The sequence below is a fragment of the Salvelinus fontinalis genome, chromosome 2, assembly GCF_029448725.1.
Source record: "Salvelinus fontinalis isolate EN_2023a chromosome 2, ASM2944872v1, whole genome shotgun sequence".
In the NCBI taxonomy this organism is placed as follows: domain Eukaryota; kingdom Metazoa; phylum Chordata; class Actinopteri; order Salmoniformes; family Salmonidae; genus Salvelinus; species Salvelinus fontinalis.
In genome coordinates this window covers 55,582,823-55,794,929 of record NC_074666.1, presented here as the reverse complement: position 1 = coordinate 55,794,929, position 212,107 = coordinate 55,582,823, and the positions used below count along the sequence as shown (strand labels likewise).

General features: G+C 43.7%; 5 protein-coding genes and 2 long non-coding RNA genes across 13 annotated transcripts; 4 read left to right on the top strand and 3 right to left on the bottom strand.

Moving 5' to 3' along the window:
* Positions 1 to 2,292: 2,292 nt before the first annotated feature.
* On the bottom strand, positions 2,293 to 112,202 carry ppp2r2bb (protein phosphatase 2, regulatory subunit B, beta b). Of its 3 annotated transcripts, none has more exons than XM_055879087.1 (9): positions 111,786 to 112,202; positions 19,439 to 19,536; positions 16,301 to 16,466; positions 15,560 to 15,672; positions 10,942 to 11,119; positions 5,134 to 5,298; positions 3,742 to 3,911; positions 3,420 to 3,511; positions 2,293 to 3,290 (listed from the first exon to the last, which is right to left on the bottom strand). In XM_055879087.1, exons 1-9 carry the CDS (start codon positions 111,862 to 111,864, stop codon positions 3,011 to 3,013), a joined length of 1,341 nt encoding a protein of 446 aa, XP_055735062.1. In that variant the 5' UTR covers positions 111,865 to 112,202; the 3' UTR covers positions 2,293 to 3,010. The 3 variants fall into 3 exon arrangements, with proteins under 3 accessions (XP_055735062.1, XP_055735073.1, XP_055735080.1); XM_055879098.1 differs by lacking the exon at positions 111,786 to 112,202 and adding an exon at positions 58,828 to 59,429; XM_055879105.1 differs by lacking the exon at positions 111,786 to 112,202 and adding an exon at positions 22,508 to 22,730.
* Positions 111,596 to 116,961, top strand: LOC129821437 (uncharacterized). The gene is made up of 3 exons (XR_008754325.1): positions 111,596 to 111,834; positions 114,333 to 114,456; positions 114,566 to 116,961. It is a non-coding gene; the product is annotated as an uncharacterized LOC129821437 (long non-coding RNA).
* Positions 116,962 to 128,682: 11,721 nt separating this feature from the next.
* LOC129821401 (prenylcysteine oxidase-like) lies at positions 128,683 to 132,148 on the top strand. The gene is made up of 6 exons (XM_055879042.1): positions 128,683 to 129,062; positions 129,350 to 129,556; positions 129,812 to 129,986; positions 130,149 to 130,360; positions 130,741 to 130,881; positions 131,016 to 132,148. Exons 1-6 carry the CDS (start codon positions 128,954 to 128,956, stop codon positions 131,675 to 131,677), a joined length of 1,506 nt encoding a protein of 501 aa, XP_055735017.1. The 5' UTR covers positions 128,683 to 128,953; the 3' UTR covers positions 131,678 to 132,148.
* A 3,667-nt stretch (positions 132,149 to 135,815) lies between these two features.
* On the bottom strand, positions 135,816 to 137,215 carry LOC129868908 (uncharacterized). Its single transcript, XR_008761835.1, has 2 exons — positions 137,060 to 137,215; positions 135,816 to 136,245 (listed from the first exon to the last, which is right to left on the bottom strand). It is a non-coding gene; the product is annotated as an uncharacterized LOC129868908 (long non-coding RNA).
* Positions 137,216 to 138,839: 1,624 nt separating this feature from the next.
* LOC129821383 (CREB3 regulatory factor-like) lies at positions 138,840 to 162,979 on the top strand. Of its 3 annotated transcripts, none has more exons than XM_055879030.1 (9): positions 138,840 to 138,974; positions 144,666 to 144,855; positions 145,497 to 145,556; positions 145,825 to 147,058; positions 148,348 to 148,542; positions 151,699 to 151,888; positions 153,206 to 153,279; positions 154,158 to 154,277; positions 154,530 to 162,979. In XM_055879030.1, exons 2-9 carry the CDS (start codon positions 144,847 to 144,849, stop codon positions 154,646 to 154,648), a joined length of 2,001 nt encoding a protein of 666 aa, XP_055735005.1. In that variant the 5' UTR covers positions 138,840 to 138,974; positions 144,666 to 144,846; the 3' UTR covers positions 154,649 to 162,979. The 3 variants fall into 3 exon arrangements, with proteins under 3 accessions (XP_055735005.1, XP_055734996.1, XP_055734988.1); XM_055879021.1 differs by having other exon boundaries at positions 145,431 to 145,556; positions 145,825 to 147,043; XM_055879013.1 differs by having other exon boundaries at positions 145,431 to 145,556.
* A 5,282-nt stretch (positions 162,980 to 168,261) lies between these two features.
* LOC129821372 (vesicle transport protein SEC20-like) lies at positions 168,262 to 174,046 on the top strand. 3 transcript variants are annotated; one of them, XR_008754303.1, is made up of 7 exons: positions 168,262 to 168,365; positions 168,627 to 168,719; positions 168,816 to 168,907; positions 169,007 to 169,111; positions 169,356 to 169,474; positions 170,046 to 170,125; positions 173,284 to 173,374. XR_008754303.1 is itself a non-coding variant. In XM_055878988.1 (6 exons), the coding sequence occupies exons 1-6, from the start codon at positions 168,282 to 168,284 to the stop codon at positions 173,478 to 173,480; spliced, it is 690 nt and encodes a 229-aa protein (XP_055734963.1). In that variant the 5' UTR covers positions 168,262 to 168,281; the 3' UTR covers positions 173,481 to 174,046. The 3 variants fall into 3 exon arrangements, 2 of the variants coding, with proteins under 2 accessions (XP_055734963.1, XP_055734970.1); XM_055878988.1 differs by lacking the exon at positions 170,046 to 170,125 and having other exon boundaries at positions 173,284 to 174,046; XM_055878995.1 differs by lacking the exon at positions 173,284 to 173,374 and having other exon boundaries at positions 170,046 to 173,221.
* A 1,516-nt stretch (positions 174,047 to 175,562) lies between these two features.
* Positions 175,563 to 205,965, bottom strand: LOC129867126 (uncharacterized). Its single transcript, XM_055940325.1, has 7 exons — positions 205,659 to 205,965; positions 205,322 to 205,446; positions 202,607 to 202,805; positions 183,409 to 183,625; positions 180,168 to 180,310; positions 177,736 to 177,947; positions 175,563 to 177,602 (listed from the first exon to the last, which is right to left on the bottom strand). The coding sequence occupies exons 1-7, from the start codon at positions 205,794 to 205,796 to the stop codon at positions 177,245 to 177,247; spliced, it is 1,392 nt and encodes a 463-aa protein (XP_055796300.1). The 5' UTR covers positions 205,797 to 205,965; the 3' UTR covers positions 175,563 to 177,244.
* Between the last annotated feature and the right edge of the window lie 6,142 nt (positions 205,966 to 212,107).

Genomic DNA, 212,107 nt, shown 5'->3' with positions numbered 1-212,107 from the left:
TGGTTGGAAAACAAGTCACTGGGATTTGAACTGGCAACCTTGTGGGTCAAAAACTGTTTACCTCCCTAAAATGACTTTTTTTGACTCACCTGTTACTCCGCCCACTGATTTTATCGAACCAATCAATTCATCCACAACTACCTCCAGTGGAGGAGGATAAGTCCGTTATTTTGATTGTCTACACCAGGTATTCCCACAATGCCATTGTGAGGTACGCCAAATAAAATGTGATTCAAATTTTTTTAAATTCTTCACATTTTCATACAGTCCATTTATATTTTCCAACGAGACTATACATTTGGGTGAGGGTTTTTTTCTCGCCTGAGTAGCCTCTTTTCTCTGCCAAAAATAAAATGAAACTATTATAAACTTTGAAAAATAAGCCACAGGAGTTTTTGGAACGAGAATTAAGACATGTATAACAGCAATGAATACTATTAATAAGAAGGGGCTAGAAGCGTCTTATATGGTGAGTTACTGAGTGGCTAGGACAGACAAGCCCCATACTATTGTGGAGGAGTTAATTCTTCCTGCTGCCGTGGACAATGCTGGGACAAAAGGCCAAAAATACTTAACAAACAATGCCTTCATCAAACATCACTTTCACGGAGCATCAGTGACAAGGTAGATGTTTTGAAACAATTACTGCTTCGCATACAAGCCAGTGAATTCTATGCGAGTCAACAGACGTGGCGGGCCTGCCACATGTCCATGGGGGGTCAATTAAGGAAGACATCCTCTTCTGCAAACCATTGGAAACCAGGACAACAGGAGAGTATCATTTTAAAGTCCTCGACAGCTTTGTGACATCAAATGGGCTTTGGTGGTCAAGATGTGTTGGTATCTGTACTGATGGCTCAAAAGCCATGACAGGGAGACATAGTGGAGTGGTAACGGGCGTGCAAGCAGTTGCTCCCGGCACCACTTGGGTACACTGCAGCATCCACCGAGAGGTTCTTGCTGCCAAAGGAATGCTTGACCGCTTGAAAGTTGTTTTGGACACTACAGTGAAAATGGTTAACTTAAAGCAAAGCCCCTGAACTCTCGTGTATTTTCTGCACTATGCAATGATATGGGCAGCGACCATGTAACGCTTTTACAACATACGCTGGTTATCAATGGCTTAGTTGACACGTTTTGAATTGAGAGACGAGCTTAAAGTTTTCACTGACTATAATTCTGGGTGATGTTTTTCTCGCCTGAATGATCTGAATCTAGGATTACAGGGCCTCTCCACAACTATATTCAATGTGCGGGACAAAATTGAGGCTATGATTAAGAAGTTGGAGCTCTTTGTCTACATTAACAAGGACAACACACAGGTCTTTCCATCATTGTATGATTTTTTGTGTGCAAATGAACTCAAGTTTACAGACAATGTTTAAATGTGATATAGCGAAACACATGAGTGAGTTGGGTGCGCAATTACGCAGGTACTTTTCCCGAAACGGATGACAAACTGGATTCATTATCCCTTTCATGCCCTGCCTCCAGTCCACTTAACATATCTGAACAAGAGCGTCATCGAAATTGCAACAAGCGTTGCAGTTTCATCAGAAGCCACTGCCAGATTTCTGGATTGGGCTGCGCTCAGAGTATCCTGTCTTGGCAAATCGCGTTAAGACAATGATGCCCTTTGCAACCACGTACCTATGTGAGAGTGGATTCTCGGCCATCACTAGCAAGAAAACTAAATACAGGCACAGACTGTGTGTGGGAAAGTATTTAAGACAGACTCTCTCCAATACAACCCAACATTGCAGAGGTATGTGTATCCTTTCAAACACACCCTTCTCATTAACCTGTGGTGAGTTTTTCACAATTTTCGATGAACAAATAAAATGTAATATGTAAAATGGCTAAATAAAGAGCAAAATTATTGATTATTATTATATTATTATTTGTGCCCTGGTCCTATAAGCGTTCTTTGTCACATCCCACAAGCTGGGTTGTGACAAAAACTCTCACTCATTCTTTTGTTTAATAAATATGTCATATAGTGTAGGCTTTTACAATGATGGCAAAAAACAACATTTGAGTGTGCTGACCCTGGTGCTAGAGGGGGTACGCAGATGGAGATTGAATGTTTGAAGGGGTACGGGACTATAAAAAGTTTGTGAACCACTGGTCAACACTAATTGTCTGCCCAATCAGAATGTGGACAGGATCAGAACACAGCACCAAGTATAAACGTGGCTAAAGAGAGAGTAATGTTTTGGATTCATTGTTCCCGGGATTCATTGTTCCCACTGTTCCCGGGATCACTGAGCCCATAATAAAAAGTCATGACTATTTAGGTTACTCATTTTTTTTATTATACATTTTGTATTTTTGTAAATGTATTTTTAAAAAAAATGGAAGATAAAGCTTGCTACATTGTTTAAAATCAATCCTACCCAGTAACATCATCCGTTCCTCTGCAGGTATGTTTTGAAACCTTCATGAAGAGAAATGATAAATAAATAAATTAAGAGATACAGAGGGGGCAGGAGAAGAGGTCAAAGGGTGTCAAGCTCACACCATCTCAGTAGCATCTAAGCATGTCATCTCAGGGATGCAAAGGGTGAGTTAGTGGAGCCAGTCTCTCAGTTCATCTCCATCTCCCCAATGCAAAGTACTCCTGTTTCTACTTAGGAACATACACATAAAAGTATCATCCCTGCATTCCTGTGCAATATCCATCAAAACTACAGCAACAACTTTGAGGGAGAAAATCGTAAAATGGAGAAAAACAAAATAAACAGGCGTTGACAGCCATCGTTCTCAATGTTCTGGGTGCAACCGAGGGCAACCCTGGATTTACAACAACATGGCGGCAAGTCTCCGAGATCGAGAGAGAGAGAGAGGAAGCTGCAAAGCTGTCAGTGTCTCTTCTTCACAAGTTGCAGTGCGGCCAGAGATTCCCAGCCTTGCGGCCCTCTCCCAGTCCCCAGGTGAGCGCGGTCAGTCAGCCAGCCAGCCAGGGCGCGCTATGCTGGTCTGTGCTGCTCTGCTCTTCGTCCATTCAACCTTAGTTGACCTTGTCCTGGAATATGTACAGGTTGTTGGTGGCGGCCACGGCGATGATGTTCTCAGAGGGGTGCCAGGCGGTGTGCAGGATCTTCTTGCTGAAGTCCAGGCTGTCCACACTGATCTCGTCCTTGCGTCTCTTGCCTCCCACACACACCTTCCGGGGCTTCAGGATGGCCCGGGGCTTGCTGTTCTCCCTCGACGCCTCCAGGGTCACGTCACGCTTGGTGTTGCGGTCGAACATGCGGAAGAAGTTGTTGTAGGAGCCGGTCATGATCACACTACGGAGAGAGAAGGGGGGGGGGGGATGCCGCAACACATCAATCCCATTCATCCAACCGTATCTACTGATGATGTAAAGTATGAAGATCTCCAGTCCCACCGATCCTAATACAGCGGCGGTCACTGACCTGTCAGACCCGTTCCAGACACATTCAAACTTGTCGAAGATGCAGTCGTTCTCATACAGGGAGCACAGCTTACTCCTCAGGTAGTCGTGCACCTGGAAGAGAGAAAAAGGGGGAAATAAATGGAGATATATTTTCCAGAACCATATGTTTTCGGTAAATATATGGCTCTGGTATTTCCCCTTTGCATATTTCTTTTTTGTACCCAGCGATGTGCAGACATGCTCAGAACGCTGTATGATCTACAGTGTATCAAGGTCTCCATAACAAGCTTGACACATACAAAACAAAAGTGTACGTGTTGTAACGAGGGGGTATACTCTACCTGGTAGGTCTCCAGAGGTTTGCTCTCCATGTTGAGGTCCCACACTTTGACAGTGAGGTAGTCCCGTGTCATCAGGTAGCGCCCGCTGTGGCTGAACTTGACATCTGAGATGGAGGAGATGATCTCAGAGAAGAAGGAGCGGTTACTGGGGTCCTCCGGCTCCTCGAAGACTGCAGGGGGAACAGACAGAGGAACAAGCTGTGTTAACATCTGGCCAAAAAGCACTGGAGAAGCCACTCTCTGGCTTACAGCTTCAGTTGATTGATTAATCACTTTCACACTGCACCAGCTACTTTAAGCCATCAGCTGGCTCTTCTAAACAACTGCTAAATATGCAAAGGAAAAGGAGAGAAATAATAAATCTCACTGATAAATATTGGCTAAATAGAAAGCCATGATAAATCATGTTAGAAGACATTTATTTCTCAGTAAAACACGTAATTAACATAGTCGTATTTTGCACTGCAAACGCGTCATTAATACTTGATTATTTACTTCTGGGAATTGATCATCTATCTTTCCTCTTTATGAGTCGATCTTTATCCACTCTCAAACAGGATGATAATTGATTTGAAATGCAAATGCAGCTCCTAACGGTCAATAATTGAACACACAAATACTGTGAGCTTATTTAAGATATTAAATGCACGATATATGTGCCAATAATAGATGTTATAATATGGCTGGTCTCACTGCATAACCTCCTGTCTCTCTATGATCCGTCAATATGTTCAGCCCGGTGGAAACGGATGATTTGGGGCTCAGGGACAGAGCCTTGACTGACCTTGAAACATCAATATCACTGTGTGTTTGGATCAACTCAGAGCCATGGAGGAATACACACTGTATCCTGTGGATTTTTTGGTCCACCATTTACAAAGAACTTAGTTCATGGCCAAAAACAACTGGAGGGGGAAAAAAATCGATAAAATCCCCCTTGACATCATAGTGCTTCTCTGTTTTCCTCCATTTCCACCTTATTTTCCAATAATATCTCACAAAGACATGTCCACCTGCAGCTTAGCTCCGTTCAACAAGATGTAGCATGCAATAAATTAATTTACCAACAACCGTGCCAGGGTCCCATCATACCAATACGAATTATCACTGTGCAGCAAATGACTAACAATTAGTGACACAGTACCTGTTAGAATGGAGTAGATAGACTGTTATAGAAGTATAGGGGCTTCAGAGCGTACAACAGCCCCGGTGGCCTATGCTTAAAGGCTAGCAGTTTTCCCTGATCATGTGACCTGACTGCCTGGGACAACTCGGCCCCATAGCTTTTCCTAGTCAACTCATGGTTGGGAAAAACTCCTGGCCCTTATCATGGAGCCGGCTGACAATACACAGGCATACGAGTGGTTTGGGGTGCGGCAGAGGCGGTCTTACATTTGGAGTGGTTGTCACACAGGGCTGAGGCCCTCATGTCACACAGGCGGATGGAGCCCTTGCTGCTGCTGTAGATGAAGGTGTTACACTGGTTGGGATGGAACTCTGCTGCTGTGATCACCTCTGTCAGCTCCTCCATGTTGGCCGGCTTGATGTCCACAATGTCTGGGGTGGGGGGGGTCGGGGGTAAAGGAACTCAACCACATAGAGGAGTACTGATGCAATTCATAGCTTACAGTTTGAGACTTTCAAGTAACTATTGGACAAGAGGAGGAAAGGGAAAACCCATAGCAACCCATTAGAGGTTGCCGGAGTAAGCACCAAAAAAAAAGGAAAAAATATAATAGCATGAGGTTAAAAAAAATAAGACTTTAAAAAATGTCAAGGAATGGCAGAAACCAGCGCTGATCCGGAGGAGGGAAATGACAGCAGATCCATCACAGAGAGAGAGAGACAGGAGATGAGAGCTGAGGAGAGAGGTTGACTAGCCAGTAGCACTGTGATTGATCCAGTAAAGAGGCTCAGTAAATAAGAAGCTCAATATGTGCCCAGGGCCCCAAAGCTCAGCCATCCATTCTGCTCTGCATAGGGCATCTCATCTGTGATCTGCAGAGAACCTCAAAGTGGAAATCATTGTTGATCAATGGGGATGTACGCCTGTTTAAAGATGACCTCATTGGATTCTCTCTGACACACACCTGGGATGGGATGCAGATGACTGCTGGACAGAGACTGGCACCAGATAATGGATAATGGCCAGAGTGACAGAGAGGCAGACATATGAAGACCCAGGGGGGATATAGACAGAGATACCAGCAGCTTGCTAATTGCTATCTACCCAGTGTAAATATCAACCAAGCTGTTAGCTCAAATTACCTTCCATTTAAAGGAACAGTGGAAGTCCATGAGCATTCTGTTAAGAGGAAGATCTGATTAAGGGGGTTTGTAGGCACACTGGCATCAGCAGGTTCATACGATGAGCCATATAGATCTACAGTGCATTCGGAAAGTATTCAGACCCCTTGACTTTTTCCAAATTTTGTTACGTTACAGCCTTATTCTAAAATGGATTAAATTAATTGTTTTCATCGTCAATCTACACACAATACCTCATAATGACAAAGCAATATTTTTGCAAATGTATTAAAAATAAAAGACCGAAATACCTTATTTACACAAGTATTCAGACACTTTGCTATGAGACTCAAAATTGAGCTCAGGTGCATCCTGTTAACATGAATCATCCTTGAGATGTTTCTAAAACTTGATTGGAGTCCACCTGTGGTAAATTCAATGGTTTTTACCAGATTTGGAATGGCACACACCTGTCTATTTTGTTTGTTTGTTTTGTTTTACCTTTATTTAACTAGGCAAGTCAGTTTAGAACAAATTCTTATTTACAATGACGGTCTACCCCGGCCAAACCTGGTCTATATAAGGTCCCACAGTTTACAGTGCGTGTTAGAGAAAAAAACAAGCCATGAGGTCAAAGGAATTGTCTGTAAAACTCCAAGACAGGATTGTGTCGAGTACAGATCTGGGGAAGGGTACCCAAAAAATTCTGTAGCATTGAAGGTCCCCAAGAACACAGTGGCCTCCATCATTCTTAAATGGAAGAAGTTTGGAACCACTAAGACTCTTCCTAAAGCTGGTCGCCCATCCAAACTGAGCAATCGGGGGAGAAGGGCCTTGGTCAGGGAGGTGACCAAGAACCCGATGGTAAATCTGACAGAGCTCTAGAGTCCTTCTGTGGAGATGGGAGAACCTTCCAGAAGAAGAACCATCTCTGCAGCACTCCACCAATCAGGCCTTTATGGTAGACTGGCCAGACGGAAGCCACTCCTAAGTAAATGACAGCTCACTTGGAGTTTGCCAAAAGGCCCCTAAAGGACTCTCAGACCATGAAAAACAAGATTCCCTGGTCTGATGAAACCAAGATTGAACTCTTTGGCCTGAATGCTAAGCGTCACATCTGGAGGAAACCTCGTACCATCCCTACGGTGAAGCATGGTGGTGGCAGCATCATGCTGTGGGGATATTTTTCAGCGGCAGGGACTGGGAGACTAGTCAGGATTGAGGGGAAGATGATCGGAGCAAAGTACAGAGAGATCCTTTTTGAAAACCTGCTCCAGAGCGCTCGGGACCTCAGACTGGGGCAAAGGTTCACCTTCCATCAGGACAACAACCCTAAACACACAGCCAAGACAACGCAGGAGTGGCTTCAGGACAAGTCTCTGAATGTGCTTGAGTGGCCCAGCCAGAGCCCGGACTTGAACCCGATCAAACAGCAACGAGATGCAGCAACGTTCCCCATCCAACCTGACAGAGCTTGAGAGGGTCTGCAGAGAAGAATGGGAGAAACTCCCCAAATGCAGGTGTGCCAAGCTTGTACCGTCAAAGGTGCTTCAACAAAGTACTGAGTAAAGGGTCTGAATACTTATGTAAATGTGATATTTCAGTTTAAATTTGCAAACATTTCTAAAAACGTGTTTTTGCTTTCTCACTATGTGGTATTGTGTGTAGATTGATGAGGGGGGGGGGGGACAATTTAATACATTTTAGAATAAGACTGTAACGTAACAAAATGTGGAAAAAGTCATGAGGTCTGAATACTTTCAGGATGCACTGTATATCCTTTCATAGGTAGCAGCATAATTGGGAGAAAATGTAAATGGTCAAAATGTATTCTTAACTTAAGCCTCGTTCTCTGTTTTATCCCAGTGTTTCATAACCAAGACAATTCCAAACCTGACTGGTCTAGCTACATTATGTCAACTCACATTCTCTCAGTACGAATTTGATAGGACACACTAAATGGGCCATTCCGCCAAATCGGTGCCTTTTCCGTCCCCAGGACATTACATGCATAAATATGCACGAAAAGTATGTGTACAGTATGTGTATAATACATTATATTATTATTATCAAGCAAAGTGTCCTGCACTTTGTCCTAATTGCAATTTGAAAACACATCATGTGAAGCCTTGATAAAAACTACCTAGAACACTGAAAAAAATGGATTTTAGCCCATCCCCACTCTCTAACACTACACTTCACCATGAAAAATAATGAATATAATCCTTCAGAAATCTTATATTTTTGTATTATTGTGTGACTCTATTTCCAATCTAGACATAACATTTTAATTTTCATCGGAAAATCATAATATGTTAGTTAAAACACACATTTTAGTCGTGTCCCCAGGTTTTCACTCAGTCCTGTTAGCCTGACACATTCCCCACTCTAAAAATGTGGGACATTTCACAAGTCACATGATCAACAGGAAGTAGCATCATTTGAGTGTCCTGAAGGCCATGGGAAGACCAAAAGTAAGTTCTCTCACTCTTTTATCTGTATTTTTTTTATCATATTGTAAGTATGACTGAGAATGTCAATCTCAAAGTACAGTCCTGTTAACATCTAAGAAATAATTTAGGTATTGTTTTGTTTTTTTAGATAGTTTTGGTAAACCACTTGAAGGTGCTAAGTGTTCTCATGCTATTAGCATTGATGCCATGTGGCTACATTTCCTGTGTTTGCAAATGCTATGCTAAAAACTCAGTCCTGTTACTTTCAGTCCTGTTACTCATATGAAGGGTAACAGGACTGAATAAGAGTAACAGGAGTGAGGAGTTTGAATGAAATAGCCATTTTAAATGTGGTATATACTGTACATTGATTCATTATAATACTATTCTCTTGATTTTAAGTTTTACAGTTGGAATTACTGAAGGTGTTTTCAGTTTTACAATGTGAACACATTACTTACAGGGAGCCAATCGATTAGGTTGCCGCAGAAACGCTATCGCGCTATCGCACTCGCCGCCATGCCGACCCAGAAAGGAGAGAGAGATACTTAAAAGAAGGAACAGCAGAAATACAGGGAGGACAAGGCAGGAAGAAAACAGTCAATAACATTTAGTAAGAGGGGCAAAGCGCAGACGTCGCAAAAAGTGGAGGGAGACTTTACTACAGGATCAAGTCCAGGATAGAAGCCACGAAGCACCTCACTACGCCTCCAGATAGCCCAGTTCCAGCTACGATGAAGATGCATCAGGCAGTAAACCTAGTCCACGGAGAGCTGACCTACAGGGATGTCAGCTGCTTGTGCACAGCAAGACATCCTCTGAGCTGTGAGTGCTTTTTAATGCAAAGCATTTCACATTCAAATTGACAGAAGGCTCCCACGACCACAGAAAATCAGTGGCAAAGTCCTGAGGTTGTCGGTGAATGGTGTGTGGCTGAAGTACGACGGTCAACTGTACCCTGGCATCATCCCAGACACAAACACACACGTCAAGGTTCGTTGTATGAAAAGGACTGGGGCCAACAGCTGTTGCTGGCTAGCACGCGAAGACATCCTTTGGTACCCCTTTCAAGACTTCCTGTGTACCATCCCACCAGCGAGGCAAGTCACAGGTCGTCACATGGAAATTGACAACGACGTCTGGGCCAAACTAGAGACTGTTTCTTAGAAAAGGCAAGTTTTTGCTCATAAATTTATTGCAATTCTATATGAAATACAATTGTATGTCGTGTTTTATATGCAGAAAATAGTACTTTCAAGTTAATATTAGATACTGGTAGTCAATGTGGAGATCTGAGGATCTGCTTAATATTCTCAGCTTTTTGTATTTGTTGTCTTTCTTGCCTTTTTGTAGAGGAAGATTGAGAACCCATGCTGTGCAGAGGCAGGAGCCAGACACACATGCTGCAGGGGGATACTCACACCTCTCTCTCGCTCTCTCTCTACCGCCCACCCCGCACACACACACACAAGCACGCGCTCACATACACGCACACGCACTCATGCAAAAGCACACACACACAATTGTTACTGCTTTATGTTGCTATTTAGACTCAGATCTTTTTGGCCAAATATAATGACCTCTGTTTTATCTTTGTTTAATTGAAGGAAGTTCTTTGACATCCAGTTATTCTCACACACACAAGCACTCATTCCTGTTACTCAGTGCTCATTCCTGTTACTCAGTGCTCATTCCTGTTACTCAGTGCTCATTCCTGTTACTTAATTGTTTTTTATTTTTAAAAATAAAGATAAACCACTTATTTTTCAATTATGGTTGGTCCATCATTTAAACAATTGTTTGATAAAACACATGATAGATTTTTGATATAATTGAGGTTGGGGTCTCCCTTAAAAATAAAAAATGGCTTTGTGTTAAAAAAATGTAAAAGATTTCGCTTGCATATGACTTTTTATCTACAGCTATATATTTTTTCAACATGTAACCAATAATTTCTTTAAAGTACCCACTTTATTGAGGGAGAAACAAAGAAACTAGTTGGCATGACTTTTAATTTATATTGAAACAGTTTTGTAAGAGTTTTGGTAACAGGACTGAGAAAAATGCAACCATCTTCCACCTTGTAAAAAAAAAGATTTAAAAAATTGCCTGATTGACCATTACACATTTTGAATAGTTAAAATGTCTGTGATTAGATACAGTGCTGAAAAAAGATAAAGAATGAAGTTACATTTTGAAAAGTTACAACATGCAAATGGCACCGATTCGGCGGAATGGCCCAATTCTATTGCATACAAGAGCTTTAAACTGAATACCTATTTCATTCCCTGTGAAACTGAGAAATAATGCAATTCAGAATTAATAGTATATATTTTCTGTCCTCTAGCTTAACATCCTGACTGTGATGCATACATCATCATGAATGAGCTAATCCAACAACAAAAAATGAAAACATCTTCCAAAGTGAGACAATCTCTTAATATGAGTTCCTCAGCGGTCAGTCTAGTCATCTACAGTATGTTTGTTGGGAGAAGGATACTGAAGCTCTGGTTGGTGATCTCCAGGTTCCACAGATTGATTCTCAGGTCGTCTGTGGACATGTAGGTCTCGTAATCGTTGCTGACGGAGATGGAGTTGATGTGGTACGTGTGAGCGTTGGAGAACACCCGCCTGGGCGTCGCCTCCACCATCAGGTCCATGGGCTGCAGCACTGGCACCTAGGAGGGAGGGAAGGAGGGTGGCAGGGAGGGAAAGAAGAGTGGCAGGGAGGGCACGATGGAGGGAAGAAGAGTGGCAGGGGGGGCACGATGGAGGGAAGAAGAGTGGCAGGGAGGGCACGATGGAGGGAAGAAGAGTGGCAGGGGGGGCACGATGGAGGGAAGAAGAGTGGCAGGGAGTGCACGATGGAGGGAAGAAGAGTGGCAGGGAGGGCACGATGGAGGGAAGAAGAGTGGCAGGGGGGGCACGATGGAGGGAAGAAGAGTGGCAGGGAGGGCACGATGGAGGGAAGAAGAGTGGCAGGGGGGGCACGATGGAGGGAAGAAGAGTGGCAGGGAGGGCACGATGGAGGGAAGAAGAGTGGCAGGGAGGGCACGATGGAGGGAAGAAGAGTGGCAGGGAGGAGAGAGAAAATGGGAGAGTGATGGAGGGAGAGAAAGAGAATAAGAAAAATATGTGTTTATAAACATCAAATCACCCGTGTATTCAACAGTCAGTAATTCAGTGAGTGCAGTATTTCAAGTGCGGGCTGTTCATTCTTCACTCTGACAGTGTGAGACTGAACTGAGAGCTCCTCTAGCCAGCCCATAATGGGGAACCCCATGTTCTCACAGGGAGTAGGGTTCCTTAATGATGACAAATCTCAGCCCGGGCCCCTAGACACCAGCCACGCAACAGGGGGCCCCTAGAGAGACCCAGGCCCCCACTGTGCAAGGCCTTGTCTGCCACACTCGCACACTTTATGGGCTCCTTTCCCGACAAATGTTCCAGATTTTGTCTCCTACGCGCCTCGCAATTTAGACTAATGCATTGCCAACTCAGTGGAATCAGCAGGAGGCTGGTGCTGATGCATCATGGTCATTATCTCTGGATGTGAGGAGGACTCTTACAGAAGAGCATTAGGGTTTTATGATTGACAATGACTGCAGGAGATAGGAAACCTTGTGGCCGTTCACAAGTTCCAATTGATGATATAGGCATGCGGGTGTTTCTACCGTCATATTTGCCAAAACAATGAAATCGGTTTTAGATATCTAGATCCCAAATTAAGGTTTGTACGGTATATTGGTCCAGCACTAGTCCAGACTGCTCCTTCATTTGTGTGGAGCTGTCAGTTGTAGTGTGTGTTATTGACAGAGACTGCCCCCTCCCTCTGTCTGTCTGTGGTTCCTCTGGCTGTGTTGGAAGAGCAATAAAAGCACTGGTAAACGATAACCCCTCACAGAGCTGCTTAACGGCCATACAGGAGGAGCAGCTGTAGCCTGCAGCTCCTCGCCAGAGACCCCCCCCCCCTTCACTAGCACTCCCCCTCACACACCCACACACGCCCTCGCCTGTCTGTGCAAAGTGATAAATGCCCCTCCAGCCGCTCTCCCCACAGACACACCGCTCACACCCACCCACACACAGACAATTCACACTTGGAATTGGATTTCTACCGTCCTCAGCCATAATCCCTCAGTCTCTAATGTTCTATAGCAGTGGTATTCAACTTTTTCAGGGGCGGGGAGGCCATTTTTTCAGCCAGAATTTCTCATGACCTCACCCCAAATCTAATGACACAACCTTACAATTGGTCAATTTAGATTTTTACATCAACAAATAACCTTGAATTCATTGCATTGTCATCTCTTATTGAAAATAATAAGAAAAGAAAGAAAGAAACATTTACTCGATAACATTTTTATTTTAGTTGTTATCATCTTTCTCAAAAGCGTTCGTATATTGTCCCAGACAATAATCTGTGCTACCACTGGTCTATAGGGTCGGCACGGGAGAGACAAAAGGGAAAGATACATTTACACATCAGAGGGAGGGGGAGAGAGACTATGGAAAGAAGTAGAGGGGAAAAGGAATATGGAGAATCCAGGAGGGAGACGGTCTATTGACAATTTGACAGAGAGAGGAAGAGAGGAGTAATGAGTGATAGTGATAACTAGTGACAGAGAGAGAGAGAGAGAGAGAGAAAGAGAGGAGTAATGAGTGATAGTGATAACGAGAGAGAGAGAAGTAATGAGTGATAACGAGAGAGAGAGAGAGAAGTAATGAGTGACAGTGATAACTAGTGACAGAGAGGGGGAGTGGGACATGCTCACTAATGTGCATTCACTCTTGGGCGCCTCCTTGGCTGACCATTATTGGGTATCTGTCTGACAGTGAACACAAACCATCTGTCAACGCCACAGAGACACAGCGCAGCACAGCCAATGATTATCAGATATGAGTCTGCTAGCATGATGAGTGTCTCTCAGCGCCACGGCACGGTCACACCATCACACAGCGAGAGGTGGAGGAGAAGCATGCTGCAGAGACTGCTGAGGTCATTAACTCATACATCAACGTCTGTTTCTCAGATGAGGCAGCGCTGGGAGGAGCTGCTTCGGTCCACAGTTATTACTCAATAGAAAGACCTGGACATAAATCAAGCCAAGCGGGTGATATGTTCAGACAGGATAGGAGAGGCATGGGAAACCCACCTTCAACCCAAATGGATAGTAAATCCTCCTTAAGTGTACCATCTCACTATAAGCATAGCATACACAGTGGTATGCATGCTAGTGAGCAGTGGACATTTTCAATAACATTGATCCTGTACTGGTCCCACATAGGGTTAAGTGTAGTCAGTTAGTAAGGTCTCCTCTGCAGGGCACCGGGACAGACTGACAGTACATCCCGCCTCTCTGATGGGTGACATCATGTTTCCTCTCAGAGTGACTGACAGACATTTTCTTCGCTCGCCAAGCGAGGAGTTTTTGTATGTAGGTCAATGAGGGAGTGTCAAATTTGGTTAACAAATAATTGACTGGCATATTTGCCAGGTGTGACTTACTTGATCTAATAGAAGTTTCGTAATGATTAGGTTGTTACGAGTGTACTGATATAAGTAGGACACGTGACATCCCGGCAACTTTGCGAAAACACACTATTTATTGGAGTTGTGCCTGGTCGTCACTAGTTACCACAGCCACAAAATCATAAACCATAACTATTTCTACAATTTCTCTTCTTAAAATGTGATTTTAAACCTAACCTTAAATTAATACAAAAAAAAATGAATGTTCTGTTTTCAGGACTTTTTACGACAGAGCCCATTTTGACTTTGTGGCTGTGGTAACTAGCAGAAACCGTTGTGCCTGTGGTGCCTGTACACGCGTATCTGCCTTCTCATTGGCTCTAATTATCCCACCTGATCTTGCCTTACTCCCGACTGCCTTCCATTTTTTCTCATTGTTAGAGCAGCCACTAGAGTATCTGGTCAATATAATGTCTGTGCCAGTCCTCGAACCAGTGCTTGACTTGGAATGAAATAGGTGCCGGTACTCATTTTGGGTGCCGGTACTGCTTACATTTAGGTGCCGAAGCTCCACAATACTTTTGAGCTAATATTCTATAAAAGGGGCAGGAGCTCAAGCAGTAGAACATTGAAGTTGCCGGTACTCAGCTCCGGTGAGCTCCTGTCCAAGCCAAGCACAGCCTGCAACACTGTCGCTCCCTCCCACTAACTTAATCCCATTCAATGATGTTTCACAATTCCATCTCTCAACCGTAATGTGATTTCTATTGATTCCCAAAGGCTGTGTTGCGTAAGGGTCAATTTGGGCCCAGAGTGGAAAATGGGAGCATGAGGAGAGAGGGATGATTGGCACGAGCCAGGGGTCGAAATATTGATACAGTTTCTGCACTGCTCACCTCTCTCCTAAATCAATATGATATTTACTGAGGAGTGCGGAGTGTGAGCTCTTGAACGAAGGAAAACATGTCTATTACATTTTTTTTATATATAATGAGAGTGGAGGAGAAAAAGAGAGGATTCAATTCCAATGTTTGTTCTGGGGGTTTTCTTTCATGTAACACAACAAAGATGAAAATTGGCATTTTATGTTTATAAAGGAAAAGACAACAAAGCTCTACCCATCTTAAGACCTCTGTTTACACCAGCTATAATCTACCATCGTGGCTTTACCATCTGACAGCTACCAATAGAGTGGATTCGGACATGTCCCAGCCTGCTGTCTGTGTATCCATGGAGATGGGGGTGATATTTGACCCCATGAGGACCCCTGGTCACAGGATGGTGGAGACAGATGGGTCACTACTGGACCTGGTTAATGTTTGGTCAGTCAGCAGCATTGGCGCTTGGTGTCCCCTGCTTACCCCGCCCCTACCCCCCTCTAAGAGCCAGAAACACCCCTCCACACCCTCACACTGACAGACATGTGCATTTGGCAAGATATGAAACCAGGCGAGTTTCTTTAATCCCTCAGTGGCACTGGGGGAGAGATAGAGGCTTAGACTGCCATAGGGAGCGATAATGACACAGGTTGCCAGAGGAAGGATGACATCAGTGTTCAACCTCTGTGTGTAGCACTGGGCGGGTGGGCACAGAGATGCCCGGAGGCTGTGGTGACACCGTGGTGGGGCATGGGTTGGCATCTTACCCGCAGGGCGGTGATGGTGGCTGGGTCTCGGATCCTCCCATCCTCGTCCTTCAGGTTGTAGCCCTCCGGTCTCTTGTCCCGCTCACTGATCTTCCACAGCTTCACTGTTTTATCTACAGGGCGGAGAGGAGGAGGGGAGAGAGGGATGCGTAACAACAGACGAGGGATAGGCTAAACGAAAGGTGTACTGTGCTGATCTGGCTTGGGGAGATAGCTAGCTGCGCTGAGGCGGGTAGGAGGGCGACTCAGTGGTGTGCGGCTCGATCTGCTGTGCTGCTACAGTATTGGAAGCTTGCCACTGCGGAGGGTTGGCATGGCATAAATAGATAGCAGATATATCAGCTGAGATCAATAGCCTCCAATTAACCTGATTAAAGCCTCCTGTTGCCAGCCCAGCTTGTTCCACTGATGTCCTCTGCCCTCACAGGAGTCTGTCTGCTGATGCAAGTTCCCCGTCTCATACATTTAGTGAAATGTGAAAGGAGGGGCACTGCAGTATTGTAAAGGTCAATGGAGTGACTGATGAATATGTGAATATGTAACTTGAGAAGAGCCACTTCCTGCCTCTTGTGGCACTTAACATGAAGACCTTTCCATAAAGCAGCTGCTTGGCTAAAATCAATAAGGCTGTGTTATGCAACAGGTGATGTAATGGAGGTAATGGAACCATTAGCAGACACTAACGTCGACAAGTGAGCAGTAAAATATGGCGATTTCCCTAAAACTGGCTGTGCGGCTTACCATTGGTGGAGAGGAGGAAGTAGGCAGCGTTCTGTTGAGGCAGCCAGCGGATCTTGTTGATCTTCTCCTCGATCTCCAGGCTCTTCAGGTAGTCAAACTCAGGCTCGTGGCTCTGGAAGGTGCTGTAAACGTTGTACTCCCCTCTCCTGTGGGGCTGGTTCTTACTCTGAAACAACAAGGACAATGTTGGGAGTTTGTGGAAGAATGGCCAGATGTTCTGGGATTATTCAGCTATTCAGACATGCAAACGAAAAAAAGGCCAGTGTTTGAAGTTTGACAATGAAATTAAGATAATGATATTGCGGGATGAGGATACAGAGGAGGGGTACATTGAACACAATTTGAGAGTAGGGATTCCTATTTGCATTGAATAGACAAAATGTAAGGAAACAGCAACGCAAGATTTTCACAGCAGCAGCAGTGTCGATGGCCTGGTTTCTGCTTTCTAGATCAAGCATACATACGCACACTACCCAGGAACTACCCAGGAACAAACAAAACATGGGGACTGTAGTATGTTGAGCAGTCACCAAAATCCCTCTCCGGCATTATACGTGTTGACATAACTGCTGACATAGTACAGACCTTGTGCCTCCATAAGGTATTTTTGTTGAGTAGAACTATGAGAAATCAGGCAAAAGTGGGTTAAATCTATTGTAAGGCTGTCAGGATCTGTAGTAAGGGCCAGCGAGATAGCTCAATAACAGCCCAGCAGCCTCAGCTCAGCCAACATGGCAGGTCAGGTTTCACCTCAGGAAGCTTCAGTATCAATAGAGCCAAATCAGATGACCAAACAAGAGGGGAGGGTATTAATGGAAACAGATTTGCCCTCTGCGGGGGTGAAGACGGGGGGAAGCAAGAGGGGGGGGGGGGGAGCGCCTCTGGTGTGAGGATTAGCGGATACTATGGAGCGCCTTGAAATCAGCTGGAAGGTGAAAAGACGCGGAGAAGGGGGGGGGGTGGGGGGGGGGACTCATGCAGTCCCTGACGTTCATATTTTCTCACAGCCAGACAGAAGATTCAGACGCTGTCTAGTCCTTTCATCCAGCTTCCAAAGGAGACGGTAGGCCTCCCCGAGTGGCCCATAATCTTTCCATAATACCTCCTACAACCACTGAATAAACATTCACAGACCCTTAACACTTTCACTACTAGTACTACTGCTACTACTACTGCTGTTACAGCTACAACTACTACTACACAGTAACCCAGCGAATGTAAGAGCTCAGACACAGCAATAGTGTTTGCTCGCCGAGAGTACTTAGCATCTCTGAACAGAGTGTCAGGCATAATTTGCGAACCGAGTGCACACCAATTTTACATGTAGAATCGGGTGAAGACAGTCAGATGTCAACAGTGGGTGGTCCCTGAAACACAGTGCGCGGAACGATCAGCAGACAAACGCTAGATCAACATTCGGTGCCATGCGTGCGAGCCTTTACTGTAACACGCTGGCACTGTTTCTTCCAGATCCAACCAACATCTAAACTGAGCAAAAAAAGACACGTCCTCTCACTGTCAACTGCGTTTACTTTGAGCAAACTTAACATGTGTAAATATTTGTATGAACATAACATGATTCAATAACTGAGACGCAAACTGAACAAGTTCCACAGACATGTGACTAACAGAAATGGAATAGTGTGTCCCTGAACAAAAAGGGGGGGCGGGGGTCAAAATCAAAAGTAACAGTCAGTATCTGGTGTGGCCACCAGCTGCATTAAGTACTGCAGTGCATCCCCTCCTCATAGACTGCACCAGATGTGCCAGTTCTTGCTGTGAGATGTTACCCCACTCATCCACCAAGGCACCTGCAAGTTCCCGGACATTTCTGGGGGGAATGGCCCTAGCCCTCACCCTCCGATCCAACAGGTCCCAGACATGCTCAATAGGATTGCGATCCGGGCTCTTCGCTGGCCATGGCAGAACACTGACATTCCTGTCTTGCAGGAAATCACGCACAGAACGAGCAGTATGGCTGGTGGCATTGTCATGCTGGAGGGTCATGTCAGGATGAGCCTGCAGGAAGGGTACCACATGAGGGAGGAGGATGTCTTCCCTGTAACGCACAGCGTTGAGATTGCCTGCAATGACAACAAGCTCCGTCCGATGATGCTGTGACACACCGCCCCAGACCATGACGGACCCTCCACCTTCAAATCGATCCCGCTGCAGAGTACAGGCCTCGGTGTAACGCTCATTCCTTCGATGATAAACGCGAATCCGACCATCATCCCAGGTGAGACAAAACCGCGACTCGTCAGTGAAGAGCACTTTTTGCCAGTCCTGTCTGGTCCAGTGACAGTGGGTTTGTGCCCATAGGCGACGTTGTTGCCGGTGATGTCTGGTGAGGACCTGCCTTACAACAGGCCTACGAGCCCTCAGTCCACCCTCTCTCAGCCTATTGCGGACAGTCTGAGCACTGATGGAGGGATTGTGCGTTCCTGGTGTAACTCGGGCTGTTGTTGTTGCCATACTGTACCTGTCCCACAGTTGTGATGTTCAGATGTACCAATCCTGTGCAGGTGTTGTTACACGTGGTCTGCCACGCGAGGACGATCAGCTGTCCGTCCTGTCTCCCTGTAGTGCTGTCTTAGGCGTCTCACAGTACGGACATTGCAATTTATTGCCCTGGCCACATCTGCAGTCCTCATGCCTCCTTGCAGCATGCCTAAGGCACATTCACGCAGATGAGCAGCGACCCTGGGCATCTTTATTTTGGTGTTTTTCAGAGTCAGTAGAAAGGCCTCTTTAGTGTCCTACATTTTCATAACTGTGACCTTAATTGCCTACCGTCTGTAAGCCGTTAGTGTCTTAACGACCGTTCCACAGGTGCATGTTCATTAATTGTTTATGGTTCATTGAACAAGCATGGGAAACAGTGTTAGAACCCTTTCCAATGAAGATCTGTGAAGTTATTTGTATTCCTACGAATTATCTTTGAGAGACAGGGTCCTGAAAATAGGACGTTTATGAATGGTAATGCATGTGCCGATGTGATGTTATTTCATTCAAGGTTCAATATGGGTTCATTCGATGCAGGTTTATGAGCTAGATGTCAAATGGTTAGTGACATGGTAAAACAGAGTGCCAGGATGTGAAAGACATGATGAGAATGGGGGTTTGTGCCGGTCTTACCTCCTGTTCTCTCTGGAACACCACTACTCTCCCTCCCTTGTCCCCCGTTGCCAGCAGCTCTCCAGTTGGGTTGAACTCAACCGTGGATATGATGTCAGCTGGAAGATAAGACACACAGAGAAACGTTACCTCACTGAGATACTCAATACAGTGATACAGTACATTACCCAGCGACTGTATGCCTGAATGAGTCACGTTCTGTTTCCCTCACCTCATTGATAACCGTAAAATCTATTTTTCAAGACCCAGCTATGTGAAATTAAATTGGTGAATGGCTTGAAATGCACTACATCACCAAAAGTATGTGGACACCTGCTCGTCAAACATCTCATTCCAAAATCATGGGCATTAATATGGAGTTGGTCCCACCTTTGCTGCTATAACAGCCTCCACTCTTCTGGGAAGGCTTTCCACTAGATATTGGAACATTGCTGCAGGGACTTGCTTCCATTCAGCAACAAGAGCATTAGTGAGGTTGGGCACTGATGTTGGGCGATTAGGCGTGGCTTGCAGTCGGCTTTCCAATTCATCCCAAAGGTGTTTGATTGGGGTTGAGGTCAGCGCTCTGTGCAGGCTAGTCAAGTTCTTCCACACTGATCTCAACAAACTATTTCTGTATGGACCGTGCTTTGTGCACGGGGCATTGTCATGCTGAAACAGGATTCTGCAAACTGTTGCTACAAATTTGGAAGCACAGAATTGTCTAGAATGTCATTGTAAGCTGTAGCGTTAAGATTTCCCTTCACTGTAACTAAGGGGCCTAGCCTGAACCATGAAAAACCGCCCAGATTCGTCTGTTGGACTGCCAGATGGTGAAGCATGATTCATCACTCCAGAGAACACGTTTCCACTGCTCTAGAGTCCAATGTCGAGCTTTGCACCACTCAAGCCGACGCTTGAAGTTGCGCATGGTGATCTTGGGCTTGTGTGCGGCTGCTCGGCCATGGAAACCCATTTCATGAAGCTCCTGACGAACAGTTCTTGTGCTGACCTTGCTTCCAGAGGCAGTTTGGAACTCGGTAGTGAGTGTTGCATCCGAGGATAGACGATTTTTACGTGCTATGAGCTTCAGCGGTCCCGTTCTGTAAGCTTGTGAGGCCTACCACTTCGCGGCTGAGCCATTGTTGCTCCTAGACATTTCCACTTCACAATAACAGCACAGAGTTGACCGGCAGCTCTAGCAGAGCAGACATTTTACAAACTGATATGTTGGAAACGTGGCATCCTATGACGGTGCCACGTTGAAAGTCACTGATTTCTTCAGTAAGGCCATTCTACTGCCAATGTTTGTCTATGGAAATTGCATGGCTGTGTGCTTGACTTTATACACCTGTCAGCAATGGGTGTGACTGAAATTGCCGAATCCACTAATTTGAAGGGGTGTCCACATACTTTTGTATATACTGTCTAGTGTAGGCGGGTCAAGAGGCAGAGTTAGAAAACATAACCTTGATTCTTAAATGCATTCAAGCGGTCTATTTTCACGCCCCTGCAGTTGATGTGCTCCTCAAGTCTTTGAAGGCCTGCTCTCTCCGAGGCAGAAAGGCCTGCTCAGATAGCGTGTCCATGGATCGGATCAATTATGTGTGCCACTAGCTCATCTCAGGGCCGATGAAAGGCCTGGGCCACCACTACAACAACAGCCTGGGCCACTCACAATGTTACAGCCCCCTCGCTAGGCTAGCTCCATCAGTAGCACCCCCCTGCCCCTTGCCCCCACACTGTCTGTCCCCACCCCATTCATATGCAAAACCCTCTCACACATCTCCCCGACACACACGCCAGATCTCTACAATAACACGGTATGGTGGACCTGGAGAATTACAGCCTGCTGCTTCTCTCTGTGGCAGGGAAGCCTCCGCAATGTGTCTCCACAACTCAATCACATCAGATCAGATACAAATGACATTTCTGGTCCACCCGTCGCACACTCGGAACACTCCATTCTGTGGTTGACAGTGAAATTGCATTACAAAAGAGCCACCCCCACACCCTCTTCCCACAATATCAAAGATGGTAGATAGATGCTCACACTCATGTTCATATATAGAGATGGAAGACCAATGTCTGTCTTAACAGACCCCAACAGGGTGGCCAGGCATCCAACCGTAGACGATGGTACAGAATTACTGTTACTCTGAGAAACATACACAAACTACACCTAGGACAACACAAACGTCTCACTTAGCAGCATCACTGTAGGTGGTGCGCCAATCCAGATAACCCGTCTGCATTCCAGGGGCTTAGAGAAATGGCAAAGGAAGCTGCCATTGTTGGCTGTCTTGCGGTGTGATGAGGACTATCTAACCCACACAGCCACAGAGGAAAGTAGGGCAATCGGGGATGTTTAATTAAAGCGACCCCTCACTAGGGAGCGTTGAAGAACTGCGACACCACCATGGAACTTAGGGAACGAATGCTCTCCCCTCTGTCTGTCTGTGTAAACAGCCTGCCGTATCAGTGCCACCGCAGCGCCAATACAGCTCACTGTTCGCATTAACAGCCTCTCAAGTGTCTCATACTCCACGCCCCGCTCTTGACTCGACCGTACAATTTGGCAACCTCGAAGAAGACAAAGAGCCTGTATTGCTGTCTATGTGCGCTGGGTGTTTATGTATGCTGCAGCAGTAAGCTCTGCCCTGCCCTGCCCTGCCAGCCAGCGGAGGGGATTTGCTTCTAAATGGAGGATCTGTGTGTCTATTATGCATAACTATCCTCAGCCCAAACACACAGTCTATCCAAGGCGGGCGAGTATCCTCTCCGTCTCGGTCTCCTTATCTAACCCTGTAGGTTCCCTTCTGCCCACGTCACACACAACACAAATGACATGACACACCTGGCTACCTCACATGACCTGTCGACTGAACGCACCAAACATTGATTGAGCTCAGGACATCCAGAACTGAGATGTATCAAGTAGAATATCTATCTCGAGCTGATTCTAGCAGTGTGAGGTTAAGAGAATTCAACTGGCATGCCTAGAATGGAAATAGTTTGTTTTCATCTGAAAAACAAAGGAGTCGATCATGAGTTTTCCCCTCAAGCAGATTGTGGTCGATTGATTCCTACCTTTGACACATCTTCCCTGGTCTTCCTCTAGCAGATGCATCTGTTTTAGAGGCTGTGCCTGGGTACACTGTTGCTATGCAATCCTCTCAGAGATACGGGTGCATGCTCTGCCAGGTGGGCTGTGGCTTGCGCTCTCATTCGCAGGTATATTTGTATTGTTCGAAACTCTCTTCAGACCTGAAGAGATGAGTCCCTCGCACACATACACACTCCCACACACTCGCGAACAGAGTGCTTTTACCGACAACGCTCGGTCCGGATTTGAATAATTAACATTAAACCAAGCAAACAAACAAGACCAGGCTTTTAAATAATTATATTTTGTTCCCAGGAGAAGCATGTCAGAAATTGAGAGGGATAGAACGAGAAAGAGATGGAATGAAAGGAAAAGAGATAGATGTGTTTTTTTTGTGTGATTAAAAGAGAGAGAGGGCGAGAGAGAGAAACAGGGAAGGGAGTATGGAGCGATTTCAGTGCCAACATACATTTTGAATTCCATCATTTTGAATTTTTATTTCATCTTTTTGAAATTGTAATGCTGAACTTGTAAACTGAACTTGTATTTTGTATTGGGGGCGGCAGCGTAGCCTAGTGGTTAGAGTGTTGGACTAGTAACCGGAAGGTTGCAAGTTCAAATCCCCGAGCTGACAAGGTACAAATCTGTCGTTCTGCCCCTGAACAGGCAGTTAACCCACTGTTCCTAGGCCGTCATTGAAAATAAGAATTTGTTCTTAACTGACTTGCCTAGTTAAATAAAGGTAAAATAAATAAATTTCCTGATTTGAAACTGAATTGAATGGATATTGCAGTCGGCTTTAACATTTAATTTCCATTTAATTGAATATTCAAGCTCAATATTTATATATTCATTTTCAATATGATAGATATTGCATTAATTGTCTGTGCATCAAGTTAACAAACTATAATTTCAAGTTTATCAAAGTTTCATATATTCAACTTCTCAGACGCATTCAGATTCAGTTTTCCAATTCAGTTCTCTAAATTCAGATTCAAAACCAGAGACAACATCCTGGTACATTGCCAGCCAGGAAAAGTGGAAGAGAACTGATAGAATCCAAAGCTCACTGTGGTAAACAGAAACTTCTGGCGGTTTCTGAAAACAATTCGGCCCTAATTCGGCCCATTTGGCCCTAACATTTTAACCGTTTTGGCTATGAGCTACTATGAGCCCATTCCTGAAAGCTAAGACTCTCTGAAGCCTGGAAGTGGGTGTTTCACTCTATGATGATCACATGCTGCGTTAGAAGGGAGTGTCACAAAATGTGCCCCACATAAGAATATACAGTTGAAGTCAGAAGTTTACATACACGTTAGCCAAATACATTTAAACTCAGTTTTTCACAATTCCTGACATTTAATCCTAGTAAAAATTCCCTGTCTTAGGTCAGTTAGGATCACCACTTTATTTTAAGAATGTGAAATGTCAGGATAATAGTAGAGAGAATGATTTATATCAGCTTTTATTTATTTCATCACATTCCCAGTGGGTCAGAAGTTTTACATACACTCAAATAGTATTTGCCAGCATTGCCTTTAAATTGTTTAACTTGGGTCAAACGTTTCGGGTAGCCTTCCACAAGCTTCCCACGATAAGTTGAATTTTGGCCCATTCCTCCCGATAGAGCTGGTGTAACTGAGTCAGGTTTGTAGGCCTCCTTGCTCGCAAATGCTTTTTCAGTTCTGCCCACAAATTTTTTGTAGGATTGAGGTCAGGGCTTTGTGATGGCCACGCCAATACCTTGACTTTGTTGTCCTAAAGCTATTTTGCCACAACTTTGGAAGTATGCTTGGGTTCATTGTCCATTTGGAAGACCCATTTGCGACCAAGCTTGAAACTTCCTGATGTCTGATGTCTTGAGATGTTGCTTCAATATATCCACATTATTTCCCCCCCTCATGATGCCATCAATTTTGTGAATTGCACCAGTCCCTCCTGCAGCAAAGCAACCCCACAACATGATGCTGCCACCCCCGTGTTTCACAGTTGGGATGGTGCTCTTCAGCTTGCAAGCCTCCTCTTTTTCCTCCAAACATAACGATGGGCACTATGGCCAAACAGTTCTAATTTTGTTTCATCAGACCAGAGGACATTTCTCCAAAAAGTACAATATTTGTCCCCATATGCAGTTGCAAACCGTAGTATGGCTTTTTTATGGCCTCCAGCATCATCACAATTTCCTTTGCTGTTGTTCTGGGATTGATTTGTACTTTTTGCATCAAAGTACGTTCATCTCTAGGAGACAGAACGCGTCTCCTTCCTGAGCAGTATGACGGCTGTGTGGTCCCATCGTGTTTATACTTGCGTACTATTGTTTGTACAGATGAACGTGGTACCTTCAGGTGTTTGTAAATTGCTCCCAAGGATGAACCAGACTTGTGGAGGTCTACCATTTTTTTTCTGGGGTCTTGGCTGATTTCTTCAGATTTTCCAATGATGTCAAGCAAAGAGGCACTGAGTTTGAAGGTAGGCCTTGAAATACATGCACAGGTACACCTCTAATTGACTCAAATTATGTCAATTAGCCTATCAGAAGCTTCTAAAGCCATGACATAATTTTCTGGAATTTTTTCAAGCTGTTTAAAGGCACAGTATGTTAACTTCTGACCCACTGGAATTATGATACAGTGAATTATATGTGAAATAATCTGTCTGTAAACAATTGTTGGGAAAATGACTTGTGTTATTCACAAGGTAGATGTCCTAACCAACTTGCCAAAACTAAAGTCTGTTAACAAGACAATTGGGGAGTGGTTGAAAAACAAGTTTTAATGACTCCAACCTAAGTGTATGTAAACTTCCAACTTCAACTGTTGTTGAAATGCCTTGTCATAGAATCCAAAGCCCACTGTGGTAAACAAAAACCATTGTAAAGGACTTCTAAGGATAGCCTTTCCACCCCCCAATTTAATCTTGCTCTTGTGACTGACTGGGTTTGAACCAGGTCTGCTGCATGTCACAAGACTGTGTTAGTCCACTTAGCTAAAGTCTATAGGGATAAGTTCAGGAAGTTCACGTAAAGGACGACACACTGCTTGATTAAGGAGTACCGCTTCCCTCTGATTCAGGGAAGCCAACTGACATTTACTCCTGAGGTGCTGACTTGCTGCACCCTCGATAACTTCTGTGATTATTATTATTTGACCATGCTGGTCATTTATGAACATTTGAACATCTTTGCCATGTTCTGTTATAATCTCTACCCGGCACAGCCAGAAGAAGACTGGCCACGCCTCATAGCCTGGTTGCTCTCTAGGTTTCTTCCTGGGTTTTGGCCTTTCTAGGGAGTTTTTCCTAGCCACCATGCTTCTACACCTGCATTGCTTGCTGTTTGGGGTTTTAGGCTGGGTTTCTGTACAGCACTTGGAGATATTAGCTGATGTACGAAGGGCTATATAAAATACATTTGATTTGATTTGATTCAGCTCGTACCGAGACTCAAACTCAGGACCTCTTCCTCGCAAACACATTGGACTAACCTCCTGAAGCATTCCAATCCACTGCTCTATTGAAAAAATGCCTTCTTCAATTGCGCAAGGAGCAACACTTCAGGCTGATGAGCAATGTTCCCTGTAAGCTATGCGCTAGCACGCAGCTCCCCCGGGACTGCCGCACAAAAGAAATATCAGCCAGCATAGAGAAGCACGAGATTGAACTTCACTCAACTTCTAGTTTTCCCCTTTAGTTAACACGATCAACGTTTCCCTTTACTGTGGGAATTGCCAATATTAGCCACTAATATAGATGTTTGGTCAACAGGGGGGGTGGGGAGTTTTTGCCCGCACTGCAGACGCGGCTATATCGGTCCGGCTAATACAGGACTATTAAAACCCCAGTGCACTACTTTTGTGAAAAAATATTTTTTCCAACAACAAAAAAATACATATTTTATTCAGATTTTTCAGGGGGTTCTCCAGCAACCTCAGCACCCTTATATTCCCGTGGCTGTGGTAGATGCGCTTGTTTTGAGATCAAAGCGAGAGCTGCATTAAGCCACGTGTGCAAATTTGTTAATGTTCTTCGCTAGTAAGTGAGTTATTAGCCCAGTTATAGCTAATTTCTAGTCAGCAATGGGGGAATAGTTGCTTCCTACAAGAGTACAAAACGTGTGCATTTCTAGCCATCATTGAAAAGCGAGTCAGGTAATGATAATTTTTTCTGTCTTAAAGGGGCAGTGTTGTATTTTGAGACAGGCTTGAATAAGCTAAGTAGCCAATATGCAGAAGGTAGCATAATTTGTCTGATTCTCTGTAATAATGGTATGGGAACAATAATTAACTTTATTTTGTAAAGTGGTTTTGTCACGTTCCTGACCTGTTTTCTCTTGTTTTATATGTCTTTATTGGTCAGGGCGTGAGTGTTGGGTGGGCAGTCTATGTTTTCTATTTCTATGTGGGGTTTTGTGTTCGGCCTGGTATGATTCTCAATTAGAGACAGGTGTGTATCGTTTGTCTCTGATTGAGAGTCATACTAAGACAGCCAGGGTTTCACTGGTGTTTTGTGGGTGTTTGTTTACTGTGTTAGCGTTTGGGCCACACAGGACTGTTACAGGTTAGTCACGTTTGTTGTTTTTGTTAATTTGTAGTGTTTGTTGGTTTGCCATTAAAATCATGAATACCTCCTACTCCGCATCTTGGCCCGATCCATGCTCCTCCTCGTCTGAGGAGGAGAACGACATTGACAGCCGTTACAGGTTTCTTGCATAAACAACACATTTCAAGTCACCTCCTTGTCTGAAGGACAAGTGGATAAACAAGTTAATGTCAAGCCCTTCCAAAAGTCTCACGGAATGTAGGACTACATTGAACACCACACATTAGCTGCTACTGTAGGCTTAATGATAGAACAGCTATTTCCATGTTAAAATGTTATGGGATGCATTTTCTCCATTGATTTTGATGGTAGGTCACTCTGGTAGGCCTACATTATGATCAAATAGACACAGTAGTTGTCTACTGTTAAAACTGTATCGTAAAGCGGGTACAGCCTCAGTGTTCACAGTCAACGCGTGCCAGAAGATGCACGTCATTTTCACAACGTTCAAGTTTGCGCTCAGCAGACCAGACATTTGCTCAGTGCCTAAAGAAAGGGAACATTAGCTGATGAGTGAGTTTCAAAGATCCCCATCTGCGACATTCACCCCTTTAGCTCTCTCCACAGCAACCCCAGCGATTGTACCAGTGCAACTGTAGATTCGAGTCCAGTTGCACCATTGTAAAGGACGCCACGCTGCCTGCTTAGCGAGTACCGCTTCCCAGCGGTACTTTCAGCACATATGGAGATTCGAACTCAGGACTTCTGCCTCAAAAACCCACATGACCTCCCTCCTGAAGCATCCCGACCCATCGTGCTATTAAAAAAGGCCTTCTTCAAATACGCAAGGGGTGACACTTCAGGCTGAGGAGTGAGTTTCACAGGTCCCCATCTGCTAAACTAATAGAAGTCTTCAAGATCCAGCAAGTTTAGGTGATCAATGCTTATGTGATGAGAACCTACCCTGAGACCTGAAGACGTGCTAGTTTGACAAGTGTTAGATATCAGGCAGGGGCGGACTGGCCATGTGGAATTTCGGGCAAGGCCTGTTAAACCTGTTTTGTTTTTTTGCACAAAATTGTAATAGTTGGGGCCTTAAAGGGAAATAATGGGCCATTGTGGGGGCCTGGAGGAAAATAATGGGCCGGCGAAGGGGCCTTGAAAGAAGAATGGGCTGGTGTGTTTGAAATGCCAGGGCCGATTTTTGGTCCCAGTCGGCCTCTGGTCTCATGTCTCCGGCAAGGGTAGTAATTATAAAGTTAACATGTGACTGACTGGGTTAAGACTGTGTTAGCCTGTTGCGCTAAATGCCTAGACATTGGTCCTGTGACTTGGATGGGTCTCTTCACGGAGGAGGTCAAAGGAGGGTGAAGTGTATTAAATTAGGTGCACAGATTCTTCTGCTTCTGTTTGCCACAGAAAGTGTTGTTGTGCAGTAGGCTTGATTTCGAACCCAGTCTGTTATATTGGTGCCGTGATCTCCGAGTATGAGGTCCAAGGGGGGTGAAATGTAACCGAGGTGGTTCGATGAACCTTATTGGAGACTTGAAGACTTGCTTCCTGAACTAATGCCTATGTGCTAATCTAAGAGGTCCAACAGCCTTATGACATTCAGGAGACCTGGTTATAACCCAGTCAGTCACAAGAGCAAGATTAAATAGGGGGTGGAAAGGCTATCCTTAGAAGGGCTATGACAGGGCTAGTCTGAAAAGTTGGCTAGGAGATAGAAACTATATTCTTATGGGGGCCAAATTGCGGTTTTTGTGACACTCCTAACGGAGCCTGTGATCATCACACATGGGAACAGAAAGCAAATGAATGCTCCAGAGAGTCTTAGCTTTTGGGAATGGGGTCATAATAGTTTATAGCTAAAGTGGTTCAAACAATAAAGCCAAATCCATAGTAGGGAAATAAATTCAACATGCCACATTGGCTTCAGGAACCAGCAGAAGCTTCTGTTGACCACTGAGAGAGTTTGATTCTATCTGTTCTCCTTTACCTTTCCTGGCTGGCAAAGTACCAGGAACGTGGTCTCCGGTTTTGAATCTGAATTTAGAGAACTGAATCTGAATGCATCTGAGGAATGAAATATATTAAACTTTGATGAACTTGAATTGATGGTTCGTAAACTTGATACACAGACCATGAATGCAATATCTACCGTATTTAAGCTGAATATACAAATATTGAATTTGAATTCAATTGAAATTGTATTTTAACTCGTAATGCAATATTCATTCAGTTCAGTTTCAAATCATGAAATACAAGTTCAATTTATGAATTCAGTGAGTAAATTTGTGAATTAAACATAAAAAAAATATTACATTCAAATATCCTAATACAAATTAAAAAAGTATACAATTAAAATACAATTTCTGTTGGCACTGAAATCGCTCCACAAGGGAGGGAGAGTGAAAGAGAGAGAGAGAGAAAAAAAGAGGGGGAGTGAAAAAGAAAGAAGGCTGGGTTGTTATATTTTTTACCCTAGTGCACCTCCATGTTGTCTGTGTGTGTTGGGGGAATTGGAGGAGGTTTCCATGACGACCCCCTCCTAGACTAGCAGGGGCTGTATGAGGAGCATAGGCTGGGAGGACTTTGTTCTTAGGCTTTGAACTGGCAACAGCGCACTGCATCTTCACTGCTGCTTCATAATCATATACACTAAAACTCCCCCTCCCCTTCCACATACATATAGTACATACATATAGAAAATACTGCAGTATGGAATGAGATGTTGTCAGCAGTGCTCAATATCCAAAATTAGATTCGGTGTGTTATAGATGATCATCAGACAGCTTGATGAGACAACAGATTGACAGCTGAACGACCTTGTTAACTTTCCTATTTGTGTGTTACATAACGGGCCTCATTTGTGAATTGTGTTGGATCCAATAGGCTTAATGAGACAGGAGAGAACAAAGTGTTTATCCACGCGTAAGCGGTCAGTGGCTCTCCTGTCCTGGCTAGCCCTGTCTGTCTCTATCTTGTCTGTCTCTATCCTGTCTGTCTCTTTCTAATCGGTCTCTATACATCCTGTCTGTCTCTATCATGTCCTGTCTCTGATGTTAAGGACATGCTGCTGACAGGTCCATACTGCTGACAGGTTGGCCACATACTGTAACGTACATCCCTCTTCATCACACTATAACTCTGCATCCCAAATGGCACCCTATTCCCTACATTCGAAAAGAAAGAATGGCGCCAGAGGGAATGGCTGCCGTTTTAAGGGCTTCTAACCAATTGTGATATTTTGCATGCAATCACTGGATGAGCTCCATTAGAGACTATCCTACCAACGGGACATTAAAAACGGTGATATCTTATTTTTCACAGAGTCGTGACTGAGCAACAACACGAGTAATATACAGTTGGCTGGGTTTTCCGTGCATCGGCAGGACAGAACAGCTACGTCCGGTAAGACGAGGGGTAGGGGTGTGTGTCTATTTGTCAATAACAGCTGGTGCCCGATGTCTAATACTTAGGTAGTCTCGAGGTATTGCTCCCCTGAGGTAGAGTACCTCATGATAAATCGTAGACCACACTATCTACCAAGAGTTTTCATCTATATTTTTTGTAGCCGTCTATTTACCGCCACAAATCAATGCTGGCACTAAGACCGCACTCAACGAGCTGTATAAGGCCATAAGCATACAAGAAAATACTCATCCAGAAGCGCTGCTCCTAATGGCCGGGGACTTTAATGCAGGCAAACTTAAATACGTTTTACCTCATTTCTACCAGTATGTCACATGTGCAACCAGAGAAAAAAAAAACTCTAGACCACCTTTACTCCACACACAGAGACACGTACAAAGCTCTCCCTCGCCATCCATTTGGCAAATCTGACTATAATTCCATCCTCCTGATTCCTGCTTACAAGCAAAAATTAAAGCAGGAAGTACCAGTGACTCGCTCAATACGGAAGTGGTCAGATGACGCGGATGCTACGCTACAGGACTGTTTTGCTAGCACAGACTGGAATATGTTCCGGGATTCATTCAATGTCATTGAGGAGTATACCACCTCAGTCACCGGCTTCATCAATAAGTGCATCGACAACGTTGTCCCCACAGTGACTGTACGTACATATCCCAACCAGAAGCCATGGATTACAGGCAACATCCGCAGCAAGCTAAATGCTAGAGCAGCTGCTTTCAAGGAGTGGGACACTAATCCGGATGCTTATAAGATATCCCGTTATGCCCTCAGACGAACCATCAAACAGGCAAAGCGTCAATACAGGACTAAGATTGAATCCTACTACACTGGCTCTGACGCTCGTCGGATGTGGCAGGGCTAGCAAACTAATACGGACTACAAAGAGAAACCCAGCCATGAGCTGCCCAGTGACACGAGAACTATCAGATGGGCTAAATGTCTTTTATGCTCGTTTCGAGGCAAGCAACACTGAAGCATGCATGAGAGCACCAGCTGTTCCGGAAGACTGTGTGATCACGCTCTCCGTAGCCAATGTGAACAAGACCTTTAAAAAGGTCAACATTCACAAGGCCACAGGGCCAGATGGATTACCAGGACATGTACTCAGAGCATGCGCGGACCAACTGGCAAATGTCTTCACTGACATTTTCAACCTCTCTCTGACCGAGTCTGTAATATCTACATATTTCAATCAGACCACCATAGTCCCTGTGCCCAAGAAAGCGAAAGTAATCTGCCTAAATGACTACCGCCTCGTAGCACTCACGTTGGTATCTCAATCTCAATCGCACTCCACTCTGCCCTTTCCTACCTGGACAAAAGGAACACCTGTGAGAATGCTGTTCATTGACTACAGCTTGGTGTTCAAGACCATAGTGTTGAAAAAAAGCTCATCATTTTAAATCATTTAAAAAAAAATGTAATCAAAGCTCATCATTAAGCTAAGGACCCTGGGACTAAACACTTCCCTCTGCAACTGGATCCTGGACTTTCTGACGGGCTGCCCCCAGGTGGTAAGGGTAGTCAACAACACATCTGCCACGCTTATCCTCAACACGGATTCCCCTCAGGGGTGCGTGCTTAGGCCCCTCCTGTACTCCCTGTTCACCCACTACTGCGTGGCCGAGCACGACTCCAACACCATCATTAAGTTTTCCGACGACACAACAGTGGTAGGCCTGATCACCGACAACAATGAGACAGCCTATTGGGAGGAGGTCAAAGCCCGACAGTGTGGTACTAGGACAACAACCTCTCCCTCAACGTGAGCAAGACAAAGGAGATGATTGTGGACTACAGGAAAATGAGGGCCCACATTCACATCGACGGGGCTGTAGTGGAGCGGGTCGATAGATTAAAGTTCCTTGGTGTCCACATCACCAAAAAACTATCATGGTCTAAACACACCAAGAAAATTGTGAAGAGGGCGCGACTATGCCTTTTCCCCCTCAGGAGACTGAAAAGATTTGGCATAGGTCCCCAGTTCCTCAAAGTGTTATACAGTTGCACCATCGAGAGCATCCTGACCAGTTGCATCACCGCCTGGTATGGCAACTGCTCGGCATCTGACCGTAAGGCGCTACAGAGGGTAGTGAACACAGCCCAGTAAATCACTGGGGCCAAGCTTGCTGACATCCAGGACCTATATTCTAGGCAGTGTCTAGGTCCAAAAGGCTTCTTAACAGCTTCTACCCCCAAGCTATAAGACTGCTGAACAATTCATCAAATGGCCACCTGGACTATTTGCATTGACATCACCCCCTTGTTTTTACACTGCTGCTATTCACTGTTTATTATCTATGCATAGTCACTTTACCCCAACCTATATGTACAAATTACCTCGACTAACCTGTACCACGTTATTGTTATTTTATTGTGTTACTTTTTTATTTACATATTTTACTTTACTTTAGTTTATTTATTAAATATAATAAGTAAGTATTTCACGGTTAGGTTTATACTTCTTGTATTCGCCGCATGTGACAAATAAAATTTGACTTGATTTGAGCCCTATTGCAGTATAGATATAGGGAATAGGGGGCCATTTAGTAGGCACTATAGCACACACACACACACACACACACACACACACACACACACACACACACACACACACACACACACACACACACACACACACACACACACACACACACACACACACACACACACACACACACACACACACACACACACACACACACACACACACACACACACACACACACACACAAGGCTGATGTGTTTGTCCAGTAACCAGGAGAACTCATGACTCATGTCATGGCCCTAAGCTAACAATGGTGACACTTGGCAGACAGACAGAAAGACATGGGCCCAAGCTGTGTCGCAGCCTTGCAGCCATCGCACAGGGGAACTATTGTGTCCCGAGCTAAAGGGGCTTCTTTCAGCTTGTCCTGAGACATTTGGTCCTGGCTCTTCATCCCCAGCTCCTCTCTAAGTCTGTATGGACACTTAGTGGTTGGTCTCTCAGCACCATTACTCCCTTGCTTCAATGGAACAGAATACGAGTATATCAGATTGTACCTAGCACACCATGCACACCATGCTTTTAGCACAGATAACATAGAATATTTCTCCAGTCTGATTTATAAGAGGAGGTGGCAGCGAGAGCGTATGACCCACTTGGTCACAGATGTATTACCTCAGTGGTGTTAGAACACACTGTCCTACAGACAGAGATAAAAACAAGCACACACACCAACCCAGACACCACACTGCCATACACACACCTAGTGCGTCAGAACAGAGCACCATGCTCAATGCATTGATCAGGCGCCATGATGAAGAGGCGTATTGGAGAACACAAAGCAGAGCAGAGCAGAGCCGGCGGAGGGGAGGGGAGGGGGGGAGGGGGGGGTACAGGGGCAGGAATAATTACATCTAAATCATATTCACAATCCACATGGAAACAGAATTCCAAATCATCTCTCCGAGATGAGAAACATGCTGACCTAATTAGGCCCCAGGAGTATCCAATTTTCAGACTCCTTTTCCCAGCGTTTTCTTTCCTTATCATCCGACGAGAACATGGTGGGAGAATTCCACCAACAAAGATGAAAGATTCAGAGGGAATGATGCGCCAGAGGGTGAAGTGTTATCTTCTTTTAATAACAACCAAGCTCTATCTTGCTTCTTCATAGTGGACAGGGTGTAGCCAAACACAGAATACACCCACCGTTTGTCCTGTGAAGTAAAATAAGAACAATAGATATGAAATCAAATTCGAAATTGTTTTTCAATCAGTATACATGGTGTGGTGTGTATGCTCCATACATGTATGGCTGTGAGCATTTTTCACATTCACCGTCTGTTCAAACAGAAGATCAGAATACATTTCTCTTGCTCCCTGCGTGCGTGCGTGCGTGCGTGCTTCAGTCAATCGGACTCGGGCACCAGTGTGAATTGATGGGTGATATCTTGTCAGACAGAGTGTGACTTCAAAGGCGGATTCCATTTTTCCATGATTAACCCATTAGAAGGGCGTGTGTGTTCAGAAAGGGAGACCTCATTACTGTAGCTGCTCTGAACAGAGAGAGGCTCTGCTGCTTTGTTCTCTGATCATACCCTGACAGACAGAGGACAAAAAAAAACACACACTAGCACAATAAGAAAGCACCAGACAGGTCGTCTGCATACCGCGTACAGACAACGGCACGGAACCTTCCAGACTAAAATCTGGTCGCCTGTATCGAACATGAGCGATGTCATAGTTCTCCAAAGGCTGACGCTCCACGTTGATATTTAATTGGAAAGTATATCTCAGAAATAGCTGAGAAAATAGACAAAACAGTGTTGATAAGAGACTGGACTGAGAGGAGTGAGGAGTCCTGTTCTGAACAGGCCTTCATCCGGACATCTCAGTGATGCTTTGATCACTGGTCAGGTTTGAACACCTGAGTACGTGGCACTCTGACGAATCCACTCAGCACAAAGGCCTGTCTGTTCTGTAAGGCTCGGGATTTCGATTCTCTCTATAACACAGGCTCGATGATGCTGGCCGTCGAGTCAGATGGAGAGAGAGAGAGAGAATAAATCACAAAGCCAGTGGGGCTTTCAAACGCTGGGGGTCAGGGGTCGAGGTGCTGCATGAGAGCCCAGCCGCCCTGATAACACAAATCCATCTTGTGTAATAATGTCAGCGCGACACTGTGGAAGGGGACAAGAGCTGAGTTTATCACTGCTCCCCATCCATCCATTTCACGCACATCTACACATCTGGACACACACACATGCTCACCTATAATATTCAACCCGTGCCGTGGAATGAGTATCGGAGGTGCCATGGTGGGGCGCCCTCGCTCCTGCCGCCTAGTGCTGATTGCAATGGAGATTGGATCCCTGAGTCTACCTCCAACGCACATATCAGCCCCAGACGAAAGGCGAAAATTAGAATAGAGAAGATGCAGATAGCGGTCGATTCAGACGTAGGACACGGAGATTGAGGTGCAGAGGGCAGCAGGGCCGACACCGGAGAAGGATGAGTTTTTTAAAATTATTATTAAAACCAGGAGTCAAATGTTTCATCTCAATGTGCTGGAGGGCACAGAGGCACTGTGTCCTCTCTGTGACAAAGGTATTACCAACCAGGACTAAACAAGCATCAGTAAACAATGTGCCTGACACCCCTGGCCACTGTATAACACATTTTGCATTGTTCCCTTTCTCAGACATTGCATTGTTTGTTTGTTTGATCCAAAACAATGCTAATGTGGGCCTATGTGTTGTGTACATTGTGCAAGAGTAAGCAGGGAACATACCTATGTACCTATGCTTGTATAACGAGGAAACAAATAAACACTGACCGTACAATCAGCTTTAGTCAAGAACCAGACAGGCTAGTGAGTAGTTAACAAGCTCTCAAGAGAACAGTAAGTAACATAGACAGAGAGCAGACTCGAGACAGGTCCTAACCCTACACTGTCCAGTACCAGAGCTCAGACAGGCTACATGCTGTGAAGTTCTTGTGTTACATGGTTGGGATAGACCCACAAACATCTGTAGCTCTGCCCAGAAACAGTTGTATAAGCGGAGTTCCAGGTAGTATCAGAGAAAGAGGAAGAGAGAGAGAGGCAGAGTGAGAGAGACAGAGGCAGAGCGAGGCAGAGAGAGAGAGAGAGAGAGAGAGAGAGAGAGAGAGAGAGGCAGAGAGAGAGAGAGAGAGAGAGAGAGAGGCAGAGCGAGAGAGAGAGGCAGAGCGAGAGAGAGAGAGAGACAGAGCGAGAGAGAGAGAGAGAGACAGAGCGAGAGAGAGAGGCAGAGCGAGAGAGACAGAGACGCAGCAGCTTGCTGGCTTTAATGCATTGCTAAACAACACCTGCGTGGGGCCAGAGATTAGCAGGCTGAGTCTGTGCTGCTGAATTACGTGTCTAAAGGATTGACTTCAGGATAAACTGCACCTATCAGGAATGGCCCCCATTTCCTGTGAAACAAACACACTGTGAACTCACTGCACTGGTCTCACCTTAAAAGTCTAGATTCAAAGAAATGCAACGATGCAAATAGCCACGCAACGGAGCACCTCAACGTACGAGCAAAGTAATCACAGTGTCAACAACACACACGTATTCAAATAAACCAAAGCAACATTGCAGTCTTGACACAACGGTCGTGTATCTTTTCCAAGTGAAACACGGCGGCAAATCTACTCAATCAGCTGTTCTTAGAAGTCCGCTGGAATGTTTCCTAACGGAAGGGTCTAGGGCATTGGGGTCATTGGGGAGTTTCCCATCCTTCCTTCCCTACATGCTGGAAGGCTAAGTTGACCCACAGCACTAAGTGGCTTAGACAGGCCTGATAATCCTATGTTGTGCCCCTGGCGTCCACACACAGCCATAAATCCCTCTGAAAAATCTATTTGCAGCAATCTGCTCACTGTTCAAAATCGTGCCCCCCCCACCCCACCTCACCCGATAACAACAAACTAATACATCATAACATACCGAGCCTCACTGACATGGTCAGAATGGTTTATGTGGCACTGGCTCATCAGGAAACATGGAGTCATCTGCAGGAGAGCAGATTGCACGGCACCTAAAGCGTTGCCCCAAGTCCATGACCAGATCACAGAAGCTAGAGAGAGAGAGAGAGATATCTGAGGAGGCCTGGTCCTGAGGTGACGACTGGCACACACTGTGTCTCTCTGATTGGCTGGATCACACACTGCTCTGTCATCTCACCACGAACACCAGCAGCTCCCTCAGAGCATGACATCATCACATGACAGGGTCTGCTTTCAAGGTAGGACCTGAGGCCAGTTTGGTCATTTACCCGCATGCACGCACAAACACCCTTCACGGCCATTAACAGAGGGCCCCTACAGTGTGCCGTTTCTGTCTGTTCTGTTCAGTGCCTCTCATTAGGTGTGTATAGAGGTTGGCTCAGGGCATGTGTTCATTCCCAGCCCAATTCCATTTGAAGATCAGCAATTCGAGACCATAACTAGGCCTACATAATTTAATCTACATCCTCCCAAAGCTTTCAATAAAATTCAGATCCAAAGGCTGATCTTAAAATATCATCAGAGATTTCATGCAGCCACCTCCTGGTGTTGTTGTGTGAAAGGCCAGAGGCAGGTGGTCATTAGAATATGCCCCGAAACCTATCACTCCACCCTCATGCCCATGCAAATGCTCTTTTGTCACAAAATAGACGGATCCTATGCTAATGCAGACAATAAAAACTGCGGCTTGACTATCTAAATCACACAAACTGTCGTCGTCGTCCCCGCCTCCCCTTACACTGTACCGGGGCCAGAATGAGCTGAGGATTTTCTTTAGGAATAATGAATGTGGCCCCCGGGGCTGCTGGAATATTTATTTTCATAAATAAATCGGGGAGAGTGGCCAGGGGCTGTTTGGCTTGGCACAGGCAGCTTACTGCAGCCCAGTCAATAACAGGCACTCCCCCAACCCCAGCTCAGTGCCCCCAACCCCAGCTCAGTGCCCCCAACCCCAGTTCAGCACCACGGCACTGAGGTACTAAGCTTATGAAACCATGGGCCTAGGGAAAATCTGTTTTGAGTGGAAGAATGAAATGTGTTGTTTTTGTTGTCACATGATATATTTGTATCATTTGTGAAATGCAACGCAACTGACATATAAGACAGCTGCCCATTGAATGCTATATTTCACTTGTGGGTAGACTTCCAATACTTTTCTTTGAGGTGGAGGTTTAAAAATGCATTTCAAATGCTGCTCAATTAAAATGACGCTGACGCAAGCTGGCTCGCTCCAGCAGAACATTGCAGATCATAGTGAAATGATAACGATGTTGAAAGAGGAGCGTTAACAAGACCATTCCTTCTCAATTGATCTCCAAATTCTATTCTAATGTCCACTGGGATTCTGAGCACTGCACTGCTTCCTAGTCAAAGTCAAGGTGTGAGCTTCCAGTGAATGTCTCTTGTTCCAGCAGCATATGAAATCTTTACACTGCATTGCTTGGGTTTCTGATGACGCTGCAGATCTGGAAAATGTGCAGGATGTGATTGAGCAGAAGAACAGCTGAATGGCAATGCTTTTTTTAACCTCCAATATGTTGCAGTGTACTGCATCTGTGTGTACAGACCAGTATGTAGCTACATGTGCGTTTATGCACAATCGCGCCAGTCTCTATGAGCGTGTGCACTGCACATCAGTGTATGAGGGACCTTTGCTGCAATGCAGATTGGCCAGCTGTCTTTGTTGCGGTCCCGAGGCAGCTCTGGGGCCATACATCACTGGTGGGATTGACTGAAGCTGGAGCTGCACGGGCTGAATTACCAGGGCTAGGGCTGGGGCCGGGGCCACATTGCCACAGCCACATCCAGAGTCACAGGGCTAGGTGAACTCCTGTTTTCTTCTCCTTTTATACTTAAGCGATAAGGCACGAGGCGGTGTGGTATAAGGCCAATATACCACGGTTAAGGGCTGTTCTTAAGCACGACCCAACGCGGAGTGCCTGGATACAGCCCATAGTCGCGGTATGTTGGCCATACACCACAAACCCCCGAGGTGCCTTATTGCTACTATAAACTGGTTACCAACGTAATTAGAGCAGAAAATAGAAATGTTTTGTCATACCCGTGGTATAAGGTCTGATATACCACGGCTGTCAGCCAATCAGCATTCAGGGCTCGAACCACCCAGTTTCTACTGGAGAATAGACTCTGGGCTCTGGGTTCCAGCGGCATTAGCAGGTCTCTGACTGACTCCCCATTGCTCTGTCTCTCTTTTGTTGGCTGCCAGCGCCTGAGCAGACAGTTTCCTCCCCCCGGGTATTGGCTGTGGATGCTGACGGGGGGATTGCTGTGTGTGAATAAAGGGTGTTTTTGCTGAGGCAGGTACTGTAGCTGTAACTCTCTGTTTCAGCCACAGCATATGATAGGAGAGGAGAGGGGAGGCGAGGAGAGGGCCTCTGGCTCTACAGCACTCTGCAGAGTCACATAAATAACCTCCAGCATTAGACTGGACATGCTTGGTGGAGCCAGCTCCTCCGTTACACTAACAGCCACTACAACAGCCATGAGCTAATGGAACACGCATGTGACAAATACGTCTCGCGACGTAATGGTGATACAAATTATAATAGCCAACGTAAACACATCAGTGGCTATCAGCTATTACAGTCAGACCACTCGTGTTTATCATTGCATTGCAACAGCTGTAATCAAGACAGCATGCCTCTTTGATTCTTGATTCTGTCCATTTCGTTAGTAAGTAAAGTAAGTAACTTGGGACGGAGCCACGAGCAAGAAGGGAGTATCACTCCCTGGCTGGAAATGGAACGTGCAACTAACTGTTTCTAACTGCTGGATCATGCTGCTCTGTGCCCTCGCTCTCGTTCCATTCTCTCAACCTCTGCCATCTGCTCAAAAGAAGATGGAGAAGATGGAGATCACCAGTTGACTGCACAGCATTGGATCAGAATCAACAGTTAGAGCAATTTCATAGGAGAGAGACAGCGAGGGAGAGAGAGATGGAGAGAGAGAGACATCTGGTCTATGATAATGAGCTCACATGTAATCTCTGCAGCAGGCAGCCCCTTCATATAAGCTGCCATCCCAGCACCATCTATGCACGCACGCGCGCACGCACGCACGCACGCACGCACGCACGCACGCACACACACACACCTGGTCTAAATTGCCCCACACATGAACATTTGTCTCCATTACAGGAGCATCTGGGACCCTCTGCTTCTGTAATACACGTTTTATTGCTGACATATGCCACAGGTTAGAGAGAACTGTGTGTGTGTTTTGTGTGTGTTTTGTGTGTGTGTTTTGCGTGTGTGTGTGTGTGTGTGTGTTGCGATAGAGCTGTCTGGCACAGGAAGAGCCGCGGAGTGAACACAAGTATCTCCAAGACGGCTGTAAGACAGATCACAGCGATCCCTCAGTGCCTCTGGCAGAATGTCACTGCTATGACAGCTGCTGATACCAGCCTGCCTATGCCAGTCAGCGTAGCACAGTAGGGGACCATGGTTACCATCGGTACAGCATTCGTTTTTGGACCAACCCGTAAGCTTCCTGGATTCGTTTGGGTTGAAACGTTCAACGTCAACGAGTTAAGATATGTATCTGGAGCATGTGAGTGTGCAGGGCTGCAGGCCCTACTTTACTTTATTGCAGCACAGTACCCCATTAAAAGTGATGTGCCTTTGATTTCATATGCAATTCGGTGAGCTAGTAGCTACCCTCTCTCTACTACATCCACCACACCAAAGTGAAAAGCGCTAATTATCTGTCGCGGAGGTCGATCGAGACAACAGAAAACATTCTCTAGTGTATTTATAATTGGACGTGTAAATGCACCCTTAATGTAGTAAACTGAGCATACCAAACTTAAGGAACACCTTCCTGATGTGGAGTTGCCCAATTCATGTCTCAATTGTCTCAAGGCTTAAAAATCCTTCTTTAACTCATCTCCTCCCTCCATCTACACTTTATTGAAGTGGATCTAACGAGTGACATCAATAAGGGAGCATAGCTTTCACCTGGTCGGTCTACGTCATGGGAAGAGCCGGTGTTCTTAATGTTTTGTACACTCAGTGTATGCCTGAGGAGCTACACCACTATAACCCAACAACATAGGCTACTAACAGTGCTGAGGAATGGGTTGGAATGGGATGTTAACAGAGGGAAGAGACTCCATGGAGAGAGCGACAGCGTAATACGTGTCTCCGTATGATCTACAACACTGTATACGCTAGCAGCATCCAGCCATGCCAGGTGAGGGAAGTTTTTCAGCAGTTATTGTTCACCTAGCCTAGCCTAGCCTAGCCTAGCCTAGCCTATCTGTGCATCATTGGCTCTGCGACCGGCTTTGACTGCTGTTGGGAGTCCGGGAGCATTAGCATGGGAAATGAAATAAGAGGGTGATGCCGTGCCACACAGTGCCCTGGGTACACTTGGCTGGCGGAGCAGAACTGCTGACTAGGTCCTGATGTAATAGGGAGAATCCAGCCAAATGTACCACAATGTTTAATTAACGATTTGTTTGCCCATGCCAAGGTCTCTTTGTGTCCCTCTTCCCTTTCCTGTTCATGTCGACTGAATCTCAAAACTCCAACGATGGGTGATCTAATACGGTCAGGAATGATTATATCCAGCAACACGCACAATTGGCTGCGAACGAACTAATAGCGTGAAAGTGCACCGATTAGTTGACGTAAATGTTTGCTCCTGTCTCGGTTTAACAATATCAATCTTTACATTCGTGCGTGCTAGAACACCATACTGGAGTAACAGAAGAACGTTTAGTGTCGCATCGAAAACGGAGAAGGTCAACTGAACCGTATAATGTAAAAGGTTAACAAATATCCGACTGCCAAAAGGGCTGAGCCTAAAAGCTGATTTCTCTTCTGTGTTAATGGGCCAGAAGCTAGTCTGTCTCAGTGTGAGCCTTTCACACCCATAAAACCCAGACCTATTAATGTAGCTGTAATAACCACTCAACCATATACCATGAGCAGAATGGGATAGGCACCATTTTGCTTAGACTGCTTTTATGAGGTGTGTTTGTGTGCGTTTTTGTGTGTGTGTGTGTGTGTGTGTGTGTGTGTCTATGTTTGCGCGTGCATCTGTGTATGCGTGTTTGTGTTGTGAGACCGTTCCTGAGACAGGCACAGAGGCTGGAGAGAGAGAGAGAGAGATCAATAGTGTCGAGTCAGAGACTCAGGGGGCAGACCTGATACTAGGACCAGTCATCAACAACAGATTCATTTCATAGATTCATTTCATAGAATCCACTGACCGAGGAAACGATTCCACTCTGGACCATTTCATCACCTGGCAATAACACGTGTTTAAACGTCCGGTGCGGCATTTTTTATCTTAATATCAAATCATTTCTGGGTAACAATTAAGTACCTTACTGTAATTGTTTTGAATTAAAATGGTCAAAAAGAAGAATTCTTAGAAAAGAGCAATTTCTCAAGCAATCATTTTTCTAACATGCTGACCAGACCGGACACGTCGCGTGCGCGAGCGTCGCAAAATAAATGTAGAAATCCATGTTATTCAATTATTGCACCCACATTGCTTGCGCGCGCCAACGAGCGTCTGCGACGCCAAGGGCTAAAATAGAAGTCGTTCCTATTTCTGACGCAGATCGCGCTAAAAGTCATCTCCTCATTGGTTTATAGAAGCAGGTACTCATTGGTTATACCCACGTGGGTGACTGAAAGAAGAACTTTGTTGTCGGTTGTCGTGGTAATACAATGAAAGTTTAGATGCGATCACCATATAAGTTCAAAGATGAAAAAGCCTGGAAGAAGGAGAGATGACTAGAAACGATTTGGTTGGCCGTTTTATGTGTGTATTAATTGTCGGAGTAGAGGTCCTTGTGCATTTCAGGTAAAATAACAACTCAATGTTTATATCCCAGGACAAATTAGCTAGCAACAGCAAGCTAGCTAAATAGGACAAATTAACGTTAGCTAGCAAGTGCAAGCTAGCTAGCTAAATTGCCATAAATGTTTAATGCTTTTCGACCTGTCCCCAAATTAATGTCATTGGTTCAGAGTTTGTTTTGATATTTTAAATGTTGTGATCGCGTTTGGTGTGGGGGGACAAAATAAATTTATGCACGATAGCGCACGATGGCGCACGCGTGCAGCCGGTTTGGGTTCCGTGTAAGACTGTATGGGAGTGGTCTGAGTGGGGAGGGGAAAACTGAAAACTAGCTGTTATTGGCAGAGAGGTTTGGAACTCTTATTGGTCTATCAACTCATTTATGTGATGTCACCAGGCAGGCCAAAACTCCATCGCACCAAAACAGGCAGAAATTTCAGGCGGTCTTTTCAAATAGCCCTTACACTAAAAGGGCATTATCATAAATTTCAACATTTCACAGTATTACTCCAACCTCATAGAATGGAAATATAAAACACAGGAAAATCAGTTTTTTGACTGCACTGGGCCTTTAAAAGTATTGATTGAAAAAAAATCCATGGAAAATGTGGCGATGAAATTGGTGTGGTGATTAAAGTGTCAGTATGTTTTAAAGCTGATCCAGGCCAGGCAGGGAATTTTAATCGAAACCTACGTCAGCAGCAGACAACCAGTCGGCAGCCAAACTGACATTGACAAGACTCCCTACCTTGGTATACTGCTCTATTGAAATCCAATAGATCAGCATACATTCAATGCAGAGGACTCCTGTTCTGTTTTTTTTTCACAAACCTCCACTCCAGCCATGCATTCAGTTTTTGGATTTTCCTTTGGCAATGTGGTATATACTCTGACCCTTAACCGTAGCCTGGCTTTGGTCTGGTACATTCTTTCTGTGTACCATAGGAGGCACCCCAAGAGGTTTGGGTTTGTGTCTGTTTACATGTGTGCCTTTTTAGCCCGTACTATGGAACCCAGGGAGAATATAGAGGTTATAAATAGCCTAGCCTCAGTATGACTTCCTAATACTTCTAGGAAGCCACAGTCTGGAGCACGAAGGCTTCCTGAAGGGGTACAGCAGGGGCAGGCAACCCTTTTCCTGGAGTGCCGCAGGTTCAACTTCTAGGCACTTGGCCAACTGAGCTAATTGATCTGTTCAGCGATTGCCTACATTCAACACACCTGGTCTTCTAGGTGGGTTAAATCAAAATCATGATGTACCCGTGGCACTCCAGGACCAGGGTCGCCAATCCCTGGTACATAGTATAAAACAGCCTACAGTGATCAGGCTCAAATTGGTGGCAATTCAAGCAGGTCCCAACCTATTAGCATCCCGCCAGCCTGGTTGAGAGATAAACAGACCGCTGTATCAGTTGATGTCCACTGGGGCTGTGGCCGCCCGTCATGCCATTTGGAGGACAGGCAGGCAGACAGGTAGGCAGGCAGCCTACTGTACACTGCTGACAGTGCTGGAGTGGGGGAGAGAAGCGTTGTGTATGTGGGAAGTGTTTCTGTACAGGGAGCGACTCAGAGGGGCTGCGGTAAAGTGCTGCAGGGCAGGGGGGGAGAGGGGGGAGTGGGGGAGTTGGAACTAGAAAAAGAGGCATCAGCAATCTGCATTTAATGAGCGCACAAGAGAGGGTCGCAGTCCCTCTAACAAGATCCCTGGTTCCCCCTTGGTTCCCCTTCCACTCTCCTCCACCCCTCATCTCCTCCGCCCCTCCTCTCCTCCGCCCCATCCCCCTGTTCTGTTCTGCCACGCTGTTGTTAGATTAACTCAGGGTCAGGGGGTCTGAGGGGGAGATCCAGCCTCGCTGCCAGAGAGGTAATCAGTAGAGACGGGTACTGAACAGTCTCCCCTTCTTACACAGACAGACAGACACGCACACGCAGGCATGCATGCACACACACACACACACACTGTAAATGTGGGCCTGATAGATTCCATTTGGAGGTGAGGGCTCGGGGATGGAACAATAGCATTCAATTCCACTGTATCAATATGTTAATGTGTTGCCCATTAGTGCAAATAGTCATGGCCACATTTGTTCATGTCAACAATTATGTCATTGCAAAATATGATGTGGGTACTGTGCAACACCTTTCTATGTCAATGCCTGGTCATACCACTTCCAGTTGCAAAAATAGAAAGAAAATCATTTTCAATCATCTGTTTCTCAATGCAATTGCACTCTACTACTTCAAATTCAAAGATCATCCGTTTACCTCTTACACACTCACAACTCTGCAGCCCTGTTCTCGAATCACAATCACAACTCTGCAGCCCTGTTCTCGAATCACAATCACAACTCTGCAGCCCTCTTCTCGAATCACAATCACAACTCCACAGCCCTGTTCTCGAATCACAATCACAACTCTGCAGCCCTGTTCTCGAATCACAATCACAACTCTACAGCCCTGTTCTCGAATCACAATCACAACTCTACAGCCCTGTTCTCGAATCACAATCACAACTCTACAGCCCTGTTCTCGAATCACAACTCTACAGCCCTGTTCTCGAATCACAATCACAACTCCACAGCCCTGTTCTCGAATCACACTCACAACTCTACAGCCCTGTTCTCGAATCACAATCACAACTCCGCAGCCCTGTTCTCGAATCACAATCACAACTCCACAGCCCTGTTCTCGAATCACAGTCACAACTCCACAGCCCTGTTCTCGAATCACAACCACAACTCTACAGCCCTGTTCTCGAATCACACTCACAACTCTACAGCCCTGTTCTCGAATCACACTCACAACTCTGCAGCCCTGTTGTCGAATCACACTCACAACTCTACAGCCCTGTTCTCGAATCACACTCACAACTCTACAGCCCTGTTCTCGAATCACACTCACAACTCTGCAGCCCTGTTCTCGAATCACAATCACAACTCCACAGCCCTGTTCTCGAATCACAATCACAACTCCACAGCCCTGTTCTCAAATCACAATCACAACTCCACAGCCCTGTTCTCGAATCACACTCACAACTCTACAGCCCTGTTCTCGAATCACACTCACAACTCCACAGCCCTGTTCTCGAATCACACTCACAACTCTACAGCTCTGTTCTCGAATCACAATCACAACTCCACAGCCCTGTTCTCGAATCACACTCAACTCTACAGCCCTGTTCTCGAATCACAATCACAACTCTACAGCCCTGTTCTCGAATCACAATCACAACTCCACAGCCCTGTTCTCAAATCACAATCACAACTCCACAGCCCTGTTCTCGAATCACACTCACAACTCTACAGCCCTGTTCTCGAATCACACTCACAACTCCACAGCCCTGTTCTCGAATCACACTCACAACTCTACAGCCCTGTTCTCGAATCACAATTCTGCAGCCCTGTTCTCGAATCACACTCATAACTCTACAGCCCTGTTCTCGAATCACACTCACAACTCTACAGCCCTGTTCTCGAATCACACTCACAACTCTGCAGCCCTGTTCTCGAATCACAATCACAACTCTACAGCCCTGTTCTCGAATCACACTCACAACTCCACAGCCCTGTTCTCGAATCACTCTCACAACTCTGCAGCCCTGTTCTCGAATCAAAATCACAACTCTACAGCCCTGTTCTCGAATCACAATCACAACTCCACAGTCCTGTTCTCGAATCACACTCACAACTCCACAGCCCTGTTCTCGAATCACAATCACAACTCCACAGCCCTGTTCTCGAATCACAATCACAACTCCACAGCCCTGTTCTCGAATCACAATCACAACTCCACAGCCCAGTTCTCAAATCACAATCACAACTCCACAGCCCTGTTCTCGAATCACAATCACAAGCTTCTTTTTGGGAGCAGAGATATAATCACCCTATACGAGCCAGCTTAGAAGCTGTGTTTACAGGATTTTTTTTTTTTTGGGGGGGGGGGGGGGGGGGGGTTTTGTGAACAGTATGAACAGTAGCCTAATCCTCCCAGCGCAGAGGAACAGAGAGCAGCGCTGCAAGCACGCACTCCTCTTCCCTCACAGATAAGACGGACAATAGACAGATATGAAGGGACTCAGCAGCCTGTAAAGGCATGTGTAGTCTCTCCGTCACTTCTTCATTAACCCTTAAAGGGGAGAACAGGAAGGATGGCATCAACGTCCCTCTTAATACCATTTGCTTTGTGAGCAGCTTGGATGTTAACGTATCTTTCAAGGAATCTTGATTCATTCTGAGCTCATCCATCTTGAAATGCTCAGCAATATGTATTACATACAGCAGCTAAGATTTCTATTGTATCACCAAGATGCCACACACCTGATGGATTGCACTGTCTTTGTGTCACAATTAGAGATCATGCCACCTAAACTCTAGTACACAGTTGCTGGAGGGTGGTGGGCCGATATCCTGATGCAGAGGAACAACATAGCATTGTTTAGCCGGTCTTATATCACATGTTCTCTGGGACCTGGTCATGAGGCCTCCCTGGGTACTGGAGAGCTGATCTCCTTCCTCTGGACAAACAACAGGCATGTCAACAGACTCCTGACTATTGTCCAGTGGTGTTGTCACTGCAGGGTCAACAGGAGAGAGCCAGAGCCAGGCAGAGAGACTAGCGAAGGAACTCAGCGCCATCTACCATTACCTCAGCCCACCGCTACCGCAGTCTCAAACAATGGTCTCTACCACCTCCCTAATTCCTACATCCTGTAGGACTCCCCAGCCCTCAGAGGCTAACCCTGAGATTCCACCGAGGACCGACTAGGGGTGTGGAGGGTTAGTAGAGACATTCTAGAACCTTTCACTAGGCAACACAGCACAAACGGAAGGTAGATGTTCGGTGTTCGCTGTGTATGTTTGTCCTGGCTTCCTTACCATTGTTTAGACAAGGAGTCTCTTGATAATTGGAGAGCAGGGCCATGATAAGGGCAACAGCAGCCGCAGGAAAACAATACCCCATCGATTGCAGACCGCATTGCTAAAACAGATGTGTATTTTAATAGAACCACCATACAAGACAAACAAGCTGCAGGCAACAAAAGAGATTTACAGAATGAGTGGATTTTTGTTTGTGGGAAGGTTAGACCTGATATTTTTTGAGACAGACCCAAAATAAGACTAAAATCGCGGAGGTACCAGGAGTCCTACTGTAGCAGTAAGTAAAATACCCATTCTTGCCATAGGTACAGGGGCAGTGTAGGGGCCCGAGTAGAGAACGGTAGGAACCAATGAGGTCACAATTTGAGCCCAGTGCTCCAGCCTTTAGATTCGAGAGGTGAGAGGTGCAACCTGGACCGATAGGAGGCGAGTTAAAAATGAACTGCTTTACTGAAAGGACGCCCAAAACCCACATGGGTGCTCACTGCTCACCCATGTGGTTTAATGCACATACCTCCACAGAGACACACCCTTAAATTAGCATCAGCATTATGCTAATTCGCACTCCCTCTTGCGCACACAAAGGGATTCCAGTGGGATTGGGGAGCTCACAGGCACACAAAGGCATGCTCACAGAAGCATATGTTACAGGGAATGGGGAGTCAAAACTCCTGGTACTGCTCCAAAACATAGAAATAGTCAGAGCATCATTCTAACTCACCCGGGTCTAATCAAACCCGGGTATGAAAAACATCAGCATCTGGAATTGTAATCTTGGGAAATGCCACACACGGCTCAACTCAAAGCCATTTGAGCCTAATATACAAACAATCCATCCAACTTTTCATTTACTGCAGTTACTTTAGCGGTGGTAGTGTATTGGTATGAAGCAAAAAAAAAAAAAGAATTGCTCACAATTCTAGGTCAGCCAGCTCCCTCAGCCGTTCTCTGAGCTTTATTTATCCACCTAACCCTCCATCTCTTTCTCCTTCTCTCTGCTTCCTTTGAACTCCCAGCCCATCCATAAGGCAGCGGGCTCATTTGAGTAGTGTGGAGGCTGAAGGTGCGTCTCCCAGGACTACAGCATCCATCACAACAGTCCTGTACTGTTACTTCCTCTGCCTCCAGAGTGAAGAGAGAGATAGATGTGAGACCTGTCTCATTATAACTCTACCTGGCTGCTGCTAACACTGACTGGGAGATGAGGTGCCTGACTTGGCCCTAGGCCGGGCCATAGACCCAAGAGGATTGTCCCAGCGGCACTGCATAATGTTCCTCGTGAGTTATACTGAACCTACTGTACATCCTAGATGTTTACGACTTACCGAATGTTCAAGCGATGCCTTTTTCAAATGGAGTTTCATCCGTCGGCACTGATACGTGCAGGTTCTGAAACCCAGATGTATTAGCTCATCATCAACCAGGAACCCAAAGAAAGTAAACCAAAGTCAGATTATATAAAGGAACTCTAGGATTTATGGACTTTGGGAACGTTCTTCTTTTCGGTTCGGTGCATCTACATTGCTTGTAAAGCGTCACTCAGGGAGTTAATGTAGCTCCTGATAGTAGTTTGAAGGATCCGTTGACAGGGCATAAACAGAGCTCTCTCAACTTGAGTAGTTGAGTGTGAAGGGCAATTTCAGTTAGTGCTTTATCCTTAGTCTGGTGTACCTTTTGCGTGGCCTTGTCCTAACTGGGTAAGACATACTTGACCTGAGTCTTTATTTAGCTTAGTAACACGATCAACCTGTATGATAATGTCAAACTAATACACGGCATGATACACATTAATAAGAGTCACAGAGTTGTTTCAGGTGGTGATTGATGGGGCTGTGATAAAGGTGTCCAGCTTCGTTAGCCTTTTTATCATTATGCCATTTTTGAAAGGCCAGCAATATGCTCACAGCTACAGTGCATTCGGAAAGTATTCAGGCCCCTTCACTTTTTCCACATTCTGTTATGTTACAGCCTTGTTCTAAAATTGATTAAATCGTTTTTTTTACCTTCATCAATCTACACACAATACCTCATAATGACAAAGCAAAAACAGGTTAAGAAATTCTTGCAAATGTATTAAAAATACAAAACTGAAAAATCCCATTTACATAAGTATTCAGACCCTTTACTCATTACTTTGTTAAAGCACCTTTGGGAGCGATTACAGCCTCAAGTCTTCTTGGGTAGGACGTTACAAGCTTGGCTTCTCCCATTCTTCTCTGCAGATCCTCTCAAGCTCTGTCTGGTTCAATACTTAAGGCGTGAAATTTACCCCATACACCTATTTCATGTCATCTACTGTTGCACAGCTATTTTCAGGTCTCTCCAGAGATGTTTGATCGGGTTCAAGTCCGGGCTCTGGCTGGGCCACTCAAGGACATTCAGAGACTTGTCCCGAAGCCACTCCTGCGTTGTCTTGGCTGTGTGCTTAGGGTTGTTGTCCCGTTGAAAGGTGAACCTTCGCCCCCAGTCTGAGGTCCGGAGCAGGTTTTCATCAAGGATGTCTCTGTACCTTGCTCCATTCATCTTTCCCTTGATCCGGACTAGTCTCCCAGTCCCTGCCGCTGATAAACATCCCCACAGTATGATGTTGCCACCACTATGCTTCACCATAGGGATGGTGCCAGGATACCTCAAGACGTGACGCTTGGTATTCAGGCCAAAGTGTTCAATCTTGGTTACATCAGACCAGAGAATCTTGTTTCTCATGGTCTGAGAGTCCTTTAGGTGCCTTTTGGCAAACTCCAAGCGGGCTGTCGTGTGCCTTTTACTGAGGAGTGGCTTCTGTCTGGCCATTCTACCATAAAGGCCTGATTGGTGGAATGCTGCAGAGATGTTCTTCTGGAAGGTTCTCCCATCTCCACAGAGGAACTCTGGAGCTCTGTCAGAGTGACCATCAGGTTTTTTGCCACCTCCCTGACCAGGGCCCTTCTCCCCCGATTTCTCAGTTTAGCCGGGCGGCCTGCTCTAGGAAGATTCTTGGTGGTTCCAAACATCTTCCATTTATAAATGATGGAGGCCACTGTGTAGGGACCTTCAATGCTGCAGACATTTTCTGGAACACTTCCCCAGATCTGTGCTACAACCCAATCCTGTCTCTGAGCTTTACGTACAATTCCTTCGACCTCTTGGCTTGGTTTTTGCTCTGACATGCACTGTCAACTGTGGGACCTTATATAGACCAGTGTGTCTAAATCATGTCCAATCAATCGAATTTACCACAGGTGGCCTCCAATCAAGTTGTAGAAACATCTCAAGGATGATCAATGGAAGCAGGAGGCACCTGAGCTCAATTTCGACTCTCATGGCAAAGGTCTGAATACTTATGTAAATAATGTATTTCTGTGTTTTATTTTTAATACATTTGCAAAAATGTCTAAAAGACTGTTTTCACTTTGTCATTAAGGGGTATTGTGTGTAGATTGATGAGAAAAACATTTTTGGAATCATTTCCGAATGCACTGTACATGCTTGTCCCTGTAACAGTAGGCCGTCTTCCTCCCTCTTCCACCTCCCGCCCGTATCCATTTTGTGAGAATTGGGAGGTCCATAAATCTCTGTCCCTGTCAGTGTGCAGGGAGGGAGCCGATTGGGAGGGGAGAGGATGAGCCCTCTAAGAGGCTGAGATCTGATTAGAGAGGGCACAATCACCGCGTGACACCGCCTCACTCACACATCACCCAGTGTGTGCATTCATTTAGGACTAATCCACGCCATCACATTCAAGCCCCATCTCACAGAAGGAAGATCCTCTCTCCCAAAGGTTTGCTGACGGAAAAGAGATCCCAGTGGTACTGCAGTGTTCCCTCTCCGAGAGACAACATAGATAGAGGTCCATGGACGTTATGTTAGCTCTCCTCTAATGCCCTGGTCTAATTACTGCTCTAGTCTCACTCTCATGTCATCAATCAAAATAACACAATGAGAGGGTTTTCCTCTTTTCTAGATTTTATAATGCCTTTTTTTTCCTTCTACATCAGCAGTTGTCACAGAGTGCTTTACAGTAACCCAGCCTAGACCCCAAAGAGCAAAGCAGAAGTGAGGGGATCGGGGACTAAAATGGTGAAAGGAAGATACACGATGCGCCTCTCACGGTATCATAAAATAGGTTAAAGTGCACAGTTTACGTTTAGTCTTTTCTTCTAGTGGAGGATGTTAACAGTAGTAACAGGCAGAGGTAAACACAACATGCATTCAAATATATTTTAAAAATGCATGAGTCATCAATTATTCATCTGAATGTCAAACAAGTAGCATCGGACCATCATGAGGAGAGCAGCTTATCCCCCCCTGGCCATTTCTATGAGTTCTTCCTGATTCCTAATGACATATTTCCTGCTCTAACTTGGACAGTGGATAGTGCACTCCATAAAGTTTTTTTTTTAAAGTCCAAGTCAATTATATTCCCCCTACAGAAACAGTACATCTGAAACATCCGGGGATGAATAGCATTGCTGTTGTGATTCAAAGCTTTTCTCTTAAAAATGCACAGTTGTCTGCAGCTATCCACATCTCCCATAACTCTAGACAACCTCCCAGACAGAACAGATGACAGTCATCTACATGGGGTAAATTTCACGCCTTAAGTAATGAATTTAAAATAAAATACATCTTAAAAGATGAAAATTAGTTAAGAATGTTTAAAAAAAAAAGTGAAACAATGGATGTAAAATCTGATCCGGAATTTGTAAAATTGAAAACAAAAAAAATGATATCAATAGCAAAACAAAACAACTTGCAAGCAAATCATTTTAAATCGAGAGCAAAACTTGAATTTTAAAGCAATAACAAATTATTTGAAAACTAATGCCAAAATTGTTCAATTTTCTATTTAAATTCCTATCTATTAATTAATATGTTTACCTAACTAGTTACATGGTTTGTCATGAAAGGTATTATAGATATATGCTTCTAATATCCAATAATTATTGACACGTGACAATTTTTAAGTATGTTAGCTTAGTTGGCTTGCTTAGTTGTCTGACTAGCTAGCCAAACAGAATGAATCGGCAGACTCTGCATGCCTGTAGCTAGCCACTGCCACCCGCAGTGAAAGGTTTGCCCGTATGTTTTTAAGTGATGTCACGTCCTAATAGGCCATTGTGATTTTAGACCCATGATGAATGTCTCCAGTTAGCTAGCTAGCTACATCATTGTATTTAGGCCAGGGACTCGTGTGTACACCACTTAGCTAGCTATTTATCTAGCTGGAGACATTCATCATGAGATTGAAATCACATTACGCCCTTTACGGTCAAAATAATTACTTGGCTTACGGAAAGCATACAGTCAAACCACGCATACAATAATGTATGTATCTGAAAGACCCTTAGCAAAATGTTCTGGACTATTGAAGCTAGAGATATTCATTGGGCAAGTTGGTTAAGGTGTCTTTTTCTATTGGCTAGTTAATAGCACAAAGATGAGGCTGTGTGCAGCGAAACCACCTCTGAATACTCTCTCTGCTGAACACAGTGAACATTATCTGGATATAGGGGCAACAATGTAAAAGGTGGCTGGTGGCACCTTCATTTGGGAGGACGTGCTCATTATAATGGTTGGAATGGAATTAATGGAATGGTATCAAAAACATAGTTTCCATATGTTTTAATACCATTCCATTCAATCCATTCCAGCCATTATTATGAGCCGTCCTCTCCTCATCAGCCGCTTGTGAACTGCAGGCAAGAGCATAGGCAAAATAGATTTAACAGCTGGTGGTGGAAAATTTGAACTGAAAACTATTTTTGCGTTAGTTTTCAAATAATTTGCTCTCGCTTTAAAATTATTTGCTTGCATTTTGCCTTTAATTTGTTAATTTTTTTAAATCTCAACATCCATTATTTCACTTTTCCTCAAAAATATAACTTTTACATTTGAACTTTATTTTTCATGTTTACGAATGTTTTGATTTTTGAAATCAATACTTAAGGCGTGAAATTTACCCCATACACCTATTTCATGTCATCTACTTCATCATAGAATGAGATGACATGAGCTGTCTTTATAGAGGTATAGAGGTTATGTATGCCATGTGTTTTAGTAGTAATGGTAAGATGGAGACAGCAGTCTGGTGGCCTTGAGATCCTCTCCTTTCCCTCCCATACAAATGCAGGCCGACCTTATAATAGGACACAGCCACAGACAGCAGACTGGGAGGATGGAGGATGGGGGGGGGGGTTGTAAATATTCTTCTGATGGATGAGAGAGGACGGTACCTGAATTATTTACACTCTGTGTTCCTTGGGGAGAAAGCACACAGGGGTGTGGATTGGGGGGGAAGGGGGGGGGGGGGGGGGCTAAGCACCTGGTGAGTGGGTGGACGGGGTTGGGGGGCAAGGGTTTGGTAGTTTGTAGGTCAGTGGGTGAGGCAGGGTCATTCACTCGGAAACAGGCTTAACCTGGGCTCTTAGTGATGGAGGAGGGGGGTTACTGGCAGCCTTCAGCCCCCCTCCAGCCCTCATGCCCTTGAGAAGGTGCTAGAGACGGCGATAGTAGTAATATGCTTTTAGGGAGGAGCTGTGGGGGAGGGGAGAACGTAAATTGTTTTGCCTCAGAAATTGTATGATTTACTCATTATTCCCAATTAGATTGTGAGGAGTACTAAGAGACAATAAAATGAGGGAAATCACTTCACAATTTGTCAATTGACTCTACACATTTTTTTAGGAATCGCAAATAAATTGAAAATATATTAATGTAAAGCTAGGTAAGCTAATATGAATATGAACAACATATTGGGTGAAACCCATTATTGAAAACGAATATCTAGCATTTCTAGATTGCTAAAAAAATAAAAAATAATTCAGATGAACCTGAATAAAAAATATATTTATTTCCTGCTGCTCACTTTCACCCGAGGCTCCCGTCTTCACCTCAGTACCTTCATACATAGAGGAGAAACGAGTGAGCTGTACACCTCGGAGCCTGTAACCCGTACGTTTCTGTGAAAACCTTCCGTTCCCTCCAGGACATGCAGCACTAGGGAGACTGCAGAACCCTACAGTATAGATCTTACAGTTACCCATATAGTGAAACGAGCAGGGTACGCTTCCCTCTAAGACAATGCAACAACACTTTCAGTATAAAGACTGGCACAGGTTAAGCCCTCCTGGAAAGAGCAGTAGTCTGGCAGCTTAGAGGTGAAGCTGATTAAAGAGAGAGAAAATGTTTTAGTCCTGGCTGGCTTTCACATGAGAGAATGGGATAGAAAAATTTGAGTTAAGCTTGTCTTATGTGTTGCATTTGTCTGACGCCAGTGTCATCTGCCTATTTGGTGGTTCAGCTTAATCCTATATGGTTGTTTCAGCTCTCTCTCTCTCTCCTCTCACTGCCCAGCCCTTGATCTATCCACACATAAACTCAGCAAAAAAAGAAAACGTCCCTTTTTCAGGACCCTGTCTTTAAAAGATCATTCGTAAAAATCCAAATAACTTCACAGATCTTCATTGTAAAGGATTTAAACACTGTTTCCAATGAACCATAAACAATTAATGAACATGCACCTGTGAAACCGTCGTTAAGACACTAACAGCTTACAGACGGTAGGCAATTAAGGTAACAGTTATGAAAACTTAGGACACTAAAGAGGCCTTTCTATAGACTCTAAAAAAACACCAAAAGAAAGATGCCCAGGGTCCCTGCTCATCTTCATGAACGTGCCTTAGACATGCTGCACAGAGGAATGGGGACTGCAGATGTGGCCAGGGCAATAAATTGCAATGTCCGTACTGTGAGACGCCTAAGACAGCGCTACAGGGAGACAGGACGGACAGCTGATTGTCCTCGCAGTGGCAGACCACGTGTAACAACACCTGCACAGGATCGGTACATTCGAACATCACACCTGCGGGACAGGAACAGGATGGCAACAACAAGTGCCGGAGTTACACCAGGAACGCACAATCCCTCCATCAGTGCTCAGACTGTCCGCAATAGGCTGAGAGAGGCTGGACTGAGGGCTTGTGGGCCTGTTGTAAGGCAGGTCCTCACCAGACGTCACCGGCAACAACGTCACCTATGGGCACAAACCCACTGTCGCTGGACCAGACAGGACTGGCAAAAAGTGCTCTTCACTGACGAGTCACGGTTTTGTCTCACCAGTGGTGATGGTAGGATTCGCGTTTATCATCGAAGGAATGAGCGTTACACCGAGGCCTGTACTCTGGAGCGGGATCGATTTGGAGGTGGAGGGTCCGTCATGGTCTGGGGCGGTGTGTCGCAGCATCATCGGACGGAGCTTGTTGTCATTGCAGGCAATCTCAACACTGTGCGTTACAGGGAAGACATCCTCCTCCCTCATGTGGTACCCTTCCTGCAGGCTCATCCTGACATGACCCTCCAGTATGACAATGCCACCAGCCATACTGCTCGTTCTGTGCATGATTTCCTGCAAGACAGGAACATCAGTGTTCTGCCATGGCCAGCGAAGAGCCCGGATCTCAATCCTATTGAGCATGTCTGGGACCTGTTGGATCGGAGGGTGAGGGCTAGGGCCATTCCTCCCAGAAACTTGCAGGTGCCTTGGTGGAAGAGTGGGGTAACATCTCACAGCAAGAACTGGCACATCTGGTGCAGTCCATGAGGAGGAGATGCACTGCAGTACTTAATACAGCTGGTGGCCACACCAGATACTGACTGTTACTTTTGAATTTTATCCCCCCCTTTGTTCAGGGACACATTATTCCATTTATGTTAGTCACATGTCTGTGGAACTTGTTCAGTTTATGTCTCCGTTGTTGAATCTTGTTATATTCATACAAATATTTACACATGTTAAGTTGGCTGAAAATTAACGCAGTTGACAGTGAGAGGACGTTTCTTTTTTTGCTGAGTTTATTTAGCTTAAGATAACAGAGGGGGCTGGGCTGGGCTCAACATGATTTCTCTACCTACTGTTGCCTAACTCTTGATATAGCCCTAAATCAATAAATCAAAGTCATATGGATGGAAATCAACATGGAAAAGCGTAGAATCCTGTTTGTGCATTTGCTTGCTATCTTGCATATTTCAGTATTGACATTAAACAGACAAAATGCATAGAGAACTAAACTTTAATTCTGAACAGCAAACAATCTGATTAGCTGCACTACTCTGACACCAGCAACCCCAATGCTTAATTCCACTGCTTTAGGCTACAGCACGGATCCTAAACAATACAGTATAACCAGCCACAGGGAAAGTAGGATGCATTTTCTATAAGTTCTTTACATTTACAACCAACTTATAGGATATTGAATTTTGAATTATCTTTTTATTTGAAACAATTACGATAGCCTATTAAAAATGAAAATAAGTAGCCATAATGTCTCTCTAAATGAACGACTCTGTCGTTATCAATAAATAGTTAGGCTACTCATGTGGTTGATACGAAATGGTCAACATAATGCTGTTTGTGATCTCTTGTTGTACACTGAACAAAAACATTAACTCAACATGCAACAATTTCAAAGATTTTACTGAGTTACCAGTTCATATCAGGAAATCAGGCAGGGGTGCAGCCATGGGTGGGACTTGGAGGGCATTGGCCCACCCACTGGGGAGCCAGGCCCAGCCAATCAGAATGGGGTTTTCCCCACAAAATAACTTTATTGCAGACAGAAATACTCCCCCTGTGTGTAATGATCATGCTGTTTAATTCGCTTCTTGATATGCCACACCTGTCAGGTGGATGGATTATCTTGGCTAAGGAGAAATGCTCACTAACAGGGATGTAAACAAATTTGTACACTAAATTTGAAAGAAAAACGTTTTCTGTGCATATTGAACATTTCTGGGATTTTTTATTTCAACTCATGAAACATGGGACCAACACTTTATATGTTGCGTTTATTTTTTTGTTCAGTGTAGTTGGACAGAGGGATAAACCTATTTCCCTGTGTGAACTCCCCGGGATAATCTCAATTGCGTCCTCCTCGCTTCCTCTCTCCTCGCTTCCTTCCCTAAACCCATTGGAGAAGGTCAAAGGGGAGGGTCCTCTGGCTTTCTCATCCAATTGGTTTTGAGAAGGAGGCGAGGAGAGAGGATAGAGGATAGAGGACACGAGGAGAATGGGATTTAGATTCTCCCACCGAGTCTCCTCTGACCCGCTTCTCATGCATCGGGATGTGCGTAGCTTCAGTGAGTCATTCGGAATACACAGACATTGACATATCCGTGACTGCATTGTGTATTCTCCAATATCTGAACTTCTCAATATATAATGCAACGCTATAGGCTAATGCCAGACAGCCATTAAATTCTACATAGCCTAACACTTTTTTTTCTGAGAAAGAGACTGTACAGACTCATAGCTATGACAACTCAGCATTGCCGCGGGAAGTAGTCGTCACAATAAAAAACAAATTTAATTTATATAAATTAAAAAAAATAGTTGACCAAATTAGTGCACTAGGCCTTTATTACTCCTGCATGAAAATAATCGTCATCAGAGCGGGAGAACCCCCCAAGGATCTTACATGTTCTGTTTAGAGGCGAATTGGCTCTGGCAGTCAACACAGCCAAATACTCCATCTAAACGTGAATTGAATCTCAATTGCGGTACGGTTCTAGAAACAGAAATCCCCCTACTTTCAAATCACATCAAAATGATTTCACAAACGCTAAATGTATACTGTTTTAACCGATTTTTAACACAGTTGCAGCTGACAGTAATTCTTTATGTGACAACATGTTAGTGGCGTCCGTTTTCAGTTTGAAGACAGGTGTTCGGGGACGCTGATAAATAATTACCACAGGTACACCTCCTTCCTATGTGTTTGCCATAAATAAGCTCTGGAACATGGAAATATGGTCTTATTGGAACCCCAACCCTATAAGCATGTAGTAATTTAACCTTTGTTTTTTATTGAATTATTTATCGCTGATATTAAAGATTTAGGCCTACGTGCCTTATGTTTCCAAAACCATACCGTGTCGGGGCTCTTAACAAAACTCCCCCAGTGAGAAGATACTATCGTCAATAGGCGCTAAAGTTACGTACTTAGGTCTATGTATGGGGTACCATAGAGCATGCTTTTGTAGAACAGTTGATGGCACACTGAGCTACTGGTCAGAAGGTGGAAGATTCGAGCTACACTCCCTGCCTCGTTCATTACAATACCTTCAGTTGCATAGTTGTGGTCCCGGAGGAAGCTGTTGTTTATTTTGCGGGTGTCGATTTCTTCATCCATTTGTGACACTTATTTTGTAAACCAGAAACAGAGAAACAAGTATCCATGGTCCTGAAACATCGCTTCAGCACAGGGTCGGCGCAAGCTGCGCGCTTTTCGTCATGATTAGACCCTTTCCAGAAATAAGAATGTGGAAAAGAGGCAGAAACCTCAACGTTTGCTCCTGAACGAATAAATAACCGTTCGATACAATATCATAGGAGGAAAAAGCCTGTCCCTTTCGAGACGACCGTTGAGTCGTCAGATGTCTGCCAATAATAGGCTCAGATTAAAGTGGCAGAAAACGAAGTATAAAACTGACAGCAAGAAAATAGCTGCGCATTACGTCTCCATTGTCAGAGGCGCAATAAAACAGTCCAGAAATCAGAGCAGGGTGTGTGAGCTGGTTCTTATTTTGCCCCGGTCTGCTTGCATCGCAGCGTCCGTTTCCTCTTGGATCACCCCGTTTCGCCTCGACGTGTCGCTCTGCCGCCAAACCTCACCGGGTGCTTCACTGCTAGCCTGCTGTTGCCACTGCCCATTCGCGCATTGCGTTACTGGCTCCGCCCCGACAGCTTGCCTCTGTCGACCTGCGTCAGCATCACAGTGATGTGTTCGCACATGCGGGGGCAGAGCGCACGGATGCGCCCTCATATCAGGGGGATACGGTGGTCACATATTTGATTTTTGTTTATACAACAAACATACAATATATCGATACCCTTCAGATCCTTTCTGATAATTGTTAACCCAAAAAGTGTGTGTGTGTGTCTGCCTGCTTGTGTCTCTGTGTATGTGTGCCCACACTGTAATTTCCCCTAGTTGGGTTTGGGCATGGTGGTGTTGGTGGCTGAGGCTGTCAGAGACCTCCCCCGACCCATCCTGCCCCTACATGTTAAATAATCTGTGCTGTAGGATAATGTTTTAACAGCCCACTGCCCTTCAGCTAGGTCTGGATAAATCGCAGCCATTATCTACATCCCCAAATGACGAAGGTCACTGATGCATGCCATGAAAAGAAGTTCCATCCACCCCACTTACGACCAGTTGAATATTCCCCAATCCAATTGTCTCCGCACCATGACAAACCATTCCCCTCAACCCCTAATCCTTTTAATAAGGAGATAGTCCTCACCAACCCCTGAATCATCTGGGTTCACATTCACTCTAAATGGTATAGAATCTGTCTTTGCCGTCATGGGGTTTGAACAAACTGTTATGATAATTCTATTTGGGCGCTGAGGGGTATAAGCAACAGGAAGAGGGAATTAAAAAGGCATTGATTTTCTCCAGAATCACCACACTGGGATGTGCTCTATTACTGGGAGACTGCATTAGAGAGGCCTTCTGATGGATGACATTAACAGGCAGAGCTCATTGCTGTCCTTGGGAAGGAGGAGGGCTTAGATGTATTATTATTCTGTATGCAGACAGACAGACACACACACACACACACACACACACACACACACACACACACACACACACACACACACACACACACACACACACACACACACACACACACACACACACACACACACACACACACACAGGGTTCTAAGGGGCTTGCAGAAAGACCATTTTATTCTGCAATGATACTGTAGGGGGTGGAAACAGCCTTGAGGAAGCCAAGACTGAGATCAATAATCTGACTGCTTTAATTAAAGCTTCTGCTTCCAGGACACACAACCACAGCAACAGTATGTTGACTGAAACCTCTCTCTACTGGCCTGTTCACTGTAAAATATACCACCGACCAAACCCATTTCCAATCCAAAGCCTCTGTATTATAGTGGTGATGGTTGAGAGAAGCATACATTACATGACCAAAAGTATGTGGACACCTGCTCGTCGAAAATCTCATTCCAAAATCATGGGCATTAATATGGAGTTGGTCCCTCCTTTGCTGCTATAAGAGCCTCCACTCTTCTGTGAAGGCTTTCCACTAGTTGTTGGAACATTGCAGCGGGGACTTGCTTCCACTCAGCCACAAGAGCATTAGTGAGGTCGGGCACTGATGTTGGGCGATTAGGCTTGGCTCGCAGTCGGTGTTCCAATTCATCCCAAAGGTGTTCGATTGAGGTTATGGCTCTGTGAAGGCCAGTCAAGTTCTTCCACACGGATCTCGACAAACTATTTCTGTATGGACCTCGCTTGTGTACGGGGGCATTGTCATGCTGGAACAGGAAAGGGCCTTCCCCAAACTGTTGCCACAAAGTTGGAAGCACAGAATCGTCTAGAATGTCATTGTATGCTGTAGCGTTAAGATTTCCCTTCTCTGGAACTAAAACAGCCCATACCATTATTCCTCCTCCACCAAACTTTACAGTTGACACTATGCATTGGGACAGGTAGTGTTCTCCTGGCATCCGCCAAACCCAGATTCATCCGTCGGACTGCCAGATGGTGAAGCCTGATTCATCTCTCCAGAGAACACGTTTCCACTGCTCCAGAGTCCAATGGTGGCGAGCTTTACACCACTCCAGCCGACGCTCAGAATTGCGCATGGTGATCTTGGGCTTGTGTGTGGCTGCTCGTCCATGGAAACCCATTTCATGAAGCTCCTGAAAAACAGTTATTGTGCTGACCTTGCTGACATGCTACGCGCTTCAGCCGTCGGCGGTCCCGCTCGGAGGGCTTCTGCGGCCTACCACTTCGCGGCTGAGCTGTTGTGAGCCTGTTCGTGTTTCCGCGCACTGTGTACACACACAGAAGTGTGATCTCAGAATAATCATTACATCAGTCATTGGGAGTGCATATTGCAGAGTATTCCAGCACAACACTTGCATTAGCATCCCTCCTCTCATAATAGGACACCTGCTTCTAAGCTGTGAGAACCACAGTGCCCCTCATCGAAAACCACTCAGACAATAATCACCTAATTATAACACACAATCGCTCTTGTGGATGCCGTCGTCATTGCATGACCTGGGGAAGGAGCCTGATTGGAACACGCAGGGCTGTCCTCCACAGAGAACATGGCCAGGGTCTGCCTCCGAATCGGCTCTGACGTTCAACCTGCCCCCTGTGCCCACCTGGCTCCTGGCTGCTGCTGCAGTGGCTTATGGGGAATACTCCTCTGATGTGTTGTGTTCCCTCTCTCCCATCCCCCGTCTTTCTCTCCGTCTCCCCATAACCCTCCTCCAACCACATCGAGCCCAGCGCCGCCACCTCGGTCAGTGTGCTCTGTTCACCCAGGAGAGGTAGCGAGCTCCACAGCTCCACGGGCCTAGTTGTACAGTGCTATGGTTACTAGCCATCCATCCTGCCCTTACGCACTGGAGCACTCCGCATCTATGGGAACAGAAAACGTCACGCAGGTCTTAATGACCTCACAGTCCCTACGGAGGGACACAAAGCACGGGGAGTAAAGAGAGTCGAGAGATCACTACATAAAACACAGCGAGACTCGTGATCCAGACTAACCATATGCAGCACTAATGGAGCAGACTAGAAAAGAAAGGAGAGTTCCTCTTCTTAAACAACACACATCCGTGATTACAAATGCAGAGCACAAAGTGGTGGGCTCTGGGTGGCCTAATTGAATTCATAGCAAATAGGATTGAGCCATACGCCGATCTGGCCAGCAGCCACGGTGAAGAGGTGCAGAGGGACACGTTCGCCTGGAGCAGGAGAACCTGCAAGTCCTGTGGTAAAAAGGACCCTGCCAGCTCCAAATGAAATAACCACTCCTGATAGGCCAGCTCTGGATCTGAACTACTGATCTGGAATCAGCTTACAGAGTCACTATACTGTATAGAAAAATGGTGTTTACAACAAGACCTCGCCGACTCCAGAACTGTCAAAACTGCCCTCCTGAATTCCCGGGGAACACGACTGTTAAGTATCGAAAGTTGCAGGCAAAGACCTATTTTGAAGAAGAAAAATGAAAAGGCGAATCATGAGGGCATGATTTTGTGGGTTCGATTGGTGATGTTTTCTCCTCGGGTAGTGAGGTTTCAGAGGTTTCCTTATGGAGAATGTTCTTATAGCAGTAGCATTGTCTGAATTAGCCACGAGAGGGGAATTATTTAGAAAATAAGTTCCATCAAGCCCCTGTCGGCTCAGACACCTCCACAAACTGCTGTTTGGAAGAGAGCCAACTCGTCTATTTTAGGCAGGGGGTTTGGAGCTGCAAGGAAGAGTAAAATAGAAGACAGGAAGGAGAGGGTGAGAGAGGGTAGAGGAGAGAGAAATGCACGGTGAACAAAATATAGGTCACACACTCACAGGATGGAAAATGGATTTAGTCAGAATCCTAGAATTTTCCATAATAATGCAGATTGCAGAAACAGCCAGAATGAGATGGACTGAGAGAGAAAAGAAAGAGAGAGGGAGAGAGAGAGAGAGAGAGAGAGAGAGAAAGAGAGAACAAGATAAAGGCCAGGCTGGGGAGAGCGGATTAAAAGCAGCCTGCAGGAGGATAATCTAATAGTCCTTCTTAAAACATGATGACTACTGCACATCTCTATCTCTCGCTGTCTCTCTCTCTGTCTCTCTCTCTCTCTCTTTCTTTATTTTCTCTCTCTCTCTCTCTTTCTTTATTTTCTCTCTCTCTCTCTCTTTCTTTATTCTCTCTCTCTCTCTCTCTCTCTCTCTCTCTCTCTCTCTCTCTCTCTCTCTCTCTCTCTCTCTGTCTCTCTGTCTCTCTGTCTCTCTCTCTCTCTCTCTGTCTCTCTCTCTCTCTCTCTCTCTCTCTCTCTCTCTGTCCGAGGAAAGTCCGCCACAGTCAGAATGCTTGTAAACGATGTCAGATTATTTTTTTAAATTGTCACATTTATTTTAAACCTAGTCCTCTCACTAGTCCCCAGTTACAATCCTTATTTTAGTCCTGGGCTGGGATCCATAAAACCACAAACAACAACAGCTACAGAATCACATATAACATACAATAACATGGCACATTGGTTTGATATCGCTGTGAAACACAGTTCTGTGTAGGCCTACATGTTGGACACTAAATCAAGAAGATAAAATGTAAAATAATTCAGACATTATTTATGACCATACCAAGTCATAACACCAGCACACATTTCTGATGCATGGCTAAACGGATATGTCTTTTCCCTGCAGCCTAGTCCTGTATACTGATCCTATGACAGAGGACATCTACTGTATCTGTGATCCATCCAGATCAGATGATGACAGAGTGACCTGTCCCACGGTCCTCATGCGCTCTCTAATCTCGGAAATCGCTCACTGGGTGGCGTGACACGCCAGACGTGACATTCATCGTCAATACATCTGATTTATCGACAGCTGTCACTTCCGCCCAGCGTGACCCGTCCAGTCCTACGCTTCGTTTATGTTTTCCTACCCTACCCTTTGTTCTCTTCATTTTTTATTCAACACGAGCCGAGAAATCAATAGCCAAAGCCTAATCCTTTAGAAAACCCTCCCCCGAACTCAAAGGTCTCCGTGTCACACACTTCCTGTTGTGCACAAAAATTATAGAAGCAAGGCAGTTTAAAAACAAAAAAAAATGGTGAAAGATTACTTAAAGGCAGCAATACATTTCAGGCAAAGATCTCCGGCTCTATTTCGTCAATGAAGCTGATGTGCGTTTCAGCTCATAAACAGCGGCCGTCCTGGTTACGTCGCCTCCACGCCTCATTATACCCCTCCACCGCTTCCTTCCAGTCACATTCACAATGACGTGCGGTACCTAGTAAGCAACTGACTAGGCAATCAATCAAAATTACATGAAGGCTTGTGACAGATTGACTCCAAATAAAATAAGCAGGTTCACGCCTCCCCTATTTGGTCAACTCATAGACGACCAAGAAAGGAAATGAAGGTTAGTGAGGCCACCAGCAGACGAACCGAGACAATTGAACTGCATGACTTAACTTTTTGTTTCAACAGGTTTTTGATCATTATCTGACTAAAGGACACCCTCTCTGTGAAAGAACACACACGCTGCAAGGACTGGCAGTAGACCGGACGTCATCAGACGGGTGTCTATCAAAAGGCCAGGAGGACTTGATGCACGGCATTTGATCTCTAATGAAAACCTTCCCTCCATCAGCTGTGTACCCTGCAAAAAAAAACTCCCCAGTTCCTTTACTGTCCGAGGGCGGTGTCTCAAATCACACCACATCTATGACATTGGTAGTGAACCTGTGGCAGTGATGTCTACCACCTCTGAACAGGATTCGGGGGATCGACGAGGACTAGTTAGTAAATGCTTCGTGCCAGACAGACAAAGCTATAGGGAGCTGCCTGTGTCTGTCTGGCACGAAGCATTTACTAACTAGTCCTCCTGGATCCCCCGAATCCTCTTCAGAGGTGATAGACATCACTGCCACAGGTTCACTACCACTGTCATAGATGTGGTGTGATTTGAGACACCGCCCCTGGACAGCAGACACTTCGGCCCCTCTCCAGCTGCAGCACAGAAGACTGAACCTCCCAAAAAGAACATGTGCACATCCTGTCTGAGCCGAAACAGAACAGGATTTAATCTTTCCTATTCTGTAATTCCCTTTTACTCGATGATTCTACAGAGCACCGCGCCAGGCTAAGCTGTCCAAATATTCAATCAGGATCCCGACCAGAGGGGAATGGTGGTGGTACTGTACTGACTGGAAGAGCACGCTGGGAAATGTTCTCATCACTAAGTCCCTGGGAACTCAAGCATAAAGGACAGGGACTTACTTGAGATGTTTTGGATCAAATTAGGATCTACATCTACAATATAGTGGTTATATCCCCACTGTTGAGAGAGAGTGAGACACACACAGAGACAGACAGAGACACGGAGACAGACAGAGACACAGAGACAAACAGAGAGGAGAGACAAAGAGAGAGAGAGACAGACACAGGGACCGACAGAGACACAGAGACAGACACAGGGACCGACAGAGACACAGAGACAGACACAGGGACCGACAGAGACACAGAGACAGACAGAGAGGAGAGACAAAGAGAGAGAGAGAGAAACAGAGACAGACACAGGGACCGACAGAGACACAGAGACAGACAGAGAGAGACACAGAGACAGACAGAGAAGACAGACAGAGACACAGAGACAGACAGACAGAGGAGAGACAGAGAGAGACACAGAGACAGACAGAGAAGAGAGACAGAGAGCGACACAGAGACAGACAGACACAGAGACAGACAGAGAGGAGAGACAGAGAGAGAGAGAGAGACACAGAGACAGACAGAGAGGAGAGACAGAGAGAGAGACACAGAGACAGACAGAGAGAGACACAGAGACAGACAGAGAGCAGAGACAGACAGAGAGGACAGACAGAGAGAGACACAGAGACAGACAGAGAGGAGAGACAGAGACACAGAGACAGACAGAGAGGAGACAGAGCGAGACATAGAGACAGACTGAGAGGAGAGACAGAGAGAGACACAGAGACATACAGAGAGGAGAGACAGAGAGAGACACAGAGACAGACAGATAGGAGAGAGACACAGAGACAGACAGAGAGGAGAGAGGAGAGAAACACAGAGACAGACAGAGAGGAGAGACAGAGAGAGACACAGAGACAGACAGATAGGAGAGAGACACAGAGACAGACAGAGAGGAGAGAGGAGAGAGACACAGAGACAGACAGAGAGGAGAGAGAGTAGTTATAGCAACAGTAAAAAAGGAACAATAGACAGCCCCCTCCAAGCTGCTCCTACTCTCTCCAATAAGTGTTGAGACTGAGCTGGTGTCGACCTGTTTGCCTGCAGGCCTGGTTCAGCTCTCTGCAGAGGGAGCTTAATAGCGGCACCATATGGCCAGCTCACGGCAGTAGCCACACACTCTAAACGGAGACCTGTTGTCTTCTCCCCACCACCGCCCACAGGAGAAACAGACGGACGTTCCTCTGACGGGGGCTAAGGGCATTCTGGGGATCAGGCAGACGGGACCGTGGCTGGGGGTGTCCCGCCCCCAGCTGACTCTGCCTGCGCCCCTGTGATCACCCAGTCACCATGACAACTGTGTCAGTGCAACACGAGAGGACACGCACGGCCCCTCATCAAACAAACAAAGGTGCTCTACTCTACTGTCATTGGGAGATGCTTTATACTGTATGAGCGTCTACGCATTTTCAATAAGGTACAGCCACGTATGGTATGCAACAACAGGCTCGTGGATCGAGCAAACAAGGATATTTCTTGATTAGCTCTGTAGGGCCTTTTCACAGCTCAACGCCACATCAATGACCGTAGTGCCCTTCAGTGTCAGGTTTAAATTGCATCCAAAGCCTTGGGCTTAACTGGTTGGTCCGATCTCCCAGTTAGATCGTCCCTCAGCTCATTCTACAGCATGAACAGCTTTTCATTCTCATTCAATACAGCCGATTGGATGCCATTCTGTGGGCTTGTCTCATTGTATACACAGTGAATGATCATTATTGAGGTTCCAAACAGAGCCATTTTTATTAACGCAAACCCCCTACCAAATACACACGCATGCAGGCTGGAAAGCACGCACACACACACACACACAAAGCACGCGCACCCGCACCCGCGAAATACACGCGCAAAAGCGCAAGCAAGCACCGCACACATATATATGTACACACACAGAAATCAGAATCATCTCTTCCAGGATATGGGCAGTGGGAGGACGTCAAGCAAGAAATCACGGCTTATCCTTATCCAACCGTCTTTTGTTGTCAAACAACATCTGTTCTGTACAACCTGTGTGTCTGAGGCTGCAGTAACATAGTGGAGCCAAGTCTTACCCTACAGCACCATCAACTGGACAGTCTGAGCTATTACATCAGTAATATAGGAACGAAGCTCAGCTCCAACCAGTGCGGAAATTAGCACTCAGACATCATATTAATTATTCAATAACCAAAAGTAACATTTGCTTTGACGTTTAAATTAATTCCATAGAGTGTCTACAAGATATATATTTGGGTAACAGGGTATCAACTAGAAAAAAAGCTAATATGTCAAATAAAATACCTGTGCACAGGTGAAAGCAATATTATGCTATTTTACAAAGGGTTGCATGGCATGATTTGATACTATGTCCAGGTAACCCCCCCCCCCCCCCCCCCCCCTCACACACACACATACAGAATCATGTTCAGAATGTTGAGTCAGCATCTAAAAACAAGGACAAAACCAGTTTGAATCTCAGAGCATAAGGAGGGTGGTTCAAAATCAAAGTGTCATGCATACCCACAGTCCAGCAGACATTGGTGTTTAATGTGTCGCAGACAGACTTTTACCATCATTGCAAATCTCACAGCAGCAGTAGTAGCCTCCATAAAGGGGTAGAGAATGAGGGGAAATGACTGGGACTGGGGATGTTCACATCAGAGAGTTTGTGGCAGCCAAGCAGGTCTGTGGTCTGAGAGAGAGAGAGAGAGAGAGAGAGAAGAGAGAGAAAGAGAGAAAAAGAGAGAGAGAGAGAGAGAGAGAGAGAGACTTCCACAGGGCTCAAAGATACAGATAAATCAGGAAAAAGTGCTGTGTTAAGAGAAATCAGCAGAAAATGTACTCCTCGGACACTCAGGGCTGGCTCCAGGCATAAGCGACATAAGCTGTTGCTTAGGGCCCCCGGCCTCTAGGGGGCCCCCATCCCAAAAAATTATAATATATATATTTTGGAGAACTCAATCAGGGTATAAACTTACTGTTGAGCGTTACACTGAAAAAATATATAAACGCAACATGGAACAATTTCAACGATGTTACTGACTTACAGTTCATATAAGGAAATCAGTCAACTGAAATAAATTTGTTAGGTCCTAATCTATGGATTTCACATGACTGGGCAGGGGTGCAGCCATGGGTGGGCCTGGGAGGGAATAGGCCCACCCACTTGGGAGCCAGGCCCAGCCAATCAGAATATTTTTTTGCCCCATAAAAGGGCTTTATTACAGACAGAGCTATCCAGGTGGGTGGTCTCAGACGATCCTGCAGGTGAAGAAGCTGGATATGGAGGTCCCGGGCTGGCGTGGTTACACGTGGTCTGCGGTTGTGAAGCTGGTTGGATATACTGCCAAATTTTCTAAAACGACGTTGGAGGCGGCTTATGGTAGAGAAATTAACATTCAATTATCTGGCAACAGCTCTGGTGGACATTCCTGCAGTGCACAATATTTGAAAGAAATAAGCTGTTTGTGCATATGGAACATTTCTGCAATCTTTTATTTTAGATCATGAAACATGGGCCAACACTTTACATGTTGCATTTCAATTTTTGTTCAGTATAGAATAGTAGAATACACAAGGTGCACGTTAGGAAATGTGGTTGTGCATCAGCAGTTTTTCTCTTGTTTTGTCACTGACAATCACTCAATTAGCCATGTCAGCTAACAATGTTTAGATTGGTTAGTTAGTCTAGCCAGTTATCTAGACTTGTAATAATCATGGCCAAATACTGTGCCCAAAAGGCTAGAGCCGGCCCTGGGGACACTATTTTTAGAAACATTGACCACACAGCTTCCTGTATACACTATGAGGGGGTGTTGGATTAGAACACAATGTTGTATTAAAGGTTTTTCCACCATGTGGAGGAGAGATACAAGAGGAGGAGAAAAAGAGAACTATGAGAAAAACAAGGAGGAGGAACATTGAGATCAAATGTGAAGAACAACTTTATTACTGAACAACTGTATGAGAGAATCACATGATGCGCATTCCCAGCCAGTCGTCTCTCTAACTTGGCCATTACCCGCCACTTGTCAGTTGAATCTCTCAGCTCTTATCCTGGAGAGGATTAGGGCCGATCTATGATTGAAAACTCAGCGATTCACATCACAACATCCCGACACAGTGTGTTTCAACCACTTTTCAACAACAGCATCAAATCCCCCTGCCATGACTGCTCTCCTTTCTCTTTTCACCCCGCCCCCGCCCGTGACTCACATTCTAACCCTCCTGGAATCTTGGAGGTATATGATCCAGATCCACCACAGGCCACAACAGACCAGGTCTGACGTGATGTTGCCTGCCCGCCATGTCTGGCCTGCCCTGGGTGTAAATCCCTCTTTAGCATGGATGAGTGGCCCAGGTTATGAGCTAAGTACAGGCAGTGGGCTGTGGGTGGGTACGGATGGAGCAGCAGTGGGAGAGGGGACTGGGGAGCTTCACGTGGAAATGGGCCGGAATAGATGAGGTGTCAGTGAGTGTGGCCAGCCACGTGCTGCTGGATAAAGCAGGTCAGTCAGATTGCTCGCCTCGTGTTGCACAGCTGGGTGACAGACAGAGGCATGAGTCAGACCATCGATAGCAGGCAGGGGTGGCGGGGGGGGGGGGGGGGGGGGGGGGGCAAAGGAGAGGGGGTTAGAGCAGTAACACACAATGCTGGTGTGGTTCACAAAACAAAGTCAACCCCCCCATGGAGGGACCAGGCAGCACAGGCTCAGCCAACGTCACTCTACAGATGATTGGTTTGTCCCTGTTTGCCGATAACATGGCCACCTACTCAGCAGGAGAGAGAGAACACAACAACAAGTAAATACACTACCGATAAAATAACTCTCAAGTTAAGAGCCATTGAGTACAGCCATGAAGGCAGAAACACACAGACCAGCACTGTATTTCTCTCTCTCTTCTTATGAATTCCTCTGCTTTATGGATGATGACAGATACAGACGGCTGTATCCGAGCCCTAAGCAGCCGAGAAGAAGGCACTTCCAGAGGCACGGCACATGGGTAGTTGCTTAGTGCAAGAAAGGAACTTTCAAGTGTGATATCAAACAAATCTGTAAAACAGACGCCACAACAGCACCATTAATCAAAGCTAAGAAGAACGTATTTTGAAGCAAGTAACAGCAGCATCAAAAGACCCCCAGCTAGCACATAATGTTCTTAGAACCATATGTTTCTTAGAGCTAGGTTAGAGTGTGGTTGTTCTATGGTTATTTTTCATACAACCTTACCCACAACTTTCTGGGAATGGTGCACGATAGTGTCTTGGCTTTGGAACATTCTCAGCACATTTATAGAACATGAGAAAAATACATGATTTTGTTGGTATTTCATTGCTTTAAAATAACATTTCCTGATAGTTCAAACATGGTTACATTTCATTTAAATGTTGGTAATGTTCTAGGAACGTTCTCCAACTGGTTTTACATTGGAAATGTTCTCGAATAGTTCAGAGAACGCTAAGAAACAACAATCTTCTGTGAGAATTTCTGTACTTCAGCATAACGTTTCCAACAGGTTTCCTCATGGTTCTATTTAAAGTCACGTTCTCAAATTGTTCCGAGAAATATAAGAAAACTTTCCATAAAAACCACAAGGAAACATTCTAAGAATGTTATTTAAAAACATACTGTATACGTTCCATCGTCAGCATCAACAAAACTCTCTATATCCCCTATCTTTTTAAGTGTGTTCAGGTGTGTTGGCCGCGCCCACTAATTGGCCACACCTGATCTTAATGAGTGCTTGTTTCCTTTGAAATGGGGTCTGTTTGAATAGACTAAAATGAACAGCTTTGTATGAGTTAAAAAACATGGCATGCTAGCTCCATCCTGGTGGCGCAGTGGACTAATTCCATGGATAGATAAGAAATTATTACAGGTTTGAATCTCACTGAGTCTGTGCCACATAAAAAATTGTATGTGTTTGCACGATTAATGCCTAAGGAAAGGAAATTCCATGTGTCCTATTTGTCCTTGAAGTTCAAAAAAGCTAACCAAAACTAAGCTAGCAGTGTTATTAAACATTTTATTGAAAGATGTTCTCAGAATGTTATTTAATTACCTTCAAATAACTTATAATTTCCGTTTCAGACAGTTAATAAAACCTCCCAGGAAAACTATCAGAGAGAGACTAGTCAAGGACCATATCCCCTCCACCCTAGCTGATACCCTAGACCCACTCCAATTTGCTTACCGCCCCAATAGGTCCACTGACGCCACCACACTGCAGACTGCCCTATCCCATCTGGACAAGAGGAATACCTATGTAAGTATGCTGTTCATTGACTACAGATCAGCATTTAACACCATAGTACCCTCCAAACTCGTCATTAAGCTCGAGACCCTAGGTCTCGACCCTGCCCTGTGCAACTTGGTCCTGGACTTTCTGACGGGCCGCCCCCAGGTGGTAGGAAACAACATCTCTACCCCGCTGATGCTCAACACTGGGCCCCACAAGGGTGTGTTCTCAGCCCTCCCCTGTACTCCCTGTTCACCCATGACTGCGTGGCCATGCACGCTTCCAACTCAATCATCAAGTTTGCAGATGACACTACAGTGGTAGGCCTGGTTACCAACAACGATGGGCCCTCAGAGTGTGGTGTCAGGAAAATAACCTCTCACTCAATGTCAACAAAACAAAGCAGATGATCGTGGATTTCAGTAAACAGCAGAGGGAGCACCCCCCGAGGGAGCACCCCCCCCCCCCCCCCCCCCCCCCCCCCCCCATCCACATCGATGGGACAGTAGTGGAGAAGGTGGAAAGTTTTAAGTTCCTCGGCGTACACATCACGGACAAACTGAAATGGTCCACCCACACAAACAGCGTTGTGAAGAAGGCGCAACAGCGCCTCTTCAACCTCAGGAGGCTGAAGAAATTTGGCTTGTCATCTAAAACACACTTTACAGAGAGCCTCCTGTCGGGCTGTATCACTGCCTAGTACAGCAATTTCACCGCGCTCAACCGCAAGGCTCTCCAGAGGGTAGTGCGGTCTGCACAACGCATCACCGGGGGCAAACTGCCTGCCCTCCAGGAAGGCCAAAAAGATCATCAAGGACAACACCACACGAGCCACTGCCTGTTCACCCCGCTATCATCCAGAAGGCGAGATCAGTACAGGTGCATCAAAGCTGGGATGAAAAACAGCTTCTATCTCAAGGCCATTAGACTGCTAAACAACCATCACTGACACTGTTTCCTTTTTCATGATCACAATCTTGTGAAACCCGAACCCTACAAGATCCCCCCACAGTTCCCCAATAGCTGTCCCTCAACCATTCGTGACCCCGCCCACAGTCCCCCCCGGAAGAAAATAAAAAATACAATAAAAAATACAATTAATTCCATTCCCCACCCCCAAGAACCCCCCCAATGCACCAACAACCAAGAAAATGAACGAAAGAGAAAAAAGGAAAAGACAGAAGAAAACAGCAAACAACAATGCCCAAAAAAATACAACTAAATAATACATTTTAAAAAAGGACATCAAGGACAACTGAAATCATAACAGCAATGCCTACTTTATATGTTTGTGTGCATGTCTGGCACTATTACATGTATGTGTGTGTTCTTGTATGTGTTTATTTGAATGAGAGTGTGTGTAAATGCATGTGTACATACACCTGCACGGCATCAGCCTCAGGCAAACCGGCATTAGTTGTAAAAACACTGCCACTTAATGCCATTCAAATGTACTTCTTTTATGTTTTATTTTGACTTTTTTTCCCTTTACCTTTTGACCATCATTCTCTCTCTCAAACAGCAACTCCACTCCCACTTGTCTCCAATTCCACATACCAACATTCAGCTTCCCTCAGCCCATCCCATCTGTCTCTGCTGGCCACCAGCAACACATATCTTTCAACTATGCTATGATGTTTAACGTACAATTTCAATCTATCTAATCGAATAGAATCTACAGATTGCGTGTTGAAGATAAATACTTTTACTAAGAGTATTAGTATATTAGTAATTGACTAACCCGGTCTCTCCAGATCTCCGAACAGTACTATTTCTAGGGTCAATTTTAGATCATTGCTATGCATTTTCAGCCATTACTGAACCTGAGACCAGAAACAGGCTACCTGAGGGCAATACCAAAATAAATATTGATTCTGTATCCTCACAACAAAATCTGCAGAGCTTCAATGATTTTATTCCCCAAATATTCAACATTTTGTTGGTGGCAAGAATTCTATATAATAATTTTAGCTGAAAAGCACGAAGTCTTGAAACTTGCGTTGTTTTATATATCAACTCATACACCCTGTACCATGGAATCGGTACACCAAACATCTCTTCCCAACTATTTTGCAATCTGTATGGCACAGTTGTCAACATCCTGGTCCTCAAATGAAACTGGTATACTTTCCTATTTATGCTATTTTTATTCCTCCGCCAGTTTCGATCCTTTATATTGGGCAGACAGACCAGTTCCCTACCTCCTCCCACTGCCACCTGCCTCCTCCATTTTTGGGGCAATGCTGTAATCAATTGGTTGTACTCTTGGATTGAGCAGACCTTCCCGTACAATTCTGATAACTCCATGAAGGACATAACTCTACCATTACAATTTACAATATAATTTAACAACAAAATACCATTTTCAAACATCTTTCCCATAAATACAGGTATTTTATTAACCAGCACATTTGAGTTCAGCCATAATATTTGTTTTAATATTTGTTCTATCTTTTCAGGGGGATGAAATTGAAAATGTAGCCAGCTCTGCAATGCTTGTTTGAAAAAGACAGATACTTTGAAAAAAGTATAATTTTCAATTAATCGAAAATGAGACATGGCAATCTGCACAAAGGCTTAAAGGCCATTTTTAAACAATGGATGAGCTTTTCTTATTAATCTACTTGAGAACCATTTAGGGTTCAAATAAAACTTTTGAATGAGTGAAGCTTTTAGAGAGAGGTTTAGTGTTTTTATATTTAATAATCTCAACCCACCCAATTCATATTCATTATATAGATAGGCTTGTTTCATTTTGTCTGGTTTAGCGTCCCAAATAAAGCAAAATATTTTTTGCTCATTTGAAAGATGAATCATCAGGAGTAGGTAGCGCCATAAGTAAGTGAGTAAACTGAGATATGACTAAGGAGTTAATCAGGGCAATTTTTCCATAAATAGACAGGTATTTACCTCTCCATGGTTGCAGGATCTTGTCTATTTTTAAGTTTTCTATTGAAATTCATTGTGGAGAGCTTATTTATATCTTTTGTGATATGAATTCCGAGTATGTCTACTTCACCATCAGCCCATTTTATAGGTAAGCTGCAAGGTAATGTAAAAGTTGTATTTTTTAAGGATCCAATACGTAATATTGTACACTTATCATAATTAGGTTTTAGTCCAGAGAGTACAGAAAAGTTATCTGGATCTTTAATGAGACATTGCAGGGATCTAGCTTGCGGACTTTACATAAAACTTGAGTCATCGGCATACATGGGCACCTTTGTTTTTAATCCTTGGATTTCTAATCCTCTAATGTCGTTATTGGATCTGATTTTAATAGCTAGCATTTCGATGGCCATAACGAATAGATATGATGACAGCGGATACCCTTGTTAATCTCCTCTTGACAATTCAAGACTCTCTGAGAAGTAGCTGTTATTTACTATTTTACACTTGGGGTTGCTATTCATTATGTTTACCCATTTTATAAGAGAATTACCGAAATTGAAAAGAGTCCAGGCATTTATAAATAAAATTCAATCTTACTTTATCAAATGCCTTTTCAAAATCCGCTATAAATACCATTCCTGTCTTCTTATATGTTTCATGATGTTCTATTATTTCTAGTAGTTGTCGTATATTATCTCCAATGTATCGTCCATGTAAAACAAACTGTTTAATTCTGAGTGCTATGCATTTTGCTATTTTTGCATCACAACATTGAAGTGTAAGGGGCCTCCAGTTTTTTTAGATAGACCGGGTCTTTATATTTGCCATCTGCGTCTTGTTTTAATAATAGAGAAATCAGACCTTCCTGCTGAGTACCTGACAGACTACCATTTATATAGGAGTAGTTAAAACAATCTAACAATGGAGCTTTGAGTATATCAAAAAAATACTTGATATACCTCTACCGGTATGCCATCAAGCCCTGGGGTTTTTCCAGACTGAAAAGATTTAATAGCCTCAAAAAGTTCTTCTTCCGTAATTTGGCCTTCGCACTGATCTTTCTGTACTTTTGTTAATTTTCCATTTTTTATATTATTTGGAAAGAATTCCTTACCGTAATCTTCATTCAGTGGGAGAGGATGAGACGGAAAAGAGAACATCTGCCTAAAATAATTAGCTTCCTCTTTAAAAATATAATTCGGAGAATCATAGATGACTCCGTCTTCAGTAACTAGTTTCTGCTAATTCTTTTTGTTAGCGTTCCTGTATTGGAGATTCAGGAAAAATTTTGTGCATTTTTCTCCATATTCCATCCAGTTTGCTTTATTTTTGTAATAGGTTAGATTAGATCATTCTTGAATAAGTTCCTCAAGTTCTTTTTGTTTTTCCTCTAAATTATTTTATATCTTTGTAGTATCGTTTTTATTGCTATCTACCTGTACTATTAGTTCATGTATTTCCCTTGTCAGTCTTGTTTCTTTAGCCATAAACTGCTTTTTTATTGATGAATATTGAATTGAATGACCCCTGAAGGTTCATTTAAAGGTATCCCAAACAATAAGGGGATTTGCTGAACCTATATTATACTGGAAGTATTCAGTTATAAATTATTTTGTCTTAGTTAAAAATAAGTTGTCCTCCAGTAAACTTTGATTAAATTTCCAATATCCCCGTCCATGTGGAAAATCTATAAGAGTTATGTGAAGTCCAATTAGATGATTGTAACGGCTTTCCTCCTTCATCCGAAGAGGAGGAGCAGGGATTTGACCAAAACGCAGCGTTGTTATATGACATGATTTATTTAAACAAGACGAAAAAACACGAAACGAAAACACTTGAATAATTAACAAAATAACAAAACGGAGTAGACAGACCTGGACATGGAACTTACATAAATACACAAAGAACTCACGAACAGGAACAGACTACATAAACCGAGACAGTCCTGTGTGGCGCGACAAACACTGACACAGGAGACAACCACCCACAAACCAACAGTGTGAAAACGCCTACCTTAATATGACTCTCAATCAGAGGAAATGAAAACCACCTGCCTCTAATTGAGAGCCATATCAGGTCACCCTTATAGAAACATATAACATAGACTACCCACCCAAACTCACACCCTGACCGTCAAACACATACAAAATAACAGAAAACCGGTCAGGAACGTGACATAACCGTACTCCGTACTCCGTACTCCGAACGCACCACCAAAAGTCTAGGGGAGGGTCTGGGTGGGCATCTGATCACGGTGGTGGCTCAGGCTCTGGGCGAGGTCCCCACCCCACCATAGTCAATCCCAGCTTACGTCTCCCCCTTAGAATGACCACCCTCATTATACACCCACTTAGGTTAAGGGGCAACACCAAGATAAAGGACAGCTCCGGGACGAGGTAGCTCAGGACAGAGAGGTAGCTCAGGACAGAGGGATAGCTCAGGACAGAGGGATAGCTCAGGACAGAGGGATAGCTCAGGATAGAGAGGTAGCTCAGGATAGAGAGGTAGCTCAGGATAGAGGGGCAACTCCGGACTGAAGGGCAGCTCCGGACAGAGAGACAGCTCTGGACTGAGGGGCAGTTCTGGATAAATAGCCGCTCTGGGCTGAGGGGCAGCTCATGACTGGCTGACGGCTCTGGACGCTCATGGCTGGCTGACGGCTCTGGACGCTCATGGCTGGCTGACGGCTCTGGACGCTCATGGCTGGCTGACGGCTCTGGACGCTCATGGCTGGCTGACGGCTCTGGACGCTCATGGCTGGCTGACGGCTCTGGACGCTCATGGCTGGCTGACGGCTCTGGACGCTCATGGCTGGCTGACGGCTCTGGACGCTCATGGCTGGCTGACGGCTCTGGACGCTCATGGCTGGCTGACGGCTCTGGCAGATCCTGTCTGGCTGGCGGCTCTGGCAGATCCTGTCTGGTTGGCGGCTCTGGTAGATCCTGTCTGGTTGGCGGCTCTGGCAGATCCTGTCTGGTTGGCGGCTCTGGCAGATCCTGTCTGGTTGGCGGCTCTGGCAGATCCTGTCTGGTTGGCGGCTCTGGCAGATCCTGTCTGGTTGGCGGCTCTGGCAGATCCTGTCTGGTTGGCGGCTCTGGCAGATCCTGACTGACGAATGGCTCTAGTGGCTCCTGACTGACTAACGGCTCTGACGGCTCGGGACAGACGGGCGGCTCTAATGGCTCGGGACAGACGGATGGCTCAGACGGCACTGGGCAGACGGATGGCTCAGACGGCACTGGGCAGACGGATGGCTCAGACGGCACTGGGCAGACGGATGGCTCAGACGGCACTGGGCAGACGGATGGCTCAGACGGCACTGGGCAGACGGATGGCTCAGACGGCACTGGGGAGACGGATGGCTCAGATGGCGCTGGTGAGACGGATGGCTCTGGCCGGATGAGACGCACTGTAGGCCTGGTGCGTGGTACCGGAACTGGAGGTACCGGGCTAAGGACACACACCTTCAGGCTAGTGCGGGGAACAACAACAGGGCACACTGGACTCTCAATGCGCACTATAGGCCTGGTGCGTGGTACCGGAACTGGAGGTACCGGGCTGAGGGCACGCACATCAGGGCGAGTGCGGGGAGAAGGAACAGTGCGTACAAGGCTCTGGAGACGCACAGGTGGCTTAGTGCGTGGTGCCGGAACTGGAGGCACTGGGCTGGAGACACGCACCATAGGAAGAGTGCGTGGAGGAGGAACAGGGCTCTGAAAACGCACTGGAAGCCTGGTGCGTGGTGTAGGCACTGGTGGTACTGGGCTGGGGCGGGGCGGGGAGGTGGCGCCGGAAATACCAGACCGTGCAGGCGTATTGGCTCCCTTGAGCACTGAGCCTGCCCAACCTTACCTGGCTGAATGCTCCCCGTCGCCCGGCCAGTGTGGGGAGGTGAAATAACCCGCACCGGGCTATGTAGGCGAACCGGGGAAACCATGCGTAAGGCTGGTGCCATGTATGCCGGCCCGAGGAGACGTACTGGTGGCCAGATATGTAGGGCCGGCTTCATGACATCCGGCTCAATGCTCAATCTAGCCCTACCAGTGCGGGGAGGTGGAATAACCCGCACCGGGCTATGCACACGTACAGGAGACACCGTGCGCTCTACTGCGTAACACGGTGTTTGCCCGTACTCCCGCTCTCCACGGTTAGCCTGGGAAGTGGGCGCAGGTCTCCTACCTGCCCTTGGCCCACTACCTCTTAGCCCCCCCCCCCCCCCCCCCCCCCAATAAATTTTTGGGGTTTCTTCTCGGGCTTCCTCGCTAGCCGTGTCCGAAGAGGAGGAGCAGGGATTTGACCAAAACGCAGCGTTGTTATATGACATGATTTATTTAAACAAGACGAAAAAACACGAAACGAAAACACTTGAATAATTAACAAAATAACAAAACGGAGTAGACAGACCTGGACATGGAACTTACATAAATACACGAAGAACTCACGAACAGGAACAGACTACATAAACCGAGAGAGTCTCGTGTGGCGCGACAAACACTGACACAGGAGACAACCACCCACAAACCAACAGTGTGAAAACGCCTACCTTAATATGACTCTCAATCAGAGGAAATGAAAACCACCTGCCTCTAATTGAGAGCCATATCAGGTCACCCTTATACAAACATAGAAACATATAACACAGACTACCCACCCAAACTCACGCCCTGACCGTCAAACACATACAAAATAACAGAAAACCGGTCAGGAACGTGACAATGATGATCCAATCGCATTCTGTCTCCTATTAAATTAAAACTTTTTTAACCTTTGATGCAAGAGAGAAAGAGACAAGAAAGTAGTCAAGACGACTAGCTTGATTAAGTCTCCTCCATGTATATCTCACTAGGTAGGGTTTTTTTAGTCTCCAAATATCCACTATTTCTAATGTGTCCATAATATTTGTGATTTCCATTTAGGGCACGGTGATGATAGTTTGTAGAGTGATTACCTATACGGTCCATTGAGGTACTTAACACTGTGTTATAGTCTCCTACCATAATGATTAGATCATTTGTTGCCTGTAAGTTCAATAAATTGGTATAAATGTTTTCGAAGAAGTGTGGATCATCCTGATTTGGACCATATAGAATAACCTCTTGATGCTAGGGCCCAGATTATTATTTTTATTTTTTTTAAATAACGTTCCCAAGGTAAACAGACTATTTCTCAGGTCCAGATTGTAGAATATGTATATAATTTACAGATTAGGATAGAAAACACTCCAAAGTTTCCAAAACTGTCAAAGTATTGTCTGTGAGTATAACAAAACTGATTCTGCAGGCGAAAACCTGAGAAAATCTAACCCGGAAATTATTTATATTTTTTTATCTGTGTTTCCTGGCCCGTCTTTCTTCCATTTAAAGGGGTATCAACCAGATTCCTTTTCCAATGGCTTCCTCAGGCTGTGACCAGGCTTTAGACATAGTTTCAGGCTTTTATTTTGAAAAATGAGCGAGATTTTTCAAAAGTAGTCAGGTGTCCTCAGATTAGTTCCTGTGCGCGAGAGGGTAGCTCTCCATTTTCTTTTTCTCTCTTATTGAGTAGGTTACGGTCCGGTTGAAATATTATCGATTATGTTTGTTAAAAACAACCTGAGGATTGATTATAAAAAACATTTGACATGTTTCTACGACCATTACGGATACTTTTTGGAATTTTCGTCGAACGGAACGAGTCTTTGGTCTTCTGAATATAACGCGCAACCCAAATGGCGTTTTTTTGTTATAAAAGTCATATTTATCGAACAAAAATAACATTTGTTATGTAATTGGGAGTCTCGTGAGGGCAAACACCCGAAGATTATCAAAGGTAAGCGATTCATTTTATTGCTTTTCTGACTTTCGTGACCAAGCTAACCAAGCTAATATAAGGCTAATTGTTCTAGCATTGATTGATACTCTCACAAAAGCTTAGATTGCTTTCGTTGCAAAGCATATTTTCAGAATCTGACACGATAGGTGGATTAACAACAAGCTAAGCTGTATTTTGGTATATTTCACTTGTGATTGCATGATTATAAATATTTTTATGAATATTTTGCGCCCTGCAATTCAGCGGTTGTTTAGGAAAATGATCCCGTAAAAGGGATCAGTAGCGCAGAGAAGTTAATGAGCCAAATCTCTTTTTCGTCCACTTTCATATTCAAACGGATCCACCTTCCTTGCGAATCATTCCTGATTATTTGCAAATTCAGATCAAAACTTTTGTTAATTAATATCATTACACCCTTTGAGTTCCTTTGTCCATGACAGAAAACTATTTCACCACCCCATTCCTTTTTCCACGCAACTTCATCTAAGGATGTAGAGTGAGTTTCCTGTGAACAGTATATGTTATATTCCTTTTCTTTTAGCCATGTAAAGACTGATCTTCTTGTTTCATAATCTGCCAAACAGTTACAATTATAACTAGCTATACTTATTTCACCCCTTACCATAATTAGATACTATTCTCAGGCTAAATTGACCATAATTAGTGCTTGTAAAGTTACTACCATCAGAGGTATTATGAAGGTCAACACTAGAGCTTTCAAATGTCTGATATTTAGAATTCAAGAAATAGGTTCTAGCAATATTTTGTTTATTGTGAGCCAATGCTACAGATGTTACAAAATTGAGACAAATTGTGTGTAACAAATCTGAGTAGGTTGATGTGTATGATATTGGATATGATATAATGAGAGTGTGTATGATGTCTCAATAAGAGTAAGACTATAATGTGTGATGTCCAAATAAATAATAACTCTGCCAATTTGCATGTTTGAGTGTCTATGTGTATAGCCTTAATATTCATAATTGGAATCCATATCATCATCATAGTTGCATCATAATTACCTTTAACATCATTGAAAAACACATCCCAGCATTTCCGTAGCAATTGACGTTTCACATGATCATGAAAAGAGACCTTGCATTACTCTAGAGACGGCTTCACTACAGTACAAATGTATTCCGTACAATATGTTATTATTCCCCAATGCCTCTATTCTGATATCTTACCCTGCTTGTTGTGACCATATATAAACTTGTAGACAAACACATCAAAAAGATAGACAAAGAATAAACACATTAAATTATAAAACAGTTCTCGACAATAGAGAGAGAGGGAGAGAAGAGAGCGAGATCAGGTGTGTGTGTGTATGTATAAGTCCGTATGTGTAAGCAAGCATGTAGTTGAGTACGTGTGTGTTCATATCCACTTCATAATGTTCAGATATTTTAAACAGTTCCTATACCTTCTTTTTTTTTGTAACCTGAAGTCCCTGTAGAATTTAGTACAGCCACGGTGTTATGGAGCTGTTTTATTTATTTGTTAAATTCACCTTTATTTAACCAGGTAGGCTAGTTGAGAACAAGTTCTCATTTGCAACTGCGACCTGGCCAAGATAAAGCATAGCAATTCGACACATACAACAACACAGAGTTACACATGGAATAAACAAAACATACAGTCAATAATACAGTAGAACAAAAGAAAACAAAAAGTCTATATACAGTGAGTGCAAATGAGGTAAGTTAAGGCAATAAATAGGCCATGGTGGCGAAGTAATTACAATATAGCAATTAAACACTGGAATGGTAGATGTGCAGAAAATGAATGTGCAAGTAGAGATACTGGGGTGCAAAGGAGCAAGGTAAATAAATAAATACAGTATGGGGATGAGGTAGGTAGATAGATGGGTTGTTTACAGATGGGCTATGTACAGGTGCAGTGATCTGTGAGCTGCTCTGACAGCTGGTGCTAGTGAGGGAGATATGAGTCTCCAGCTTTTTGCAGTTCGTTCCAGTCATTGGCAGCAGAGAACTGTAAGGAAAGACGATCAAAGGAGGAATTGGCTTTGGGGGTGACCAGTGTGATATACCTGCTGGAGCGCGTGCTACGAGTGGGTGCTGCTATGGTGACCAGTGAGCTGAGATAAGGCAGGGCTTTACCTAGCAGAGACTTGTAGATAACCTGTAGCCAGTGGGTTTGGCGACGAGTATGAAGCGAGGGCCAACCAACGAGAGCGTACAGGTCGCAATGGTGGGTAGTGTATGGGGCTTTGGTGACAAAACGGATGGCACTGTGATAGACTGCATCCAGTTTGTTGAGTAGAGTGTTGGAGGCTATTTTATAGATGACATCACCGAAGTCGAGGATCGGTAGGATGGTCAGTTTTACGAGGGTATGTTTGGCAGCATGAGTGACGGATGCTTTGTTGCGATATAGGAAGCTTATTCTAGATTTAATTTTGGATTGGAGATGCTTAATGTGAGTCTGGAAGCAGAGTTTACAGTCTAACCAGACACCCAGGTATTTGTAGTTGTAAACGTATTCTAAGTCAGAGCCATCCAGAGTAGTGATGCTGGACGAGCAGGTGCGGGCAGGGATCGATTGAATAGCATGCATTTAGTTTTGCTTGCGTTTATGAGCAGTTGGAGGCCACGGAAGGAGAGTTGTATGGCATTGAAGCTCGTCTGGAGGTTAGTTAACACAGTGTCCAAAGAGGGGCCAGAAGTGTACAGAATGGTGTCGTCTGCGTAGAGGTGGATCAGAGAATCACCAGCAGCAAGCGAAACATCATTGATGTATACAGAGAAGAGAGTCGGCCCGAGAATTGAACCCTGTGGGACCCCCATAGAGACTGCCAGAGGTCCGGACAACAGGCCCTCCGATTTGACACACTGAACTCTATCAGAGAAGTAGTTGGTAAACCAGGCGAGGCAATCATTTGAGAAAACAAGGCTATCGAGTCAATAAGAATGTGGTGATTGACAGAGTCGAAAGCCTTGGCCAGGTCGATGAATAAGGCTGCACAGTAATGTCTCTAATCGATGACGATTATGAAGTTGTTTAGGACCTTGAGCGTGTCTGAGGTGCACCCATGACCAGCTCTGAAACCAGATTGCATAGCGGAAAAGGTACGGTGGGATTCGAAATGGTCGGTAATCTGTTTGTTAACTTGGCTTTCGAAGACCTTAGAAAGACAGGGTAGGATAGATATAGGTCTGTAGCAGTTTGGGTCTAGAGTGTCACCCCCTTTGAAGAGGGGGATGACCGCGGCAGCTTTCCAATCTTTGGGAATCTCAGACGATACGAAAGAGAGGTTGAACAGGCTAGTAATAGGGGTTGCAACAATTTCGGCAGACCATTTTAGAAAGAGAGGGTCCAGATTGTCTAGCCCGGCTGATTTGTATGGATACAGATTTTGCAGCTCTTTCAGAACATCAGCTATCTGGATTTAGGTGAAGGAGAAATGGTGGGGGCTTTGGCGGGTTGCTGTGGAGGATTCCGGGCAGTTGACCGGGGTAGGGGTAGCCAGGTGGAAAGCATGGACAGCCGTAGAAAAATGCTTATTGAAATTCTCAATTATAGCGGATTTATCGGTGGTAACAGTTTTTCCTAGCCTCAGAGCAGTGGGCAGCTGGGAGGAGGTGCTCTTATTCTCCATGGACTTTACAGTGTCCCAGAACTTTTTTGAGTTAGTACTACAGGATGCAAATTTCTGTGTGAAAAAGTTAGCCTTAGCTTCCTAACTGCCTGTGTATATTTGTTCCTAACTTCCCTGAAAAGTTGCATATCACGGGGGCTATTCGATGCTAATGCAGAACGCCACAGGATGTTTTTGTGCTGGTCAAGGGCAGACAGGTCTGGAGTGAACCAAGGACTATATCTATTCCTAGTTCAAATTTATTTGAATGGGGCATGATTATTTAATATGGTGAGGAAGGCACTTTTAAAGAATAGCCAGGCATCATCTACTGACGGGATGAGGTCAATGTCATTCCAGGATACCCCGGCCAGGTCGATTAGAAAGGCCTGCTCGCAGAAGTGTTTTAGGGAGCGTTTGACAGTGATGAGGGTTGGTCGTTTGGTCGCAGACCCATTACGGATGCAGGCAATGAGGCAGTGATCGCTGAGATCTTGATTGAAAAAGGCAGAGGTGTATTTGGAGGGCGAGTTAGTTAGAATGACATCTATGAGGGTGCTCGTGTTTACGGATTTGGGGTTGTACCTGGTAGGTTCATTGATAATTTGTGTGAGATTGAAGGCATCAAGCTTAGATTGTCGGATGGCCGGGGTGTTAAGCATGTCCCTGTCTCGGGAATAGCTGTCCATCTATAAAGAGTTTGTCCACAATGATAAAGACAGGCCTACCATCCATCCTTTGTTGTCTTTGTACCGGATACAGTCTCTTACGACGTTCGTTTATCTCCTTTGGAAATTGGTCATTGAGACCGAATTTGGTCCCTTTAAGCTCCCTCCCCCTACTTTTGATCAGCTCCTTTTGTTGGTAGTGTTCAAATTTTGCGATAATCGGTCGGGGACCCTTGGTCTTGTCGCTCCGAGCTCCAAGTCTGTGTACTCGGTGGAAAGCCACCTTGTTTACAGTCTCTATAGGAAGTTTCAATGCAGATTTCATGAATTCTCTGATCGCGCCCTCTGGATTAGTGGATGCGTCCTCAGGAATACCAGAAAAAAAATCTATTTTCACGCATGCTACGACTTTGTATGTCTAGTAGCGTCTCCTTCATCACCCTGTTTTCCCTGAGTAGACAATCCATGTTTGAATCGCGTATTTTTACCTTGGCTGTGAGTGTCTTGTTTTCTCTTTGGAGCTTGAAAATGTCACTCTGGCTGAACTACAAACTCCCCCTCAGCCCTGCTACCTCCTCACGCAACTTTTCCATTGTTGCATGGATTCCAGCCAGAGCACTAGCCTCTACCTCAATGGTAAGTAAATCATCCGTGTCTGTAGATGAATCGTTTTTTCATTTTTTTGTCAGGTTAAAGTTATTTTGTGAGGTGGTTGGATCTTTTCACGAAGGAGTATGTATTTCCTCCATAGCGTAAAGCTGTTGGTACTCGTCAATTTCCCTCAGGATCTGCTTGGTATCCAGATTGGCTCTATATTGCAACCAGTTGTTTTACGAAAAGATAACAATGAGTCTTTCCCATGATGACGACAGGTGTCTGTAGTACAGCCAGCTAGCATTCTTCTTACCAAACCACATGACCTTTGTTTTGGAGGTGTTCAGAACAAGGTTAAGAGCAGAAAAAGCTTGTTGGACACTAAGAAAGCTTTGTTGTAAACCGTTTAACACAAAATCCGGGGAGAGGTCAAATGAGTATAAGACTGTATCATCTGCATATAAATGGATGATGAGAGAGCTTCCTACTGCCTGAGCTATGTTGTTGATATAAATTGAGAAGAACGTGAGGCCTAGGATCGAGCCTTGGGGTACACCCTTGGTGACAGGCAGTGGCTGAGATAGCAGATGTTCTGACTTTATACACTGAACTCTTATAGAGAGGTAGTTGGGTAACCAGGCCAAAGACCCCTCAGAGACACCAATAATCCTTAGCCGGCCCACAAGAATAGAATGGTATAACGTCTCAAAGGCTTAGGCCAAGTCAATAAAAATAGCAGTAGCAGCACAACAGCTTAGAATCAAGGGCAATGTTGACATCATTTAGCACCTTTAAGGTTGCAGTGACACATCCATAACCTGAGCGGGAAACCAGATTGCATACCAGAGAGGATACTATAGACATCAAGAAAGCCAGTCAGTTGATTATTGACAAGTTTTTCCAACACTTTTGATAAACAGGGCAAAATAGAAATAGGCCTATAACAGTTAGGATAAGCTTGATCACGACCTTTAAATAAAGGATGAACCATGGCAATGGGAAGCTCCCCAGGGAGGAGATACAAGTTAAAAAGGTCAGAGATAGGCTTGGCGATGATAGGGGCAGCAACCTTAAAGAAGGAAGTTTCTAAACCATCTGACCCAGATGTTTTTTTTTTGTCAAGTTTAAGCAGCTCCTTTAGCACTTCGGACTCAGTGACCGCCTGTAGGGAGAAACTTTGTAGCGGGGCAGGGGAAAAAGAGGGAGGAGCATCGGGGCTAGTTGCATTAGAAGGGGTGGGAGATGAGGAAATGTTGGACGGGCAAGGAGGCATGGCTGAGTCAAATAGGAATCCTGACTGAATGAAGTGGTGATTAAAAGGCTTAGCCATGTGCTTATTGTCAGTAACAACCACATCATCAACTATAAGGGACATGGGCAACTGTGAGGAGGAGGGTTTATTCTCCAGGTCTCCGTTTTCCAGAACTTCTTGGGTTTAGACCCACAGAGAGCAAACTGCTCCTTAAAGTAACTAACTTTAGCCTTCCGGATAGCCTGAGTGCACTTAATTCTCATTTTGGGAATCCCATTGTTTTAGGACTTGGTCAGGCGGTTTAAGCACCTAGCAGGACAAATAGGTGCTTAGGTCACCTAGCATGACAAATTCAGACATAGTGTAAGGGGCCAGGAGAGAGCTTAGGGCAGCTAGGGTACAGGCCGATGCTGATTGAGGACGATAACACCCAGCAACAGTCAACAAAGAGCTGAAACCGACAAATCAAATTGTTTGGAGACAGACTTGGACGAGACAACCGAGCACCGAAAGTGATCCTTGGTAAAGATTGCCGCTCCCCCACCTTTGGAAGATCTGTCTTTCCGAAAACGGTTATAACCAGAAAGGTTAACATCAGTCTCCAAAACACTGTTCCTTAATCTCATATATGACCAACACATCTGGATTGGAGCTGTGAACCCACACTTTCAATTGATCCATTTTAGGTAATAAGCTTCTAGTGTTAACGTGCAGAAAACCCTGGCTTTTACGAGAGCAGAAGTCAGTGAAGCAGATGTCAGTGAAGCAGATATCAGAGCACAAGTCAGAATTGGGGCTAGCAACAGTAGATGGGCCAGGGTGTACATGCACATTTCCAGATATCATCAACAATAATACAATCAAGGCACGGCAGAGGACAGGGAGATCTCTGCGGTGTTGATTTATGACATTTGAATGTGCATTAGACGGCAACAAGATCATATTATACAGCAATTTCATCAGGTAACATGAATACAAAGCTGGCGAGAGGTGGTTTGAATAGGATGGGAGGACAAAAGTCTGTGTAACCAATAGAAAGTGGGAACAAACATAGTCTGTCCCACGGTTGGGTAAACAAGAAAGTTCATAGTCAACAAAGCATGCAGGAGTCATGATAGCAAATAGCAAAATAGCAAAATGCACAAGAAAAATATATAAAGACTTAGGGCTAGCCATTGTAAGTTCAGTCACTCGCCCCAACAATGCCTGTGTGCTGCAGGCGATCGAAAGCTCGGGAGAGAGGTGCGAGTGTGGTGGGGACAAGGGGAGACAAGCCAGGGCAGACAGTGAACAGATCGCCAGTAGAATCCAAGCAACAGTGCAGCAGGCAACGGGAGTAGGTGTCACACCCACTTGGGAGAAGCTTTTATTTCTGGAGGCAGATATCTTGTAGAAAATGCCAGTGGATGGTCTCTGAACAGCAGGACGGGGCTTCAATGCCTCTGGATTTGGGTGGGGTAGCATGTGAGACTCCTGACATTTGTTGGGCTCAAAGGCTTCGACATCTCTCACTTCACAACTCAGTGCTAATTGAAGTTGTATCTGGTCTGTCTGGTCTGTCTCAATTCCAGGTTCGATGGTGTCCTCAGGTCTCTGCTGTTCGTTTGCCAGAGCACCCTCTGTATAGCTTGGGAAATGGAATCCTTGGTTGTAGTAATCCTTTCAGGTAATTTTGTCCAAAATTAGGTTGTAGGTTTGGAGTTTTGATCTGGAGTGAAGGTTATGCTGTGGAGGGTAACTGTAACGGGTGACGCTCTCCTCATCCTCGGAAGAGGTGAGGAGAGAAGGATCCTCAGACCAAAACGCAGGCTTTGGGAAATAAGCCATCTTTATTAAACAACGACGATGGCAAACACGAAACGAAACAAAACACTTTCAGACTACAAAATAACAAAACGACGTTGACGAAACCTGAACATAAACTTATATAACTAAACATAAACTTACGTACAGGAAACAGACGACATCGAAACGAAAACGAAACAAACAAACGCTACAGTCCAGTGTGGTACGAACAAACATACTGACACAGGAGACAATCACCCACAAACAAACAGTGAGAATGCCCTACCTAAATATGACTCTTAATTAGAGGCAAACGCAAACCACCTGCCTCTAATCAAGAGCCATACCAGGCAAACCGAAACCAACATAGAAACAGATAACATAGAATGCCCACCCAACCTCACGTCCTGACCAACTAACACACAAAAACTAACATAAATAGGTCAGGAACGTGACAGTACCCCCCCCACAAGGTGCGAACTCCGGACGCACCAGCACAAAGTCTAGGGGAGGGTCTGGGTGGGCATCTAACCACGGTGGTGGCTCAGGCTCCGGGCGCGGTTCCCACCCCACCATAATCCATCCTAGCCTCCTCCCTCCAAGCATGTCCACCCTCTTTCTTCCCCCACAAAATCCTCTTAATAACACATCTAATAATGACAACACCGGGACAGAGAGATAAATCAAGACAGAGGGATAGATAAGAATATAGAAGTAGATAAAGATAGAGAGGGAGATCAGGATAGAGGGGCAACTCCGGACTGAAAGGCAGCTCCGGACAGAGAGACAGCTCTGGACTGATGGGCAGTTCTGGGTATCTAGCCTTTTCAGGCTGAAGGGCAGCTCATGGCTGACTGACGACTCTCGATGCTCATGGCTGGCTGACGGCTCTCGACGCTCATGGCAGGCTGACGGCTCTCGACGCTCATGGCAGGCTGACGGCTCTCGACGCTCATGGCAGGCTGACGGCTCTCGACGCTCATGGCAGGCTGACGGCTCTCGACGCTCATGGCAGGCTGACGGCTCTCGACGCTCATGGCGCTCTGACGGCTCTCGACGCTCATGGCGCTCTGACGGCTCTGGCTGCTCATGGCGCTCTGACGGCTCTGGCTGCTCATGGCGCTCTGACGGCTCTGGCTGCTCATGGCGCTCTGACGGCTCTGGCTGCTCATGGCTCGCTGGCGGCTCTGGCAGATCCTGTCTGGTTGGCGGCTCTGGCAGATCCTGTCTGGTTGGCGGCTCTGGCAGATCCTGTCTGGTTGGCGGCTCTGGCAGATCCTGTCTGGTTGGCGGCTCTGGCAGATCCTGTCTGGTTGGCGGCTCTGGCAGATCCTGTCTGGCTGACGGCTCTAGCGGCTCCTGTCTGGCTGACGGCTCTAGCGGCTCCTGTCTGGCTGACGGCTCTGTAGGCTCATGGCAGACGGGCGGCTTTGCAGGCTCATGGCAGACGGGCGGCTTTGCAGGCTCCTGGCAGACGGATGGCTCAGACGGCGCTGGGGAGACGGATGGCTCAGATGGCGCTGGGGAGACGGATGGCTCAGATGGCGCTGGGGAGACGGATGGCTCAGATGACGCTGGGGAGACGGATGGCTCAGATGGCGCTGGGGAGACGGATGGCTCTGGCCGGATATGGCGCACTGTAGACCTGGTGCGTGGTGCCGGAACTGGAGGCACCGTGCTAATGACAAGCACCTTCCTACTAGTGCGGGGAGCAGGGACAGGGCACACTGTATTCTCAAAGCCTACTCTATCCCTGATGCGTGGTACCGGCACTGGTGACGCGGGGCTGAGGACAAGCACATCAGGATTAGTAGGGGGAGAATATACAGTGTGTACAGGGCTCTGGAGACGCACTGGTAGCTTAGTGCGTGGGGCCGGAACTGGAGGCACCGGCCTAGATACACGCACTACAGGGAGAGTGCGTGGAGGAGGAACAGGGCTCAGGATACGCACTGGTAGCCTAGTGCGTAGTGTATACACTGTAGGTACTAGGCTGGGGCGGGGAGGTGGTGCCGGAAATACCGGACCGTGGAGGCGTACTGGCTCTCTTGAGCATTGAGCCTGCCCGACCTTACCTGGTTGAATGCTCCCGGTTGCCCGACCAGTGCGGGGAGGTGGAATAACCCGCACCGGCCTATGTAGGCGAACCGGAGAAACCATGCGTAAGGCCGGTGCCATGTATGCCGGCCCGAGGAGACGCACTGGAGACCAGACGCGTTGAGCCGGCCTCATGACACCTGGCTCAATACCCAATCTAGCCCTCCCAGTGCGGGGAGGTGGAATAACCCGCACTGGGCTATGCACTCGTACAGGAGACACCGTGCGCTCTACTGCGTAACACGGCGCCTGCCCGTACTCCCGCTCTCCACGGTAAGCCTGGGAAGTGGGCGCAGGTCTCCTACCTGCCCTTGGCCCACTATCTCCTAGCCCCCCCCCAAGAAATTTTTGGGAATTACTTACGGGCTTTTTCGGCTTCCGTGCCAGACGCGTTCCCTCATAGCTCCGGTTCCTCTCCCCGGTAGCCTCTGCTCTCCTCCGTGCCTCCAGCTCAGCTTTGGGACGGCGATATTCTCCCTGCTGTGCCCACGGACCTCTCCCGTCCAATATTTCCTCCCAAGTCCAGAAATCCTTGTTTCTCTCCTGTCCTTTACTCCGTTGAGTTTTCCCTTGCCGCTTGGTCTTAGCGTGTTGGTGGGTGATTCTGTAACGGGTGACGCTCTCCTCATCCTCGGAAGAGGTGAGGAGAGAAGGATCCTCAGACCAAAACGCAGGCTTTGGGAAATAAGCCATCTTTATTAAACAACGACGATGGCAAACACGAAACGAAACAAAACACTTTCAGACTACAAAATAACAAAACGACGTTGACGAAACCTGAACATAAACTTATATAACTAAACATAAACTTACGTACAGGAAACAGACGACATCGAAACGAAAACGAAACAAACAAACGCTACAGTCCAGTGTGGTACGAACAAACATACTGACACAGGAGACAATCACCCACAAACAAACAGTGAGAATGCCCTACCTAAATATGACTCTTAATTAGAGGCAAACGCAAACCACCTGCCTCTAATCAAGAGCCATACCAGGCAAACCGAAACCAACATAGAAACAGATAACATAGAATGCCCACCCAACCTCACGTCCTGACCAACTAACACACAAAAACTAACATAAATAGGTCAGGAACGTGACAGTAACATCCTATATACTGTATGTCTCTGCCGAAAAATCCAAGTTTATCTAACTCCAAATCTATCTTTTTGTAGAAAACATATTGAAAAATGCGAGAGCTCACATGAAGTTGTGTCTCTCTCTCTCTACAGCCAGGCATTATATGTAACAGAGCGTACCGGCCCCAAAGTCTCCTCTTCACTCCTCTCCTGCTTCAAACATGCCTCAATGCACACCTGACTAAGCATGTTCTGACAATATCTAAACTGACAATGTGAGACAACGGGTGGAATTTATTTGAAAATTGCAGGGTAGATGAAGTACAATACATTTAATCTTAATATAAGTGAGCTCACTGTTACGGTTATTTTCCAATGAGTCTTGGTAGCATCTCCTACTTGCAACAAATCCAACTATCCAACATCCCTCAAGGCTTACATTTAACGACCAGGTTAACCGGATCAGCTGAGCTGTGAGACATTAGGATACCGAAATCCTAGTATTGCTTGTTTGTGAATGGAGAGTGTTGTGGTTTTCTAGAAAGCTCAGAGTTCATCCCAAATGGATGACGTGTGGAGAAGAGAAGCCTCTGCTGCTCAGTCTGGTCCTCCTGTCCTAGAGCCCCACAGCAGCCTGACCTTCCACAGCCCACAGGCTACATCCCCACATCCCTCCATCCTGCCTCCTGCCCAGCCATGCAGGGATAATCCCAGGCCTAATCTCAGCCCACCCCTCCACAGCAGGGAAGTCAAGCATATGCAAAATAGAATAAAAAGAAAAACACTCCAAATGTTTAGTATCTCAGTCTGATCAGGGGTTTAAGGGTTCATCAGAGCCACGGCTCAATTACAAGACCAGCGACGAAGTCTGCTTTTGAGCGTCCACAATGACAAATAAAAACTGACTGAGGCGATCAAGGAATTCGGATCTCACGGGAACCGGCGAGGAAATCCCAGCCTCTGCTTAGCTTTCTAACAGGGCGCAGGAAAAATACTGGGAGCGTGCCTATCTGATAAGACTAATGAGCAGTCGACACAAAGGTGAGAGAAGGGAGGCAGGGGCCCCTCACCCAATCTCTAGCTGAGCCCATTGGGACTGACTGCGTCACATGGGCAACTTCTCTTTACGAGGAGCCTATGAAGAGGCTCTAAATATAGAACATCAGAGAAAACACTGATGCTCTCCCACTTTGAGACAGACAGGTACAAGGAGCTAGTGCCACTGACCAATTTCTTACTGATGGCCACTGGCCAGAAGGTCAAGGGTTATACAGCTGAACGATGTAACCCAATATCTAGGCTAAATTTGCACACTACTAAATTATGTATAGGCCACGCATACTAAATAGCAGGCTAGATAGGATACTGGGACAAAGTTGGTGATTCAACACATATCACTAACAACTTCCTCCAGTTCAGCCCCATGGGACATCTCTCCTCTCTCCTCTCCATGTTCCTGTACTCATCCTCAGCCTGATTTCTCTCCTCTCTTCTGCCACAGCTCTCCTCCTCTCCTCTCTCAGCCCAGCTCCTCTCCTCCTCCAGGATAAATGGAGCTACCGTGAACCGAGGGAGGAGGTTACTGTGCCCTCCCTGGTGCATGCTACGGTGACTGTGGAGCTGAAGCACCCTGGTGATTACACAATAAATCAGGCAGAAAAAGAGGAATTAGAGCGAGAGAGAGCGAGGGAGCGAGAGCGAGAGAGAGACTGAAACTAAAGTTACAGCACTGGGTCTCCGCCTCCTCTCCCAGACCCATTTGTTTGTTCTGTCACTCAGCCCATTCACCCTGCAAATTACATGGCCGCTTTCACCCACTGGGGTCTTCACCCAAGCAAGAAAGGTTAGAGCAGCGCTTTTATCCCCGCTCCTACACAGGAGATAAATGTCCTCTGTCCATGGCGCCGAATAGCCTACCTACTTAACTACCTCTTGCAAGGATAGCTTGAGTATTGAAATGGGCTTTCGTCAGTGTACAAGGTATAGTGAGGGGACAGGAGAGATTTACAGAACATAGGTCTACATACAGTCTCCTTGATTGGAACATGTTAATAATACGGATATCTCACAGTAGTTCTGCTTCTCTGAGCCTCGCCCTGGTCTCTTGTCATCGCTTTAGAAAGCCTTTGCAGAGGGAAAGAAGGCTAAACTAGGTCTGTGAGCAAAGGGCCCCTCCCTTCTGAGTGTATGGGAGGCTCCACCACTGTCCACCATAGAGTGTAGCTACTGCAGAAGTGTACCCGGTCTGCAGCACAGCACACAGCTAGGAGCAGCACATGATCTACGCAGGGAAAAGTCAAGCTGGTTCTGCTCACTGGCTGAATATGAATTTAATTGAAGGCTGCATAATTGGGCGGGAGCCAAATGATATCTTCTTCATGACACGAGCAGAAACACTGCGTATAATCATTACTGCATTTGGTGTCAGAGGCAGAGCACCAGGAATCACAAAGCACTTTTATAAAAGCCTTCCTGAAACTAAAAAACGTGGCTGTGCTGTACACGAGGGCACTCTTACTTCCAATTACACGCTTAGCATCTGTTGACAAATGCTGACGAATGACCTTTGTTACTTTCAAGCAGGATTCAAAAAATCTCCTTCCTCAGTTCCAACAGCTTCTTGATAAGTCACTCAGCAACAACAACAACAAAAACTCTGTGGGTGGGAAGCGATGCAGAGAGGAGGAAGGAAACACGTTTTTCTGTGAATCGTCTTTTTGCTGAGTCCTCCTCTCCTTTTCTCTGTCAGATGATCAGAGTGCTTCCTTCCGTCAGCTATCTGTGTGATGCTGAGCACCAGGAGGTGCAGCAGAAAGCCTGGGAAAGACTGGGCTGTGTTTCCCTTTCATCAGAGCAGAAACACACAAGAAGGCCCAAACAGGATCAAACGCTGCCAGGCAAGCATGGGGGTGGGAGCTAATCTAAATGTGGCTATGCCAGAGGCGAAGCCTTGGCAGGGCCAGGCTGGGCAGAGGTCCTGCCAGATTGAACACTGGCCCACCTAATCAGGCTGGCTTAAAATATATATATTTTTAAATAGGACACACACACACACACACACACGTACCTACTAGGTAGCTAACAGTGCGTAATTAGTTTTGACCCTCTGCAATTCTTTGCTCATGCGAACTAGTCAAGTTATGGAAAAACAAAGTTCACTTTTTAAATAGCCACGGATGGAGGATAAAGACTCTACCTCCGTCGACCCGAGCTCAATCTGTCATGAGTCATTGTCAGCCCATGAGGAGATTAGCATGGCTACCGATTTCACTTCCACAGCCCAGCTAGATCACCATCGGCCGGCCGCCTGGTCACGGTGAGCATGCCATCACGAGTCCACCTGCGGAATTGTCTGCAGTTGACGAACCACCAATGCAATTGTTCCACACTAAAGAGATACATGGAGAATCGCTGTTTCTCGTTGTATGGACAGTTCTATTACCAGGAATGCAGTTCGACAAGGGACGCTGTTTTCTGTCAAATACTGTGTGTAGACATTTCCCAGAGGCCCTATGGAAGGCTCATTTGTTAGAGACGGATATGCTTCAAGCACCAGTCTAGAAAAACCCCACTTTTTTCTAAGCCTACAGTGCAAACCATTGCAATCAACATCGGGGTAATGTTTTCAATCAACTTAACCGTGAGGCCATGGACTATTCATTCGTAGAGAGGAATCGCAATCACAATAAATTTTGCCATTTTATCACTGCACTTTTCTGTTCCCCCCCCCCCCCCCTTCTCCCCCTCGTAAGGGACAATGCATAAAGTGTATGTTCACAGTGTTACTCAGCTAAAATTGGCCACAATACAAACCACTTAGTTATTTTAACACACCACTATAAAAACAAGGCCCATAGGTTGAACTGTGAACTGTGTGTTCATTTGAAACCCTGCTCTTCTAACAGCAGCTCATATCAATGCCTGGTTGCTTGGCACTCTCTCCATTATCGAGAGCAGCTTAAATTGCCTCCATGTTTTACACTACCCATCCATTACCTCATTTCTACCAGCATGTTGAATGTGCAACCAGAGGGGAAAAAACTCTAGACCACCTTTACTCCACACACAGAGACACGTACAAATCTCTCCCTCACCCTCCATTTGGCAAATCTGACTATAATTCTATCCTCTTGATTCCTGCTTACAAGCAAAAATTAAAGCAGGAAGCACCAGTGACTCGATCAATAAAAAAGTGGTCAGATGAAGCAGATGCTAAACTACAGGACTGTTTTGCTAGCACAGACTGGAATATGTTCCGGGATTCTTCCAATGGCATTGAGGAGTACACCACATCAGTCACTGCCTTCATCAATAAGTGCATTGATGACGTCGTCCCCACAACGACTGTATGTACATACCCCAACCAGAAGCCATGGATTACAGGCAACATCCGCACTGAGCTAAAGGGTAGAGCTGCGGCTTTCAAGGAGCGGGACTCTAACCCGGAAGCTTATAAGAAATCCCGTTATGCCCTCCGACGAACCATCAAACAGGCAAAGCATCAATACAGGACTAAGATCGAATCATACTACACCGGCTCCGATGCTCGTCGGATGTGGCAGGGCTAGCAATTTATTACAGAATACAAAGGGAAGCACAGCCGAGAGCTGCCCAGTAACAGACGCCTACCAGACGAGCTAAATTACTTCTATGCTCACTACGAGGAAAGTAACACTGAAACATGCATGAGAGCATCAGCTGTTCTGGACGACTGCGTGATCACGCTCTCCGCAGCCGATGTGAGTAAGAACTTTAAACAGGTCAACATTCACAAGGCCCAGACAGATTCTGAGGACGTGTACTCCGAGCAATCGCTGACCAACTGGCAAGTGTATACACTGACATTTTCAACCTCTCCCTGTCTGAGTCTGTAATACCAACACGTTTCAAGCAGACCACCATAGTCCCTGTGCTCAAGAACACTAAGGTAACCTGCCTAAACTATCGACCCATAGAACTCACGTCTGTATCTATGAAGTGCTTTGAAAGGCTGGTCATGGCTCACATCAACACCATTATCCCAGAAACCCTAGACCCATTCCAATTTGCATACCGCCCCAACAGATCCACAGATGATGCAATCTCTATTGCACTCCACACTGCCCTTTCCCACCTTGAAAAAAGGAACACCTATGTGAGAATGCTATTCATTGACTACAGCTCAGCGTTCAACACCATAGTGCCCTCAACGCTCATCACTAAGCTAAGGACCCTGGGACTAAACACCTCCCTCTGAAACTGGATCCTGGACTTCCTGACGGGCTGCCACCAGGTGGTAAGGATAGGTAAAAACACATTCACCATGCAGATCCTCAACATGGGCACCTCTCAGGTGTGCGTGCTCAGTCCTCTCCTGTACTCCCTGTTCACTCATGACTGCACGGCCAGGCACGACTCCAACACCATCATTAAGTTTGCCGACACCGACAACGATGAGACAGCCTATAGGGAGGAGGTCAGGACCTGGCCGTGTGGTGCCAGGACAACAACCTCTCCCTCAGTAGGACAGAGCATGCCCACATTCTCATTGACGGGGCTGTAAGTGGAGCAGGTTGAGAATTTCAAGTACCTTGGTGTCCACATCACCAACAAACTAACATGGTCCAAGCACACCTAGCCAGTACTGAAGAGGTCACGACAAAACCTATTCCCCCTCAGGAGACTGAAAATATTTGGCATGGGTCCTCAGATCCTCAAAAGGTTCTACAGCTGCACCATCGAGTGCATCACTGCCTGGTATGGCAACTGCTCGGCCTCCAACCGCAAAGCACTACAGAGGGTAGTGCGTACGGCCCAGTACATCACTGGGACAAGCTTCCTGCCTCCAGGACCTCTATACCAGGCGGTGTCAGAGGAAGGCACTAAAAATTGTCAAAGACTCCAGCCACCCTAGTCATAGACTATTCTCTCTGCTACTGCACGGCAAGCATTACCGGAGCACCAAGGCTTCTAAACAGCTTCTACCACCAAGTCATAAGACTCCTGAACATCTAATCAAATGGCTACCCAGACTATTGCCCCCCCTGTAACGATCTTCGTTGGGAGAAAGAGAGAAGGACCAATGCGCAGCGTGGTACATGTTCATTTTCTTTAATAACGAACGAACACAGAAACATAACAATAAACGATACGTGAAATACAAACCGAAACAGTTCCGTGTGGAGCAAACACTGACACGGAAAATAAACACCCACGAAACCCAGGTGAAAAAAGGCTACCTAAGTAGGATTCTCAATCAGAGACAACAAACGACACCTGCCTCTGATTGAGAATCATACCAGGCCAAACTAAAAAAAAAAAAATAGAAAAACGAACATAGATAACCCACCCAGCTCACGCCCTGACCATACTAAAACAAAGAAAATACAATAGAACTAAGGTCAGAACGTGACACCCCCACCCTCTTTTACGCTGCCCCCTGTATATATCCTCGCTATTGTTATTTTACTGCTGCTCTTTAATTATTTGTTACTTTTATTTATTTTTTTAGGTATTGTTCTGAAAACTGCATTGTTGGTGAATGGCTTGTAAGCATTTCACTGTTGTATTGGGCGCATGTGACAAATACAATTTGATTTGATTTGAAATATACAGTGCATTCTGTGTATTCAGACCCATTCCCATTTTCCACATTTTGTTACGTTGCAGCCTTATTCTAAAATTGATTAAATTATTTATTTTTCTCATCAATCTACACACAATACCCATAATGGCATAGCATTTTGCAAATGTAATCAAATTAAAAACCGTTATTATTTACATAAGTATTCAGACCCTTTGCTATGGGACTCGAAATTGAGCTCAGGTGTGTCCTGTTTCCATTGATCATCCTTTCTTACTCTGATATTTAGAACCCAACACTTGAGATGTTTCTACAACTTGATTTGAGTCCACCTGTGGTAAATTCAATTGATTGGACATGATTTGGAAAGGCACACACCTGTCTATATAAGGTCACACAATTGACAGAGCATGTCAGAGCAAAAAGCAAGCCATGAGGTCGAAGGAATTGTCCGTAAAGCTCAGAGACAGAATTGTGTCGAGGCACAGACCTGGGGAAGGGTACCAAAAAATGTCTGCAGCATTGAAGGTCCCCAAGAACACAGTGGCCACCATCATTCTTAAATGGAAGAAGTTTGGCCGGGTTGCCAGCTCTAGGAAGAGTCTTGATGGTTCCAAATTTCAATCGGAGAAGAAGGACCTTGGTCAGGGAGGTGACCAAGAACCCAATGGTCACTCTGACAGAGCTCCAGAGTTCCTCTGTGGAGATGACAGTGGCCAGACGGAAGCCACTCCTCAATAAAAGGCACATGACAGCCGGCTTGGAGTGTGCCAAAAGGCACCTAAAGGACTCTCAGACCATGAGAAACAAGTTTTTCTGGTCTGATGAAACTCTTTGGCCTGAATGCCAAGCATCACGTCTGGAGGAAACCTGGCACTAACCCTACGGTGAAGCATGGCAGTGGCAGCATCATACTGGGGGGATGTTTTTCAGCAGCAGGGACAGGGAGACTAGTCAGGATCGAGGTAAAGATGAACGGAGCAAAGTCCAGAGAGATCCTTGATGAAAAGCTGCTCCAGACCGCTCAGGACCTCAGACTGGGGCGAAGGTAGCGTAACAAAATTTGGAAAAAGTCAAGGGGTCTGAATACTTTCCGAATGCACTGTACATATATTGAAACAAATAGAATGAAATACTCTTCTCCTGATGTTTAGCATCTCCTCAGGGATCTGAACTCCAGTGCCCTTCTGCTGTGTCTGTGTTCTTATTTACCAAGTTCACACACAGCTGCTTCTGCACATACAGTGCCTTTAGAAAGTATTCATACCCCTTGAATCTTTCCAAATGTTGTTGTGTTACAGCCTGAATTTAAAATGAATTAAATTGTCACTGATCTACACACAATACCACATATTGTCAAAATGGAATTATGTTTTTAGAAATGTTTACAAATTAATTAAAAATGAAACTGTCACGTTCCTGACCTGGTTTCTGTTAGTTTTGTATGTGTTAGTTGGTCAGGACGTGAGTGTGGGTGGGCAGTCTATGTTTTCTGTTTCTATGTTGGTTTTGGGTGACCTGATATGGCTCTCAATTAGAGGCAGGTGTTTTTCATTTCCTCATATTCATATTAAGGTAGGTGTGTTCACACTGTTTGTTTGTGGGTGATTGTCTTCCGTGTCTGTGTCTGCGCACCACACGGGACTGTTTTCGGTTTGTTTTGTACATCGTTCTTTTGTGTAGTCTATTTTCCCTGTTCGTGCGTTCTTCGTGTTATTTGTAAGTTCGTATTGTTCAGGTCTGTCTACACATTCGTTTTGTTATTTTGTTAGTTAATTCAAGTATAGTTCGTTTTCTGTCTTCGTTGTTTTGTCGTGTCTTAAATAAATCATGTCATCATACCTCGCTGCATATCGGTCTTCCGATCCCTCTCTCCTCTCCTCGTCCGAGGAGGAGGAAGAGCTAGAAAGCCTACAGAATCACCCACCAAACCCGGATCAAGCAGCGGATTAACGGACAGCGCACAAAGCAGGATTTCTGGTCTTGGGAGGAGATCATGGAAGGAAAAGGACCATGGGCTAAAGTGGAGGTGAATCGCCGCCCATGGGAACAGCTGGAGGCAGCTCGGAGAGCGGAGGCAACCGGAGAAGGGAACCGGCGTTATGAGGGGACGCGTCTAGCACGGAAGCCCGAAAAGCCTGTGAGTACTACCCAAAAATGTATTGGGGGGAGGCTAAGAGGTAGTGGGCCAAGGGCAGGTAGGAGACCTGCGCCCACTTCCCAGGCTAACCGTGGAGAGCGGGAGTACGGGCAGACACCATGTTACGCAGTATAGCGCACGGTGTCTCCTGTACGGGTTCATAGCCCGGTGCGGGTTACTCCACCTCCCCGCACTGCTAGGGCTAGATTGAGTATTGAGCCGGCTCTACATATCTGGCCACCAGTACGTCTCCTCGGGCTGGCTTACATGGCACCAGCCTTACGCATGGTGTCCCCGGTTCGCCTTCATAGCCCGGTGCGGGTTATTCCACCTCCCCGCACTGGGCGGGCGACGCGGAGCATTCAACCAGGTAAGGTTGGGCAGGCTCGGTGCTCAAGGGAACCAGTACGCCTGCACGGTCCGGTATATCCGGCGCCACCTCCCCGCCCCAGCCCAGTACCACCAGCTCCTCCTCCACGCACTCTCCCTATGGTGCGTGTCTCCAGCCCAGTGCCTCCAGTTCCGGCACCACGCACTAAGCCACCTGTGCGTCTCCAGAGCCCTGTACACACTGTTCCTTCTCCCTGTACTCGTCCTGATGTGCGTGCACTCAGCCCGGTGCCACCAGTGCCGGTACCACGCACCACGCAAATAGTAAGCTTTGAGAGTCCAGTGTGCCCTGTCCCGGCTCCCCGCACTAGGCTTGAAGTGCGTGTCTCCAGTCCGGTGCCTCCAGTTCCGGCACCACGCACCAGGCCTACAGTGCGCCTCATCCGGCCAGCGCCATCTGAGCCATCCGTCTCCCCAGCGCCATCTGAGCCATCCTTCTCCCCACCGCCATCTGAGCCATCCGTCTCCCCAGCGCCATCTAAGCCATCCGTCTGCCCAGTGCCGTCTGAGCCATCCGTCTGTCCCGAGCCATTAGAGCCGCCCGTCTGTCCCGAGCCGTCAGAGCCGATAGTCAGTCAGGAGCCGCTAGAGCCAGTCGTCATTCAGGATCTGCCAGAGCCGCCAACCAGACAGGATCTGCCAGAGCCGCCAACCAGACAGGATCTGCCAGAGCCGCCAACCAGACAGGATCCGCCAGAGCCGTACAGCCAGGATCCGCCAGAGCCGTACAGCCAGGATCCGCCAGAGCCGTCATCCAGTCATGAGCTGCCCTCCAGTCATGAGCTGCCCTCCAGTCATGAGCTGGCCTCCAGTCATGAGCTGGCCTCCAGTCATGAGCTGCCCTCCAGTCATGAGCTGCCTTCCAGTCATGAGCTGCCTTCCAGTCATGAGCTGCCTTCCAGTCATGAGCTGCCCTCCAGTCATGAGCTGCCCTCCAGTCATGAGCTGCCCTCCAGTCATGAGCTGCCCTCCAGTCATGAGCTGCCCTACAGTCATGAGCTGCCCTCCAGTCATGAGCTGCCCTACAGCCATGAACGTCCAGAGCCGTCAGCCAGCCATGAGCGTCCAGAGCCGTCAGCCAGCCATGAGCGTCCAGAGCCGTCAGCCAATAAGTATTCAACCCTTTTGTTATGGTAAGCCTAAATAAGTTCAGGAGTAAAAATGTGCTTAACAATTTAAATAATAAGTTGCATGGACTCACTCTGTGTGCAATAATAGTGTTTAACGAGAATTTTAAATTACTACCCCATCTCTGTACCCCAAACATACAGATAATTGTCCTGTTCCTCAGTCGAGTAGTGAATTTCAAGCACAGATTCAACCAATAAGACCAGGGAGGTTTTGCAATGGTTCGCAAAGAAGGGCACCTATTGGTAGATGGGTAAAGAAAAAAGCAGACATTGAATATCCCTTTGAGCTTGGCAAAGTTATAAATTAGACTTTGGATGGTGTATCTGTACACCCAGTCACTATAAAGATACAGGAGCCCTTCCTAACTCAGTTGCTGGAGAGGAAGGAAGCCGCTCAGGGATTTCACCATGAGGCCAATGATCATTTTAATACAGTTACAAGGTTTATTCGCTGTGATGGGAGGTAACAGAGGATGGATCAACAACATTGTAGTTACTCCACAATACTAACCTAATTGACAGAGTGACGCCTGTACAGAATACAAATATTCCAAAACATGCATCCTGTTTGCAATAAGGCACTAAAGTAAAACTGCAAAAAATATGTGAAAAAAAAATACTTTCCTGAATACAAAGTGTTATAATTGGGGCAAATCCAACACAACGCATCACTGAGTACCATTCTTCATATTTTCAAGCATGGTGGTGGCTGCATCATATTATGGGTATGCTTGTCATCAGCAAGGACTAGGCAGTTTTTTAGGATAAAAATATATCGTATAGGCAATATCCTAGAGAAAAACTTGGTTCAGTCTGCTTTCCAACAGGAGACAAATTTACCTTTCAGCAGGACAATTACCTAAAACACAAGGACAAATATACAATAGAGTTGCTTACCAAGACGACATTGAATGTTCCTGATTGGTCTAATTACAGTTTTGACTTAAATCGGCTTGACAAACTATGGCAAGACTTGAAAATGGCTGTTTAGCAATGATCAACAACTAACTTGACAGAGCCTGAAGCATTTTTCCAAGAATAATGGGCAAATATTGTACAATCCAGGTGTGCTAGCTCTTAGACATAGAATTTTTCTTCCACTTTGACATTACAGAGCATTTTGTGTAGATCGTTGCCAAAAAATTACAATTAAATCCATTTTAATCCCACTTTGTAACACAACAAAATTAGGAAAAAGTCAAAGTGGTGTGAATACTTTCTGAAGGCACTGTAGATTACATATAAGGCTACTACCATAGAGTATTGGTGTCTGTGAATAGTGTTCCTGCACGCATGGAGAAGTGGGTAGCTCCAGCCCAATATGGCGACCGGAGTATGGGTGAGTGGGTGTGTTTTGAAAGAAAAGTAGTGGGCGTGTGAAAAGGAGTGGGTGTGTTGAAAGGAAAGTAGTGGGTGTGTGGAAAGGAGTGGGTGTATCGAAAAGAAAGTAGTGGCCGTGTGGAAATGAGTGGGTGTGTTAAAAAGAAAGTAGTGGCCGTGTGGAAATGAGTGGGTGTGTTAAAAGGAAAGTAGTGGGCGTGAGGAAAGGAGTGGGTGTATCAAAAAGAAAGTAGTGGGCGTGTGGAAATTAGTGGGTGTGTAGAAAGGAGTGGGTGTGTCAAAAGGAAAGTAGTGGGCGTGTGGAAAGGAGTGGGGTGTCGAAAGGAAAATAGTGGACGTGTGGAAAGGAGTGGGTGTGTCGAAAGGAAAGTAGTCGGTGTGAGGAAAGGAGTGGGTGTATCGAAAAGAAAGTAGTGGGTGTGTGGAAAGGAGTGGGTGTGTCAAAAGGAAAGTAGTGGGTGTGTGGAAAGGAGTGGGTGTGTCGAAAGGAAAGTCGTCGGCGTGTGGAAAGGAGTGGGTGTGTCGAAAGGAAAGTAGTCGGTGTGAGGAAAGGAGTGGGTGTATCGAAAAGAAAGTAGTGGGCGTGTGGACATGAGTGGGTGTGTTAAAAGGAAAGTAGTGGGTGTGAGGAAAGGAGTGGGTGTATCGAAAAGAAAGTAGTGGGTGTGTGGAAAGGAGTGGGTGTGTCAAAAGGAAAGTAGTGGGCGTGTGGAAAGGAGTGGGTGTGTCGAAAGGAAAGTCGTCGGCGTGTGGAAAGGAGTGGGGTGTCAAAAGGAAAGTAGTGGGCGTGTGGAAAGGAGTGGGTGTGTCGAAAGGAAAGTAGTCGGCGTGTGGAAAGGACTGGGGTGTCGAAAGGAAAGTAGTCGGCGTGTGGAAAGGAGTGGGTGTGTCGAGAGGAAAGTAGTCGGCGTGTGGAAAGGAGTGGGTGTGTCGAAAGGAAAGTAGTGGGCGTGTGGAAAGGAGTGGGGTGTCGAAAGGAAAGTAGTGGGCGTGTGGAAAGGAGTGGGTGTGTCGAGAGGAAAGTGGTCGGCGTGTGGAAAGGAGTGGGTGTGTCGAAAGCGCTCTGCTATAGGTTAGACGGTTTTGATTGAGCTGCAATTCTTCCCACGCAACTATACCATACCGCAAGACTTTGGACTTCTGTTAGAGGATGAGTCTAAGTTGTATTTCACTGTTATTTCAACACAAACAAATGTACATTTTCAGTTATAAAACTGACGATTGTTTATTTTTTATTTAAAGTACTAAAAGTACTGTTACTTGTATGTGTGAAATGCATGTGCTTACTGTGACCCTGATATTGGCGACTAGGTAGCCACTTCCCACGCTGTTGAGGGACAGTAGTGCTTGGCAAACGGGAGCCAAGGACACTGTGTTGTTGTTGCTGCCGTTCATGATCTCCCCCATTGACCGTATGTATGTACTGTATCAAGGTGACAATCAATATTAGTTGTTTCCTGTGTAGGCTGCTAACTTACTTGACATCAAATCAAGGGAGGTGGGAAAAAAAATCCATGTTCGCTACCGCCGGCGACACCATGATACAGCTGCCCGGTGGGAAGCACCTCAGGTCGGTAAGCATCTCCATACAACACAACTGAACTAGTCATTACCACCGGCTTATCAACTCGTCACGCAGCCTAATCAGCCACGCAAAATGGTTTTGAGTGGCAACAAATCTGCCCAATTAGCTGATTCTCTTTCCACACACCCACTTCTTTATACACACCCACTCGCCCATACTCTGATCGCCATTTTGGGCTGCAGCTACCCATACTTGCCCGCATGGCCTGCTGAACTAGATCAGTGGTGGGCTGGGGTTCAGGTGACAACCAGATCCACAACTGATTGATATTTGTGTTTTTCACAGACACAAAACAAGTCTGGTTATATCACGTATGATAATAACCTTCCACAATTATGTTTCCTAAAATCTATATATCTGACCTTGTCAAATGTCTGTTGTTATTTCAGAAACTTGGGCAGTGTAATCATTGGATCAGGGTGCTTCTGTATCCGAGGAACTAACTACTTTTATTTCTCAGACTTAGATGAAAACAGATGAAATACTCATACTCCATTTTCATAGACATGTAGCCCTCACTAACAAGGGTTCAGAATGTATGACTACACAGTCTGATTCTGACTTATCATAGAAAACAGAGAACCAATTAAACGTTTCTCTGATCATAGCTAGCTACGCCGACTAACATTTCCCATGCTCATCATCTGCGGAACGGAACGTATTGTAATAATATTCGAAAACTCTGATATGGACTATCACTCACTCCCCCAGAATAACTGAAACACTCAAGGCTAAATACATTATGGGACGTAGAAAAAATAAATGAAATTCAACTGAAAAATGACAAGAGCTTGAACCTGGAACAGACAGGCTGCCGACGAGAGAGACGGATGGAGCTGAGACAAAAAAAAAGCAAGGGTAAACAAGCCTGCATTAAGCCAACGCTCACTTGGCTTCCACAGCAGTTTCCCCCTGTCTGTCTCTTCTTCTTCCACAGCACAGTGTGTCTGTCTCTTCTTCTTCCACAGCATAATGTGTCTGTCTCTTCTTCCACAGTGTAGCGTGTCTGTCTCTTCTTCTTCCTCCACAGTGTAGTGTGTCTGCCTCTTCTTCTTCCTCCACAGCATAGTGTGTCTGTCTCTTCTTCTTCCTCCACAGTGTAGTGTGTCTGTCTCTTCTTCTTCCTCCACAGCATAGTATGTCTGTCTCTTCTTCTTCCTACACAGTGTAGTGTGTCTGTCTCTTCTTCTTCCACCACAGCATAGTGTGTCTGTCTCTTCTTATTCCTCCACAGTGTAGTGTGTCTGTCTCTTCTTCTTCCTCCACAGTGTAGTGTGTCTGTCTCTTCTTCTTCCTCCACAGCATAGTGTGTCTGTCTCTTCTTCTTCCTCCACAGCATAGTGTGTCTGTCTCTTCTTCTTCTTCCACAGTGTAGTGTGTCTGTCTCCTCTTCTTCCTCCACAGTGTAGTGTGTCTGTCTCTTCTTCTTCCACAGCATAGTGTGTCTGTCTCTTCTTCTTCCTCCACAGCATAGTGTGTCTGTCTCTTCTTCTTCCTCCACGGTGTAGTGTGTCTGTCTCTTCTTCTTCCTCCACAGTGTAGTGTGTCTGTCTCTTCTTCTTCCTCCACAGCATAGTGTGTCTGTCTCTTCTTCTTCCTCCACAGCATAGTGTGTCTGTCTCTTCTTCTTCTTCCACAGTGTAGTGTGTCTGTCTCTTCTTCTTCCTCCACAGTGTAGTGTGTCTGTCTCCTCTTCTTCCTCCACAGTGTAGTGTGTCTGTCTCTTCTTCTGCCACAGCATAGTGTGTCTGTCTCTTCTTCTTCCACAGTGTCACATGTCTGTCTCTTCTTCTTCCACAGTGTAGCGTGTCTGTCTCTTCTTCTTCCTCCACGGTGTAGTGTGTCTTTCTCTTCTTCTTCCACAGCGTAGTGTGTCTGTCTCCTCTTCTTCCACAGCGTAGTGTGTCTGTCTCCTCTTCTTCCACAGCGTAGTGTGTCTGTCTCCTCTTCTTCCACAGCGTAGTGTGTCTGTCTCCTCTTCTTCCACAGTGTAGTGTGTCTGTCTCTTATTCTCACAGTGTAGTGTGATTGTAGGGTGCTGTCTCTACTTCTACCTCTTCAAATTCAAAATCAAATTGTTTCATTGGCCTGAAAGACATTGCGTAAAGATTGCCAAAGTACAATGTTTACAATATACATTGTAATAAAATAATAAATAAAAGTGATTAAAAAGTCAATCATAAAAATAAATATATAATAGAAATAACAGCAATAGAATGACAACAGTGGATAGTAAAACAGTGGATAGAAATATAGAACAAATAATATGGACAATATTAGACTAAACATGCTACTATTATTACTACTAAAATGAATGCTGCTGCCTGTATTAGCAGTGGGGTTCTCATTTTACTGTTAGGATAGTAGCAGGTGAAATTTAAAAATGTGGGTGTGCATCAGCAGTTTTTGTCTTGTTATGTCAGTCAGTAACAGTCAGTCAATCAGCCCATGTCAGCTAACATACTAAGTTAGTTTAGCGGCCAGCTATCTAAACTTGTTATCATGGTCAAATTACCAGCCGGGGGGCCCCCATTGATTTTGTAACTTAGTCTCGTTCAGATATCATATTAATGCAAAAATGTCTCTCCCCCTATGAAAAACAATTGTACAATTGCAGAAAATGAGCTGTAAAAAAGTTCATTTTCCTCTCTGCACCATGCCAAAATGAGTAGAATTGCATGAAATGAGTTGTAAAATTGCAAAACCTTCCCTCTACCCCATGCCAAAAATGTGGAGAATTAAAATGGCAACAATGCCAAATCAAGTGAAATGGATAAACAAATAAATAAAACAATAAAAAGTTAACAGTAAATATTACACTCACACAAGTTCCAAAAGAATAAAGACATTTCAAATGTCATATTATGTCTATATACAGTGTTGTAACTCTCTGTCTCTCTCATTAATGCCACCTCTCACAGCTCTTAGTGACACCTACCCATAAGCCCCTCTCTTTCCATTTACTGTAACCAACATCCTCACCAACTAAGCACAGACCGACACAGGACGTCCAGCACAGTACAGTAAATACATGTAGAGTATAGTTCAGTACAGTACAGTATAGTACATTACAGTACTTTAGAGCACAGTAAAGTACAGTACAGAATATTAAAGAAAAGTGAAGTATAGTTCAGTAAAGAAAAGTATAGTTCAGTACAATACAGTCATTTAATGTACTGTAGACTAGAATAGAGTGGAGTAGAATTCAGTACAGTACACAGTAGAGCACACTATATACGATCATACATACAGTATACTGTGTATCAACCATATATACGATCATACATCCGTATACTGTGTATCAACCATATATACGATCATACATTCAGTATACTGTGTATCAGATCCCTCCTGACAGCTCAGTTTGTCCTCTACTGGGTGAGTCCATATGGGCCCTGCTCAAAAATAGTGCCTTATGTAGGGAATACAGTGCTATTTGGGATGTACACACAGTTTCTCCTCATGCTGCCCCGCACAGCTCATCTCTGTGGGACAGTCAACACCAGGCACCAGCCCTCCCTGTCCCTGTCTCCTTCGGCCAAATCCCAATCGAAAGATCAATCTGTGACGCAGAGCTCTCCTACGTGGCGTTCACCCCTCTATTACAGTATGTCCAACTGAGGTGACTGGGCCGTTGGACCCAGGGGGCAGAGGGGATGCCAATATCACCGTCACCCAATAGCCAGAGGTTGAAGAGTGGCTCATCGTGGCTCATTGGAGCAGGCCGCAACACACAGGCTGACAACAGAGGGGCTGGTAGGGGTCAATAGAGGGAGATGAGGCAAAGAGAGAGAGAGAGAGAGAGAGAGAGAGAGGCAGAGAGGGAAAGAGAGGCGGCGAGGGAGAGAGAGGCAGAGAGGGAGAGGAGGCCTACAGATGGGGTTTAGAAACAAGGATGAGAGATGGCACCCTGCTGAGGCAATCTGAATTGACAAAGGCCCTGAAATATTCGCCCCATCCCCCTTTATCAGACCACATCAATCCTAGAGACAGAGAGACAGAGAGACAGAGAGACAGAGAGAGAGAGAGAGCGAGAGAGAGAGAGAGACAGACAGACAGACAGACAGACAGACAGACAGACAGACAGACAGACAGACAGACAGACAGAGAGAAACAGAGAGAGACAGAGAGAGAAAGACAGAGAGAGACAGAGAGAGACAGAGAGAGAAAGACAGAGAGAGACAGAGAGGCGAGAGAGAGAGCTTCAGATATCCCTTGATATTCCTCCCACCTTGGCAGTAATTCAGGCCCTATTGATGACCGACCCTAGAGGGGTATATGTGTCCATTACCCCCGTCCCCCAGATACGCTGTGATGGCCACAAGAGAAATCTTCCCTCCCTCAAAGCTATAGGGTCCAGTTACAGTGTGATGTGGCAAACTGGAGCTTAGCAAGAGTGATCTCCTTTTCTCATTGCCTGCTGATGGAGACCTGGGGGTACATTGTGCCTGTGTGTATCTGTGTCTCTCTGTGTGTGTATGTGTGTGTGTGTGTGTATGTGTGTGTGTGTGTGTGTGTGTGTGTGTGTGTGTGTGTGTGTGTGTGTGTGTGTGTGTGTGTGTGTGTGTGTGTGTGTGTGTGTGTGTGTGTGTGTGTGTGTGTGTGTGTGTGTGTGTGTGTGTGTGTGTGTGTGTGTGTGTGTGTTGCTTGTAATTCTCAAGGGCTGCACTTCTCCCTCCCAGCCAGGCTGAAATGGGCAAAATGACCCAGCTGCACTCCTCTCCTTGGGGGGGGGGGGGTTACACAACTGATATCACCACCTGGTTCCACAAAAGCTAGATGTGATCACGTCAGCCCCCTGGGAGAGGCAGGCCAGACCCACACTATTACACAATATGCCCATGGAAATCACAACAAACTCCTTTCTGAAATTAAAATGGAGAATACTTCCAGGACAGCCTTTGTTGAGAGCCTTTGAACGAGGCTTATTCTGAAGGATTTGGTGAGTGATTAAATGCAAATGGCCCTTAGTCCTGTAGGGTGCCTGATGTACATGTGATGAGCTGGTTTATAATGAGTCTGAACACATTTTTTTTCGTCACATGAAAAAATCCCCTCAATAGATCAACATCAAGACTACTAGTCTACCTCCAGCCCGCAGCCATGGTTACCAACCACAACACATCTGCCATTCTGAGGCACCCCTTCAATAAGCTATTTGCAATATTGGCGCTGGAATTAAAGCCAGCCTAAGTCAGTGGCACAGATGGAACTATCCAAGCAGAAGATCTCCTTAAAATGTTGCATTGACAACCAAACACAATTCAATATCCCAGTTTGTCTACAAATTCATAATCAATATGTTGGATTCATGTCTCCATCTCAACCAAAAAGTTAAAGAATAGGACTAAATCCAATCTTATCAAACTTTAAATAAAGTTTACTTTGATTTAGTCCTATTCTTTAACTAAGATTTTTGGTTGAGACGGAGATGTGAATCCAACATACGGTGTTAATGATTAACTTGAAGACTACATTTGAAATCAACCAACGCTTGAAACCCTAGGCCTATATGTACTCTCTATGCTTTGTTGAACCCTGGGATGACTTGGCAAATGCTATGTAGGCCTAAATAATACAATCGATGATATATGACTTATAAAGTATGGTTACATTCCATTTGCATTGTTAAACCTCCCCTTTAGGATGACTTCAACTCCAACAGTGAATATATTTAGTTATTAAGACATCTCTATAATAATAATTCTCACCATAGCACATTTGTAGTAGCCAGTGACAAATATAAAAGCTAAGCAGGGCTTGGTCAAAACCCTGGACAAGAGACCTAATAAATAAATAGTTGTAGATCAACTCTCCAGCAGGAAGTGCTGCCCAGCCCATTGTTTGTTTTATCTGAAGATCCAATGTAGGTTTCAAAAGGTACAAATTCAACATACTGCATCTCATACAAGGTTTGCCTATGATGAAAGTTGGTTACAATGACGACATAATCCTGTGACATTGCACTTAAAACAGCAGTTTGAGTTGATGATGTTACTGAGACGGTCTATGTCAATAAACGTAATGACTTAATAATAACAACTTAATAATAATACATTAGGTTAATCATAAACTTAACCTAATGGGCTCTTATGAAGCCTTACATAACGTTGTTTTGGTTGTCATGGTCAGATGACATGTCCTTGGCCAGCAGCGTACCACCCTGCATCCCACTGCTGACTTATCACTGAAGCTAAGCAGGGTCAGTCCCTGGACCATATGCTGCTGGAAGTGGTGTTGGAGGGCCAGTAAGAGGCACTCTTTCCTCTGGTCTAAAAAAAGATCCCAATGTCACAGGACAGTGATTGGGCACATTGCCCTGTGTAGAGTGCTATCTTTCAGATGGGATGTTAAATGGGTGTCCTGAGTCTTCGTGGTCAGTAAAAGATCCCATGGCACTTATCGTAAGAGTAGGGGTGTTAACCCCGGTGTCCTGGCTAAATTCCCAATCTACCTCTCATACCATCATGTCCACCTAATCATCCCCAGCTTCCAATTGGCTCATTTATTCCCCAGGTCGTTGCTGTAAATGAGAACGTGTTCTCAGTCAATTTACCTGGTAAAACAAAAATCTAAAACAATTGACCTCCGTGGTTGGACAGACGGAAAAGCTGTCCAACCTGTCCAACATTTCCCTCGTTTCTTTTTTAACAGCATCCAGTGTTGCAAGCATCTTATAATTGCCACCAGAGTAGTCTACTCTACTCAGCTTTGGCTGAGGGATAAGGTTGTATGTCCTGTCTTGAAAGTTCCTACAATTTACATCGACAGGTGCAGTCATGAATTATGCAAATAGGCCTACAAAGGAAACCCAGCCAAGTTGAGCCAACTCCAGAGTGGTCCTCCCGACACGGTCTTAAATGTCAAACCTGACTGGCTGTTTCGCCTGAGAAACGGGAGGAGAGCAGGGTGATATGAGTGAGACAAACCAGTCCGCTGTTCTGCTCCGTCCCGTTCAATCTCAAGACTCCTCTCTCTCTAAATAAAGAGATGTCTCCCGACCCGACCTAACCTGCTGCTGGCTGCCCAGTGCCCACACACAGACACGCGCGCACGCACACACACACACACACACATAGTCGCGCGCGCAATAACATCACAAGTCCGTAGCCTACCTTCCGTGTGACAGCTGGAGGAGAGGATGGTGCTTGAGGGTCTGAAGAGGTAAGGAAGGTACCGGGAGAAGCATTTCATATTTTTTGTTGTTGTTGGCTGCGCATCACTATCAAGTCCACATCGTCTACACCCACTGCACTGACAGAGCGGAAAGAAACAGAGCGCTGGAGACAGAGCCCATAGTCTTCGGCATCACTTTTACTCGGTTTATATCAACGGGAATCCTTCCTTCGGGGCTATAGTAGCAGGAAGAGAAGAGAGGTCTCCACGCGCGATGCTACTCTCGTAAAACATTGTTCTTCCCCTAGTCGCCAGCAGGACACGACAATATGTTATTTTGCTGGAGTCGGCTGCGAGGGAGGGAGGGTGTTGACGGAGGGAGGAGGACCGAAGCATCAGGGTTATTTCAAGGGAGGCTGGGGAGCACCTGCTCTGTCTGTCGATAGCCGCATGCTGCCTCTGTTGGTCGCTCGAGAATTGACTGTTATGCCTGTGAGTGTCTATTAGTATCCGCAGGAAAGTTTCGAAGCCCATTTTGAAGAGAGAATATAGCCTACGTGCGTCTGATAAATAAATGTAGACTATTTATCGTAACCATATCAGTTATCACTCCTTATTGAGACGAGACGACATTTAATGATACTGATGATGATGGGTTTATAGAATAATTCGCCTGTGGTGGCTTTTCTTCAAGCATATTCTCCATGTAAAAGCCACGCTATGTGGGTCATTAGGGCACTTGAAGTGTCTGGGTCTGTGCTCTTGGGAATCCCTGGATAACTCTGGTGAAATCTCCAGTCTGTAGCCTAATGAACTGGTTCACAGAGCATCAGGACTGCCAAGGCCACATAACAGTCATTCAGTTCACTTAACTCATTCCAAACTCATTTCCCTTACAATTAAGACCTGGACTAGTGGTTCCCAACCAGGGGTACTAGGAGCCCTGGGGGTACTTGGCCTATCCACATGGGGTACTTGAGAAGACTCATGAGACCATAGGCCTACTGGTAAAATTCACATGAGGGGGTACTTCAGGGGTTCTTCGGATGGAGAAAAATTCAGCTGGTGGTACAATAACCCAAAGCGATTGGAAACCACTGACCTAGACAACCAAGTGAGCAGAGTGCCTTACTAATTAGTGACCATAATTAATCAATCAAGTACAAGGGTGGAGTGAGATTAAGATGTCGGTAGCGCACAAAGGCTGATAGTGGGTTGCACAGGGAGAAGTGTTTGGAGAATGGGAGCGATTGGAGAAGATGGCAGAAAATGAAATAAAGGAAGACAGTGGAGCATATTATGAATAAACATGGAGTGGGGGATTACACAGGCCTTCTGAAAGTTCTGGTGAAGGAGAAGATGATGGACGAGAAAAAGAAGAGAACGGTGGAAATGGTTATGAGGAAATTATGGAATGATTTCACAAAACTTTTGGAAGAACTTGAGGAAATTGAGAGTGACGAGAGTAAGGATGAATTCGATGTGGTGGCAGGTGCAGTGATGACTGTTGAGAAGAAGTTGAGTGGCGAGGGAAGCAGTGTGGCGAGGAAGTTTGGCGTCAAGTGCAAAAATAGAGATACGTGTTCCAGTAGCTCTGAGATGTAATCTGACGAGAGTGTCGATAAAGTTCCTGCAGTAAGGACCGCTGAGGTCGGCCTCGGTTCGCGGATATAAAGGATGATTTTGGTCCAGTGGGAGTAAGATTTGTGGAGAGAATGGATCCTTGCATTGTTGCTGATCCATATGTGGTGGTAGGTTGGGTAGAGAAGAGGTTGGGGGACTATTGAGTTGGTGAAAGTAACTAGGTGTGATGATTTATTGTGTTTCTTCAGCCCAAAGGGAGCGGGCACTCCGGATCAATAAATGGGACTTGCTTTCCTCTCCGGAGCAGGGCACCGTTGAAAGGAGTGATAACGGAGGTGGCATTAAATGTTGAGGAAGATCAGTTAAGTGAAGATTCCCGGTGTCTGTGACGCTCGCCGTTTGCTGCGATGCAGATCCGGTGGGGAGAGTGGGGAAACAGAGAATACGTTGCCTGTCCTGTTGAGTTTTGATGTAGTCTTTGCCAGAGAAGGTTAAGGTACACTCTAAAAATGGTGGGTTCAACAAGGGTTCTTCTAAGATCCTCAAAGTTCCTCAAAGAACCTTAAGGTTCTTGGCACTGAAAATTGACCCCTAAAAGGTTCTTCCAAGAACCCCATGGGAGGTGGGGTTCATCGAGGAATCTTCTTAGTTGGTGGGGGTTCTTGCAGGAACCTAACTGCCCAACTGAAACATTTGGATATGAATTTGAAAGGACAGCATGAGCAGGCACTTAACTGAAAAATGTAAAGATCTCCTGAATTTAAGATCTAAATTGATAGATGGTGTCATCAGAAAAATATCTTTTCATATTTATGCAAATCTTTCTAAATCAGAAAATGGACACAATTCAATGGATATCAATCAACACAGATGTAAGAATATGTACTGTAGGCTATAAGAATATGTTGAAGGCTAGCTGTATTGGGTGGAGATGACTGAACTGCTCACTTTTGTGTCTGTAGGTATACAGACGAGGAGGCATACAAAGGTATGTCAATTGGTATTTGGAATATTATGCAGATCACATTTACCATCCTCCCTTACCTCTTCAATGAATATCCCATAGGCCTCTACATTATGGACAAGGTATACCATTTTTTTTCATTCACATTTACCACAGAAACCAAGGTATGAATACTGTCGTGTGCATGTTTTGTTAATCATCTGTATAATTACTATTTTTTGGGATTCACAGACTTCACCCTCCCTACACCTCTGATGAATATAACAGGAAACCTGTACGATCACCATGCACTGCAAAATCATTCTGGCTGTGGATAAGGAGAACATCAACACATTAACATCAACACACCAGAGGATATACCCATTGGATGTGGGTCTCTGCTGGGAGTTTACCTCATATTTGGATTTTTAAATTCTGCTTTACCACTAAAATCATAAGAAACACTGACAACTAAAATATTGTGCTATTGTTGTTATTGTTATGTGTATTATTATTAACAATAATAATAATAATAGGGGGGGTAGTTAAAAAATCTACCCCGAAAGGTTCTTTGAGGAACCATTAAAAAAGGCATTCTTTGAAGAATCCTTTCTTTTAAATGACTAAATGTTGTTGTGATCCTGTTGTGGACGCAATTTAGTTTATTTCGTTCAAACAATCCTGTTTTTAAGCTCAAAAGACTGCACTCTCGGGAGAATTTAATAATAAGAGAGATGGACCGGCTCTCTCGTGGGACTCCTCTGAAAACACAGCATATGGCCAGCTACTGATGATGTTATACAAGCAGGCTGTCTACTGGAGGCATTAGAGTGGCATGGGGTGCATCTCTCCTGAGTCATTAAAGGTGTGTGGTGTGTGGCAGCCACCCAGATGTGTCCTTTATTGGAGTGCAGTATTGAATAATGACATCCTACAAACAATGACCATGCAACGAGCAACTTTTTATTCTCTGAAAGGCTTCTATATCATTGTTTGAAACATTACGCCATAGGAAACTGCAACCATTTATAACTGTGGTACACCCAGTGTACATAACGCAAATAATCTTGTCGGTCACAGAAAATGATCGAATCCAACGAAGCATATGATAAGGTGATTAACTCTCTCCTCAGAGAGGAATAGTCATCACCATCATTAGTAGCTTGACACCACCACACACACCCTGGTGGGGATCCATCTACTAGGCTCTCAGGACTGGGTTTCCCCTACTGATTAACAGGCAGATCCAGTTCCCATCATTACTAATGTAACATTTTTTTTCCTATTCTCCAGGGTGTGTCAGAATCTGTCTGTTGCTCATATACAGTACCAGTCAAAAGTTTGGACACCTACTTATTCAAGGGTTTTTCTTTATTAATAACAAACTATGAAATAACACATATGGAATCATGTAGTAACCAAACAACTGTTAAAAAATCAAAATATATTTTAGATTCTTCAAAGTAGCCACCCTTTGCCTTGACAGCTTTGCACACGCTTGGCATTCTCTCAACCAGCTTCACCTGGAATGCTTTCCCAACAGTTTTGAAGGAGTTCCTACAAATGCTGAGCACTTGGCTGTTTTTCCTTCACTCTGCGGTCCAACTCATCCCAAACCATCTCAATTGGGGTGAGGTCGGGTGATTGTGGAGGTAAGGTCATCTGATGCAGCACTCTATCACTCTCCTTCTTGGTCAAATAGCCCTTACACAGCCTGGAGGTGTGTTGGGTCATTGTCCTGTTGAAAAACAAGTGATAGTCCCACTAAGTGCAAACCAGATGGGATGATGTATCGCTGCAAAATGCTGTGGTAGCCATGATGGTTAAGTGTGCCTTGAATTCTAAATAAATAATTTGCAGTGTCACCAGCAAAGCACCCCCACACCTCCTCCTCAATGCTTCACGATGGGAACTACACATGCAGAGATCATCCGTTCACCTACTCTGCGTTTCACGAAGATACAGAGGTTGGAACAAAAAATCTCAAATTTGGACTCATCAGACGAAAGGACAGATTTCCACCGGTCTAATGTCCATTGCTCATGTTTCTTGGCCTTCTTCATTTTGGTGTCCTTTAGTCGTGGTTTCTTTGCAGCAATTCGACCATAAGGGCCTGATTCATGCAGTCTCCTCTGAACAGCTGATGTTGAAATGTGTCTGTAACTTGAACTCTGTGAAGCATTTATTTGGGCTGCAATTTCTGAGGCTGGTAACTCTAATGAACTTATCCTCTGCATCAGAGGTAACTCTGGGTCTTCCTTTCCTGTGGCGGTCCTCATGAGAGCCAGTTTCATCATAGCACTTGATGGTTTTTGCACTTGAAGAAACTTTCAAAGCTCTGGAAATGTTCCGTATTCACTGACCTTCATGTCTTAAAATAATGATGGACTGTCATTTCTCTGCTTTTTTGAGCTGTTCTTGCTATAATATGGACTTGGTCTTTTACCAAATAGGACTATCTTCTGTATACCACCCCTACCTTGTCACAACACAACTGATTGGCTCAAATGCATTAAGAAGGAAAGAAATTCCACAACTTAACTTTTAACAAGGCACACCTGTTAATTGAAATACTATTCCAGGTGACTACCTCATGAAGCTGGTTGAGAGAATGCCAAGAGTGTGCAAAGCTGTCATCAAGGCAAAGGGTGGCTACTTATTTAAAATATGTTTTAATTTGTTTAACACTTTTTAGCTTACTACATGATTCCATATGTGTTATTTCATAGTTTTGATGTCTTCACAATTATTCTACAAAGTAAAAAATAGTAAAAATATAGAAAAACCTTGGAATGAGGTGTTCTAAAACGTTTGACTGCTACTGTATACCATTATCATCCGCTCCCGCTCTCTGCCTCTGTCAACATACTAAAACATGAAGAAGCTCTTAAATAATGTGTGTGTGTGTGTGTAATAAATGACTTGCATTCTTTGGTTAAGTAATCTACAGGGTGTCAACTTGGGAGCCAAACTAGAAGGGAGATACATTGTGGCTGCCCATATGGACCATGCTCTGCTTTACAGTGCATGCAGTCGATAGTTGGGGCAGCAGTTAGGACGTTTGTTTCTTTATGCTGGGTGAGTAGTGGTTAATTAACGGATACTTTTACATGTTTCATAAAAGGATGGTGAGGAAGTTGCACAATGAGTTGTCCTTTCCTCTTCAGGTGTGTAACATTTTAAAAAATCATTGATAATATGAAAATTAATTTTACACTGTTACTATTTCTTTGTTAATTTGTACATTCTCATATTAGCTCTCTATGAAAAAAAAGCTGACACTGAGCAGAATTAACCGCAATAGTCTTAAGCTCTGAGGAAACCAAAGATAAGACAGGTTTGGCTAAAATTGCGATCTGTCTATTTAGAGTATATTTATGTTTCATCTGCAATATATACTATACCCTCTAGAGGGAGCCAAGAAACTCATACAGAGACTAGTCTAGCACCAGGATGGGCAACTTTGATAGGGGTGGGGGCCACAAAAAATCTGAACTCGTCATGATGGGCGGCAGTGGCTTGCGGATCTGCATACCCACATCCATACCCACACATGCCTTTTGGGGGTCCTAAGACATTTTTTGTTGCCCCTCTTGCAAGAAAAACAGATTCACCTTTCATTCAGGAATCATGGTAGCATCCACATTAATGCAGTGGTGGAAAAAGTACCCAATTGTCATACTTGAGTAAAAGTAAAGATACATTAAAAGAAAATGACTAAAGTAAAAGTGAAAGTCACCCAGTAAAATACTACTTGTGTAAAATACTAAAAGTATTTGGTTTTAAATATGTATCAAAAGTAAATGTAAATCGCTAAAATATACTTATATATCAACATTGTAAGTAAAAGTACGAATCATTTAAAATGTATTATATTAAGCAACCCAGACAGCACGATTTTCTTGTTTTTTTTATTTACGGAGAGCCAGGGGCACACTTCAACAGTCAGACATCATTTACAAACGAAGCATTTGTGTTTAGTGAGTCTGCCAGATCAGAGGCAGTAGGGATGACCAGGGATGTTCTCTTGATAAGTGTGTGAATTAGACAATTTTCCTGTCCTGCTAAGCATTCAAAATGTAATGAGTACTTTTGGGCTTCAGGGAAAATGTAAGGAGTAAAAAGTACATTAATTTCTCTAGGAATGTAGTGGAGTAAAAGTAAAAGTTTTCAAAAATATAAATAGTAAAGTAGTAAAAGTTGTCAAAAATATAAATAGTAAAGTATATTCACCCCCCAAAACCACTTAAGTAGTACTTTGAAGTATGTTTAATTAATTACTTTACACCACTGCATTAATGTAGAAGGGTTTAGAGACATTCTACTCTTATTTGCAATAAAAGTGACTCCAAAATGACATATTATTTACCATTCATTTTTCTTGGGCACAAAATACACAACCAAAATCCACAACCAAAACAAATTGCAAATGCATCCAACACATTTGTAGAGTCACAAGCTTGATGTATTCATTGCATGCTAGGAATATGGGACTAAACTCAATATTTTGACCCAAAGCTTTTTGAGAAAAAAGTATTACTTGTTAAACAACATCTCTTTCTCTGAGCAATTGTATTAGTATGAAATAATATAATTTCCCACACAAAATAGCTCAGTATTTTAATGATTTATTTGATACAGTCATTATTACTGATCTTTATCAAGGGTGTCAATCATTTCAGACCCCAGTGTATATCTGTCTCTGCAAGAGTAGGGAGCATCCAAGTTTAAGAACTGAGCCCCATGGGCTGACTTCAGAAATACAACCCTTGGAATTCAGTTCTCAAAGTCAAGAACTCAGGGTGTGTTCAATGCGCTGGGGGCGGCAGGGTAGCCTAGTGGTTAGAGCGTTGGGCTAGTAACTGAAAGGTTGCAAGTTCAAATCCCCGAGCTGACAAGGTACAAATCTGTCGTTCTGCCCCTGAACAAGGCAGTTAACCCACTGTTCCTAGGCCGTCATTGAAAATAAGAGTTTGTTCTTAACTGACTTGCCTAGTTAAATAAAAAAAAAAGGTTAAATGTAAGTCGCTCTGGATAAGAGCGTCTGCTAAATGACTTAAATGTAAATGTAAATGTTTTACAGATGGATGCACAGCTCATCCTGCCTGCGAAGTGATAAAAGCAAACATAACCTTTTACTGCAGCGGGCTAAATCAGGGATGTTTCTTGGTAGTCTTACACAAATCTATACAATGAAATAAAAGTATACACCTCACACACGTCGTTATGGTCTTAAAAAAGGAATAAAGTCGGAATAAAGTGACAGAGAGATTGCTTCATCTGTGGATCTGTTGGGGCGGTATGTGAATTAGAGTGGGTCCAGGTTGTCTGGGATGATGGTGTTGATGTGAGCCATGACCAGCCTTTCGAGGCATTTCATGGCTACAGATGTGAGCGCTATGGGGCGAGAACTCAAACGGTTTTAAATGAAAAAGGAGACCTTAGTTGTAGCAGGGCTGTGCACAGACCACTCACCAGAATATTTAAGAAAGCTAGTTACAGTGCCTCTTAAAGACATGATCGACATCGGGAAAAGAGCTGATCATTAATGTTAATGATTGATGTACTGTAAATCTGCTAGGTAGGTAGCAAATTATTTAAAAAATTCTGATTGTGATTCATCGTCAATGCTCTTAAGTAGTAACTTCATAGTATAATATTTATAATCTTCAAACTCATAATATATGGCTGGCTGGCTAGTGACTTGTGTGGATAATCTACACTGAACAAAAATATAAACGTTACACGTAAAGTGTTGGTCCCATGTTTGATGAGCTGAAATAAAGCTTATTTGTCAAATGTTGTGCACAAATTTGTTTACATCCCTGTTAGTGAGAATTTCTCCTCTGCCAAGATAATCCATCCACCAATGTGGCATATCAAGAAGCTTATTAAACAGCATGATCATTACCCAGGTGCACCTTGTGCTGGGGACAATAAAAGGCCTCTCTAAAATGTACAGTTTTATCACACAAGACAATGCCACAGATGTCTCAAGTTTTGAGGAAGCATGCAATTGGCACGCTGACTGCAGGAATGTCCACCAGAGCTGTTGCCAGATAATTTAATGTTGATTTCTCTACCATAAGCCACCTCCAACATTTTTTTAGAGAATTTGGCAGTACGTCCAACCGGCCTCACAACCACAGACTATGTGTAACTTCGCCACCCCAGGAACTCCACATCTGTGAGACCAGCCACCCAGACAGCTGATGAAACTGGGTTTGCACAACAGAAGAATTTCTGTGTCTTTGTGCCTCTCTCTGCAGCGCATAGGCTATCAGCCAACCAGACCGAATGTTGATTATTATCGAAATCAAGTGTTATCAAGTTTTAATCAAATGTTATGCTGCTGTGGCAGGACTATTGATATTTAAACTAGGTAGCTTGCTACACACACACACACACTCGACCGGTGACCGCATCTCAAGGAATGCATCTTTGGATACCGGACGTGAGCAAACTCTATACAGGCATAGCCACGGGAAGATGTTTTTTTGGGGGGGGGGGCTGGTTACAATTACAGGCGTATAATTGTGTATTGAATAAGAAATGTTTTGGGCCCCCAAGTGGTGCAGTAGTCTAAGGCACTGCATCGCAGAGTCGCTAATGCGCGATGGGACAGGGACATCACTGCTGGCCAAACCCTCCCCTAACCCGGAGGACACTGGGCCAATTGTGCACCGCCCCATGGGTCTCCCAGTAGCGGCCGGCTGCGACAGACCCCGGACTCAAACCCAGAATCGGGCCGGGCGCAGTGCACGCTGACACGGACGCCAGGTGTACGGTGTTTCCTCCAACACATTGGTGCGGCTGGCTTCCGGGTTAAGTGGGAATTGTGTCAAGAAGCAGTGCGGCATGGTTGGGTTGTGTTATGGAGGACACACGGCTCTCGACCTTCGCCTCTCCCGAGTCCGTATGGGAGTTGCAGCGATGAGACAAGACTGTAACTACCAAATGGATACCACGAAAAAGGGGTTAAATAACTAAATAAATAAAAGAATATGACATGTTTAGGCTACCAATGTAATACAATGCAGTTATTTTATAGATTAGACTATAGCCTTCATTTTAGCAATGATTTTTGATCATTCAACAACATGATCAGATATGGGTCTCTTTCAGGTTTATTAATGACGCTTAATATGCTCAGTTTATTAGATACACCACCTCATTAACGAAAATGGTTTGCTCCTACAGACAATGAGTCACGTGGCCGTGGCTTGCTATATAAAGAGGCATTCCGTTACTGTTCGATTGAACGTTACAATGGGCAAAACCAGTGACCTATGCAACTTTGAGCATGGTATGATCGTCGGTGCCAAGCTCGCTGGTGCCAGGCACACCGGTCCCAGTATCTCAGAAACGACCAGCCTCCTGGGCTTTTCACGCACGACAGTGTCTAGGGTTTACAGAGAACGGTGTGACAAACACAAAACATCCAGTCAGCAGTAGTCCTGTGGGTGAAAACAGTTTGTTGATGAGAGAGGTCGAAGGAGATTAAGCAAGAATCGTGCAAGCTAACAGGCGGGCCACAAACAGACAAGTAACGGCGCAGCACAACATTGGTGTGCAGAACGGCATCTCGGAACGCACAACTCGTCGGTCCTAGTCACAGACGGGCTATTGCAGCCACACCGGGTCCCACTCCCATCAGCTAAAAACAAGAAGCAGCTTCAGTGGGCACGCGATCACCAACACTGGACAATTGAGGAGTGGAAAAACATTGCCTGGTCTGACGAATCCCGGTTCCTGTTGCATCATGCTGATGGCGGAGTCAGGATTTGGAGTAAGCAGCATGAGTCCATGGCCTGAAGTCAACGGTACAGGCTGGTGGCGATGGTGTAATGGTGTGGGGAATGTTTTCCTGGCACACATTAGGTCCTTTGATACCAATTGAGCAACGTTTGAACTACACACCTTGTAGAATCCATGCCCTGAAGAATTCAAGCTGTTATGGAAGCAAAAGGGGGTCCCGACCCGGTACTAGATGGGTGTACCTAATAAACTGGTCACTGAGTGTATGTGATTATCTTTATTACATTATTGTAGTCTATGCATATTATAAGGTATCATGTATTGTACTTCAACATTTTAGGGAAATGGGTACTAATGTTAGAATAGTCTAAACTATTAAATGCTGTATAGTCACCTCTTAATGCATTCTGCACAAATTAATCTGTTGATTTAAATAGAGGCCCACAGAACAAAATAAGCATACATTTGAATCATTACAGTTACAAAGGTGCCAACTTAAACCATTCTCATGTATGTCTATAGCCCAGGGCTTTCTCATTAGTTGTCGCTTTCCTTTTGTACTTACCATGGGTTTTTCTTTCGTTTTTCTTTCTCTGGCTTCATCATCATTAGTACGAATCGTTTTTTGTTCCAGTGCTGTCAGCATCACGACCATGCCACTGCTGAATCATCCCGCGGTGCTGTTTGGATAAAGAGGAGCACTAGGAGAACATTAGCCTGCCTAAATCTCACAGCTTTCATGATGGGCCTCAAATGTGGTATATAAGGGAAGCATAGCTGCTCATTTGCATAGGCGTATATTCCATTTAACAGGCAGTGTACACATATAGTCACGGAAACTCCCCTTTTTTGCATCCCATTGAACATAGAGAGATTGCAAAACTCTGTGACAATGCATCATGAAGCATTCATGAGCATATCCAAATAGAACACAACGTGTTGGTTAACTGTAAGCAATCTCAATCATTTTTAACATCGGACAAATAGCAATGTTTCTTTTTTAATTTGTATGTTTATGCAGACATACAGGACCGTGGGTTTCAACCAATGATGCATTGGCATTGGTTACAACCGATATCTGTTTAGGAAAACCCCAAACCAGAGCAGATACAGCGTTTCCGCTCTGTAAACTCCGTGGGTTGCGAGGGGGAAATCCTAAAACCTGGTAGGCATACCAACCACCATAAACCATCATCTATTTAGATCTCGTCTTCACGGATGTTGTTGTTCATTGGAATTTATCATTTTTAAATCAAGGTTAGTCTTGATCAACATATTTCCAACCAAATAAATACATTTAGCACAACAACAGCAAAGATTGCTTTATTGTGTAAAACGTATAGTATTGATCAACATATTTCCAAACAAATGAATTAATTTAGCACGACAACAATAATTGTTGGTTTTGTGTGTGTATGCACGTGGAGGTGTGGGTGTGTATCTGTCAGTGGTGTAAAGTACTTAAGTAAAAATACTTTAAAGTACTACTTAAGTCGTTTTTTGGGGTATCTGTACTTTACACGCACGTGTGTGCATGTGGCTGCATGTCAGTGTGTGTGCATCCCTTTCATATTTATCCACGTTTTTCTTTATATCTGACAGGTATTGCCGGTATCAAAGCCAAAACTTTAATTTCCGCCAAACGACCTAGTAATAATTTCGGTAAAGTTCTTCCAACTTTTTGGCCCTGACGGAGACATGGATCACCCCCAGAGAACACTGCTACTCCAGCTGCTCATTCTCCATCTCTGACTAGGTTTTCTCTCATAGTCCGAGAGCATCTGGTCGTCGCGGTGGTGGCACGGGTCTACTCATTTCTACTAAGTGGAGATTTTCTCTTTTCTCCCTCTCTCACCTGTCCATCTCTTCATTTGAATTCCATGCTGTCACTGTCACTTGTCCACTCAAGCTTAAAATGGTCATCTATCACCAACCAGGTGCCCTTGGAGAGTTGCTCAATGAGCTTGACACATTGATAAGCTAATTTTCTGACGATGGCTCGCCGCTCTTCATACTTGGCAACTTCAACCTCATGACATCTGCCTTCGATTCAATTCTTTCCAACTTTCTTTCCCCTCACCCTTTCCCAATCCCCTCCAACTCACAAACTCACAAGACAGGCAATACGCTTGACCTCATCTTTACTAGAGGCTGCTCGCCTACTAATCTCACTGCAACCCCCTCCAGGTCTTTGTACACTATTTTGTTTCCTTTTCTCTCTCCCTTTCCTCCAACCCTAACCACTCAGCCCCTACCCAGATGGCCATGCGAGGTTGCAATGTTTGCTCTCTCACTCCAACTAATCTCTCTTCTATTCTATCCTTCTCCCTCCCGTCTTCTGATTCTGCCTCATCGACCCTACTCTCCTCCCTTTCCGCATCCTATGATTACAGACAGGGCTGCGGGCAGCTGAGCAAAAATGGAGGAAAATTTAACTTCCAGAGGACGTATTATCCTTTCACTCTCTCCGCTCTACCTTCTCTTCCTCTGTATCCGCTGCTAAAGCTTCTGCCTCTAACCCTAGGAAACTATTTTCCATCATCTCCTTCCTCCTTAATCCCTCCCTCTCTGCAGACGACTTTGTCAACCACTTTGAAAAAAAGTTGACGACATCCGCTACTCATTCACTCAGCCTATTGAGTCCACTGGTCTCACTCACACAGCACTACCCTACGCCTTGACCTCTTTTTCCCCTTTCTCTCCAGATGACATCCTGCGAATAGAGAGGTCTGGCCGCCTGACAACCTGACAACTGGCTGCGTCCCCTCTGACTTGGACAGAGTTGCTCTCCTCCTTAAGAAACCAACACTTGACTCATCTGACGTCAAAAACTATATACCTGTATCCCTTTTCTTTCTAAAACACTTGAGCGTGCTGCCTCTGATCAACTTTCTCATTATCTCTCCCAGAACAATCTTCTTGATCCCTAACCAGTCAGGCTTCACGACGGGTCACTCAGCCAAGACTGCCCTTCTATGTCACGGAGGCTCTCCGCACTGCCAAAGCTGACTCTCTCTCCTCTGTTCTCATCCTCCTAGATCAATCCGCTGCCTCTCAGGGCTGGGTGTCTCAGGCTCTGCACACTCTTGGATGGCATCCTACCTGGCAGGCCGCTCCTACCAGGTGACGTGGAGAGGATCTGTGGCTGCACTACGTACTCTCACTGGTGTCCCCCAAGGTTCGGTTCTAGGCCCTCTCCTCTTCTCTCTATACATCAAGTCACTCAGCTCCATCATATCCTCACATGGGCTGTCCTATCATTGCTATGCGGATGACACTCAACTACTTTTCTCCCGCCCCTTTCCTCCTGACACCCAGGTGGCAACGTGCATCTCTGCATGCCTGGCAGATATCTCAACTTGGATGTCGGCCCACTACCTTAAGCTCAGCAAGACGGACCTGCTCTTCCTCCTTTGCCCGCTTAAAGACCTCTCCATCATGGTTGACAACTCCACAGTGTCACCCTCCCTGAGTGCAAAGAAGCTTGGCGTGACCCTGGACAACTCCCTGTCGTTTTCTGCAAACATCAAAGCAGTGACCAACTCCTGCAGGTTCATGCTCTACAACATCCATAGAGTATGACCCTACCTCACACAGGAAGCGGCACAGGTCCTCATCAAGGCACTTGTCCTCTTCTGTCTGGACTACTGCAACTCACTGTTGGCTGGGCTTGCCGCTTGTGCCATCAAACCCCTGCAATGAATCCAGAAAGCTGCAGCCAGCCTGGTTTTCAACCTTCCCAAGTTCTTTCATGTCACCCCAATCCTCCACACACTGGCTTCCAGTCGAAGCTCACATCCACTACAAGACCATGGTGCTTACCTACGGAACAGCAAGAGGAACTGACCCTCCCTACCTTCAGGCTATGCTCAAACCCTACATCCAACCCTACACCTCGGATTTGATCCAGACCAAAAAGCAATGTCCTTGGATGTAGAAATCAAGGCCGGTCTGTCTGTGTGGGACATTGAAATCAAGGCCGGTCCGGACTGCACCAACAAAAAAGATGTCCAAAAGACCTTGCCGTCAATAAGTGTTTAGTGGGCAACAACATATGGTGCAAAATGTCCTTGCACAGTACCTGTGAATATCCCTCCCTGAAACCATTGAGATTGAGTCCTATTGACCTTGAGATATCAAGACGTGTGTGACATGGAGAATCATGCATGTCTTGCGATGTGAGGTACTACATAAGATCACACAGCTGCGATCTCCTCCCACACAGACAGACAATGTGATCAGAGAGCATGCTACTCTGCCAAGGACCCACTTTTACCTCACAGGCGTATTTCAAACAGGAGAGGCACACACCCTCTTTACCCCAAATGGCTGATTGATAGTTCTTGTATCTTTGGCACCCTACATTTCATAGGAAAATAACATTGAAATGTCTAGCTATTGAACTGATTCTTTTTTAAAGGTATGCCTAAAATCTGCAATATTTACATTTGTTCAATGGTCATTTTTTTAAATGAAAGATGTAACTTATATGCAGTGGAAGAACTAAGAAGCCTTTTGTGTAGTTGTACGTGTTTTACTGTAAACCTGTTTGAACAAGCAAACCTTTATCATTTAATAAACCTTGATACAAATAACCAAGCAAATAAACAAACATACCTTCTCCCCCCCAAAAAATATTGACCACACCCCCAAACACTTCTTCAAAACAGCATGGTCACAAAATGGTTGCTCTCACACAAAAAAATAGTAAAGCAACGACCCCGCACAGCCTATAAACACAGAACCTCCCCTGAAAGTGCTCTCACGTGCTCTCACCACTGGTGTCCCCCAGGGCTCTGTTCTAGGCCCTCTCCTATTCTCGCTATACACCAAGTCATTTGGCTCTGTCATATCCTCACATGGTCTCTCCTATCATTGCTATGCAGATGACACACAATTAATCTTCTCCTTTCCCCCCTCTGATAACCAGGTGGTGAATCGCATCTCTGCATGTCTGGCAGACATATCAGTGTGGATGACGGATCACCACCTCAAGCTGAACCTCGGCAAGACGGAGCTGCTCTTCCTCCCGGGGAAGGACTGCCCGTTCCATAATCTCGCCATCACGGTTGACAACTCCATTGTGTCCTCCTCCCAGAGTGCTAAGAACCTTGGCGTGATCCTGGACAACACCCTGTCGTTCTCAACTAACATCAAGGCGGTGACCCGTTCCTGTAGGTTCATGCTCTACAACATTCGCAGAGTACGACCCTGCCTCACGCAGGAAGCGGCGCAGGTCCTAATCCAGGCACTTGTCATCTCCCGTCTGGATTACTGCAACTCGCTGTTGGCTGGGCTCCCTGCCTGTGCCATTAAACCCCTACAACTCATCCAGAACGCCGCAGCCCGTCTGGTGTTCAACTTTCCCAAGTTCTCTCACGTCACCCCGCTCCTCCGCTCTCTCCACTGGCTTCCAGTTGAAGCTCGCATCCGCTACAAGACCATGGTGCTTGCCTACGGAGCTGTGAGGGGAACGGCACCTCCGTACCTTCAGGCTCTGATCAGGCCCTACACCCAAACAAGGGCACTGCGTTCATCCACCTCTGGCCTGCTCGCCTCCCTACCTCTGAGGAAGTACAGTTCCCGCTCAGCCCAGTCAAAACTGTTCGCTGCTCTGGCACCCCAATGGTGGAACAAACTCCCTCACGACGCCAGGTCAGCGGAGTCAATCACCACCTTCCGGAGACACCTGAAACCCCACCTCTTTAAGGAATACCTAGGATAGGATAAAGTAATCCTTCTAACCCCCCCCCCCTTAAAAGAGTTAGATGCACTATTGTAAAGTGGTTGTTCCACTGGATATCATAAGGTGAATGCACCAATTTGTAAGTCGCTCTGGATAAGAGCGTCTGCTAAATGACTTAAATGTAATGTAATGAAAGCTTTTGCCTGTTTTGGGATTTATACATTCTACAGGTTCACCACTATTTACACAGGAAACACTGCCCAAAACTAAGGTTACTAGCAATAATTGATATATACACTAGATGACTGTTAAGGGGTGCTGTGTTGAAGCCACTGCATCTCCATCTTGGCACTCCCCACGTTGTAAAAATATTTTGGAAGCTATAGAAATTAATTCATTAATGTCTACATTCGTTTTGCTACATTTATTCTATTACAGTCATCTTAATGCATTCTTTTGAATTATATTATGTGAGCTAAACATAATATATATATATAAACATCTTAAAGTATCTTTTTTATTACGAATGTTACTGTCCCCACTACAACAACAACAACAAAAATTTGGCCTTGAAACATTTAATTGAAATACTGTAGAATTCCATTCATTCCTATGGAGGACTGCTCCTTCTGGGGAGGGCCGACCGTTGGCTTCAAAGCCGCTCAGTTGCCAATACTTAGCATTGAACAATTCAGGGTTTATATGCATCACTTGATACTAGCACGTCACAGTAGGCTAAAAAACAGATAAATTATTGTGTATTTATCTCATAACAATGGTAGCCTGGTTCAAACCCCAGCATTTAATTGATCCTTTTATTTCAATGAGCACAGTGGAAAACTCGGATTAGATTATACTCATTCAGTTACATTTTTACATGTTGAAGAAGAGGGTGGGGATGCTCCTGGGTCACTGAGATGCCAAGGATGCTCTCGTACGATGCCATTTACCCAATCACGTGGTAATGTTGCCGGATATTGATCCACATCTTGTTAGCTGTATAAATCATTCATAATCGTTTTTTGTATTAATCTCCAAATTTGACATACTTTACATGTGTTATTCTATTACGGGGATAATCATATAGTGCCTCATTCGTTTACGATTGATACCTAATTTCATTCGCAATTGGCGTATTTGGGCGACAGACAACACATGCAGTGACTCGCTGGCTGTCGCATCACAATTCTAGCATCATGCACTGGTGTCTTCCTTTCCGATTTCTTCTAACATTACTATCGTCAATCTTGGCACTTGGAGACTCTGGATTTGCACAACTTGATGGTGCTCCACCTTCAAAAATAGGTAAAGTAGCTAGCTCTATTTTGTCTAGCTAACGTAAGTTAGCTATAGTTTTGGGGACATGTGTGGCTTGCAGTGCTACTAACGTTAGCTAGCTGGGTTTGCTAGCTAGCTAGTGATAAGTTAGCCTAGGCGCTGCCTATCTATAGCTCTTTCAAAGGGCTATTCAGCCACAGAGAAATAGAATATCTACCAAAACTGCCATGTAAATTCCCTGGTTGGGGATGACTTGTTTTTTTGACAGATCATTAAATTGTAGCTTACTGATGTGTTTCTTCTGATGTCCGTAGCCATTGTAGGCGCTGGGATAGGCGGGACCGCAACAGCACATTTTCTAAGGCAGCACTTCGGGCCAGAAGTGCACATTGATGTGTTCGAGAAGGGGACAGTCGGAGGGCGCCTGGCCACAGTCACCGTGAACCATCAGGACTATGAGTCCGGGGGCTCCATTATCCATTCCCTAAACCTGCACATGCAGGACTTTGTCAAGCAACTGGGTGGGTCCATCACTGTCCTGTTCATAGATGGTACATTTTAGTATCACCACTTTTTATCTGTCCAGATCCCTCTGAGAAAGTACAAGTGAAGACCACAAAGACAAAAAGGTGGTCTGTTTATTGCCATTACATGCATACCAAAGCAGAGGAGAAACTGAGGGTTGTAGGATCATCTTCCATACCCGCTGGCTTACTGCTTTGCTGGTAACTACAGTATGCTATTCCACCCATCACACTATTCTATTTTTGTTGCAGGTCTTAAGTATCGTAAGAATGTGGCAGGGAAGACGGCTGTGTTTAACGGGGAGGAGTTCATCCTGGAGGAGACTGACTGGTACCTGCTGGATCTGTTCCGCCTGTGGTGGCGCTACGGCATCAGCTTCATCCGCCTGCAGATGTGGGTGGAGGAGATCATGGAGAAGTTCATGAGGTGAGCGGCAGCAGGGGAAGAGAGCTCAGACGAGACAGACAGGGGAAATCCTTCTCGCTGTAAATTGATTTACTATTGATTTCAGAGCGCTGTCAAGCTATTCAACACGCCTTACATCCCCTATACAATCTGTCTCTCTCCTTTCTGTGTCTATGTGTTCAGGATTTATAAGTACCAGGCCCATGGCTATGCCTTCAGTTCAGTGGAGGAGCTGCTGCACTCCCTGAGCGGGTCAGGGTTCCTGAATATGACTCGCTGCTCTCTCTCTGAGTCTCTGCTGGAGCTGGGCGTGTCACAACGCTTCATTGACGAAGTCATCGCCCCCGTCATGAGGGTCAATTACGGACAGAATATCAGCATCCCAGCTTTTGTTGGTAGGAACTAAGGCCAGGAGGATACCAGTATCGCGATACTCATTAGTATCGTGGCAAGGAAAACAAAACACAAAGTGGATTTAACTTCTTTAGGAAAACAGCCCTAATGTTGGAATGTTGAAAACAAACATCCAAGCTATACCACACAATATTCTACATACAGCAGGTTTTGAAAGGACCGAAGAGTTAGGTCTGCTTCGTGTTTTCGTTTTTGCCATGGGAAAAAATATAGCGATAAAGGTGTCGCCGCAGCGTTAGTAGGAACTCGGAAGTACATTTGTAGTTGTTGTGTGCCGTTCAGGTCATAACGTTCTGCCAGTCTGCCACTGCAGTTGCTCATCATGATCAATCATGTTCACATGTTTTAATCTGTGTTATAGGTGCCGTGTCATTGGCAGGTGCACAGGCCAACCTGTGGGCAGTGGAGGGAGGGAACAAGCTGGTCTGCTCTGGGCTGTTAAAACTGGCTAAGGCCAACCTTATCCAGGCGCAGGTCACAACCATCTCCCCCCATGCAGCTGGTAAGTGACTAAACATAGAATTATGTTTATAACATAGTGTAAACCAAGGTGAACTGACGTGTTTTGCAAAACTGCGTTTTAGCACATATCCATTTACTTGCTCTAATCCCATTATTTCTTTACGTGAATTGAAGGAGAGTCTACCCAGTACCAGCTCAACTATGCCACTCTGACTGAGAAAGGATCTGAGTTCTATGACATTGTGGTGGTGGCGACTCCCCTGCAGTCCAGTGTGGGCTCAGGTATCTCCTTCCAGGGCTTTGAACCTCCGCTGCCTGATATGGCTGGTTCCTACCACCACACAGTGGCCTCCATCGTTCATGGCTACCTCAACTGCTCCTACTTTGGCTTCCCAGACCCCAAGCTCTTCCCCTTTGCTAGTGTTCTCACCACAGACTCACCAGGACTCTTCTTCAACAGTGCTGCTAGCATCTGTCCCGTCAACATCAGCACTGGATTCCGCCGCAAGCAGCCCCAGGAGGCTGGTGTTTACAAGGTATTCTCCCCCCAACCCTTAGATAAGCCAGCGCTGAAGACACTGTTCAGGTCCTACTACTCTGTGCAGGTGACAGACTGGCAGGCTTATCCACATTATGGGAGCACCCAGGACCTGCCGCCAGTTGTCCTTCATGACAGCCTGTACTACCTCAATGGCATTGAGTGGGCCGGCAGCGCCATGGAAATGAGCTCAGTGGCAGCCAAAAACATTGCTCTGCTGGCCTACCACCGCTGGAGCAGGCAGTTGGAGATGGTCGACCAGAAAGACCTGATGCACAAGATCAAGACTGAGCTGTGACACCCCAACTCCGCAGACTCAGGCTCCGCCCGGCTAGCTGCGGGGATTGTTTCTATGGAACCTTGCTGAAAGGTTGCCAGCAATACAATGATGTTGTAGCATGATGCCTAACCCTAAGGGGTTGTGTTTTATTAAGTTACTGCTGCTGGCTGCAATGCAAAATAAAACATCTTTTAATTTAATGCCACGTTGCATTCCATGGAAAGTGGCTCATTCTCAGCTGTTTGACTTGATATGCAACTAATATGGACTTTATTCAAACGAAATACTTCTAGTCATAAGGCTTACTACTGCATTCTGATAAACAAATCCAATATGGTTAGAATGTATTTACTCAACTAAGCTACTTTCATTATTGCATTGATTAAAGGCCAGTTTTAATAATTGCTTTTATTTCTTCGTGAGTTCAAGTAATAACTAACTGATTGTACACATGTGTTTGCCTGATAAGAAATTAAAATGGTTGTTCTTCGTTTTTTTTTGCTCTGTCGCGTGGTATCCTTTTTAAATGCTCAGTGTCATCTTTACTTCTGTTATTTCAATTCACTTTCTGATGCACCATATGGCGATGGTGTGCGTGCAATCTAGTTTTAATCTGAGTTTAAAAATGGAACCTCTCTCCTGAAGCAGCTTCTGCTGTTGCTACAGTCATCAACGCTTGAAGCCTGTTGTGTATGTAACGGATGTGAAATGGCTATCTAGTTAGCGGTGGTGAGCGCTAATAGCCTTTCAATCGGTGACGTCACTTGCTCTGAGACCTTGAAGTAGTGGTTCGATGCTTCGTGGGTGACTGTTGTTGATGTGTGCAGAGGGTCCCTGGTTCGCGCCCGGGTCTGGGCGAGGGGACGGACTGTTACACATAGTTGTTACATAGTTGCATCTCTGCTGCATAGTGACAAATTGGAACATTGTTATCTCTAATGACAAATATAATACTCCTAACTGCATTCATCATTTACACATTTCTACAATGTATCAAAGATAGGCTACATTATACATTATGATTCTTGACATAGGCACTTCATCCCGTGACCTGACTTCCTGATTTGTCTGTAGTTCTCGCAGAGACATTGTCATTCTCGTGAAGTTAGTCTAATGTAGTTTTAAATCCACATTCAAACAAATCTTAAGACGCAACATGGCTTTTGCAATTCCTACGGTTCTACTGTATTTACACTGTTTTGGTAATTTGTTGAAGGGGTGGTACAATGGTTTAATCTCAAGGGACCAAACCGATCGTCTAGCCTCTAGAATGGCAGAATTCCTTTTCTAGGTTGCAGGAAATGTAAATGAGTTGACAATGACAAATAGTCTAGGCTAACTGTAGGATTCTATTGCATAATATTGATATGACATCACAAAAATGTCATGAAATGAGAAAATTATGTTATTGTTATGGGCAACTTTTTGATGATGTGGTTTTAATCTTCACTTCCATTGCATTACTGTTTGAATGGCCATGTCTGCGTTTCAAAGGGTCATCATTATCTTGCTAGCATTGACTGCAGTTTTCTGATACTTGTAAGTATAACCATGTGACGAAATTCATGGGGGTTTTGCTGTGTATCACAGGCTTCAACTTGTGTGTTGAAATATTTTAAAGGCAGAGCAGTGACAGACAAGCAACTAAGCTTAGGGGTATGAATACTTTCTGAAGGTGTGCAATATTGTTCCACCTGTATGCATTAAGAGGCAGTAAATACCAGATATCATGTGTGTTCATTGGTTCACGTTTTAGTAATTTATCAGACGCTCTTATCCAGAGCGACTTACATGAGCAATTGGGTTTAGGGGCCTTGCTCAAGGGCACAGATTTTTCACCTAGTCTGCTCTAGATTTTAATCAGCAACATTTTGGTTACTGGCCCAACGCTCTTAACCACTAGGCTACCTGTCACCCATAGCTCTGCCAAGAATGTGAAAGAAACAGAATAGTCTTTTGTATACAAGTGTGTGTGAGAAACTAGTGTGATTCACAAGAGGATCAAACTGGGGACCTTTGCCCTGCAACTGTGAGGAAATGCAATGAGCTCAATAAGCCACATATTTGTTACAAATCCGCAACAAGGTAGTACTTATGAGTACCTGTTCACTGTGCCTGTTTGGCCTGTATTCATATTTTACAGATATCACCATAAACCTTGTAGCCTAATGAAACCACTCTTGCCAGTTATCAGTGTTTTGATGGATAAGGTCTCTGTGCTTCCAAACAAATGCCAGAGAGTGGGCTTTTAGTTGCTCTCTCTCCCCTGGCAACTATGACAGCTGGACTGATTATAGTACAGTCAGATTCATGCAGGTGGACCCAGGAAACACAAGAAACAAACAGCAGCCAGTTCGCTTCACTTTGGATTGTCTGGTGCATCTATTTAAATAGAAAAACATTGAGCTTGTGGAGCTGCCTATGTTACTGAACCAGCTGACGACAGCAGCTGACCACAACATTGAAGGCAAATGTAGAAAACAAGCATAGTGCACATATATACTCAATAACATTTGGGGAATTCATTTTTTTAAACCTTTATTTAACCAGGCAAGTCAGTTAAGAACAAATTCTTATTTTCAATGACAGCCTAGGAACAGTGGGTTAACTGCCTTGTTCAGGAGCAGAATGACAGATTTGTACCTTGTCAGCTCAGGGATTTGATCTTGCAACCTTTTGGTTACTAGTCCGAAACACTCTAACCACTAGGCTACCTGCCGCCCTATTAGAATGAAGAGAGGTTGGTTTACTGAACAACCTATTTGATCCCATTTTGTTTATCACTCCATAGTACAAACTATTATAGTATGTTGATCTTTTGTTTTTAATCAATGGATCAAAAAATTATCCACGTTCTAGCTTTGGTCATATTAAAGATGAATTCAATACAAAGGGGATAAGAGTGCTTGAAGCAGATCAGGAGAGTCCATTATGAATAATTGAATTGAATTGACTCAACTTTGTCATAATGTATTTTTCTCATTCCTGTTCTTCCACAGCTGGTTGAAGGCTATTCTCTCCCAACTAAATCCACTGTTTGGACCTGCATTGAGTAATGACACCATTTGGTACCTGTGATTCCACTGGCCCTGACTCTGTCCTCAACTCTGCCCTCAATGACTGAGAAAGGCCTAGAAGGATCAAGAACAAAGGCATCATAAACCTGTCCATTTAGCTTTTCTAAACTTTAAATCTGTCACTTAGTTTACCTAAGATAATAAGGTAATGAATATACTGCAATAGCTTGCAAGATGGAACTCTGCTCAGCCTGTAAGTCACTAAGCAGCATCTCGTGATGCTGCTGAGTGAAAGTAGTTGAGATACAAAGTGTCATTCAAAGTGAAAGTGTATTCATTTTATTTCTTACTGCTGAGTAATAGTCTATTCTATATATATATTTATATATAGAGAGAGAGAGAGAGAGAGAGAGAGAGAGAGAGAGAGAGAGAGAGAGAGAGAGAGAGAGAGCTGGCTTGTGTCCTGGGAGCGCAGGCAGATCTAAGCAGGATCTGCACTACGGAGTTCTCCAGACTAGCCCTGAGTTCAGACCCTCCCACAGATGGAATCCTTGGCTTGGTTTTTATTTATTTATAATAACTCACATAGTTACTATCCCTTTTTGGGAAAATGCTCTCTGAATATTTGATATAGGACCTTCAGTCATGGTTGAATGCACATGACCTTGTTCATCCTATCAGATTTAAGTTTTTCTCAGAACTCATGTTGTATTGTGTAATTATTTGACCAAACTTGTCTGTTACAATATATATGTGTAGTTGCCACAAAATCCACTTTGTGATGTTTTTTTGTGCTGTACATTTTTGGGGAACTCCTATGTAGAAACACAACGTGCCCAAGCACTTCCTGTAAGGCAGTATGGGAGACTGGGGCTAAATGTAACACTTTTTGCATTTTGCTTATTTATGAAAAGATTGTTTGAGTTAGATTAATAATATACATACAAACAGGGTTGGGTAGGTTACTTTCTATATGCAATCCGTTACAGTTACTAGTTGCCTGTCAAAAATTGTAATCAGTAAATTAACTTTTGGATTACCCAAACTGATTACATTCAGTTACTTTTAGATTACTTTCCCCTTAAGAGGCATTAGAAGACAAAAATGTACAGTACCAGTCAAAGGTTTGGACACACCTACTCATTCAAGGGTTTTTCTTTATTTTACTATTTTCTACATTGTAGAATAATAGTGAAGACATCAAAACTATGAAATAGCACATGTAGAATCATGTAGTAAGCAAAAAAGTGTTAAACAAATCAAAATATATTTTACATTTGAGATTTTTGAAAGTAGCCCTTTACCCTGATGACAGCTTTGCACACTCTTGGCATTCTCTCAACCAGCTTCATGAGGAATGCTTTTCAAACAGTCTTGAAGGAGTTCCCACATATGCTGAGCACTTGTTGGATGCTTTTCCTTCACTCTGCGGTCCAACTCATCCCAAACCATCTCAATTGGGTAGAAGTCAGGTGATTGTGGATGCCAGGTCATCTGATGAAGCACTCCGTCACTCTCCTTCTTGGTCACATAGCTGTACACAGCCTGGAGGTGTGTTGGGTCATTGTCCTGTTGAAAAACAAATGATAGTTCCACTAAGTGCAAACCAGATGGGATGGCTTATCGCTGCAGAATGCTGTGGTAGCCATGCTTTTATTTGGGCTGCAATTTCTGAGGCTGGTAACTCTAACGAACTTATCCTCTGCAGCAGAGGTACCTCTGGGTATTCTTCTCAGGTGGTGGTCCTCATGAGAGCCAGTTTCATCATAGCGTTTGATGGTTTTAGCGACTGCACTTGAAGAAAATATCAAAGTTCTTGACATTTTCCGGATTGACTGACTTTCAAGTCTTAAAGTTATGATGGACTGTCGTTTCTCTTTGCTTATTTGAGCTGTTCTTGCCATAATATGGACTTGGTCTTTTACCAAATAGGGCTATCTTCTGTATACCCCCCCATACCTTGTCACAACACAACTGATTGGCTCAAACACATTAAGAAGGAAAGAAGTCAATGGATGTAGCAACTACAGATTGGCCATTTAAGTCTATCAGCGTGAATTAGATTTGGCAATAAAAGCCCAATTTGTATTCCATAAACGGGGATCCGCACTTTGCAACTGTTGCAAGAGCGCATTTTTCACTGGCTGTCCACTGGTTTAAAAAACAATGACTGACAGACAGCTTAAATTTCTTGAATTCAACCATTATGGGGTTCAAATACACATTTGGATTTGTAAACAGCCATCCACAACAACCACAATCCGTAAGGCGCAAATAGCTAAATGAGAGAGCAGCAGTGTGATTCGCATCAACTCGCTATTTAGACATCAATAATAAGTGATAGCCGTATCGCCGCAGATTACACCACTGCTGTCATCCTTACCTCGAAGCGTTTATTCAAGTTGAATAATCTTTGGATGCCGACAGCCGTCACACCGTTGGAAGACATACTTTGGACTGTAGCCTACAAAAGCCTATTCCTGCGCTTTTCCCGGGATCGATCAAACACATTTGGTGTGTCATCATAGTGGTCTCTCACTTGCGGTCAGTCTCGCTCAGGAGGAACAAACTAAAATTTGCACCATTTTTTAATGCTGATTTGAATGTCATTGACAAAACAGAGAAGTGTCAAAGATTTGTTTTCGCAAACTTCCTTTCTGAATATAAAAGTAATACCCGAGGTAATCATCAATTTTTTTTGCTGGTAACGTAACGTATTACAGTTGCCGTTTTTGTAATCCCTTACATGTAGAGTGGCGGAAGAGTGGCTAAAGTTACTCCCCAACCGTGCATACTAACAACATACATGTTAGACCATTAGACACTGTAACTGCTTTTCTAGGACATACCAATTGTTTATAATTCAACCAAGAGTGGCTGAAGTGAAATGTTGCAGTTGTTAAATGTAACAGGCTGCAGGATTAAATGTAATACCGTCTTCAACGGTAAAAATTAAGGGTAATTGAAAAATGTTATGATTTGAAACTGATATTTTGATGAAAATACACAAAATTGATAACAACAACAATTTTTTTTAATCTTTTAGGCATGTCATATTGACCTAAAACGGAGTAGCGAAAATGTTAATACTTCACTTTAGGCCTAAAATGTATTTATGGGTACTCCTAAAACGTCTCAGCTATGTAGAGACACTAGCCAAGCATTATCAAATTGAATAACAGCTTTCTAGGTGGTTTCTTATTAGAATGATTTAACTTTTACAACTGACCTGGCAATATGGTCAGGTGCAGCAAAGAAAGACCAAGCAAAGTTGCAGCCTGCTCAAAACAAAGCAGCACACTTTGCCCTTAACTGCGCTCACAGACCTAACATCACCAACATGCATAATAGTCTTTCATGGTTGAGGTTTGAGAAGAGATTGACTACTTCTCTTGTAGAAACATTTGTGCATTGAAAATGCCTAACCACTTGTATAATCTATTTGCATACACTTCAAACAGACATAGATACCCCACCAGACACGCCACTATGGGTTTCTTCACTGTACCCAAACCAAAAACAGGTTTAATGCGCCGCTCAGTTATATAGCGAGCCACGTCATAGTGGAATACTCTGCCACCAGAGGTTATACTCAGGTCACTCAGGCAAAAATAAAGTTTAGCTTAAAAAGCAGATAAAAAACATATTGTATCACAGCGCCTCTCTCTCAAGATCATATTTAACTGTATATAAGACTATGAATATGCACATATGAATAGTGTGGAAATAGAATTCCAATATATAACTTTCCTTGTTTATAACTGTTTTGTACTTCTTTGTCATGTATTTGTATGTTTATGTGAAGTTAACCTAGTCTGTGTGATTTTCCCCAAGAGGTAACAATAGTCAAATCACAGTACATAAGAGATAGTATTATGGCAAATCTAATAAAAGATGGTATTTATAGTCTTTCATTTGTGAATCCTTAGGAAACAAGACTTGGGTTTCTTGCCAAATAACTGTAACCTGGTGCTTTTGGAAAAAATATAATAAAAATGTCTGGATAACTGTATTATAGCATATGAAGTGTGTGCAATGCTATTCATGGTGTGCAGTAGCCTACTGTAATGTATGTACAATGTTTTGGGTCAATCCTAAAGCCTTGCTGCGATTGGTCCGTGAAGGACCACATGACTAGCAAGTCACGCGCTTTCCAGGAACCCGTCAGGAAGAAGATAAACAAAACAAATGCAAGAGGAAGGCAGCGTGGACTCCATTGAAATGGCTTTAATATTGCTCAGATAGGATTAAACACGAAGCGAAACACGACACAAAACTTTCACATGGGGTTTCTAACGGTGAGTTGAACGTTTTTCAAACCATTTGAAAACTTTGTGCATCATGTTTTTTCGCTGGATGCTTCTCACCTCTTGGTAAGCTAACGTTAGCTAGTTGTATCTGCTGCTGTGAGAGGGGCGGGACGGAGGCCATACTGTAGTTGGTAGGGAACAAGATTTAGCTTGTTTCGTGTGAAATCCTGGTGAACTAAAACCGCTTACCTATTTGAAAAAAAAATTAAATCACGAATAGGTACTATATGTGCAGGAGCATTGTAGCTCGTTACAAGAGCTTTATTTTACAAAATATTTTTTGGTGTTTACAAGATTAAAAGTGTAAACTTGATTAATCATGACGATGTTGAAGCCAGGTGCTGCCAATCAGGCATTCCCCAATTTAATACATGTATTGGTCAACTAAAATCAACACACATCAAAATCCTCTCAGGGTACACGCCCCCCCTCCCCTCCCCCCAACCACAACCAGTATGCTGCTAGAGAGAGATCGAGAACATTCTAGGTAAACTGAGTAGAGGAAAAAATACAACAGTTGACAGATTGGCATTTCGGGGATTTGAAGGAGTCAACTAGTCCGGACAGTCGTCAATGCTTAGCGAGCTAGTTTTGTTCAGTTACCGAAATCTCCGTGTCGCGTGTTTGTTATATTGACTATATGACAAAGCTAGACATGCGTGTCTTCTGTAAGGTTATAATAAGAGGATAACATAGACTTCTGTAAAATTATCCCCTATTCGAATTCTACCTGTCATGGGGTTATTTTGCATGTATTTAATTAGCTATTTAGGCCACACAAACAAGCCTTTGAATTGTTTGTTTTCTGTCTCAACCTAGTTATATTGAGATGGGCTATGTTTTTCTCTGAAGTACCTCCTACGATTGGCATCAATGTCGACCAATCGCGCATATTTTAAGGCGGGCTATGACTGCGTTTTGACCAATAGGACTGTAGGATTGCGTGGGCGTTGGCCCAAGTAGTACGTTGGTTTGACGTTGCATTTGTTTGTGTCAGGGTCGGTGTAGAATGTTAGTGGGTCAGCCTAAAAAAATATATTAATTCAGTTGATTAGTTATTGTATTTTTTACGGTTTATTTATCTACAAGCCGGTATATTAATATATATATATATATATATATTTGGCCATATGCCTCTCTGAAAGTCAGATTTTGCCTAGGTATTCATTATGCTGTGTAGCTAGGTCCTCATCGCCTGTAACGCTAGACAGCAATCGGGGCCTAAATCTAGTTTATAGGTGATAGATGTGAATACTTTTAGCCAATTTCTGCGTATGTGATCGATTTTCCACCATAAACATAGGGGTGGCCAGCGTTACAAATTTGATGCAGAATGCGATGCATGCTGAGAATACCACACACATTTTTGCCTTGGAGCTTTGCTCACCTTAAATATTACCTTCAATATTAGCAGAATAATATGAAACTTGGACATATGTAGCAGTGCTAGTTCTATATTTTTTTGTGCACGGCAAAGGGGCACAGGGGAGGACCCTGTGTTTCTAGAATACTCCTATCCTGGCCCTAAAAAGAAAGCATATTTCAATATGCCTATATGAAATACACTTTTATTAGTCACATGCACCGAATACAACAGTGAAATTGTTACTTACGAGCCCCTAACCAACAATGCAGTTAAAAAATATGTGTAAGAAATAAAATAACAAGTAATTAAAGAGCAGCAGTAAAATAACAATAGCGAGACTATATACAGGGGGGTACTGGTACAGAGTCAATGTGCATAGATGATGATAACAGAGAGTAGCATAGGTGGAAAAGAGGGGGGGGTAATGCAAATAGTCAGGGTATATATGATCGGTTCTTCCTGTTGACAAGCAAAGCCACAGAGTACGACCAGGTTTCACGTTGAGGCCACAGAGATAACAGCTTGTCTGCTTTACAGTTAGATTCATCCTGTGACATGTCAGTTATGAAAATGGCGTGGCCATCAAGAACCGAATGTGAGGTATTCTTAACATGGTCTAGGTAGTATAGTACATATTAGTTGTTTTATGTGGTGTCAGATTACTGGATACTGGTATGAAAGCAGGCAATGAAACTTTGCAGCATCCTGAGTTGGCCTTGTAGGCAGGTATCAAACTGTTGTATCTATCAGTCTAAAACAGGGTGAACTATGAGAGCGCATTCGTATGATGTCACATGCATTTCACTCTAAGGTCTACAACTGTTTTATTCAGGGCATTTGACAAATAAGATTTGATTTGATGTGCCCTATGATTTTCCCTTTCTGAGAATAGTGTTATGTTCAGTGTTTCCCCTATATATTTTTTTATCGACATAGGTGGCAAAGTTACCGTGCGGGGGTTAATGGACATGGCCAATGGCGTGGTCTAACACTTACAATTTTAGAGGCCCTCTTCTTGAACAAAATGTTTGCTGTTTTTAAAGTTAATTTCCTGCAATTAGTGACTCAAACATAACAAAATCAATAGGGGCCCAATGCCATTACATTTTGGGAATTTAAGATTTTCCCTTACTGTCTAGTTTTTATTTTGGTTGTTATACTGAACAAAAAATTATACCGCAACATGCCACAATTTATACGATTTTACTGAGTTACAGTTCGTATAAGGAAATCAGGCAATTGAAATAAATAAATTAAGCCCAAATGGATGGATTTTAAGATACTTAATAAAAAAAAGATAGGGGCGTGGATCAGAACCAGTCAGTATCTGGTGTCACCACCATTGCCTCATGCAGCGCGACATCTCGTTGGCGTAGAGTTGATCAGGCTGTTGATTGTGGAATGTTGTCCCATTCCCCTATAATGGCTGTGCGAAGTTGCTGGATATTGGCGGGAATTGGAACATGCTGTCGATCCAGAGCATCCCAAACATGCTCAATGGGTGACATGTCTAGTGAGTATGCAGGCCATGGAAGAACTGGGACATTTTTAGCTTCCAGGATTTGTGTACAGGTCCTTGCGACATGGGGCAGTGCATTATCAGGAGGTGATGACGGCAGATGAATGGCATAACAATGGGCCTCAGGATCTCATCAAGATATCTCTGTGCATTGAAATTGCCATTGATAAAATGCAATTGCGTTTGTTTTCTGTAGCTTATGCCTTCCCATACCTTAACCCCACCACCATGGACCACTCTTTTCACAACGTTGACATCAGCAAACCGCTCGCCCACACGACACTATACACATGGTCTGCGGTTGTGAGGCCGGTTGGATGTACTGCCAAATTCTCTAAAATGACATTGGAGGCAGCTTATGGTAGAGAAATGAACATTAAATTCTCTGGCAACAGTTCTGGTGGACGTTCTTGCAGTCAGCATGCCAAACGCAAACTCTCTCAACTTGAGACATCTGTGGTATTGTGTTGTAACACAACTTCACATTGTAGAGTGGCATTTAATTGTCCTCAGCACAGGGTGCACCTGTGTAATGATCATGCTGTTTAATCATCTTCTTGATATGCCACACCTGTTAGGTGGATGGATTATCTTGGCAAAGGAGAAAGACTCACAAACAGGGATGTAAACAAATGTGTACACATCATTTTTGAGAAAAGCTTTTTGTGCGTATAGAACATTTCGGGGATCTTTTCATCTTTTCAGCTTGTGAAACATGGGACTAACACTTTACAAGTTACGTTATATTTTTGTTCAGTGTAGTTCTCAAATATGATCTTATTTAAAAATAGATTTTCTACATACTTTTTATCTGGTTTTAGTCATTTATTCTGAAAACATTTTAAGATCTCAATGTTATTTTTTGCCTGCTGCTGCCAAATTAATATAGGGAAAACACTGATGTTGATGTTTGTGTGCCTGTGAGTGAGATCCTTCCACCTTATAGTTGGTACAGGAGTGTGGCTGTCTCTTTTATCCCACACAATCAGATTGTAAAGGTGGGCTCATGTTTCCTAAGGCCTTGAAGGGCTTAATTCCTTTCCAATTGTGTTGAGAGACCTTTGAAGCCAGCCAATGTAGAGTGAAGTTGTGTTCATCAGGAACAGCTGGTGCCATCCATTGTGACCCATATCAGTTTAGTGCCCATAGTAAACTGACTTAACCTGTCCACCTGTGTGCTTAGCATAATGAAGATGCCATTGTGCTTTAGTCTCTGGTGATATCTAGTTTCAAAATGTTAATTCATGCACCCAAAAGGCTAAAACATGTAGCCTACCCTAATCTAAATGGAATACACTGCTGTCAATACAGGGTGTGTGGCACATAGTAGTTTGTCTGAATTCTGCTATTATTTCTGCCCTTTCGCTTTTCTTTCAGTTCCTTATTCGGCCGTCAACAGAAACCAATCATCAGAAATCTGACTAGGAAGTGAGTGGTCAATCATAAACATAAGAGAGAGACTTACTCTGTAGCGTGGATTTTACAAATGGTCGCAGAAGGCAATACATCATGCAGTGTGTTTAACTTCCAGGGGGATGCCTGTGTAGAGAGGACAAAGATATTAAAATGGCAGTTCAGTGCAGTAACCAGGCAGGCAGTTTTGCATGGCATCAGCCGATTGCTGCAGGGGCTTCCCCACAGTGCCTCCCAAAACACAATCGCCGTCATATGAGTTGCTCTAACGGGTGGGTGGATTTTCGCAGGACCAGGACTGCACTCATACAGATGGCTCCAAAGTTTTCCTTTGCGTGGCATATCACGACTCTGTTCACTCCTAAAGTGTGCTAGCTGGCTTGGGGAGGGGGAGTTTTTTTCTTCTTCTTTTGCGGGCTGAGATGTATGCAAAAGCAGACAGATGATACGCACACCAGGAGGAAATGACGTCATCCGCTAGGCTTGGGCGATATACCGTTTATACCGGGGTATTTTGGGCGCTGAGGCACCTGCGTGCTTAATTATAAGTTAAGTATAACTATAAGAAATCTAAGATGTATGTCAAATAAATTATATCCAGCTCAGGGCTTCAGCTATGCATTTGGTTTGCTAACTTACTAAGTGGCTCGATGTCAAGATCAAGCTTCTTGGTTACTTACAGCAGAGACATTCAATCTTCTCCGGGATATGTTGGCAAAACATATTTTGCTTAATTTGAATCAAACATTTTTTTAAGGAGCTGGATTGTTTTGCTTGGTGTTGCAGCTGGCCAGCACAGTGCCTGCTCTCCCCAGCATATTTCTCATGATTTGTTATGCAAACGGCACCCAGTGATTCTGCTCCCTCTGTTTGTGACTTTTAGTAGGCAGTGGGTAAAGGTAGCTAGCTAGAATCATTTAAAAATAGCCTAGACACCGTGTTGGTTCAAAGCTCATTCTGTTTCGCATCAAACTCATTTTCTGGATCCGAAAGGCTGCAACCGGACAATGTCTGCAACGTCACTCGGCTTCGACAAGGTCTCCTTTACATGGACAAGCATGAAAGGGCCCACAGTTTGCACTGAGCGTCACCAACGCGGTCGTGAGTTAAGCTCGCTCACACTAGAGTTGATGGAAGTAGGCTGTGTTCCGATTTAAATGAACAGCCGGTCTTGACAGGCACTTTCAGAAGCAGTGTTTGACGATCTGCACAGAATCTCAGCTTGTAGGCGAAGTTACATTATTGCATATGAGATTGTAGGCGTGCCATATGCTGCCAAGTCTACCTAGTATGAAGGTGAAGTAGTGAAATGTGCAAACATATGTCATATCTTACCAATTTAACCCTTCCATTCCCCCTGTGTTCTCTCATATCGCTCCAGACACCAGGGATCAGAAGAGAAGAAGGCGAGACTTACATGAGTCACTGAGTTTTCCACAATAAAGAAGACTTTGTTGCTTAACCCATCTATTTTTCTACTGGTTGTTGATATCATCCAAAGACGACTGGGACACGAGGTGGAAGAATAATTCACCATAAGGAACAGAGATCGGTGCTCGGCGATGCCTCAGGTAATGGAAGGGAGGGTTCTTTAGAAGTGGTCCAACTTTAGTCACTGGTCTCGCCGTTATCTTACAATTGACCAACTTTCAGCACAAACAACCTCTTCAGCAAAAACAACTAGGTTGCTGGACAGTTGATTACCTTTATCCATAACGATGTATCTCAAATGTTCACACATTGTTTTCCTGAGTCTGTAGCTTAAAACTGACAGACCTAGGCCTAGTTGCCCTGCAATTACACAGTGGATGATATACGGCGAGTTCCCACGTTGGTCATGGGAACGTTCATGGGAACATTCCCACATTCATCCTGGCTTACACAACACCATAAATGTTGTATATTCATTGTTACTCCCCATGCTTAACTAAATGTTTAAAGTGGTACTATGTACATACCCACTGATTCTTGAAGAATATACATTTATAAATGCCTCATGAACTGTCATACCCCATCAGTACCTAAAATATAAGCTTGTGTTACTCCGTTGTTTGTAAAGCCTAAAAACCGATGGCCTCTTTTTTAAACTATGACTAGTCATCTCTGTGCACCTTTTCAATAGTTTGGAATGTTTATTTATCCTTAGCCCAGCATCAGTGGAATGGATCTTCCCTTTGGGGATTTCTTTCAAAATTATACTTTTGCTGACCAGGCACTAACCAGCACGGACCTGTTGGCGAGTAACACAGACCCAGACTTCATGTACGAACTGGTAAGTGTTCTCCATGCAAAGCGGCCTCCGGGCAAGATCACAGTTTACAGAGCTCACATAGAATCAGGATAGAGAGGTGGCCTAGTAGAGAACACAACCCGCTATGGCAATACAATTATAAAGGTGTAACATCTCTTTATTTACACACACAATATTGTTGAGTGAATATGGTTGCATACTTAGCCTTATCACACATCTGTCAAAGAATAAGACAATAACATACATTTTAATGTAGCTTTTTATCTCTATACTTCCCTTTCCTCCCCAGGATAGAGATATGACGAATCGCCAAAGCCCTAAAGGTGATCACTTCACAGTGGGGGATTACAAGGAGATGGAGTGTGGGGAGTACCTCTTGGAACTGGTGGACAGTGACCCGGACTACAGCTCTAACTTTGAGCAGTGGGATACGTACTGGGAGGACATGACCAAGTACACCCGCTTTACCAGCTGTGACATCTGGGGCACCAAGGAGGCAGGCCTGGATGACTTCTCCAGCCCCTACCAGGACGAGGAGGTGATTGGCCAGACCCCCACCTTGGCCCAGCTCAACAGCGAGGACTCGCAACCACCTGTGTGTGACACGCTTTACCACCCTGATCTGCTGATGGGGGGCCAGAAGCAGCACACCTCCCTCCCCCCTCTCTCCCTGGGCAAGAAGATGGCCGCCCGCCCGGGCCCCTCGTTCTCCGCCTCCTGCTCCAACCTGGTCAGGGACCCCCTGGGTGACTTTGCAGAGGGTTCCCTGAGCGCCACTTGGCCTGTCCCCTCCACCACAGAGACTATGTCCAAGGCCCAGGGTCCCAGCAAGATGGCTGCTCTGGGCCACCACTGCAACGACTATGTGCGCAAGGCCACGGTTCGCGTCAGCATGCCTCGCCGACCCCTAGTCGACATGCCCATGGCCTCCCATCAGATTGAGTCTGAAGACCACTCCCCGTACCCCAGCAAGCCCCCTGAGGTGGCCTCCACATCTGGCTGTGCTGCCCCTGTGGCTGCTACTGCAGCCTCTGCCTCTGCCAGCATCCTGGCCTATGAGAAGAGAGAAGAGCTGCCTTGCCGGGAGATGCCCCCCGCCTCAGTGGGCACATCTGGAGCTGTGCCCCCCATCCTCCGCTACCCTGTGGCTGGGGCCAAGGCCAGCGAGACTCTGCTGACTGCCAGTGGGAGTGCCCTGGGACCTGACCCAGTCTCTGACAAGAAGAAGGAAGAGGAGCACAACTACTCCCTGTTCCTAACCCGAGCCAGGCTGGCTGGGAAAACCCTCACTGAGATGGAGGAGGAGGAAGAAGAAGAAGAGGTGGGGGAGATGGAGGATGAAGAAGATGCCGAGGGGGTGGAGCTGGATGAAGATCATGATGAGGGTTTCGGCAGCGAGCATGAGCTCTCTGAGAACGATGATGATGATGAGGATGATGATGATGAGGAGGATGATGATTATGAGGGCGATAAAGATGACGACATGAGTGACACCTTCTCCGAGCCAGGTAGCCATGTATCAGGTAGTCATTTCAATGTCTATGCACCTTAAATTATAGTAACCATTTTTTGTTTTTCATGTGAAGTAAAGTTAGTCGCTGAAGGTGCCCACTTCAGAACAGCGGGTATATTACAAATGTCAGCTCCCTGTAAAGAAAACATCACCTATATTTCTTGATGGGAATCTCTTTGTAGCTGAAGGCCGGGAAATGTTTTATTAAAATAACATTTGTGATAGGTTCACTTGTTCCCTGTTGGAAATCCTTGATCTGGCCCATTGTGTTACAGTGAGTCATTCTGTATTGTAAAGCAGGGGATTTCAACCTTTTCTTGTCCAGGGACCCCCCCCCCAGGCAAACTGGCGACCCAGGGACCCCCATCGTACGTTAGCAAACTTCTTTCTTTTTTTTCCTTCACATGTCTTGTGAATGAAAATGGCAAGGAGAAGTAATCAACATTTTTAAATAAATAGATTTGGTAGATAGTTTTTCATTATTTTGACCTCCCCACATTATAATTGGAAGAGGAAGTGTAAACTCTTAACAGCCTTTTAGCTAGAAGGGTGACTCAAACACATTTTCAGTATGCTATGTAGCTGGTTAATCAAAGGTTAGCCTTTGTGTTGGCAAAAATGTCCAAGTCAAGGAAGCTTGCCAGCAGTCTGTTCACGGGTGTTTTTTCAAAACCTTTTAGATACTGCAGAGTGAGTAATTTGCTCCAATGAGTGTCATTTGCTCTATTGTAGATTTTTTATATTCTGTTGATAGCAATATTCCTAACATATTTTTGCAAACCCCCAGCAGTCAAAAGTGCTTATCAATTTGTAAATTACAGTTATTTCTATCGGGGGGGAGAAGAGAAAAAATGTGTTCCTCTTGGAACCGACAAGTTCATAATTTCATTGCGCGTACAGGTGGTGGAATTATGTAGGAATTAAGTCAAGGTCAGAATAGGAATTTAGTCAAGGTCAGAATACGGCATATTTGTAGACACACCTTAATTTCTTTGATCTCCACCCCAAAACGTATAGCGGGTGAATATCATGCTATTCTCCTGCTTAAGTTCAGGGTCAGTATACACATGGAAAGAAAAGTGCATGCTTTCTCGAGTCGGAATTCCCTATGCGATTGGGACAGTATGATCATCAGGCTCAATGGTTTATTTATACTGTTTTATAAGTGATCAACTGAAGCTCTATGCACTTTTCTCATCCTCACCCTTATCCCCTCTAATCTTTTCTTTCTGATCTTTCTTTCTTGTGTTGTTCCCCCGCCTCTCTCTCCCTTATCCCTGTCCTGTCTGTTGTGATCAGGATGTGACAATGACACAGTGGGGGACGTGAAGGGGCTGACAGCAGGGATCTCCAGGAAGAGGGGCAAACGCCGCTACTTCTGGGAGTACAGCGAGCAGCTCACCCCCTCCAAGCAGGAGCGCATGCTCAAGCCCTCTGAGTGGGACAGACAGACCCTGCCCAGCAACCTCTACCAGAGGAACGGCCCACACCACGGTGAGACACACAACTTTATCTCTCTCATAAAGACACACACTCATACTGGTCAGTGGTCACATGTGCACTGAAAAAATATATAAATGCAACATGCAGGAATTTCAAGGATTTGACTAAGTTACAGTTCATATAAGGAAAGGGCCGTGAATCAGAAAACCAGTCAGTATCTGGTGTGACCAGATGCAGCGCGGCACTCCTCTTTTGCGTAGAGTTGATCAGGCTGTTGATTGTGGAATGTTGTTCCACTCCTCTTCAATGGCTGTGTGAAGTTGCTGGATATTGTCGGGAACTGGAACACACTGACGTGCACGTCAAACCTGATCATCCCAAATATGCTCAATGGGTGACATGTCTGGTGAGTATGCAGGCCACGGAAGAGCTGTGACATTTTCAGCTTCTAGGAATTCTGTACAGATCCTTGCGACATGGGCCCATGCATTATCATGCTGAAACATGAGGTGATGAATGGCATGACAATGGACCTCATGATCTCATCATGGTATCTTTGTGCATTCAAATTGCCATTGATAAAATTGTGTTTGTTGTCCGTAGCTTATGGCTAGAAATCATTAACGGTATATTTTAAAATGAGTGTCTAACTTTTGGGATAACTGGTCAATTAAGGTAAAAGGTAGTCACTTTTGACCATAGCATGGGTTGGTAACTTCCATAGCTATATATTGAATTATAATCACCAAAAATTACTTAATTAACTACTAATCGTATCCACTTATTGTTGAAGTTTTTTTATCCAAAAGGTTCAAGTCATTAATTTGTAAACTTGGAAAAGAACAACCTCATAATATAACAAAGTGTTCTTAGTAAGTCCAAGGAAGTGGAATTGCTTTGCAAACCTTCATATATTCTCTCTGAGTAATATTAACCTGAAATTTACCAATGAACTCCTCAAACGGCAGAAACTCCCCAGTGTTGTCTAACAAATCACATACAAAATGAAAACCGTTGTCAAACCAAAGGCCTTTTGAAAATTGTTTTCCTATTAATTTTAATAACTATTATTCCAAATCAATGTTTTTCCAGAAAAGTGAAATTTGCTGGTGAAATTTACATTACCAGTCAACGGTTTGGACACACCCCCCCATTCAAGGGGTTTTTCTTTATTTTTACTCTTTTCTACATTGTAGAATAATAGTGAAGACTTCAAAACTATGAAATAACACATGGAATCATGGAGTAACCAAAAAAGTGTTAAACAAATAAAAATATATTTAAGATTCTTCAAAGTGGCCAACCTTTGCCTTGATGACAGCTTTGCACACTCTTGGCATTCTCCCAACCACCTTCACCTGGAATGCTTTTCCAACAGTCTTGGAGGAGTTTTCACATATGTTGAGCACTTGTTGGCTGCTTTTCCTTCACTCAGTCGTCCAACTCATCCCAAACCATCTCAATTGGCTTGAGGTGAGGTGATTGTGGATGCCAGGTCATCTGATGCAGCACTCCATCACTCCTTCTTTGTCAAATAGCCTTTACACAGCCTGGAGGTGTGTTGGGTCATTGTCCTAAAGAAATGATTGTCCCACTAAGCGCAAACCAGATGGGATGGCGTACCACAGCATTCTGCAGCGATAGCCATGCTGGTTAAGTGTGCCTTGAATTCTACCTAAATCACTTAGTGTCACCAGCAAAGCACCATCACACCACCCTCTCCATGTTTCACGGTGGGATCTCCACATGCGGAGATCATCTGTTCACCTACTCTGCACCTCAAAAAAACTCAGCGGATCCCTTTTAAATTCTCAGATTTGTTAAGAAATACAGCTAGTAAATCTGGCTAAAATAAATAAGAGGAGATATTGGACAACTCTGCCTAAATCCTCTAGCAATAGACAAACGAGGAGGTTCCATTACTCATATTTAGCGAACTGCTAATGTCATTATATATCATCTTTATCACTACAGAAATTCTCCCCGAACCCAAAAGTACAGTTCTAAATACAAAGTTGTGCTCTAAAGTGTCAAAAGCCTTTAAAAAAAAATCTAAACAATATAAAGCCATCATCTTCTATGATCTCACTGTAATCTAAAATATCTAAAACTAATCGTATATGGTTATGAATACTCCTTCCTTTAATGAAGGCTGATTGAGTTTCACAGATTTTTATATCATCGAGGCCTTTTTTCCGCCTATTGGCATTGGCACTTTTCCAGTGTGCCAGTGGCCATCGAAGGTGAGCATTTGCCCACTGAAGTTGGTTACGACGCTGGACTGCAGTCAGGTCAAGACTCTGGTTAGGATGACGAGCATGCAGATGTGTGTCCCTGAGACGGTTTCTGACAGTTTGTGCAGAAGTTCTTTGCTTGTGCAAACCCACAGTTTCATCACTGTCCAGGTGGCTGGTCTCAAACCATCCCGCAGGTGAAGAAGCCGGATGTGGAGGTCCTGGGCTGGCACGGTTACAAGTGGTCTGCGGTTGTGAGGCCAGTTGGACGTACTGCCAAATTCTCTAAAATAATGTTGGAGGCGGCCTATGGCAATTTAATGTTAATTTCTCTATCTGGCAACACCTCTGGTGGACATTCCTGCAGTCAGCATGCCAATTTCACGCTCCCTCAGATCTTGAGATGTCTGTGGCATTGTGTTGTGTGACAAAACTGAACATTTTAGTGGCCTTTAGTGTCCACAGCACAAGGTGCACCTGTGTAATAATCAGGTGGTTTAATCAGCTTATTGATATGCTACACCTGTCAGGTGGATGGAATATCTTGGCAAAGGAGAAATGCTCACAGAGATATAAAAGATATAAAAAATGTTGTGCGCACAACATTTTAAAGAAAGTTTTTTTGTGCGTATGGAACATTTCAGGGATCTTTTATTTCAGCTCATGAAACATCGCTCCAAATACTTTACATGTTGCGCTTATATTTTGGTTCAGAATAGAAGCACACACCACAAACTACCTATTGAAGTATGAATTCTCACATTTACAGTTGTACCTGATCAAAGCCACATGATTCATAATGAATTACAGTAGATCACAGTATATACTTGTAACATGGCTGTTCCATTATTAATAATGTACATTCATGGGTTTTGGATGAATCCATTTGGATACAAATGCATCTGACTGTCCCTGCTGTCAAAGGAGAAATGTCTCAGTGGTTAACCGGCTCGGTGATTGGCTATGTGAATAGGGAAGTACAATCTGAAGAAGTCTCGGCGGACGGACGTGGAGGACCTAACCCCTAACCCTCGGAAGCTGCTGCAGATCGGTAACGAGTTGCGTAAGCTCAACAAGGTGATCAGCGACCTGACCCCGGTCAGCGAGCTGCCCATCACAGCCCGCCCTCGCTCCCGCAAGGAGAAGAACAAACTGGCCTCCAGGTACTGGATTCTCACCTTTCAACCTGCATATGTTCAACACTCAGTTACAGCGGGGTCTGAAATTTGACACCCTTGATGAAGATGAGCAAAAATGTCTGTATAAAATAAAACATTCAACTACCGAGCTATATTGTATGTACATTTTTGGGGGGAATTTATATTATTTTATACTAATACAATTGCTTAGACAAAGAGAATTGGTTTAACAGGTACAATTTTTTTTCTTCTAAAAGGTAGGGGTAAAAATTGACACCTGTTTTCAATACCTCACCTCGTGACCATAATGTTTTATGGGTTGGGGAACACATTGGGAGGGATCTTAGACCATTGCTCCATACAGATTCTTTCCAGATCCTTGATATCCTTTGTTTGCGCTTATGGACTGCCCTCTTCAATTCAAACCACAGTTTTGTGGCCTATTAACCATTTCTTTGTGGATTTTGAGCCAGGAGGCTGAAACTTTGCCACAAGTGGATCTTCCAGCAAGACTATAACCCCAAGTGCACATCAAGCAATGGTTAATTGGCCATAACATCAACATTTTGCAATAGGGCTGCAACAGGGGCTTCCTGAGGTGGATTCTCAAACCTTGAAACCCAGTGGTGATATCAAATATTAGCGATTAGCGATATTATTGTGCAACCTAGACATTCTATTTTCTAACGAAATTGCAAATTAATTTGTACGTTTGTAGTGTTCATCGGTTATGAATGTTTCAACCTCTGTGTTGAGAAATTGTGTTTTTACTGTCAGTTTCCATTTCAAAGAGTGTATTGTCCAATCTCTCAGTAGATGGAAGTCACGTGATCTGTTAGCGAACACATGATGTGCCATCAAGGATTTGGAAAGATTCTGTATGGAGGAATGGTCTAAGATCCCTGCCAATGTGTTTTCCAACTCATAAAACAATATATTTAAAAGGCTCAGTGCCGTTATTCTCGTAAGGTGTAGGTATTGAAAGTTATTGAATTAAAGGGTGTCTAACTTTGAGAAAGTCAATTATTACTTTTTTTTCTTCTTTTTTTTAAGTAAAGATTCTGAGGATTTGTATTAGTATAAAATCATTTCCCAATTGTTTTAACATACAATATCTGTATTTGAATATTTTTTTTATGTACAGTCATTTTTGCTCATCTCTATCAAGGGTATCAGTAATTTTGGACTCCACTATATATGTTCAATGCTCCCTCTCAAGAACCATCCCTTTCTGCTTTGTTAACTTTGATACACACCACCACTACTACCACCACCACCACTAACTACCACCACCACTAATGCTACTACGCCTTTAAACCACTTGTTTGTCTCTCTTTTCAGGGCCTGTCGGCTGAAGAAGAAGGCTCAGTATGAGGCCAATAAAGTCAAGCTGTGGGGTCTGGGCACAGAATATGGTATGTTTTAGGGTGTTCGTCCATAAAATTATTATTTAATTCAATGTTTATGAAAAATGCAATTCAGTAAAGAATTGCAGCAGAAAACGGTAGTTCAAACCCTATGTCTCTACCATATACAGTGGGGAGAACAAGTATTTGATACACTGCCGATTTTGCAGGTTTTCCTGCTTACAAAGCATGTAGAGGTCTGTAATTTTTATCATAAGTACACTTCAACTGTGAGAGACGGAACCTAACCTAGCCAGTTGAGGTTCATTGTGATTTTCTGACTCTTTCCCTTTTTTTAATTGCAATAAAAACAACCCCTCTCAACATTGATTGACCCGAGTTAGAGGAATAGAAATCCACGGATCTGGAGATGAAGTTACTAGAGTATCGAGTTGATTTTGATTGGTCCAAAGCGCGTAAACGCATCCTAATTTTACCACCTCCCAACACCGAAATATGGAGGAGATAAAACCAAGAGCTGCGCCATCTAAATTAGCAATGGTCACAAACAAACGTTCTTATTTAATCAACACTGTTAAGTACAAGCCTATTAAGGTTGTAATATTGTAGGGAAATATCTAATGATTCATTGTGTGACTCATAATGATATAGGCTAAAGAAACCTAGGTTTAGACGTTAATTTAGTAGCACCCTCTTGAATTTACCCGCTTTTCACTAAATTCTAGAGCACTGAGTGAACGCCTTATAGGTTTAGCAGTTATGTTGAATAATATACTTTTCTCACTGTCAATTTCCCTCTTCAGTTTTGTACATTGTGTGATTGGTAGGCTGGAATATGTCCTTGAGGTTTAGGTAAGGAAGACTTTTTGCCAACCTCTCTTTTTAAAATGAAAAAATGTAATTTATTTATTTATCTATTTTTTCAGATCGGCTTCTGTTTGTCATCAACACCATAAAGGAAGAGATGGTGAACAGAGTGCAGGATATCTGCGACAAGGGAACAAGCATGACTGAAACGTTGGACAAACTCATCGAAGAAACCCTTGGTAAGATGAGGAGGATTTGTATTTCGTAAGTAGCAACAGAAATATAGTGTGCAGTAGGTTGTTTTCAGTAAATGGCCATGAAATGAGGCACAGACACTCTCTCGTCCTTAGCTAACCTGAGCTTATTGAGTATATTCTGGGTAGTTGGCATTTGATCAAGATTGCAGAGAGTTTTGAGCCCAAACACAGTTTTAACAATGGCTGTTAAAAGCAGCTAAATAACCAGCACACTATAAACGTTTCTTTCTGCAGTGAAGTCCCCAGTTGCCGGGGAGACTTCTGACTTTGTGAACCAGATCCTGGAGAACACTGGCAAGGGCGATCCCACCGGAGGTCTGGTCGGGCTGCGCGTACCCACATCTAGAGTGTAGACAGGCCCTGTAGAGAGGCCTGGTGATGGCACACTCCAAGCCATCCCGCACCATTCTTGTCCCACACTGTAACGGCACACCCTCTGCATGCCCATTCCATCCGCAAACGCATTCCCAATGCTGAGTGGGAAGACATACATATACCATAGCTTCAAATGTATGTATTCACACAATGCGCATGTACAGAAATGAAACTAGTAGCTATCTCTGCACTTAGTAGTCTGTTACTTGCCATTTGTTGTAAGTGGCTAGTGATCTTCACGAGCCACAGTGTTGCGAATTCAAAGCCAATATATGAAACGATACCTCCTGAAATGTTTTATGTTGAGAAGTGAAGCAAAACAGAATGATCATCAGTTCTTGCTGTAGCCATTTCCTGTAGCGTTCAAACGACCCGTTTCATGTCTGCGTACCAGAGTGGGAACGCCAACACAGGATGCAGTTCTATTTAGAGTGAGCCGACAGGAGATATTCAATATAAATATTCTCCTGTCAATCTCATGTCCTTTAATCAGCTGCCTTGTTATTATGTCACCTTATTGAACTGTTCCCAGTGAAGAACAGCCACTGGGTATTCCATAGTGTATACTGTTAGGAACAACTAATACCTATTGATGCCAGTTGTCTGCTTTCCCATTCTTGTACCAAGGTATTTACATAGGAGGAAAAAATGTAACCCTATACATGTCAACCTGCAAACCACATCATAAGGCAACAAAAACACAGAAGCACCTGAAATACTACGAATATTAAGAAAAGAAATAGTATATTTTGACGAAATGATTCTAAAAAATAGTAAATGTTTGGGGGTTACACATTTAGGACATGAATGCAGTGAGGGAGGTTGGTTTGCGATTTAGGCTGATTGTTCTGTTCCAATGTCCTGTGTTTTTGCAGTTGAGAAGATCTTTCGAATGGACTTGAGCAGAAGGCCACTATATTCATGGCTAAGAACCTAAGTCGTCTGACTATGAGCTAGATGATGTGATTACAACAATCAATTTTCTCTTTCTATATACACTTTGTTTGAAGTGTCTTCAAATGAAAATGCCATTGTCTTCTTGCGAAGTAGGGATGAGAGTGCTAAAAGTTCAAAATTCCTTAGTTTGGGGTGTTCATATTTGTATTTGATAAGAGTACTATTCATTGTGCCTTGTATTTAAAGTGAGATGATTACAAAAACTCCCAGAGGTTGAAGGATAGTGGACCATTTTACAATGAGGGAGAGCAGAACATGGTGCAGGGAACGTCAAGGTGTGGGTTTGTAATGTATTTCTGCTCTTTAAAAAATATTCTGAATGTACATATGAACATGGAACATGTAGATATATGCCACAGAGTCTGTGCATTGTATTATAAGATGGCTCTGACAAACATTTACTTTGGTTATCGGTACTTGGGAGGAATGGGAGGGGTTTAAAAAAAAATATTCGTATAGAATTTCAAAATATTTGCACACTATATATTTTGATTCGTTTTTTTTGTACCAAAGACACATGCAACAAAAACGGTGACTAGCCCGATAAAGTAAGGTTTTGCACAGCTTATCTGACACCGTATTGAATGTAGGAAATGTGGTAGGGTCAGGGATTTTCATTGAACTGTGAAATTCGCTTGGGTCCAATTTATGTCCTGAAAGAAGCATTCATTAACATTTTCTAAAAGGCTCTTGCTCTGTCAGTTGGCTTCTCAAGTAGATTACTTGGAACCATTTTGATAGATTCCTGAAGTTACTACTCCCACCTCTTTTTATTGTGCTTTGGCACAAAGTAGAAAAGGGATGGAGCGCAATTTGGATAATGTTTTTTTAATTTTGCCTGTCAAAACGTCAATCACAAATAACCAAAAGGTATATAACTTGTATCATATATGTAGGTGAGATGGATACACATACATCATTGACATTACGTGATTTATGTTGTGTATTTATAGTACTGTCCATTCATGCATACAGTACACGTATATCTATCTATTATGGATTGCCACTTTTTCAAATTGATACGTTTAATACGCATGACACATTTCTAAGGTCTATCCTCACATTCAGAGAAACTTTGGAGAGGAGGGGGACAAAGAAAGAAAAAAAATATTTTTGTAATATTTGCCTTGACCTTTTTCTGTTGGTGTGCAGGTATTTCATTTGAGCGAGAGATATACATTTCTGGAGTGTGACTCTGCATAAGATAAGGAAGGGTTCCTCTGTTTTTTGTGAAGACGGTATAGTTTTTTAGGCGTTCTGAAAGTAAGTGGTTGAATATCATGGACGTCGTTCTGGTTTCTTTGTGCCCTCAGCCTCGGTTCTTGACACAAAGCTGCTCCGTTGCACTGTCACGGGGAAGATTGGTAGAAAATGTATGGATGATGATTCTCAATTGAGTACTTGCAATTGTAGTCTTATTAACCTGTTAAAATCTCAGCCCAGACGAAATGAGACGAGCAGCTTTTAGAGAGGGAATGCTTTTAGCTCACGCGTCTCTCTTTGCTGCTGCAACTTGTCGATCTTCTCAATTTGAAAGACTAGGTTTTCTAATTCCAAGAGAATATGGTGATTTTTAAGGCTAAATTTAATCAAACTGGCACAGCTGCAAACCCTCCCTGCGGAACAGTACCATTGTCCCTATGCTGGGAAAAAAGGCATGTTTTAATTGAAAATGTTTTATTTTATCCAGTGAGCATCTTATTTTAGTTCTTACATTACCTGAACATGCCTTTCGTTTGCTGTAGAGGGACAATGTTATTGTTCTGCAAAGCAGGTCTCCCACACTGCACGCCATAGACTGATTAACTCACGATTTGAATTAAAAGGGGGGAAAATAGAATGATACTTTATGTTTATAATAAAATATCTTATTCTACTTTGTTAGTGTAGTCAAGATTCTCTATATACCATCCATGGTTTGTTTTTGTAGTGTTTCATTTTGTAAATAGATTAAGCTGAAATGTATCTTCGAAATATTATATTTGTATAGTATATTATATATTACGTGTATGGAAAGAGAAAGCACTTTGTTAAAAGAAAAAAAGGAAAATACAAACAAAAAGTAAATATTTTTTTCCTTCCATTTGCTGCTAAACCGACCTTGTTTGAATGCTGCAGTGAGTGCTTGACTTCTGTAACCTGATCAGGACAGTGTGTTGGGGAGGTCTTAAGAGGGCAATCAACATTTTGGTTATAAGGCCCCTATGTTTTGAATGACTCTGAGTCTAACGTCATGAATTAATTTGCCTTCAGTAGAGATTTCCTATGGAAAAACAAATTCTGCTTTGGGTTTTTCTTCAGGTTGATGTACAGTGTAGACACATTTCTTCTGGGCATTTGCCAGAGTTATATTGTTATAATTTTCTTTTGTAATTTGTACTTGTAACTTGAGGGGGAGACTGAGGTACTCACAAAGGCCCATGTCCTTTTGTGAGTGCCTCAGAAGGAAAACTATCAATGTACTGTATGGCAAGTAATTTGTGGTGGAGATGTAATCCGGATACTTTTTGCCTTTTCAAACACCCATCCATTCACGTAAGATGGCCAATAGTTGGTTCAATTGCACAGCAGTGTTGCTGTGGAAACCGATCTCAGCCAATATTGTAGTCTACAACCAAGATCTCCAACCTGGTGATATGATCAAATCAACGATGGCCTCTCCATTGGGATCATTGATGGCAAGTGAGGTTGAGCGAGGGGTATTGATGTTATGTAAGATGCTAGTAAAACATCTATCTAGAAAGAGTGCTGTGAGTAGCTGATTCCAGCATCAGGGGTGTTTCCACGCGTGTTTTCACATTTAACATGATGGGCGCAAGCTGTGCAACTTTACATTCTAGCCAGGAGACTCTGTGGCATTTTAACAGTCAAGGAAGTGGTTGTCATTCAAAGCCAGTAAATATTCCTTCTGCTCTATTGACATCAAACATATATAAACAGATATTAAGCTAATAGATAGTGTAATTATGTGCTACTCTCGTCTGATAATTGAATCCATTATGGTCTTTTCTGCAGCGAATCAGGGTAACGACCATTCTTCTATCAGAAATATATGTAACGAAATATTAAATCAAAGGAAAATATATTTATGTAATCAAAATGTTGCGATTTATTTCTGCAGTTCAATAATATTGTGTGCGTCAATGTAAAACAAAATGGTGCGATGGATAAGAATAGTCAATGGCCAATGGACTTGTAAGTAGAAATATTTTTCCTAGATTTGCTTTTCTTTATACTCTTAACACGTTTAAACATACAAAAGTGTATTTTTCAAAAGGGAAATAATTTTGCTTTATAGTTTTGATCCAACCTGGGTTTTACCATGCTGCTGGTCATCTATGGTTGGTCATTCCGAAATGTTTAATGTATGAAACAAATGTATCGTTTATGATACATTACATAGACCTTTTTATTTTCTAACAAATGATCCCATTTGAGTCAACCTTCTGCTAAGTCTATATATGTCTAATGGCAGCATTATCCAACAGTTAGATCACAATGCGAATGTGACCATCCTCGATTTGTTCCAAATGGCTACAGTAGACTAGAGAGGAGGCGGCAAGCGTGTCTTGTCCCCTTTGTTTTTTTTCTTCAATTCCTGATACGATTTTGGCTTGCTTTTGTATGTAGTGGTTTGTAGTGTGTGATGACAATGTTCTTAAATGGTGCACTATGCAGGTCTTACTCGTGTCAGTAAGACAGTGTTTCTTTCGTTTTCAGCTGTGTCTGAGCAGAGCATTTTATTTGACGTTCTACAAAGATATTTACTCTTTCTCCATAACCCTATGGAGTTGTTCCTAGTGGTAAAAGGCAGGTGGGGATTGAGTGGAGGTATTTCCTCTGAAATGGAGGAGCCATGCGTGTGTAACGGAGAAAGGCCTGTCTTGTCGAACACTGGTAAATTGACATGCTCTTCTTTCCATCTTATCTAACCAGTGGAATGCTTTTGTGTTTTTTGTTTTAAACTGTCATTTTAAAGGACCCTGTAAAATGCATTCTGTCATTACATATACCTTTTGCCCTACACCCACAGTGTCTATAGAAATTCAACACTTTTATAGCAAATTGTCATGGGTTGTATTTTAACTTTTCTTCAATGCTTAAGTATTGCAGAAGCATTTCGAAAAGCCTCGTTTCATGTCATAACTTGCTCAACTTCCCCTATTGCTTGTAGAAATCCTCATACTCCAAGGTTCTATGCCTTATGTAGTATAACCATTTTTATGTAATATATTGTTTGATAAATACATGCAGCGAATATTTCATAGGGAATGAACATCGTGCATGAATCTCACTCATCTAATGTATTTGTTTATTGGTAAAAACATTTACTAGCAATGGGTGCATCTTCACCCTGAGTCCAAGGATTTTGTACGTCTCGAGGACTGTATTCAAGATATTTCAACATAAAAGAATGAGCGCAAAGAGATTTTGTTTTGGATGTTGATCAATATATTCAGACCAAACTATTTTCCATTGCTTACCCACTGTTATGACAACAAATAGTACAAACAGAAGCATACCCACATTGCACTTGGTTTTACAAAATGTCAAACATTATTTTTAATACAATGCCTGCTAAACCAGGTGCCTTACAAAAAAATAAAATAATCCAAACTTGATCTACACCCTTCAAAGTCTTGGAAGTTTTGTATGGATACAAGATTTACTATCTTTCTGCCCACGATGCTAAGAATTCTGACATTTACTCTGTCTGGTGTTTTAACAGTGTAGAGTGGTGATCTCATGTACTTATGAAAATTGTTGCTGCTTTGCCTCAGACAGTTTTCTTGTAGGTTGAATGTAGTCTTCCTTCGAAGGATTCAATTCAATATAAGGATGTGTTCATACTCAAAAATATCCTAGTGTAACACTGGGTGAGAGAGACTATCCAAAGAGTGCTCATGAGTCAGAGGAACTTTGTCGTCCTTATTTCTGTGAATCTTTTATTATTTCTTTGGTATTTATGTTTTAAATCTGTTGTTGCACATGTTTGAATTTGTAGATTTTCTTTTTCTTGGTGCTTTTTGTACTTTCCGACTTGCCATACCATTTATTATATTTACTTTTAACCTAAAGAAATGACTTTACCTACAGAAATTATTTTAGATATTCATTATACTGCAGCGAGCTATACGTTCTTGCTGAAATACATTTAGCAGACCCAGAGCGTCCACCATTGATTTATTTTTTTATATAGAACCGGTAGATCTGCTTTGCAAAGACGATGTCCAACCTTTTCTAACCTATTGTGTCCCCTCACAAATTATCAAGATAATTGTGCCTCTTTGTTCATCATTTTCTACTGTTCCACAAACGGCTGGGTTGCACTTTACCTGGAGCAGTGGCGCATACAAGCAGGTGGCCTTTAGCAGCCGTTCTTCAATGAACAAATACGGTTTGAAATAACTCTTAATGACACACTGAGGTTTGCATTGTAAACCTTAGATCTATATTAACCATGGAGCTCCAGGAAACAAACCTCTGCATAAATATTTTTCACTAGAGACCGAGGTAGGCAAGGTTTTAAACAGGGCAACCCCTGTATAACACTTAAAGCGATGATCATCTTGAAGTGGTGGGCCTCTGCACATAATCAGTTTCCTTGATTTCCCCAATTTTCTCCAAAGTGGTGCCACCGCACAGTTCCCTTTTATATCACCTAAGGTTGAAGGGAGCACTAATTGGAGAGTGAGTTTTAAACAAACAATGCAAACAGCTGATAGGAGTCACCACTCACCAGCCATGGTGCTGAATCTCAGACGTACTTGAGCTCACTCAAGAGCTGCCACTCGGCTCCTGTTGCCATGTTTGCACGCTGCTTGGGAGCGTTGCAACTCTTTTTACCAGTTCCCAGAGAACTTCTTTGGACAGTGACTGATTTGCTTTAAGACCTGCACTAGCCACTGAGGTATCAGTGCCAATAAGGCCTTGTCCTCAGTAATGGTCACCGACGACCATGTTTGAATTTGATTGAAGTGGATTGGCCGGTGGTGGTGCTTTTAATAGGATTATTTTTACTTCAGGAAAGGCATAGAGATCGGTTAGAGTCGCTAGGGCTGCTGGGCAGAGATCTCTCATCCCTGCACTGAGGTGTTGAGGTATGTACTCCTGCATGTGACGCATGCAGACCAATTCAATGATTACCAATGCCGCTGACAAAAAGGGTATAACCCTCTTTCCAAACACCATAAGCACATCATATTCACACTGCAATGATATACATTTCCTTCCAAACTTGCCAAATGCATGGAGTGAGAGGGAAATGTACCTAACATTTATTTGTGGTTTTTGTAAGGTTAACTCCAAATTATTTTTGAAGATCCTTACAACTCTTGATGAGTTCTATTAAAAACCCATTCTAAAAAGGACACAATTCCTGCCCTTGATGTAATGCTTCTGATGTTGTATGGTATTTAAATTGATAATTTAGCATGTAGTAGTGTGTGTACTCCCCAAGTGTAGAATATTTGTCACAGTAGGAAGGCTGTATGTCATTGCTAAGTTCTCTGTAATAGATCTCTTGGTGATATTCATAAGAAAATCTGCAGAAGTATATCTTGCTGAAACTAACAGTAACTAATAGATCCTGTTAGCAATGTATATTTGTAGTTCAAATGCTTGTTCAAATACATTATCTTGACAGTTGTCATATGTGTTTTTAAATGTTGTTCTGGGTTTATACTTTTGTCGTACTCTCTTATTTTTTTTATTTTTTTTGGAGGCACAATTAGTTGGAGAACTGTTATGGATAATGAGCCTTGAAAATGTACAGATGTGATTTAGGCTAGGTTCAGTTGTGAACTGGCAGGTAGCCTAGTATTTAGTGTTGGGCCAGTAACTGAAAGGTTGCTGGATCGAATCCCCGAGCTGACAAGGTAAAAAATCTGTCGTTCTGCCCCTGAACAGCGCAGTGTTCCCCGGTAGGCCGTCATTTTAAATAAGAATTTGTTCTTAACTGACTTGCCTAGTTAAAAAAAAAATTGATTGTAAAATGGGTCTGCTTGTGAAATTGTGCCTCTTTTTTTTTGTATTTTATTTGTAATTTTTTAAAATCCTTTTTCTCACAGGTACCAACTCAGCTCAGAGTTTGTACAACAGTTTTGCGGCTTTGGTTAGATAGAGTACAGCTACGGACAGAAGTGACGTAACGTAGCAGGTAAGGAGAATTCTGTTAGGGTAAGGGTTAGCTAAAATGCTACAGTTGTCCCTATTGCGACTCGAACATGTCACTTTTGGTCTGTAGCTGTACTCCGTCTAGCCACAACCCAGTTTTGCTTGTAACCATGATAGTCTAAATCTACTATTGATTTTAATATAAAAAGAATAATAAAAACATTTAGAAACCACAATTTGCCTCCATGTTTTACTATTGTTTTGTGTAGGCTATTAGTTTAATTGTATGATTGACACTGACGCACATTCATGACCTACAGTATGTCTTGCATAGTTGAAATTCAGTCCAGACATCTGCCATAACATGTTATTGCATAAGCATTGATGTTACAGAGGCTGAATCATAGAAATATAATCACATTCTAGTTCTGTGGGCTGACTGACCTACTGTACTGACAAACAAGTTCAAATAGCCTGGCAGCTTCACTTTGCATTGTGATTCACATTTCTTTTTTCTGCCACTGTTATGTTGCCTCGTGTATATTTATTTTTCGTATTTCTTGTCTTGGATGAATGCCAGTATCATCTCAGATCTTGCTGGGGTGGGTGGAAAGAAAATGTTGCCGTTTTAAAGCTACATTTCTTGCAATTCTTTACATTTTTCCATGTCTAATGTGTATTCATTTGATAAGAGTGACAACCTACATTCAAAAAAGTTAGCTGTTGTGGGCTAGTTGATCTGGACATGTCTGACAAGTTATAAATAGCTCTCTAATGTATACAATGACGAACATGACAAGAGAAACTGATGATGCACTACCCAATTTAGAAATTGCACCTTGTGCATTCTACTATTAAACTTTCAAGAGTACATTTTAAGCCGTAGTTCCCTAGGGGGCGCGCCTCACAGTTTGGGAACCACTGACTTAGGTAATTGTATTAGACTTGATTTGTGGTCATATTACTACAACTCTAAATTTTCAATTAATTTCTTTTTTCATGGAATTACATAGATACACGACGAGGCGTGGCTTAACGTGACCACGGCCCGGAGTAAGGTACAGACGTGGGGTACTCCCATGTTAAATTGCCTACTTGACTCGACCAGACAACGGCTGTATTCTTTATTTTAGTCTATAAACATTTTGGATATGCTCGGTTAGTCATTTTTAACATTTCCATGTCTTAAATTACAAACTACATCATACCTAAAAACACTGATTCTAAATGTAAAAATGTTAGCATGAACAGAGACTGTCGCATGGAATGTAGCTACGTCACGATCAGCCAACGAGCCGATCCCAAATTACTTTCTTCAGATAGCAAACGTTAGCTAACTAATCCTGTTTTTATAGCTAAAATGCAGAGAAGCTGTTGCGTACCGTTTTGTTTGAACAATAGTAAGAGAAAGGACCACCAAATCAAGTTTCATCAACTGCCCAATGACCAGGTTAGACGAACCTCATGGTTTCAGGCTATACGCCGCCATTGATGGAAATCTGTGGGCACCGGTTACTCGATACATTTCAAGCACTTCATTCACTGTAAGTGGCTAGCTAACACTGTTTATTTATTTATTTTTATTTCACCTTTATTTAACCAGGTAGGCTAGTTGAGAACAAGTTCTCATTTGCAACTGCGACCTGGCCAAGATAAAGCAAAGCAGTTCGACACATACAACAACACAGAGTTACACATGGAATAAACAAACACAGCCAATAATACAGCAGAAAAAAGTCTATATACAGTATGTGCAAATGAGGTAGGAATAATGGCAATAAATAGGCCATGGTGGCGAAGTAATTACAATATAGCAATTAAACACTGGAATGATGAATGTGCAAGTAGAGATACTGGGGTGCATAGGAGCAAGATAAATAAATACAGTATGGGGATGAGGTAGTTGGATGGGCTATTTACAGATGGGCTATGTGTAGTGATCTGTGAGCTGCTCTGACAGCTGGTGCTTAAAGCTAGTGAGGGAGATATGAGTCTCCAGCTTCAGTGATTTTTGCAGTTTGTTCCAGTCATTGGCAGCAGAGAACTGGAAGGAAAGGCGGCCAAAGGAAGAATTGGCTTTGGGGGTGACCAGTGAAATATACCTGCTGGAGCATGGTGACCAGTGAGCTGAGATAAGGCGGGCCTTTACCTAGCAGAGACTTGTAGATGACCTGGAGCCAGTGGGTTTGGCCATGAAGCGAGGGCCAGCCAACGAGAGCGTACAGGTCGCAGTGGTGGGTAGTATATGGGGCTTTGGTGACAAAACAGATGGCACTGTGACAGACTGCATCCAATTTGTTGAATAGAGTGTTGGAGGCTATTTTGTAAATGACATCGCCGAAGTCAAGGATCATTTACATTACATTTAAGTCATTTAGCAGACGCTCTTATCCAGAGCGACTTACAAATTGGTGCATTCACCTTATGACATCCAGTGGAACAGCCAATTTACAATAGTGCATCTAAATCTTTTAAGGGGGGGGGGCAGAAGGATTGCTTTATCCTATCCTAGGTATTCCTAGGGATCGGTAGGATGGTCAGTTTTACGAGGGTATGTTTGGCAGCATGAGTGAAGGATGCTTTGTTGCGAAATAGGAAGCCGATTCTAGATTTAATTTTGGATTGGGGATGCTTGATGTGAGTATGGATGGAGAGTTTACAGTCTAGCCAGACACCTAGGTATTAGTAGTTGTCCACATATTCTAAGTCAGAACCGTCCAGAGTAGTGATGCTGAATGGGCGGGCAGGTGTGGGTTTTACTTATTTAGTTGTACTTGCATTTAAGAGCAGTTGGAGGCCACGGATGGAGAGTTGTATGGCATTGAAGCTCATCTGGAGGTAAGTTAACACAGTGTCCAAAGAAGTGCCATATGTATACAGAATGGTGTTGTCTGCGTAGAGGTGGATATATCATTGATATATACAGAGAAAAGAGTCGGCCTGAGAATTGAACCCTGTGGCACCCCCATAGAGACGGCCAGAGGTCCGGACAACAGGTTTGACACACTGAACTCTATCAGTGAAGTAGTTGGTGAACCAGGCGAGGCAATCATTTGAGAAACCAAGGCTGTTGAGTCTGCCGATAAGAATGTGGTGATTGACAGAGTCGAAAGCCTTGGCCAGGTTGATGAATACGGCTGCACAGTAATGTCTCTTATCGATGGCGGTTATGATATCGTTTAGGACCTTGAGCGTGGCTGAGGTGCACCCATGACCAGCTCTGAAACCAGATTGCATAGCGGAGAAGGTACGGTGGGATTCGAAATGGTCGGCAATCTGTTTGTTAGCTTGGCTTTCGAAGACCTTAGAAAGGCAGGGTAGGATAGATATAGGTCTGTAGCAGTTTGGGTCTAGAGTGTCTCCCCCTTTGAAGAGGGGGATGACTGCGGCAGTTTTCCAATCTTTGGGATCTTTTCCAATCTTTGTTTGTACCCGTGCGGCAAACTAGCTGTGTATTGCCTGTGTAAACCTGGAGATTTCACCAAGACGACATCCCTAGCCACATACCGCCTCAATAGATCCTTCTAAGCAGAGTTCCTCTGTCCAGTGTCTGTGTTCTTTTGCCCATCTTAATCTTTTATTTTTATTGGCCAGTCTGAGATATGGCTTTTTCTTTGCAACTGCCTAGAAGGCCAGCATCCCGGAGTCGCCTCTTCACTGTTGACTTTGAGGGTTTTGCGGGTACTATTTAATGAAGCTGCCAGTTGAGGACTTGTGAGGTGTCTGTTTCTCAAACTAGACACTCTAATGTACTTGTCCTCTTGCTCAGTTGTGCACCGGGGCCTCCCACTCCTCTTTCTATTCTGGTTAGAGCCTGTTTGCGCTGTTCTGTGAAGGGAGTAGTACACAGCATTGTACGAGATCTTCAGTTTCTTGGCAATTTCTCACATGGAATAGCCTTAATTTCTCAGAACAAGAATAGACTGACGAGTTTCAGAAGAAAGGCTTTGTTTCTGGCCATTTTGAGCCTGTAATCGAACCCACAAATGATGACGCTCCAGATACTCAACTAGTCTAAAGGACAGTTTTATTGCTTCTTTAATCAGAACAACAGTTTTCAACTGTGCTAACATAATTGCAAAAGGGTTTTCTAATGATCAATTAGCTAATCCAAGTTTATCATTTTAAAAGGCTAACACAAAGTGCCATTGGAACACAGGAGTGATGGTTGCTGATAATGGGCCTATGTACATATTCCATAAATAATTGTCCGTTTCCAGCTACAATAGTCATTTACAACATCAACAATGTGTACACTGTATTTCTGATCAATATGATGATATTTTAACGGACAAAAAAAAATATTTTTCTTTCAATAACAAGGACTTTTCTAAGTGACCCCAAACTTTTGAACGGTAGTGTGTTAGAAGGCTGTTCATTGACTATAGCTCAGCCTTCAAGACTATAGTACCCTCCAAGCTCATCATTAAGCTAGGGACCCTGGGTCTGAACCCTACCCTGTGCAACTGGGTCCTGGACTTCCTGATGGGCCGCCACCAGGTGGTGAAGGTAGGATGCAACACCTCCACTACGCTCATCCTCAACACAGGGGCGCGTGCTCAGCCCCCTCCTGTACTCCCTGTTATCCAATAACTGTGTGGCCACGCACGCTTGCAATTCAATCATCAAGTTTGCAGACGACACAACAGTAGTAGGCCTAATTACCAACAATGACGAGACAGCCTACAGGGAGGAGGTGAGGTTCCTTGGCGAAGTGGTGCCAGGAAAATAACCTCTCCCTCAACGTCAACTCCTTCAAGACTATTGGAAAAGCATTCCAGTTGAAGCTGGTTGAGAGAATGTCAAGAGTGTGCAAAGCTGTCAACGGGGCAAAAGGTGGCTACTTTAAATAATCTCAAATATAAAAATATATTCTGATCTGTTTAATTACTTTTCTGTTACTACATGATTCCATATGTGTTGTTTCATAGTGTTGATGTCTTCACTACTATTCTACAATGTAGAAAATAGTAAACAAATAAAGAAAAACCCTTGAATGAGTAGGTGTGTCCAAACTTTTGACTGGTACTGTACGTCATGATTTGACATATTTTTCTGAATTCTCAGTTGTTTTGAACACAGCATTACTGTCAGTGTTAGCAGGTCGGGTAACACATTAGTGGCAGAAATATGTATCATGCAAATCATTTGTTGTTGTGAGAGCCAAGTATGTTAATAAAGACACGTGAGGCTGCTGAAAACGTTTGTTGAAACGACAGTGTCAGTAGTTTGCTTAGGATGACGCCAAAGATAGGCTAATTGCATGGGAGTACCCTACCTAAAACACTGACCTATAGAACAATTTTAATAGGATCTCTGTGTCTAGTTTGCTAACGTTATTTATGATCACTCAAATAAGTACATTTTCATATATAGGCTATGCACTATATTATGCTATATATTTTTTATTAGATGTGTCCATTAGTTATTTTGTCCGATTTATAGTGAATGAACACCGTCAACGTTTTCATAAAACAACGCGCTTCAAGTATCGCGCGCTTTTTGGATTAGTGGTTTAGTTGCCGTACAACAACAGAAATGGCGTCTTCCCAGGATGTCCACGTCCGTATTTGTGGACAAGAAATAATCAAATATGATCTCGAAATTAAAGCTCTCATTCAGGTACTTCCATCTTAACAACTTTTAACTTATTTTATTTATTAGGTTTACCTTGTGTCATTTGAATTTGCGGTTGTGAGCCAAGATAGTGTACATTTGGCCAGCTGTCTAATCTAGCCTAGTTCATTCTGGCTGACTAGCTAACTAACATTAGCTAACTGTTAATTGCGGAGAGCAAGCGATGCAATATAGCCTGTTTCAAGAATGTGGATTATATTGAATGGACAGTTACATTAAAAAAACATACTATATTCTCTTGATTAGGACATTAGAGAATGTCCGGGGCCACAAAGTGTGCTGATGGATTTCAACTCCAAAGTAAAAGAGAAATTAAATCAACTGCGACTGAGAATCCAGGTAGTTATGTAAATCAATGCTAATTTATTCTAGATCGCATTTATTGTGATTAACTAGCTAGGAAAAACTCATCTGAACTATACATTACATTCACAGAATATGGAACAAATGGCTAAGGAACAAGACAGAGAGACAGACAAACAAGCCATCCTGAGTGAGACAGAGAGTCATCGCAGACAGAATCTGAGGTGAGAGATTGGGATCCAGATTCCTATTTAACATGCCAATTGACCTCACACCTTTTGGAATTCACTGACTGAATATTTTCATAATATTTCCATCTACAGTAACCAGACAGCTTGGAGGAAGGCAAACTTGGCATGTAAACTGTCCATTGACAACCTTGAGAAAGATCAACTTCTGAATGGTGGAGACTCTACTGTGAGACAGCGGTGAGTAGTGCTCTTCTCATCAGGCACAGCTGTTAGCTATTTTGTTAATGCTCTATGTCCAGTTTCTTATTCCTACAATCACTATTCTTCATAGCCTGAAAAATCATATTTTCAACACAACCTAATGTACAGGCTGAAAGATACTCCTCTAATAGGGTGACAGGGACAGAAAGTTGAGATTGCTTTGAATTTAGTTCTAGTGTGTCATCCCCCCCTCTCTCTGTGTGTGTGTGTGTGTTCTCAGGAAGGCAACTAAGGAGAGTCTGGTCCAGACGTCTGGTGACATCACAGAGAGCCTGATGAGCATCAGTCGTATGATGGCCCAGTCGGTGTCTCAGAGCGAGGAGACCATCGGCACTCTGGGTAAGAGACTACTCATTCAGGAAAGGAGAACAGTCACAAAATGGGTGCCAGTGGTTAGGGCTTGAAGACAAATATAAGATACGATAACTTTGTCCATTCACAAGAAGAAAAAAAAGTTAGCATACAAAATACACAATCAATACACTATAATACAAGAAATGTAATACAAAAATGGCTGGAAAGTGAGAACACATAGCCTAGTCCCTTTGACATACTGTCCTCAGTGTCCCTGGGTGGTTCCAGACTTCGTCCATTAGGCTAGAACACTTTGCATTTCCAGCACCTATTCTAATTCATGCAAGCCACTCTCTTATTAAGCTACGACAAATTACTGTAAAACTTTAATTAAACGCTGAGTCTCAAATAGCCGCCTGTGCCTTTTTATTATCCAGGCAACGGCACACATTTCAGCTAAAAAACGCTGGTTTAAAATAAATGAATTCTAAATTACTTGTTCACGAGGTTACTATGAATTAACATGAATTGTTTCCGAGGTTTAATCTTTGATTTGTTACATTGCCATAATTTGAGTCACTACTGAATTATTTAATCTGTTTGTTTTTTTCGGCAGTAAGAAACTGCTAGCTGAAACAGAACAGAAACAGAACTTCGGGGGTACAGAAATCGGCAGATCGCCCTCTAGCCACGAAAGTAAGAATTGCTGAAAATGCAGTCGAGGAGAATATTTTGTTTCCATAGAGGCCTTTTTCCCTTTATTCAGATTACAACTGCTCACTTTGGGTTGTTTGAAAACAGAATCATCTCCAAAATATAGTTCTTTTTTAAACAAGCCTTAGAAAGTTGGTTGCAATTTTAGTTTAATCCACCTGAAAAAAACTGAACAAATATTGTAGTTAAACTCAAATATACTAATTGATAAAAATAACGTATTTTTCGATAAAAATAAAAAAAAGTATAATTTTTGTAAATTATATCATAAACAGGACTGGTGGAGTTATGTCACATATGCAGCTAACATGGACATATGTAAATGTCTGCTCTACCCAAAATTACAACCTAGCATTACCACAAAAAAAGGAAGAGGCAAGTGGAAGGGCGAAAAAGTAATGAACTTGTCTGCCGGCCCTGCATTAAAGACCAAAAATGGTTAAAGAAAATTGTGATAAATAAAAACATATACCAATTTAATTTAAGGACTAAAAAATGGACAGCTGTGGCATATAAATTGCTAAATAGTTGGGAAGAGATTTTCGATGTACCTATTCCATGGCACATGGTTTATGAATTGACACGCAAAACAACGCCGGATTCAAAACTTCAAATTTTTCAATTTAAATGATTATACAACATTTTTGTAATTAATAGAATGTTATATCATTTATTTATTTTGGTACTGTCCATATGTAGCTCGTTTTTGGTCACAGGTCCAAGAATGGCTGAAGAATTGCAACATTTGCCTAGAACTAACGCTGCAGATAGCAATACTGGGTGATTTGAAAGTCATAGTCAATCAATAAAATAATTATTATTTGAGCAAAAAAATTGTAGAAGCTATGAGAATAGAAATGTTTAGTACTTCTGTGAAGCATCACAGCACAGTTGAAACATATATGGCAAATAGAAATCCAAAATGGATGGTGTTAAGAGATGGATGGGAGGGGTTGAATGGAGCTGAAGGGTGGAACTAATAACAAGATAACCAATGTAAAACATACGGGGTCTTTAAAATGTATATAGGTTCAGAAATGTTGTTAAATAGCACAGTTACAAATAGAAATCAAACTGGATGGACATCAGAAATAGAGGAAGGACTAAAAACAAACTAAATATAACTATTGTAAAATGTGTATAAACTGAAGGTAGAAGCCTAAGTGTTATTGTTTATTCGTTTACTCCAATTGGGGGAGGGGTGGTAGGGTTTGCAGGGAATAATGAAGGTATATTCTTTAAAAAAAGTATATATATGTTTGTATGAATGTTTATGTGTATGTATGTACAGTTGAAATTTACATACACTTAGGTTGGAGTCATTAAAACTATTTTTTCAACCACTCCACAAATTTCTTGTTAAGAAACTGTAGTTTTTGCAAGTCGGTTAGGACATCTACTTTGTGCATGACAAGTAATTTTTCCAACAATTGTTTACAGATAGATTAATTCACTGTATCACTATTCCAGTGGGTCAGAAGTTTACATACACTAAGTTGACTGTGCCTTTTAAACAACTTGGAAAATTCAAAAAATTATGTCATGGCTTTAGAAGCTTCTGATAGGCTAATTGACATAATTTGAGTCAATTGGAGGTGTACCTGTGGATGTATTTTAAGGCCTACCTTCAAACTCAGTGCTTCTTTGCTTGACATCATGGGAAAATTAAAAATCAGGCAAGACCCCAGAAAACAAATTGTGGACCTCCACAAGTCTGGTTCATCCTTGGGAGCCATTTCCATACGCCTGAAGGTACCACGTTCATCTGTACAAACAATAGTATGAAAGTATAAACACCATGGGACCACACAGCCATCATACCGTTCAGGAAGGAGACACGTTCTGTCTCCTAGAGATGAACGTACTTTGGTGCGAAAAGTGCAAATCAATCCCAGAACAGCAGCAAATGACGTTGTGAAGATGCTGGAGGAAACGGGTACAAAAGTATCTATATCCACAGTAAAACGAGTCCTATATCAACACAATCTGAAAGGCTGCTCAGCAAGGAAGAAGCCAATGCTCCAAAACCACCATTAAAAAAGCCAGACTACGGTTTGCAACTGCACATGGGGACAACGATCGTACTTTTTGGAGAAATGTCCTCTGGTCTGATGAAATAAAAATAGAACTGTTTGCCCATAATGACCATCGTTATGTTTGGAGGAAAAAGGGGGAGGCTTGCAAGCCAAAGAACAGCATCCCAACCGTGAAGCACGGGGGTGGAAGCATCATGTTTTGGGGGTGCTTTGCTGCAGGAGGGACTGGTGCACTTCACAAAATAGATGACATGATGAGGGAGGAACATTATGTGGATATATTGAAGCAACATCAGTCAGGAAGTTAAAGCTAGGTCGCAAATGGGTCTTCCAAATGGACAATGACCCCAAGCATACTTCCAAAGTTGTGGCAAAATGGCTTAAGGACATTAATTTCAAGTATTGGAGTGGGCGTCACACAGCCCTGACCTCAATCCTATAGAAAATGTGTGGGCAGAACTGAAAGTGTGTGCGAGCAAGGAGGCCTACACACCTGGCTCAGTTACTCTAGCTCTGTCAGGAGGAAGGGGCCAAAATTCACCCAACTTATTGTTCACCCAACTTATTGAGGGAAACTAAAAAAGCCTGTGGATACTATTCGATTAGAAAGGTTCAAAATTCATGTAAACCATCACAGCACAATTTGAAAATATATGGCACATGGAAACAAAACGAGGGTGGTCTATGTTGATGGGCGGAGAGTGCCTAAGGGGTGGGATTAAAGAGTTTGTTTGATTATGTGATTGCTTTATATAAAAGTACCATGTATGTAGCAGAAAAGCTGTAAAAATGTGCGCTGTAAAGAATAAAGATGTCCTCCGAAGAGGTGGATGAATTAGTAAATAAATAAATAAACGTGACGCAGTGTGTAAATGATAACACATTACTGCAGGAAATGTATTAATATGCTGGAATTATATAATTAACTATGCAAATGAGCAAAAGCTGTGTGCATTAAGGAAATAGACACCTGGCTCAAATAAGCACCTGTTGTGTTCAGTGATTTCAGCAAATAAACGCCCAAGCTATTATTGAAATTTTACAGTAGTCATTATGTTTTGTAGAAATGCACATTCACTCATACAGTACTTGTCCTCTATGTAGCTACATCTTCAAGAACAGTCCTGGAAACGGATGAAGAGTTCAAATCCATGACAGGAACCATACATTTGGGAAGGAAACTGATCTCGAAGTATAATCGACGAGAATTGACTGACAAACTGCTAATCTTTCTAGCAGTAGCTTTGTTTTTAGCAACTGTCTTGTACATTTTGAAAAAAAGGCTGTTCCCATTCATTTAGAGGAAATTGTAAGCAATTGCCAGTTTTTTTTGTGATTTGATATTACTCCCCAAAACTACATCTGTAATGTCATGCTGCATTTCTACCGTTTCAATGTCTTTCTTTCCCTACTACAGCCTTGTGCCCTATTGTCTTGTGCATGGCCATTTTGCATCATCAAAACTGTATGTCTGACATGTATTATCTATCTATACCACAGAGGAATGACCTTTAATGGTAAACTCAATGAGATGACATTGCACCGCAGATGTTGAGATGAGCGTGATGAAATGCTAACAGAGTATCTTGAGCATGTGCACTTCGCTGCTACGATTTGGTAGCTACAGGACCAAAACAGAAGTTTAGCCTCGCGCAACTTGATCCATTGTTTTTTTTTTATTTCGTGCAAGCAACGTCATCTCGCGGAGTCTTTACTGGCAGGAATACTTTTTTATTCCATTACCTTATTCTTACTTTATAGTATGCCTCAAATGTACACACTGGTGTTAGTCCATACGAGGAAATAAGAATGGTTACTGTACATCCGAAACAGTATAATAAAGTTTGGACGTAATGTCTGCAAATTGTTTTGGGATAGAAAACATTACATATGGCCTAAACTCACCAAAGGAGTGTGAGTAATTTGAATTATGACTCAACTGAAGCCGAGCGGGCGGGTTTAACACTGACGCCTCGCTCAATTAAGTCTCTATTGTAAAGTTTTAATCGCTGGTGCTGTTAGTCACAACAAAAAATATGGCCTATTATTCACTTTTTTTTGGAAGAGGTAGTTAAGGGTTGAGGCTTTACCATACATGGTAAATTAGACCAATTCATCCACTTATGGAAGCATTGCAATCCAGCTAGAAATAGTTACTGCTTTGCTCTGCCTGTCCCGTCCTTTCCACCCATTTCGCTCTGCTTGCTCCACCTGGTTCTGGTAAGTTCTTCGCATTAGTGTAGGAAATTGAGTTTGTTTTTCCACTTCAAAATGTAAATGTTTCCTGTGTCTCTTATTGCTAGGTAGCGGAAATATCTTGCTCTCCATAAGACTTCTAGTCTTTCAATGTCCATTTTGGATTCCTCCAATACGTGTTCTACATATTACCAGTAGATGGCAGTAAGCAACCAAGGTATTATGGCCAGATGCCAGTTAAATGTCTTTAGGAGCAGACCCTTTTTTCAAAATTTTGCCTAAAATCACGCAGTTAGATTGGGGTAACTCAGGCCCTGAAGCAAGGATATACATTTTCTTGGTACCATTTGGAAATGTGAAAGGTATGTGGGAGATTGTATTATCTTTTACCAAATGTGTTACAAAGAAAAACATTTTTTGTACCATCATCTTTGAAAGGCCATAATATATTCCAGCCCAGGTGGCCACTAGATGGCAGTGTATGTGCAAAGTTTTAGGCAATGAACCATTGCATTTGTTGATGTTGTTTTTAGACTGCCTAAATGTGCCTTTGTTCAAAACTGCTCTCAAACAATAGCATTGTATTCTTTCACTGTAAATTGGACAGTGCAGTTAGATTCAATTCTTGTTTAGCTTTCTGCCAATATCATGTCTGTGTCTTGGGAAATGATCTTGTTACTTACAACCTCGTGCTAATTGCATTAGCCTATGTTAACTCAACTGTACCTCAGTGGACCCACCGATCCTGAAGACGATTTGTGTTATTGAGGTCAATGTGTCAAAATAATATTTATAATTTGCTGTGAGGCTTGACTAAGTTTTGTAGTGTTTAAGTTGGCTAGAATGTCCCCGCCTTTGTGGAAATGTATTTACATTGTTAGGACAGTGAGTCCTTTCTCTCATTCTATAGATCTTTGGAAATGGTTTGTCTAAATTTGGGACGCACATTAATAACGCTTTATTTTCACGCTGACATTTGAGCGGAGTCTGCCCTCTCCCGTCGCCTTCCTCTGGTATTACGATGTAATTGACACTACAATTTATGCGCAGTCATAGTTGACTGCTCCACTTCAAATTGTGCGTGTGAGTTATTTTACATCAACTAGTCTCAAATTAGACCATTTGCACTCAAAGTAGGATTTTATTCTGCTTATAAAATTTCAATAAATGCAGTCAAAATAGCAACAAAGTATTTAAAAATGTTTTATGTCCAAAAGTACAGAACAAGAGATGTATAAAATGGTTTGCTTGCATCAAGGCCTAATGTTATGCGTAGCTTAAGATAATCTAAATACATTTAAAAAAAAAAAAGGTTTAAATACAGACATTGAATCAGAGTACAAACTTCATAAGAAATAAGTTGCCTTTTCAAGTACAGACCTTCATTTCCCGATAGGTAAAAGTGAATGAAGTCATTCATTTGATTACAATTAGGTAATAACATACAAGCCAACTGTACAAAATGCATGTAAAAATGAATGTGAGATAGCTGAGTTGTATTCATACCAGGTCAATGTCCTCAATGTGTTCAGTATGAAACATCTCTAGAGCTGGCATGGCGTGAGGTAGGTTCCTTGGAGTACTAATGATGTTAGAACAAGCATTTGTGATGTACTGTAGCTAGCCATTTGCATCAAAAGCTAGTAAAATGTTGAACCGTCAGTGGCACAATGTTCTGACAAGACACTATGTAGTCATCCTGTGACAAACACTTTGTAGTTGAAAAATACATTGCAGTAGACCCTATTTGATACATGCATATTATCAAAGACCTCAGTGAGAAGTCTAAGGCCCATAATATTTTAACCAAGAAATTATGGGTCTCATGGTTTTGTTACGAGACCTGAGGTTTGTCTTTGAGTGAACATACATAACCATGTTGCAGAGTTGTTACTATTGTGAGATTTGTTACGAACTTTCCTGATTGTGGTAGAAGGCCACTTGTTCCTTGTAATCAGTGATCATGCACAATGCATCATGTGCCAGAGATGGACTTCTCTGCAGAGTTGATGTGCAATTACTGAGTTGGAAGAGAACGTAAACCTGTCTTAGACCTACAACTGAAAAAAATCCTTGTGCGGTTCACTTTTGTGCTGCAAATAAAAGTAGAAAAGAATTGTTTCCACAGAAACGTTGAGCTTGCAAAAGCACTCATCTCTACAAATATGTTTTTCAGTAGTGACAGTATAAATAGGTAGAGCAGGTAAAGCCTAGTAATAAAGGCAGTTTACTTTAATTATATTTACCTCTTCTGATACCTAGAAATCTATGACCTGGAGTCAGCCATCCAAGATGTGGGTGTTTAAGTATATTAGGAAATGTACTTTAAAGAGACATAGTATCTAGAAAAATCAATAGCTCGCAGTCTCAATACATTGAGTGTGTACCAAGTTGTGTCCAGCTAAAACTAGATTACAGCCACAATTTTAAGAAATGGAAAACTTCAAACCTTCTGCAAGAGTCCTTGCTTATGACAAGCACTCATACGTCTTCACTGAAATATTATTGATAACTGGCTCTGTATATAATGGTCATACTGTAAATTGTATATACCTATTTACTTTTAAAAGGAATCAAATGAAAGCTATTTTACAATGTTTTGCATTGCACCTGTAATTAAAACAAATCAAAAGGAACTACTACTGAAAAACAAGTACATGGCCTCAAATCTATATTTGACCACACATACTCTCCTAAATTGTAAAGGTGACAGGGTATGAATGGAGGCGCATGGTACAGGACCATTACTCTTCCTTTCTGTCATTGTTTGTAACCACTGAGGTTATCAGTAGTAGGGCTGTTTGAGGGGGAAAAGGGGTTAGGGGCTGCTCTATTGTGTCTACAGGCTAAAGACATTGCACTCAGTGTTTCACCCCTGGATGGCGGTATTGGGTGGGTGACTGGCCACAGCAAGCCCAAGGTCTGTGGCGTTGTCCAGGGGCTCCTGACTGAAACTCACAGAGGGGTGGCGGTAGCCCCTGTCTAGCTGGCCCGTCTTAGGTTTCTCCTGTTCAATGTCTGGGAGGAAGAGCTGTCCAGCAGGATGCAGAGAGGCGGGAGGGACGGTGATGTGTTGGGGGTCATCTGAACGACCAAGGGAGCATGGGCTCAGGCTGTCACACAGGGCCCCCCAGTTCTGCTCACACTGCATCCTCACTCTCTGTGCTACGGCCCTCCTCACCTCCTCACCACAACCCAGTAGGATGTTCACCAGCTCCACATGAGTCCTGAGGTAGGAGGGAAAATTATATATCTGAATGCAGACTACTACAGTAATTGAATTTTGGATCAGATGGAGTCTGGACCCTAGAAACATACACTGAGTTTAGTATGAAATGGAACAAGGCCTCTTATGCTCACCCTTTGGGGAAGAGGTCCTGGAAGTGGATCATCTCCACCATGACTTTGATGTTCTCCTGGATGGCAGAACAAAGGTCGTGTTTGACGTAGCACTCTCTCTGCAGGTGGATCATCATCTCCTTCACTGCCAGGCACTTCCTGCTCACACAGCTGAACCGGTGCCTCAGGCTGTGGGCCATGCACTTCAGGGCATCCTTGATGAAGGACTTCCCCTACAGAGTTCAACATAATGGCTGACATCACCTCAGGGCTGGCACAATAATTGTATAATCATGTAACCTACAATTATGGACAAAAAAAGTAATTCTACATTTGAGGGGTTCAACTTTAAGTAGATAGTTTACCCAATAGCAGTTTCATTTTTACATGAAGATGGTAAAGTTGGTAATCAATTTACATGCATTAGGTTCGGGAGGAGAATCTTAATTTCCGAAAGTTCCAAGCAGTCAAAACTGATTGAGAGAACAGAGCTTTGGCGACACCCCTACTAATTAGATACAGTTGAAGTCGGAAGTTAACATACACTTAGGTTGGAGTCATTAAAACTCGTTTTTCAACCACTCTACAAATTTCTTGTTAACAAAACTAGTTTTGGCAAGTTGGTTAGGACATCTACTTTGTGCATGACACAAGTAATTTTTCCAACAACTGTTTAGACAGATTATTTCACTGTATCACAATTCCAGTGGGTCAGAAGTTTACATACGCTAAGTTGACTGTGCCTTTAAACAGCTTGGAAAATTCCAGAAAATTATGTCATGCTTTAATAGCTTCTGATAGGCTAATTGACATAATTTGAATCAATTGGAGATGTACCTGCCCTACCTTCAAACTCAGTGCCTCTGCTTGACATCATGGGAAAATCAAAAGATATCAGCCAAGACCTCAGGGAAAAAAAAAATTGTGGACCTCCACAAGTCTGGTTCATCCTTGGGAGCAATTTCCATATGCCTGAAGGTACCACATTCATCTGTACTAACAATAGTACAGAAGTAAACACCATGAGACCATGCAGCCGTCATACCGCTCAGGAAGGAGTCGCGTTCTGTCTCCTAGAGATTTTGCACATCAATCCCAGAACAGCAAAGGACCTTATGAAAATGCTGGAGGAAACAGGTACAAAGGTATCTATATCCACAGTAAAACGAGTCCTATATCAACAACCTGAAAGGCCGCTCAGCAAGGAAGCTACTGCTCAAAAACTGCCATAAAAACACCAGACTACGGTTTGCAATTGCACATGGGGACAAAGATCGTACTTTGAGAAATGTCCTCTGGTCTGATGAAACAAAAATAGAACTGTTTGCCCATAATGACCATCGTTATGTTTGGAGGAAAAAGGGGGAGGCTTGCAAACCAAAGAACACATCCCAACCGTGAAGCACGGGGTTGTGGCATCATGTTGTTTGGTGTGCTTTGCTGCAGGAGGGACTAGTGCATTTCACAAAATAGATGGGATAATGAGGAAGGAAAATTATGGCTATATTGAAGCAACATCAAGACATCAGTCAGGAAGTTAAAGCTTGGTCGCAAATGGGTCTTCCAAATGGACAATGACCCCAAGCATGCTTCCAAAGTTGTGGCAAAATGGCTTAAGGACCATAAAGTCAAGGTATCGGAGTGGCCATCAAAGCCCTGACCTCAATCCTATAGAACATTTGTGTACAGAACTGAAAGCGTGAGAGAGCAAGGAGGCCTACAAACCTGACTCAGTTACACCAGCTGTCAGGAGGAATAGGCCAAAATTCACCCATCTTATTGTGGGAAGCTTGTGGAAGGCTACCCAAAACATTTGATCCAAGTTAAATTTATGGCACTGCTACCAAATACTAATTGAGTGCATGTAAACTTATGACCCACTGGGAATGTGATAAAAATAAAAACTGAAATTCTCCACTGACACTTCATTCTTAAAATAAAGTGGTGATCCTAATTGACCTAAGACAGGGACTTTTTTACTAGGATTAAAAGTCAGAAATTGTAAAAATAGTGTTTAAATGTAATTGGGTAAGGAGTAAGTAGACTTCAACTGCATGTTGTAGCTAATTTGCATAGATGCATTATGATAAGCTCAATAGTTTTACAAAAATGTAAATTGTTACACCAAATTCCAGAGTATTTTCCAAGTTTTTTTTATTATAACATACTTAACATGTTCATACAGTTACATAAAGGATATACTGTATGTAGGCTGCAGTACACTCTTAGCACCTTAAGAGGTTCTTCAGCTGTCCCCATAGGAGAACTCTTTCTACAGCGGATTCAACATGGACCCCAAAAGTATTACTCTTTTTTTCTATGGGAACAGATGAAAAAAACATTTTGGACCCCTTTTTCTAAGAGTGGAGAGCATTTGTGGAATAGAGATACTGGCACTCTGACAGCAGCACACTTCCGAAGGGTAGATCATATGTTTAGGAGAAGTGGAATACCTGGGAGTCAAACTTGCCGGCGTTGTGCAGAAATGTCACGCAGATCTCATGTAGGCCTCGTATTTCACAGGAGTTGTTGTTGAAGCATTCGAACATGCCACAGCCCACATCCCCAGCATTCACCAGACAGTGCTGGATCTCCGCTGATGGAGGGAACATGTTACTTAACATGAGGGTGGCATGCATGTTTGTGGTCTCTTCAGAGAACAGTAGCTTGATAATAATAATGCAACAGTCGATCTTGTGTCAATGTGCTGGGTCCTAGGGAATAATTGAAGTCCTCCAAATATGACTGCTGCTTTTACAGTAAAAGATAATCCTCTTACAAAATATACAGCCAACTATAGGTGAAACATTTTAAATATGTGCTCCTTAGTAGCCAACTAAAATACTTTTACAATATTATAGGGTTAGACTAGTGCTGTCAGGACTGGTCCTGGTCATCCTGCCGCCCTAGAGACAAAGAAAAATGTGTCCCTCCTATTCATTCAGGCACATAAAAAAAAAAAATGTTTTAAAGGGGGGCTTGCCTGTTTTGCATGTAATTTTGGCATTAATACATTTTATTAAAAACAATGTCACCTTTATTTAACCAGGTTGGCCAGAACAAGTTCTCATTTACAACTGCAACCTGGCCAAGCTAGCGCAAAGCAGCGCGACAAACAGAGTTACACATGGGATAAACAAAATGTACAGTCAATAACAATAGAAAAATCTATAGACTGTGTGCAAATGTAGTAAGATCAGGGAGGTAAGGCAATAAATAGGCCATAGTGGCAAAATATTTACAATTTAGCAATTAAACACTGTAGTGATAGATGTGCAGGTAGATACTGGGGTGCAAAGGACCAAGAAGATAATTAACAATGGGGATGAGGTAGTTGGGTGTGCTATTTACAGATGGGCTGTGTACAGGTACAGTGATCAGTAAGCTGCTCTGACAGCTGATGCTTAAAGTTTGTCTCCAGCGATTTGTTGCAATTCGTTCCAGTCATTGGCAGCAGAAAACTGGAAGGAAAAGCAGCCAAAGGAGGAGTTGGCTTTGGGGATGAACAGTGAAATATACCTGCTGGAGCGTGTGCTACGGGTGGGTGTTGCTATGGTGACCAGTGAGCTGAGATAAGGCGGAGCTTTACCTAGCAAAGACTTAGATGACCTGGTGCCAGTGGGTTTGACGACGAATATGTAGCGAGGGCCAACCAACGAGAGCACACAGGTCAAAGTGGTGGGTAGTATATGGGGCTTTTGTGACAAAACAGATGGCACTGTGATAGAAAATTAGATGTAGTCTGAGTAGAGTGTTGGAGGCTATTTTGTAAATGACATCGCCGAAGTCAAGGATCAGTAGGATAGTCAGTTTTATGAGAGTGTTTGGCAGCATGAGTGTAGGAGGCTTTGTTGCGAAATAAGCCGATTCTAGATATAATTTTGAATTGGAGATGCTTAATGTGAGTCTGGAAGGAGAGTTTAGTCTAACCAGACATAGGTATTTGTCCACATATTCTAAGTCAGAACCATCGAGTAGTGATGCTAGTCGGGCAGGCAGCAATAGTTTTACTTGTATTTAAGAGCAGTTGGAGGCCATGGAAGGAGTGTTGTATGGCGTTGAAGCTCGTCTGGAGGTTTTTAAAACAGTGTCCAAAGGGCCAGATGTATACAGAATGGTGTGGTCTGCGTAGAGGTGGATCAGAGAATCACCAGCAGCAAGAGCGACATCATTGATGTATACAGAGAAAAGAGTTGGCCCGAGAATTGAACCCTGTGGCTCCCCCATAGAGACTGCCAGAGGTCCAGACAACAGCCCCTTCGATTTGACACTGAACTCTGATAAGTAGTTGGTGAACCAGGCAAGGCAGTCATTTGAGAAACCAAGGCTATTCAGTCTGCCGATAGAGAATGCGGTGATTGACAATGTCGAAGGATGGATATAGGTCTATAACAGTGGGCCTAGAGTGTCTCCCCCTTTGAAGAGGGGGATGACCGCGGCAGCTTTCTAATCTTTGGGGATCTCAGACGATACGAGAGAGCGGTCAAGTTGCTGCAGGGGGTGCAGAGCTGTTGGCCCAGGTAGGTGTAGCCAGGTGGAAAGCATGGCCAGCCGTAGAAAAATGCTTATTGAAATGATCGATTATCGTATAGTTATCGGTGGTGAAAGTGTCTCCTAGCCTCAGTGCAGTGGGCAGCTGGGAGGAGGCGCTCTTATTCTGCATGGACTTTGTGTCCCAAAACTTTTTGGAGTTAGTGCTACAGGATGCAAATTTGTCTGAAAAAGCTAGCCTTAGCTTTACTAACTGACAGAGTATACTGGTCCCTGACATGCCTGAAAAGTTGCATATCTTGGGGGCTATTCGATGCTAATGCAGAACACCACAGTTTGTGCTAGTCAAGGGCAGTCAAGTCTGGGGTGAACCAAGGGCTATATCTGTTCTTAGTTCTACATTTTTTTGAATGCATGTCACATCAGTTTGTAAACAATGTAAATGTAAATATATATATATATATATATAATTGAGTTAAAGCTGCGTACAAACAGGCAGCTCCAAAATGTAGGTGTTTCAGCCTAGCTTATTGCTTTGTTCGTGGTGGGGCAGGCCAGCAGAAAATAGGAGCACCAAGATTTACATGCTAAAATCCCCACTGCGCTTACACCCCGCAAAAAACAATAAACACTGCTGGAGACTAGGCACATGGAACGCTGGGACCATGATTCGCGAGTTTTGCACGTTCCCGCGAGCCTGCGTCCATGTGGCATTACTTTGATGGATTACATAAACCCAGGGCATAAAAAAAAAAAAAAAAAAAAAGTCAACATATTCACGGTGGTGCGTGGTTGCGCCGGGGGTAAGAACAGCCTGCTGTCAGAGCTTGTGTTGGCATTTCAACGGGAATGTGCTTGGATAAGAGTTGGTCACTTGGCGCATTGAATTACAGTGAAGTGACAGAACTAGAGATCACTGCGTACCTGCGTAGGACGACACTATAAAACCAAATTCTACCACAGGTCATTTCGGGGACATCATTTTGTTAAAAGTTTCATCCACAGTGAAATAGTTTAATGTGGCCTACAAAGAATAGAACCTGAGAGTCGCTAGGGCATTGTGCAGACCGTTTTATGAAAACGTGAGAAACTTTTAAAGCAGGGCATTTATTAGACTTTATCTGGTGAACGTATAATCCGCATTTCAGACATTCAAGTATGAGGCAGTAGCTATAGCCTAGAAGCAGAATTTATCCGACATACCTGTGTTTTGCAGTGAGAGTCGTCTTTTCTGCTGGTTCAATTGTTTCTCTTGAGGGGTTTCGTGAAGTTCGTTTGGAGCGGTCATCTTTACTTGCTGAAAGGCTATACAAAGAAAAACCGCCAAAGACAATTTAAAGAGCATCTCCATTCGCACTAATACACTCCAAAAAGAAAATAGCATTTTGAATATTTTGTTTTGTTGTTGTATTAAATTCAACTAAACGGTAACTTTCCAGCAGAGACGTGAATCGAAACGAGCATTGCTGGGGAATGGATGCTGTCTATAGTTCCCTCAACTCTTATGTCAGTTTTAATGAAGGCGCAAAACAGGTGCTGTCGTTTGTGGCTGCCGACCAATCACATGTCAGGCATCCACGGCCAAAGTTTAAATGGCCTGCGTTCAATAAAATTTCTCCATACTGTACTAAAGAATTGGAAGTATTGAAGTCAAAGGCTGTAATATATTTCATATTACAACGCAGTGATGCATTTGTGGTTTTGAATTATGCGATGTAAAACTACAAAGTAAGGGTGGAGTTAGGTTTTGTTTGTTATAACAATAGAGGCTAGTAATTACTACTGTTGAGGTGGCATTTGAAAAAGACATAATTAAATCTTGAAATGTAGTTTCTTGAAGAGTGTGCATGCACATAGACATGGATAACAAAGGCTTGTGGACTACTAGGACACATGATATTGCCATTGCCTGAATGTATACAATGGCACAGGAAAGCGATGTCCCTTACCCCCAAAGAACATAAGCACATTGTAAATCAGTTACACTGATGGGATTATCACTTCTAGCCTCAATTAATCAGGCAGCTATCGGGGGTGAGAGAATGTCAGCGTTCCGTGACAGCCAATGTGGCAGTAGGCAGCTGCAAAGTAGTAGCCTTCATCAGGGACATGCTCGAGGGATCAGTTTTGCAATACCCCAGAAAATTTTCACTTAGTTTTGAGTCTTTAACGGCGAGATAGTCAATGAGGGGGTGTGTACTGTGAAGTGGTGCTATTCAAAATAGTTGAGTGGAAGTCAAGAGCCTTAGTTCCCATAGCCTGGGCAGTGATTTGTGGGAAACATCCTGCTGTCTTGCCTCAAGGTTACAAATGCATGAGAGGCATAGTACATACCATGGAAAACAGAATGTATCAAAGTGGCCTATAGTGCCAAAGGATCCCAAAGGAACATGAGGTGAGAGAGAATCCAATGCCTTTCCAGGGCTCAGTGCCAAGCCAAACATATCCCCTGTCATCCTTATATTGGCACTGTGTGTCAGAGGCACACTTCAGGAGGCCATCAGAAAGTATTCACACCCCTTTGTTGTGTTACAAAGTGGGATTAAAATGGGTTTACACCCCCAGAAAATACTCTGTCAGTGGCATAACAATTCTAACATTTGTACTTATTGTCCTGCTGAAAGGTGAATTCATCTCCCATTATCTGGTGGAAAGCAGACTGAACCAGGTTTTCACTCTAGGATTTTACCTGTGCTTAGCTGCATTCTGTTTCTTTTTTATCCCGAAAATGCCCCAGTCATTAACAATTACAAGCATACCCATAACATGATGCAGCCACCACTATGCTTGAAAATATGGAAAGTGGTACTCGGTAATGTGTTGTATTGGATTTGCCCCAAACATAACACTTTGTATTCAGGACAAAAATGGAATTGCTTTGCAATTTATGTTGCAGTATGACTTTAGTGCCTTGTTGCAAACAGGATGCATGTTTTGGAATATTTTTATTCTGTACAGGCTTCCTTCTTTTCAGGCTGTCAATTCGGTTAGTATTGTGGAGTAAGTGGATCCATCCTCAGTTTTCTCTTATCACAGCCGTTAAACTCTGTAACTGTTTTAAAGTCACCATTAGCCTCATTGTGAAATCCCTGAGCAGTTTCCTTATTTTCTGGCAACTGAGTATCTGTATCTTTTTAGTGACTTGGTGTATCGATACACCATCCTAAAAGTAATTAATAACTTCACCATGCTCAAGGGGATATTCAATATCTGCTTTTTTTTTACCCATCTACCAATAGGTGCCCTTCTTTCCAGCACTGGAAAACTTCACTGGTCTTTGTGGTTAAATCTGTGTTTGAAACGCACTCTTCGCCTGAGGGACCTTACAGATAATTGTATGTATGGGTGTACAGTGATTAGGTAGTCATTCAAAATTAATGTTAAACATTATTGTACACAGTGAGTCCCTACAATTTATGATGTGAGTTGTTAAGCACATGTTTACTCCTGAACTTATTTAGGCTTGCCATAACAAAGGGGTTGAATACTTATTGTCTCAAGACATTTCAGCTTTTTATTTTTGGCATTAATTAGGAACATTTTTGAAAAACATAATTCCACTTTGACATTATAGGGTATTGTGTGTAGGCCAGTGACAAAAGACAAACAAATATCAATCTAAGTCAAGGGGTGTGAATACTTTCTGAAACCATTGTACCTTAAAGCGGACTATTGAAGTCACTTGAGTGACAATTCATTTTCTTCCGGTACAGTTTAGAAATGTGTATATACAATATATACTGAATAAAAATATAAAGGCAACAGGTAAAGTGTTGGTCCCATGTTTCATGAGCAAAAATAAATATCCCAGAAATTGTCCATATGCACAAAAAGCTTATTTCTCTCAAATTTTGTACACACATTTGTTTACATCCCTGTTCGTGAGCATTTCTCCTTTGCCAAGATAATCCATCCACCTGACAGGTGTGACATATCAAGAAGCTGATTAAACAGGATGATCATTACACAGGTGCACCTTGTGGTGGGAACAATTAAAGGCCATTTTAAAATGTGTAGTTTTGACACATAACACAATGCCACATATGTCTCAAGTTTTGAGGGAGTGTGCAATTGGAATGCTGACTGCAGGAATATTCATCAGAGCTGTTGCTAGATAATTGAATGTTCATTTCTTTACCATAAGCCACCTCCAACGTTGTTTTAGAGAATTTGGCAGTACGTCCAACCGGCCTCTCAACCGTAGACGACTTGTAACCAAGGCAGCCCAGGACCTACACATCCGGCTTCTTCACCTGCGGGATGGTCTGAGACCAGTCACTCGGACAGCTGATGAAACTGTGGGCTTGCACAACCAAAGAATTTCTGCACAAACTGTCAGAAACTGTCTCAGGGAAGCTCATCTGTGTGCTTGTCGTCCTCACCAGGGTCTTGACCCGACTGCAGTTCGGTGTCGTAACTGACTTTAGTGGGAAAATGCTCTCCTTCGATGGCCACTGTTAGACTGGAGAAGTGTGCTCTTCATGGATTTATCCCGGTTTCAACTGTACCGGGCAGATGGCAGACAGAGTGTATGGCTTTGTGTGGGTGAGCGGTTTGCTGATGTCAACGTTGTGAACATAGTGCCCCGTGGTGGCAGTGGGGTTATGATATGGGCAGGCATAAGCTACGCACAACAAACACAATTGCATTTTATCGATGGCAATTTGAATGCACAGAGATATCTTGACGAGAACCTGAGGCCCATTGTCGTGCTATTCATCCGCCGCCATCACCTCATGTTTCAGCATGATAATGCACGGCCCCATGTCGCACGGATCTGTACGCAATTCCCGAAAGCTGAAAATTCCCCAGTTCTTCCATGGCCTGCAAACTCATCCGACATGTCACCCATTGTGCATGTTTGGGATGCTCTGGATTGACGTGTTCAATAGCGTGTTCCAGTTCCAATATCCAGCAACATGGCACAGCCATTGAAGAGGAGTGGGACAACATTCCACAGGCACAATCAACAGCTTGATCAACTCTATGCGAAGGAGATGTCATGCTGCATAAGAGAAATTGTGATCACACCAGATACTGACTGTTTTTCTGATCCACACCCCTAGTTAAAAAAAACAGTATCTGTGACCAACACCAGATGCATATCTGTATTCCGAGTCGTGAAATCCATAGATTGGGGCCTAATTAATTGTTTTCAATTGGCTGGTTGCCATACATGAACTGTAACTCAGTAAAATCTTTAAAATTGTTACTTTTATATTTTCACATTCAGCAGACGCTTTCATCCAAAGTGACGTAGTCATTCATGCATACATTTGATGTATTTTTTATTTATTTATTTATTTAACCTTTATTTAACCAGGTAGGCAAATTGAGAACACGTTCTCATTTACAATTGCGACCTGGCCAAGATAAAGCAAAGCAGTTCGACACATACAACAACACATAGTTACACATGGAGTAAAACAAACATATAGTCAAAAATACAGTGAAAAGAAAATAAGTCTATATACAATGTGAGCAAGTGAGGTGAGATAAGGGAGGTGAAGGCAAACAAATATATGTATAAATAAATAAAAATAAAAATATATAAAAGGCCATGGAGGCGAAGTGAGTAAGGGTGTATGGGTGGTCACGGGAATCGAACCCACAATCTTGGCGCTGCCAACTGAGGTACAGAGGACCACAGAAATGCCCAAAACCAACATCTTCAACTCAGACGTCATAGATACATTTCAAAACAATTTGTCTTTGCTTTTAGTATTAAGGTGCTTAATAGAAGATTAGATTTAATGATTATTACTGGAAAATCAGAGGGGAATCAAACCAAGGTCTGGTTGCAATGCTGACCCAACCCGGGTTAGCACCATCCATCCCTCTAACTGATATAGGATCTGCACTTGTTAACAGGTTCACACACTGATCGCTGGGTCATACTACCCCCCTCTCTCAGGAAACACAGCCATCTGCCTCCATTGCACCACTACTCCCAGAAGAATCAACTACACCCATCTGTAAGCAAACAGGTGTAACGTATCCTTTCTGTGCAGTGCCAGATGTGTTAACTTTTCAGAGGCACCCGCACCTCAACTTGAAAAGAAGAATACTAATTGTTGCCCAAGCGGTTCAATTTTGGATGATCAATTACCTGAGGCAGTGGGGAGAGGTTTCCTTTTACTCAAGTGATTCAGTATGCTCGTGTCAAAACCGCAGCTGAAATATGAGCCTGGTGGTCAGAGAAGGTGGAGGTCAGGGGAAGGTCACACAGAGAACAGAGTAGGACAAGCTGATGACCTCAACACTGACCTCATCCAAATATAATTCTGGAAAAATGGAAGGGGGGATGGATTCCAAGAACCAAGAGAACTAAGTTCAGTGATATGGTGAATCACAAAGTGTTCTGTCAAATATTGCATATATTGAGGTTCCACATCATCCTGCAGCCGTCATCTTATAATTGTGTAGAATAGATATTATAATAGTCCCCTGAGCCATAGAGTAGTTGGCCTGTGTTTGTTTTGAGAAGTCCAATTGGCTTAGTTAATATCATTAGCATTACTCCCAGTGGCCTGGTAAGGAGAGGGGGGGGGTGGGTGGGTCTGAGGTTTACAAAGCACATATCATTCATGGCTGTGTACTGAGGTCTGGGAATAATGGCATACTTCCCTCAGTAATAGCAGGGCCCTAGAGATGGCCCCAGTGTTTAGTTAGGCTAACATTAATGTTACAGAATGGGTGAGATCCAGTAATGGGACAAGATGAGAAGCTATCTCTCTCCCAGCAGAAGGCAAGTTCAGCAACAGCTTTCACCCTCTCTCCAAAGATGTATGTTCCTCCATGGCCAAATATGGTCAAATGTTATGGTGCTATAACTTTATGGCCTTCTGAAATGGCTGTAAATGGTTTAGGGTTGAAAGAATTTTGCGAGCTGATTACACAACTCCAGTTAAACCGAGTTTAATTCATTCCCTCAATAGCGTGGGTGCTGAATGTTTAGGCTGTTGAATATACCGATGTTTACTTTATTAACAACAGCTCAAGTGTTTACATAGCATAGACATATCACTCTCTAAACTTCCTTAGTGAAAGTGTTCAGTGCCATAACGGCGCCAGGAGCATAAGTGACACTGAAGAACAGTCAAATAGGGACATACAGTACATTCGGAAAGTATTTAGAGCCAATTACTTGTTCCACATTTTGTTACATTTCAGCCTTATTCTAAAATTGATTAAATAAATTAAATTGATTGGACATGATTTGGAAAGGCACGTTTATATGTTTATATAATGTCAGAGCAAAAAACAAGCCATGAGGTCGATGGAATTGTCTGTAGAGCTCTGAGGCAGGATTGTGTCGGGGCACAGATCTGGGGAAGGGTACCAAAACATTTCTGGAGCATTGAAGGTCCCCAGGAACACAGTGGCCTCCATAATTCTTAAATGGAAGAAGTTTGGAACCACCAAGACTCTTCCTAGAGCTGGGGAGAAAGGCCTTGGTCAGGGAGGTGACCAAGAACCCAATGGTCACTCTGATAGAGCTCAGAGTTCCTCTGTGAAGATGGGAGAACCTTCCAGAAGGACAACCATCTCTGAAGCGCTCCACCAATCAGGCCTTTATGTTCGAGTGGCCAGACGGAAGCCACTCCTCAGTAAAAGACACATGACAGCCCACTTGGAGTCTGCTTAAAGGCGCCCAAAGGACTCAGACAAGGACTTGATAAACAAGATTCACTGGTCTGATGAAACCAAGATTAAACTATTTGGCCAGAATGGAGGAAACCTGGCACCATCCCTACGGTGAGAAATGGTGGTGGCAGCATCATGCTGTGAGGATGTTTTTCAGCGGCAGGGACTGGGAGACTAGTCAGGATCGAGGGAAAGATTAATGAAGCAAAGCACAGAAAGATCCTTGATCAAAACCTGCTCCAAAGTGCTCAGGACCTCAGACTGGGGCGAAGGTTCACCTTCCAACAGGACAACAACCCTAAGCACACAGCCAAGACAACGCAGGAGTGGCTTCGGGACAAGTCTCTGAATGTCCTTGAGTGGCGCAGCCAGAGCCCGGACTTGAACCCGATCGAACATCTCTGGAGAGACCTGCAAATTGTTGTGCAGCGACACTCCCCATCCAACCTGACAGAACTTGAGAGGATCTGCAGAGAAGAATGGGAGAAACTCCCCAAATACAGGTGTGCCAAACTTGTTGCGTCCTACCCAAGAAGACTTGAGGCTGTAATCGCTGCCAAAGGTGCTTTAACAAAGTAATGAGTAAATGGTCTGAATACTTATGTAAATGTGACATTTCAGTTTTTTATTTATTTTTACATTTGCAAACATTTCTGGTTTTGTTTTGTCATTATGGGGTATTCTGTGTAGATTGATGAGAAAAACAAACAATTTCATCAATTTTAAAATAACGTAACAAAATGTGGAAAGTGTCAAGGGGTCTGAATACTTTCCGGATGCACTGTATCGACTGCATGTCAGGCAGGGGTGATGACAATCAACCATGAAGTGGACTACAAAGACCACATAATTATAGCTATGCGTTGTCATGGAATGTGGTTGGTTGTTCCTTACTTTGAGACAACAGAACCCTACAATGGATGAGTTATGAATGAGGAGGGAGTTGGAAGAATACAAGTAAAAGGTGTAACCTTCTAAAGCGATTGACCATGTTGGTGGCTAATTACTACCCTAGTGTTCTGTTTTTCCAAGACCTCTGCTTGAAATCAGGGTAATTTTATCTAAAGTGTTGGAAGAGAGAATATCTGAAACCTCTGGTTTTGCTCAGCCACAGTTTTTCCCACAATAATATTTCTCTGTGTGCAATCATGATTGTGAAATAGTCCGATTCCATTTTTCCCATATGCAGGTAACCGATACAGGGATACTTGCCGTACTCTGTTGTTCAGTAGTAAATGTATACTGTTTACCCTTCTGACTCTCACCCAACACATCCAAAGAATGTGGTCCTCAAAACAGTCTACATCATTTGTCTCTTGTGTAATACCGATACCACCACATGTAAAACCTGTGTAACAACTCTGGAGTCAGATTTAACAAAATGACTTAATGAAAACAGTTGTCATCAATAAAAGTGGCTATTGCTGACTGGTGGAAGGTATTGAATAGCCTGCTTTTCCAGACCTACACGCATATGTCCTCATTAGCTGTGGCAACACAATGACATAGGATTAACCACACTGTTGACGGGGTGGTTAAGGGGTGGTGTTCTCTGGGTGTGCTGTGGGTGTGCTGCTCTCAGACATCGGGCCTAATGGAGCCGGTCTCGGGTCTCTGGTGGCAGCAGATGCTGACTCTGCAAAGTGAATCTGAACTGTCAGAGGAAAGCAACGATAGTCTTAGCCTATTATGTCAGAGCACATTTAACATGGCCCCGCATGCTGCCAAGAAAAGGAGCAGGCTTCTCAGGAGGGTAGTAAGTTTGGGTTTAGGAGGGTTGCTGCTGCTTTTCAAATAAACACACTTTACCAAGCTGAGAAAAGAGTACAGGCTGCAGGGCCAGGCAGGCCTTCCCCAGGGCCCAACACAGGGAAGGACTACCGCATTTGGGCCCCTTCTTTTTTTTTTTACACATTTGTACACACCTTCTGTGCAGTTTTATAATGCTATTCTTCAAATTTCCTCACGAGTCTACGAGAAAATGTTGCAGTTTTAAAGCAAGTTTCCTGCTATTCTACACATTTTGTCATGAGGCTGAGAGAATTTTGCAGTTAAAGCAAATTTCCTGCAATTCTACACTTTTTGCCATGGGTCAGAGAGAAAAATGTGCTATTTTAAAGCTCAATTGTTCACATTTTGCCATGAGGCTTAGAGACAATGTTGCAGTTTTAAAGCTATTTTCCTGCAATTCTACACATTTTGCTATCATACGCTACATGCCCAAAAGTATATGGACACCTGCTTGTCGAACATCTCATTCCAAAATCATGGGCGTTAATGTGGAGTTGGTCCCCCCTTTGCTGCAATAACAGCCTCCACTCTTCTGGGAAGGCCTTCCACTAGATGTTGGAACATTGCTGCGGGGACTTGCTTCCATTCAGGCACAAGAGTATTAGTGAGTTCGGGCACTGATGTTGGGCGATTAGGCCTGGCTCGCAGTTGGCGTTCCAATTCACGGGGTTCAGGTCAGAGGTCTGTGCAGGCCAGTCAAGTTCTTCCACACCGATCTCGACAAAGCATTTCTGTATGGACCTCGCTTTGTGCACGGGGTATTGTTATGCTGGAACAGGAAAGGGCCTTCTCCAAACTGTTGCCACAGAGTTGGAAGCACAGAATCATCTAGAATGTCATTGTAAGCTGTAGCGTTAAGATTTTCCTTCAATGGAACTAAGGGGCCTAGCCTGAACTCTGTAAAACAGCCCCAGACCATTATTCCTCCTCCACCAAACTTTACAGTTGGCAGTATGCATTGGGGCAGGTAGCGTTCTCTTGGCATCCGCCAAACCCAGATTCGTCTGTCAGACTGCCAGATGGGGAAGCGTGATTCCTCACTCCAGAGAACACGTTTCCACTGCTCCAGAGTCCAATGGCAGCGAGCTTTACACCACTCCAGCCGAGGCTTGGCATTGAGCATGGTGGTCTTAGGCTTGTGTGCGGCTGCTCGGCCATGGAAACCCATTTCATAAAGCTCCGGACGAACAGTTCTTGTGCTGACATTGCTTCCAGAGGCAGTTTGGAACTTGGTAGTGAGTGTAGCAAATGAGAACAGACAATGTTTACACGCTATACGCTTCAGCACACGCCGGTCCCATTCTGTGAGCTTGTGTTTCCTACCACTTTGCGGCTGAGCCGTTGTTGCTCCTAGACATTTCCATTTCACAATTAAAGCACTTAAAGTTGACAGCTCTAGCAGTGCAGAAATGTGATGAACTGACTTGTTGGAAAGGTGTTATCCTATGACGGTGCCACGTAGAAAGTCACTGAGCTCTTTATAAAGGCCATTCTACTGCCAATGTTTGTCTATGGAGATTGCATGGCAGTGTGCTCGATTTTATACACCTGTCAGCCACTAGTGTGGCTGAAATAGCCAGTCCACTAATTTGAAGGGGTGTCCAAATACCTTTATGTATATATAGTGTATTTGCAGGGTCACAAAAACAAGCTTTGGTACACACATCCATGATCTCACATGACCTCTCTGAGTTGGGACTAACAATGAACTTGGAAAAGAGCTCTCTGGTCCCAACTCAGTGTGTGCACTTCCTGGCCTTGACACTGTACACTCAAATCATGCGAGCAACAGTCTCCAGAAAGAGTGGTATCTTTGACAAATTGTCTTTTGACATTCAAACTGAAAAAAAAAACAGGTGTCAGCTCTATAGAGTCAGAGGCTCCTAGGCCTCCAAGCTGCTGCAGTCCATGTTGTACCATTGGGCTTCTCCACATGTGGCCAATACAACGCTGGTACAACAGACATAATCTATGTCCCAAAAGGGACAAACACAAAAAGGTGACAATTTCAATGAGTTACTGGAGAGCAATACAATGGTGATGCCTAGACATCAGACTCCCAGTGGTGTTCTCCTATGCCCAGTTCACAACCGGGTCTTTGACCACAGAGCCTCTCTACAGGGATGAGGAGTAGTCTTGAACCAGTCTGGGGTCCATGGTGTATGGTCAGCACCATGGACAACGGCTCACATCAACGTACTGGAGCTCAAGGTGGTTCACCTTGCACTCCGGTACTTCCTCACAGTATTGAGAAGACAACATGCACTGATATGGACAGACAACACAACCGTGGTTGCACACATCAGCCCCCTGGGAAGGATGAGGTCAATGACACTGCACTTGCAAAGGAGCTACTGCTTTGGGCAAACAGACACCTTACGTCCCTCAGAGCAATACGCCTCCCAGAGGTGGAGAATCAGGCAGCAGAACTTCTTCTCCAGAGGAGGCATTCTTCCTCTGTAGTGGAGAGGATCTGGGCGTGATTCAGAATGGACGTCACCAATCTGTTTGCAGCGCAAGATTCAACCCATTGTCCTATGCAGTTTCTCCAAGGGTTCTGCAGGCCCACTTGGGGCAATGCCCATTCACACAGAATAGTCAAGGAGGCTGCTGTATGCATTTCCACTCATTTCCTTGCTCCCTCAGGTCTTGAAGAAGATCAGTCTTGAGAGTGTGTAAGTTATGCTTGTTGCATCACACAGCATCACTCGTTTTCAGACCTTGTACAGCTGACAACCTCCCAACCATGGGAACTCCCGCTTCGAGCGGACCTCATGTCACAAGCGAACGGCAAGCTTTGGCACCCCAAACCAGCATACTGAAGTTGTGAATGTGGCCCCTGAAAGTAACCGCTTTGTAGCTGCAGGGTTGCTCTCTTTGGTAATTGATACAATTCAGGCAGCCAAGGCATCCTCTACGCAAACCCTGTATTCCTACAAGGGAAATGTGTTCAGGAAGTGGTGTGTCGACCATGCAGAATTGTTAACTTCCTGCCCAATTCCTGTCATTTTGACTTTCCTCCGGGAGCTTATGGCTGAAGGGAAGTCCCCATCTACATTGAAAGTGTGTATGGCAGCCATCTCTACGGATCATGACCAGATTGCGGATGCATTACTACAGGCACACCCTCTAGTATCGCAATTCATGAAAGGTGCCCTCAGGCTACCGCCACCCAAGGCTACTTCAGTACCCTCATGGGAGTTAGATGTTGTCCTACGATCATTTATGAGTCCACCATTTGAGCCCCTGTCTTCACTTGAGCTATGGGAGATCTCAGTCAAGACTGACGTTCTATTGGTTATTGTTTCAGCCAAGCGTGTTAGAGAATTACAGTACGTGCGCTTTCTACCCATCCTTCATGCCTCACTTTAGCAGAAGATGGATGTAAGGTAGTGCTTTGGCCAAATCCAGCATTCTTACCTAAGGTCCTTTCATCATCACATGTTAACCAGCCCTTAATCATAGCGGCATTTCACCTGCCTCCCTACTCCTCACAGGAGAGTTGTGAGATGCATACACTTTGCCCTGTTAGGGCATTGGGTGCCTATCTTGCTGCGACAAGAACTGTTCGTCAAACAGAAGAGCTTCTTGTGTGTTATGGGAAAAACTCCAAAGGGCGTGCTGTCTTGAAGCAGAGACTGGCACATTGGATGAAAGTCCTAGGGTGCATAACCTGTTTTTGTGAACGATCCCCCTGGACTTTGGGACAGTCTAGTAAAGCCCAAGGGCAGCATGATCATGTGCAGCACGCCATGATGACATCACAGGGTCCCAGTGGAGTAGCGCCACACAGACATGGTGATCTCCGGTCTCCTCCCCCTGGCCCTGGGCGATTGAAGATGGGAGGGGGAGCTGTTGTTTTGTTTTGGGAAGGGGGCGAAGAGGTCTCGTGTGTGTGTGTGTATGTGTGTGTGTGTGTGTGTGTGTGTATGTGTGTGTGTGTGTGTGTGTGTGTGTGTGTGTGTGTGTGTGTGTGTGTGTGTGTGTGTGTGTGTGTGTGTGTGTGTGTGTGTGTGTGTGTGTGTGTGTGTGTGTGGTGGGTGTGTGTGTGGGTGTGTGTGGGTGGGTTTACACATAGTGGGCCCCATGTTCGGACTGGTGACTGTCCAGCTCTCATTCATCCTCGCAGAGAGCTTTCAAAACAACCAAAGACAACAGTTCCAACTTCAGGCAACCTCTGTGTTGATCACCCACTGAATGACCCCTGCCCTAGAAACATATGCCTACACATTGTCTCAAACACACAATGTTCATGTGCTTTCTTGTACCCCCCTGTCTCTCACACGATGATGTTATGAAAAATGCAAAACGTAAAACTGGTTTTATGTATTGTCTAACTGTCAGAGTTGTAAAATGCAAGTCTTGTGTGTGCGTGCTGTATGAACACAATTTGAGTCGCTTTTAAATGATGATGGATTAAACACAAAAGAAAAGGTAATGCAGGTTTAGTATAAGCATCCCAGAGACTGTATTTTGATATTGGGGTCATTCTTGAATTACGGTGGCATTTGGGAATGGCATTTTGGAAATCATTTACTTAAATGTAAATGTATTTGGGTACATTTTCCCCATTCTAAATCAACTAATATGGTAGCAAAATGATTGGAGTGAAGAGATGGAAGATGTGGGTTGAGAATGAACTCTGTGAGACACTCAAGTCAAACTTTCTGATAGTGTTGAAGGCACCTGGTTTGTGTTCCACTGTGATACAGTAGGTCATGACAATGTATACAGAGAGAGTATTTGTCCTGTCCCCTACTAGCGGCCCCTAAGCACGTGGGAAAAGACAACAGGGCCCACTACACACAACGTCTACTCAAATCTGCACATTGCCTGACATTAAACATGTGAGTTGCATACACTTTGCCCTGTTAGGGCATTGTGCCTCAGACTCATGCCAAAAACAAGTGGATAAATCAATGAAATTACATCAGCGTTGACATCTGCAGATGAATAGAATAGCCAAGCTGTGCTCATGTTACGAACTTACTTTCTTCTTTCTCACTCTGAAAAACAGTAGAATGTGCTTGTAATGGCCAAATTCATAAAAAAATGTAAAAAATAAAATGTACAATGAATACAATTGCCTAATATGTATATAGGCCTGCTAATAATTCTCTCTGTGTAATGAATCGATCCTTATTTGTTTTGTTGTTGACATATATACTGTAGCCAGCCGCTATCCTCTGTCCTTATTGAGTCCTTATTCCGCAACTAATTACTTCAAAATATAACTTTCCAAATATGATATGAATCAGAAATTTGCGAAGAAAATTTGCTAACATATTCACCATGCGTACAGTCAGGTCCAAAATGATTGGCAACGTTGATAAAGATGGGCAAAAAAGAGTGTAGGCCTGTAAAATAAATAATACAAATACTGCTATATTGTATGCAATTTTTTTTATTGAAAATTATATTATTTTCTGCTAATACATTTGCTCAGAGAAAGAGGTTAGGTTTAACAATTGATAAAAACAAATCTAAAAAAGATGAGGGTCAAAATGATTGGCACCGCTGAATTCAGTACTAGAGCACCCTCCCATTGTGCGGATAACGATACTGAGCCTTTTTCGAAAATGTCTAAAACACACACCAGTGGTGGGTTTGGTGTCGAAAATCGGAAGCACATGCAGAAAAGTATCTCATACTTACTGTAAAATATGATGGTGGATGTTTGATGTTATGGGGCTATTTTGCTTCTACTGGTCCTGGGGCCCTTAAGGTCAATGGCATCATCAACTTTTAGCCAAAAACCTGGTTGCCTCTGCCAGGAGGCTGATAACTTGCTGCAAGTGGATCTTCCAGCAAGACAATAACCTCAAGCACACATCAAAATCGATAAAGAAATGGTTAATTGACCACAAAATCTACATTTTGCAATGGCAATCTCAGAAACCTGTGATTTGAATTGAAGAGGGCAGTCCATAAACGCAGATGAAGGATATCAAGGATCTGGAAGGATTCTGTATGGAGGAGTGGTCTAAGATCCCTCCCAATGTGTTCTCCTACTCATAAAACTATTTAGAAAAAGGCTTTTTATTTATCCTCGCAAGGGGAGGGTGCTTGAGTACTGAAAACAGGGGTGCCAATAATGTTGTATATTACCTGTTAAACAAAATCTCTTTCTCTGAGCAATTGTATTAGTATAAAATAATGCAATTTCAACTAAATAAATGTGAATGCAATATACAGGTAACTGACAAAATACAGGAAACACCAATATAAAGTTTCTTAATTAATTGGGTGTTGGGCCACCACAAACCAGAGCAGCTTCAATGCACCTTGTCATATATTCTGCAAGTGTCTGGAACTCTATTGGGGGAATGCAACACCATTCTGAGAAATTCCATAATTTGGGGTTTTGTTGATGGTGTTGGAAAACGCTATCTCAGTCACCACTCTAGTGTTCAATTGGGTTGAGATCTGGTAACTAAGACAGCCTTGGCATATGGTTTACATTGTTTTCATGCTCATCAAACTATTCAGTGACCACTTGTGCCCTGTGGATGGGGACAATGTCATCCTATGGGGTTCATGGCCATGGTAGCCAAAATAATTGCCTGCCCAGCATTTTTAAACATGACCCTAAGCATGATGGGATGTTAATTAACTCATGGACCACACCTGTGTGGAAGCACCTGCTTTCAATATACTTTGTATCCCTCATTTACTCAAGTGTTTCCTATATTTTGTCAGTTAACTATAGCTCAGTATTTGTATATTATTTATTTTCTACAGTTTTTTTGCTCATCTTTATCAAGGGTGCCAATCATTTTGGACCTGACCGTATGTCCCCCATCAAACTTTTAAAAGAGGATTGCACCTATATATCCCCCCTAATCACTACACCACAGATTTTAATACACATTATGTCTGCATATATCCTTCGCTGAAGTGGAGAGAAGAGACTGAGGAACTTGTGCCTAGTGGTAAAAGTGACCTTGCCTGGATCCGGCAACCTCAGTGTGCCACTTTATGTAATGAATCCCCCTACTAATGTGTGATAAAAATCTGAGGGGCAATAAAATGAACAGATGCACTAAGGCTTTGCAGAGGAACTGGGATTTAATTGTTGTGGCTTGGGCTTCTGAGAGCCAGAACTCTGGGACCAACGTGCAGCTGTGCTCTAATGGGGGTAAGGGGAGGGGCGTAGGGTGTGACTTTATCTCCCCTTTGTCCTCTTTCAATAATAACTCTGGTGATTTATAATGTCCTGAAGAAAATTGCAACGTCAACTGAGACTTCCCCACCCAAGATGTGCAGTGAACACACAAGTTCACACTGTATTACCTGTGCCACCCAAGGACCCCAAATTGAATTGCTGCAGATCTAAGGCCAAAAGTGCTGTGTCACTTGGTTCCTTACACAATGTGTGTCATTTGCATTTGACATTTTAGTCATTTAGCAGACGCTCTTATCCAGAGTGACTTACAGTAGTGAGTGGATACATTTTTATTTGTACTGGTGTCCTCTCTCATCAGTGAGTGATTGGGTACATCTGTGGATTTGAGTTTCTTACACTTGATGATACATTATTTACTTGCTATGTCCTACAAATATGATAAAACCTTGAATTTATCGTTATCATTATGCAATATGAACAATTCCAATTAGGGAGTCATGATTGCATGTCATGATTTGTTGCCCAAGTATAGACAAAATAGTGGTAGTAGCCAGTGCCAGAGCCGAGGCACAACAATTAACCCCACAGGCGACCAGCTATCTCCCAATTAATACCCCTTCCTGTTGTATTGGTTGCATACATTGTTCTTCGCCAGAAATGATACATCATACTTTGTCCACTATGTCAAGCCAGACACAAGAGACGCGGCTAGAGGATGATGTCCCTTAGCTAGTTTGGATCACTATGCCCCCTTTGTGGGTTTTGCCATACATTTGAGATACTGCCAAAGCATCTGCTTCAGCACAGCCTTGTGTTGCCCTGTACACTGTACAGTACTCCTCCATTGTGTGGGAGGAAGATGCAGTTGTTGTGAGAGTTCTGAAACACAACTCGGTCATCACTTGACCTTTACTATTCAGGAAAAAAAGCATTGTGTTCAGACCATCTGGTCGTAAGTTGCCATTGCTTTTAATTGAGTTACTGGTATTATGCGTGTGTAACAAGTGGATTTACTTGACTTAGCCTAAATGCAATGAGTATTAGTCGATAATCCCAACCACGTACTATGACCTGCATAACAGGTACAGACAAGAGGGAGTGAGGACGAGAGACTTCCAGCTAGAGTGCAACGGAGCCAGGTCATTCAATTCCTCACCCGGATTTCTGATTACTCACGCCAGACAGCTGACAATTGTAGTGTTAAAATCAGGACAAGATTGGATTTCCCCAGATGGAGGAACTGTGGCAAAGCATCTTAACTAGCATGAGCAGACACTGACGTCAGGGGGGGGGGGGGGGGGGGGGGGGGGGGGGGGGGGGGGGGGGGGGGCTGGAGTCGCGTAGCCTTGGCCCTGGTCTCTGTAAGCCTGACACGGCAGTAAGACTTCCACCAGAACCTTTTATTCAATATGTGTGTGTGTACTGTGTACGTATGTGTTGGGGGTGACACTTCTCTTAGCAACCAACAAATGAGCTATATTCAATGTCCAATATGTCGCTAGTATCCACTTGCCCTAAATGCTTATCGATCTACTACACTCCCCCAACGTGTTTATTCGGACAGTGAGGCTAAAGCTTTTCACTTGGCACTATACTCCAGCATTTTGGATTTGCGATCAAATGTTTCATATGAGGTGACAGTACAGAATGTCACCTTTTATTTTGATGGTATTTTCATACATATCTGTTTTACCGTTTAGAAGTGAAAGCACTTTATGTATTTAGTCCCCACATTTGAAGGTGTCATAAGTATTTGGGCAAATCCCCTTATATGTGTCTATAAGTGGTCAAAAATGTAGTTTTTGGTCCCATAGCCTTAGCACGCAATTACTACATCAAGCTTGTGACTCTACAAACTTGGATGTGTTTGCAGTTTGTTTTGGTTGTGTTTCAGATTATGTTGTGCCTAATAGAAATAAATGGTAAATAATGTATTGTGTCATTTTGGAGTCACTTTTATGGTTAATAAGAATAGAGTATGTTTCTGAACACTTCCACATTAATGTGGATGCTCCCATGATTACAGATATTAATGAATGAAACGTGAATAATGTTGAGTGAGAAAGTTAGAGGTATAAATATCATACCCCCCCAAAAAAGGCTAACCTCCACTGTTATTTGTAAAATTGAGAGGTTAGCATGTCTCAGGGGTATGATCTTTGTGCCCATGTATCTATATATGCAAATTTGTCAAAAAATTTATGACAGACACCTTCAAATGGGGGGACTAGAAATGCTATCATTTCTAAACGGTAAAACATATGTATAAAAATACCCTCAAATAAAAGGTGACATTCTGTAGTCATGAAACATTTGATCTCAAATCCAAAATGCTGGATTATAGAGCCAAGATAAATGTTTTAGCTTCACTGTCCAAATAAACACACAGAGGAGTGTATATATAATTTCCTTCTCACATTCTTTTGACTTTTCTCCTACTACTTGTACAAAGACCAGGAGAGCGAAGAAAACTCATTCTGTTGTGTCGGGTGTGTGGAAGTATCTGATATTAAAAAAAAGACAACAGAAAGGCCTGCTTGCCAGTTCTCAGTGATGCAGCATAGAGGGCCTGCTAGTCTGCACGTCCTCAAAGGCGAGGTGGTGAAAGACAGAAGCAGCTCTATCAATTGAACCTTTGTCCCAGCCAGGTGGGAACACTCTGCACAGCTCATCCAGAGCCCCTCGTCCCCTTCCTGGGGGCTGCATCTTAGGGCCATTGAGCTAAGCCTCTCCTACACAGCCGAGGGTAGCAAGAGAAATATAGCATGGATGTGGAGACAGCAACATACCGTGCCCCCAGGCACTGCCAATCACCTTGCACCCTGTCTGCTCAGAGAAATGCCAACAAACCTGTCAGAGTCAGCCTGTTGGGTCCCCCCTGGGAGCTAGTTTCATAACCTGGGTTGTACTCCAGCTGTCAAGTCTCAAATTGGCAAAGATTGTAGCACCCCTTTATGGCGACGGTTTTGCCCAGGACTGTGTGCTCTATAAGGAACACATTGCACCTCCCTCCCCTCAAGAGATCTCACTGATTGTGCTCCGGATGGCTCCAAATTGGATAATAATGCTGAGATCATTCTCATCTAATAAGAATATAGTCAAATGTAGCAGAGGTATGGATCATTTAATCTAGGCTAACTCAGCAATGAAGTCTTACCATGGCCAGTACAGCACATATTCTATTGACCCAGTTTAAAAATGAAAGGGCAGTGTAAACATTTCTACCAAATCATTTATTGTTGAAAACATTTATTTACAAAATTCACAAAAAAAAGTGGCAAAACAATTGGGGGGGAAAAAATCAGTTAGCAAACATTACGAACAATGACTACTTCTAGCTTTTAAGAAATAAAAGTGACCATTCTATTGTTAATTCAATAACCACAAATGCAATTTAAATCAGAGCAATTCATACAACTTTATCTGGAAGTTAAAGATGGTATATTTAGCCTATTGTGCTAGCTACACAAAGTGTCATTTTGCACGATTCCTTCTGTGACTTGGTAGTTGGTACGCATTGACAGCTAAAATCCATGGCTTGGTTTCTCCACATGAAGAATGACTAATAGTTGTGGAAACCTCTTGCAAAGCCCTTGCGCCATGATTCCTCCACACTAGTTTTAAAAGTTGGAGTTCCTTGTCCAGTCTGATGGAGCTCTAGAAAAGTCTACCATTAGCAGAAGACGTTCCTCTAAACCTGAAATAAAGATACATGACAAACTGAGAACGTGAAACATTCTGAGGAGATTATAGTTCAATACCTATAGATTTTCCCATGATTTGTATGTTTATGTTGATTTCAGCAATCTTGACCACAGGTGTGACACACTGACCTCATGGTGTTTTGGGTCCAGTGTGGCTTGGAGCCTCTTGCTGTTCTGTCTCTGATGGAGTGTTGGATGGTCCCTCTTCCTTCTTCTCAGCAGACAGGAAGTCGTGAATGGCTTCCTCAATGTGGGGCCTGAAGGTGTGGTTAAGCTTGGGATCCACCACCTGGGTGATGATTCGGTCCACTCCGGACTCCAGCATACCTGACCTGACACACCACAGAGACAATACATATGACTGTCACATATACCCTAAATCCGTAAACATGGGCACCCTCATAGATATTATCCTGACCAACTTGCATTCCAAATACACCTCTGCTGTTTTCAACCAGGATCTCAGCGATCACTGCCTCATTGCCTGCATCTGCTATGGGTCCACGGTCAAACGACCACCCCTCATCACTGTCAAACGCTCCCTAAAACACTTCTGCGAGCAGGCCTTTCTAATCGACCTGGCCCGGGTATCCTGGAAGGATATTGACCTCATCCCGTCAGTCGAGGATGCCTGGTCGTTCTTTAAAAGTAATTTCCTCACCATCTTAAATACACATGCCCCTTTCAAAAAATGTAGAACTAAGAACAGATATAGCCCTTGGTGCACTCCAGACCTGACTGACCTTGACCAGCACAAAAACATCCTGTGGCGGACTGCAAAAGCATCGAATAGCCCCCGTAACATGCAACTGTTCAGGGAAGTCAGGAACCAATACACGCAGTCAGTCAGGAAAGCAAAGGCTATCTTTTTCAAACAGAAATTTGCATCCTATAGCTCTAACTCCAAAAAGTTTTGGGACACTAAAGTCCACGGAGAACAAGAACACCTCCTCCCAGCTGTCCACTGTACTGAGGCTAGGTAACACGGTCACCACCGATAAATCCATGATAATCAAACATTTCAATAAGCATTTCTCTACGGCTGGCCATGCTTTCCTCCGGGCTACCCCAACCCCGGCCAACAGCTACTTGCCCAAGCCTCCCTAGCTTCTCCTTCACCCAAATCCAGATAGCAGCTGTTCTGAAAGAGCTGCAAAACTGGACCCGTACAAATCAGCTGGGCTAGACAATCTGGACCCTCTCTAAAATGATCCGCCGCCATTGTTGCAACCCCTATTACCAGTCTGTTTAACCTCTCTTTCATATCGTCCGAGATCCCTAATGATTGGAAAGCTACCGCGGTTATCCCCCTCTTCAAAGGGGGTGACACTCTATACCCAAACTGTTATAGACCTATATCCATCCTGCCCTGCCTCTCTAAAGTCTTCGAAAGCCAAGTTAATAAACAGATCACTGACCATTTCAAATCCCACCGTACCTTCTCCACTGTGCAATCCGGCTTCCGAGCTGGTCACGGGTGCACCTCAGCCACACTCAAGGTACTAAACAATATCATAACCGCCATTGATAAAAGACAGTACTGTGCAGCAGTCTTCATCGACCTGGCCAAGGCTTTCGACTCTGTCAATCACCGCACTCAATAGCCTTGGTTTCTCAAATGACTGCCTCGCCTGGTTCACCAACTACTTCGCTGACAGAGTCCAATGTGTCAAATCGGAGGGCCTGTTGTCCGGACCTCTGGCCGTCTCTATGGGGGTGCCACAGGGTTCAATTCTCAGGCCGACTCTTTTCTCTGTATATATCAATGATATATCCACCTCTATGCAGACGACACCATTCTGTATACATCTGGCCCTTCTTTGGACACTGTGTTAACTAACCTCCAAACAAGCTTCGATGCCATAAAACACTCCTTCTGTAGCCTCCAAATGCTCTTAAATGCTAGTAAAACCAAATGCATGCTTTTCAACCTTTCGCTGCCCGCACCCGCCCGCCTGACTAGCATCACTACCCTGGACGGTTCTGACCTAGAATATGTGGACAATTACAAATACCTAGGTGTCTGGCTAGACTGTAAACTCTCCTTCCAGACTCATATTAAACATCTCCAATCCAAAGTCTATGCTAGGTAAAGCTCCACTTTATCTCAGCTCACTAGTCAAGATAACAGCACCCACCCGTAGCACGCGCTCCAGCAGGTATATCTCACTGGTCATCCCCAAAGCAACCACCTCCTTTGGCCGCCTTTCCTTCCAGTTCTCTGCTGCCAGTGACTGGAACGAATTGCAAAAATCGCTGAAGCTGGAGACTTATATTTCCCTCACTAACTTTAAACATCAGCTGTACATAGCCCATCTGTAAATAGCCCACCCAATCCCCATATTGTTTTTATTTACCTTTCTGCTCTTTTGCACACCAGTATCTCTACTTGCACATAATCATCGGTTCATTTATCACTCCAGTGTTAATCTGCTAAATTGTAATTACTTTGCTACTATGGCCTATTTATTGCCTACCTCCTCACGCCATTTGCACACTGTATATAGAATTTATTTTTTCCTATTGTGTTATTGACTGTATGCTTGTTTATTCCATGTGTAACTCTGTTGTTGTTTGTGTTGCACTGCTTTGCTTTATCTTGGCCAGGTCGCAGTTGTAAATGAGAACTTGTTCTCAACTAGCTTACCTGGTTAAATAATGGTGAAAATACTGGCATTAAAAGGAACACCCGATTGCAATCCAGACTGGGTACATGATCTTAACCATTCATGTGCAGATGGCACTGTCTTTGGCTTGAGAAAGTGATTTAATTGTTATGTACTGTCAACAATTACAACGCACTAGACATTTACAAGCAGAATTATAATCATATATCGTAGCTACTCACTGCACGACGCTTTGTCTTAGCACATTTCGCACTTGATTTTTGTTGATTGATGGGTTCCAGTCTTGAGTGTTCAAATGAGTAGAGACGAAGTTGTCAACTTTCTGTCGTAGATTCTGGTAGGCAGGCTGATGACAACAATGACAGAAGCACATCATTTACGTTACCCATTGATCAATAGCCGCAACATTTCCAACAGCTGGCTAGCTAGTTAGCTAAGCTAAAAACAACAACAAGGTGGGACAAATAAAGCGGAAACTATTTGCTAGCTAACGTTAAATAGCAGGCTTAAATGAACGTTGATAGCAAGTTAGAACAAGTTGAAAGCTAGATTAGCTACCTTTGTATCCACATCTGCCAGGCAGTCTCTGCGGAACTCGTCGAACAGGCCTCGGTTCTTGAGATGTTCCACGATGAGCCCGATGAGTTGCGGATCTCCTGGGGGAAGATTCACTGCGTTACCGACACCCTCCGCCATACCGATGTTTGTTGAATTTCAGCTCGACAATGAGTTTTGTACATATAGATGTGTAGCAGTATCGATATAATTTCAAGAAATTACACAAAATAACTGCTGGTGGCTCTAAAACCTAGCTACATTATTTAGAGGTGTACACAAGTACCAACATGCTTTGCAATAGGAAGTCTCTTACATTGGGTGCGTTCGTGAATTAATCAGTTATTCTGCTCTCTGCATACTTAGACGGGAGTGCTCTGAAATCGGAGTAGATAGACAGAGCGAATTTACCAACGTGCCCATTGCGTCTTCTTCTTTAACATTTTATGTTACGGTCATGATAGTCGACTACACCCATTGGTGTATTTCCGCCACCTACTGTACGGGTTATTAAAAAATATATTACATTGCGGGAAGAGGCACATTGGATCTTGGGATATGTAGTATTTAACTTAGCTAGTTTTACCTTTAGTTTTGGTTTACAGAGGGAATTAACTGTATTTTCTTTTCATGGTTACACACAGTTCTGCCTAAAAACGACCAAATATGCTGATGACAATGACTATGACCAGATAATTTGCATGATAATTTTTGAGGAAACAGGTGATATAGAGCACTACAGTATGAGTCATAATACCCTAGCAGTCAAACAGGGAAATTGTTCCAATCGTTTTTCCACCATTCATTTTTTCCCATATGAGATTTTAGAAACACTTTCGTGTAGGTTACCCTGGTGTGACGTTTTGATAACCGTGTAAATCTCTCCTAGACAAGGTGACCTTTATCAATATTGGGTTCTTCAGAGGGTGGTGGGGTCTGCCTAACGCATCACCGGGAGCACACTGCCTGGCCTCCAGGACATCTACAGCACCCGGTGTCACAGGAAGGCCAAGAAGATCATCCAAGACCTTAGCCACCCAAACCACAGCCTATTCACCCCGCTACCACCCAGAAGGCAGGTGGTGTCGTTCTTGCTGCTGGTGATTTTCTGATCCACCTCGACGCAGACGACACCATTCTTTATACATCTGGCCCTTCTTTGGACACTGTGTTAACTAACCTCCAGACGAGTTTCAATGCCATACAACTCTCCTTCCGAGGCCTCCAACTGCTCTTAAATGCAAGTAAAAGGAAATGCATGCTCTTCGACCGATCGCTGCCCACACCTGCCCGCCCGTTCAGCATCACTACTCTGGACAGTTCTGACTTAGAATATGTGGACAACTACAAATACCTAGGTGTCTGGTTAGACTGTAAACTCTCCTTCCAGACTCACATCAAGCATCTCCAATCCAAAATTAAATCTAGAATCGGCTTCCTATTTCGCAACAAAGCATCCTTCACTCATGCTGCCAAACATACCCTCGTAAAACTGACCATCCTATCGATCCTTGACTTCGGCGATGTCATTTACAAATTAGCCTCCAACACTCTACTCAGCAAATTGGATGCAGTCTATCACAGTGTCGTCTGTTTTGTCACCAAAGCCCCATATACCACCCACCACTGCGACCTGTATGCTCTCGTTGGTTGGCCCTCGCTTCATGCTCTCGTTGGTTGGCCCCATATACCACCCACCGCTGCGACCTGTATGCTCTCGTTGGTTGGCCCTCGCTTCATATTCGTCGCCAGACCCACTGGCTCCAGGTCATCTATAAGTCTTTGCTAGGTAAAGCCCCGCCTTATCTCAGCTCACTGGTCACCATAGCACACACTCCAGCAGGTATGTTTCACTGGTCACCCCCAAAGCCAATTCCTCCTTTGGCTGCCTTTCCTTCGAGTTCTCTGCTACCAATGACTGGAACGAACTACAAAAATCACTGAAGCTGGAGACTCATATCTCCCTCACTAACTTTAAGCACCAGCTGTCAGAGCAGCTCACAGATCACTGCACCTGTATATAGCCCATCCAACTACCTCATCCCCATACTGTTATTCATTTCATTTATTTTGCTCCTTTGCACCCCAGTATCTCTACTTGCACACTCATCTTCTGCATATCTATCACTCCAGTGTTTAATTGCTATATTGTAATTATTTCACCACCATGGCTTATTTATTGCTTTATCTTCCTTATCCTACCTCATTTGCACACACTGTATATATACTTTTTCTATTGTATTATTGACTGTATGTTTGCTTATTCCATGTGTAACTCTGTGTTGTTGTTTGTGTCGCACTGCTTTGCTTTATTTTGGACAGGTCGCAGTTGTAAATGAGAACTTGTTCTCAACTAGCCTACCTGGTTAAATAAAGGTGAAATAAAAAAAAGATTTAAAAAAAAAAGGCGAGGTCGGAGCTTTAGAGGCTGCTGCCCTATGTACATAGTCATGGAATACTGGTCACTTTAAGAATGTTTACATACTGTTTTACCCACGTCATATGTGTATACTGTATTCTAGTCAAGGCCTATCCTTTTTAACTGTTGCTGCATGTGTGCTATTATTCAGGTATACTGCATATTGTATCCATATAGTGTCCATATTGTCTATACATCCCATCACATATACAGTGCCACTCAAAAGTTTGGACACCACCCGGCCTCCCGGGTGGCGCAGTGGTCTAGGGCACTGCATCGCAGTGCTAGCTGCGCCACCAGAGTCTCTGGGTTCGCGCCCAGGCTGGGCTGGGTTCGCGCCCAGGCTCTGGCGCAGCCGGCCGCGACCAGGAGGTTTGTGGGGCGACGCACAATTGGCATAGCGTCGTCCGGGTTAGGGAGGGTTTGGCCGGTAGGGATATCCTTGTCTCAGTATGTAAAAATGTAATAAAATGTATGCACTCTACTGTAAGTCGCTCTGGATAAGAGCGTCTGCTAAATGACTAAAATGTAAATGTAAATTAAATGTAAATAACACACCTAATCATTCAAGGGTTTTTCTTTATTTTTACTATTTTCTACATTGCACTTTGCACACTCACTTTGCACATTCTCAATTATGTCTGACTCATATTGTCAGACAGCATCTTCTGTTTATTTGAATATTAATTCCAAATGGCTCTTTTAAAAACCATTGAGGCAATTGTTGTTTGGAAAACTATTGGCCAAGTTGATGATTTATAAAGAACTTGAACGTGAATGTGTTTGCAAGGCCTAGTTGTAAAATTAACTACGGAGATATGATTTGGCCTTGCAATTATTTTCTCTAATAAATGTAGTTATTATAAAGTGTGGGTGTGGTCTTTAATTATGAAGTCAACTGTAGTCTCAATTTCCAGGAGGAGCTGGTTGCCAGGCAACTAGGGAGAGGAACCATGGTGACCCTGAGGGGAGGGGGAGAAACAAGAGGACCTGATGAGGAGGGCCGTGACAAGTATATCAAATGTATTGTAGCATTGGGTCTATTTAAGTACACAATGTCCTTGTAGGCCTTGCCCCAACTCATATGCTTTCTGTGATCTGGGGCCACGAGGCAAATGGCCCAGGAACACAAGGATAATACCAGCCAGTCAGCCCTTCCCCCGTCAAGAGGTCAAAATGCCCGTCTCTCTCTCACACACAGTTCCCAGAGGACTGACTGCTAAAATAAACGTGTGTTAGAGTAATACTATGGCATCCATGTTTGGTATCTATCTGAAACTTTTTCCCTGAGGAGAACGTCGATGCCATCTATATGGATGTATGATCTCTGTGGTAACTTGTATCTGTTCAGAGTGAACTCTAAACTACTGTAAGCAAGAGAGTTTATTGTCTTTTCAGGAATTCTAACTTATCTGTGTTTCTCTCTCCAACCCCCCAATCTTGACACCTCTGGGGACCAGATTCTGCTGGTCCTGTAGGTCTGAGGCTGAGTTACACTAATGCTATTGGTCAAAAACTCCGATTTTGAATCCAAACAGTCAGCACAGATGATGCTGAGTACCATTTTGCACAATGACGCTGTCGGTGTGATCAAGGCGTTAGGATATGTATGCCTAGAATAATGCCTGGTTAATGCCAGTAATGCCTTGTAACATATCATATCATTGCCTTGTATTATGGAACTCGTTCATCTTACAGTGTTAATTAAATACTTGCTTTGATATTCGTTCTCATTACTATTTCTTGATCTTAGTCAGGTACTCATAACACTTGATTGCACATGGTTTTACCATAATATTTAAAGTATTAAGTCAGATTTATTTTATGTAGATTGTTAAATATTATTTAGCCCTATGCCTTCTATTTATTGTGGCTGGAGCCTGAAGGCCTGGTTAATTTGACTCTTTGGAAGATGAAAAATGCAAACAGGCCAAATGTGAATGGACAACCCTTCTGCAATTGTCAATGTGTTTGGAGAGGTAGAGGCCAACCAGATGATCTCAAACTTCTTTTTTTCAGACACTTCTGTACGGCATTATCTTTTTCACTTGCAGTTATGCATATTAATCCATTGAATTAATTTCATAAAGTAGCCTCGGGATGGTTTGAGCAAAGTCATTTAATTTCAATAAAGGTTAAATTTAATATGAAAAAGTAATTTCATCTTCCAGATTTAGGCCACAAGGTGGTGACATGACATCAATATGTGTCAGAGTTAAAGCAGTTTAAGCAGAGGTTTAATTATGCAATACCCTCTAATTTATTCTCCAGTTGTAGTTGACAGTTTTCGACATGTGCAGCGGCATATGTATCTTTGATCTTTAGAATAAGATATTCTGTAATGGCCACCAAATAACAAAAACAAAGCACTCCGGCAGAAACACACACGCACGCACACACAATTCTTAATGGAAGTAGTCCAATGCATAACTCTGCCAATTTATCAGAATCAGGCAGGCCTGGTGTAATGTAATCAGGGTTGGACTGGGACAAGAATTCGGCCCTGGTATTTTATCCACACCAGCCTACATCACTTCGCGCTGTGTCAACTCAACCCACACATACAACTCAGACCCTACACCCTAGTTAGACACAGGCAGTAGTGCTGACACATAACATTGGCAGTACAGTACAGCGTTTCTCAACCATTTCTTTACCAGTGACTGGTGTGACATGGTCCTCCTCCTCTTTTTTAAGCAGCGCATGTTTAAAACAAATACAATATGTAAAAACACCACTGGCAATACAATTCATAAATAACAGTTGAAGGATCTTAATTTAAGACAGTTTGGTCAAGCAGGAATATTTAATTTAATCTTTAACTAGGCATGTCAGTTAAGAACAAATAATTTTTTTATGACGGCCTACCCCAGTCAAACCCTAATGACACTGGGCCAATTGTACTCCGCCCAATGGACCTCCCAATCACGACAGGTTGTGATACAGCCTGTAATCGAACCAGTCACAACAGGAAATGTGAATTGTTATGTGGATTATAATTAATGGACATTTTTGTAAGGGTTGATACATTTTTCACAAGGGAAAATCAAGTCTGAAATTTCAAAGTGAAAATTACAAACTTCTGAAGCCTTTTTAAACCTCAAATTCTCAGTTATCCTGCAACAGGCTGCTCAGATTAATGTTTTATCCTCCTATGTCTGATTGAAAATGGGCTAATGAAATGTCCAGCGCCCAAATGATTTTACCTGTTCAGGCGCTGAAAATCATTGTGCTTCTTAAGATAAAAACGTAGGCCAATCTTTGTGAAAAGTTATTTTATTCATTTAACAGAAAATCCAAGTTGCACACGCTCAATTCCCCTGCCCGCCCTGTTTGTTATTATGGCCGATGCGATGGGTGTGATCCACTCAAAACTGTCAATACATAAATTGTGAATCAAAATTCTGATATTGCAAGAAAATATTGCAATTTCACATAACCATACCACAAGGTAGAGCTACTTTAGCTGCTTCATCATGACGAAAGAACTATAGTAATTGAAACTAAAATTAGACAGATAGTCAGCAAGCTAACTAGTTAGCTTATATTAACCAGTAATATAAAATACGCCTAAACGTTTTAAAACATTAGCTGTCACCTTGATGCTTGATAGGGGGGTAAAAAAATATTTTGGCGATTCCGTTATTTGTTAGCTAGGCTACCAGTTAGCTTTTACCCCCTATCAAGCCTAGCTAGCTAGCTCTACTGCTACTGGACACATTTGTTAAGGTTATTGATTCAAGTTACTAAGATAATTAAAACATTTGTCAAATTAGCTATTCATTTGAGCATTTACTTCATTGCGGCATTTTCTGAACAGCTTCTTACTTCTTTGTTTCTCTAGTTGTCAGTTCAATCACACCGTTTGTGGCAGAAAATACTTCATTCTTGTTGCTAAGCTTCTAGTTAATGCTTTTTTTTAGCTTGCGGTTTTCGTGTGCCTTTAGCCAGAAGTAAAAGAAAAAAATATAGGCCTAGTGTCTGAAAGAATGATATGGATTTAATATTTGTCAAATTATTGTGCATGTCCTCA

Excerpts from the sequence above, each read along its gene's own strand:
- ppp2r2bb (XM_055879087.1), bottom strand. The coding sequence starts at position 111,864 with ATGAAATGCTTCTCCCGGTACCTTCCTTACCTCTTCAGACCCTCAAGC. Across the intron at positions 19,537-111,785 it reads CTCCAGCTGTCACACGGAAG|CTGACATCATATCCACGGTT; the intron begins GTAGGCTACGGA and ends CTTATCTTCCAG. Across the intron at positions 16,467-19,438 it reads TGTTCCAGAGAGAACAGGAG|AGTAAGAACCAGCCCCACAG; the intron begins GTAAGACCGGCA and ends TTGTTGTTTCAG.
- LOC129821401 (XM_055879042.1), top strand. The coding sequence starts at position 128,954 with ATGCACTGGTGTCTTCCTTTCCGATTTCTTCTAACATTACTATCGTCA. Across the intron at positions 129,987-130,148 it reads ATCATGGAGAAGTTCATGAG|GATTTATAAGTACCAGGCCC; the intron begins GTGAGCGGCAGC and ends CTATGTGTTCAG. Across the intron at positions 130,882-131,015 it reads CATCTCCCCCCATGCAGCTG|GAGAGTCTACCCAGTACCAG; the intron begins GTAAGTGACTAA and ends CGTGAATTGAAG.
- LOC129821383 (XM_055879013.1), top strand. Across the intron at positions 145,557-145,824 it reads CAGACTTCATGTACGAACTG|GATAGAGATATGACGAATCG; the intron begins GTAAGTGTTCTC and ends TTTCCTCCCCAG. Across the intron at positions 153,280-154,157 it reads GGGTCTGGGCACAGAATATG|ATCGGCTTCTGTTTGTCATC; the intron begins GTATGTTTTAGG and ends CTATTTTTTCAG.
- LOC129821372 (XM_055878988.1), top strand. The coding sequence starts at position 168,282 with ATGGCGTCTTCCCAGGATGTCCACGTCCGTATTTGTGGACAAGAAATA. Across the intron at positions 168,720-168,815 it reads AACTGCGACTGAGAATCCAG|AATATGGAACAAATGGCTAA; the intron begins GTAGTTATGTAA and ends TTACATTCACAG. Across the intron at positions 169,112-169,355 it reads GACTCTACTGTGAGACAGCG|GAAGGCAACTAAGGAGAGTC; the intron begins GTGAGTAGTGCT and ends GTGTGTTCTCAG.
- LOC129867126 (XM_055940325.1), bottom strand. The coding sequence starts at position 205,796 with ATGGCGGAGGGTGTCGGTAACGCAGTGAATCTTCCCCCAGGAGATCCG. Across the intron at positions 183,626-202,606 it reads ACACTGGACCCAAAACACCA|TTGAATTTAATACAACAACA; the intron begins TGAGGTCAGTGT and ends GTTACCGTTTAG. Across the intron at positions 177,603-177,735 it reads CAGGACCTCTTCCCCAAAGG|GACTCATGTGGAGCTGGTGA; the intron begins GTGAGCATAAGA and ends CTCCTACCTCAG.